General features: G+C 42.3%; 1 protein-coding gene and 1 long non-coding RNA gene across 2 annotated transcripts; one reads left to right on the forward strand and one right to left on the reverse strand.

Annotated features, from left to right (window-relative positions):
* Nucleotides 1-12,815: 12,815 nt before the first annotated feature.
* Nucleotides 12,816-179,156, reverse strand: SPEF2 (sperm flagellar 2). Its single transcript, XM_075184373.1, has 37 exons — nt 178,952-179,156; nt 161,429-161,531; nt 159,848-160,100; nt 154,196-154,366; nt 145,760-145,900; nt 143,361-143,440; nt 138,673-138,862; nt 123,291-123,479; nt 117,442-117,629; nt 115,831-115,999; nt 89,228-89,447; nt 85,383-85,510; nt 83,427-83,499; nt 80,707-80,783; nt 79,205-79,308; nt 77,667-77,920; nt 74,503-74,593; nt 72,253-72,410; nt 70,338-70,508; nt 67,203-67,277; nt 64,137-64,279; nt 62,658-62,785; nt 61,984-62,122; nt 59,457-59,594; nt 56,957-57,117; nt 53,284-53,467; nt 52,343-52,502; nt 35,485-35,616; nt 34,842-34,980; nt 34,325-34,554; nt 33,095-33,201; nt 32,056-32,238; nt 31,541-31,633; nt 30,946-31,119; nt 18,803-18,997; nt 15,527-15,649; nt 12,816-13,114 (listed from the first exon to the last, which is right to left on the reverse strand). The coding sequence occupies exons 1-37, from the start codon at nt 179,007-179,009 to the stop codon at nt 13,010-13,012; spliced, it is 5,427 nt and encodes a 1,808-aa protein (XP_075040474.1). The 5' UTR covers nt 179,010-179,156; the 3' UTR covers nt 12,816-13,009.
* On the forward strand, nt 31,374-32,386 carry LOC142100671 (uncharacterized). The gene is made up of 2 exons (XR_012678878.1): nt 31,374-31,524; nt 32,082-32,386. It is a non-coding gene; the product is annotated as an uncharacterized LOC142100671 (long non-coding RNA).
* Nucleotides 179,157-288,358: the final 109,202 nt, after the last annotated feature.

Genomic DNA, 288,358 nt, shown 5'->3' on the forward strand with positions numbered 1-288,358 from the left:
CGTCTTAAATATGCCCCAGAGAGAGAAAACTGTGAAAGGGAGAGTTAAACAGTTTAAAATGAGAGAGAAAAAAAAATGGCAAAAGAAGAGAGAGAAGGACAGAGATTAAAGAGAGAAAAAGAAAGAAAAAGTATGAAATGTGTGAAAAAAGGAAAAAGAAAAGGAGTGAAAAGGAGAGAGAGAAAAAGTGTTAAAAGGAGAGAGAAAAGGTGTGAAAAAGAGAGAGAAAAGGAGTGAAATGTGAGAGAAATGGAGTGAAAAGGAGAGTGAAAAAGCATGAAAATAAGATAAAATATAAATAAAAATAAAAAATGTGTGAAAAGTAGAGAAAAACACATGTCACAGCAGTGAAAGAGGTGGGAATAGAGGAAAAGTGAGAGAGAGAGAGAGAGAGAGAGAGAGAGAGAGAGAAAGAGAGAGAGAAGGAGAGAGAGAGAGAGAGAAGGAGAGAGAGAGAAAGAGAGAGAGAGAAAAGGAGAAAGAATGTGCAAAGGAATTATAAAATGTGGGATAAGAAGACAATAATAGTGTGAAAGAGTGTAAGAAGATGGGAGAATAAATAGGAAAAAAAGAAAATGAGAGAGAAAAAGTATGAAAAAGACAAAAATAAAGTGTGAAATGGAGAGAGAAAAAGGAAACAAACAGGAGAAAGAAAAGGAAAGAAAAAGTGTGAAAACGTGAAAATAAGAGAGAAAATGAGAATGAAAGAGTGAAAAGGAGAAAGGAAAAGTGTAAAAAGAAGGTAGAAAAATTATGAAAATGCAAGAAAAAATAGGACAGAAAAAGAAAGAAATGGAGAAAGAAACATGTGAAAGGAAGAGAAAATAAGTGTGACGAGGAGAAGAAAGTGTGAAAAGGAGAGCAAAAGTGTGAAAAGAAGGATAAAAAAACAAAAGAGAAAAGGTGTGAAAGGGAGAGAGAAAAAGATTGAAAATGAAAGAGGATAAAAAGGAGGGAAAAAGTGCAGCGCTGAGGGTAGTCTCAGGGCCGTCTTTCCCATTGGGAATAATGGGCAGGTGCCCGGGGGCCCTGCAGCCCAGGGGGGCCCGTCGGAGGCAGCAAAAAAAAAAAAAAAACCTGGAAAAAAAAAAAGACAATACTTACCTTGCGGTCAGCTGGCGATCCGGCTCCCTCCCTGGTCTCCTCCTCCGTGCGGCGCTCGCAGTGCATGTCGGGCGTGACATCATCACGCCCGCCCGACATCCATTGCGGAGCGCGACGGAGGAGGAGACCGGGGAGGGAGCCGGATCGCCAGCTGACCGCAAGGTAAGTATTGTCTTTTTTTTTGTTCCCCAGGTTTTTGTTTTTTTTTTGCTGCCTCCGACGGCCCCCCCTGGGCTGCAGGGCCCCCGGGCACCTGCCCATTATTCCCAATGGGAAAGAATATATATAATCATTTTTTTTTTGTATATATAGGGGCCTGGCCCAAGATGTTCTTAAGAGGGCCCTGGGTAGTCTGCCATTACATTAATTACAACTAAAATAATAAGTTTAGTACATTTATTAATACATTAAACCTGATATCAGGAAAAAATGTAAAATCACATATATAAAAAATGAATGTCGTACAGAAGCCACAATAATTACTCTTCAGGGGCAAACATACATAAATATCACCATCCCTGTATGTGGAACATATGTATAATAGTAATAATAGACAAGTAAAACTTGATATCGCTATACTCTGTCAGGAGATATATAAAGCGACTTTGAAGTGATCCACGCTAGCAATGTCTAATGGTTGTCAGAAGTACTAATAACATACATTCTTCAGGAAATCTCAATTGAAAGGACAGGAATACATCCACATATGGGGTAATAATCAATTAAGACAGCAGATCGCTGTTACCTCATAGGGTTGCGAAGGAAAATCTGCGATGTTGCGGTACCGTATTGGCACTTTGTGGGGGCAGCCGTGTGTAACCGCAATGTGGTGTCTTAATGGAATATTCCCCATAGAAAGCGGCACCTGCTTAGGTAATTATAGCCACTTTTTCTTTCTGTGTCGGTAGCAAACAAATTCATGGTGTAACTCAGTCAGGAATCAGTGACCATGAACTGATGGAACAATATTACGTACTATACCGGTCAGGGAAGTATCACACACTTCACTTGTTCACTATGTCACAGATGAGTTTCTAATTCGGTTTCTCAGCCCTTCCACTTCTATGATGTGGTAACGATATTATATAAAGGTCACTCTGTATCCACTAAGTAATGAATGACGTGGTTCCAATTGATAGATTTAGACATAATAATATGGCCAAATCAGAACTTATCACCCCCTCCCCGAGACTCCTCCCCTTCCACCCTATCCATCACTATTGGTTCTACCATCACCTCCTCCTCTCCTTGATGCCCTTGAATCCTCATTCTCCTTCACCTCTCACACTCAATCCCTTGCCCAATCCTGCCGCTTCCATCTCTGCAACATAGCTTGGACTCTTCCTCTCCTCGGAGGCCATCAAAACTCTCAACCACTCTCTGATCATTTACCGCCTTGATGACTGCAACCTCCTATTCATTTGCCTTCACCTTAACCATCTCACTCGTCTTCAATCCATACTTAATGCTGCAGCCCGACTTATCTACCTTTCCCGCCAGTCTTCATCTACCTCCCCTCTCTGTCAAGCCCTTCGCTGGCTCCCCCTCCACTTCAGAATACTCTTCAAACTCCTCACCCTCACTTATAAAGCCCTCTATAATACCACTGCTCCATATCTCTCCAACATCATCTCCACTCATACTCCTTATTGCCCACTGCGGTCATCCAACAACTGTCGCCTTTCCTCCCATCTGGTCACCACCTCTCATTTCCCGCATTCAAGACATCTCCTGTGCTGCCCCCTTCTCTGGAATGTTCTCCCCTGTTCGATCAGGCTTTCACCTAGCCTGTCAGACTTCAAACGCTCCCTTAAAACCCACCTGTACAGGTTAGCCTACCCTAACTCCGCTTAACCCTACCCTCCTCCAACCCTCTTCTCTCTCTCTAACTAACCTTTCTATAAGTCGACCCTCTTTCTTTCTCCTTGCTCCTCTCCCCTCAGTGTACTTGTCCCTCACCCCATCTTCTCACTTGTGTCTCCTGTCAGTCTCCCCCTCACCTTTAGATTGTAAGCTCCCTTGAGCAGTGACCTCTTTCCTCATGTCCTCCTCCTCTAGTTCCTTTGCTCTTAGCCCTCCACCTCTTCTCTCCATTTTGTCACTTGACTCCTGCCCCCACCTTTCCTTCTCACCTGTGCCTCCTCTTCTCCACCTCTGCCCTGATCCTTTAAATGTTGCCCACTCTACTGGGCATAAGGCACAGGCGTATTTTTTTATTCACTCCCCCACCTCTCCCCTTCCTATCTGTACATCGGAATTCACGTTTACCTCTTTGCCCTGTGCACTTCTCTCAGCTAAATTGCTACCTGTTTATACATTTTGCCTATATTTTTTGCACTCTTACTGCACTTTGTTTTGTACTACCTTGTTTGCCATGTATTGTATGCTATGTATTGTCACCCTGTACTGTTAGCCCAACCTCTATGTACGGCACTACGGACCCCCATAGATAGAAGATAATAATAATAATAATAATAATAATAATAATATCAAACAGGCTTCTTCCTATAAGTATAACATCCAGGCAATCAAGATGTGTAAATAGCCCTGACGTGACTGGTGATTTCTTCAGAGGCAACAACCAAATAAATCTGTATCCAGCAAACAGATGAAAAAATGGAAACCAAGTTCTTCATGCTACCACAGGTGGGACAGTTCATGACTCTTGCCTCTTCTGCTGGACCTCAATCTATCATCAAAGTTAAGGAATGGGATCAGTGGCCCCCTGCCACACTTGTGCAGGATACATTTGGTTGTGCTTTTTTTTTTGCGAAAGAAGGGTCCGATTTTGTCAACTCTGCATCTTTAGAGTATTCTCTGGGTTTCAGTAAGGGAGTCAGCACCTCTCCAGCCACATGTTGGAGAAGTTTGAACTTCATCTAGAGATGTAAAACCCTATAGTCACTATCACCACCAGCATGGAGAACACCGGGCCAAAGAGGTAATGGAAATGTTGGTAAGAGCCAGAGGGAGAAAATTTTGCTTGCCCTGAAAGAATGCGTGATGCTGTATAAGTACTGGCATTCATAGGTGTTTACAGCTTTGGAAAAGTGTTGTCCATTGGTGAGAAGTATCTGAATGGGCATCACTCGGTCTTGTACCAGTGTTGTGCATATAACCTCTCTGGAGGGTGCATATAACCTCTCTGGAGGGTCCAGGTGCCTTAAATAGCTGGAGGTGATGAGGGGGAGTATTAACTAATCAGCCTAAGGAAATAAAAGAAATATCCAAGATGACACCCACCATCAACGAGAGCACGGTACACTAGGGCTGGGGGACCTGACAGAGAAAGCCAGGGGAGTGTGCCGGATATATATATTTATATTTTTTATATATATATATATATATATATATATATATATGTATATATATATTAGAGATGGGCAGGCTCTGGTCCCCGAGAACCGAACCCACCCGAACTTTGCCTATCCGAGTACCTAGCCGAGCAGGCTCGGTACTCTTGCGCCCGCTCGGGATCCAAATCGAGGCGGAATTATCATAATTATAATTATCTTCAGGGGGGTATTCAATTGTTAGCATTAACGCTCTCAAACGAGCGCTCAAAAAATCTTAGCGTTAATACGGTAATTACTCGCGGAATTTCAGCTCGCCGCTCCCTGAGCGGCGAGCTGCAATTCCTAGAGTAAACTACCGTATTAACGGTTTTCACGCGCAATATTACAGTATAAACGGTAATATTTTTTGAGCGCTCGTTTTTTAGCGTTAACGCTAGCAATTGAATACCCCCCTCAGAATCAGAACCTTGCAATCACTCTTCAGAATTAGTTTATTGTACACTTCTGGCTATCAATGCTGTTCACATTTTTAATCAATGACTAGCCACTAAGACACTAATGAATAAATGCCTTGCTTTTTACCAATGCTGCTGTTATTGCTGCCTCTGAGTTTATGTCAACATAAACAGGGAAACTACATGAGGGCATTATATCCTTCTCATGTTCAGGTGCTGCTCCCGGTAAGGGAGTAGGAGTTTGCTTTTCTATACTTTAATGCCACTGATGAATAAGTCATCTTGTTCCACAGAACTTGTAGGACATTTCAGCATGACTATTTTCCTCCTCATTGACCTTATCAAGGCTTGATGTACTTCTGCCATGACTGTTCAAAGCGCCAGTACAGCAGCTGCATCTCTTTGTGTTTGAGTACTTAAATTTTAGTCAACAGCTTTTCTTAACTACCATGTTTGGGGGTTTGTGTTTTACCATCTTTAGTGTTTTGGCACACTCCAAAACATACTAATAGGTTAATTGGCTGCTTTCAAAATTGACCATAGTCTCTCTCTCTCTGTCTGTGTGTGTATGTTAGGGAATTTAGACTGTAAGCTCCAATGGGGCAGGGACTGATGTGAATGAGTTCTCTGTACAGCGCTGCGGAATCAGTGGCGCTATATAAATAAATGGTGGTGATGATGCTTGGTTAATATTATTATTAATAGAGAAAACAAAAGGATATATCAGAAATGATACTGAAACAGTGAACAATGACTATCCAATATCAGACAATTAAGAATGACAAAATAGTGATTAGTAGGAAATGTCAGAAAACAAGGACAAATACATTTGCACAGTGATCAGTGGGTGTTATAATTACTAGTCAATGGTCAAAAATGAATAACTGGTATAGTATTTCTTCTGGTACACTAAACTAAGATCAATTTGTATGAATTTCAGCTGCTGTACTACAGCTGTGCCTCTGCTCCACTTTATCGGCAGTGCTAATAAATGGTAGTATGCTGTGCACGCACAGTCTCAGACAGAGACTGTGATGAGGAGTCTGACCAACAACTCACACGTGCGACTGACCACTGACACCTCTTTATAAGTTTAAAGATAAGGGCAAAATACCACACCATTAATTGTGGTACACCATTATCAAGATCAAAATAAATTGTATGGATTTCAGGTACTATACAGTTGTGCTGCAGCTGTATCTATGCTGTCTTGAACTGGCAATACTAAATTTCAGTACACTGTACACACACAGTTTTAGATGAAGGTAGTTTTGAAAGGAGTGAAATGAGAAATGTTAGGGTCCATAATATCCATGGAATTCTTACACTGTAACCGTGGCATATTTGGTGAAGGAAAAAAGGGATGATCTAATGGGGCACTCTAATGGGCAAGAATATATTTTGGTGTTTGTTTATAGTTTGAATATCTGTTAAATGCGTCTTTATTGATTAAAATTAAAAAATTCCATTAGCGAAATATAAAAGTTGAAAGTTGAATATAGATACCACCCTAAATAAAGATAACTAATAAAAAGACAAAACCGAATTTGTCTAACCGCGACACTGCTCCGTTATAAACCTTACTTTACTACCTTGAGTGTGAAATACACATTAATAAGTCTTTTATTAACACCACATCCCAATAGAAAACAGTTGTGTGAAATTAGTGGACTTTAGTCATACATACTGTTGAATGGCAACACTATAAGAGGATTAGCATGGTAAAATGTAAAGGTACTGCAGTATCCTAAACTTATATAAAGGGACTATTGTGATCCCTCTTATAGCCACTATATCCTGCAAATTTTCCTTTTATGTAACTGAAAAGGATTGATAGGATTTTCACCTTTAATGGATGGCTAATTTCCCTAGCAGGATACAATAGATAATGTAGAGCTGTCCTGCACTATTTCTGTCTCACTGCCGCTCCCTTCTAACTCAGCGGGCAGCGTGATAATCTAACTGTCTGTGTTTGTTTTTCAGCTAAATAGCAGGGACTAATGGTGGGAGCAGCGAGCTTGGCGTCCGCCGACGCGCGTTTCGCTAAGGCTTGGTCAAAGGCAAAAAAAAAGGAACTGTAACCGTAGCAGTCTGAAACAACCTGCAGCTACGCTAGACCAGAAAGGTTCGAGTAAACGAACCAAACATGAAAAACAGTGGAGCTAAATGTCCTCATCTATACAGGTTAATGATAACTTAATTTAATCATACATATAGTTTAAAACCCCTCGAACAAAACTCAGAACTGGTACGAGGCAGAGCTCAACCAGACACCGCTTCACAAGTACATAATTAATTAATTGTATCCATCCCTACTCTTTTACGTAGGATACAAGGGGCAAAAAGGGTGGATCATCGGAGGTAAAAGTTATGTAGTGACAGGGGAGGGCTGGCAAATTTTAGCCTGGGGAGGGGGCAAGACTCCACTCTGCAGCCTATTAGGAACATTTTAAAGGGGAACAAAATGCATGTGGCCCAGTGACCCAACCCAAGGTAGCCCACTATGGGACCGGCCTGGGGGACAGATGCCCCCCAGCCCAGCCTGCCCCTGTGTAGTGGTATGATAAAGGTGTCACATACAATGCCTCATTGCATATAAAAAGCACTAGCATAATATGGTTAAGCAATACTATTCTGCTGCAATGCATGAAATATAAAAGCAGATTATGGTATCTGATCAACAAGCGCTCGGTTAGCAAGTTTGCTTAACAAAGAAGGATGTTGTGGTTTCACTGTGGCTCATTGGGGTATAGAGATGCGATAGCTGCCCCTGATATAAAGCTTTGTTTTCTGATGTTCCCCTGCGTGGTTAGAACAAGGCGTCTGGAGAACACATGTCTGCAATCACATGAAAGTACAGGTAGTCTTTACTAAAGTCTCTGCTGAACAAAAGAAACATACATTGTTTTGGTCATTAATCTCTAATCTTAAAATAAAATCACACGGTGATGATTTTCCGTCTAGAACATAACAATTGTACCTAGTATACTGTATTTATGAACACGCATCCTGCATTTATGAGAATATGTAGTAACATTATAACAATCATTTATTTTGGCTTCTATCTAGCAAAGGCTAAAGTCATTCCTGACAATGGGCCTTGTTACTCTGCATGTGTATTAGCAGAACTAGGAGCTAATGACAGATCATTGTGAAATGTCATTAGTTCCTTAGCTACCTCTCTTCAGATCTGAAATTAAATTTTTTCTTAGACCATTTATGCTGTACATCCCCCCCCCCCCCGCTTCCTCCTCTTCCCCATATATCTCTAGAAATCTAGGGGCCCAGCCTTCATCATCGCCATCACCATTTATTTATATAGCGCCATTAGTTCTGCAGCGCTGTACAAAGGACTCACTCACATCAGTCCCTGCCCCATTGGAGCTTGCAGCTGAATTCCCTAACACACACAGACAGACACACAGACTAGGGTCAATTTGTTAGCAGCCAATTAACCTACCAGTATGTTTTTGGAGTGTGGGAGGAAACCGGAGCACCCGGAGGAAACCCACGCAAACACGGGGAGAACATACAAACTCAGCCTTGATCTCATCTCAAACCAGACAAAAATGCATTTGATAAATAATTGGAAGTATCATTGATTTTAGTTACACGTGTAAGTGCACAAAAGTTGAGAAAACATAACCGAAAAGGCAAGTTAATGTGGGGTGAGTGTGGGGGGCCCAGTGTTGCAGAGGACAGAAAAAGATGACAGTATTTTTTGTTTTTTAAAATAGCTATCTAGACTTGTGCTGCATAAAGTTATCTCTAAGAAAAGAGAGATTCAGATCAGATGTAACACTGCAATGTAATATATAACTTCCAAAGCATCCTTTTTCTAGCTAAAACTAATATAAGTTTGACTTTTACAACATGTTCATGTAACACTCATATAGGTAAAATACTATTTAGTGCACTGCACCCCATAGTTAGTGGGATTTAGAGTTCTACTCTTGGGTGGGATAGATGGATTTAAAATACACATTTCAATACCTGTGTGAAGACTCGAGTAGTTCATATGGAATCAATTGAGATGGAGAAGGCTAACCTTGACCGAGAAGTGGCATCCATTCCAGTAAGACTAAATCTGGTTTAAGATCAAGCCCATCCATTTAGCCTTGACCTTGTCTACTTATTGTGCATAGAAATCTGACCCCAGCTATTTTTTCATACCTGTACATGATCTGGGACCCTAACAACCCCTCTACTTTATACCACTTGTTGAATCTTGCTCACTGTGCATGACGGTATATATATTCTCGTGGCACTGGGAGCTTGTAACAATGGGCATAACTTGCAGAATAGTTCCTCAGGTTGTTTATTTGTGTTTATGTCAGTAATAACGTGTACAGTTTTATTGAGTTCATAGTTGAGGATATATTATTTGTGATTTATCATATGTATGTTCTGTTTATTTTCCTGATTTTACTATGCTGCTGAATAAGTTGCCATTATATAAATAAAGCATGATAATAATGATATGACTACTTGAGGATTTAAACTTCTAGGATCTGCATCTTGGGAACAATTGTGGATGCCGTGGTGGAATGTATAAAGCTGCTCACCGGTAGACAACATTTGCTGAGCCCTCCCCTCTCACTCAATAGGTCAATTAATAAATACATGGCATCATCTACTTGATTTATCCAGTTAAGAATTGTTCTGCTAATTTCAATGAAAATTAGGTTTTGTTTTACCGGTACTTTTATGGGTCAGGGGAAAACATAGGAATCCAGCCAGGGGCAAGCTGAAGAATTGGAGAGGGTTTCTAAGGTGTAATAACAAGTCATCCCAAGCTTTTCATTGTGTCAAATTGCAATTTGCATTTCTCAGTTTTTTAGATCTATGCAATATATGCACTATACACCCCTAATGTATATATCAATTATACTCTAGTATAGTATATAAAGATAAGTATATAAAAACTATGTATGTGTTATTCTAGTTTTTTACTTTTTCGGTATCTGAGACAACGATTCATGACATGTGAAAAAATGTGATTACACAATGAAACAAGGCATCCTAGTGCCTTGACCTTACCTGTGGTTGACCAGAGAATGCTGACTCAATCACTGACAGCAGAGAAAGTGAGAGTGTTACAGTCGAGGGTTATAATGGCAAATTTCTGAGTGGGAGACTAGCGAGAGTCATGCAGACCTGCAAAGACATCAAGTACACTTGGGGCATGTTGGAACCTAAAGTGCTAAGGGCCTGAGTCATTAAGGAGAGCATAAATAAGGAGTAACTTTGCATCTGGGCAAAACTGTGTTGCATTGGTGTGGGAGGTAAATTTAAAATGTGGGGACAGATTTACAGTTGGGGTAGGGCATGTCCTAGATCAGCGATGGCCAACCCATGGCTCTCAAGCTGCATGAGGCTCTTTGAGCCTAGAATTGAGGCTCCTGGCCGGCTGGCCAGGAGTATTGCCCAAGTGCTCCGGGGGCCGACAGACATAGATTCTACTTGTCTATTTCTGACAACTCAGCTGCCCAAGAGCAGCAGTGTCATGTAAAAGTCTCTGTAAAATGACGGGAGGTCACATTATCACAACAATCCAATCAGGGAAGGAGGAGGATAGCTGTAGTGTGTTGTTCCTCCTACCTCTGGTGGGCATTTGAAGCGGTTTGAAGCGGACATGTGGGAATATCAGATGGGCATTTCTGGGGCATGTGGGTAGATTTGATGGCATGTGGAGAGGTCGCTTGACATGTGGAGAGGCTGATGTGTACGTAAGGGGCATGTGGGGAGATTGGGTGGGCATGGGAATAAGTCTGAGGGGCATTTTGGCATTTTTATCCCCACTTTAACAGTTCCTTCCACAGCGACTATGGATACAGAAGCAGCGTGAGCTACTGTGAAGAGACTATAAGTGGCCCTTTAAACCCTCCTCCGCTGGACACAGCAGTGAGGTAAGAGCTGTGCTGAGCTGATTATTTTTCTGAACTTTTTAAGTATATAAATAAATGATGATTTGTGTGCTGCATGAAAAAAACAGCCAGTATTTAAGTTATGTGCAAAATAATAAACTAATTTGCACCCCTTGCATTGTAACATGGTTTGTCCCGAGGACATTTACTCCTTTTTGTGCCGTAATGACTCAGGCACGAAGTGAGTAAAGACTGTGAAGGCAGCAGACTATCATTATGTCATTAACAACTGAACTAATTTACAAACTTCAAGCATGTCTAGTGTCAAGGGGAGGTGTCTCCTAGTGGTGAGGGGCATTAGGACCACAGATTCTTGTGTTTATAATGGACCAAGCAAGGGTAATGTGGTAGAAGTATTACAATGATACTTTATTGGGGGTGGGGTATGACATAATTAGGGGCACGGCCAGGTCCGGATATGACTGCCTATATAACACACAGCAGTAATAATGAAGGGAATCACAGCCCATTGAGTTAGTTTGCAGCTTAGAGGGATAACATGAACCGATGCTTAGCCTATCAAGTGCACATGACTGATTTACAAACTTAAAATACCCCTGATGATTTCTCAAACTTTAGTGAATTCAGAAAGAAATAAACATACAAAGAGTATTGTGATAAAACGAGGTATTAATATCACCTCAACCAGTCTGCACCTCGTTTCTCATGAAGTGTGGACTATAAAAACATATACTTTTTCTAGACCTCTAGTTCCCCATATTTGGCAATTCTATTTAAACTTGTATTTATTGCATTTTTCAGTGGTTCTATGTTTGGCTGCACAGCCTTCTTATCTTGTGTATACATGCTGACTAGTCCATTGTTTCAGCCTAGGTAAAAGGATTATTGTCCACTCTTCCTGTAGGACTGTGCATCACATAAGGGGGTCTCCTGTGCTTTGCTTAGCTGTGTGTCTGTGTGATAGGGAAAAGGTCCACAGAGCTCTTTGTTTAATTATAGAGCCTACATTATATATTTAGATGTAATGTCTCTGGATTGTGACCTCTCGTTTAAACAAATTCTGCCACAGAAAATACCTGACCCTAATGATATCAAGAGTGGCTCAGCTGCTATCCCTTTGTCTGCATGTTTACCTCATACGTCCGGGATTTCCTGGAGGGCAGGAGGGGTGTATGGGCGGAGGGGGCAGAACATCGCAAATAGCGTCATTTTGGCCCCACCCCCAAGTGACATAATTCCTGTTTTGAGTCTTTTTACAGCGATATAAAGACCCAAAACAGACATTACGTCACTGGAGGCGGGGCAAAAATGATGCGATTCACAAAGCTCCGCCCCCTCCACCCATACAGATGCGGGAGAATTGCCAGCTCTCCAAGGATTCCGGGAGATCTGGAATTCGGTAGTCTTCCAGACATTCCGGGAGAGCTGGCATGTATGGTTTACCTGTGAAAAAGGAAATCACAAAGAAGGACCAATCAGAAAGGTTCTGGAACTCCACAGAACGCCATTTCTGGATTTAAAAGACAGCTCCTCAAAACAGCAAATAGGCACTCACTACCCAGCGATAGCTGAAGTCAGGTTGGTGTTGAGGTTTCGGTCTCTGCCAGGTAACAGGAAAAGGATAAACGGTACCTGGGGCACTGCCATTGTCCAGATCTAACTCTCTAGGTCTTGGGGAGCTGTGTGTCAGCCAAAAGCGGAGTGACAGTAACCCAGAGCCACTGCCTTGCTGGTGACCTTAATGGGGAGAGGGTCTGCTTCCCAGGAGAAGCTTGGATGGAAAGCACCCCCTGAGAGTGGCTAGGATACAGGTGAGTTGTTTTCATTATACCCTGTATGTTGTCTGTACCAGACTGTAGTGTTATGTGTTGTAGGTTATTATTTACATATTATTATTGCTGTTTGGTGCTTCCATTTTGTTAAATAAACCGATTTATTTTTATGTTGGATTGGTATTTGCCTGGGTGACTATCACAGCTATCAGGTAGGCCAGCTGTGCTCTCGAGAACCATACATTAAGCCCGGGATCCTCACAAGTAATTCTGACATCTAAAATATCACTTAGGCATATATACAGATGTAAGGTATTGTTTAATGATGGAAATAATTTTTTTATCTCAAGTTTTTTTATTAAACGGACCTTAAAATAGTTTATCTTTATTTGGAATAAAATGTTTTCCCAAGTCTTAAAATATGAGACAACAGAAGTGTAGGAACAGATCTGAATGCCGGTGTTCCAGTGTTCCAGACAGTGGGAGACTTGTATTTATTCTTTCTGTGCAGTTTGTGTTAGGTTAGTAGAACTGGATGTGAGATTCTCTCCTTCATTCAAGTGCATGAGTTTGTGTCTCTGAAGTATGCTCAGGATATCCTGTAAAACAGCAAGAATGACAGATTCATTTAACTGGATTATAATAAATAGCTGAACAGTAAGGCTATGAAAACACAGGAGGTCACACATCAGTCACTTGTATCTTGCATTTGCAATCCGATCACTATGCCGGAAGCAACAGACTGAAAGTTAGACAGTAAAAGGAGCAGGGTCTCCAACAGCAAATAGTGATGTGAGGCTCCTGTCAAACCAGTGCAGGAAGATTGTGATGTCAAACACACCTCCGTATAACAAAGTTTATAACACTGGTTAATTGATTTACTGCAATGTATTTGATATTCACTGTTGTGAGACCCTGGATCTTTTGGGAACCGATCAACTCAACTGAGCAACAACCTATAAAATGTTTTAGTCTCTCAACTTTTAAACAATATAAAATGATTGCTAAGAGGAGCATTTGGGGGCTGGCAGAGTTAGCACATCTAATAGTTTGAAAGAATAAATGCTTAGGCAGCTATGATCCAGAATACAGGTAGTATAGTACAGGTATGGGATCTATTATGCAGAAGGTTTGGGGAAAATATGTATCAGAGGAATATCTGCTAACTTAGAGTTACTGTATAAACCTTCATGTAATTTATTTTACTTCCTAGGAATCCTCCACCTTCATCACTATTTTACATATATAGTGGCAAGATAATACATAGAAGAATGTGAGAGTAAGATTAGTACACTCATGGGAATTATCAAGCTGCAGATATGACCCCACCAGGCCTATCCAACTCATATAAGGGATTTCTCCTACTTGAGTTGAGACAAATTAGCCATTGACGTCAAATTGGAGAGAAGTAAGCAACTAAAATCAAGTTCAACACTTAATGACTGTTTGGGGTAACATGCTGGCTGCAGCTGTCCTGCTTTCTCAATCTGTTGACGTTGAAAATCTGATGCACATCTTCTGCGTATGGCCACGCTCAAACAGACTTTCCCACAGCCTTCAAATCTTTAGATGCTCTTTGAAAACCCATCTCTTTTTTAGAGGAGACCTTATCCTCGATAACACTATTCACAATAATGCACCCTTACAACTATCCCAATCTCCACTCTGAGCCACACTTGCTTCTCTTGTTTCAGCTGTGCCCTCTTCCACTTAGAATGTAAGCTCTCTAATGAGCAGGGTCCTCCATACCCATTGTAATCATGTTTGTGTTTATTTTGTCTACCTTGTATGTCCGTTTTATGTATGTACTGTTTTCCCTACTGTATGGCGCTACGGAGCACTGTGCACCTTACAAATCTATGAAAATAATATTAATAATAATAATAATAATAATGCCTATACTAGAAACATATTCCAAAACACATAAGGTTAGATTTATCAAACTTTCTTACAAGGAATAGTGGAGGTTTTGCCCATAGCAACCAATCACATTCTAGCTATCATTTATATAGTGTATTCTAGTAAATGATAGCTAGAGTCTGATTGGTTGCAATGGGCAACACCTCCACTTTTCCTTTTTAGGAGGTTTGATAAATCTACCCCTTACTGTTATCTTGTGCTATAAAGTTGATTCAGAGTAGAATGTTGTCATAAGCTGTGGCCAAATGAATACAACTTGGCGATGCCTTCTTCTGGATCAACAATTTGCAGAATGGGGAACAGTAATGAGCAATTTATCTTGATCCAATTAACACTTTTTCAGCCTAACAATATGTAACAAAGTGACTTATTTTGTCTGGTATCTATTTTCTAATTTTTCTTTTTCATTTCCCTAATCAATATTGAACTTCAAGGGCTAGATTTACTAAACCGCGGGTTTGAAAAAGTGAAGATGTTGCCTATAGCAACCAATCAGATTCTAGCTGTCATTTTGTAGTATGTGCTAAATAAAAAATTAACTAGAATCTGATTGGTTGCTATAGGCAACATCTCCATTTTTTCAAACCCGCAGTTTCGTAAATATACCCCCAAATATTAAAACACATAAGGATCATTGTGAGGTTAGAACCCTGCCCAGGTGATTATAACAACGTTCTAATAAATCTTCTTGACACAACTTGAGACCCAATGTGTCTGAGGAATTGAAGTCCAGAATCCCACTGTCAGCCTCAGCAGGAGAATTAGTCGTTACAGAATTGTTTTGGGAAGGAGTTAAATATTTCATTTTCCTGAAAATCTCCTTTAAATTTCAAGTAAGAAATGGTCCAAATCACAACCACAAATGTATTGGGAGAAAGCGACCATCCATTAAAAAGATGTTTCATAGTGTCTGCTTCAAACAATACTCTACATTTGACAAGATATGAGGTCCAATTAACATTCCTTAACCAGTAGACCATCGGTTCAACAAACAAACAAACAACTGTCAATATAACAAAGAAATACAAAAATCGATGCTATGTCCTATAAACAAAGGACATTTACTGTATGTGCTGACTGGATGAACTTACTGAAAATTTATAAAGTTGGCAACTTTCAACGAGGTCACAAAAAATTGGGTGTTTCAGGAGAGCAGCAAGGGAGACAGTCTCCAGAAAGCCTGGGCTCAGTTCACTGAATATGTGTTCAGTGGCCTGTAGAGGAATGAACAGAATTTTTTTAAAGAATAATTAAAAATAAACTAAACAACAGACACGTACACAATCATCAGGATATTGGGATTGATTAAAAAAGCCTCAGAGAGACATACAACTGAGTACTTACACAAAAAGTATTCTGATAAGATATTGAATAATGTATTAGAAATAAAACAATATAATAGTAAGAAGAGCGGAGCAACATGGACTAGCAAATATCTGTGAAGTGTTAAGAAATAGCTTAATGACAGAGATATATTATCATCATCTGCTAATTATATAGCGCCACTAATTCCGCAGCGCTGTACAGAGAACTCACTCAAATCAATCCCTGCCACATTGGAGTTTACAGTCTACATTCCCTAACACAGAGAGAGAGAGAGAGAGAGAGAGAGAGAGAGAGAGAGAGAGAGAGGGAGAGAGAGAGACTAAGGTCACTTTTAATAGCAGCCGATTAACGTACTAGTATGTTTTTGGCATGTGGGAGGAAACTGGAGCACACCGATATAAACACTGGGAAAACATACAAACTCCTCACAGATAAGGCCATGGTCGGGACTTGAGTCATGACCCCAGTGCTGTAAGGCAGAAGTGCTAACCACTAAACCACTTTACTGCCCATAAAACACATTAGGAATTTTCACCAACTGGACACAGTGTGCCGCAAAAACCAATGTTGCGAGCCTATGATAATTAGCTGTTAGGTACAACTTTGTGAAACGCGCAGAGCTAGAATGGTATTTCAATAAGCTAAGGGCATATTCAAGTAGCCTCAAGTCCCAATCGGACATCGCCTCAATGTCCAGCTACGCACCTTGTGGGCTAATACGGTACAGAAACCTTCACTCATTTTTCCTTGTATCTCTATGGGACACGAGGGAAATGAGTACAGATTTCTGTGAAAACTCAGACACTATGCGTCTCCGCGGACATATCGTCACTTGGTGCCGAATTAAATCTGCCCCTAAGAAGAGAAACTGAGCGAACATTAGCAGAAACAAAGTGGCCTGTCACCTACACGGCAAGGAGGCTGCTGTTATTTGGGCTGAACTATAGCGTACATCTAGACTGTAGCCTATAATCTAGAATGAATGTAAGCCAGGCAATAATTTAGTGATGTCACTGGTTCCTGGCAAATAGATTAGCTCATACTGGTTCAGCCCACAAAACAGATGCCTCCACTGTAAGTAGATGTTTGATCCACTATAAATGCCGACCCTGGACACACATTGCAACTGGCACACATTTGTGCACACTTAATACAACATAATTAAACGATTAAATGTGAGAATTAGAGGGATGGAATAATTCCGAGGGAAATTAAAAGCTGAGGTCTGTGTACATAACTAGTCTGGACCCCACTGAGGGTTAATGAAACAAGGGAAGGTTTGGGTACACCAAATGTTGGTGTCATGAGGGGAAGGCTTAAGGGAAAGGCTATAAAGTTTCGTGGAGGAGTGATCTTGCTCTCTTGGATCCAGGAAAAGCTGCCCCCACTCCAATTCCCATCTGTTGGCTCCGGAGTTCGCCTTCCTTCTGGTTTGCTGGTGGAGGGTGAGGCGCTCCACCCGTCTCTAGGTTGGGTTCTGGTGCAGACCTGATGGTGTGTGAAGCTCCATGGTGCTGTTATGTACTTGCCCTTAGATTTCCCCTCATTCAAGATGTCCGTAATTGGCTCATGAAGTTTCCATCTTGGATCTTTGTTATGAACTTGCCTTTACAATAGCCCTTATCCAAGATGGCCGGGACTGTCTCATGAAGTGCCTGTCTCATGTGCCTTTTCTAGGCCCAAACTTGGATCTCATTTCCTGTTTGGGCCTAGAAAAGGCACTTCCTGTTTTGAAGCCTTGGCTTGAGTATTGTGTTTGTATCTGAACCAGATGCTTCCACAGAACCTTGCTCCCTCTTGTGATATGGACTACAATTGCTTGATGCTTCTACCAGACCTTTATCTGTCTTGAGACTTTGGACTTTTCTTGTTGGACACTTGATTTATATATCAAAATAAATCCTGTTTACTACAGAACTACCTGGCTATTGGGTTTCATTTGTGATACCAGAAGTGTGTCAGGTGCAAGAGCTCTGTTCTCTAGGTCGGGTTCTGGTGCAGACCCGCTGGTGTGTGAGGTTCCGTGAACTAGCTCTGTTCTCTAGGTCGGGTTCTGGTGCAGACCTGATGGTGTGGAAGCTTTTTGGTGCACAAACTCTGTTCTTTAGTTCGGGTTCTGATTCAGACCTGATGGTGTGTGAAGCTCCGTGGTGCACAAATTCTGTTCTCTAGGTCGGGTTCTGGTGCAGACCTGATGGTGTGTGAGGGTTGGTAGTGCTTGAGCTCTGTTCTCTAGGTCGGGTTCTGGTGCAGACCTGATGGTGTGTGAAGGTTCGTAGTGCTTGAGCTCTGTTCTCTAGGTCGGGTTCTGTTTCAGACCTGATGGTGTACGAGCTCTGTACACAGGGTCATGGCCCTGCGGCAGGTGCAGCCTTTGGTTGGCAGGAGAACACTGTACAGTTGGCTGACAAGGTTGGTGGGGCACACATTACTTGTAAAGAGGCGTTGGGAACCCATTCCCTTCGAGACGCCTTTGGTTCAGTGCAAGTATCGTTCCTGGGGGTTGGCTTGTGGTGCGTTGCGATAAGCCCAAAAGGGTTCGGGTTCTGGAATGTCTGGGATTATTGTCCCCTTTTAAAGATAAATAACAAGCATGCACCCAGGCAAAATGGTGTACAAGTTTTGATGTCCAGAGGATAAGTGACCCACGTTGGGGCTTTGCCGATCTACTTACAGTGTTCTCCCCCACCATTTATTGTGTCTACTGAGTTAAATAAATTACTTTCTATTTGCCAACAAGTTCTGTGTGGTGTCCTTTATTTATATGATAGTGTTAAGGATAAGAGTAAGGTGTTATATCATCATTTTATACCCACATCACGTGACAAGCTCGGTGAGCCTGGGGAGGTCCCACCGCTACAGTGGTGGGCCAGTTTGAGCTAGAGTTGGCCTATAATGTGCCGCCTAGTGGATTACATAGACACATGCATTGTAAAGGTATACCTAATGTGTAACAAGGTGAAAAATGAGGAGTGTGCACTGTTTAATAGCATGCATTTGGGATCCTAGAATAAATAAAATCAAATGTTTTTTTATCTAACCTTCTGATAATTATTTGCCTCTTTCTGTTGGGGGCGAAATCTATGACTCTCCCCATCAACGCCTGCTCCATGCCGAAACACCTGCAGCACTTCCTGCAGTGTGATCGTTACATGTTCCGTGCTCTGCAATATATTGTTCTCATGCTCATTGATTCCTTCCTTACACTGTTCAAGGGGATCCAATGTTGGAAGAGACTGAAAATAAAAAACAACAATTACACACATATTTGTCCACGGTACACTGAGATATGTAAAAAAAAAGAAGTGTATATTCAAATTTAATGCAACTAATAGTCATGCCTTTATACAATATGCAACTACTACACCAGAATTCTATCTCACGTTCCCCTTAATGCCTGAAAATTGATACAAAAAAACTCAAAATATTTGGTAACGGATACATCAGGAAAACCCTTACTACTCGTTTACAGACTTTTTCTCTATATGTGCAACATTTCGCAAAAACTACTTCTATCTTATAATTAACCCACTGATAAATACACGGATTCGCAGAGTGTATCTAGCGTGTACTTCTTTAAAATCTGTGTAAAACACATACAGTTTAAGCATTACATTTGCAACCTTAAGATACACCTGCAAACCCTGGTCTTACTTAATCCATTAACATCCCCCCATAGTGTTATGTTGAGTGTGACCTACCAGGAGTTTCTAGTACAATATTTGATAACGTGAGCAGCACCGGACTTTATGGTAGAGAACAACATTGTGTAGTTAAAACAAAGCTGTTTCCACAGCAAGTTTGTCCTAATCAGTTATTTATAAACAAGTTTATAGACTAGGAAATAATTTTCTGAAGTACTTATCTATTTTGACAATTATCACAAGCTGAATCAGTACACTTCCCCTTAGATTGTGCTAGGGACCTTAATTCTATTTTAATAAATAGTACGGCTTATTGCAGATCTACATCAATGATTCAAATATTAAAACAAATTGAAAACGCAGCAAAGAAAGATGTAGATGTCATCATTGGCGAAATTAACCAGCCAGATATAAATCGGAACAAAGTGAAAGAAAGATGATTTTAATCTATTTTAAAAAGATAACTACCTTTTGCAAGTGGTAGAAAATCCAGTAGATGCTGGAGATGGGCTAGGTACACACTGGAGAATTTTCAGACCGACGTGTTATCTACAACAGTTGTACCTACGCCTGAAGGTCCGACTGGTCGGGGAGATTCATGCGTACACACCACACATGATTTACCTTCAGATCTGTGCTCTTCATCTGGTCGTTTAGAGAATGACAGCACAATATGCATTCATTCACTCATTCATTCATTCATGTCACACTGATTAAAAGCCTTGTTATAGCTACCCACATGTCATAACGAATTTCGTTAGCTTCTGGGACTCTGAAATTAAATATTCAGTCTCAGAACAAATTATTGCATCTACACCACTCTCTACATTTAGACCCCAGGACATGTTAATTGTTGGCATCAGCGGAAAAGACCATGACTCTGTAATCTCTATGGAGATTGTGATAGTGAGTGCATACACACTGCAGGATCGGAAGGTGATTGAAACGAAATTGTTAAACATAACGACCAACCAAGTGAAACGACAATCAGCACATTGGAACGACTGTCGTTCATCGTGTAAGTATACACACTAACGTGATATTTGGCCGAGCGGTCGTTGATCAGGTGATTGGCTCAATAATCTGCTGAAAAACCTCCAGTGTGTACCTAACCTTGGAAGGAACTTATAGAACTGATATTATATATTATGGGCATTTAGAGAAAAGTGTTCACAACACGGTAATATTTCACAAGAATTCCAATCAAACATTTTGTAAGGCATCTACAAAAACTATGGAGGATGACATTTGATTATCTAAGGCAGGGGTCAGGAAACTTTTTTAACTTTTACCCCAAAATATATTTAGATACGCCAACATTACCCCCTTGATTTGAAAGGAAGGAAATCATATATTATTAATTATTGGCATTCAAAATGTTATTGAATCTATTCAAAATTTCTTTGAAAGCTTCAACTTCAAAACTTCAGGTTTTGGAGAAATGATGTTGCTTCATTTTTGACACGAGAGCATCAATATTGGGGCAATTTGGATACAGTCTTCAGCGTCCAAGCGATTTCTCTGCTTTGCGAACAAGGATTTTCCACTCTAACGAACATAAAAACAAAAGTAGGTTGTTGCAAAAGGCAGCAACTTTTTGATTGCCTCCTCATGTGCAATTTTGAATGCCTTTGCAGCTGTTGACATCCAAAAATAATGACATATCTGCTTTATTTTCTAATGCAATACGTGCTTCATTATTGCATCGAAGCTCAAGAAGTTGCTCTGCCAACCCTTGAGGCTCTACTGGTACAACAGCAATTTCACATTTAAAGGGGTCTACAATCCAACTGACATCATGTAAATCGGCAGCATTACCCCCAGGAATTTAATTTTTACCCTAAGGAGTATTGACGCTTTCAGATTGTGAATGCTGAATTGTTAAAAATATTTTAAATAAATACTGTTGCAAGTATGTACTATCTGCCAATATAATGTCAGCCAATGGGGATAAAAGTATTAGAGGTGACAAGGGAAATGTAAAGTATTAAATGGTTAAGACTTGAAGACAGTATGAATGTATTACAGAAATACAATGAACGTGCGAAAGACTCAAGTTGAAAAATGTAATGCAAGAGACAAGTTAGCACGTCTGATCTAATAAATAATAATATATCATTAAATGTTAGATAAAACAGGAAAAATAACTGTAGAAGATGAAGAGAAGTCTGGTCTTTTAAATATGTTCTGTCTGCATTTAGAGAAGAAGCAAAGCAGTCGTGTAGCAATAGCCTATAAACACCATTACATGTTACTTGTGTAACACAGGAAGAGGTGCAGTAGCACCTAAACAAGATTAGGTAAGATAGGGCACCCAGCCCTGATTGCATCACCCCATGTGTGCTAAACAAGCTAAGTCTGGTAGTTGGTGTACCACTATTTCTTGTATATATATATATATACCCCTCAAAACAGCATCAGCAATACAAGATTGGTGGGTACCAATCCTTATAACGTAAATAAAATGGGATTGAGGAATTATAGACCTGTGAGCCTAACTTCTGTGCATTTCTGCTCCTTGGGGGAACCATGCTGCGCTGCAGAGGGGACAGTTTTAAAGATAACTGTCTACTTTTGAAAATCATTTCAGGGAGTGTGTAAGGAACAGCAAACGGGGCGTATCCTGCTCCACCCAAGAGGCATGTCTAGCCCCCCTCGGGTATATCTAATGCCACCCAGGGCTTTACCCAGCAGCACAAGGTGGAATACACATATATATATATTAAGGGTGTGCACCGGGCACTTTTAGTGTTTTGGGTTCTGATTAGCTTGAGGTTTTGGGTTCTGATTTGTTTTGCCAAAACACCTGACGAAAGGGTTTGGTTCTGATTTAGGGTTTTGGGTTCTGATTTATTTTTAAAAAAGCATAAAAAGTGCTAAAATCTAGTTTTTTTGTTTGTTTTTCACTCCTACGCTATTATTTACCTCAATAACATTCAATAACAATCATTTCCACAAATTTCCAGTCTATTCTGAACACCTCACACCTCACAATATTGTTTTTAGTCCAAAACGTTGCACCGAGGTAGCTTTCTGGACTGCGTAGTGGAGTGGGCCCGGTACCCAATTTGGTACCGGGGCCGCCTTTAAATGGTCTCAATTCCACTGCACAGCTGCCTGCTCCTACATCCTCTGCAGCATATACAGGGTGTAGTTCGAGCGTGTCAATACCTCTTGTTTTAGACGATGACAGGTCATTTTGATTAATTTTGGATTTGGCAGCAACAGTCAACGTTTTTTAATATCTGATATGCCTCTATCTGGACTGCGTAGTGGAGTGGCCCCGGTACCCAATTTGGTACCAGGGCCACAATACCTCCTCCAACCATGGTACAGACCATTCATCATTGAGATCCCATCAAGTATGTTAAAGACAGACAGGGTCGAAGTGTTATTTGTTGACTTTGGAAACAAAAAAACTGTCCCTGTTGCAAATCTTCGTGCAATGAAGAGTGACTTTTTCATTTAAAGGCTCAAGCTTTCAAGTGTAGTGTTTATAAGTTATAAACACTACAGTAGTTCTAGCATGTCAATACCTCTTGTTTTCAACGACCATGGTACAGAGCATTCATCATTGAGATCCCATCAAGTATGTTAAAGACAGACAGGGTCGAAGTCAAAAAAACTGTCACTGTTGCAAATATTCGTGCAATGAAGAGTGACTTTTTCATTTAAAGGCTCAAGCTTTCAAGTGTAGTGTTTATAAGTTATATTATACTTTTGGTTTAATTTGTTTTAATTTTGTTTTACTTTGTGCTCATGGCAAACGACTGTTGAACGTCACATAATGCCAAAAAAAGAGTTGCAAGATGGAATTGTCCTTGGGCCCTCCCACCCACCCTTATGTTGTTGAAATAGGACATTCACACTTTAACAAACCAATCATTTCAGCGAAAGGGCCTACCAAACTGTGTCTGAAATGATTGGTTTGTTTGAGCCCCCACAAAACGAGCTGGGAAAGAAAAAAAAAAAGATGCAAGATGGAATTGTCCTTGGGCCCCCCACCCACCCATATGTTGTTGAAATAGGACATGCACACTTAAACAAACCAATCATTTCAGCGACAGCGCCTACCAAACAACTGTGGCTGAAATGATTGGTTTGTTTGGGCCCCGACACCAAATAAGCTATTCATCTCTCCCTGTACAAACTAAACAGGCTCTATTGAGGCAAGATGTCGTCCTCATCCTCATCCTCTGATTCCTCTCCCCCTTCAGTGTGTACTTCCTCCTCCTCACACATTATCAATTCATCCCCGCTGGACTCCACAACCACAGGTCCCTCTGTACTATCTGGAGGGCAGTGCTGTACTTGATTGAGGAATTGATAATTCATTTTAATGAACATAATTTTTTCAACGTTCTGCGGAAGCAACCTCCTTCGCCGCTCACTGACCAGGTTCCCTGCTGCACTAAAAACTCTTTCCGAGTACACACTGGAGGGGGGACAACTCAGGTAAAATAGAGCCAGTTTGTACAGGGGCTTCCTGCCAGTAACAATATGGACTGTCTGACATGTCTATTTGGATGGTGTCAGAAAAATAATCCTCCACCATTTTTTCTATTGTGACAGCATCCAATGCAGCGACACTAGACATGTCTGCAATGGTTGGCAGGTCCTTCAGTCCGGACCAGATGTTGTCTGCATCCCCGCTAGCGGGTCTTTTGGGAAAACTGAGTTTTTTCCTCGCAGCCACAGTTGTGGAAGAATATGAAGGTGCAGCTGTTGGCATGTCACGGTCCTCTTCAGAGGACAATTTCCTGACCATCAGGTCTTTGCACCTCTGTAGACTTGTGTCCGTCGGAAACACAACATACGCTTTAAACCGAGGATCGAGCACGGTGACCAGAATGTATTCCTCTGACTTTAAAAGAGTGACCACCCTTGGATCCTGGCAAAGCGTACGAAGGGCTTCATCCACAAGAGCTACATGCTTGGTGGAATCGCAATGGTTTACCAGCTCCTCCCTCACTTTCTCCAGCTGCTTCTGCAACAGCCTGATCAGGGGAATCACCTGACTCAAGCTGGCAGTGTCGGAAATGACTTCTCGTGTGGCAAGTTCAAACGGCTGCAGAACCTTGCACAACACGGAAATCAGTCTCCAATGCGCTTGACTCAGGCGCATCCCTACTCATTTTCCTATGTCGTAGGTGGCTGTGTAGGCTTGAATGGCCTTTTGCTGCTCCTCCATCCTCTGCAGCATATAGAGGGTGGAGTTCCAGCGCGTCACAACCTTTTGTTTGAGGTGATGGCACGGCAGGTTCAGACTTTTTTGATGTTGCTCGAGTCTGCGGTAGGCACTGGCAGAATGCCGAAAGTGTCCAGCAATTTTGCGGGCCACCGCAAGCATCTCCTGCACACCCCTGTCACTCTTGAGGTAATGCTGCACCACCAAATTAACGGTGTGGGCAAAACATGGGACGTGCTGGAAATTGCCCATATGTAATGCCCGCACAATGTTACTGGCGTTGTCTGACACCACAAATCTCCTGGAGAGTCTAAGTGGGGTAAGCCACTCCGAGATTATTTCCCTCAGTTTTTCTAAGAGGTTGTCAGCGTTGTGCCTCTTACTAAAACCTGTGATACACAACGTTGCCTGCCTTGGCACGAGCAGCCGTTGTGGAGATGCTGCTACTGATGCAGCTGCTGCTGTTGCTGCGTAAGGCGATGCATCTACCCAGTGGGCTGTCACAGTCATATAGTCCTTAGTTTGCCCTGAACCACTTGTCCACATGTCCGTGGTTAAGTGGACAGTGGGTACAACCGCATTTTTCAGAGCACTGAGGACACTTGTTCTTACTTCTCTGTACATCTTTGGTATCACCTGCCTAGTGAAGTGGAATCTCGACGGGATTTGGTACCGGGGACACAATACCTCCATCAACCATCTAAATCCCACTCCACTGATGGTGGACACCGGACGCACGTCTAACACCAACATTGCTGTTATTGACGCAGTTATCCGCTTTGCCATAGGATGACTAGTGTCGTACTTGGTGCTCATGGCAAACGATTGTTGGACGGTCAACTGTTTGGTGAAAGACGTAGCGTTCTTGCGACTTCCCCTCTGGGAAGATGACTGACTACCAGCAGCAACAGCAGCAGCAGCGGCAGTAGTAGGCGTACTGCTGTAGGATTCCTCAGATGAATCCCGTATTGAAGAGGACTCAGTCTGGCTGGTGACATGGCCTGCAGGACTAAATCTGATGGAGATCGTGGAGGAAGTTGACGAGGAGGGTGTTGGTGGTGTGTATCCAACAGGACCAAGGGATTTAGGTGTCCCTGGACTGCTGACGGTCCTAGCCACAGGTCCTGAACTAAACACTGAATTATAAAGGTTCTTCAGGTGACGTATAAGGGAGGATGTCCCTAGGTGGCCAAGATCCTTACCCCTGCTTATTTGAGCTTTACATAAGCTACATATGGCCATACATTTGTTATCCGGATTAGGGTAAAAATAACTCCAGACAGAAGAGGTGCATTTCTTGGTCTTCTGATCAGGCATGACGATGGGCTTTTTCATCCCAAGGACATTTTTTCCCCCATGGTGCCTCATTTAAAATAACCACATCAGCATCATCCTCATTAAGTTCCTCCACAACGCCAGCTACATCAATAGCCCCCTTGACACCTTGATTATCCAAATCTAGATCTACACTGTGGGTCATCCTTCCAGCATATGCAGAGGGTGTGCTGCAAATGGTGGATGGAGTCACCTCTTCCCGTACAGTGATGGGAAGGTCAGGCTTCGCAACCACTAACACCCTTGGACTCGCCTTGGGGATTTGTGATGTCATCTGTTTAGAAGGCAGAGTTGTTTGCTGTGTTGTTGCTGACAGCATAACTCTTTTAAATTTTTTGGAGGGGGGGGGGGGGAGGGCTTAGATCTTTGGGTGAAGCTGAACCACTAGTCCTGAACACGGGCCAGGGCCTAAGCCGTTCCTTGCCACTCCGTGTCGTAAAGGGCATATTGGCAAGTTTACGTTTCTCCTCAGATGTTTTCAATTTTCTTTTTTTACTAATTGTAGTGAACTTTTGCTTTTTGGATTTTACATGCCCTCTACTAGGAGATTGGCAGCAGCTTCAGCATTAGGAGGAAGTGGGTCTTGGTCTTTCCCTACTTTATCCCCCAAATTTTGGTACTCAATTATATGCAGCACACGTTGTATTACAGTACTATTTTTTAAATACTGCAAGAACAGTGAACAATTTTTAATAGATTGCAGTATTAATGTTTATGGACTGCAATAATTTTTTTTAGACTTTTTACAATATTTTTTTATATTTTTTTAAAAGGATTTTTGTCGAATTATAATTTTTTTGGAAGATTTTTTAATACTTTTAAAATAAAGATACACTTAGCAAAACAAAGAACAGGACAAAAGCACCGCTGGACTCAGCAAGGACAGAGCACTGGACTGATGCACCACTGGACTCAGCAAGGACAGAGCACTGGACTGATGCACCACTGGACTCAGCAAGGACAGAGCACTGGACTGATGCACCACTGGACTCAGCAAGGACAGAGCACTGGACTGATGCACCACTGGACTCAGCAATGACTTTTTTGATTTTTTTTTTATATTTTTTTAAAAGGATTTTTGTAGAATTTTTCTTTTTTTTTTCTTTTTATAGAAGAATTTTTAATACTTTTAAAATAAATATGCACTTAGCAGAACAAAACACAGGACAAAAGCACTGCTGGACTCAGCAAGGACAGAGCACTGGACTGATGCACCACTGGACTCAGCAGGACAGAGCACTGGCCAAAGCACCACTGGACTCAGCAGGACAGAGCACTGGACTGATGCACCACTGGACTCAGCAAGGACAGAGCACTGGACTGATGCACCACTGGACTCAGCAAGGACAGAGCACTGGACTGATGCACCACTGGACTCAGCAAGGACAGAGCACTGGACTGATGCACCACTGGACTCAGCCAGGACTTTTTTGATTTTTTTTTTATATTATTTTAAAAGGATTTTTGTAGAATTTTTCTTTTTTTTTTCTTTTTATAGAAGAATTTTTAATACTTTTAAAATAAATATGCACTTAGCAGAACAAAACACAGGACAAAAGCACTGCTGGACTCAGCAAGGACAGAGCACTGGACTGATGCACCACTGGACTCAGCAGGACAGAGCACTGGCCAAAGCACCACTGGACTCAGCAGGACAGAGCACTGGACTGATGCACCACTGGACTCAGCAAGGACAGAGCACTGGACTGATGCACCACTGGACTCAGCAAGGACAGAGCACTGGACTGATGCACCACTGGACTCAGCAAGGACAGAGCACTGGACTGATGCACCACTGGACTCAGCAAGGACAGAGCACTGGACTGATGCACCACTGGACTCAGCCAGGACTTTTTTGATTTTTTTTTTATATTATTTTAAAAGGATTTTTGTAGAATTTTTCTTTTTCTTTTCTTTTTATGGAAGAATTTTTAATACTTTTGAAATAAATATGCATTTAGCAGAACAAAGCACAGGACAAAACGTACTGCTGGACTCAGCAAGGACAGAGCACTGGACTGATGCACCACTGGACTCAGCAAGGACAGAGCACTGGACTTATGCAGCACTGGACTCAGCAGGACAGAGCACTGGACTGATGCACCACTGGACTCAGCAAGGACAAAGCACTGGACTGATGCACCACTGAAGTCAGCAAGGACAGAGCACTGGACTGATGCACCACTGGACTCAGCAGGACAGAGCACTGGCAAAAGCACCACTGGACTCGGCAGGACAGAGCACAGCACAGAACAGCACAGCACGAGAAATAGCAGGACAGAGGACCACCTAACACACCCTCCCTCTTCCCTGATCAATGGCCGAGTGAAGATGGCGGCGGCAAGCGGGGAATTTAAAGGTTCCGCGAGATCCGACAGAGGGATTATGACTCAGAGCATCGTTTTAGGTTTCGGAATCGGCGGGAATACCCGGACAGTGCTCGGATCTGACTTGGATCCGCATTGTTCGGGGGGGGGGGGGGGGGGGGCTCGGATTCCAGGAATCCAAGTCCGCTCATCCTTAATATATATATATATATATATATATATATATATATATATATATATATATATATATATTTATACAAGTTAATGGCAATAGGGGGTTAGGTGAGCGCTCCTCTATTAGAGTTAGAGAAAGAGGCTGCTTGAGGGGATACTCTTGTATTGTGTTTATGCTTATACACTTAGTATATACGGAATACTACCTATATACGGGCATATAGACTGTGAATCTGTCTCGTCTTGGACAAAATTGTTACCATTTGGGACTCTCCTAACCAGCTCAGTATCCTGGGACCTCCGCGTCCATTTTCAGAGGATTATTGCTGATCAAGGTTTTGAGCCAATATCATCATTATGTTTACTGTTATTATGCATATGCCTCCAGGTTGCCACCTTGCATTTCATGTATGATATTGCCATTGTGTTTGCTATTATTAAACATTATACCCTATTTCACATCTCTGTCACTACTCTGTGCGCTATGGGGAGACCATTCTAAACTATATATACAAGTTAACCCGTGCATGATACTCATGCATTCTAGTCAAATCAAGCTACTTAAGGTGTTAAAAAGGTTCTTGTCATCTTCATCGCCAGACACACACGCCGCTAGGCTTTTATATATTAGATAATGCTAAGAATTTAGTAGGTCAGTGTAGTATATAACTCCGCCCAGGAGGTGGCGCTGCAGCTTGAGCACTCTGTCACACGGTAGTTTTTTACACACACACACACACACACACACACACACTAACACAGCATGTGTGTTCATGAGGTAAAATTACCTCACGAAAATGAGTTTGACCCCTCAACTGGTAAATTTAGCCTTTACTACCCCTCCCACGGGGGAAGGGGGGATGATGGAAGTTAACTGACTTCACTATTGTAATTTTTTTGTCAAATAATGTCAGTATACCAAATTTCAGGCCAATTGGATGAGCCCTTTCTGAGAAAATAGTTTTTTCCACATCTGGTTACTTGCTGCTTGAGATCTCTCCATACCTCCTGCTTCCCTGCATCAGCTTGGCACCTGGTATTTACTACAAACTCATGATTACCTGCTATTTGTACACTTCAGCAAATAAACATTGAGGGGCATATTCAATCGTTGCTCCGGCCGCCGGGAAAACTCGCGCTCTAAAACTATTACCGTTAATGCGAGATGAAATTCAGCGAGTAAACTACCGTATTAACGGTTTTTACGCACAATATTACCGTATAAACGGTAATAGTTTTAACGCGCTAATTTTTCCGACGGCCGGAGGAACAATTGAATATGCCCCTGAGTGTTTTTCACCATATTCGTGGCTCCTAGCTGTATTCCTGCATTTAACCGTGACACTGCCCTCACAGCATCCCTCCACTTCACTGATTATTCGGAGTCGGAGTCTAGCACACTGTAAGGAACGAGTGCGGGAGATGCTAGAACATCTGGTCACATCATGTGAGTGATGTTACTTTCCAGCACTTAGGGGGCAACAGTGGGGATTTGGGATGTTACTCAACTATGGTATAACAGTGAAATTCAGCTCTAGATCTATACTATATATAGGGCATTCTATTTATCAGACGAAAGGAATATGCTGTATAGTTTAGATCTAGAGCTAAATATCACTCATGTTCTGTGTGCAGGATAATCTCACTGGCCAGTTTTCCTGAGGAAACATTGGGGAGAGAAGTAGCGTGTGTTGGAGAGCAGCAGACATTTTCTTGTAGCACACCTCCTCCTGGTAAATAAACTACAAGAATATGTCCGCCATTCTCCAGCGCACAAATGTATTCATAACTTATTCCCCCTCCCCAGTGTTTCCTCTTTTGTGGACAGAGACTGATGACGTTAGTAGTGTCATAACGCTTAGCTCCACCCCCCGCTTCTATGTGGTCCGCCTTATGGAAGATTGCCGACTCTCTCGGGTGCGAGATCACCCGCTATTTGGGAGTCTCCTGGACATCGTGTGGTTTTTAACTTTATTAATTATGTAACTAGATACTGGCTCCTACGCTAACAGAATGCCCTTCCTGTTTTGTATCTTGTTGAAGTCACTGAACAAAGCTACAATCTAGAATTTCTATGCAGTCCACCCATTTCAGGTTATGATTTCATTACAGCTATGATGCCTCATTAAACAACAAGAGTTGCCCCAAAGCAGTGTAATATGCAAATAAGCCACTCCAAAAGGACATTAGACATCTGGATAATACAATTTAAATGGCAGCCATTCAAATGGGGTAAACTTAATTTCTGAGCGTATTATTGTGTTGGTTTACCCTACATCTGTTTTAGGACATTTTGGCTAATAGGGAAACTGTCTATCTGCCTAATTATGTATTTTAGATGCCTTATTGTGTTTGTCTGTGTTCTATATTTGTGCAGTAGTAGCCTCAAATGTCATCACTTATCTAAGCAATTCATCGCTGTGTTTATATCATCTAGACTGTTAATACATTTGTTTAGCTAACTGAATAAGGTAGCCTGTGTTGTCTAACTCAAAGCCCAGTGCAGCTCCTGGTACCTTTACAAGAGCGCTATCATAGGTTTGCTTCACGATTGGTTTTCCCGTTGTGACGCTTAACGCTCGATAGAAACCATCCGTGGAGTTCGAGTGGGAAGCAAAATATAGCAACATATCTGTATAGTCCAGGTGTGGAGGCTGCGTTTTCTGGTCGGCAAACAGGTCAAAGAAAAACTAAAAAACAAAAAAATACAATGAAAAGTGATGATTACACATCTACTGTATACCTATATAATTATACAGCATACAATAAAAAAAAATACATTTCAATTGTAAAATGGATTGCCAAGTATAATGTAACTTGGATGATCTATAAATAATATGAAAACAATACTATATAAACTATAATCTGAAATGTAAGTATTGAGTAATAATAAAACTATAACCATATCTTATTTAATACAGGCTAACCCGTTGTAAAATATACAGTAAGGACCATTTGCAAGCGACACTATAGCTGTTGCATTAAGATGACAAAATTAAATGGACCAGAGAAAAAATGAATTACTGCAAATATTCATCAATTGGAATTTTTCTATTTTCCACACAAACGATCTCAGCGATGTAATCTACAGTAAGGTATGTTAGGATATACCCGGGTAAGATGCTCCATTCTATTAAATGGCGAAGTTCCTGTTGGGTCTTCAGGAACAGTTTCCTCAGTGTTTCCCATAAACCACAGCTCAACCTTACAAGGGAAAAAAGCAATATTAATTAACATACATATTACAAAATTATTATTTGTCGTAATAACAATGTCAATTTCATCCTTATCACTGGACTTCCATGGAACGCTAACGCCAGATAGTGAATGATCCATCAAATATCCATTATGGCGTAAAAAGCCCATTTCAGACATGGGTAATATGAGGCTTACCAGCAGCTGTGGAACTATAAGTATCAGCGTGCCCTGGCAGCTAATGGGGTGATGTTAAAGTTTGGTACACAACAGGTTTTCATCTTTTGGCGCATTGACTCAACTGAGTACACACAGAGCTTTTATATACATGGAGATGGGGTTAGCAGAATCTTGACGCTCAGGAATAACTATGCCCCTATGTAAATGTGCAATATAACGAACTGTGACAGTTAAAATGTATATGTAATTACCGCATTGTAACACTCTTCATTAACAGTGCCACATCCATGGAGATCTGCAGCCTTGAATCTCTCCAGCGTTGTGAGAAGTTGGAGCAGTGATGGATACGGCCAGGGCATAGATACTGATAACAGGAACTTGCGCCAATTCACGACATCTGAGGTCTCTGACAACGCAGATGTTATTTCCTGAATCTGGAACAGAATTAGCTTAGTATTTTATGCTAGTTTATGTGTCTTATTGCCAGCAATGACACTGTTTCGGGTTGCACTGAACAGCATGTCATCAATGCAGCTGTCTAGGTTTGAGTTGTTATTCAATTAAGGAGACAGTAACCTCAAATATATTGTTTGCTTAATTTTGCCTAGCACAAGGGAATACATATTTTAGTTTCATACTAATCCTCTGTACAGGCTATAAGAAATTTAGGTGAGTGTGTTTGCATCCTGTACTTTCAGTCCTTTTCAATCTTGCACATGCCTCTAATGATGTTAATTTGTGAACCTAAATGATGTCAGAAATATTGTTTGTTATTACATACCTCCCAACATATCTGTCCTCACCAGCAGGGCAGGGGGCATGGCCACAACAAAATGGCTGCCCATTACATAGCTCCCTATCCTCAACGTTCCCACTGGAGAGACAAACTTGGACAGCAGGGCAGAGCCCTAATATCGGGACTGTCCCGCTGAAATTAGGACAGTTGGGAAGTATGCTATTAGACAAGGCCCCCAAGCGATTGTATTATGAGAGCATAATTATACCTCAAATAGATTGACAGAAGAGCAAATGAAGGGATTCTGGGTAAGAGAAAGCAAAACACTTAACTGTATTGAATGGTAAGCTCTAGAAGCAGACTTACTAGCCCCATTGTATAAAACAGGAAATGTCCTATAACAAGAATAATATAAAAACAGTTGTAGTATTTGTAGTCCCTTAATTTCTTTCATTCAAGATTTGTTGAGGGCATTTAGAGGGAACATTATACACGTGTTTCCGCTCATTGCTCAGAGAAAGTAAGTTGAGAACGGTTATAGAATATCAACAGACCTCAGACAGTGTAAGATGCATCCATAACTCTGGGAGAGCGTCATCCCCAAGATTCATTGATGTGAGATCCGTCAGAATGTCAGTGAATAACTTAATTGATATTAAACCTATCAAAGGAAGGTACATTGTATTAATTTCATGTAAATAATTTGCTGTCAATTTAATGTTTCCTTTGATATTAGAACGGGACAATAAATGGTTGAGCCTTAAGCATTTGCTAATATTATGTACAATCCTATTAGGTTATAGAACAATAAAAGTCATGCAGTTTAGTTCAATGTGTGTGGGCTATATCTAGGCAGAAGATTATATTATATCATCATCATCATCACCATTTATTTATAAAGTGCCACTAATTCCGCAGCGCTGTACAAAGAACTCATTCACATCAGTCCCTGCCCCATTGGAGCTTACAGTCTAAATTCCCTAACATACACACACACACTAGGGTCAATTTTGATAGCAGCCAATTAACCTACCAGTATGTAGGAGCACCCAGAGAAAACCCACGCAAACACAGGGAGAACATACAAACTCCACACAGATAAGGCCATGGTTGGGAATTAAACTCATTGACCCAGCTCTGTTAGGCAGAAGTGCTAACCACTTAGCCATCGTGCTGCCCTAATATTATATAAATGTTAAACTTCCTGAATAAAGCTGAGTACACGCTACAAGATTTTCAACCAATTATCCTGGCAATCACACGATAAACGACTGTTAAGTCCGATATTGCATTAGTGTGTATGCTCCCACGATCATGTTTTATCGTACAAACAACAACGTATTGATTTGATTTTATAAACTGAATAAAAATCACTATCAACAATGGAATGATGTCAGCAAATTCTCCCGTGTGTCTGCATTCACGACCAGCAGTGTTCATAGATCTCTATAGAGTTTACAGAGTCAAAATCTTTTCAGCTGATGGTCATGACAGATGAGGAGCACAGATCTGAAGGTAAATCGTGTAAGTGTGTACACATGAATCTGCATGCTCCTCGTGACTCAGTTGTTGGTAAAATTGTTACAGAAATCGCATCTGTAGTAATTTTATGTAGTGAGAACTTTTGCTTTAAGGTTATTACGCAAAACACATTAATCTGCCTTGTGTTTTGGTTATTAGGAACTAGGGGGTAACAATGAGTTATCTATGTGTTTCCTGTGGAATAATTTATCTAGCAAATATTTCTAAGCATATGCAAAACTGCAAATAACTACTTTCTTTACCTTCAGGAGCCACTTGCAGAAACTGCTTGTGCAGCCTACCGAGCTGAGAAACGGTGAGCGTGGCGTTGGCGGAGGTCTCCACCGGTGGAGGTGTTGGCGGCGGTACAGGATCTGGGATGATTTTCACGTCTGAGTTGATGTAGAAGTCAGTTTGCTCCAGAACGAGTTCATATTGTATCTTTGTACTTGTTTCGATGTGTTGACGAGCAACGTGAATCAGCTTATCAATACTGTCAATAGATAATGGACAGTAGTATAGATCATACCCATAGGAAACAAGGCTTTGGAGAACATCTTGCAATGTGAATCATCACGACTGGATAAAACGATACACAGACAGCCCTGCTCAACATTGCATTCATAGCTTACAATATGAAAGGACATTTTAGATAATGCTGCCCAGAAAATGGATCTCTATCAGAAAAACAGAACCATGAAATGATAAGACGTCGTTCAAGCTCTGCTGGAAATATAACACATTTACATTGGTGTTCATACACAGTGTTACATGTATTACCTGGACATCTCTGCTAGGAACCGTAATCCCAGCCACATATCCATGTCCTTATAAGCCTGCTCGGATCTTGCTGCTATGCCCTGGCAAACCTCTAAGGCTTTTAGTTTTATTAGTTCAAGTCGGGAGTTCACAGAGGCCTCTGGATAAAGAAAGTTTATTAAAATGATAACAAGACCCATTACAACAAGGAATTCTAATATTTGTGACAGAAGCCAATTTGTTTCCTAGCATCTACAATCTAGGACTCCTACCTAAAATTCTTGTATAATTCTAGAACGGAATTATTTCTAGGTCTACGTGGTGCAGAACAAACAATAATGCAGACATGGGAAGTCCATGGTTGAGCGGCCCTGACACTCATCATTCTGGTTCAGACAAGCTGGTTTGGAATCATTACAGCTATCAACACCCCAGTAGATCTGGTCAATGGCGTATCTATGGTAAATAGAATTTTTTAAACTCGTTGAACTTCTCGTCAAAAATGTTTTTGTGTGGTGACGTTATCCTTTAATAATTCCAACCATGTAAATGAGCCCTCAGTTGACTGCGTTTTGCTCTCCAAAGATGAATGCAATAGGGCCATGAGGGCTCATAGAGAAACTAGTATTATAATTGAGCCCAATACATTGTTACTAGCACAAACCTTCACATTCAAGAGCGGCAAAATATTCCTGCTTTATCTTCATTTTTAATTCCTGTTGCTTCTGTAGCTCAGTGTTGTCTTCTGGTGGCGTGGGAAGAGGTGAGGGGGCTGCCGGACCTGGGGACTTGCTTCCTGAAACAAACAAAAGGTGTAAACATTTTGGTCGTAGAAAAAAAAAATGACATAGAGACACTGTGGGGCTATAAAAGTCCATGAAATGCCCTAAAGGTTTGTGCGTGTATACCAGCCTATATTGACTTGTCTGATTCCGGCACTTATGCCCACCTGCGCCTGGAGAGGCAGGACAGGGATGGGAGGGGGCGTTCTAACGTTGACCGAGTACATCAAAGGAGTTTTTACATAATGCGGCTCATGCATACCTGCAGAGACACACATGTACCTGTAGGTATGTTTTGCATCTGCGATAGGGCAGATGCAGGTATGTGCCAGTGATGATGACTTGTCGGAAACCAGACGCGTATACTGCTGATGCCTGGTGTGGACGTTTTACAAGATACGTGTGGCTTGGCAAATGGGCGGAAATATGCTATTTTCCCGTGATCTTTTTTTTTTTAGACTAATTTTCTCCCATTTTCTGACCAACCCTGCATCAGTCCATGTGTGTTCTTTTGTCCAAAGCCAAATTTTTGACTTTTATTGTGCATGGGCCTTGTGAGACCATTGTTACATGTTTATCCAGTCTGCATTGACGGTCGCCTAACTTAAACATTGACTGGATTTTGTTGCAAATTGGATTGCAACAACCCCCCAAAAAAGAAGGAATTTATATTTGTAAACCATAATGACAGAAACAAAACATGCAGGGAACTGTCCTGAGAAACCATTAAATCCATTTTTCACTGTCAATGAAAATGGATGCAACGGTAAGCATTAAGGGGGAATTCAGTTCCCCCCAGAGTAACGCTGCACTAAACCTATTACCGTTAACATGGTAATTTTAACCCTGCTTTCTGCTCGCAGCTAAGGGAGCGTTGAAATTACCATATTAACGGTAATTACGCGCACTATTACCATAATATCTGTAATAGTGCGCAGGCTGTGTTACTTTCGGCAGTAACGCGGCCAATTGAAACCCCCGCTAAATCCTACTAGAACATTCCTCTATAGAGTACAGGACACACATGTTACAGAACTCAGGAAATGTCTGGAGAGAATGTGACGGCACCGCTCATCTGCTCCTCAATGACTATATTAGGGCACGAGTAGGGTGTAGTAGGGTGGAAATCTGTCACATGCGAGGATGGAGTGATGCATTATGGAGTCAGTTAGCTCCACCCCTTCCTCACATAACTGGATGGGCTTATGTGCATTATAAGGTTCGACAGCCCAGCCCATTGGTCTACTAGGAGGAAAGTGTCTGTTTTGAAGCCCTGCAAAACCTCTGCCACACCTTGTGCTGTAATCTAGGCCTGAACATCCAGACTCATGTTATCAGCTAAATGTATTCCTGACTGCTCTGCACCTGCTGCTATGTGATTCCTGCACCCCTGGAGATAAAGGTCATATGCTTGGAACTTCCCTGTCTTTTAACTACTGACATGACAGTTGTCAGACGCCGTCTCCGTGCTATGCCTGCCGCACAGAGACGGACGTCTGCTTCTGGGACAGAGCGCTCGGTTGCCAGGCAACCGAGCGTACTTCCGGGTCAGCGGTCGCGCGTTCCGTTGCTAGGCAACGGAACGCTTCCTAGTAACTCCGGCGGTAGTGTTTAGCGTCACCACCGCCAGTGATTGGTCTGCACCTGTATAAAAACCTCACTCTGGCACATGGAGAGTGCCAGAGTATTAGGTCTCATCCTAGCTCCAGCGTTCCTGTGTACCGTTTCCAGCGCTTCCTGTGTATTACCCGGCTTGTTACTTACTAACCCTGATCTGTGCTCCCTGTGAACTTGACCTCGGCTTGATATTTGACTCTTCCTCCTGTGCTTCTGACCTCGACCCGGCTTCCCTGACTACGGCTTTGAACTTTCCCTTGGACATCTCCTGAATTCACGGTTTGGACTGGGCCTGTACGACACCGCTTTCATCTACTGCTTCACTGATTACTCCCTTAGAGGACCGCGACCTGCGTGTTCCCGCAGCTAAGACCACACTTCCTTGCGGGGGTCCCTGGTGAAAACCAGGAACACGTTAGACTCCGCACCTCTTGGGTGAGTAGTGCAAAAATCAGTAAGCAAATACCCTAAATCTGTGACAGTATACTCTGGCCATGACGTCAGATGGAAAAGGTGAACCTACAACTCGGGACCTCATTATCCACCTGGGCCGCCGAGTGGAACAGCAGGAGGCGGACCAGGCTTGTTTACTCCAGTGTGTGCAGGGAATCCTATCTCGCCTGGACTCTCTACGGGCAGGACAAACCCCTCCTACGGAACCATCTGCGGCTCCTTCTCGCTCTGCAGTGTCCCCTGCGGCTCCTGCTGCCCCTCCAGCCGCCACTACTGGATTAAGAATACCTTCCCCTGATAAGTTTGACGGGGATCCAAAAAGATGTAGAGGCTTCCTTAACCAGTGCGCCATTCACTTCGAGTGTAACTCTACAGCATTCTCCTCGGAACGTACCAAGGTAGCCTTCATAATTTCGCTACTTAGTGGGCAAGCCCTGGCCTGGGCATCCCCGTTATGGGAGCACAATGACCCTTTGCTGGAGGACTCCGCAGCCTTTATCGACATGTTCAGGAAGGTCTTCGACGAACCGGGCAGAGTCTCTTCTGCCGCATCTAGCCTATTGAACCTGCGACAAGGTTCTATGTCTGTCGGGCAGTATGCCGTACAATTTCGGACTCTCTCCTCTGAGCTTCGATGGAACAATGAAGCCCTCATTGCTTCCTTCTGGCAGGGTCTTACCGATCGAATTAAGGACGAATTGGCTACCAGAGAACTCCCCTCGGAGTTGGACGCCCTCGTTTCATTATGTATCAGGATCGATCTTCGTTTCAGAGAGAGAAGTTCAGAAAGGTCCTCTACAAGACGGACTCCCCGTTTGGCTCCCCAATTTCAAAACCCAATATCTTCCACTGAAGAACCTATGCAGCTTGGCCGCTCTAAACTAACGTCTGAAGAACGCGAGAGACGGTTCAAGCAGAGATTATGTCTATATTGTGGGGAGTCTGGTCACGTGCTAAGTTTCTGTCCCAAGAGACCGGGAAACGCCTCCTCCTAGACGGTAAGAGGGAGGCCGCCTTAGGAGTCACCGTTTCCACTCCCTACTCCACCTCCAACCTCGAGTTTCTCATGCCTGTCCAGCTCTTGACTACTAAAGGACCCCAACTAATCTCTGCCTTCGTGGACTCCGGTGCCGCAGGAAATTTTATTTCGGCCTCTCTTGCTTCAGAGCTCCAATTAACCATTCAAGATCTGCCCCAACCGCTTACCCTCACTGCCGTGGATGGTAACCGTGTCAGCAACGGTGTCATCTCCAGCATTACGAGTGCGGTTCAATTGTTGGTAGGAGCCTTACATCAAGAGTGGATTCAATTCCTAGTATTACCACAGTCTATTAACCCACTGATACTGGGCCTTCCTTGGCTCCGGAACCATTCTCCTCAATTTGACTGGGTTCGTGCGGAGGTAATTTCCTGGGGCCCGCAGTGTCATAAGCAATGTATTCCCTCACACCGCTTTCAAGTCTGTCATACTCAGACGAATTCTAACCCCTGTACATTACCTTCGGTCTATTTAGCCTTTAAGGACGTCTTCTCCAAACAAAGATCAGAAATTCTTCCACCCCACCGCCCGTGGGACTGTCCGATTGAATTAATCCCGGGAAAACAAATTCCTCGTGGTAGGACATATCTCCTGTCCTTACCGGAGACCCAAGCTATGTCACAATACATATCTGAAAACCTAGCCCGAGGGTTCATTAGAAAATCATCTTCTCCAGCCGGAGCAGGATTTTTCTTTGTTAAGAAGAAGGACGGATCCTTACGCCCGTGTATTGATTATCGGCATCTAAATAAAATTACTATCAAGAACCGTTATCCATTACCCCTTATTATGGACCTTTTCGACAAGATTAGTGGAGCCCGCATCTTTACCAAACTAGATCTCAGAGGGGCATACAATTTAGTACGGATCCGTCAAGGAGACGAGTGGAAGACAGCGTTTAACACGCGGGACGGACATTTCGAATATCTAGTCATGCCATTCGGGCTTAGTAACGCCCCCGCAGTATTTCAATCCTTCGTTAATGAAATCTTCCAAGACTGTTTATATCACTTCGTCGTTGTCTATTTGGACGACATTCTAATCTTTTCCCAAGACATTGCCTCCCATCGACACCATGTGAAGGAAGTCTTACTCCGATTACGAGCTAATCGACTCTTTTGCAAATTAGAAAAATGTATCTTTGAAGTAGAACAAATCTCTTTCCTTGGGTACATTGTTTCCGGAGCAGGATTAAGCATGGACCCACAAAAGGTGTCTGCCATTACCAACTGGCCTCTTCCCCAGGGCACCAAGGCTATCCAAAGGTTTATTGGATTCGCCAATTATTACAGACAATTTGTTAAAGGGTTCTCCTCCATTATTGCACCTATAACAGCGCTGACACGAAAATCAGCCAACCCCAGGAATTGGCCTCCAGAAGCCCTAAAGGCATTTAATCTCCTGAAACAGGCCTTTTCATCCGCTCCAGCCCTGTCTCAACCGGATCAATCTGAACCCTTTTTTCTAGAGGTTGACGCCTCTGCTATAGGGGTGGGGGCAGTACTCTTCCAAAAATCCAAAAACGGTTCTCAGTTACCTTGCGGGTTCTTTTCCAAAAATTTTTTATCCCACGAGAAGAATTATGGAATTGGTGACAAAGAGTTACTAGCTATCAAGGCTGCCCTAGAGGAGTGGCGACACTTACTTGAAGGTTCACGTCATCCAGTAACGGTCCTTACCGATCATAAAAACCTGCTTTATGTTAGCGAGGCTCGATGCCTTAATCCACGCCAAGCTCGATGGGCATCGTTCTTCGCACGTTTTGATATCATCCTGACCTATCACCCAGGATCCAAGAACATCCGAGCTGATGCTCTATCTCGATCTTTTGACAACACTGATCTCTGTACTTCCTCGGAACCCCTACCCATTCTAAATCCTACCAGGGTTATCGCCCTTACCAAAACCACAGCCAAGACACCCCCAAGGGGCTGTTCCTTCTTGGAGCCTAATTTACGAATTAAAGCCCTCCGCTGGGCGCATTCCTCTAAATTGGCAGGACCCGCTGGTGTTAAGAAAACTCTTGAATTTCTTCGTCAGAGATATTGGTGGCCGACACTACATTCAGATGTACGAAGTTTTGTGGCTTCTTGTGATACATGTGCCCGTTGTAAGAACCCCAGAATGGCCCCTTCTGGACTCCTTCAACCACTTCCCATTCCAGATTTCCCTTGGCAAAGCATATCCATGGATTTCATCACAGACCTTCCCCCCAGTAATGGATACACCACTATTTGGGTTGTTGTGGACAGATTTTCTAAAATGGCCCACTTTGTACCCTTGTCTGCTCTACCATCTGCTTCTCAGTTAGCTTCCATCTTCATTAAAGAAATATTTAGACTTCATGGATGTCCTCATGAGATCATCTCTGACCGTGGAGTGCAATTCGTTTCCAAATTCTGGAGGGCCTTTTGTAAAATACTTGGTTCTGACCTCAAGTTTTCATCAGGTTATCATCCACAAACCAATGGTCAAACAGAGCGGGTTAACCAAGATCTCGAAGTCTTCTTACAATGTTTTTCTTCAGATAATCAAGCAGAATGGGCTAATCTCTTACCCTGGGCAGAGTTTTCTCACAATATCCATTATCACGAGTCTACTGGTGCAGCTCCATTTTTTATTGTTTATGGTTCCCAACCCACCCTCCCAGATTTTTCCAGCCAAAGTTCCTTGTCAGTTCCCGCAGTGGAGGATGTCATGCGGAACCTTTCTCAGATTTGGTCTAACACTAAAGCTAGACTCCAAGAAACTTCCCTACGCTATAAGCAAGCAGCAGACCGCCATCGGAGACTGGTCCCTCTTTTACAGGTTCACGACAAAGTATGGTTATCCACACGTAACCTTAAGCTAAGAGTACCTTCTCAAAAATTGGCTCCCCGTTATATTGGTCCCTTTTCCATAACACATGTGATCAATGCAGTAACCTACAGACTCCGGTTACCCTCTTCCCTGAAGATCCACAATGTCTTTCATATCTCTCTTCTCAAACCACTTGTACTCAATAAATTTCATCAGTCGCCTCATCGTCCAGCTCCTGTACGTACTACGGAAGGTGAAGAATTTGAAGTTAGTCGTATCCTGGATTTCCGTATCCTTCATGGACGACACCAATTCTTAGTACATTGGAAAGGCTTTGGGCCAGAAGAAAGATCCTGGGTGCAAAAAGAAGATCTCCACGCCCCACGGTTATTGAAACAGTTCTTCAAACAAAGATCTATCCAACAAAGTAGGGGAGGAGGTACTGTCAGACGCCGTCTCCGTGCTATGCCTGCCGCACAGAGACGGACGTCTGCTTCTGGGACAGAGCGCTCGGTTGCCAGGCAACCGAGCGTACTTCCGGGTCAGCGGTCGCGCGTTCCGTTGCTAGGCAACGGAACGCTTCCTAGTAACTCCGGCGGTGGTGTTTAGCGTCACCACCGCCAGTGATTGGTCTGCACCTGTATAAAAACCTCACTCTGGCACATGGAGAGTGCCAGAGTATTAGGTCTCATCCTAGCTCCAGCGTTCCTGTGTACCGTTTCCAGCGCTTCCTGTGTATTACCCGGCTTGTTACTTACTAACCCTGATCTGTGCTCCCTGTGAACTTGACCTCGGCTTGATATTTGACTCTTCCTCCTGTGCTTCTGACCTCGACCCGGCTTCCCTGACTACGGCTTTGAACTTTCCCTTGGACATCTCCTGAATTCACGGTTTGGACTGGGCCTGTACGACACCGCTTTCATCTACTGCTTCACTGATTACTCCCTTAGAGGACCGCGACCTGCGTGTTCCCGCAGCTAAGACCACACTTCCTTGCGGGGGTCCCTGGTGAAAACCAGGAACACGTTAGACTCCGCACCTCTTGGGTGAGTAGTGCAAAAATCAGTAAGCAAATACCCTAAATCTGTGACAACAGTATCGACATCAAGTTGGTGTTAGAAGTGGGATCAAGGAGCATTCTTGTTTAGAGGACACCAACAAGGACCATCAGGCAACAGGTAATGATGCTCCATCAGTCACAAATGGAACACATGTCAAATCAGTCCCAAGACTTATTTGTACTGATACAAAAAAATGGTGTCACCAACTGTGTCAGCTGGGGTAACACCTGAGGCTCAGCTGCCTAAAGAAACATTTACTTAAGAAGGTGCCCTACCGGCGAATTGCTAGGAACGATAATACAAAAAAACATTTCTGGATTGGAAGCTGGATTGGACCTAAAGAAGCACATGAAGCACAGTTTTACTAGCTGCTATCTAGCGATGTACTATTAAATACACTCTGTTTCTGCATCTCCTGTGTTTGGTTATCTACACCTGCTGAACTTTGGGGATTGTTGGTATTAAGTAGATGCGAGTGCCTGGCCTGTCTTCACTTTGTGGCTGTTGCTGTACATCCTACTACAGTGTCAGCTCATTACTTCATTACAGATCATCAGTTTCAGCCTAGCTTGTTATAGGTGTCAATGCTGAACTCCTTCCAGCCTGTCTACTTCATGCAGGTAATTGCTGATGTGACTGTGAGCACACTCTACAAGCAATGGCCCTGTGTTTAATTGCAGCTTGTCCATTTCACGGCCAGTGATTTCTGGTTTGCATTATGGACATATTATATTGCAAGTAACTTTGCTGTACTTTCTGGCAGTCTTTCAGCTTCTATATGTATTGGGACTTATGATAACTAATCAGGGTACAACCAGCAGATTCAGTACTAACATGCGGTGACCAGCATGAACTTGGTGACTTTTGTCAACATGTTGACATTGAATCCAAATACTAGTGCTCTTTGAATTATCTGTTGCCTATCAAGAATATGAATTGTGCATATCTTTATCTATATTTCTACTTCTCGGAAGGTGTCAAGTTATTATCTATGCATTTGGCTCAACTATACTTCACGCCTAGTGGCAGTCCTGTTCTATGCTATAATGAAGTATTGGAGATGATCTGCTATTTAAATTAAAGAGTGACTTTTTATCATTGTAAACCTGTGTCTTATTGGTATTTGGTCAGCTGCTGCCAGTGTTAGAGGTTATCAGCAGCCCAGGTGTAATCTGCCTGAGTTCAAAATAGTTTCTATCAAAAGGGCTTCGCTTCAGGAGAAGGTTCAGCAGCTCAGATCTGAGTCTACTATGTTTTACCAAGCTGCTGGTTACTGCCCTTGTGTCACACACCAGACGATTGGCTGCACACCCGATCCCCGGCGCTCTTACCTGGTCCCAACAGCTCTCTCCGTCCCGGCCACCGCCTGCGCAGACCCGATCTATTCATTCCCTCTGCTCCCTTATTGGCTAATGTATTTTGGCTCCAAAATTCAAAAGGCACCTCCTCCTGATGTTTGGTGCCTGTTCTTTTAGTTACCTCTCAGGTGCTAGACGTGGCTCCATTTTCTCCCTTCTGGTGGATTGCATTCTATTTCAACCTGTTGTCCACAGAGCAGACACTCTACAGAGCATTCACCGCCATTCCAGTGGTAACCTGTTGACTGCAGAGCTGACACTCTACAGAGTATTTCACCGCCCTTCCAGTGGTAACTGGCAGACCGCAGAGTTCACACTTCACAGTGTATTTGCTGCCATTCCAGTGGTAACCTGTTGTTCGCAGAACTGACCCTCTACAGAGTATCTCACCGCTATTCCTCCAGTGGTAACCTGCTGACCTCTACTTCTCCTCTCCACGTGTTGTCCGCCATTGCTGACCATCTCTGCCTATTCCCCTAAAGGTTTTGCCTGGCACTCTAGTAGGGGCCAGGAACTGCGGTACAGACGCAGCAAAGACCAAACCGCCTTGCGGCGGTCCCTGGTGAAAACCATCTCCCCGTAAGACTCCTGTGCCTTACTTGAGTAGTGCTAATCTAGGCAAACTAAAGGATCCAATTACTAAACCGTGACATCTTAGCCTCAAAATGAAAGAAGGGAATGACCCCTGACATCCCTTTCCCATGTGTGTCCCGACTCTCCAGGTGCAGATGGACATAAGTACCGGAATCATGCATGTCTGCATACGTGCACACACTTTCAGGGCATGCAATTTCATACAAGACACGCTACACAATGGCGTTTCTTCAATGTACAGAGCTGTGTAATATGATGGCGCTTTATAAAGGATAATAATAATACGTTTGTTGCTGTCCAGAATGTTAGATGACGGCACCTAGATATCAAACCCCAGTCCTTTATATCCCCTCCCCATAGTCCGTGTTGTGTTCGTAAACAATCTAGGATATATTGTAGGGCATGGTGCTTAAAGCCTCTGGTTAATAAAGACCAGGCCATGAACGTTGTCTCTATCGACCGTAATAAGCACCAGTGCTATGGTGGTATAAGACATCCGCATGAAAAAGTGTTCAGTTGTTCAGTGATTTGTGGAAATGGTGTTGGCAGGGAAAAAAAGAGTGTTGCCAATGCTTTGAGTAAGGCCAGTGGTGTAACTAAAGTCTGATCGCAGTATTCACAATAGCATATGTCCTAGATAATGTCCAGAACAATATCATCATCATTTATTTATATAGCGCCACTAATTCCACAGCGCTGTACAGAGAACTCACTCACATCAGTCCCTGCCCCATCGGAGCTTACAGTCTAAATTCCCTACTATAGACACACACTCACACACAGACAGACAGACAGAGTGGGGTCGATTTTGATAGCAGCCAATTAACCTACTAGTATGTTTTTGGAGTGTGGGAGGAAACCGGAGCACCCGGAGGAAACCCACGCAAGCACAGGGAGAACTTACAAACTCCATACAGATAAGGCCATGGTCGGGAATTGAACTTATGACCCCAGTACTGTGAGGCAGAAGTGCTAATCACTAGGCCAATGTGCTGCCCATATACAGTAGCCTTAATAATGTCCAGCACAGTACACATTAGTCTCAGTTGTCCATAACAGTATACTCAACAGTGTCCAGTACAGTATACACCCAGCAGAAGTAACTACCAGCAATATGCATGTAGGATGTATAACATAAGGCTACAGACCTGATTCTGAGCACAATGTGCATTTGTTTAAAAATGCACGTAAATCGGCTCTGCACACGGATCTGAAGATATGTGCTCTGGTGAATTTGGGTGTAGATCTGCTGTGCTCTGCTACACAAGACACTGCAGGATACATCCAATACCCATGTGGAATACAAATTTGCAAAAGAATGTACAGAAAAAAATATAACATTATTAATATAGGCATTAATGATAAAACAGTTTAAAAAAGTGGTTTGTTTTTTATATTTTTTTCTCATGAAAAAACATTTATCAGGCTGTTGTTAATGTCTACAGGACATAAAATACATTTTTACAATTACTCCTGATTGCAAACACATGTTATAGCATGCATGCAAGACAGTTATCACTACTGATCAGGACTTAGACTAGCCCTGTAGCTGGTGTTAGGAACCCCTCCAGCCGGCACAACACAACCCGGAGTCTACTCTGCCAGTCAGGTGTTCACTGGAGCCCCTGATGGTGGGGACAGACTGGGCTGCAGACTGACAGAGGGTCGTGAAGTGTGTACCGGCTGGGGAGAACCCAGGCAAGAAGAGTCAGGTCCACGCAGAGGTCAAAGGCCGGCAGCAGGTAACAGTAATGATGAACAAGCTGAGGTCAGAGGTCACAGGCAAAGTAGCAGAACGGGTAAACAAGCCAAGGATCAGGGTCACAGGAAACACAAGCGAAGTCCAATACGAAGCCAAGGGTCATACACGGGAAGTCAAACGTAGATACAGGATACAGGAACTGGAACAAGCAGGTCAGCAGACTGGAGCACAGAAGCTATAACCGGCAATGGGGCAGCAGACCTCATTGCCTTAAATACCCAGCTGAACCAATCACAGGTTGAACACACTCCTGCAGGTTAATAGAGCAGTCACTAATAGAGCCAATCAGGGCTTGCCCCTGGCCTGCACAGTTGCAGGCTAATGCCTGTAATTGCCTCCTATGATCTGCCCCTATTAATTAGCCCACAGGCTGTAGAATCGCTGCGCCCGGCTTCCTCCTATTGCCGGGACGCAGCTCTGAAGCGTCTGCTGGTTGCCCCGGCAACGGCCGGGTTATGGCCGGAAATGACGTCCCGGTCGCCATGGCGACGGCCAGGACGCGGGTGAGTGAGTCGCGGCGGCTGGGCACTGCCGCGGCTCGTAACAGTACCCCCCCCTTGAGGAGGGGTCGAGGGACCCCGACATCCTGGTTTTCTAGGGAATTTTTTGAAGAACTCCTTCAGTTTCTTTGGGGCATGGAGTTGTCTCCGCGGAACCCAAGATCGCTCTTCTAATCCGCGATTCCTCCATTGTATAAGGAAATGCACCTGTCCTTGAACATTTTTAGAATCAAGGACCTTTTGAATCACGAATTTTTGTGGCCCACTGGAACCTCTCCCAGGCACACTTGAAGACTGGGCTTGACCAGGATAAAGCACTGGCTTCAATAGAGAACAATGAAAGGTGTTTGGAATTCTTAACGAGCCTGGAATTTTTAACCTAAATGCGACGGAGTTCACCTGCTTGATGATAAGAAACGGCCCGATGAACTTAGGGCCCAATTTCTTGCAAGGTTGTCTGAGCCTGATATTTTTTGTAGACAGCCAGACTTTCTGGCCAACCTTAAGGGAGCAGGGGGTACGGTGTCGGTCCGAATTTTTTTTTGCAACAAGTGAGGCTTGTTTTAAAGATGAATGTACTTTCTTCCAGACAACTCTGAGATCCCTGGCAGTGGAACGGATCTCCTGGATACCAACGGACTGGAGTGAATACAAAGAGTTAGATCTGGGGTGGAAACCATAATTGCAAAAGAACGGAGAGGTTTTCGTGGATGAGTGACAGGAGTTGTTACAGGCAAATTCTGCCCAGGGCAACAAGGAGGACCAGTTGTCATGGAACTCCGATATGTAGCATCGCAAGAACTTCTCCAAGGACTGGTTAACCCTTTCAGTCTGCCCATTTGACTGAGGGTGGTATGCAGATGATAAACTGACCTTGATTCCCAGGAGGGTACAGAATGATCTCCAGAACTGCGCTATGAACTGGGAACCCCGATCGGAGACGATGTCTGTAGGGAGTCCATGGAGGCGGAAAATGTGTTGAATGAACAAAACTGCCAAATCTCGAGCAGTAGGCAGCCTAGTGAGTGGAATGAAATGTGCCATCTTGCTGAACCGGTCTACCACGACCCAAATGGTATTGTGTCCCGCAGAGGGTGGCAGATCGACTATAAAGTCCATGGACAGATGTGTCCAAGGTTTACCAGGGGCGGCCAACGGAACTAACTGACCTACCGGGCGAGTCCTGGGAACTTTGTTCCTGGCACAAACTTCACAGGACCGGACGTGACTCTTGACGTCAGCAGACAGAGACGGCCACCATACAGTACGGGAAAGGATTTCCAGTGTTTTGTAGACTCCAGGATGCCCAGCAGTCCGACTGTTGTGTGCCTCAGCAAGGACTGTCTTCCTTAGATGAACTGGGACAAACAAACATCCTGCCGGAGTGTTATCAGGAGCCAACCTCTGGAACCTTTGTAAGGTACAGCTCAAATCTTGAGTTAATCCGGCATGAATCATAGACACAGGAACAATAGGCTCTGAGCAGGTGACCGGAGCATGATGTGCCAGGAAACTTCTAGACAGGGCGTCCGCTTGAATATTTTTGGAACCAGGACGATAGGTGATAATAAAGTTGAACCGAGTGAAGAACAGCGACCACCGAGCCTGTCGGGGGTTCAGACGTTTGGCTGACTGTATATACTGTAAGTTCTTATGATCCGTTATAACGGAGATCTGGTGTGCAGCGCCTTCCAACCAGTGTCGCCATTCCTCAAAGGCCCATTTAATTGCCAGCAATTCTCGGTTTCCCACGTCATAGTTGGTTTCCGCTGATGAGAACTGACGGGAAAAAAAGGCACATGGATGTAAGCGGTGGGTCTGGGGGTCTTTTTGTGACAAGACAGCCCCAGCACCGACGTCAGAAGCATCTACCTCAAGAACAAACGGTACCCTAGGATCCGGATGTCTGAGAACCTGAGCAGACACAAAAGCTTTCTTCAGGGTTTTGAATGCATTTATTGCCTGTTGTGACCAAACAGTTGGATCACCTCCTTTGCGGGTCAAGGTGACAATAGGAGCCACGATATCAGCAAAGCCGCCAATAAACCTCCTGTAGTAATTGGCGAATCCCAGGAATCTCTGGACCGCCTTGAGGTTATTCGGTTGAATCCAATCCAGAATTGCTTGGACCTTGGTTGGGTCCATGGAGAAACCTTCTGAGGAGATTAGATAACCGAGGAAGGATACCTTCTGGACCTCGAACTCGCATTTCTCGAGTTTCGCGTAGAGGTGATGTTCCCGTAATTTCTGTAGGATTTGTCTGACATGACCCTGGTGCGCAGACAACGATTTTGAATATATGAGGATGTCATCAAGGTAAACAACAACAAAGTGTCCCAGGAACTCACGTAACACCTCATTAATCAAATCCTGAAATACGGCAGGAGCATTACTCAGGCCAAACGGCATGACCAGGTATTCGTAATGGCCCGAGAGCGTGTTGAACGCCGTCTTCCACTCATCACCTGCTCTAATACGTATGAGATTATAGGCTCCACGAAGATCAATTTTTGTGAAGATAGTGGCTCCTCTTAATTGATCAAAAAGAACGGAGATGAGGGGAAGGGGGTAGGTGTTCTTAACCGTAATAAGGTTCAGCCCTCGATAGTCGATACAGGGTCTGAGTCCACCGTCCTTCTTGGGTACAAAGAAACACCCTGCTCCTACTGGGGACTTGGATGGCCTGATGAAGCCCTTCTCCAAGTTTTCGTCAATATACTCCTGCATGGATTTGGTCTCTGGACCGGAGAGAGGATACAAGCGTCCCTTGGGTAATTTAGAGCCCGGAATGAGCTCAATGGCACAGTCGAAATTGCGGTGCGGTGGTAGTGTGTCAGCAGCCTTTTTGGAGAAAACATCCCAGTAGTCATGATACTGAGAAGGGAGCTGCTCCGGAATAGACTGAATAATACGTAGAGGTAGTGTCAAGCAAGACTGTGTACAATGGGGGCTCCACTGGACAATTTCTCCTTTTGCCCAATCCATGACGGGGTTATGGCAGGATAGCCAAGGGTGGCCCAGAATTAAAGGAACCGATGGACATTCGATAAGACGTAAGACTATGGATTCCGAATGGAGAGCGCCAACGTTCAACTGTAGTGGTGGGGTCTCCCAAGTAATCTTGCCTCCTGGCAACGGACTACCATCTAAGCCACATACCGTAATGGCAGATTGGAGTTTAATCAGCGGAATCCCAGCAGAGCGGGCAAACTCGATGTCAAGGAAGTTGCCAGCAGCTCCACTGTCAATGAAGGCTGATAGTTTCGTAGAACGAGCACTGAACGTGAGCTGTGCAGGGACCAATAGTGCATTTTTCTGGGAGACAATTTGTAGACCTAAGTGAACTCTCCCCTCGTTCCTTAGGCATGCTCGTTTCCCGACTTGTTTGGGCAAGAACGGGAGAAGTGGCCTCTTGCACCACAATAAACATAAGCCTTGTGACCGTCTCCTGTCTCTCTCCTCAGAGGAAAGACGGTATGCTCCCAATTGCATTGGTTCCTCACCATCCTGGGAGATAGGAACGAAGGCGGATGGAGGTGATGACGTTTCCTTTTCAGTTTTCCGCTCTTTATATCTCCTGTCAATTTTAATGGAGAGGTGCATCAGATCCTCCAGAGAGCTAGGAGACGGGTATTGCAATAGCGAATCTTTAATCTGTTCAGATAGGCCGACACGGAACTGACTACGTAAGGCAGGGTCGTTCCATCCACTGTCAGGTGACCATCTACGGAATTCCGCGCAGTATTCTTCTGCCGACCGTCTGCCTTGTTTCAAGGACCGTAGGTGAGCTTCCGCGGAGGCCACTCGATCCGGGTCATCATACAGTAAACCCAATGCCTCAAAGAAGGAGTCTACGGACTGCATGGCCGGACTGGTCTGTGGCAAAGAAAACGCCCAAGACTGGGGGTCACCCTGTAGAAGGGAAATAATAATCCCAACTCGTTGCTGCTCTGAACCGGAGGAGCGGGGTCTCATCCGAAAATAGAGCTTGCAGCTCTCCCTGAAGTTCCGAAACAAGGTTCTATTTCCGGAGAACCGATCCGGTAAATTCATTTTGGGCTCACAGATGGGATCTGGAGGAGATTGTGAAGCTTTTGTGGCTTCTTCTTGAACAGACATACGCTCAGCCAATCCCTGCATCATCTGATACAAAGACTCAACATGGCCTGCTAGGGTTTGTGCCGGAGACGGTGTGGATCCACTTGCATCCATCCTAATCTTGTCTCCGTGAGTGGGCCGGTTATAATGTTAGGAACCCCTCCAGCCGGCACAACACAATCCGGAGTCTACTCTGCCAGTCAGGTGTTCACTGGAGCCCCTGATGGTGGGGACAGACTGGGCTGCAGACTGACAGAGGGTCGTGAAGTGTGTACCGGCTGGGGAGAACCCAGGCAAGAAGAGTCAGGTCCACGCAGAGGTCAAAGGCCGGCAGCAGGTAACAGTAATGATGAACAAGCTGAGGTCAGAGGTCACAGGCAAAGTAGCAGAACGGGTAAACAAGCCAAGGATCAGGGTCACAGGAAACACAAGCGAAGTCCAATACGAAGCCAAGGGTCATACACGGGAAGTCAAACGTAGATACAGGATACAGGAACTGGAACAAGCAGGTCAGCAGACTGGAGCACAGAAGCTATAACCGGCAATGAGGCAGCAGACCTCATTGCCTTAAATACCCAGCTGAACCAATCACAGGTTGAACACACTCCTGCAGGTTAATAGAGCAGTCACTAATAGAGCCAATCAGGGCTTGCCCCTGGCCTGCACAGTTGCAGGCTAATGCCTGTAATTGCCTCCTATGATCTGCCCCTATTAATTAGCCCACAGGCTGTAGAATCGCTGCGCCCGGCTTCCTCCTATTGCCGGGACGCAGCTCTGAAGCGTCTGCTGGTTGCCCCGGCAACGGCCGGGTTATGGCCGGAAATGACGTCCCGGTCGCCATGGCGACGGCCGGGACGCGGGTGAGTGAGTCGCGGCGGCTGGGCACTGCCGCGGCTCGTAACAGCTGGAGCAAGAGATACGGCAGAAAAACAAGTAACTTCAAGATTCTCAGAGCTTGATTCAGACATGTGGGCTCAAGTTTGGCACGACCATACAGTAAACTGACTACAGCTAAGTGACCCTTCCCTCCCCAAAATCATAGGCTGTAGTAAGCAGTGGCAGATCCAGGGGGTCGGGCCCCCCTAGCAGTACAAGCCTAGTTTTAAATTGTGTCCCAGACACCAATGAAAACGGAGAGGTATATGGGCAATTGTGGGTAGGGATGGGGTCAACCGGAGCCAGACAATCAGAATGGAGGGGGGCGTGTCTATGCTAAATCAACCCCCTAAAAACAAAGTATAGGTCTGTCCCTGGTAGTAAGTTTCCTCTGCGCGCGAAGACGGAGCGGACAGGGCTGCGTTTACTGATGTATGTCCCGGTTCTGGGCAAGCGCAGAGTGACTTTACAATACGCTCAAAAACGTTCAATACGTGTCTTGATGACTAAGACCCTACATGTTTTACTGGGGGTCCATAAAATTATAATTTAAGCACCACATTCAGCAAAATGTTAAAAATACCTTTTTTCCTGTTTGGTGACTTTGGGGGCTTCTTTTTTGCCCCTTTTCCAGTGTCTCTGGACCCGGTTTGGGACGCTTTCTCTTTCTCTTTCTCCTTCATTTCCAGCATCTGTTGCTCTTTCTCTTCTTCTGCGTCTAGTGTCTGTTTTTCAAGTGTCAGCTGTGGGAACAGTATCAGTGAATGAGACCTAACAAACATCACTGAGCCGCTCAGTCTCTAACATACAAACCCAATATTGTGTGTAATTCATGTATAACTTCCGATAAGACATATTCAGCAACTAAAATACAAATAGTCCTTTATTAAATGTTACTGATATTATTCCCTAATATATATATGTATTTGGGATAAGATTATGATGGTGGGATAGACCTTTTCTCGTTAAGTCTATAAAAGGTCAAACAGTGGGACTAATTTCACTGATAAGAGAACAACTACTCGCTACTGAAGAAATCCATTTCAAGCTGCCAGCTCACTTGCTGGTCTTTGGAAATACCACTGTAAGATCAAAATCAATCTGTGCCTAGTTTCGGGGGTGGCAGAATTTCTGCAAAATGTGCATGGTGGAACTTTTACACTTTCAGATTTTTTTCTAAGATACCGCTTGTTTTACTGTCATTTATGTCTTCAGTTAATCATGAGACTGAGTAATCGGAACAGTCTGTATTATGTGTCACTTTTGTGTGTTTGAAGCTTTTTACTACATTAGTCAGAGTGCCTAGAAATCACTTTCCCACAGCAGGACTGGAAATCGCAACATGCGTTCCAATACAGGGACCAAGCACGATATCTGGGACCTCCTCTAAATGGTAAGCCGAGTATATTTTCCCCTTTTACCAAGGAAAGGCTATCTTAGTAACAGTTAATTACCAACTGCTCGCAATGGTTTCTGCATTGTCACACATTATACACCATATACACCCATTATACACCATATTACCATAGTTGTGATTGCCGATAGGGCTGCTTGCCATGTGTCATTAATGAGCTTGTGATCAGCTTCAGGGATCTGTCCTTTAATCTCCATGGAGGAATCCTCTTTTGCTTTCAATATTGCTGGTTTACTTTTTTGTTTCCCTGAGTTCAGCTCTGGGGACTGAATTCTTCGAGGAACAAGAGGAATCCTACAAATAGTAAATACATTTATCAATTTGCAATATTACCTTTACACTACTTTTGAATACAACACGTTGGATGTGTAAACCTTTTACCCTATAGAGCTACATTTGTCACTACAATCTTCCCGCATTAGTCTTACATGACTACTTTGTGCTGTTGGAGGACCCTGCTATTTCCACTATCTATTTGTCAGCCTGTGGCTTCTTGCTGGCCTCTCTTCCCCTCCTCACATATGACACTAAAGGTAGCTTACAAAAGTCCAAAAACATTTCCATTTTCAAAAATGTGTCTATTTAACCACCTTGTGCGCACATATGTGCATGCCCACATTATGCATTTAGGGTCTTCACCCTTAAAAATCCCTGGTTGCCATCCCCTAGTCTGGCACTGCCCTGCCCCCCTTACTTCTGGTATGGTGTGGGGGTGAAGCAGCATATTCTTCTTTTTTGTCAGACTTGGCAGCGCCACACTCCTAGCCCGTCACCAACAAGGAGGAACCGGTATCTAGTGTGGAAGAGCTGCGGGGGGAAATAAAAACACTGAACGAACAACATTATTTCATTCAGTGTTTTAGGCTTCCCCTAAACCTTGGTACCCTACACAACCGTCTAAGTTCACCTAGTGGTAGTACGGGCCCCCTGAATAAAGACCACATGTTGTAAAGAGCCATGTTATAAAACCAGTTATTTACCAAAACCGTATAATCCACCTCCTAGGTCAAATAAAAAAAAGGTTCTCCAATATACTGAGGTTTACAAAACAGTCTTAATTCTTAAGCTGGGTACACACTTATGCAATCTTACTTCAGATGCAATTTCTGTAATGATTTTACCAGTTGAAACTCCTGAGAAGCGTGCTGATTCATGTGCACACACCTACACAATTTACTTTCAGCTCTGTGATCTTCATCTCTCATAACCATCTTCTGAAAAGATCCCGACTCTGTACACACTCTACAGATATCTGCCTACAATGCTGGTCGTGAGTGCGTGCACACGTCCATATTTGCCCGACGTCGTTTATCGATTACCGTGAGTTTTAGGAAGTTTATAAAACCAAATCAACAGATGCCATGCGTTTTGGTGCGATAAAACATGATTGTTGGAGCGTACACACTTTTGCACTGATCAGCACCAGTGCTTTTTTTTGTCATAGAACTCACAGAACTGAGTTCCGGCACCTTTTTTTAACGGATTTTCCAAGTTTTAAAAGTAGCTTTTGAACATTTGATGTTTGGTCCACGTGGACTTGAATCGCCCTGTCGAGCGTAACAGGTAGGCGGCAAAATCATTAAAACGGTGCGGGCAGGCTGATTGTGTGTCCAGTCCGATGCATATGTACTTTGTCCGCACTGGTTGTGATGGCACTGCTGGGCTTGTGGTGCTGCTCAGCTTGTGATTTGTCGTGTGCTGAGAGCTTACTGCGGCCGGTGACCGTCATGTTTTGTTATACAACTGACATGTGTGGGTGTGTGTACAGTGATTGACTACATAATATGAGTTCCGGCACCTTTTTTCTTACAAAAAAAAGCACTGATCAGCACTATAATTGCAGAGATGTGTACCTAGCTTTACTCTAGCCCCAACATTAACCAGATCCTAAATTTGAACCTATCACAACCTTAAACAAGCACAAGTTCTAACCATAATTGTAGCTCAAAGACTAACTGATCTCTGATTAAAATCTTAAATGTAACAGTCACTTATTTAGCAGAATGTATAAGTGGTGTTGTCTTGATATAACTGTAGTTGTGTGCTATTACTCTTGTTTTACAAATGTGTACGGGGACTACTAATGTGTTCTAAAACCTGTCACTGCCAACATACTGAAGCAGCCCTAACATTGGTGCAAATGTGAGTGGACCTGCACTGGAATGGTGAAAGGCATATCTACTGTAAGTACATGTCCTCCGATTGCTGGAAATAAGCATTATTACCCCCCAAAAAAATTTTCTATATTATTATTTATCTTTAAAAACATTTTTATTCTTTAAATGAAATCTGGAATTGGAAGCGCACGTCTGGTGCACGCAAGTGCCAGCATGCCAGCTCCCGCATGCTCTGGACCCTGTACTTGACTGGCGAGCAGTAAGACTCCTCTTACCGCTCCCTGCCAGTGTTGCTGGAGAGCTGAGCATTGCATTGTTTGTTAAATTGTAAAATAGAAAATTATCTCCGATAAGCAGCGTTAGAAAACCACAAGTGCAGGATCTTGTTAAATAGACCCCTTAGTATCTTCTAATGGGAGGATACAGTGTTCTTTACTCTGAGTGTGGGCTAGTTGCATAAACGCTCCTAGTTAAGCAACCACAAACAAATAAAATAGATTTTATTCTGTATGATTAGATTATCTAAATGATTATTCAAAGGGTTGACAAGAAGCAATGTGGGGTGCATTTCCCCCAGCAAAACATTTTCCTGCGGGCAGAAGGACTTGAATATCATGGATTCTCAGGAACTGCGGGTCCCTAGGAGGTGTCTTACACTTTCAGTAGGACGACGTTGGCCCCCTGCAAGCTTACTTTATACAGGAGAGCACATTTCTAGCTCAACTGTAATAAAATACCTTTAAACACAAAAATGAGACATGTATAAAGATTAAGCACACTCAGCGAAACGCGCGTCAGCGTCTTGCTGGATGCTTCTGCCAAATGATCTAGAAGGAGTTATTTAACATGGATTGTTCTATTCTGCTCAATTAAGCCCACAGTTAGTGGAGCACTGTTCAGGTAGTCAGCAATACACCTCCCATAATTTAATTGAGCCGGGTGCTGTATCGCTATGGAACGACTATATGGAATTCTCATTTTGCTTAGTTCATTAGCTACTTTCTTTTTGTAATTATCTCCTTATAGTGGCATACCATTGTGATAACTTAGATGTTATCCCCTCATTATTGAAGTAGATCTTAGGGATCACATTACAGATATCAAGAGGGGTTTCTCAATTCAAATTATAATAGTGCTGACATACCACTATCTCTAACACTTGAATATACTTGAAGGGAGTTGATTTGAGCCGATTACAAACCATGCTACTCCCAGACCAATACGATTATAGCTAGGCACGCATCCAGCCAGTTTTAATTACACATTGTTTTTATCTTATTGATATTCTATATATCTCGCTATTTTAGTGAATTAAATAAAAGTTATATTTTAACTTCCTGATTCCACTCCGAATATAGATGACATTCTAGTGAGCTCCAGTGCACCTCATTATCCTCCTTGTTCTTTTCCTAGTTTATATACATGTATAAAATACACAGCTTCTCAATGTCCGCTCACTCTCATGATTAAATGAGGCTCAGCTAAGCAGTGTTGTAGGAGAATAATAGAAACCTTGAAATGAATAAAGTTGTTGGTCTAAAAAGTGAAAGCAGTAAGGTTAATTAATCTCTGCGGAACGACGGGTTTTGCACTTTCGAAAATGACCTTTATTGTGTTTATTTGATAATAATGCTATTATTTATATTATCTCAGACGTCCACTGTACCTTTTTGGCTTGTCAGGTTCCCCTGTTAGGCTGGAATTAGACATGTCCAAGAGCGGGATGCGAGCAAACTCATGATTGGTCTCTGATGGGGCTTTGTTTTCCATTCCTTGATAATAATCATGAAGAAACCTCAATGTATCTTGACAACGATCCACTTCCACCTTTATGTATGAAAAAAAGAAAAACCGCAGATTAACAATGTGATATCTGGCAAGTTCTTCTGTCGAACAACTAGGGAAGCTGCTATCAATGTCCTGAGCTTGAAGCTTGGCTAATGTCATACTCAGTACGGCTTGATTAGCTGATCTCTTTAACATTGAGATAAATACCAAAGCAAAAACATTCTAATTTAACCATTCCAAGAGCAAACAGCAGAAATAAATATACAGGTGTAGGCGGCCGCTTCAGTGTCTATCAAAGCTGCATTTACTTATGTATGTACAAGAAAAAAATATTTTTATCATAATAGAAATGATCAACTGTTACTTACAAGATTATAAAGAGGTAGATGGTAAAAAATGCTACAATGAGTTTTAAAGTTAGTAATAGTAATGTACACAGGTAAAAATGCTGTCTTGTAGAGCAAATTCCGCTTTGTGATGTCATGCGCCTACTTTTGCGAAGTTGTACCATCCTTTAGGGGAAGAGCATGAACTGGTTTGGCAAGATTGTGTTGGCTGCGAGGGGTGCAAAAATTTGCTCCTTCTGGGAGGAGAATGGTAGATTGACTGGCGCTATATAAATAATTAATAGTAATACCTGTTAACACATATTACCATTAATGTGGAATGTACCTATAATTCTATGAATTATAACTTCTAGGTATAAGTCTAAATAAAAAAAAAATGCTGACAATACTCTGAGAGTCATTATGAAAAATTGTTACAAAACATTTCTAACTATCAGTATTCACGAAAAATGCTGCATAAGGTTGAACTTGTTGAACACATATAGAGGTTACATGACTGTTGCACAAGTTTATCTTTGGCAGCAGCACCTGCCAGTGAGATTTATTATACCAGCAGTGGAAATATAGGAACAACTGACAACACAGCAATGCCAGGGCCTGGGAACATGACAGAAACCACATTCACAATCACCACAGGCCAGGGACAGGTACAGAGAATGGATGTGTTACTAGTGATCTCCCAGAGGTTCCCACCTGCAGATCAGTAGTCCGCAGGTTTCTTGGTTTTGGAGAAAACTAAATGAAAGAAAAGACTTTAACCACTACACAAGATACTGTATATGAATCAACACCATTGTTATTCCGGTGGAGAATTAGATATACAAATGTAACCATGTGGATGTATGTTTCATGTAGAGGAGCATTTCATGTATATATTATGATGCTGATTGTATTATCGTATGTTCACAATCTATTTAAGGGGGCTGAAAACATAGATCAGACACTTGCATTGGGTCAGTCACCCGGTAGCAGAACCTAACTTGGCAAAGAGGTCGTCCCAGAGATCAGCTGACCCACACGTCCAATCCGGGGACACCGTGTTTTTCTGGGTGGGGTAGACTTTTCCCGATAGTGATATGTTCGATACTGGTTAGTGCGACATTAAAATTATGAAGCCTAACAGGGCGACATGACAGAAATTCAGACTTACCATTACACACACACATAACATTTCCGACAGGGCTTCAATAAACTGCGACTGCAGAAAAGGGCGACAGTTAAGATTGATGTCATTTGAGAAGGTAACTCTGACATTTCCGGTGTTAAAGCGGCAATACACAGACCCGGCGCTTGATCCTAATCCTATCCCTAACCCTGACCGTAAACCTAAGTCTTAAGTTAGATTTTACTGTGCCGGGTCCGTGCATTGCCGATTTAAAACTGGAGATGTCAGAGTCGCGTTTTGAAGTGACGTTAAGTTCAACTTTCTTCCTTTTCTGTAGTCGCAGTTTAGTGCAGCACTGTCGGAAATGTTGTGTGTGTGTAATGGTAAGTCTGAATTTCTGCCATGTCATCCTGTTAGGCTTCGGAATTTTCCTGCCGCGCTAAACAATGTCGGACATATCGGTATAAGAATAGTGACTACCGCCCCTTTTATCAATATACGTCCTTCTGCTGACCAGACCCCTAGTGGCAATGTGATAAATGTTGTATGACGACCTGTCATAGAGCCCATCCGTGCTTCACTTTTAAACTTCCAGCAGTTACCAGAAGCGCCAATGTTCTATATGGATAGCGGCTGGGTACAGTCCCACCCCAGTAGCCTACACGGCGAGACTTATAAATGAAAACAAGAGGCATTCACACCTAAGTGGAACAAGACTTCAGTGATCAGTTCCCATCAATGTTAAGCTTGATGAAGAATGTGATTACTCAATCAATTTTGAAGCACTTCTCTGGGGGTATTGTGGATACGTGTGACCAGCCCAGTTTACAGTCAATGTGCAGTTACACACCCACGTGGCACTGCAGCTCAATAAATAGTCCTAATTGGCCCTGTGAGTTTTGGAGAGCTATTTTGTTTATGTCTACCTGCATCAATGAGAAGAAATGGTTCATGAGTATTCCCAAGTGATCTGGCAGCCACCCTTCATTCACAATATCGGAGCGCTCCTGTTCTGCTTCTTCCTTCCTGTTGTCACAGATGTCCCACAGACGGTCTCGAAGATCCTGTTGTTGGGGAAAACACAAATAACGTATAAACTAATATTTACAGAGATAATTGCAGTTCCAAAAAACAAACACATTTAAGTAATCATACTGTATTCAAATAATTTCACATGTTAATATAAACACATACTTTGGTGTATTTTCCTACTTGTACTTTCCATGTGCAAGATGTCGTTAAAGTGAGCAGTGCCTGCATACTGAGCACATAAAGGCAGAGAGAGACGGGGGTGACACATAACATTTACCTAAGAGCATACTTGCCAACTCTCCCCGAATGTCAGGGAGACTCCCTGAAATAGGGGTGATCTCCCTCACTCCCTGAAGAGTCTGGCATTCTCCCTGATGCTGAGCCAGTACAAGACGTGTTTGGCTTTGCCATCTTTGGCATGATGACACAGTTCAGAAATTGTGTCCTATGTCCATGTATTGATGCCTATGGAGATGGACATTTTCATGGAGACCAAGAAATGTAAAAGACACTTCAGTCTCTAGAGATTCATAAGCTGCTTTTTTTTTAAAGCATAGTTGCCTACTATCTCGGAATGTCTGGGAGACTCCTGCATTTCTGGGAGCCCTCCAGGGCTCCCAGGAGAGCAGGGCAACCTCCTGGTTCTCGCCCCCACAATAGATAAGTGGTGGGGGGATGGGGGGGGTAGCTTAATGATGCAAATATTGCGTCATCTTAGCCCCCCCCCCCCCCCTGTAATCACCCAAAATTGTGACAACCGTTTAGGGGGCGGGGTCAATATGATGCTATTCATCAAGCCCGCCAACACATGCCCACCTCCCTCCGGATCTCCTTGAAGCCAACAAAGAAAAGTTGGCAAGTATGCCTAAGGCTCCACCTTTGTGTTCACATAGGGATAGATGTATCAAACCTTCTAAATAAGAAAAGTGGAGGTGTTTCCCATAGCAACCAATCAGATTATACCTGTCATTTATATAGTGTATTCTAGAAAATGAGAGCTAGAATCTGATTGGTAACTATGGGCAACACCTCAACTTTTCCTTTTTATAAGGTTTGATCCATCTATCCCATAGACCTATAGAATCCCACCTTTGTGCACACTTAGAGAGCACCTGTCAGCTACACATAGCGGAAGCAGCCATTGTGTGGGCTGAAGCAGTGTTCATGAGAAGGCAGCCTATCAACACACTAGGAGCCAGGGACATCACAAAGGTACTTCATGTCCAATATTCATGACGTTTATCATGTTGTACCCTTATAACTCATTGTGTATATAATTGTTTTTTATATGACGTGTGTTAAAGCAGTGAGATAAAGCAAACTGGAAATCCGCAGAAATATGGGAAACCAAGCCAAATCTGAGATATTTATTGTCATTTTCAATTATTTCAATATATTTGACAATTAATCCCCGTTTTTTTTATCTTTAACTTCTGTTTTCTATTAAAGAGTTTCACCTTTCGCACATAAATTCTTGTGACACAAAACATACGCCCGGACACACAGGTTGCCAGAGATGAACGACCACCAGTTATACTAAACTGCAGACTGGTTCATCTTAAACATTTATCAAATTCTCATTCTCATATTCAGTCCTGTATTTAGGGCAATATAATTAGTTTTAAAGTACTGTGTAAATATTGCAATAGAAAATGTAAATAAATCAGTTCATAAAATTGACAGAACTTTTACACATCAAAGGGAGAAATCAATTAACTGCAAAGAGCTCTGGGTACCTTGCGTGATTGGCTCCTGGGCAGACTCACGGTTAATACGGCAATGTCTGGATTACAGACCAAAGATTGCTGCAGAGTCTTAACGTGTGCACTTCACTGTTACTTGAATCCCCCCAAGAGGTGAAAATAGCACTAATGTACAAAACAAAAAAATGGTCCTTTAGTCACTGAGAGCAGTGTCTCAGTGACTAAAGGACCATTCAACTTAAAATACAAATGACTTAATATAAAGGGACTAGTAATGATGTTCACAAATATATAAGTGTATAAAAGAGAGGTTAAAAATGGGGCTTCACTGCGAGTTTCAGAGTGGGGGCCACTGCAGAGGTATATTGTTGGGGTCCATGCATTCTCCAAGCTCGATAGATACGATGGTCATAGTTCTTGTTCTGCCCCTGGGTCTAATTATCTCCTGAAACTTTTACTTATTTTTAGACTTTCAAACTTTTTTTTTATTTCTATAATTTTTTTTCTATATTTTGACATATTTGTGACTGTTCAGTTTGTCAATCTGTGTAACATGCAACAAAAAAAAATTGATTGTCGCCTTATTGGTGCCAGAATATATCTTAGTACAGTATTTCATAAAATTGTGTACATTATACATAAAAAAAAGAATACATTAAAGTGAGAGAAAAAGGAAATGTTGTTCTCTAGATGTGAAATTCTCTTTATTGACACCTACATCAAGTCTTTGGTGCAATTCTGCCTTTGTCTCCTCGTCTTCCCACATATCCTCGGCCACAGAGCTGAAGTCAGACTGCCACTGAGAGACAAACTCCTGCTTGTGGTCTGGTCTCTGCAGGTAATACTTAAATCTATTTCTGAAAAGAATTAGATATTTTAATTAATTTTACAGACTGAGATCAAATCTAATGTACACTAAATAATTGTAGTACAAAGGATTGGCTCAGTGCTTAAATGCACCATAAAAAAAAATAAACCAAAAATCTTGCAATCCTTGTGACCTTTACAAACTTGTGTAAAAACTACATGTAAACTGTACTCTACGTGTACTCTACTTGGCCACAAACTAGTTCCAGGTTACATTGAATTCATCATCATTTATTTATTTATATAGGGCCACTAATTCCGCAGTGCTGTACGGAGAACTCATTCACATCAGTCCCTGCCCCATTGGAGCTTACAATCTAAATCCTCTAACTTACACACACACAGACTAAGAGAGACTAAGGGCAATTTAATAGCAGCCAATTAACCTACCAGTATGTTTTTGGAGTGTGGGAGGAAACCGGAGCACCCGGAGGAAACCCATGCAAACACGGGGAGAAACACAAATAGAGCGTAATATAAAAAAATCAATCATGGAGTTTTTAGGATGTAAGTGCTATAATGTACCTGATATCATACAGATAATGAATGACAATGAAACGTTCTTTTCTCATACTCCGCAATCCGGCTTTAATAGCAGTTTCATATGTCTCTTCTATAGTCTGCCAATAGGGTACTAAGAACTTGGGAATTTCCTGTGAAATACGTGATGACAAGATTATAATGCAAAATTATCGCTATAATAGTACTAGTATTGTTAAGAGATTTTTTGTAGGGAAAAAAACACTTTATTCCTAAATTGGATGTCTAAGGAACAGGTTGAGATTTAAAGATTTAAACATTGTAAATCAATTACCTGCTGATAGACCTAGATTCAGCAGTTTGTTACAGACTGAGTAGACAAGACAGTAAGATGCCCCTATTCATTAAAATGCAGCCTATTAATTCACCCACCGTGGTGTCACATCAGAGATCTTCAACTTCTTTCCAGCCATAAAATCGAAGCATTTATAAGAGCCAATTTGCTACCATAGTGACAGGTAAACACTGCACGCAACGGATTCTCAGCTGTATGACTCTTTCCCCTTTCACTCTATCATCATCATCATCACCATTTATTTATATAGCGCCACTAATTCCGCAGCGCTGTACAGAGAACTCACTCACATCAGTCCCTGCCCCATTGGAGCTTACAGTCTAAATTTCCTGACACACACACACACACGCACACACAGACTGAGACTAGGGTCAATTTGATAGCAGACAATTAATCTACTAGTATTTTTTTGGAGTGTGGGAGGAAACCGGAGCACCCGGAGGAAACTCACGCAAACACGGGGAGAACATACAAACTCCACACAGATAAGGCCATGGTCGGGAATTGAACTCATGACCCCAGTGCTGTGAGGCAGAAGTGCTAACCACATAGCCACCGTGCTGCCCTCAATCCTGCCACTACGGGAGCGATTTCGCACTTATGAATGCATCTGGCTGGAAATGCGCAGTGTTCAAAGGAACAGAAATAGAGCGTTGTGTGCATTAATAATGTCACTAAATATTGGTTCCATTGTGTTTAGGCAACATGTACTCTTTAATGTATATTCAGCCAGCTCGGTCATTGGATTTGTACATTGTTTAGCTGCTCGGCAGGGTGCTTTATCTGTGGCAGTGTAAGCTGGAAATGACACCGTTAAACTGATTTAAATAAAATTGTAAAATTATAACTAAAAATAAATAATTACAGATTGATCTCTGCATTGACAGCATGATTGATATATGAATCTGCACTCATGAAAATACAATATATCAAGATAAAAAATTATCTAAATAAATAAATGTGATAAGAAGAATAAGATGATAAAAAAAAGTTCTGTATACACAAGAAAAAGATTTTGGAAGCTTTGTATCTAGTTACATAACATACTGTAACATAACCAAATGACAGACAATATTAGTAGTCAAGTCGGTTTAAGTTATACGATGTAAAAATGAAAAATTACTAAGTACTAAGAAATGCATATCATTTACTTATGCGAATTTACATACCGGTGGGAGTGGCTCATTTGCATACACCCATTCAGCAGATCCTGGCTGAATAGGGGGAGGACCAACTGGAGTGAGAGCAGGTGGTTCAGGAGTAGCTGCGGCTGATTTAGACCTTTTCCCTGGTGATCGACCTCTGGGAGATCCTTGTAGAGATATATAGACAACCAATCATCATTGTAACAATGCAGACTTGCATGCATAAAACAGGTAAAGCATCAATGTGAGTGTGATGAAAAAACAAATGTTTCTACATTTTATTATCTGAAATTGCACATTCTGTTATAAGCATTTGTGATATAAATCTTGCTTTCTTTTTCCTTATGTAAATGAGCATCCTGAGACAACCTGTGTCATTCTACAGAACAGGCTAAAATATGTGATAATCTCACAGAAAAGGCTCAGTTATCTAAATCATATAGGAAAGGCTCAATTATCTAAATCATATAGGAAAGGCTCAGTTATCTAAATCATATAGGAAAGGCTCAATTATCTAAATCATTCAGGAAAGGCTCAATTATCTAAATCATATAGGAAAAGCTCAGTTATCTAAATAATATAGGAAAGGCTCAACTATCTAAATCATATAGGAAAGGCTCAGTTATCTAAATCATATTGGAAAGGCTCAACTATTGAAATCAAACAGGAAAAGCTCAGTTATCTAAATCATATAGGAAAGGCTCAATTATCTAAAAAATATAGGAAAGGCTAAATTATCTAAATCATATAGGACAGGCTCAACTATCTAAATCATATAGGAAATGCTCAATGATCTAAATAATATAGGAAAGGCTCAACTATCTAAATCATATAGGAAAGGCTCAATTATCTAAATAATATAGGAAAGGCTCAATTATCTAAATCATATAGGAAAGGGTCAATTATTGAAATCAAACAGGAAAAGCTCAATTATCTAAATCATATAGGAAAGGCTCAGTTATCTAAATCATATAGGAAAGGCTCAACTATCTAAATCATATAGGAAAGGCTAAATTATCTAAATCATACAGGAAAAGCTCAGTTATCTAAATCATATAGGAAAGGCTCAGTTATCGAAATCATATAGGAAAGGCTCAGTTATCGAAATCATATAGGAAAGGCTCAATTATCTAAATCAAATAGGAAAAGCTCAGTTATCTAAATCATATAGGAAAGGCTCAATTATCGAAATCATACAGGAAAGGCTCAGTTATCTAAATCATATAGGAAAAGCTCAGTTATCTAAATCATACAGGAAAGGCTCAGTTATCGAAATCATACAGGAAAGGCTCAATTATCTAAATCAAATAGGAAAAGCTCAGTTATCTAAATCATATAGGAAAGGCTCAATTATCGAAATCATACAGGAAAGGCTCAATTATCGAAATCATATAGGAAAAGCTCAGTTATCTAAATCATATAGGAAAGGCTCAATTATCTAAATCATATAGGAAAAGCTCAGTTATCTAAATCATATAGGAAAGGCTCAATTATCGAAATCATATAGGAAAGGCTCAATTATCTAAATCATATAGGAAAAGCTCAGTTATCTAAATCATACAGGAAAGGCTCAGTTATCGAAATCATACAGGAAAGGCTCAATTATCTAAATCATATAGGAAAAGCTCAGTTATCTAAATCATATAGGAAAGGCTCAGTTATCGAAATCATATAGGAAAGGCTCAGTTATCTAAATCATATAGGAAAGGCTCAATTATCGAAATCATTCAGGAAAGGCTCAATTATCTAAATCATATAGGAAAAGCTCAGTTATCTAAATCATATAGGAAAGGCTCAGTTATCTAAATCATATAGGAAAAGCTGTTATCGAAATCATACAGGAAAGGCTAAATTATCTAAATCATATAGGAAAAGCTCAGTTATCTAAATCATATAGGAAAGGCTCAGTTATCTAAATCATATAGGAAAGGCTCAATTATCTAAATCATATAGGAAAGGCTCAATTATCTAAATCATATAGGAAAGGCTCAGTTATCTAAATCATATAGGAAAAGCTGTTATCGAAATCATACAGGAAAGGCTAAATTATCTAAATCATATAGGAAAAGCTCAGTTATCTAAATAATATAGGAAAGGCTCAGTTATCTAAATCATATAGGAAAAGCTCAGTTATCGAAATCATACAGGAAAGGCTAAATTATCTAAATAATATAGGAAAGGCTCAGTTATCTAAATCATATAGGAAAGGCTCAGTTATCGAAATCATACAGGAAAGGCTCAATTATTTAAATCAGATAGGAAAGGCTCAGTTATCTAAATCATATAGGAAAGGCTCAACTATCTAAATCATATAGGAAAGGCTCAATTATTTTAAACTTACAAAAAAGGCTAAAGTAATGGACCATCGTGCAGGAAAGGTTCAAATATCTAACAAAAGAGAGAGACTCAAGTACTTCAACCTTACAGAACAGGCTTGAGTACTTGATAAACTTACTGACATCTTACTGAAATAGGACCAAGTATCTAAGAATCTTATGGAAAAGGCTCAAGCATCCAACAATCATACAAAAAACGCTCATGTATCTCAGTTTTACAGAACAGGTGCAAGCATCTGACAATCTTGAAAGAAAGAGCCTAAAAGGAAGGCTCAATCATCTCAATCAGAGAACAGGCTCAAAAATATCTGATAATATTACAGGAAAGACTCAAGTATCTATCAATCGTATAAGAAAGACTCAAGTATATCAATGTTACAGAAGATGCTCATGTACCTAACAAGCTCACAGACAAGACTCAAGTATCTCAATTTTCCAAGGAAGGTTTGAGTACTTAACTCAACTTTACAGAACAGGACAGTAGAAAAAAGTATCAAATATATGACAATTTTACAAAAGTGTCTCAAGTATCTAACAGCTTTAAAGGAATGCTCAAGAATTCAAGCTCCCAAAGAAGAAAACAACAGATCCATGTAACATGATATGCAATGCTGACACTTAAAAGAGAACTCTATGCAACGTTTTAATAATTCTTATCTGCGTGATTTATATTTAGATGATTTGCAAATTATTGTTGCAGTCATAGCGTCCATAACCATTCCCACCCCCCTCATTCATTAAATAACAACTCTACCTGACTTCGGAGATTTTGCTCCCGAGTCTTTCCCTCGAGGTGTATCTTTTTTTCCTTTCTTATCTACAGAGTTATCTATGCGGATAAAAAAAATACAACAAATATATAAAAATGACATTTGTGCTCTTATGCTGCATTCCTTTAAACTATACAAAGTTCCTATTGAGTGTATTGAAATGTAGTCTTGTTACAAACAGGTTCTGTTATAAATAAAACAAAGAGAAATTGTGAGTGTGTGTAATATTGTTCCTGGTGGAAGTGTGGAAAGTAGTAAGCTGTAAATAGCTTTTCAGATCTACCCTTCAAGTAGCCTGAACCTCTAAGACACCGCACACATATTGATATATCACTCAGGACTCCAGCCATAAAGAAATTGATTAGAAACGCGTAGGGTAGCTTCCCATTTCGCAGCTTCTGGCAGATAAACATTTCTGGGTATCCAGAGCTCACAGTATACACTTTAAATGATACACTATAACTACAGTGTGGGTTCCCTGCATTGTAATACACTACACTATTTGCACTCTACCTGTTTGTTTAATTCCTTTTAATTTATTTATTATTACTATGAGGCCAAAGTAAAGCATCTGATCAGGATATCACTTTACTTGGATGTGGACCCCACATACTTGGATGTTTGTGAATTGATCAGTGAGTTTCCATTGTAAGTTTTGGGAATTATGTTAGTTAGTAAGCTTTTGTAAACTTTGCCTGAAAAGGGGACCTCTGTGTCCACAAAGCCTGCAACTTCTAAGGATTACTTAACCATTAAACTGTATCCTGTTTTCTATGTAATCAATTAACCAAATTGATTGCATCGTGTAATAAGGTAATTTAGCAGGAGGCATGTTCATGCACCCTTACTGTGGTCAACGAATGCTTGAGGTACATTTTAATTAGACGTGGACGCCTCCCCTGGTACATTTCTTAGGAGGGGTATCTTTTGTGGGTACTGGAGGGGTGGTGTAAAGATACATGATGATGATGATGATGATGATGACACCAACACCACTTCTGATTGGCTCCTTGCGTACTGACCCCTCCAGTTGATAGTATGTCATTGATAGGCATTGCAGCTCTAGTATATCAAGTCACGGCCGTCTACTGAGATTACTTAGTTGTCATTTGCGGACTACTGCAGGAAAGAAGATTCCCATCGGGTTTTTAGAGAGGTAAACAACGGATGTTTGGGTGTTGGTGTTTCATTATATTTTATATGGAAAATGTGACTCTCGCATTTATTAACAATACTATCAAGGCACTATTCTCTATTGTGCATATGAGAATTCATTACAATGTTATTGTGAACAGATAGGGTAATGTGACTTACACTACTAACACTCTCAAGCTGCATGTTTACTTTATCTTTAGGCATAATTATACATGTGTGTACGCCTGACTTAGGAATACTGTTCTTTTTGATTGGCTGTATCCATGCACCTCAACATACATGTAAGTACGCTTATTTGCAACAGAATCTTAAGCATAAATTTGGGATGAGGAATACTTGAAACTAAATAAGACCAAAGAGAATGCATGCTATTTTTTTGAGCTGAAATATACATGCATGACAATGTAGCTGAACTCACTAGGAAGCAGAGACATCCCTAAGGTACTGAGAATGGCTTCCTACACAACGTATAATCACTGGGTACACATGCAGATGTGTATACATGTCATGTACTTTATGCAAATGTAGAACACCACATCCCTAACATGATTTGACTGGAGAATGTCATCATAAGTGTTAGTAATATTAGTAAAGGCCGGTTGGCACTGGTGTGAATTCTCACTGGGGACCATCCTCCAACTGCCCCCACCAAGACCATAAGACAGCCCAAATAACCAACTAAGGTTAAGTTGAGACGGTCTTAAAAATAGTTGCCACTATAGAATATAATGGTGACACACCAGTCGACAGCATGTTCTCCCACAGTATATAGCAGACCACCCCTGATTATTCAATGCCTCCCCTTCCCATCCAAACCAATGCATTAGGCTCTTTCTAAAGTAGTCATCCCCTTCACCTGCCCCTGACAACACTGTTCATTTGACCATTTAGGGGCAGCGTCAACTTGGCGCAACAGTCTGCCGCCTCAATATGTTCACTAAAATCTCTGCTTATTTTCCCAATTTACACAGCCCGACATCAAAGTCTATAGTATTTCAAGTATCCTTCCACTGTAAACTTGGATGGGATGCCGGAGTTGACAGATGTGTGGTACCTGTACCTCTGTAGCCTATAAGTGCTAAAATGCTTGTATCAAGTAAAGTCGAGTCAGAGCCAATCTCCTGTTAATGTAAACAAAAGGCAATGATGGGGTACCGGTGGAGGGAGGCGGAGAACATATTCTGGTCTATTATATGCAGATAGGGGTAACAACCAGGCCCCAGTGTCTGTGTTACGCCAGTGTATTTATTTAGAAAGCGTCAAACATATTCTGTAGCACTGTACAAATGGGGAAATGACAAACAGTGGCATAAATATACAATCAAACTTATAATTACAGCAAACGGTAGAGGAGGCTCAGCTTATGAGAGCTTACAATCTAAAATGGTAGACAACATTTTATATACAAGGTTGAGTTAGAAAATTGGTTCCATAAAGGTGATCTTGTAAAGGTCCTATAAAAATAAGGGTTGAGATTATGCCGAGAAGAATTCAGGGACACAGGAAACAGACCGATCCAAAAAGATAGATCATAAGGGAACATTTAAGGCAGTTCCATAAAAGTGATGTAGCAATGGGGAAATCTTGACAAAAATAAAGTTCTAAGAGATGAGGAGAGAAGTGGATCATCCTGGGAGACCAGAGACCATGTAGAAATGTATTTATAGATCAAGTCAGCAGTGTATGGAGCCATGGAATGATGAAAGACTTTGCTGATAAGGAAACAAACTTTGAATTAGATTTGGAAGGATAGAAGGAGCAAATGTGAGTCTGGACAGAGCATTGTTGACAGGTATAATAGACTTTGGAGTGGAATGACAGTAAATAAGAGTTGTGTTCTCTCGTATTGGTAACATTCCCATTCAACCCAGCATACAGTATATGAACAGATGCTGAGCATTGCATTATGAATATACAACCGAGATGGCAAATCCTCAATTAGGAAGAAACAGAAGTGACAAAACCTTTGGGAGACTTGGATTGTTTCCTTCCTTTTTTTGCAGACATCTGTTTATCAGATGATGTAGGGCGCTGATCCTTGTTAGACTCTGGAGGAGGAGGAGAAGGAGGAGGAAGAGGTGATGGCGTCATTGGTGCTGGAGGTGGGATCTCCTCTTTCTTCTCAGTCTCTTTACCTGTGTATTGAGTGCAATGATTACGGTACTATGCAAAATGCAAATGGGTCTCCCAATCTTATTCACTGCTGTACTCGTGTTTAATAAAACATTTTCATGAATAATGGTTCAGCCCACAAGCTGATATGCATTTTCTTCAACTTTCAGAAGTGACCAGAAATAGAATTAGAGAGAGTGTACACTACTAATGCTTTGAACTAGATGAATATATTATTTTGTGCTCTTATAACTGGATTTACTCAGGTGCTATGATATCCCACTGCAATGCTGTGTCTCCAGTTATGTGTAATGTAGAAAATCGGTTCTAACTCATTAAGGCATGCTTAACGAACCTACTGTGTGAGATCTTTTTTTATAAACAAACATATGTAAATCGGGTATACGCCCATCTGTATTCAACAAGGAGTGGATGTAAAGACACGTCTGTTGTTGGATACAGATAATACACTGCCAGATACGTCCAATACATATGTGGAATAAAAAGTCACAAAAGTACGCACAGAAAGAAAAAATCAATTAATGTCACCTGTTAATAATATAGTCAAAAATAGTTTTACACTGGACTCGTCACATGTACACAATGGAGCAGCCATTTTATGGGCTGAACCAATATTTGGCCTGTTTCACTAGTGACTTAACTGGCTTCATGACCCCGTGATGTCACTTGTTCCTAGTAAACGGATTGGCTACTGTCTCCTAAAAATATTGGCTCAGCCCATAAAGTGCATTGGGTCGCGTTCCTACTTGATTGACAAGCTGCCTCCTATTGATCATTAATGAAAAAAACACAAAAAAAATATATATTTTTTTTAAAATTTATTGTTTCCAATAAGTTACATCTATTAGGATGTTATTAGGGTCCACTGCACATAAAATGCATTTTTACAGTTGATCCTGATTGCAAACACATGTTCTAGCATGTATACGAGACTGCCATTACTAGTAATCGGCACTTACACCAGACCAGTAGTTGGTGTAATTGATACGATAGAAATTGAATTGAACTGCTGCGTGTGCTTGAGCTTGGTACGCCCTTACTATAAATTGACCATACACATATACCCATTCCCTTAATGAATCAGGCCCATCTTGTGTAAACCAAGTTTTTTAATATGCATTTGACCAGGGGTATCGATTATTATATTATATTATATATATTATTAACCAATACGATTATTGGAATGCTCACATTTTCCAATAAAATACATTAGGATGTTATGACTGTCTACTGTAAATAAAATGCATTTTTACAATTGCTCATGACTGCAAACACATGTTCTAGCATACATACGAGATCATGTGGGAGTCAGTGACCTGTCCACTCGTGTGGTTATGTTAGTGAGGACGGGCTGCATGTGACGGGCAGTATAATGATATGAGTAGAGTAATGGGTGGAAGCTGGAAGCCTGAGAGTTTGATAGTGGAAGGAGCAAGTGCACCCAACAGCACATCTTTAGAACAACGCAAGGTGTGCATCATCACCGCTAGTATGGCAATTTTAACACGGATTTCTGCTCGCGGCTCAGGGAGCTGCAAGCAAAAATCAGCGTTGAAATTACCGTACTAACGGTAATAATATGCATCAATTACTGTAGTTTTGGTAATGATGCGCAGCCCGCGTTGTTGTAAAGGACAATGCGGGGAATTGAATCTCCCCCATAGTGTGATGTCACTCTTGTCATACTGATGCACTAAGATTGTGGTGTCTCTGTATAAAATAAAAGTCATATACCTAACGTTATACCTTCATTTTCTTTATTGTAGATAGCTGATAAAAATACTTCTTCTATTTTCCTGCACAAGATGTCCTCTTCCACTTCCCCGTTTACTTTCACCAAAATATTCTGCTGCACTGAAAACCACATCTCCAGTTTGTGCCAACTGTCGAGGAAACCCGTTATTCTAGAAGAAAAATATATTGTTACAGCTGTGACTATCACCATTGTACATAAGTCCCCACCTCCAATGTATCATCCATCGGCACCCGTTTCTCAATGATCTAATGAGAGTCAATCAGTGTCTCATTTAAAGCACTGAAGCGGTCTGATGTTGTCGGCCACTGGTACTTTTGGCATTTTCCAGGAAAAACAAACAGGACAGACTGTGGTCACTTACTGACTTTCTGGTAGGAAAAATTTAACTGCTTCTGTGTCAGGCCCTGGACAATTCTGACCGAAGCTTAATTCACTAAAAATGTTTGCACTGTCATAAAAAACACATCCCTGTGTCAGGCAGGAATGAATGATTACTTTCTGTGAAACATTTTACTAGTGTCATATCACTTTATTATACTTAATCTTCCAAGCTCTTCCAGAATGCCTAGTTTTGATGTGGGCGGGCATAGAACAACCTGTAGCCAATCAGATCATCAGAATGTTCACATCAGCACAGACTATTTTAGGAGATAACTTTGCTGATCATGTAGCAGGCTGTGACCTGTACACTCAGGGGATTATGTAAGTGAGGACAGGGCTGCATGCGAAAGGGGCAGTGGGAAGTAAAAAATAGTGTATTTACGCCCATATGCGGAGTCATATGTGCCTGGTTTATGGCAGCCGTACATCAGATACACTTAAACTCACCCAGGGTGTTAACAACAGGTATAATCTTCCTTCTCATGTACAAATGAAAGTAGCAAAAATTTTATTCCAAAATATGCCCACAAAAAACATAAAATATAGAAACCAATATCGGCTTCAAAGGTCAATCGGCAATCAACATATACCAAGCGGCTAGCTAGTGCTGGCTACAGTGAGGACATAGCTGCATGTGACAGGGTCAGTGTCATGAAGCGGGAAATACAGGCAAGCGGACAAGAGTTAAAAGTTATATAGCGGAAGGAGCAGGGTCCTCCAACAACACAGAATGGTGAAACTGATGCAGGAAGATTGTGATGTCATATGTACCGTTATATGAAATGAAGTTCATACATTAAGCATGTTTATTAATGACAACAATTTGTGGGTGCCACCGCAGCATTGCAAACAATAGATTCTGGTTTTATAGTACATTTTTAATACGTATAGAATTGGGCAATTTTAAACACTATACAATTTTTTTTTTATATTTGACATCAGATAAATTGCCCTATCAGGGACAGAACAGTACATCGCCGGTCCCAAAGTAAACTTTGGGTTGGTGCTGTTCTCACCTCCCCTACTATACTGCTGAATGTTTACCTAGCAGAAGTTCCCAACCTTGGAGTCACATCAAGTTAAGCTAAGATTCACTTCTCATCTGCCAGCATTGGTGGAACTACCGCGGTCACTACAGGTCACCCACCCTACCGACGTCCCCATTCTCCTCTCATAAGGGGCCTCTTATGAGCATGAATGGCTTGGCATTGCTGGGTCCTCCCCCAAATGCTGCTAAGAGCCTGGTGATGCAGTGTAATCCTGGAGATGATGGTAATAATATTGGTGGTGTAGTGAGATTAATCACATTGAGGGCACATAGATAGAAATAGGTGGCTGTTGCTGGGCTCATAATTTTATATATTGGCTCTTGTTGGAAGCAGGTGAACTGAATGCCAATATACTGACAATAGTTGCCATTTGTCATTGCGTTGGTTACTCCCAGCAAAGAGAACCACTTGGCTGGGGTAACTATCAGAGACACTCCACTACAGGCCAAGCCGCTTTGTCCTGAGAGGATGGGTCGTAAAGGACAAAGGTGAAGTTGATGGGATGGAGAATGTAGAATCGGGAGGGATGAAGCCAAAGCTGAAATCGATAAACAGGCAAACTAAACAAGAGAAGCACCGGCAGAGAAACCAAACATCAACTTTGCTTGTGCAAAGATTGGAAGGATTGAGGGTCATATAAAGGCTGCATACTGGTGTGGTGTCTTGGTCCTAATTGATGTGACTGCAGTAAGTGAAAAAGAATGTGCAGTTGTCAGTGTTGATGCTGCACTGCCACCAGTTGTCTGTAGCTGCTATTGCGGCAGATCCTCTCACCATTCACACAGCACCCTGAAAGATGAAGGTACCCACCTGTGCTGTATTTGGTTCATTGCTTGGTCATGATCTTCCACTGTTGAATTACAAGGGTCGACTCCTTGAACTGCCAATGTATTTACTCCACCTGTGGATAGGTCACTTTAAGGATTTTTAGGAACTTGATGCAACATATACACAAACAGCTGTACAGACAGTCAATAATTGAATGATAGTACAGCACCACCTGCCAATTGTTTATATTCTATAATGTATGTTTCAGGTTTTGCAGGTGATCGTAGAGGACCAGTAACTTTTTAATTAAAATATTTTTGTATATAGTGTCTCTTGCACTAGTAATGTGTAGAAAAACCTCACTCCAACAAGCAGAAAAATAGCAGCACGTGCTGGATGCAAATTATCGTTTGGCTTAAGAATCAGGTAGTATACAGAGTAATACTTGCTCCTGAATGGCCTCATTCATATGGTTCCTTTGTCATGTGAATGCTCTCCAGACACAAGACCTGTGAAAGAGGGAGGTCAAGGAGAGAGCATAACACTGTATACTGCTCAAGTCTTAGACTCAGTAACAGAATTTGCTTGTAGTGCTAACTCTGGGCCTGATTCATTACCAAACGCAAAACGCACGTAATGTCCATATTCAACAAGGAGCGGATGTGAAGATACGTCTGGTGATGAATACGGGTCTAGGTCCGCTCTGCTCTAACAGACAAGATACATCCAAGACATATGTGGAATATAAAGTCACAAAATAACGCATAGAAACTAAAAAAAACTATTCAATTAATGTCACCTGTTAAAAACATAGTCATTAGTGACAAAACATAAAAAAAAATAAAAAAAATTGCATTCCATAAAATACATTTATTAGGGTGTAATTAATATCTACCGTACATAAAATGCATTTATACAGTTGCTCCTATTTGCAAACAGCTGTCATCACTTGTATCCCTGATGAAACCGCCCACTACAGGGGCGGAGAAACGCGTCAGCAGACGTGGACGAGCTTGAAAGCGCCCTTTACTATTTTTCGGGTATACACGTTTTCTATGGTGAGAACTGTTGGAATGTTTTCCATCTAGGCAGCCATTATACAGCTTCTGATTTCTATAGAATTTGTTCTGGAGGATTGATAAAAGGAGAGTGAAAGTGGAAGCCAGTCCCTGTAAGGTACACCCTTTATTCGGCTATCGATAGGAGACCATTATATTGCACTGAGAAGTGCTAGAGCTCCGTATCTGGACTGTGATTTAATAATTTGTGTCTATGATCTAATGCTAAAGAGGAGACTTTCTTTTGCACTGGAGTGTGCTATATCTCCATATTTTGATATTGACATTCATAGCTGTGCTTCTGGAGGGTATATAACATCGGGACCTCTTGCTGGACTCTCTGTTCCTGTAAATCACTATAACAGATGTGTATATAGCTTATTACCTGTGTTTACTATGGGACTATGGTATTTTTAATATCATATGTGATGCTTCAATTATTAGCTCGTTGTACGTATTGAGGTTTTATTTTAAGTTTTAATAATAAAATCAGCTATTTATAGTCATACCAGCACTACCATTTGTTTTGATAAGTAGTTTATGTTGAGAAGCCCGGTACTTGTTTATTGTGGTTAGCTGCAGGTGTACTAATAGCAATTTATTATATCCTGTTTAGGAGTAACAATTGTTATACTTCCTACTTGATGTTTCTTTTTGTTTGTCATCACTAGTATTCGGTTGATTGATTTATTGGAATTGACATTCTATTGGTTTTCTCCACGGCTGCTTAGGATTTCCCAAGGGTTACTAGCATCTGCAAATGTTATTGATTCAGCTGTTGGATACCCTCATCTAACTGGATACTGTCTAATAAGGGTTAAATATATATTGATAGCAATGTTTTTCTCTTTTGAAAGCCATGTAATATGATTGTTTTATGTCTTGCTTTTTACAAGCATAATTTGTATCTATATCTTTATATATTCTATATGCTATTACTGTTATAAGATCACTATTTATTGATCTATGAAAGCTTTACATTGGTTGCTCTCACATGATCTGATTTAATAAATGTTTTATCAGGCAATTCCTGCGCAACTCTCTGTTTGTCATCACTAGTATTCGGCACTTACACCAGACCAAGTGATATGACTGAAAATCTTGCCACACCCTTACTGTACAATGACTACATGCATTTGTCTATTTCCCACACTATTCTCTCCCTGAATCGTGGACTGCAGTAAGTGTCTTATGCACTCGAAGATCAATTGAACGTTGCTGCATTTCATGGCGTATGACCCGATTCTGGGCATGCGCAGAGCAATTGCGCAGATTATACATTCCAAAAACATACTGGTAGGTTAATTGGCTGTTAACAAATTGACCCTAGTCTCTCTCTCTGTCTGTGTATGTATATTAGGGTATTTAGACTGTAAGCACCAACGGAGCAGGGACTGATGTGAGTGAGTTCTCTGTACAGCGCTGTGGAATTAGTGGCGCTATATATAAATAAATGATGATGATGGAACACATTACCGGTTTTGCTCCTTAATGTTCTTAACCAGTTGGAGGAAGCATAGAATATCTCAGATTTTTGTTACAAATTCATAATGCTATATAGTGGGCAGCACAGTGACACAGTGGTTAGCATTGTTGGGCTCATGGGTTTGATCCCAAACTGTGTGGAGTTTGTATGTTCTTCCCGTGTTTACGTGGTTTTCTTCCGGGTGCTCACATTTTGTCCCACAGTTATCTGGTTTCTGACAAAAATGGACCCAATATGGGAGTGTGATTGGGAAATCATGTAGGCGGCACTAGGTCAGGGACGGATGTGAATGATTATATATTCTCTGCACAGCGCTGCGTTATATGATCAGTGCTAAATAAATAAACAATAATAATAATAGTGAAAATGGTGTAAAAGTGACAGGTCCTCTTTAAAGAAATATTATACTGAAACATCATTAAAAAAAATATAAATATATATATATATATATATATATATATATATATATATATATATATATGTTTGGTAATACAGGAAAGCATTATATCATTTACAAGCAGAGGAGGCAGCCATTTTCCAAATTACTTGGGATTTATAGGCTGAGGATGAACAGATTCTAAATGCCACCATGACCACTAGAAAGCCGCATGCTGGCTACTGCTGCCGTACACCAATATTTATCATCCTTACCACCAGCTTACCATGTAATCCAGCAGCCCGCTGTAATACTACATTGTCTGCAACGTCTATCAAGACAGCAAAGTCGAAGGCCGTTGAACGTGGCAGAGGCTCTTGTGGTGTGATTGAGTCTTTTATGAAAGTCGAGGTCTTGCCTTTCTTGCTTTTTGCCATTTTATCCGGGTCTACTCCTGTGAGAGCTTTCTCCAGTAATTTAGCCTGATTCAAAGTAGCCGGGAATCCCTCCGTGATCCATCCTGTGTTTGCCGGGACACAACTGAATCGACAAAGTAAAATTTCTATTTACATTTTGATTATCCCATTAAGGTAGCTTCTGAAAACTTAAATCCGCTTTTAGAAAGCAGCTCTCCGTAAGCGTCTCATTTAATTTCATCCATTAATGTTAATGGGCCTGATTCATTAGTGATCTTATCTGCCGTTTTTTGCTTATCTTAAGCAAATCCATTCTGTGCATGCTCAGAAAAAGGAGAGAAGAAGCAAAATCCACTGCGTAAGTGAAGAATTTCTTAAGTCAAGATGAAAATACATCTTAATTTCACTCTTATCTCCCCGTTTCTTCTTAAAAATTAGCATCTTAAGTTTTGCACAAGATAAGATCACTATTGAATCAGGCCCAATGTTTTTATTGCTCTTTTTGGTATCTTTCATTTTTGCTAAGGATTTTCAACATTGTGGGCCTGATATAAAGTACACGGCTATTTTTTGCCGTAGGTTTATGCCTACATTCAGGCTAAGATGTACTTTAGATCAGGCCCACAATGTGTATCTTTAGATAGGTGCAACTCTAATTACTGTGTAAATCTGTAGCCAAAACTCTGAGCATATCTTGATGCAACCGGAGTAAGGATACGGCAGTCAACTTAAAGCAGGGGGACAGCGAGCATGGGGTCCCTGCACCCAGCACCAGGCTATACCGGGCTCGGTTGAAATTGTAGCATGGCGTTCCCCTGCCATAATGTGAAACCAAACCCAGCCTGGGGTGGAATTTCCTTGAAATATCAGGACCACAAAAATCAAGAGGGCATCCAAACAAGACCTGTGCTGAACAGCCTAGGGCTCGTCTTGCCAACCTTTTAAACTTGGGTGGTCATCAATTCCATTGCCTGCCCCCTCCCTTTCATCGACTTCATTGCCGGTCAAGAGACCTTATGCTCCGAAAAGAAAATCTCTTCTTTCAAACGAGATTTTCCACCAAGGTCACCATAAATCTGAATCCACCACAACCCTTGACCTTAGACACATCATGAGCCCTAACCCTAACAATAACCGAGCTTATTCTCCACGTCCTAACAGTGCTCCAATCTAATCTCTCTGATATCTGTAAGAAACCTTCCCACAGCCTAATATGGATATATGAAAATGTAAATAAAATATGTTTTTTATCTGGTGCTCTCTTGAGAAACGCGATACGGTCTATTTTTGGGTTCAAGTATAAGGTTACCTCTTGCATTTTGCCATTACCCCTTATTACTATTAATTGACAATATATGCTACATTCAATTAATTGTTTCAAATACATACAAGTAATATCTTTTCTTACTTGATCGTTTCAAGAAGTATATCAACAAGCAGCTCATCTGGTACGGCCTTTCCTCTTTTCAAATGTTTCTCCACCATCATGCCAAGCTGCGCCCGTGCGGACAGCTGAAATGACAAATCAGAGATTACATTTAGGAAATTAAAGTGTAACTATTAAACACTGACAAAAAAAACCCAGGCTACTCTTCAAAAGCGCAACACCAGCAAAATTGACAACTGGACAAAATCATAAATAACCAACAGGTTTCCCACGACATCGACCTAAATTGTTTCTTGACAACCGCTAATATGATTGAGTTGTCAGCTACACTCGATATCTGTAGGAGTCTTATGTACAAATATTACTATCACCAGATTACGACAAAAAATAAAAAGCACAATAAAGTGAATAACACATGCTCCGGCTCGGTTCCCTGAGAACCGAACATACCCAAACTTGGCAGAGCCGAGTACTGGGTACTGTCATGTGCCCTCGGATTTGAAAACAAGGCAAAACGTCATTGTTACATCGTCGGATCTCGCGAGTTTTGGAATCCTTTTTAGACCCCCATTATTCTTTTCTGCCACTGCTGTGTGCCAATGTGTTCTAGATGTGCTAGGAACTGCCGTGTGTTTGTGTCATTGCTCTGTCGCTTACCATCCAGCCAGGTCGCTGCAGTCTATGTTTGAAAGTGTATGAAAATAATATTGTGACCTGTGAGGTGGTCAAAATTTACTGCAAATGACTTGAAATTAGTGTTATTGAGGTTAATAATAATGTAGGAACAAAAAAAAAGAGAAAAATTATGTGATTTTAGCATATTTTAGGATTTTTTCTAAAAAATCCAAAACCAAAACCAAAACACACGAGGGCGGTTTTGCCAAAACCAAAACTAAAACCAAAACACAAAGCTAATCCAGATCCAAAACCAAAACCAAAACCAGTTCACGGGGTTAGTGAGCATCTCCCTTATTTATCGGGATATGGTTTGTAGAGTATCTATAATTAAAGAGGAGATGTGAGGAGTAGAACAGAGCTTTGTATGTCAATGTTAAAAGTTTGACTTTTGCTGTAGAAGTATCAGGAGACATAACGGAAAGTCAAAGAGAAGAAGAAAAAGGAAGATAGACAGGATAGATGAGTAAGTGGTCGCAGCATCTTGATTTGGCTGGAGAGGAGATAGGCCATCAAGAGAAAAGCCAATAAGGAGAATATTGCAGTAGTCCAGATGAGAAATAAAATGTCTATATTGTTATACATTTGGTTCTATATCTGGGTTGAAGCTGGTCACACGTGGTGCAATCCAGCCAATGGGCAATGTCTATACAATCTTTAACCAATGGGTGATCACATCACACTTCAGGCACTGCGATGAAACACAATGCACTGGCATCTGGCAGCTCCACCCACCCAATTGTCCGATATGGCAGACAAAATACAGATTTGGCTCTATCAGATTTTGATCTGATGCCTATTAGCTGCCCGGTGCTGAGTAATAAGATCGAGTCACACAACTGCTTTACCTTATTGTCCTTTGATACTGAATCCTCCTTAGCTGAGTTTTGCGTCTGGGAAACTTCATTTACTGTCTCATCATTCTCTACAAGGAAAATAGAAAGTTTTGGGTTTTTTTTAAAAGAAAGGCATCAAGTAACATAACTGTACAATAGTCAAAAAATATATTTGTATTACATTTTAATATGAACAACAAAGATATAAACAAATTTAAGGACAAATGGTTCAAATATCAGCGTAAATGCAAATAAGTAACCATAAAAGGCCTAACAATGTTTTTCTACAAAAGTACTTACCCTACTCCAGTTACTATTTTTACATCAAGATGGATATGGATATCATCATCATCATTTATTTAACACCACTAATTCCTCAGCGCTGCACAGAAAACTTACATCAGTCCCTGCCCCAATAGAGCTTACAGTCTAAATTCCCTAACATACACACAGACAGATTAGGGTCAATTTGATAGCAGCCAATTAAACCTACTAGTATATTTTTGGAGTGTGGGAGGAAACCGGAGCACCCGGAGGAAACACACACAAACATGGGGAGAACATACAAACCCCACACAGATAAGGTCATGTTCGGGAATTGAACTCATGACCCCAGTGCTGAGAGGCAGAAGTGTTAACCACTAAGCCACTGTGCTGCCCATATCAGCAAAGGAACAATGGAAGGACAACATAGTATAAACACAGTAAATAATTTAGCATTAATATTTAAATAAAGTGTATATTCTACGGCTGCACATATATACAGAGATCGTGGAATACAGTCGTGGCTAAAATTATTGGCCTTCTTCTACTTTTCTCTCAGCCCTCTCACCTCTTTGTCTGTTTTACCCAGTATTGTTTATTACTGTGTTTGTCCCCAATTGTAAAGCTCTACGGAATGAGCTGGTGCTATACAAATAAATGTAGATGATGATGATATATATAGAGATCGTGGCATACAGTCACGGCCAAAATTATTGGCATCCTTGTACTTTTCTCAAACAAGTCACAATTTCCTCTAAAGATGAATTGGAATTAAGAACAGTATTTGGTCTCCACAATTCGTTCTCTGTTAATATTACAGGGCTTTTGTTTTTTATCATGAATAGAATTTTGTATATTCTTTTAAATCAGAAAATTAAAATAAATAGTATTGACAAAATTAGTGACACCCTAGACTTAATATTTGGTAGCACAGTCTTTGTTTGAAATAACTGCAATCAAGGGGTCAATTACAAAGAGCAGAATGGCTGTGGTCCCACTGTGCACCTCGTTTTGCGAATAGATTTACACCAAAAAGCGTTGGTTTGTGGAGCAAGCTAGCGGCGCATGCATAGGAGCAGACGTTTGCAGAGGCTGAGAGGAAGAATTGGGCAAAGTTGAGCTTTCTATGCCAAGTACAGTGAATCTCACTCATTTTGTGAAGTGAGATTGCCATCTTGATGTGCAAAGTTCTGCATGTTCTGATACAAATGGGGTCTAGAGTGCAAAAATAAATGTATTACTTGAAACAAAAATGGCATTTTCAGTTATTGCAATGCAATTAACACAAAATTTACAACTGGATATCATCTGAAATTTGTCCTTATACCCTGGACGTCAGCAGTGTGAGCACGTGGTCCTCTCCTGGAGATGCTGCACGTGAGCACGTGGTCCTCTCCTGGAGAGGCTGCATGTGAGCATGTGGTCCTTTCCTGGAGAGGCTGCACGTGGTCCTCTCCTGGAGAGGCTGCATGTGAGCACGTGGTCCTCTCCTGGAGAGGCTGCATGTGAGCCTGTGGTCCTTTCCTGGAGAGGCTGCACGTGGTCCTCTACTGGAGAGGCTGCACGTGAGAACGTGGTCCTCTCCTGGAGAGGCTGCACATGAGCATGTGGTCCTTTCCTGGAGAGGCTGCACGTGAGCACGTGGTCCTCTCCTGGTGAGGCTGCACGTGAGCCTGTGGTCCTCTCCTGGTGAGGCTGCACGTGAGCCTGTGGTCCTCTCCTGGAGAGGCTGCACGTGAGCCTGTGGTCCTCTCCTGGAGTGGCTGCACGTGAGCATGTGGTCCTCTCCTTGAGTGGCTGCACGTGAGCCTGTGGTCCTCTCCTGGAGAGGCTCCACGTGGTCCTCTCCTGGAGAGGCTGCACGTAAGCCTGTGGTCCTTTCCTGGAGAGGCTGCACGTGGTCCTCTCCGGGAGAGGCTGCATGTGAGCCTGTGGTCCTTTCATGGAGAGGCTGCACGTGGTCCTCTCCTGGAGAGGCTGCACGTGAGCATGTGGTCCTCTCCTGGAGAGGCTGGTAGCAGAGGATAGGAAGCCTCTGTGTGGGAGAGCCTTTGCTCGCTGTCTGGGTTCACTGATTTACTGATTGTGGTCTTATACTGGAGAAATGGACATTGTGCTGGCTCCATGCACTTTTCATGTGTCAAATGTTATATTGATGGCAGAGTTAAATACAAAATATGGTGCACATGTGTCTCCATTACAAATATAAATTGTATTTAAATGCCCTTATATTTACACAAACACTATATATTGATAATTTTCCAAAACTAAAAATTTATTGGTTAAGAAAAATTAAACTGTACATAAAACAAGCAGCAGAAACCACATACATCTCGTGAAATACATTTCTTTAAAAGTTCTATTATTCCGTTACACAGTATGTTGTACTAAGTGGATGTATAGCACATCATTCTTCAGATAAATATCAATCATGTAGATGAATTTGCTCACTTCATCAGACAGCTTACTTTTATTTGTAGAAATACTTTCACTTGATTGTATTTCAGGGCCATCTGGTACCGCGGCACCTCTTTCTGTGAGCTGGTTTGAGGACAAAAAACACAGAACAATTGCTGAATTTTAATAGTGCAAAATAGTCATTTGAGATTACACTAAATTCACACTTGTTTCAGTGCATACAATCATTGCACCTCATCAATGTTCTCTCTCGTTTCTATCAATTGATGATATGATTCATGATAGAAAAGAGAGATAGCTAAAAAGCTCTGCGTACTATCACAAAATCAGTAACACCCTCAAACATTGTACATTGTACTCCCTGTCAACATCTAATTCTGTAAAACAAAATATTACTAACATTTGTGCTCATAATCAGGAGCAGTATAATGCTGCAGTATCCCGCATGTCACAGTGTAAATGACACATAGGGGTAAATGTATAAAGCTGAGAGTTTCTGGCGGGTTTGAAAAGTGGAGATGGTGCTTAGAGCAACCAATCAGATTCTAGCTATCATTTTGTAGAATGTACTAAATAAATGATAACTAGGGGCCTCATTCATTAAGGATCTTAACTTGAGAAACTTCTTATTTCAGTCTCCTAGACAAAACCATGTTAGAATGCAAGAGGTGCAAATTAGTTTTCTATTTTGCACATAAGTTAAATACTGACTGTTTTTTCATGTAGCACACAAATACTTCATAGCTTCTTTGTACACTGACATTTAAAGTTGATATTTGTGTGCTACATGAAAAAACAGTCAGTATTTAACTTATGTGCAAAACAGAATACTAATTTGCACCCCTTGCATTGTAACATGGTTTTGTCCAGGAGACTGAAATAAGAAGTTTCTCAAGTTAAGATCCTTAATGAATCAGGCCCTAGAATCTGATTGATTGCTTGTTATAGGCAACAATTCCACTTTTTAAACCTGTGAAAACTCGCAGCTAGATACATGTACCGCATAAAGTAAGAAACAGGCACTAAACATCTGTCGCATTTTGTTACTGCATTTTGTGTTGTAAATATTTCCTTTTCAGGACTCAGGGGCAGATTTATTAAAGGGCAAAGACCCCCACCGGACGCTATAATGGGTGTTTTCTTTGGCGATAGGGCTCATTGCGAAAGAGGTCACCGTCTTTACATGGGGAAACCTGTTTAACATGTATTACACACAGTATTTGTGTTGCCACGATACCGGTTCTGTTATCGCCATCTCAGGATGGTGAGAACAAAATCATTGAAAAAATGTTTTCTTCTAAGAATAAAGCATCTTAAATCCATTAATGTTTAAAAAAAAATAAGAAGAATTTTTAAAATAAAATCTATATTTAAAGTTCAAATCCAACTTAAAATCCACATCTACTACTACTGTACGTGCACTATCTTGAAAGACGGCTCACGCATCCGGGCGTCTACATGACGAATGAGTATCACTCAGTTTACTGCAATATTTTTTGTTTGATCTTGTGCCAATAACTGATTTTTATTACGGAGAGAACATCAGGGTTCTAATTATAAAAAGACCTCTTAGTATCATTAAAGGGCAGAGCAATAATCTATGAGAGAGGTTAATCCTTAAAATCCCAAAGGCCACTAAACAATAAGCAAAATAAATAATATATACTGAATGTAGGTCTCCTATAGAGATATCAGACACATGAAGGGTCTATAGTGTATAATTATAACACTAGGGCGTAAATGTATTATGGTCCGGTTTTGTCCACTCGTGGGAGTTCGGCGAGTTGACAGCTAAAATTTAAAGTTTGCCTTTACAAGCCAGCGCCGCTTTAAATTTTAGCTGTCAACTCGCCGAACTCCCGCGAGTGGACAAAACCGGACCATAATACATTTACCCCTAGATGTATGAAATAGAAGAGGAAAGTATTGTTTCCTAAGGATCTGCTTTGATAAGTATCACATAGAGGACAGTAACAAATAATTGCCCATAATGTAAGATCCATTACCGGATTCTCATCGGTTTCCTTCTGATCAGATGCAGCCAAACTGACCTCTTGTTCCACTTCATTCTCTTGATAGGCTTTTATAGAGTCCTGCACTAGTGTGTCCACGGACAGCACTCGGATACTGTAAGCTGACAACACAAGAACAGTTTAAATATCCGGTCTATACAATGTAAACACAATAGTGACCGTACCTTACACTAACAGATATGATTTGTAGCCATTGTTGGAGGTTAGTTATTCTTAGTGATATCCTAGGTTATTAAAAGCCTAAACAAACAATTTATTCATAAGGATACTGAACTAAATAAATGAGGCACAAGTATTGAATTATGTGCTTAGAATTAAATTTTTCTTGCTATATCCTCGTTAGATCAAGTATACCAATGTGGCTTTCTTATGCATGGCGAGGCCTCTGATGGATTCTGTAGTTAGTTATATCATCTACCTCTGCCTCACAGCACTGGGTTCATGAGTTCAATTCCCGACCATGGCCTTATCTGAGAGCAGTTTGTATGTTCTCCCTGTGTTTGTGTGGGTTTCCTCCGGGTGCTCCCGTTTCATCCCAGAATCCAAAACATACTGGAAGGTAATTGGCTGCTATCAAATTGACCCTAGTCTCTCTCTCTGTCTGTGTGTTCTTGGGAATTTAAACTGTAAGCTCCAGTGGGGCAGGGACTGACGAGAGTGACAAAATATCCTCTGTACAGTGCTGCGGAATTAGTTTATTTATATAAATACATGATGATGATGATCTGGAACTCAATAGACTCGACCAATTTTCTAATATAGTTTAGAAAGTGAAAGCAAGAGCCTAATTGGCTGCTGTGGATTACAACACCTATTTTCCCAATTACCTGTGCACCAGTCTTTATAAATTGTATACATATTAAATTTAACCTATTTTTTTATTGAATGAATGTATTGAACACATCCAGTCAGGGGCATTTTCCTTGCTACTCATTCCCCCTTCCTCCCCATCCTTAGTCCTGCAGTGGGGATCTCCAAAAGCTTTCACTTCCGGTCCCTCCACCTTTACCTGCATTTAAGATGGAGACTTCAATTTGGCCAATTCTGAATATCGTCCAAACTTCGCTAAATAATTTACGTCCCCCCTGGAGACTCAGACTAATCACTGTGCATAGAATGAAAATTTTTAAGAACAGTCTCCTGTCCATTGTCTTATAAAAGGACCTTACATACCCTCAGGGGCTCATTCTTCAGGGACTGGTCTAGGGAAAAACATCTGGAACCAACAACTTGTGATTGCGACTTGTGATGTGAGCTGTGATATATCAGTCATCTGGTCTCTGACTATTCCATTCATCATGTTCACATTTGTTGTATAGCAGCATTGCCCGATTTGCCTATATAACCCACATCTTTACATTCCCTATTTTTATTTTATTCAGTACTGTAATAAATCCAAAATCCATTGTTTCTGCACTAATCTAGCTGACCTTATGGAGAATGGCAACTTGCATAAAGATAAGATACCTAAACACTTCCTGTAAGCCAAAACGATGGTTTTGTAGATATGAGTCAAACACATGACATGGTGAACTGACTAGCACGTGTTGGCGGTACAGATGATAATGACACTTATCCATCTCTATCTTCCCCTATGAAATCGTGACATAGAGCTTTCTTTATTTAGTCACACATTTGAAGACCTTGAGGACAATATGCCAAGTTCTAACAATGGTGAAAACAAAATACATCTGAAATTACAATTAAGTGGCAGTTACTATTCACAGCCATTTATAGAGGAGTATAAGAAGACAGTAATACTGCGATGAATATTTACTCTTGTCCCAAAAAGTCGTTAGATGAGGATGAAAACTTACCACTTAACGATAAGCTGAAATCTACCATGGGCAAAAAAAAACAAATGTGCTCAGTCAAGCCCACATTGCTAATAAAAGAAGCAATGCCAGTGCCAGTGGTAATGAAGCAAAGTGGAACTGATGCGTCCTCATTCAACTTATTTAGAATAGAAAAAAAACTAATGTGTGGCAGAAAATGTAAAGCAATGTGTGTTTGCAGATTCTCATAACAGCCTCACAAAATTAAATGACATTAGGCAACCTATTTTTAGAAACTGCTTGTGAAGTTGTATCAAGTTGTAATACAATTTTTCTTTGCATGGGGAAGCTTTTTGCAAGTGGTAGACCTTTTGCCTGAGATAAGGCTTTTTTCACATTAATAAATAGACCTACTGTATATCAGACAATGCCATGGCTGCTAGTTATATATACTCTGCTATAAATGGATAGATGTATTCGCAAGACACCTAAAACGGAAATAGGATTATACAAATATTACTCTGCACTCAGTATACATTATATGTATCCAAATTATTCTAAAACTTCAATATTTGAAATGATAAACATTAAAACAAGCTTAATGAAAACAAGCAATAACTCTATGATATATATATATATATCTATATATATCTATATATATATATATATATATATATATATATATATATATATCTATATATATCTATATATATATATATATAGTAACAAAAGGAGGCATTTAGCTGGCAATATGCAGAGAAAGCAGGGAAGTAGAGTAAAACATTTGTGCAGTAATGCACCTAGATTGAATGTAAAGACCTATGTATGAAAAGCAATAGTTTAAATTTGGTTTAACTTACATGACTTGAAATCCTTCCTCTCAGCAAACAGACAGGGTGTGTCTGTTTGAATTACAGAGCTAGTGATGGGTGTTTCCTTTTAAAGAGAAGGTGGGTGTGTCACCTTTCCATCAAGCTAAGGCTGGGGGAGGAGTATCAGGTATAAAAGCTTGTTTATATCATTTGTGCACTGAGACCAACGCTGGGTGAGCTGGCTAGTCCTGAGAGAGAGCTGGACTATGTATAGCTAGTGTTTAGGGTCTCCATGATTGCTGTGCAAGTATACGGTGTCAAAACATTTACCATCCTGACAATAAAGCACCATAAAAAGGAAGAAGTTGTTTGCGTGTGCTTCTGCAGTATCGGGCTCTTGCCACTATATATATATATATATATATATATATATATATATATATATATGTATAGGGTTTACATCATAGCGATCAATCTTATTTTATAAACAAAAGTGCAGCAATCACGTAATAAATACTCGAGACGCCTGAGTATTGGAGGTAGAGGGAATGTCGTCACTGTGAGGCATTCTGGGTGCTGTTTTCGAGTTTTGGGAGTCGCGTTATACGGAGAAGCTTTTTACCTACCCAGTTATTGATATAGGGGCGATCCATCTCACACTCCACCGTTGGATTATTTGATCGTACATTTGAGGACATTTTACCAGATGATAAGTACTGTTTCACATCTATTGTCCCATATTGTGTGAGTACTCTATTGTTTATGGGTCATATGTAGTTTATACTGCTCATGTTTTATACCTTTGTCTGCCGGATTTATATATATTGTTTGAGGACTATGAATACTATTTCTAACCATTGAGGACTATATGACCTATGGGTTACAAGTAGTACACACTGCATTTTATCTTAGACGTTTGTGTATAATTTATTCGATTGACACACCCAGATCTCTAGGTATATAGGAGCGCTTGTCAGTTCCTCATATTTGTTTGTTGTCATACTGTATGTTTGGGGCTTATTAGGTGTTTTTGGACAAGCAGCTCTAAAGTGGAGCGCCATATATTGATTATTTTTACCTTTTTTATACATAATTAATACTACTTTGCAGCAATCAGGCAGGTTCAAGTCTACAATACATAGAACTCTAAACACGGATGCATTTTGGTACACATAGGCAGTATGATAATATTTAAAGAAAGCAGAATAGATAGCAGAAGATGATACGTTACCCTGTGACAGATGCCTCAGACAGGTGCTCTTCCCTGAGTAGATCTTTCCAAGAACGCAGCCTTTAATGGGGAATGGAGGAAACACAGGTGGTGGTGTGGTCACTGAGGGAGGATTGACAATTTCCAACAGTCTGTGAACCACATGGCCCAGAATATTAGTATTTGGTGCAGGTGCTTTTACCCCAACATCATCAGATGAAATCCACTCTCCCGACATGGCCTGCCAAAGAGCCAGGGGAAAACGTTACACCATAGGGGACAATGCACACACTTTATGGATATACTGATCTTTACCTATCTGTAGGATGACGAGAGCTTAGTAACCACAACAACTGCAGTGCTAAATGTAACATCTGTTCATATTTTTAAACATAAAAAAACAGAGAAAGTTTTTCCTATAAAAATAAACATTATGAGGCGTTTTACAGAGCAAAAGTTTAAAAATAGAAAAATGTGTGTGGTCCCCCCGCCCGACCACTATTAACCCTAGTGCTGCTGGCCTGGTGGTTACGTGAAAATCAGGGAAAAATTTGCGTGCAGTCCCCCCTAATTTTCACATAACCAGCACTGGGCAAACCAGCCGGGGTGGTTGGCACTATAGCAGGGGGACACGCGGCAGGGATCCCCCTGCTATAATGCCCATGACATTGTGGGAAAACCCGCTATACTATAAATAGACCTTGCGCCTGTGCTAAACTCATTGCGTATCAGAGCTTGTATTAGATACAAGCTAAGCTTGCGGCCTCTGTAGTCAGGGTTTATTTTTTAACCAAGCATGTTCTGGATTTGGAATACAATTATGGGGGCCCTTCTGGCCTTAATAAAAGAAGACTGCAATCAACAAGGGGGCCCTTCTGGCCAGAAGAAAATAAAATTGCAATCAACATGGAACAGGGGTGTATGTCACCCGAAGAAAAGACGTTTTTTTCAAGCATGGACATTTGGAAATACAAATTATTTGGGACTCTCAAGCATGGACATTTGCATATATAAATATTTATGGACATGGGTTTTCAATACTTTTAAATTCAAAGCTGCTGACAAAAGAGTAAGAATTCAGATCGGTGAGTATGGGGTTTTATTATTTTTATTAAACTTATGTGGCAATAAAGAGGCTGTGTTATGTTTTTATTGTTTTTTTTAATTTTTATTAAAAGCGTGTGGTTTTAATGAGGGTGTTATGGTTTTGTAAACATTTATATTTGTGGAACTACAGGTCTCAGCCAACCATGGGTGTCGGGCCATGTTGGCACTTGTGGTTCTCCAAGTGCAGCTAGTAATCACGCAAATAGGAAACAGCGTGTTGTATGTAGCGATTTTTAAAGCTAACTCGGGAAAGTTTGCTTAATTGCAGCTTCATACATTTGAGACTTGTATAGCTAGGGTAGCAAACAGTCGGGACTTTGATCTCTATCGATTTTGGAAATGGCGATTCTGCCAGAAACACATCTCTGGCGATTTTACATAAAATCTCACTTTAATACATCTGCGAGATGAAACACCCGCGAGAAAATCGTGGGATATTCAAAATCAGAGCTTGGTACATTTACCCCCTGGATGTCAAAAACACACTTTCTGCATTTTGTACTTATGTGGGAATTGTCAACAGCACGGTAATATCAAACATCATCCAAAATCTTAAAACAGTGCCCTGGTGGTGACAAGTCATCATAGAAATGATGGGATGATTGGTTAGCCTTATCCAGTAATAACAATGGATCAAAGCATCACTTAGCAAACAAAGTTTACAAAAAATACATGTTATTTTAAAATTAGTAGTATTTCCATTTAGTTCCCTTATAGAGAAAGGATTACTCCTAGATCTTTCTTTTTATCTAGGTTGCCAATTAATTATATATTATTTCCCCTCTGCATACATGGGTTTTCATGGAAAGTCCACTATGGGTAGATATTTCACAAGTTGTAGTAAGCTATTTCACAATATGTACAATACAACACAATACAATATGGCCATATATAATTTTGCTAATTACAAAATGCCTGGAACATTTTTCCTTTATTCTACTTGCAGACTAGGGAATTATAAAGTGTTTTGCTCATTTTCAACTTTCCTGGAATGTACACACAATTTATTGGTCCATAAAATGGAACGATTGACTGTATTTGTCTATCACATATAACTATCCTGGATGTTGACTCATGCAAGACACATATTTTGACCAGAGACGTGTTAGTCACTTACACATTAACATCTTTATATATAGGTCATGTAGTGCTTAACCTGACTACGTCATATTATGATAAAAAACAAAGTTGTGGTGAAATCATTGTGACATATGCCACACTAAGGAGAACACTAGTGCAGGAACGTGCTAATGTAACCATGGCAGAATAAAAAGTATTCAACGGTTTTTAATGTTGACCATTTATTTGTTTATAGTTAGAGGTAATCGAACACATTTATTATATAGTGCATTTATTGTTCTGTAAATATCAGAGTACACTGTGAGATGCTGGATAAATGCACTGTATACTTTAAACCTATAAATCTATACACATATGTCTCCATTAATAATAGAGGTGTAACAACCATCATAGCAGCTGCAATGTGCGTAAATCTCCCTCGGAAGCCCTGCCTCTGCTCTTCTGAACCAGTGGCGGATCCAGGGGGGGGGGGGCGATCGCCCCCCCTAGCAGGGGCTTGCTGCCGGGGGCTGCACAATATGTGCAGGTCCGCTCGGCAGTGACAGTGTGCTGCCCGGCTGCTCTGATTGTGTTTAAAACACAATCAGAGCAGCCGGGCAACACATTGTCACTGCCGAGCGGACCTGCACATATTGTGCAGCCGCCGGCAGCCTTGAAGTCAAAAAGGGGGCCGGGCCTAAATCGCCCTCCCCTAAATCGCTCCTTTTAGGATACTTTTCTAGATCCGCCCCTGTTCTGAACATGTGGAGAGGCTGGCAAATGCGAATGGAGGCTGTTTGGGCATTTAGCTCTAGTGTGATAATTCTTGAGCATTAAAAAATTACAGCAAAAATAAAATACCAAACAGGGCTCCACTAATCGAGTGCCAGCCCCAGCGCACTAGAAGAACAGAGCAGGGGCAAGTGGAGTGCTAAGTAGATGAGCATTGCAGGCTCCCGATCCACCACATCCCAAAGGTCCTTTATTGGCTTGAGAACTGGTGACTGTGGAGGCCACTGGAGAACACATTGTCATGTCCATGGAACCAGCTTGAGATGATGGCCATAAAGGAATGCACATGGTTCGCAACAAAACTCAGGTAGGCTTTAGCATTTAAATAATGCTCAATTGGTATTAGGGGCCCAATGTGTGCCAAGAATACATTCCCCACTGCATTATACCACCACCACCACAAGACTGCACCGTTTAACCAAAGCAGGACGGATCTATTGATTCATGTTGTTTACCCCAAATTCTGACCCTATTATCTGCCTGTTGCAGCAGAAATCGAGATCTGTTAGACCAGGAGACGTTTTCCAATCTACAACTGTCCAGTTTTTTTGAGTCTATAACCACAGTAGATTCAGTTTCCTGCACTTAGTTGACAGGAGTGGACTCCAGTATATCTCCTGCTGCTGTAATCCATCCACTTCAAGGTTAGATGTGTTCTGCTTTCATAGACTATTTGAGTTACTGTCGCCTTCCTGTCAGATATTCTCCTCTCTCATTAACAAAACGGTTTCGCCCACAGAACTGTCTGACTGGATGTTTTTCGATTTTTTTACACCATTCTCTGTAAACTCTAGGAACTGTTGTGCATGAAAAATCCCAGTATATCAGCAGTTTCTGAGATACTCATACCACTCCGCCTGGCACCAGTAATCATTCCACAGTCAAAATCAATTAGATTACATTTCTTTACTTTCTGGTGTTTTTGGTCTGAACAACAACTGAACCTCTAGGCCTTTTCTGCATGCTTTTATTATTTGTTAATTATTATTATCGTAGATTTGTATGGCGCCAAAGTGTTCTAAAGCGTCGTACAGTAGGGAAAACAGGACGTACATAAAACAGTGACATACAAGGTAGACAAAATAAATGCAGACATGAAAACAAAGGATATGGAGGACCCTACTCGTTAGAGAGCCTACCAGGAAAAAGGGTACAGCTGAAACAAGAGGAGCGATGTTGAGTGGAGATTGGGACAGTTGTGAAGGTGCATTAGTGTGAATAGTATAATCGGGGATAAGGTAAGCTCTAAAAAAAGACATGAGTTTTCAGAGAGCGTTTAAAGATTTGAAGGCTGTGGTAGGGAACTCCATAAGTGGGTAGCAGCATGGGAGAAGCAGGAGTGAGAGGTGGTTACCAGAGACAAGACAAGGCGCAGGACAGAGGTAGATCTAAGAGGATGGGAGGGAGAGCATTTTGATATGAGATTTGAGATGTATAAAGGGATAGTGAGGGCTTTTTATTAGGTAAGAGTGAGTAATTTGAATTGGATTCTAGAGAACACAGGGATCCAGTGTAGATATCTGCAAAGTGGTGCAGCAGATGTGGTGCGGTGGGAGAGGAAGATCATTTTAGCAGCATTTAGGATGCTATGAAGTGAAGATACATGGGTGTCGGGAATGACAGAGAGCAGGAGGTCGCAGTAGTCCAGACGGGAGACCATGAGATAATGAATTAGAGTTTTGGTAGCATGTTGGGTAAAAAAAGGTCATATTCTGGCAATGATTTTAAAGTGGAGTCGACAGGACTGGGAGAAAGTCTGAATATGAGGAATAAATTAGAGGGTGGAGTCTAACGTGACACCAAGACAGCTGGCTTGGGAGACTATGGAAATTGTGGTCTTATTGACAGTGAAAAAGATTTGAGGGGAAGTGGTCACTGGCAGGACGGAAGATGATAAGTTCTGTTTTGGACAAATTAAGCTTTAGGTAGCTTTGGGACATCCATGTAGAGATAGCAGAAGGACAGTTGGTTACACATGACAGTGCAGAAGGCAAGAGATCAGGGGAAGACATATAGATTTGGGTGTCATCAGCATAGAGGTGGTACTGAATGAGCAAATTAGTTCGCCAAGAGAAGTGTACAGTGAAAAGAGTAAAGGGCCAAGAACAGAGCCTTGTGGGAACCCAACTGAGAGTGAGAGAGGAGGGAAGGATGTGCCAGAGGTATAAACACTAAAGGATCGGTTCGATGGGGAGGAAGTAAACCAGGAAAGAACTGTGTCACTTAGGCCAATGGAGTGAAGAATGTGTAGGATAAGAGTGTGCTCAACAGTGTCAAAAGCAGCAGAGGTCCAGGAGAATGAGTATAGAGAAATGACCCTTATAATTTGTAGTAAGTAGATCATTGATCACTTTTATGAGAGTAGTTTCAGTAGAATGTTGGGGACAGAAGCCTGATTGGAGAAAGCCGAGGCAGTAGTAAGAGGAGAGAAAGTGATACAGGCGATTGTACACTAATTACTAAAGTAGTTTGGAGGAAATGGGAAGAGAAAAATAGGGTGGTAGTTGGAGAGAGAGGCTGGATCGAGAGTTGGCTTCTTTAGAATTGGTGAGATGAGCGCATGTTTAAAGGAGGATGAAAATGTGCCAGTGGAGACAGACAAGTTGAAGAGGTGAGATAGAGGTGGGCATGCAGTGGAGAGGGATAGGGTAGAGGGGACAGGTTGTAGGGTGAGATGATGAGATGAGTGCACAGACTTTTTAAATGTATTTAAGCATGGAGTTGTTGCAACATGATTGGCTGATTAGATTGTTGCATCAATGAGCAGGTGTATTAATAAAGTGGCCACTGAGTGTGTGAACTGTGTATATATTATACATTGAGGTTATGTGTGTTAGAAATATGTAAATCAGTAAGTGTGGTGTATAGGGGATATTACACCCTGTAATTCCCCCTTCACTTGTCTATGTTTATATCCGGATTATGTTGCAGCTGTACAACTTGACCAGCTAAACACAGGCTGAAAAGACCCATTCAATACATATTTTGAAGACAAGAATTCTCTAAAGAGGAACTAACTTCACAGACGATATAACCACAGCTATATCTGTCTGTGCAGAGGATTCATTATTTTCAAGTATGTTTTCAAGAATTTCCTATGCTTCTATTGTATCTTATCTTTCTCATGAAATTCACATAAAGGAGAAGTCATAATGTCATATCCTATAACACTCAGAAACCTTATTTCTTAAAGCATAAACTCCAAATTAAAATGAAAACATGAAATATTAAATAAAAAACTGATAGAGCATTGGAAATTGCTGACACAGGTGCATTGCAAATATCCAAAAATTAGAATTATGACACAAGCCACCAGCAGAGCCTGGATTTTTCTGTGTTTCCACTATAACAAATGATGATATACAGTATTTGAATATCACCCTTATAGAGACTAGAGATGCTCACTGACCCCCCGTGTTCTGGTTTTGGATCTGGATTAACTTCGTGTTTTGGTTCCCTATTTTTTTCTAAAATCCCTATATTTTTTTGCTAAAATCACATAATTTTGCTTTTTTTCCCCCTACATTATTATTAACCTCAATAACACTAATTTCAAGTCATTTGCAGTCAATTTTCACCACCTCACAGGTCACAATATTATTTTCCTACACTTTCAAACAAAGACTGCAGCAGTTCTTGTCAGTGATAAGAAGAAGGCCTTTGTCATGCCTGGGCATAAGACAAAAAAATCCACAGTCAATAGAGGTAGGGACCTTAACCATCTAGGAACCTCATCCATGATACGCCATTTGACGCTAGTTCATGGAAAGCTCTTGGGAAAATCAGAAACTTATGCTAAAAAAATAACAAAAAGCAGTCCAGCATCAGCTACCTCCCTTCTTTCAGCTAGATCCCAGCACCTGCAATCCACACCCCCAACACCTTCATCATCAATATCCTCACAAGTGATCGGAGTTAGTCCTGCATCCATGTTTCTACGGCGAGATGACTCCTCCCCTATCCAAAACGTCTCAGAAGAATTCTTGAGCATAAGGCCCACTGCTGCTGCTCCTGCTGCTGGGGGTGGATCTTCAACCCAGAAGCAGACCAAGAAGAAGACTACTAGTAGTTTACAACAATTGACTGTTAAACAATCCTTTGCAAGAGGAAGCAAGTATGAAAGCTATCACCCAGTGGCAAAGGGATCACAGACGCCACGTTGACTATACTAGTATTAGATCTGCGTCCAATATCCACTATTAATGCAGCTGGTTTTAGACAGTTACTTGAGGTCTTCTGTCCCCGTTACCAAATTCCATCACAACACCATTTTACTAGAAAGGCTATTCCTCACCTCTACCAGAAGGTTCGTAAAAATGTAATTATTGGGCTACAAAATGCCATTCTACCCACTGTACACTTAACCACAGATATGTGGATAAGCGGAACTAGGCAAACTAAAGATTATATGACTGTGACAGCCCACTGGGTTGGTGATTCGCCTTCACCAGCAGGAACAGCAACAGCATGTACCCAAGAACATTGCATTTCTCAGAGGCTACTCTGTGTATCATCTGCTTCACTAAGAGGCATATTATTATTATTTATATTATTATTATTGTAGATTCGCAAAGCACCACAGTGCTCCACAGCGCTGAACAGTAGGAAAGACAAGGACATACATAAAACAAGACAGACGTAAAACAAGAACAGACAAGGCAGACAAAATGAATGGAGACATGAAAACAAAGTGTATGGAGGACCCTGCTCATTAGAGAGCTTACATTCTAAAGGGAAGAGGGCCCAGCTGAAACAAGAGGAGTGAGTGTGGCTCAGAGTGGAGATTGGGATAGTTGTAAGGGTGCATTATTGTGAAGTGTTATCGATGATAAGGTCACCTCTAAAAAAGAGATGGGTTTTCAAAGAGCATCTAAAGTATTGAAGACTGTGGGAAGTCTGCTTGAGCGTGGTAGGGAATTCCATAAGTGGGGAGCAGCACGGTAGAAGTCGTCAAGGCGGGAGTGAGAGATGGTTATCAGAGACGAGACAAGGCGCAGGTCAGAGGTAATACCGCTGACAACCTGTTTGAAAAACTAAGGGATGTCACTGCAACATGGTTTATCCTGCTTGGACTCTTCTGAGGATATGTGGTTTCTGATAATGCCACCAATATTGTTAGAGCATTACAGCGGGGGGAGTTCAATCGCATTCCCTGTTTTGCTCACGCAATCAACTTTGTGGTACAAAACTTTTTAAAAAATGACAATGACATGCAGGAGATCCTGTCTGTGGCCCGAAATATTTAGGGTCATTTTCGGGATTCTGCAACAGCATGTAGGAGAATTCAGCAGCTGCAAGAAGAATGGAATTTAGGGGGAATTTAGTTTAGTCCAGCGCAGTGGAGAATACTTTCCGTGTTGTGCAAGGTGCTGATACCACTCAAAGTAGTCACCTGTGAAGAGAGTGCAGACACTGTTAGCTTGAGTCAAGTGATTCCCCTAATTAGACTTTTTGAAAAGCAGCAAGAGAAATTGAAAGAGGAAATGAAACAAAGCAATTCCGCTAATTATGTTGGACTTGTAGATTAAGTACTTTATGCGCTTCGCCAGTATCCAAGAGCTACGGAATTTGCTGGCGCTATATAAATAAATGTTGATGATGAGTTATCAGCATCTTGAAATCGGATCATTACATTTTGGCAACTGTGCTTGATCCTAGGTTTAAGAGATATGTCTTTTCTTTCTCTCCAGCTGACCCAGATCTCAAGAGATGCAATGAGCTCCTGGTCAGCAATCTGACAGCTCAAGTGGTACATGACACAATGACGTCTCCTCCTTCAGTTTCTCTGGAAATTGCTGCTAAGAAAAAACTTAGCTTTCCCAAGACACCCAGTGGTGATGCAGAAGAGTCTGCACAACATTTTGAAATTTGGTCTGGTCTAAAAGAATTGCCCAAAAATTGTGACAGCTCTTCTGTAAAATGAACTACAAATTCCATGAGGAAGGCCATTACTGGCAATTACATCAAAGTACACAGACTTCTGTGATGGTGGATTCCAGCAGGGATGAATTAGTATTGTTTGAGGATGATGTACACACAGATGAGGGTGAATATGATGACAGTATAGATTGCAGGCTCTGAGATCTAGCTGAGAGAAGGGAGCTAGCTGATGCTGGTATGCTTGGTAATATTTTGGGTAGAATGGCAATTTTATGTTTTTCTACAGTAAACTTTCACCTTTATTAGAGAGGTGTTTTTTTCTTTACAAAGGTACAAGCTTTTTATTTACATTTCTGTTTCCCTGACTTAAAACCACTATGCACTTGAACATAGACTTTAGCACATGAGGTAGAGGAATTAGTATTATCATGACACACACTGAAGAGTGACAAGAATAATGACACCCCTTCTGTTTCTGTATGAGCTATGACACAGTAGAATGTCACTGGAGACTTTTAAGAACACTGACAGCCCTATTATTACAATTTCTGTTACATCACTGAACCCTGCCACCTCTCCTGTTTCTGAGTGAGCTATGGTACAGCAAAATGTAACTGCAGATTTAGACCAAGACTGCCAGCCCTATTATTTCTATTTCAGCAATGACAATTAGCAATGGAGCTCTCCTCTTTGTGTGTTACCTATATACAGGGCCGCCGCTCCCATTAGGCAGCCTTAGGCAGCTGCCTAGGGCGCCGGCCTCTGGGGGGCGGCACTAAGGACTACTTTATACATAAATAATGCGGGCCGAGGGCAGATTCCCTGCCCGCCAGCCCGCCCGAACCCCCGCCCGAACACCCGCCCGTCCGAACACCCGCCCGCAATAATGCGATGCTGCACTGTAGCAGCACCGCATTTTGAAATTTACCTGGCGCCTAGTTCCTGGCTTCTGGCGCCGGGTAGTGACGTCACGCCGCTGCCGCTGCGAGTGTAGAGTGTAGAGGAGCAGAAGACAGAGAAAGAAGCAAGCAAGAAGAGAAAGGAAAGAAAATGAAGAAACTAAGGTGAGTACAGGAAAGAGGAGGCTACAGAAAACAGGAGAGGACGGGGGACGGATGCTATACATATGGGGAGAGAACGGAGGCTACATAAAGGGGGGGATGGAGGCTACAGTAAGGAGGGAGAATGGAGGCTATACAAGGAGGGGGGGTTGGAGGCTACAGCAAGGAGGCAGAATGGTGGCTATACAAGGAGTGGGGGATGGAGGCTACAGCAAGGAGGGAGAATGGAGGCTATACAAGGAGGGGGGGATGGAGGCTATACAAGGAGGGGGGGGGATGGAGGCTACAGCAAGGAGGCAGAATGGTGGCTATACAAGGAGGGGGGATGGAGGCTACAGCAAGGAGGGAGAATGGAGGCTATACAAGGAGGGGGGGATGGAGGCTACAGCAAGGAGGGAGAATGGAGGCTATACAAGGAGGGAGAATGGAGGCTATACAAGAGGGAGAATGGAGGCTATACAAGGAGGGAGAATGGAGGCTATACAAGGGGGGAATGGAGGCTATACAAGGGGGGAATGGAGGCTATACAAGGGGGGGAAATGGAGGCTACAGAAAGGGGACGAGAGGAGAGAACAAAGGCTACAAAAAGGGGGGAAGAATGGAGGCTACAAAAAGGGTGGGAGAATGGAGTCTACAAAAAGAGGGGGATAATGGAGGCTACAAAAAGGGGGGGAGAATGGAGGCTACAAAAAGGGGGGGAGAATGGAGGCTACAAAAAGGGGGGGAGAATGGAGGCTACAGAAAGGGGGGGAGAATGGAGTATATAGAAAGGGGAGAGAATGGAGGATACAGAAAGGGGGGAATGAATGCTACAGAAGGGGGGAGAATGGATGATACAGTAAATGTGTGTGGGGGAGAATGGATGCTACAGAATATTGGGGAGGGGGAGGAGGCTGGAGAAAATAGGGAATTGGGGGATTACAATTAGAAATGTCCTTGAGTTAGAGACTCTGGGGTCTTGTACTAAAATAGTGTCATGACAAAATGCAGCTATGCATAATGAAGCACAGCTTTAATTCACCTTGCTGGGGCTACTCTAGGATAGTTAAGGAACCATTTATGTGTTTTAGTATTTGCCCTCTATTTGGCACTCCTCTGTTGCCCTCTATTAGTATAATTAATTTTACATCTGCAGAATACATTAACAAATGCAAATAAAATAGAACGGTCTAGATTATCTGTCATTTAGATTACCTTTCTCTATTTATTTGCATGTGTTAGTATATTTAATATATCATCTACAGAATACATTAATAGACAGCAACAGAGGAGAGCCAAGTAGTGGGCAGGGGGGCATGTGAGTAAAGCTGGTGTTATGTGGCTGGCATATGTGACACAAGCTGATGGGCAAGGGGTGACATATGTGAGAACAGCTAGTGGGCAGATGGGCATGTGTGAGTGAAGTTGGTGGGCAGCGGGGTACATGTCAGTATGTAACAGGTGAGTGATGTCATGTTTTCTTTTCTTTGTTTTGTTCTGAAGTCTAACATTTGGAGCCTCCCCTCTAGATATCCTGGTGTTGCTCCTGGGCAGCAGTGAAGCCTGGACAGCATTCTGCATCAGACATCAGTGCTGCGTTAGACATCTAGACTGCATTGTAGCCAGCCAAGAGGAGGTAAGAGTTATTATTTTTAAGTGTGTTAGGGGCTGGGAAAATAGATTTTTTTTTTTTTTTATTATTTTTTTTTGGGGGGGGGGGCGGCAAGCTTAAGCTTTACCTAGGGTGCTGGGCAACCTTGCACCGGCCCTGCCTATATAACACAGTACAATGTGACTACAGATTTAAAGGACCAAGCCTGCCAGCCCTATTATTTCTATTTCAGCAATGACAATTAGCAATGGAGCAATGGAGCTCTCCTGAATGTCACTGGAGACTTTGAAGAACACTGCTACCCCTCCTCTTACTTTTCTACCTATGACGCTTCCCAACTGCACTAGAGACTGCCAAGAACTGTGTTACCCCCTTCTGTGTCCCTCTGTGAGATGGTGCTGGATTGCCATGGATGGCTCGGTACTCGGACCTCCTAAGTTCGAGTGTGTTCGGTTCTTGGGGAACCGAGCCTGAGCATCTATAACAGAGACACACTTGTATCATTGGCCGGTCTCCTTTATTTCTGGGCTTGGCTTTTAAATCAGTACCAGAGAGTGAGTGAGTCAACTTTTTGCTATTGTGAATAATATAATTGAACAGTAAAGGACAAGCAAGTTATCTGATCAGGAAAGGATAGCTGTTAACTACCTGCATGATGTGGCAGCAACAGGAAAGAACTATGCACACCTGTCATAATGTACAAACATTGCTGACAAGTATTTTAGAATGTTGGACTTAAACACTGTACATCGGTTTTGTTCCCTTATAAAATCTTCTTGTAGTTAAATAGGCATTGCACCTTCAGACAACTTTATCATATTGGTTAGTGTGTGTGTGTCCTCTGTATATCTAAACTTTTACTAAGTCGATTGTTTTTATATAATTGACAAAAATCAGATTTATGTATTGTAGTATGTGCTTCTGGACAGTAATATATACAGTATGAAAGCAATACTGAACAAACAACTGAAGTGATGTTACAGCAAACACAATGGTCATTCTATATTCAAGTTTTTTGTTCATATCACTTTCCCTTTAGCCCCTATATAATAGCTGTGGGGTGTGGCTTTGTGTTGTGTATCATATCTCTTTAACCACTGTTTAAAGGGCTACGGGCAGGCCCGGCGCTCCCATTAGGCAACGTTAGGCAGTTGCCTAGGGCGCCGGGCTCTGGAGGGCGGCACTGAAAAGGGGGACCCAGTGATAATTAAATAAATGCTCTCGCCCGCCCGCTCGAGCGATATAATGCGGTGCTGCACTGTAGCAGCACCGCATTTTAAAATTTACCCGGCGCCTGGCAGCGTCGTGACGTCACAACGCACGACGCGTTGTGCGTCGTGACGGGGAGAACGGAGGCTATACAAAGGGGGCAGAATGGAGGCTATAGAAAGGGGGAGAATGGAGGCTATACAAAGGGGGAGAATGGAGGCTATACAAAGGGGGGGGGAATGGAGGCTATACAAAGGGGGGGAGAATGGAGGCTATACAAAGGGGGGAGAATGGAGGCTATACAAAGGGGGAGAATGGAGGCTATACAAAGGGGGGAGAATGGAGGCTATACAAAGGGGGAGAATGGAGGCTATTCAAAGGGGGGAGAATGGAGGCTATACAAAGGGGGAGAATGGAGGCTATAGAAAGGGGGAGAATGGAGGCTATACAAAGGGGGAGAATGGAGGCTATACAAAGGGGGGGGAGAATGGAGGCTATACAAAGGGGGTGAGAATGGAGGCTATACAAAGGGGGGGGAATGGAGGCTACAGAAAGGGGGGAGAATGGATGCTACAGAAAATTGGGGGGGGGGAGGAGGAGGCTGGAGAAAATAGGGAGACGGGGGATTACACTTAGAAATGTCCTTGAGTTAGAGACTATGGGGTCTTTATACTAAAATAGTGCTGTGACAAAATGCAGCGATGCATAATGAAGCACAGCTTTAATTCACCTTGCTGGGGCTACTCTAGGATAGTTAAGGAACCATTTATGTGTATTAGTATTTGCCCTCTATTTGGCTCTCCTTTGTTGCCCTCTATTAGTATAATTAATTTTACATCTGCAGAATACATTAACAAATGCAAATAAAATAGAACAGTCTGGATTATCTGTCATTTAGATTACCTTTCTCTATTTATTTGCATGTGTTAGTATATTTAATATATCATCTACAGAATACATTAATAGACAGCAACAGAGGAGAGCCAAGTAGTGGCCAAATACTAAAAAAAAAAGCCAAGTAGTGGGCAGGGGGGCATGTGAGTATATCTGGTGTTATGCGGCTGGCATATGTGACACAAGCTGATGGGCAAGGGGTGACATATGTGAGAACAGCTAGTGGGCAGATGGGCATGTGTGAGAGAAGTTGGTGGGCAGCGGGGTACATGTCAGTGTGTAAGAGGTGAGTGATGTCATGTTTTCTTTTCTTTCATTTGTTTTGTTCTGAAGTCTAGCATTTGGAGCCTCCCCTCTAGATATCCTGTGTTTGCTCCTGGGCAGCAGTGAAGCCTGGACAGCATTCTGCATCAGACATCAGTGCTGCGTCAGACATCTGGACTGCATTGTAGCCAGCCAAGAGGAGGTAAGAGTTATTAGTTTTAAGTGTGTTAGTGGCTGGGAAATTAGAATTTTTTTTATTTGGGGGGGGGGGGGCGCAATCTTAAGCTTTGCCTAGGGTGCCGGGCAACCTTGCACCGGCCCTGGCTACGGGGTGACTGTGGCATTGGGCAGGTGTTTTTAACGACACCAAAACTGCAGTGGAAATCCAGATTTAGGGTAGTCGGACATTTTTTTCTAACACTCCTGTTTATACTTGAAGATTGCCCCCAATGACTCTGTTTGCAGAATTTTACACTGCAATAAAAATCAGGAAGAGGTATAGTAATAGTAATACAATGTGCTCAAGACCTGATACATTAAGGGGCCTATATATGACCCATCATATATTGATCATTGGAATTATCATTTCGTATTGTAGTGATAAGAAATTAATTGATGTGGAGCTTGTGCCGGTGAAAAATCTAAAGATTCTTATGGCCAGTTCTTATGGCCTTGCACAATTGGTGATAGGGAAGAGTCTGGACAGCTCTCTCCTGCGATGCTCTCCCCATAGGATAGAAGGACTAACTACATCCTCAGATGGCAGTAGATGTCCGGGTCAAGCTTCGAATAAATCTGCAGAATCTCAGTCCCCATAGACACCTATGGATACTGGATGGGCGATCGATGAGACTGGGACTCTAATAATAAATAGCCTTGTTACTTTAAAATGCGGTAATCCGCTATACATACTTATATATTCACATATCAATCCAGACGATACATTAAACTGATCAAGTCTACTCTCTTCATTAATATTGGGTGAGTTAGGGCAATAGCACTTGCACCTAAACTGGTACTTTAGTGACATATATATTCTTGCAAACAAATTAAAGTAGCAGAAAAATAGTTTTAAAATACGCTCGTAAAATCCTATAATATATGATCACTGAACAAAGCACCTGTCAACTTCAGAGGTGAATTTTCATTCAGCCAATCAGAAGCTTCTAGCTACTGCTAAGGACCATCATCATCATCATCATCATCATAGGGGTGTATTTACACCTACTCTCTAGCAGGTGCAAAGGATACGGCTCCTGACTGGTGTATATGCGTCTCCCCCTGTCCTGCCTCTCATGTGGCAAGTGTAGATACGTGCATCTCTCTAACCACCTGCCGAATATTGTGTAGGACCCTTTGCTGATAAGGCTTGAACAAACTCTATAACCACTTGTGTGTTACAGTACACAGTATTTTAAACATTTGATACATCCGTGCACTACTGCTCCCAGGTAATGACTGATGTAACAGTTACGTCACCCAATGATTCCCTCTCAGCAAACACACAAGTTTAGTAAAGACCGCAATTGTGACTCAATGTATGGCCTGACTGGGCGGTCGCTCATACTGACAGCATGCTGGGGGAGCCAGAGTGATGATCAAGTCCCTTACTTCCTCGGTAGTGGCCCCTCCCTCTGAGAGGCTACAGTGGGTTTTGCATTATGGATCGCACACTGCATATTGCTATAGATAGGCAGCACAACCACTTACTTTACATAGGGGATGCAGCCTTTTGCTGCACACATGCAAACCCGCTGACTGCACCTCTACTCCTCCTCTGCTGGGTCACAGTGTGCATGGCAGCTACGCACTTCACCTCCTTGTCTTTCCTTTCACTTTTGGTTGAGTAAGTTACTAGTCCTAGCAGAAGTAAATGAGTGACTTCTGTGGCCACATTCATGTCCATCTATGGTCATTTTTTTCCGGTCCACCCTTCAACCTTGACTTACCCTAAGCCCACCCCTGACTCTGTTTCTATCAACCCTGTCCATGTCTCCCCCTTCATATTTGTCTCCAAATTTGTATGTGTGCCTCTCACCTCCCTCCACCCCCCTGTGTGTGCATCTCTACCCCCTTTCTTTGTGTCTGCCCCTTTCTTTCTTCTCCTCTCAGTGTATGTCTTTTATTCTCTAAGTGCATCTCTGTCCCCATTTGTCTCCCTTTGTTCCCCCCTTTGTGTGTCTATGTTAGAGATGGGCGGGTCCGGTTCTCCGAGAACCGAACCCACCCGAACTTTGGGTATCCGAGTACCGAGCTGAGCAGCTCGGTACTCTCCCGCCCATTCCGAATCCAAATCGAGGCCGAACGTCATTGTGACGTCGTCGGATCTCGGGGCTCGGTTCTCGCGATACTTCAACTTTATAAATACACGCCTCCACAGCAATCCATCGCCATTTGACAGAGGGAGAGAGCAGGGTGTAGTCATAGGCTAATTAGAGCAGGGACAGAGAATACAATATTGTTCTTGCAATTGCTCTAACCAAAATCGCTAGTGCAGAGAGGAGGATAGAGGTTTATTATTTTTTCTTCATATTTGGCACTCCCCAGCGCTTTTGGGGTGTCCTCCCTAATTGTGCATTAATATTTCTGGCTGTCAAAAGTCATATCTGTCAGCAGTATCTACTAAATAATTTTTAGCACTCCTCAGTGCTTTTGGGGTGTCCTCCCTAATTGTGCATTAATATTTCTGGCTATCAAAAGTCATTTCTGTCAGCAGTATCTACTAAATAATTTGTAGCACTCCTCAGTGCTTTTGGGGTGTCCTCCCTAATTGTGCATTAATATTTCTGGCTGTCAAAAGTCATTTCTGTCAGCAGTATCTACTAAATAATTTTTAGCACTCCTCAGTGCTTTTGGGGTGTCCTCCCTAATTGTGCATTAATATTTCTGGCTGTCAAAAGTCATTTCTGTCAGCAGTATCTACTAAATAATTTTTAGCACTCCTCAGTGCTTTTGGGGTGTCCTCCCTAATTGTGCATTCATATTTCTGGCTGTCAAAAGTCATATCTGTCAGCAGTATCTACTAAATAATTTTTAGCACTCCTCAGTGCTTTTGGGGTGTCCTCCCTAATTGTGCATTAATATTTCTGGCTGTCAAAAGTCATAACTGTCAGCAGAATCTACTAAATAATTTTTAGCACTCCCCAGTGGTTTGCGCTCAGAATGGATTCAAAGCAGTCCACATATGATCTGAATGAGCAACCAGGTTCTGTCACCAGTCCTGATGTCAGTACGTCATCTGGCCAAGGCGATGTCAAACAGTGTTTTCAAATTAGTGCAAAAAACAAAAACCAAAAAAATTTTTACTGTATTGAAGCGAAAAAGAAGTGTAACTGAGCAAAAGTTAAGTGACGATAAAAAAAAAATTGCAAGCATGCCATTCTACACACGCAGTGGCAAAGAGAGAATGAGGCCTTCACCTTTGGCTATTAGTGGCAGATCCCAAAAAGTTACCCAGCCTACAATTGGTGCACAACTACTGTTACGCGTCAAAGCCGAGCTGCACGATAACAGTGAGGCATTACAGGAGAATATTTGCTCTGATTCACAAATGACAACAATCCCTGTGGAGAGTCCATCCAACAGTGGGATGTCTAATCGTGAGCATTCTGCTGATGTGTGCCTTAATAGCCCGAGTGTAGCCGGTGATACCCAAATTGAGGATGCCACTTTGGAATTAGAAGAGGATGAGGGGGAGATTTGTGTAGGCGACGAGGGCGCTAATGATGATGTTGATGATTATGATGCAGACAGATACCAAATTGCCTTTCTCAATTTCTATTTATATTCTAGATTATATAACGGCTGAATAGTTTTCTATTTTACTCCTAGTGGAGAGAGGATCTGATGCAGACAGATACCAAACTGCCTTTGTCCATTTCAATTTATATTGTACAGTCTATAATGGCTGAATTTTTTAGTATTTTATACAAGTGGAGGGGGGCCTAGAGAGACAGAAACCAAACTGGCTTTCTCCATGTCAATTAATATTGTACAGTCTATAATGGCTGAATTTTTTGGTATTTTATACAAGTAGAGGGGGGCCTTGAGAGACAGAAGCCAATCTGGCTTTTTCCATTTCTTTACATATTTAACTATAAGTGTAGGGTGTAATATACATTCAAAGACGATGGCTGCATTGCCAATATGCATAGATGGAGAGGAAGACAATCTGTTTTGTGTGTAGAATAGGCCTACCAACGAAGAATTAAACTGTTTTTTTGGATGATTTATTACCTCAACAATTAGATTACTTGTCTCTAAAACAGTTGGAGCACTAAATTGGGTTAATTTAGGCCCAAAAACATGGATTTTCCAAAAAAATAGCAAAACAAAACCAAACAAAACCAAAACCAAAACCAAAACACGCAATGGCGGTTTTGCAAAACCAAAACCAAAACCAAAACACGACGGTAATCCAGATCCAAAACCGAATCCAAAACCAAAACACGGGGGTCAGTGACCATCTCTAGTCTATGTCTCATTTTGTTCCTCTTATATCTGTCACTCCACCCTCTCCTCTTTGCCGCCATCACCCATCAAACTCGGATGTGACCGCAGGTTAATAAATAATGCAGTTTCAGTATGTAAACCACCACAGCCGATTCATGGGGGTTGTAACATCACATAAACCTCACTTTGATACATCCCCCTTTGACATGGAGAAGCATATTATAGGTTTATTTTCCTATTCGAATGATGACTAAGTTTGGCGTGTGTTTGATTTGTCGGAAATAACTACATTTGCTTTTTATTCACAAAATTAAAGAATCTATTTACCAAGACCCCTCCGGAGTGAAAATCTTCACTCTCTGCTTATAGCAGCAATGAAAAACTCCACTTGCAAAAATTTATAACAAAAAGTGTCACTGGGGCAGGGAGCGATGTTCAACCCCCTGGCGACACTGGCTGGCAGCGGAAAGAAGAGCCTTACTGCTCGTCAGGTCAGTCTGGTGTCAATCTGCGAATGGTAAAAAATGATAAAAAAAAAAAACTGTATTCAAATTAAATGGAAAAACAAAATAGGATAAAATTCTTTATTTTACTAATAAAACATTTTTACCTAACAGTACTCCAGGCTATTGCTATCCTAAGATGTTAAATGTGACAGTCTTGTGGCTTTGATAAATAGGAAAAAAGCTCTAGATCTGGCCAAAACTCCTATTTTCGCTGGAGAAAGGCCTTTTATCCTATTGATAAATAGACCTTTACACATACTTGCCAACCTTTTAAAACTTCACTCCGGGAGATCCCAGGCAGGGGTGTGGTCGGAAGGCGGGAGGGGCGGGGCGGGGCGCGACGAACCGTGGCATTTTGGCCCCGCCCCATGATAAAATGTAGTTTTTGACACGAGGGGCAGGGCCAAAATGACGCGATTATCCACGAATCGCGTCATTTTCACAGCAAGTTGCAGTTTGCGGGATACTTGCCTGCTCTCCCGGGAGTCTGGGAGACCTACCTGCTCTCCTGGGAGTCTGGCAAGTATGCCTTTACATTTTATACCTCTTATGACGGGAGACTGCGGGCACCATTGTAAAAGGGCTGTGTAGGGTTAATAAACCATCGCTGCACCATTTTAATACAACGTCCGGTCAGCAAGTGATTAAAAGACCCAATATCAATGAATAAACTAATTGGGGAAATTTATGAAAACTGGTGCATCACAAAAGTGTTGTAACCCATAGCAACCTATCATAGTCTTTCTTCTTTACAGTGAAGTATAAGAAATGAAACAGATATTTGATTGACTGTTATGGGTCACAGCTTATACTGAGGCTGTGTAGAATAAGGTATAGTAATTGTATTGTTATAATCTTTTTTTAACAACAAACAATGGCTAGAAAGGAAGTAAGTAAAACATTTCAGGTTACACTCATCTGCTAGCTCCAGCCTACTATAATTTACTGATTTCCTGAAAGAGATTAGACGTGCAGTGTCAGGAAGTGGGCCTCAAAGCACTTCTGTTGTGGTAATTATTCTCCAAACAAGGAAAATAAAAAGTTTTTTTTAAAAAGTTTTATGGTAATTTCAAGTATGACTGCCTAGATACAAATACAAACAATTGAGCCATTTCTTTTATTTGTACGCTATTTGAATAGCTACATTTATACACCTTTTCTAAATCAGATAGAGCACTACAGGCCTGATTTATCCAACCACGCATACTGCACACAACATGCCTCTGTTTTAAGCCGCACGTAAATCGACTCTGCGCACTCCCAAGTTCAACTAGGACCGGATCTGAAGATACGTGTGGTGATGAATTTGTGTGTAGGTCTACTCTACTTGACAAGACACTGCAGGATACGTCCAATGCCTATGTAGAATATACAGTCGCAAAACAACGCATAAAAAACCCAACAACTATTGCATTAATGTCAACTGTTAATAATATAAGCATTAATAACAAAACGGTTAAAAAATTAAAAAGAAAGTCTTTGTACCTCCCCCCCCCCCCCAAGAAATACATTTATTAGAATGACCTTAATTCCTACTGAACATAAAATGCATTTTTACAGTTGCTCCTGATTGCAAACACATGTTACAGCATGCATACGAGACTGTCATCACTAGTACCCAGGACTTAGACTACCCCTGTAGCTGGAGCAAGAGATACGGCAGAAATACAAGTAACTCTGAGATGCCCAAAGCTTGATTCGGACGTAGCTGTGTGCTTGAGTTTGGCTCAAGCGCCTTACTGTACACAGGCCCGGCGCTCCCATTAGGCAAGGTTAGGCACTTGCCTAGGGCGCCGGGCTCTGGAGGGCGCCACAGAATACTAAAAGACTTTAAAACTGTGCGGCGACCGCTGACCATACCTGTCACGGCCGCCGCACAGCATTCAGATGCACGGGGAGGGGGGGAAGAGGCTATTTTGTCACCACCGCCGCCTCTCTGCTCCGTCTCCGCCCCTCCATTCACTAGTGTCAGTGAGTGGAGGGGAGGAGACGGAGCAGAGAGGCGGCGGTGGTGAGACAAGGTAAGGAGAGGAGGGAGGAGGGAGGAGGGCGGCGATTTTTGCAGGGGGGGCGCCGCTTTTTTAAAAATGCCTAGGGCGCCGTGGACCCTAGCACCGGCCCTGACTGTACATTGACTACAGGTGAATGCCCCCTTCCCCGCCCCATTCACTCCCAGATATCATAGGCTGTAGTAAATAATTGGCACAATACAGTAAAGAAATAAAAAAACAGCATCCCCCAAACAGATTAACCTAATTGCTGTCAGTCTAGGCTGGCACTAGCTAAATCTGGGGGACAAAAAGTGTGTCACCTGCCCCTCCACCACACCCGATTTTACTAGAAACACCACTAGGCTTTGCCAGCTCAGGTTGGTGGCACTATAGTGGAGGAACCCCCCGATTGTGCTAGTGCCAGCCTGGCTGCAACACTGGTGCTATTGTGATTGGGAGGGGGAGGGAGGGTGTGGGGTTCGGGTAAATGTTCGTGTTTTTTTTGTTAATATTGACTATTATGTGTTGGCTGTAAAGCCAGTGGGTTAGCCGGCGTCTGCTGGCAATGTCCTTGACAGCGTCACTGTTGACAGTAACAATGTCACCATTTTAAACATGTCAACTGGATGAATATGTTGACATTTACACTGTCACCATTTTGATGTTGACAGGATAAGTGTCGACATATTCACCGTCGCCAGAATGACTACATCCCCTACCAGAATGTCTTAGAAGTGTGGGAGGAAAAAAGAAGACCTGGAAGAAAGCCACCTAAAGACCCCTGGTTGGAATCAAACCCATCACCCCATCGATGTGAGGCAGCAATACTGACCATCCTGCCAATTCTCAGCACATGTGTATATAGAAAAAAATTGTAATACTTTCCCCCTTTATTGTTGCTGAGAGCGCTTTGCGAGTTCAACAGCCTCAGATTAGAATGTGGGGTTGGGGTTAAAGAGACTGTCAGAGTGTTTGTGTAGGCTGTGAGTAGGTGGAAAGAACTATATTTACAAATGTGCTTTTTGTGCAAGGTGTTCTATATATGACCTGTTTACTTCAGTAGCAGCCTTCAATGTTTTGTCTTTTGTCTCTGCATCTGTGGTTTCTGCATCTGAGGGCAGCAGTAAGGTGTGGTGGGGTAGTCACACAATACTGAAATACACTGTCTACGGTATACTTGCACTTTACATAACTTAACAGGTGGTGATACGATATTAGAGCATCATTATTTTGTAGGGTTCATATTACATCTCACTATGAGCAATGCTGAATTTACCACAAATAATTGTGGCCAAAAATATTGGCATCTTGCACTGTTTTTTTTAAATAACTCACAATTCCTCTAAACATAAAGTAAAATTAACAACAGTGTTTGGTCCCCACAATTCTTTCACTGCTAAAACAAGTTTTGAATCCTACACCAACGGTAGTCTTTAGAAAAGTGATGATTGAGGGAGTCATAACTTGGTTACCTGAAAAGCCAAAAGAGAATTTCAAATGTGACAAAACAGAATTGTATTACCTGTCCATAAAGATCAAAGACAAATAACTTTAACTCAAATATTAGTTAATAGAGATTCCAGATAAAAACGTTTATAAATTGTCCATCAAGGTACGTTATCTATGTTTTACAATGTGTCTGTAACATCCAATATGTCGGAACAACGACAAGGGGCCTGATTCATTAAGGTTCTTAACTTAAGAAACTTCTTATTTCAGTCTTCTGGACAAAACCATGTTACAATGCAAGGGGTGCAAATTAGTATTCTGTTTTGCACATAAGTTAAATACTGACTGTTTTTTCATGTAGCACACAAATATCAACTTTAAATTTCAGTGTACAAATAAACTATCAAGTAATTGTGTGTTACATGAAAAAACAGTCAGTATTTAACTTATGTGCAAAACAGAATACTAATTTGCACCCCTTGCATTGTAACATGGTTTTGTCCAGGAGACTGAAATAAGAAGTTTCTTAAGTTAAGATCCTTAATGAATCAGGCCCAAGAACTTTAAATGTTAGATTTCTCAAACATAGGATAAATATCCTAAACAATTTTGAAGGACACAGTGCACCTATACATATTAGAGCTGTACATTCCGGTGACATGAGGTCTAAAGGTTATTGCCATTCTAGAGGAGGAGATGGGTGTAAAAAAAGAAATTGTGTATTAGAGAAGAGTTCTGGATTAAAAATCTCTGAACATTTTCACTTGAAGGTTTCAATGAGACTACAGAATTGGATTTTTTAAAATTAGTACGTGTGTACATTTTGCGCAGGCGCAGTAAGTGCCGCGGCTCTCTGCGCATGTGCGAGTCCGCGTCATTAACAGATATAGTTCCCAGTGTTAGTTTGTCCACAATGAGTGTGTCTGGCATAGATCAAACTCGCTATTGTAATATAAGTAATCAAGGGCCACTTATTAATATTTTAATATTATCAAGTTTTCGCTTTCCAGGGAAGTTGGCTAAATTGCTATGGGGTTAAACTTCACAAACCTCTTCCGTGAAGAGGAACTGGAACTATCTCACCAGAAGCTTCTGGATAGCCTCTCTGAAGCCTGTCTTCTGAGTCTGCTGGTGGGTTGGTTTGAGGTGAACCAATCCAGGTTGCTGATTGTTTAACGATTTAATATAAGATCCTTCAGGTTTTTATTTCATTGATATGGAATGTTTGCCTGCGGTAGACAGTGTGTTGCTTAGACTGGTTACACACTACAGAAACTTTCTCCTGATTCGATATAAATAGCGATATTACCAATTACTAGAAAAAAAAAAGTCCTGATCAGCATGCCGATTCACACTCTACATGCACACTTCATAGAGATCTATGGACACTGCTGGTCGTGAGTGCACACACACTGCAGAATTAAAATGACATCGTTCCATCACTGAACGAGATTTTTAGTTCAGCTTAAAAATCAAATGAAGGAATACAATGTGCTTTGGAGCGATAATCGTTCATCGTTGGAGCGATATCAGGCTGAACGGTCATTTATCAAGTGAAGGCATACCAAAGAAAATTGTTAAGAACATGAGTGAACTCATAGGTATGTGTCCTTTAAGTCTTTGGTGGTATGACCATTTTCATGCCCTATATTATATGGACTCCTTAGTGAACAAAGAAGAATTACAGTTATAAGGATTAACCAATAACATAATTGTGGGGAATAAGGCCTAATCATAACTGCAGTGTAAATACGTTATATCAAATGAATTCATTGATAAATTCAGCTACTAAAGTGTAAAATCTGAAGTCAGAGGATCTCGTGGGTGTTTATCTGATGCTTCTGCCCCCCTCTGTGTTAAAAGATAACAGCAACACTTTCAGGGAAGCGGAGGAGATTAAAAGGCCGCTGGGGTGAGCCAGCTTCTGACATAGGAGAGTTTGACACTGAGCGAGTTGCTCAGGAGCAGTTCACAGCTTGTGGCCTTACACAAGGATGATGGTTTCCTGAATCTTATATAGACAAACATAACGTCTCCAAAATGCAAAATGCAACTTAAAATCAATAACAGTAGTGATCAACCACGTATTCCTCAATAGCAGGATGAAGGGCAGCCCATATGTCAAATAAAGCATTCTGTCACACAGAGGAGTTAAGGAAATGAGTATAAGCTTAACGAATACGCTGGACATAGGCCTGTTTAGTATCAATAAGTTGGCAAAATCATATCGGATCTATAAATAATAAAACTTGATCTATGTGACACTCCACAGGAAAGTTGGGTCACATAATAGAATTCGGTAGTAATTCAGGCAACATGCAAATGGTGATTGTAAACAGTGTCACAGACCACAACTCTTGGAGGTGGGATAAGATGTAAAGGTGTTTTTAAAAGGCTGAGACCCGTTACAAGAAATTGTCAGTCTATTGGGGAATCAATCATCATTAATAAGCTGTCCTACTTAATTATTTTTATAACCAATAAGTATTGTACTTTTTGTATAGTAAACTAAAAACTTAATAGACTATGTCCTTATTGCTCTAAACAAATTCACTTCCTGTTTAGAAGAGAGAGATTGCTTGGCTGGGGTTAACTCGTTAGATACCAGTGTGTGCACTGTTAACTGTTTCGCTACCAGAGCACAAAGTGTGCGCAACTGGATAATTAAGTCATAGGTTTGCTATGGCCTTATATGTAGCTGGTGGCAGTTGCAGAGAGAGGTGTGGAAGCAAGTGTCTGTGTTGGGGAATGGACCAGCTAAATCTATAGCCTAAGAGAGGTGAGTGCAAGGTTGAGACTGAAATCCTGTGTGCTCCCTTACAGTAAGCTTCCAAGTCACAGCAGAGTGTGGTTTGTGACAGATAAGGGGGGTCAGAAGTGGATCCTTGACAAAATAGAGGGGATACATTGTTTGACTGTGTGAATATATGTTAAGATATTAAATCAGGAAGTAGCTGGGGGTGGGTATTCTTGACAACTACATTTTGAGTTTGCACTGCGCCCCATGTCATAAATGACCCTTAGTTGTAGGTTTTGCAAAACCTTCTAAAAAGGAAAAAGTGGAGCTTTCCATATACACCAATCAGATTCTAGCTATCATCTATTTAGATTTATTACACCTTTTAAGAAGGTTGAATAAATCTACCCCTTATTGTTAACTAGACAAAAAAAGACGAATCCTTATTTGACACATAATTATGTGATATTTTATAGACACAAACAGACCCACTCTATCCTGTATTTAGGCTACCATACGAACGTAGCCATTTTTATAATACATTACACAAACTGTAATATTTATTAGGATAGAATGGAAAACCTGGAGGAATTAAGCACCTGTAACAATAAAAAAACTAAAGACAAAGGAATCAGAAGTAACACAGCCTGTGATCTGTAACTCTACGTGAGATATTATCAGTGAACTCTACTCGTCTGCAGAAAAAGTGCAGATCTATGCATTGTCCTAGCATAACCCTGAATATGTCTCTTGCTTTTCCTGTACAGAGGTAGAGATCAGAATCAAGGTATATTTATCAATATGACAAAAACATGCATACAAGCAAGTTTTCTCACTTTCATCTGGTTATTTTTGCAACACCTTAATAAATGTAACATCTTCAGAGTCAACCACTGGATGTTACATTGGCCAAGTCTGTAAACTCTCCTGAGAAATACTAGTAAAACTGCGGCAGAAACAACCCGATTGTTCTAAAGTGAATGTTACAATTTTACACTTGCGCTCCTTCTACGAAGCAATACTCAATGTTGTACTTTTATATATCAATAGGGCTAACCTACTTTTGCTGCGAGCACCTATATGAAGCAGCTTAGAACATGCGTCAATAGTTTTTAACACATTAATTCCTTCAAATACATCTTCACACGGACAATAGCCAGGCCACTTTTGTTATTATATTATAATTTTGCAAATTATAATACCAATAACAACAATAGTGTCTTACTGGTTTATGGTAAAATATGAAGAACCACCATAACCTGTTTGTAAATTGTCCAATATACTATTTGACAATTATCTAATGTAAAGCACATTCCAACACCATCAAAACTATTACCTGTGACTAAAAACATAAATGTAATAATAAAGTTTACGCAAACAATAAACAAATATATTTTGAGACTTCACAGCTGGATAAAAATCACAATGGAAATGAGCAAACACACATATATATATATATATATATATATATATATATATATATATATATATATGTATATATATATATATATATATATATATATATATATATATATGCACACACACACGCATATATATATATATATATATAAATATATATATATATATATATATATATATATATATATATATATTCCAGCATGGGATCTGTACCTTATATTCTTCATATTCTTTTTCATCTAACAGATTTTCCTTCTCCAGTTCCCCCAGTTGTTCTGGACTTGGCTCGGTGGGTAAAGGGTCTATCAAAGCTTCTTCATACAGAGGCAGCCCAGTATAATAGATCTCTTTCCACTCTTGCATTAACTTACTAGGTATTAGCCTTAAGAAATAAAAGGTTCATTAGAAAATTATGCTTATTATTACTATGTTTATTATATAAAAGACAATTAAGATGATGTTGACTTTTATTGAATTTGTAATACTCATTTGAGTATTCCACCTTACGTATTCCATAATCCTTTTTGGCCGGACGTTTGCAGAGAAGTAAATTGCTGGATGAATCCGTGTTTTAGAAGTGAATTTGTGACTCGAAGGTGTAACTACCATAATACTAGGTGTGGGGACCGTCTCCTGTGGGAAAGAACCATGGGCCTGATTCATTAAGGATCTTAAATGAAGAGGTATCTTATTTCAGTCTCCTGGACAAAACCATGTTACAATGCAAGGGGTGCAAATTAGTATTCTGTTTTGCACATAAGTTAAATACTGACTGTTTTTTCATGTAGCACACAAATATCAACTTTCAATTTCAGTGTATAAATAAGCTATGAAGTATTTGTGTGCTACATGAAAAAACAGGCAGTATTTAACTTATGTGCAAAACAGAAAACTAGTTTGCACCCCTTGCACAGCAACATGGTTTTGTCCAGGAGACTGAAATAAGGATCCTCTTCATTTAAGATCCTTAATAAATCAGACCCCATGTGTGTATGTCGTTCACCCTTGGGCGATAACCTTATTATGGGACCCATGAATTTCTAGTAACACCCCTGGGTAAGCTATTTTTAAAAAAAAAAGATGATCCTAAACTACAACTATAACAATATGTTTTCATGCTTGTAGTATCCACAATTCCAAATTATTTTATTAATTTCATTTTATTTTGATTAATCCTCTTTCATAATTTCCATGTATGCAATGGGAGCTTAAGATGAGTACTGTCTAAGTATTTACATATAGAGGGTTGCCATAGACTTTTGACTATTATCGATGGTCCAGCATGGTGGGGACATCAAAGAAGCCTGCTCTAGATGATATATGTATTGCATCTCAGGTCTGTGTCCTGTGTAAAGCAGACCTTGGGGTATATTTACTAAACTTCAGGTTTGAAAAAAAAAATATGGAAATGTTGCCTATAGCAACCAATCAGATTCTAGCTGTCATTTTGTAGAATGCACTAAATAAATGCTATAGGCAACATCTCCACTTTTTCAAACCCGCAGTTTAGTAATTATACCCACTTGTGTTTTACATGTTCACAGAACTCCTTAATGACTTCTATACTTAGAATTTACACCAGGGTACAGTATAGGGTTTATAAATCTAAGGGTGACAATTTAATGAAATCTGGTTCTACAGAACTCTGCATCACACGGAGGTCTGTTAGTGAAATTGGCAGATAATTACAAACAAATACAGAGGTCATTTGCGATCCAGATTTATGACTATAGCTGAAAATAGTCCAACTGACTGATTGGAGGGGAAGTAACATAACAATATGATATGTGCAGTATTCGATGGAACATGTGTGCTGGGTGTTACCTATTTGTTAGTTCTCGGTATTCCCCTATTTTTGTCACCATATCGACAATCTGGCTCATTATTCCTTGGCAGGTGAAGTAGTGCTTCTTGTATCGAGCCTCGGCCCGTTCCGCTGATATCTGGTCATACAACTCCTGGACTTTCCGCATCTGTTCCTCACAGTCCAGCCTGGCTTGTTTCTGCAGGGCCTGGAACACAGCACCAACCTATTCATCCTAACATTGTCAGACAGCAATATGCTGCGAACATAACGGGAGCAGGTGATTGGAGAACGGAGTAAAGGGAAAGCAGTGGATGGTGTATGATGGGAAATGTAATAAACTATAGACAAATATATAGTGACGGGAAGCAGAACAGACTTATAGGAGGTCATTTATAAAGTGCAAAACAGGCCCATTTGCACAAGTGTAGCTAAATTTCCTCACAAGGTTGACCAAGTTTACAAAATGGTGGTGTTTGCAGAGGAGCAGGCGTTTGTGCTGGGCGATGGGAGGAGTTGGGCAACGTGCGGTTGCACAGGCTCTGGGCTGGCGGAGTTGGTTCTCATCCTATACCTTTAATGGGATACATTTTGAGACTTCCAGTTGTACTTTAGCAGAAAACTGCATTTCTAGTCCCACTTTTACCAATGTAAGACAAAGCTTTAAACACACTGACATATATAATAAAGGCAAGGACAATGCCCCCTCACTGTTAGGATTAATGTAAGACATAAATTGGGGGTCGTGGCTTGGGTCAGTATGGAGTAGGACATTTCTCTCCTACTCTCCTCCAACATCCATCGTATTATACTGTTTTGGCTGGTTCCCGCTGTCTAAAACATCTATATTGTCACAACAGGCAGACTGCACAAGCTGAACCGTCTGAAAAGTGACTTTTTGGCCGAATATTGATTCCCATTTGACTTTCCTACCTGCAATCTGATCGGGGCCTACATCTCCTCCGAAGCCGAAGGCTAAATTTGCCCAGAGACTCAGACTGGCAACAGCGGAGACACAGTTACAAATTTAATCATGGGAAGGTTCATGCTAGGTATAACTAGAACTATACAGCTTCTCCATTCCATAATTATTTAGAAGGGGGGGAATTTTTGTAATTTTCTTTTCTTAGAACTATAGTTCAAGGGGTTTGTTTAGGGATGAAGTATACCTTAGTATTTTATTGGGGGTATACGGGGTGGGGTTTGTTATTGTTTTTGTACATTAGTCTTCTGTATAGAACAAGTTTGCAATTGAAATGTACTCATTTCAGTTTACTTTGTATTATTGTTGTTCTTAATGTTCTCACCAAAATGCCTTTATATTTACTTATGACTCAGGTAATTGACTGCTCTTCAAAGTGCACGGAACAGGTCTCAAAACTCTTCTCTCCAGCAGTTTGCTCCTTCCTCCTACCTTATATCCGGTACTCTCCAATGGTGTATGACTCTGCATGGCTGTAGGTAACTAAACTGGGGGTGGGCTCTGCCTGCTTGCCTGGAACACTGGAGGTTTGAACAAAAAAGATTAAACGCTCTCTTGTGTTATCCCAACTTCGAAAAATACAATGTAGATATAGCTTGTTTGTTTGAGACACATCTCTATGGTAGCAAAGTTTTGGCCTTAAAGTGTCAATGGGTGGGATGGGCGTATCATTCTACACTCTCTGCTAATTCCAGAGGAGTTTCTATACTAGTCAAGAAATCACTAACTTTTTCATTAGAACATGTGCAGGTTGACCCTTATGGGAGATATGTGTTCCTTAGGGCAGTTGTTAATTTCTCCCCTCTTATAATCTAGGCAATTTATATTCCGCCTCCTTACAACAATGATATTATATGTAAGGCTTCCATTTTCATGGCACTCTCACCCTGGTGGTGTGTCTGGGAGATTTTAACAATGTTCTTCACACAGGGTTAGATAGATGGCGAGAGTCAAATGCGCCTTCTCCTGGAGAAGCCTTGTGGAGGAGATTGGCCTGGTTGATTAGTGGAAGTATAGAAATCCTGATAAATAGCAATTCTCCTGCCATTCTACCAGTTATCACACCATGTCGCGGATAGATTTGATATTACCCTCCCTAGCTTTATCACTAAATGTCACTTCCATTGAATACCTCTTCAGGGGCATTTCAGATCACTCTCCAGTTCTTGTATGTATTGACCTGATGAATGACAGAGGGGTGAGATTCTGGAAGTTAAACCCACTCTGGTTGGATACAATGGGTACTGGGGTGGTCCTTACTAACCGTTGGGAAGGATACTTTATGGATAATAGTATGTCATCATCTTCAGATGTCCATTGGGATGCATTCAAGGCTTTTCTAAGGGGGACCCTGATTAAAAATATCTCTGACACCAAAAATTCTAATAGAAAAATAAAATCTACATTGGAAAAGCGATGTAGGGATTGGAGTGTCTGTACCTTAGCTCGCACACGATTGAGGACCGTTGTCAATGGTTGAAGGCTCAGTTGGAATGGAGGGATTATCTCTTTGACAAGTCTAAACGCCGCCTTCTATTCTCACAACACAGACAATACTCAAGAGGCAGATATGGGTGGAAGTTACCTAGCATGTTTGGCAAGGGAGCAACAGTCTGGTAGAACTATCCCAGCAATTTACAATAACCAACATGTACAAATTTTTAGGGGAGGTGAAATTGTAGATACGTTTTTCCAATATTATACGGGTACTTACACCTCTAAGGTACAATATTCCCATAGTCAATTAGCAGCATATTTAGACTCCATTATATTCCCGTGTCTCTCCCAGGATTCGGCTTCTGTTTTAAGTGCGCCTCTCACAGTTGAAGAAATAGAAGCAGCTATATCCTCGTTTCCCAATCATAAGGCTCAAGGTATTTGTGGTCTCCCTATAGAGCTATATAAGAAATTTAGAAACTTCTTTGTCCCACAATTGCTAGATGCCTTTAATGGTGTATATAGCTTGGGTTCTTTGCCATCCTCAATGTTGGAGGTGCTGATAATGGTCTTGCTGAAATCGGGGAAGGACCCCCTATACCGAATCATATATACCCATCTCTCTCCTTTGTACTGATGTTAAAATACTAGCCAAGTTTCTTGCTTCCAGACTAAATTCAGTTATTTCTGAGATAGTTCACCCGGACCAAACAGGGTTTATGCCTGGTAATTCCACCATTTCATATTTACACCGCCTCTACACTCATATCCAGCTATCCCATTCGGCTGAGGAAGGGTCAGTGGTGTTTTCTTTGGATGCTGCCAAGGCCTTCGACTCGGTCGAGTGGGAGTACTTATGGGAAGTGTTGCACAGATTTGGTTTGGGGACTGAGTTTATTAAATGGATTAGGCTATTGTATTCAGTTCCAGCGGCAAGAGTCACAGTAAATGGCCACACATTCCATTCTTTTAGACTGGGGCGAGGGACTAGGCAAGTTGCCCCTTGTCTTTGCGTTGGCCATAGAGCCTCTGGCATGTTTGATCAGAGACCATCCTCAGATTGTTGGGCTTCTAGTGGGGAAGACTTGGGATACTATAGCTCTTTATGCTGACAACGTTACTATTTTTGTCTGATCCTGATGCTTCTCTTGACCGCCTTTTAGAAGTAGTTGATAAGTTTGGACACTTTTCGGGTCTACTGATTAATTGGGACAAATCTTATGTATTCCCGATTCATGGTGTGATACATCCTGATAACGAGAATAGACATTCCCTTAAATGGACCAAATGTTTTAAATATCTCGGCGTATGGATATCCAATTTTTAAAGTGAATTTGTATCTCTCAACATTAACTTGGTTAAAGAATACTTTAAAATGAAATCTCATACATGGAAGAAACTTCCCCTTATAGTTACTGTTACTGAGAGAATCAACTTATTTAAAATGGTTGTAGAGCCAAAATTTCTCTATATTCTCCAACACTCTCCAGTATATCTCCATAGGGCGATATTCCATAAGATTGATAGGCACATCTCTTTGTTTGTGTGGGGAGAGGGCAGGGCCCATATCCAATTGCCTACATTGTGTAGATTCAAGGGCAATGGAGGCCTTGCTCTTCCAAACCTTCGTTTATATTACTATGGAGCACAGCTTACCCACATGATCAGCTGGTTGGGAACTCAAATCCCTATAGACTTGCTGGGGTTTCTTGGTGAGCAGGTGGAGTCCTATGCTTCTGGTAAAGCGCTTTAATTACCCATGGAGGTATTGCTTATGGGTAAATGTCCGAGTCAGGTGGCCCCGATAATAAAACAGGCCGTGGAGATTTGGCGTATCTCGTATAATGACCCGTCTTGTCCAAAATGTTGTTCACTATCTGCTGATTTTCGGCATATGCTTTGGGGTTGTCCAGTTGTAAATACCTTTTGGGCAGAAGTTTGGGAATGTGTTTTTAATGCTCTTCCCCTTGCCCTTCCTTTGAATCCCAAATGTTGTCTCTATAGTATTTCATTAGAAGAATTAACAAATAAATATATAGCTGCTTACATTTTCAATTTAACGACACCTACCAAGGTGGTGATTTCTAGGACCTGGATGGCATCTGGCTCACCTGACTTTCATAAGTGGAGAGCTCTGGTTAATATCACTGTGCAACATTAAAGATATGTGTACACATGTAGAAATGCTAAATCAAAGTATCATAAAATATGGTCTAGATGGTATACGTCTAGATACCGAGCCTGTTCAAATGACTTGGTGTCTTCTGAATAATTCACTTGCTGGAGGTAGGGGAGAGAGGGATTTTTCTGGATGACCTGTTCCGTATGTGTTAAAGTGTGCAGAAATGTGTTAAATGTAAAAATATTAAACTATGAAGGTCTATTTGCACTTTCTAATACTTAATCTGTTCGAACACTATTTGTAATGTCGTTTACTACCAATATGCTAGTTGTGGTGAGTCCCAAATTCTCATTTTTTCATAAAACTGTCACATATCCTGGGAAAATAAGCCTACCGATATTATGGTGAAAAATACTTCATAATTGGTTTGTATGTGAATTTGCCAAGTATAAGTGAGAAACATTACAATTTAAGAATGTCATGATTTGTTTTGTACTAGTAGTTGTCCGAGTTATTTTTGCTATGTATGTGTTTGAAAAATCAAATAAAAAATATCTGATTTAAAAAAAAAAAAAGACATAAATTAGGCTAAACCGAGCTTTGTTTTAAGAGAAAAAACAAAAAGTGTTATTTAAGGAATTGGATGGATCTGAAGTGGGAGGAGGTTGGACTTTTGATGTGACGATTACACTTTTGCGCAGTGCGTTTCTGTAAGTTCCTCCTCCACCTTTAGCTTGCGGAGACTGAGAATGAAGAGTAAGCGTGCACCTTGCAGTGTCCCGAGTGGACCATATAGGTGCACCTCTAGCTTACGGAGATGTCTACAGAGAATGAAGAGTAAGCGTGCACCTTGCAGTGTCCCGAGTGGACCATATAGGTGCACCTCTAGCTTACGGAGATGTCTACAGAGAATGAAGAGTTAGCATGCACCTTTCGGTGCCCTGAGTGGACCATCTAGGTGCACCTCTAGCATTCGGAGATGTCTACAGAGAATGGAGAGTTAGCATGCACCTTTCGGTGCCCTGGGTGGACTATCTAGGTGCACCTCTAGCATGCGGAGACATCTGCAGAGAATGAAGGGTAAGCATGCACCTTGCTATGCCCCGGATGGATCATCTTGGCACACAGATTCAAAACGGAGGTGTTTTCCATGGCACATTCAGTGCTCTTCATAAATGACCTCCAACAAGGGACAGGGATAAATGGAAGGTAAAAACCGGGATGGCCAAAACTGAAGTCAAACATAAGGCAGCCTAAAGATCCTGATGAGTCTTTAACATAAGAAGTAGGAATCTAGTAAAAAATATAAAGGTAATACTTTATCATACCGCTTCTCTGTCCAGAGCCTCCTGGAACTCTCTCTCACGCCTCTCCTCATACTGCTTCTCTCTGAATATTCTGTTCTGCCTTAAAACCTCCTTTTCATGGCGAGCTTGCATCAGCTGTACAGCAATTCTGCGCTCCTGCTGGGACTGTCTCATCAAACGGTTAATAAGTTGTTCCTCCTGAAAAGCATCCTGAAAAGAGACCATTTCAGAACCATTTACAAAGCTGCAGAACAGTAGCTACCCAGGTCGCTTTGTGGCTACTCCCAACTTTCTGTGACTGTGTCTGTTTATACAGGTTATAATCTGCATATACTTTCAGTAGTAACATCTTCTTCACAATACTGATATACTTCACACAGGAAAGTGCATTTTATGTACAAAAATACCAATGTAATGAACACACGTGACTCATGAAATAAAGACAGACCCGATATTTCCTCCCTTTAATGACTGAAGCCATATTTTAGGTTTTAAAATGCAGGAAATCAGTGGGAAAATGGAAAAAAGACACAATGGCTCAGTTGTTAGCCCCTCAGCTTTACAGCACTGGGGTCATGAGTTTGATTCCCAAACATGGTCTTATCTGTGTGGAGCTTGTATGTTCTCCCCGTGTTTGTGTGGGTTTCCTCCAAGTGCTCTGGTTTCCTCCCACACTCTAAAAACATACTGGTAGGTTAATTGGCTGTTGATAAAACTGTCAGTCTGTGTGTTTCTGTCTGTGTGTATGTTAGGGAATTTAGACTGTAAGCTCCAATGGGGCAGGGGCTGATGTGAGTTCTCTGTACAGCGCTGTGGAATTGGTGGCGCTATATAAATACATGGTGATGATGACTGAATATTCAGATCTTGCCTGGAAATGGCCAAACAAAGTGTACTTTGGGAATGTTTCTCACTAATGCTCTGTGGTGAATTTCAATCAAATTGGAAAAAAAATGACCTGGTGTCCTATGATTTTGGTTTAACAAACATGTTAATGGGTGCAAAAAATACACAAATACAACACAACAGTATAGGGAGATTGATATACTGAAGCATAAGCTAATGGCTCAGGACCATCTAATGTATAGACATTATTTAATGGAGTCATCAAACTATTTTAGGGCGAGTCTACAGCGTTCCTCATCATTCCTTAGAAGGTGCTACTGTCATTTCCTTCCTTCAGGCCTTATTACATAGAACTAGGTGCGGGAACCCATAACAACCAATCACATGTTAGCATTCACTTTCTTAACATGACAGCTACCATCTGAATGGTTGCAATGAAGAACAGCACTGTTGCACATGGACTCAGTTGTTTAAAAAAGAACCAATAAGAAAGGTTTATTTTCCAACAAAGTGCAGTGGTGTGACGAAGATTTTAGCACCTTCATACATTGGGCCGGATTAATCCAATGTGGGTCCCTGGGCTAAGAGGCCTCCAGTAATTTGTAAAGGCCGCCCTCAGCACCAGTGTATCACCTCCGCCCCACCATACATAGAAACTTACCTAGTACTTGTCACGGACACTAGGAGTCTTTACCCAGGGATCACCAGGTGATAAGCTTACCAGAGCAGTATAGATGGTAATATGGTACTCTGGTAGCGGGGTGATCACGGAACAGGAGACAGCAGATGATAGAGAGGCTCGGGAAAGTCTATGACTAGCAGCACTGGTAATATATATGTAGTAATACACGAGGAACTGAATGGACAAAGGACACGTGAGGGTAGTCAGTGGTCTGCGGTAGCAAGTTGTACCACTGCTATAGTGAGGAGGAATGTCCAACAGCAACGAGGAAGTGATGAGAGTCAGCGGTCTGCGTTTAGCAAGTTGTACCGCTGTCTGGGTGAAGGAATGGAATCCAGGTGAAGGTATCCGGGGAGTCAGTGGTCTGCGTTAGCAAGTTGTACCACTGATATGTGAGAGGACACTGGAACAGGTGACACAGGAAACAGGGATCAGTGGTCTGCCTCTAGCAAGTTGTACCACTGAATATATAAGTGAGGAGGAGCACAGCGAGAGACTGCAATACAGGGAATACACGGGCACCTTGAACTTGATCCACAATGACATGCACAATATAGTAATGACTGAACAGCACTGCAATAATACAAAGTCACAGAAACTATCCGGGCAAAATATAACACAGTCAATGATGGCAATAGTCTCAGCGGATAGTAAGCTCCAGAGGAGAACAACTCAGTCCAGCAAGATATGCAATACACCAGCACAGTCAATGAGAAGTATGCATACCGTGGTTCAGGAGCAGGCTGTCAGACAGGAGTGCAGAGATACCTGAATGGTTGGAGGCCGGCAGGAAGCGAAGTCCCTGGAGGGTGAAGCGGTAATCAAGTAGGTGCAGCGCACAGGTAGGTAGACCAGCAGGGATAGCAACAAATACTCAGGAAGCAGTAGTATGTAGAACTGGACTCCTGGAGAACCCTGAAGAGTAGCGATGGTCTAGACGAGATGAATGCAGCGAGGCGTAGATCCGATGCAGACTGGCAAGTAGACACCGGCAGGAACACTGAGAAGCACGGAGAGCGGATCAGCTGCTGCAGACACAAGTAGAACTGAGGAGTAGCAGCCAGCAGGACTCTGCAGGTACACGGAGGTAGCGGGTAGAAATCAGCAGGTGCAGTCACGATGAAACACGGGAGAGTAGAGCTGAGCTGGAACTGTTAAGCACGGAGAGCAGCAGATAGGAATCAGCTGGTGCAGTCTCGAGGAAACACAGGAGAGTTGAGGTGAGCTGAAGACTGGAGTGCACGGAGGCAGCGGATAGGAATCAGCTAAACAGTCATGATGAAACACAGGAGAGTTGAAGTGAGCTGAAGACTGTAGTGCACGGAGGCAGCGGATAGGAATCAGCTAAACAGTCACGATGAAACACAGGAGAGCCAAAGTGGTCTGAAGACTGGAGTGCACGGAGGCAGCGGACAGGAATCAGCTAACACAGTCACGATGAAACACAGGAGAGTGGAAATGGTTTGAAGACTGTAGTGCACGGAGGCAGCGGATAGGAATCAGCTAACACAGTCACGATGAAACACAGGAGAGTTGAAGTGGTCTGGAAACCACAGGAGAGTTGAAGTGGTCTGAAAACCACAGGAATCAGCAGCGCTGAATACACGAGGAAACACAGGAACACCTTCAGAGGCTCATGGGGAATGAGACTCCAAGATCAGGCAACGAGGTATGGAACTCAGGTGCTTTAAATAGGGAGTGTTGCCTGATCAGCCAATTAACTAAAGGGACAGGTACTGAAGGTTTGAAAGGGCTGCGCATGCGCAGACCCTCAGGATGGTGGACGGCCACGGTTCCTAAATACACGGGAAGAAGCACTCACAGTCTGGTGAGTGACAGTACCCCCCCTTTTAAAGGTGGGCACAGAACACCTGGAACCGGGCTTGTCCGGATTTTTGGAATAAAACTTCTTAAGAAGAGCTGGGGCGTTGAGATCTTCAGCTTTGATCCATGAACGCTCCTCAGGACCAAAGCCCTTCCAATGAACGAGGAAACGAAGAACTCCTCGCAAAATTTTTGCGTCCAATACATGAGTAATCTCGAAATCTTTCTCCTGATGAACTTGAACTGGCTGAGGTGCTGAAGGAGGAGTCGAGAAACGGTTGATGATGAGAGGTTTGAGCAAGGACACATGGAAGGCGTTGAAAATACGAAGGTTCTTAGGAAGTAGAAGTTTGAAACAAACTGGATTTATCACTTGAATGATCCTATATGGACCAATAAAACGGGGAGCGAATTTCATAGATGGGACCTTCAAACGAATATTTTTGGTAGATAACCAGACACGATCTCCAATTTTCAGTGGTGGAATAGCCCGCCTCTTCTTATCTGCGAAAGACTTATATTTGGCAGATGTCTTCTTTAAACAGGTTTTGACCTGAGACCAAATATTTTTGAAGGTCTGACAAACAGTCTCTACAGCAGGAACTTGGGTGGGAGGGAGGGCAGGAAATTCCGGAAAAGACGGATGGTGACCGTAAACCACAAAGAATGGAGTTTTGGAAGATGACTCATGGTACATGTTGTTATGAGCGAATTCAGCCCAAGGAAGCAATTCTACCCAGTTGTCTTGATTGGCTGATGAGAACATCCTTATAAAGGTCTCGAGATCTTGATTGACCCGTTCAGTTTGTCCGTTTGATTGAGGATGGTAAGAAGATGAGAGTGCTAATCGTATGCCCAAGGTTTTACAGAGGGCCCGCCAGAATCTGGAAACGAATTGTACTCCTCTATCTGACACAATCTCAGACGGACATCCATGAATACGAAAGACTTCTTTGATGAAATGTTCAGCCAGAGTAGACGAGGAAGGCAAACCAGACAAAGGGACAAAATGAGCCATCTTCGAAAATCTGTCTACCACTACCCAAATAGTATTACAATTTTTACTAGGCGGAAGATCAGAAACAAAGTCCATACTAATATGGGTCCAGGGCTTGGACGGAATGGGTAGTGGTTGAAGCAACCCCGCGGGAGTTCTGCGGGAGGATTTAAACTGAGAACACAATTCACAAGCAGCTACAAACTCTTTGACGTCTCTCCTCATCGAGGGCCACCAGTAACTTCGAGAGAGAATCTCAAAGGTCTTGCGTTCACCAGCATGTCCAGAAAAATGAGAAGAATGGAACCACAAAAGGATTTTCCTCCTAAGAGTAGGAGGCACGAGGGTCTTCCCAAATGGTAGCACTTTAGTGGAAGAAGCAGCCAGCGAGATACATTTGGGGTCTAGTATAGAATGGTTGGGAACCTCTTCAACGTCACAGGACGTCACAAAAAGTCGGGATAGAGCGTCAGCTTTCTTGTTCTTGGCAGCTGGTTTGAAGGTTATGATTAATTCGAAACGGGAAAAGAAAAGAGACCATCTTGCTTGACGAGGATTCAAGCATTGGGCAGACTGTAGGTATGACAAGTTCTTATGATCCGTGAAAATCGTCACAGGGTGACGAGCTCCTTCCAATAAGTATCTCCACTCCTCTAATGCAACTTTGATAGCCAGCAACTCCTTGTCCCCGATAGTGTAATTTTTCTCCGCAGGCAGGAGACCCCGAGAGTAAAAGGCACAAGGATGGAATTTTTGTTGCTCCGATCGTTGGGAGAGAATGGCTCCTAAGCCAACATTAGAGGCATCTACTTCTAGGAAGAAGGGAAGTGTCACATCAGGCTGGCGAAGAATGGGAGCAGAGGAGAAGGACTCTTTAAGGAATTGAAAGGCTTGGAGAGCCTCGGATGACCATTGCTTAGTATTGGCCCCTTTACGAGTCAGGGCCACAATCGGAGATGCAATGGACGAGAAGTCTTGAATGAAGCGTCTATAGTAATTGGCAAAACCTAAAAAACGCTGGATGGCACGAAGGGTAGTTGGCTGGGGCCAATGTAATACAGCATTCACCTTTTCTGGATCCATTTGTAGGCCAACTCCGGAAACAATATACCCCAAAAATGGAATCTGGGGTAACTCGAATGAACATTTTTCTAGTTTGCAGAATAATGAATTTTTCCGGAGTCTGGAAAGGACTTCTGCCACATGTTGGTGATGAGAAGGCAGGTCCTGTGAAAAGATCAATATGTCGTCCAGGTAGACAACGACACATACATATAACAAGTCCCGAAAGATCTCATTAATGAAGCCCTGGAAAACAGCGGGGGCATTACACAACCCGAAAGGCATTACTAGATATTCATAATGCCCATCTCTTGTGTTGAACGCTGTCTTCCATTCGTCACCGGGCCGGATTCTAATTAAATTATAGGCACCACGAAGATCCAACTTGGTAAAGATCCGAGCTCCCTTGATGCGATCAAATAACTCAGCGATCAACGGAATGGGATACCGATTTTTAATAGTAATGGCATTGAGTCCACGAAAATCTATGCAGGGGCGTAGTGATCCATCCTTCTTTTTTACGAAGAAGAACCCGGCTCCAGCGGGAGAGGTGGAAGGTCTAATAAACCCTCGCTGGAGATTCTCTTGGATGTAATCTGATGTAGCTTGAGTTTCAGGTAACGAAAGTGGATACACCCGACCCCTAGGAGGAGTCTTGCCTGGTAGAAGATCGATCGGACAATCCCATGAACGATGAGGAGGAAGACGTTCAGACTGAGCTTTATCAAAAACATTGGCAAATGAAGCATACTGAGGAGGGAGTCCCGGTGAGGGAGGTGAGATGGAAGATTGCTGTATCTTAAGAGGAATGACTTGAGAAAGACAACGATGATGACATTCAGCTCCCCAAGACGTAACTTGAGGAGTGCGCCAGTCAATCTGGGGAGAATGACATTGAAGCCATGGAAGGCCTAAGACAATCGGACTTGTCGTAACAGGAAGAATTAAAAACGAAATCTCTTCATGGTGTAGCACACCAATCTGAAGCGTTTCTGGAGACGTACTCTGGGTGATGAGACCATTGATGAGACGTGATCCATCTATAGCAGTCACAGTAATCGGTGTTTTCAAAGTAATCACTGGTAGGGACCATTGATTCACTATGGATTTAGAAATGAAATTTCCTGCTGCTCCAGAATCAATCAGTGCTTGAGACTCAAAGGATTTGGTAGCAAAGGAAATCGTAACATCAAAAGCGCAGACTTTTAATTTCGTAGAAGATGGAGAGGACTCCAGGGACCCTATCTTCACCTCTCCAGAACTAGTTAGGGCCTGGCATTTCCCGATTTCTTAGGGCAAGAACTGAGCGTATGTGTGGAATCAGCACAATAGATACAAAGTCTATTCTTTACTCTTCGGTTCCTCTCCTCTGAAGTTAATTTGGAACGTCCTATCTCCATGGGGATCACAGGAGATGAAGCTGGACGAAATTGAGGGGTTGAGCGAAGAGGTGCTTTAACTGAAGTTGTTTTTCTCAGATTCCCTTTCACGAAACCTCATGTCTACACGATGGCAAAGAGAAATCAAATCTTCTAAAGCTCTTGGGTAGTCAGTGCATCTTTAATTTTATCGGAGAGCCCCTGCCAGAAGGCGGCAATTAATGCTTCAGTGTTCCACTGAAGTTCAGAGGCTAATATCCTAAATTGAATGACGTACTGGCCTACTGTACGAGAACCCTGACGTAAACGAAGAATGCTGGAAGCAGCGGAGGTCACACGACCTGGTTCATCGAACACACTTCGGAAAGTAGAAATGAATTTGGCACTATCTTGTAATACAGGATCGTTTCTCTCCCACAGAGGGGAAGCCCAAGCCAGAGCTTGTCCAGAAAACAATGAAATAAGATAGGCCACTCTGGAACGATGGGTAGAAAAATTTTGAGGTTGGAGCTCAAAATGAACTGAGCATTGGTTGAGAAAACCCCTACAAGTTTTGGGGTCTCCATCGTATTTTGACGGAGTAGGCAGGTGAAGCGTGGAAGCCGTAGACACCTGGGATGGCACTGGGGAAACGGAGGAAAGCACAGGAGCTTCAACATTAGCTGTAACAGTCGGTCCAGATGTTCCTTGGGAGGCTAACGACTGGTAACATTGAAGTAACAGCTGTTGGCGAGCATCCTGTTGCTCCACACGGGTGACCAGATGCTGCAGCATCTCTTTGGCTGTAGGTTCCGTATCTGGGTCTGTCATGGCCTGATCTTACTGTCACGGACACTAGGAGTCTTTACCCAGGGATCACCAGGTGATAAGCTTACCAGAGCAGTATAGATGGTAATATGGTACTCTGGTAGCGGGGTGATCACGGAACAGGAGACAGCAGATGATAGAGAGGCTCGGGAAAGTCTATGACTAGCAGCACTGGTAATATATATGTAGTAATACACGAGGAACTGAATGGACAAAGGACACGTGAGGGTAGTCAGTGGTCTGCGGTAGCAAGTTGTACCACTGCTATAGTGAGGAGGAATGTCCAACAGCAACGAGGAAGTGATGAGAGTCAGCGGTCTGCGTTTAGCAAGTTGTACCGCTGTCTGGGTGAAGGAATGGAATCCAGGTGAAGGTATCCGGGGAGTCAGTGGTCTGCGTTAGCAAGTTGTACCACTGCTATGTGAGAGGACACTGGAACAGGTGACACAGGAAACAGGGATCAGTGGTCTGCCTCTAGCAAGTTGTACCACTGAATATATAAGTGAGGAGGAGCACGGGGAGAGACTGCAATACAGGGAATACACGGGCACCTTGAACTTGATCCACAATGACATGCACAATATAGTAATGACTGAACAGCACTGCAATAATACAAAGTCACAGAAACTATCCGGGCAAAAGATAACACAGTCAATAATGGCAATAGTCTCAGCGGATAGTAAGCTCCAGAGGAGAACAACTCAGTCCAGCAAGATATGCAATACACCAGCACAGTCAATGAGAAGTATGCATACCGTGGTTCAGGAGCAGGCTGTCAGACAGGAGTGCAGAGATACCTGAATGGTTGGAGGCCGGCAGGAAGCGAAGTCCCTGGAGGGTGAAGCGGTAATCAAGTAGGTGCAGCGCACAGGTAGGTAGACCAGCAGGGATAGCAACAAATACTCAGGAAGCAGTAGTATGTAGAACTGGACTCCTGGAGAACCCTGAAGAGTAGCGATGGTCTAGACGAGATGAAAGCAGCGAGGCGTAGATCCAATGCAGGCTGGCAAGTAGACACCGGCAGGAACACTGAGAAGCACGGAGAGCGGATCAGCTGCTGCAGACACAAGTAGAACTGAGGAGTAGCAGCCAGCAGGACTCTGCAGGTACACAGAGGTAGCGGGTAGAAATCAGCAGGTGCAGTCACGATGAAACACGGGAGAGTAGAGCTGAGCTGGAACTGTTGAGCACGGAGAGCAGCGGATAGGAATCAGCTGGTGCAGTCTCGAGGAAACACAGGAGAGTTGAGGTGAGCTGAAGACTGGAGTGCACGGAGGCAGCGGATAGGAATCAGCTAAACAGTCACGATGAAACACAGGAGAGTTGAAGTGAGCTGAAGACTGTAGTGCACGGAGGCAGCGGATAGGAATCAGCTAAACAGTCACGATGAAACACAGGAGAGCCGAAGTGGTCTGAAGACTGGAGTGCACGGAGGCAGCGGACAGGAATCAGCTAACACAGTCACGATGAAACACAGGAGAGTGGAAGTGGTTTGAAGACTGTAGTGCACGGAGGCAGCGGATAGGAATCAGCTAACACAGTCACGATGAAACACAGGAGAGTTGAAGTGGTCTGGAAACCACAGGAGAGTTGAAGTGGTCTGGAAACCACAGGAATCAGCAGCGCTGAATACACGAGGAAACACAGGAACACCTTCAGAGGCTCATGGGGAATGAGACTCCAAGATCAGGCAACGAGGTATGGAACTCAGGTGCTTTAAATAGGGAGTGTTGCCTGATCAGCCAATTAACTAAAGGGACAGGTACTGAAGGTTTGAAAGGGCTGCGCATGCGCAGACCCTCAGGATGGTGGACGGCCACGGTTCCTAAATACACGGGAAGAAGCACTCACAGTCTGGTGAGTGACAGTACTCTTTGCTGCAGACTTTAGACCCCAGGTGGCACTCCTTTTTTCTTCTTGCCCTGCTGTCTGGTAGAGCGAGGTGCGCAGCGAGCTGGTCAGTGAGAAAGTCTTGTGTCATAGTCTCACGTGACCTCTTCGCTAAGCAGCATGCTATGCACAGCGGTTGCACTGACAGCTAGGCAGCTAACAGCATCAGAGTTGCTGTTAGCTGCTCCTACCTAACTTGAATGAATGGGAGCCAATTAGAGATGTCACTGACCCCCGTGTTCTGGTTTTGGTGTTGGTTTTGGATCAAACACATGTCAGCTCCTAGCACATCTAGGAAACATTGCCACGCAGAAGTGTCAGTAAAGAAAAGTGGTGCAAGATGGAATTGTCCTTGGATCATGAAACCAGTTATGGTGCATTTGATCGCTCCACCCGTACCTTGGATAACTGTGGTAAGTCTACAGCTAATACATGGCGACGAGCTCTTACCCCTTTAGTTTGCCCAGTTCCGCTTGTCCACATAACTGTGGTTAAGTGTACAGTGGGTAGAATGGCATTTTGTAGCCCAATAATCAAATTTTTATGACCCTTCTGGTAGAGGTGAGGAATAGCTTTTCTAGTAAAATGGTGTTGTGATGGAATTTAGTAACAGGGACACAAGACCGCAAGTAATTGTCTAAAACCAGCTGCATTAATAGTGGATATTGGACGCAGATCTAATACTAGCATAGTCGCCATTTTGCCTGCAATCCGCTGTTTGACTGGATGACAGCTGTCATACTTGCTTCCACTTGCAAAGGATTGTTTAACAGTCAATTGTTGTAAACTACTAGTAGTCTTCTTCTTAGTGTGCTTCTGGGATGAAGATTCACCCCCAGCAGCAGCAGCAGCAGTGGAACGAACGCTCAAGAATTCTTCTGAGGTATCCAGGATAGTGGAGGAGTCACTTAGCCTTAGCAACTTGGATGCAAGACTAAGTCCGATTGCTACTGAGGATATTGATGAGGACGGTGTTGTGGGTGTAGATTGCAGGCGTTGGGATGTAGGTGAGAGAAGGGACCTAGCTGATGATGGACTGCTTGTTGTTATTTTTTTAGCATAAGTTTCTGATTTTCTCAATAGATTACCATGAACTCGCTTCAAATGCGAGACATGAATGAGGTTCCTAGATGGTTAAGGTCCCGACCTCTACTGACTGTGGCTTTACAAACGCTACAAATGGCTAGACAACTGATGTCAGGATTTGGGTAAAAATAATTCCACACATAAGAGGTGGATTTTTTGGTCTTATGCCCAGACATGACAATGGCCTTCTTCTTATCACGTGTAAGAACTGCTTCCACTGGTGCAGGACTTACACAAACAACATCATCCTCATCAACATCCTCATTAGCGTCCTTGTCAGCTACACAAATATCCCCCTCATCCTGTTGCAATTCCAAAGTAGGATCCTCAATTTGTGTATCACTGGCTACACTTGGTCTGTTCATGCACACATCTGAAGAAATGTTGAAAGGGGCCTTCTTTATGGGTACACTATCAGACAGGTCAGGATTACACACAGCACTTGTGGATAGACTCTCCTCAGGGATTTGTGTCATTTCTGTATCAGAACATACATTTTCCTCTAATGCCTTACTGTTTTCTTCCAGCTCGGCTTTTACACGTAAATTTGGACACCACTTTTGGAGTCCGAATAACAAGGTCTTGCTTGGTCATTACTGATCTTACAAGAAGATGCCTCAGTGACAGTTGCAGAACTAGCAAATAGAGAAAGGCGAAGGCCTCATTCTTTCCTTGCCACTGCGTGTGTAGAATGGCATGTTTGCAATTTTATTTTGTTCTGCAGATAACTTTGCCTGGATTACAGGTCTTTTTTTCTTGGCCAAGGTAAAAGGTGTTTTTTTACATTTTTGTTTCCCTGACTTAAAAACACTTTGCACTTTAACATAGGCTTTAGCAGATGACGTAGACAGATTACTATTATCATGACTGGTGCCAGCAGCTGCTTGGTGCTCCTGGTCTTCTGTGTACTGCTGTGAATACATTTTGATAACACAGTACAGTTTGACTGCAAATTAAGAACAACACTGCCAACCCTATTATTTCTATTTCAGCAATGACAATTAGCAATGGAGAAATGAAGCTCTCCTCTTTGGGTTTTACCTATATAACACAGTACAATGTGACTGCAGATTTAGAAGACCAAGCCTGCCAGACCTATTATTTGTATTTCAGCAATGACAATTAGCAATGGAGCAATGGAGCTCTCCTGAATGTCACTGGAGACTTTGAAGAACATTGCTACCCCTCCTCTTTCTTTTCTACCCATGATGCTGCCCAAATGCACTGGAGACTGCCAAGAACTGTGCTACTCCTTCTGTGTCCGTCTGTGAAATGGCGCAGGATCGCCGTGGAGGGCGGTACTTATAGAAAGCAAAACTCGCGAGATCCGACGACGTAACAATGACGTTTTGCCTTGTTTTCAATTCCGAGGGTACGCCAAAGTACCAAGCCGGCTCAGCTCGGTACTCGGATCTGCTAAGTTCGGTTGTGTTCAGTTTTCAGGAAACCGAACCTGAGTATCTTTAGATCCGATCACCGGTATTAAGTTATAATCTTTGTTAGGGCCCCTCGGCCGCCCGAGGCCTGTGGGCTATAGCCCAGAAACCAATATGTTAATCTGGCAATGATCATACATCTTGCCCCACCTACTCGGTGACACAAATAGTGTCACTGAGTCACACCTGCCTCTTCTTTTCCAATCTCCTGTCTGCGTCTCCCAGAAACGAAGTATGAAATAGAGCATAAAACATACACAAAATCAATGAAAGGTATCTAATGATCAGTGTGGGCCAATGCACATTTGTATTTTGCTACTAAATAACCACCAATGTCTCCAAATTTGATTGTATTTGTTTGGTTTTATTGATGACCAAACTAATAATACAAATGAAATATGTGGCTGAAGTTCCAGGTTGTATCCATTGGTGCTGTGTGATGTTAGTCGTGTCAGTGATGATGTTTCCTTTTTCTTATATGAAAATTTATAATGCTGCTAACTGTGATAATGGGGTCTGGGCACCATCATTTTGTTGTTTTTATTAAAAATATCACCTGTGACGTCCTGTGAATTACTAATATGATAACATTTTATTGTTAATTATGTATTTAGAATAAACTAAACGTTTCATGGACAATGGTAAACTGATTTCACAAATATTAAAATCTCATGCCTTGATATTTTCACAAACTTTAAGTTTTGTGTCACACCTCTTTAATTATTAACTGCTGACACCTACTGGTCAGCTCATAAAATTACAACACTTATAAATAGAGTAGCCAATTGATAAGGTACAGCTTCCCTATAGCTAGCTGCTCTCAGAACACCCTCAATTTGTTGGGGTATCGGCTCAACAAGGTGTCAGAGAAGCTCAGAGCTACAGGTCTATGTAAGATGTCTCCCAGTTTTGTAAATTAGCTGGTGGTGAAACTCTACACTGTAGCCTGTTCACTCTCATCCCCCAGACACATACTTGCCAACTCTCTCGGAATGTCCGGGAGACTCCCGAAATTTCGGAAGGTCTCCCGGACTCCCAGGAGAGCTGGCAAATATCCCACAAACGGGATCTTCCTGTCAAAATTACGCAATTCGCAGTGAATCGTGTCACTTTGGCCATGGCCCCGCAACAAAAATGACATTTTGATGTGATCCACCGCACCCCGGCCCTCCTGCCCTCCAACCCCGCCCCCCTGCCTGGGATCTCCCGGAAAGGAGTTCCAAAAGGTTGCCAGGTATGCCCAGACACTTGACTGAATTGGGATGTAGAGAGTGAAGAGGACACTGCATTAACTACTTCACTGCTAGAGGTATGTGCCAAATATACACTTAAGAACCATTACCTGTTTTTTTTAATTTGTGGTATTTATTCATGCTTCAGTCTACTGCGTTTTTTTTTATGGGGGGGGGGGGGGGATAGACAGAGCTTCCCTGTATCATAGTTGAGTAAAAAATCCTTTTTGTGTGTGTGATTCTTTCCTTACATACTTTCACAAAATTTAATTCCACAAAACATACTCCTTATTATATTCGGTAAGTGTTTGTGTGTGTATATATATATATATATATATATATATACCGTATTTTTCGCTCCATAAGACGCACTTTTCCCCCCAAAAAAAGTGGGGGAAAAAGTGTGTGCGTCTTATGGAGCGAATACTGCAAAAAAGAATGCCTGCAGCCAGATCAGATCATTGTATCAGTGCTGCGTGTCTTAGCCGTCTAAAACATTTTGTAGTTTTTACCGGCCGGGAAGAGTGGTGCGATACCTTGATAGAGACCATTCGTTACTATTGCTGCAGCCCTGAGGAAGCCTCAGTTTATGAGGGTAAACGCTTTGGATACTTACATTTTGAACGACTCACCAGGTTGCTACTATCTGGAGAGTTGAAGGACTTGCTGGATTTGCCCGGCTAGGAAAAAATATCATTCAGCATCAAAGCGGAACAAAAAATCTAGGCATAGGTTCCCCGCCGGACCAAGGAAGATAGAACACGCGCCAACGGAGTTCCTGTGCATCCAGAGCTGTCGCTGTGGACTCAAAAACGGACTTTACAAGGACCACCTGGATTTTGGCTTATTATCCCCCAAACTGTAAGTTTACAAACGAGTGTTTTTTTGGGTACAGACTACAGTCAGAAACATACCACCGATAACTACTACACCATTAGTGACTTTAAATAATTTTCATGATGCGGAGAACAACATGCTGCTAAGGAACATTTTTTTCACAACAAATGCCTATTATAGTTTTTATATACATTGATGTTCAATTTTACTCTGGCCAGAGAAATTACATGTTTATGCATTTTAAAATAAATACAATATAAAAGAGTATAATTGAAGAGTGACATATCACTATTTATAGAGCGCCAGGGAAACAATCTACTGCTCTATTGCTGCAGCTAGCCTGCACGCTAATTACAAATCCACTTGGCCGCTGATTGTCTGTGAAAACCAGGAGAGCTTACCATTTCTATATGAAAAAACCGCTTGTTGTCTATTTATGACAAAGGACTTCCACTCTAAAAACTAGGTGCGTCTTATGGTCAGGTGCGTCTTATGGAGCGAAAAATACGGTATATATATATATTAACACTTTAACTACTTTTTTGGTGCAACATTTGTTAACAGACAACACAATAGTAAAAGTCATCCAGGTCTATGGTAGAGCATGTACACACATGGGGTGTCATTCATTAAGGAAAGCAAAGCAAAATAAAAGAGTACATTTGCTCTTGGACAAACGATGTTACAATGCAAGGGGTGCAAATTAGTTTATTATTTGCAGGTAAGGAAAATACTAGCTGCTGTTTCATGTAGCTCACAAATACTTGACAGCTTTATTTATACACTGAAATATAAAGTTGATCACCAACTATAAATCTGTCACCACATTTTAAATTTACCTCCTCCTCCAATGCAATATGGTTTTGCTAAGGTACAAATTTACTCCTTTTTTTGCTTTGCTTGCCTTAATGAATCAGGCCCATGGTCTAAAGCTGGGTACACACCTATGCATTTAACGTGTAGATGACACGATTCACTACAGTTTGGTCAGATATTGCAAGAGAGTGTGTACGCTCCCCCGATCATGTTTCCTAATTATGCAACTATGTCATTTTCAATTTACATTACAGTAAGTTACATGACCTGTCTAAAGACTACTACTATGCTTCGAATCTACAGCACAGGATACACTATCTCCTATAAAATGTGTAACTTCAACATTTATTTATATAGCGCCAGAAAATTCCGTAGCAATTGGGAACAAACACAATAATAAAACAATACTGGGTATTACAGACAGAGAGGTAAGAGGGCTCTGCTGACAAGCTAACAATCTTCTCATATATAGGGCTGTGTAATAAAAGAAGAATGTATTATGCCATTACCTCTTGTGTCTCATGAGCGACCAGTTGATCCATCAGAATTCTGCGCCGCCTCTTTTCCCGTTGCTCACGCGCTACTGTATCCTCTTCTAACCTCTTCTGAATTTTTCTTACATAATCATCGGTAGAATCCATTTTTAAGAGAGGTGACTTGAGGCTACCCGTTGACCTGAGCCGCTGTAATGTTGGGCTCCTGAAAAAGAGTTCCGTTGTAAGTTATTGAAAAGCATAGGGCCAGATTCATTAAGGAGCGTGACTGTCGATACATGCCATATTTTGCGTAAAATCGCTCTGCGCGTGTCTGGAACCGGAACATACGCCAGTGAACGCATCAACGTCCAATTCACCTTCGAGCGCAAAGGACCCTTACGACAGGCCACGATTTCATGGACAGAACGGGGAGGGGAATGGGTAATCAATGTACAGTACGGGCGTGCCAAGTTTGAGCGCACGCTGATTCAAGCTTTGGGCATCTCGACAGTACGTTTTCCTGTTGTATCACTTGCACCAGCTGCAGGACAGGTGTACGTGCTGATTAGTAGTGATGATTGCTTAGCATGCATGCTAGAACAAGTGTCTGCAATCAGGAACAACTATAAAAATATATTACATGTACCGTAGACAGTGATAAGATTCTAATAAATGTATTTAATGGGAAAAAAATTATGGTGACATTAATAGTTATTATTTCCTCTGTGCTGTCTTTTGGGACTTTATATTCCACGTATGTATTGGATGTATCCTGCAGTGTATTGTCTGTTAGAGCAGAGCGCCCCTAGATTCATATTCAATAACAGATGTATCTTTACACGTGCGCATGCCCGATTTATGTACGGTAGTTCTGTGTGCCTTAATGAATCAAGCCCATAATCTGAAGCAAAAGGAAAAACACAGAATCACTCCTTTGAAACGTTAACCATAAAGGAAACGCTAAACATTACAATGAGTTATAATGACCACAGAAATTTTATAGGAGGCAGCAGGCAAATATAAATCAAAATGATGTTAACGTTAAATGCTGAAAATATACTGAGACCGTAAAAACGCTAATGCGGATCATATTGATAGAATGCCACAAACGCTTATATGACATGATTAATTATCAAACCTATTAACACATTTCTATATATTGCTAACTTGACAATCTTTATAATTCACTCTCTCATATTTGCTCTCACTATCTTGAGCTATCGTTTTAAAATAATTTGCTATTAGTATAAAGAATATTTTCTTTTTTAATTTGGATGATTTTAGCTGTGTATAAAGAATTAATATTTTAATTGATCAGTGTGGCACCATAGAGTGCCCCCATAACGGAGGGTTTTTTCTTTCTCGATATATACTGTACCAATGACACTAAATATTGTCATACTCTGGGGAGCACCCCCTGTTTATCCAAGAATATGATCATAGATCATCATTATATGACTATTTATGGATAAATTAATGAGGCCAACATTAGTTTATTTTGTCCAGTGTGGATATTCACAATTTCTTTACAATATGAAGAAAAAGGAAGTCAAACTACTTTACAGTGTGATAAGCTAGCTAAAAAGGTGTGTAAATGTATATATATATATATATATATATATATATATACACAAGTTGACACGTGCATGATACTCATGCATTCTAGTCAAATCAAGCTACTTAAGGTGTTAAAAAGGTTCTTGTCATGCATTTGGGCCATAGCCCAGGCCTCAACCACCAACCACTCCCCACTGTCACCCCCGGCAACCACCAACCACTCCCCACTGTCACCCCTGGCAACCACCAACCACTCCCAACTGTCACTTCTCCTTCAAGAAATATATATATATTTTTTTTAAATCTTTATAAACACTTTTAACAATTAACAAATTAAATTAACAAATTAAGAACATCTTAGTATACCAAATTCCAGCCCTTTCTGAATTTTTTCCCCCCACACACTAAGAATTTAGTAGGTCAGTGTATAACTCCGCCCAGCAGGTGGCGCTGCAGCTTGGTTTTATATTTTCCACACACACACAGACAGACTAACACACGCCACTAGACATTTATATTATAGATGCATATATATATACACATATATATACTGAATATCCTGGCACCACTGTTGGTTTTGTTTTCACACTATCGAGTTGTGTTTCATGCTTGTGAAAGAACTCGCACATTCAGTCTTGGAAATCACAGCCTACAGAAATCCATTTTCTCCCCCTTTACCCTCCTCATGTAGGTGTATATATTGTGGAGTCCATTTAAAAACGTGGAACAAACACCAAAATAACCAATTAATTTATAGGACTCTGAAAAGATATACAGAATATTCCAATTATATCTATACAGACACAAGTCTGACAAGAGGGAGCGCGTAGTTGCAGATCTTAAATATGCTAATTTAAGCATGTTGTTTGTTGCATTTAATTCATATTCCTAGATCTACAAAGTGTTTTCTATCTGTCTAATGAGAAACCCTATTGCACTTAACCAGATTGATGAAGATGCTGCATTATATATGTGCTTTTCCTTTTCTTCTATTATTTTTGCATCCAACGTTGTACTCTTCTCCTACCATTCCTATGGGCTCATCTGATAAAAGGTGCTCTAACCCCAACACGTTTCTTCTCTATATAGGTTATAAACAAACTGAAGGATTGGTGTGTTGTCCAGAAATTGCCACATCCCCAGTGACGTCATACCTAAACCTGATTACGTCAGAGACCACTCCCTTCTGCTCTGCCACATTTCCATGTATTGAGATAATTATTATACATGAATAAAAATAACATTAGGGGGTAAATGTATCAAGCTGCGAGTTTGAAAAGTGGAGATGTTGCCTATAGCAACCAATAAGATTCTAGCTGTCATTTGTTTAGTACATTCTACAAAATGATAACTAGAATCTGATTGGTTGCTATAGGCAACATCTCCAAACTCGCCAGAAACTCGCAGCTTGATACATTTACCCATAGGACTTTGTGTGCATTATATGGCAAAAACCAATACAATGAAGATTATTCATATAGTAACCAGTCAGCAATTCACTTTTATCTGTTTAATGCTGGTTAGACGAAGAGAACAAGTGTATGATTGTTTGCTATGGTTTTAGAGCACATTTGCAACTTATGCATTGTTACAAAATAACTCTCATTGACTTAAATAGCCCTCAGTGGCTTTCTACTGTTGCTAAGTAACACCCTTATAGAAGCTAAGTCAAGTCCTGTAGCAACATCTTATTTTACATTCACCTCTATTCATAAGACAAATATGAAGGTGTCAAGAACGCCCAGCCTGTCTCAGTTACAGCAATCTGAACAGCTGGCCGTGACTGGCGTCACCTTAGTCATTTAGCAATGAAAACACCTTCTCTGCCACCACAAAGGATTTATTATGGTGTCCTTATGTTCACCAAAGCCACTTGTTAATATTTCACACTTAAACCACATACACTTTTAGCATGAGTCTCCCTGGGCTTCGTAAATTCACCAAGAATCACGGAGAACACACTAGATTAAATATATTTTAATCCAAAAAATGTTTCCAAGGCTTAATTACAATTTTTTTTAGAACAAGACATACATTAAGTTGCACAAGTAAGTTTCAGAAAATAAAATAGGAAATAAAACCAGAGTCACTACTTACTAGTTAAGACTTGGTGTGTGTGAGGCAACACAAATGAGAAAAATTAGACATTTCAGTCTTGATAGATCCCCTCATGAAAATGCACACATTATTGTCTAAGGCAGAAGATTTTAAACCTTTTTCCACATAGCTCTCCCCCCACCTTTGGAGTTTAGCTGTCAATAAGGACAGACTGATCTCCCAAATGTCATGGGGCTTTCGAAGTGAGCTAGGGATGTCCTGAGATCGGGAATGTTCACAGGTCCTTGAGTTCTCACCTCTGCTCGTTCTGCTTAGCTAAATGGTTTACAACTTTGGAGCATCAAACTTCTCAGAGATGCCTATCTCTCCCTGGTCTGGCTAATTTCAACAGATTATTGACACTTGCATAGGTTCAAACTCATGTCATTTAGCAAAGCAAACATTGAGATTACATTACAAGGTTACATACAATACACATTGGCATCCCTGAATATTAAGGGAAAATAACAATAATACATAATCATTACAGAAAGGAAATAAGAATAGTGCCCTGAAGCTGCAAATAACGAGCTTTGGAGAGTGCCAACACCATGTACAGCAATATTATGGAAATGATTCATTAAGGAAAGTAAGGAAAAAAAGTATAAAGTTTTCTCCTGGACAAACTATATTACAATGCAAGGGGGGCAAATTAGTTTACTATTTTGCACATAAGTTAAATACTAGCTGTTTGTTCATGTAGTACACAAATACTTGATAGCTTTATTTTACACTGAAATTTAAAGTTGATCTAGGACAAGCCATACCCCAACTATAAATCTACCATCACATCTTAAATTTAAATCCTCCTCCAATGCAACATTGTTTTGCCCAGGTACAAAGTTCCCTTTTTATGCTTTGCTTTCCTTAATGAATCAGGCCCTTATATTATGACTTGTTGGTGTTTGAGGGACTAAAGATTGCTATTGCAATGAACAAGCTACTGGCTTTTCACAGAGTAATACAACTATACAGTTAAGCCCTATTCACATTATAGTAACACATGTTTTTTTAAAGTCAGTGAACTACATAACACAGGGAAAAAAATAAAACATGCAGGAACATACCTCCCATTTGGTGTGATGCTGTTAGTCAGGCCATCCTTTCTCACTGACTTTTCAAATTTTGTTAATTCATTGTAGACCTCCTGGAAAAAACAAACGAACCGGAAAATCTTTATCACAAAGTGGTTACAATGTTCTCCGTTGTATATTTAATGATAATACGGGAACATATTACTTAAATGGCTCAAATGAAAATGTATTTTGCTGACTAACATGCCAGTTTCCCAAAATCCAGCAGAATTGTGGTGCTTCCTGGCAACTTCACAGAGTTTCCAACACTTCCTCTGAACTTGTTGACAATCACGAGATCAGAAAGGTTCAAGTCATAATCTGTTCAATCAGCAACTGTGTAAGGAACTGACAGAGCGCAGATGGAGTTTAACCTGTTCCTGGGTTGTCAATGAGGGAACAAAAAGGTGTTAGAACTGCTAAGGTCCATGGCATGGGACCCGCTGAAGTTCTGTATCTTCTCGTAGTTTGATAGAAGGAAGGTGTTAGCTAAAAAAAAACTTTAGGCAGAATTGTCATTTAAGCCCTGTAATATGGTTTTGTGTGGTTGGTAGGTGATCATGCACACATGTTGATAGTGGTCATCTAGTGTCAACTTCAAACAGTATTTACCAACAAGCACAATAATAATCTCATGATTTAAATCAGATTGTTTTTTAATGCTATTGAATGTCACAGTCACAAATGCTGCAATATTAGGACAATTGCCTGGTTTTGGCTGCGATATCATAGTATGGGCAGTATAACACAATACAACAGAAATATTTTATACAACGCAGCCACAAAGCCTGGAACAGGTAAATGTATCATATAGAAGCAGAAAGAGGTGTTAGGTTATTATTAAATTAGGGTGGATACCCTATCTAATGCCTGGTCTGAGGTGATGGCAGTAGTATGCACAAAAATTCACTGGTGTAAATGAAGGTGTGAGGAAACAAGTTTGTGGTATGGCTCACGCCCAGGTATCAACTCCTAGAACCGCTTCAGAGGTCTTCGCCTTTAGCAGCCGCCTTTCCCGTAGAGCTAGAGGCGCTCACAGGTACTCGGATGCCCCCAGGTCTTGTACTCTAGTAGTAGGAGCTGATAACCTGAGATCGTAGCGCAGGTGATTACAAAGAGGAGGAACTCCTGGCGGAAGGTGGTATGCAGTATTGGGACTTACCGCAGCACTACAAGGTCTAGGCTTGATGGACTGAGCACACAGGAGATCTGTGTCTGAATCCAGGCAAAGGATCTGGTAACTGATGAAATAACAGAGTCAAGTATCCAGGCAAAGGTTTCAGGGTCACAGGCAAATCAGCGGTGTCAGTATTCAAGCAAAAGATCAGGGTCACAGGCAAATAACAGCGTCAGTATCCGAGCAAGGGGTCAGGGTCACAGGCAAATCAGCAACGTCAAAATCCAGTCCAAGGGTCAGCAACAGTGATACAGAAAACAGCAGGAACGCAACAGCAGGAGGCTGGCCCTCCCTGCCTATTATACAGGTAACAACCAATCACATCATTGGGGCACAGCAGGAATCATCAGCCACAGGGGGCTGATGATAATTAACTATTTGCGCACGCACCCGGCTGCCCTGGATGCCGGGATACGGCGTTTCAGCAAAAGAGCGTCCCGGCCGTTGCCTTGGCAAACCGGAAGTGACGTCCCGGTCGTCATGACGAAGGCCGGGACACCGGGCCAGGTAGTGAGTGAGTCACGGCGGTGCCCGGACTCACCAATGTTTAACAAGGAGAGGCCCAGGGGTTTGCCCAGGGAGGAAAAAGCACTGTGGACATTTGACCCTAGATATAAGGAGCCAATCCAGGGGGGAGGTGATATTCTGGGATTTGATTGTTGGAAGGTGCAGTGTAGCTAGTTTTGAGTTTTCGTTCTCTACCAATGGACTACAGCTGCAGCTAAGAGAAGAACTCCATGGGTCTTTAAGTCAGGACATCCAGGTGACTGTAGCTCCTTAAGCTAGTGGGGTAAGGGACAGATGATGTGGTAAACCTGCCTGGCATTTATTTACTGTGTGTACATAATATTCTAGTGTTGTTTTTATTACAATAAATGTACTGTTGTATTTTTCTAACTGCTTTTGCCTGAGTGACTAATAAGAACCTTAGAAGGTACTGGGTAGGCTTCCCTGGCCTAGGAAGGAACCTGTGGGGTGGCCAGCAGAGGAAGTGGGTAGCATTGGGCCAGAAAACCCGGTATTTTCACAGAAGGAGACAAAAATCAATGGACGATATACTATTTGACAGGTTTACCACTTTTAGTTGCCAAAAAGCTGTGAGACCACATTTCATATATCCCGCTCTGTGGTCTTGGTGTTATAATATATATAATGATAACATACATAATACAATAGGTTATTTGCATAGTTATTAAGAACATGATATTTTACTAACTTCTGCTTCTTTCTTCTTTCTAAGAATCTTTTGTGCCTCAATGGCCTTTAAGGTGCGGTTTGGTGGTGGTTTAGGAATCTGCACGATTGCTGCTTGAATTCTGGCCATTATTTCATTTTGCCTCCTTCTTGCTCGACGAAGCTGATGAAATAAAAGTTATTAACATTATACTCTATGATTATTTAACATTGATACATATATATTTTGTATGGTTCTTCTTGTTTAATAAAGCAGGGTCCTATATCACTAGTAGAGATACTTTCAGAAAACAGCTGGTAGAGACCTCATACTCAATGACACCATAAATTAGCTGGAAAAGCTCATACTGTATGACACCATACAACAGCTGGTAGCGGCAATCCTGTATGACACCATACAACAGCTCTTAGAGCTCATACTGTATGATCCCATACAACAGCTGGTAGAGCTCATACTCTATGACACCATAAAACAGCTAGTAAAGACCATACTCTATGACACCATAAAACAGCTGGTAGAAGCAATCCTGTATGACATCATACAACAGCTGGTAGAGCTCATACTCTATGACACCATAAAACAGCTAGTAAAGACCATACTCTAGGACAGTATACAACCGCTGGTAGAACTCATTCTCTATGACAATATACAACAGCTGGTAGAGCTCATAGTCTATGACACTATACAACTGCTGGTAGAGAATATACTCTATGACATCATACAACAGTTGGTAGAGCTAATACTCTATGACATCATACAACAGCTGGTAGAGCTAATACTCTAAGACAGCATAAAACAGCTGATAGAGCTAATACTCAATACCTGGTAGAGCTTATATTGTATGGCAGGATACAACAGCTGGTGGACCTCATACTCTCTGACACCATACAACAGCTGGTAGAGACCATACTCTATGACATCATACAACAGTTGGTTGAGCTAATACTCTAAGGGCTAGATTTACTAAGCTGCGGGTTTGAAAAAGTGGGGATGTTGCCTATAGCAACCAATCAGATTCTAGCTTTCTTTTATTTAGTACCTTCTACAAAATGAAAGCTAGAATCTGATTGGTTGCTATAGGCAACATCCCCACTTTTTCAAACCCGCAGCTTAGTAAATCTAGCCCTAAGACACCATACAACAGCTGGTAGAGCTCATACTCAATAGCTGGTAGAGCTTATATTGTATGGCAGGATACAACAGCTGGTGGACCTCATACTCTATGACACCATACAACAGCTGGTGGACCTCATACTCTATGACACGATACAACAGCTGGTGGACCTCATACTCTATGACACGATACAACAGCTGGTGGACCTCATACTCTATGACACCATACAACAGCTGGTAGAGCTCATACTCAATAGCTGGTAGAGCTTATATTGTATGGCAGGATACAACAGCCGGTGGACCTCATACTCTATGACACCATACAACAGATGGCAAAGCTCATATTTACAACAGCTGGTATTATAATTATTATCATCTTTTATTTAAAGGGTCCACAGCACCGTACATAGAGCACAGGATAACAGTACAGGGTAAGTGTAAACAATTACCAACTTAGCAGAGAAAGGTGCATAGGGCAAAGAGGTAAAAGTGAATTCCAGTGTACAGATAGATAGGGAAGGGAAGGAGGGAGCAAGGAAGTGAGTAAGGGATTGCGCCTGTGCCCTGTAGAGTGAGCACCACTTACAGAATCAGGGCAGAGATGAAGAGGAGGAGGCACTGGAGAAGAGAAAAGATGGGGCAGGAGTCAAGTGATGTAATGGAGTGAAGAGGCGGAGGGATAAAGGCAAAGGTAACAGGAGGAGGAGGACACGAGGAAAGAGGGCCCTGCTCAAATCTAAAGGTGAGGGGGAGACTGACAGGAGACACAGAGTGGCAAGATGGTGGAGCTCATACTGTACTTCAGTAAACAGCAGCTAATAGAGATTGCACTATACTTTATCATAGAACATGTGATAGAGAATACACTATATTTCAGTATACAATGGCGGATCGATACCACACTATACTAAGTGCCAGTATAAGCTATGGTATGAAAGAGTAATGAGCCTGGAGCGTCTGAATGTACTGTGTACCAGAATGACTAATTAATATAAATAGCTCGAAAGTGGAATTCGGCAGCCTACTTTTGTCTCTATTCGTTTCACATTGCCCTGGGACTCAGGCCTCGTTGTGGGAGGACACGGTACCTTCACATACTGCAATGTGAAGCTCTTAGTCTCACAAATGAGACATGATCCAAGTCTCATCTTGTGAGGCCACATTTTGCACCAGACCTAGGAGCCCTACTCTGGGGCACAATAAATGTGAGGGAGTCGGGTGTTCAATAAATCATATGGGATGCCATTTAAAGGAGGTCAGCGGATACTCAATTCATGATGATGGTCAAGTGTGCTGGGATTCAGCCTTGAGCTGAAGAAAATCAATTCAAGGAGTTATTATGATTTTGGAGATAGTCAATTGGGGGGGGGGGTTATTCATACAATTATGTATTGCAATTATGTCTGCCTGAGGCGGATTTCAATAATCACTGCTCTGCAAGGGCCGGCGCATTGGTGCAGTTACTCTGTACTACACTGATCTAGGAACACCCTCACGTCACCCAAACTCTCCCCTCAGTCTACTCCAATGTTGGCTAACTTGTGACACTCCAGGTGTTGTGAAACTACAAGTCCCAGCAATAAGCTGCTATATTTTAGTCACATGTTAGCCAACACTGGTCTACGCAAATGTCTGCCTCTTTGCAATGCCAGCCTCTGGCTTTGTAGTCCAAATGAAGGGACGTGTTCATTACAAAGCTGCTTTTGGATTGCACAGCCGATGTTTTATGCATTTTAAATGATCTTCACTAAACTTTAGTATACAACAGATGATGGAGATTACAATATACTTCTCTATACAGTAGCAGATAGAGATCACATTATACTTCTCTTTATAGAAGCAGATAGAGATCACACTATACTTCTCTATACAGCAGCAGATAGAGATCATCATCACCATTTATTTATATAGTGCCACTGATTCCGTAGCGCTGTACAGAGAACTCACTCACATCAGTTCCTGCCCCATTGGAGCTTACAGTCTAAACTCCCTAACACACACAGACAGATAGAGAGACTAAAGGCAATTTGATAGCAGCCAATTAACCTACTAGTATGTTTTTGGATTGTGGGAGGAAACCGGAGCAGCCGGAGGAAACCCACGCAAACACAGGGAGAACATACAAACTCCACACAGATAAGGCCATGAATTGAACTCATGACCCCAGTGCTATGAGGCAGAAGTGCTAACCACTAAGTCACCATGCTGCCCTATAGATCACACTATACTTCTCCATACAACAGCAGATAGAGATCACACTATACCTCAGAATAAATCAGATGACAGAGCTCATACTATATGTTGGTATACACCAGCTAATATAACCTATACTGTATTTCACTACACACTGTATGTCAGTATATAGCTCAACAGCATATGTACCTGGCTTACAGCAAGTCATCAAAATCAACCCTACAGCAGGTGCAAAAATACCACTCCTAATTGTGGTATATGTGCGTTTCCATATAGCCCTCCTCCAAGTGTGTCCAACCTAATGTCCAGCCCACAAACACAAATGTTACAGGCAGGTTAGTCTCACTTACAACAAGCCAGGTGTCGTAAAGTGTCACCGACCCCATCTGTTACCTATTCACATGATATGTATGTATATTATAGATATGTATGTACATTATATATATCAATATATATATATATATATATATATATATATATATATATAGTGATATGAGCACCCTTCCGTGGATACCCACACGACAACTTCTTGCTTGTACTTTGCCATCCTGGCAATAAAAGCAAAGTAGCTTATAACATAAAATTTCACACCCTTTCTTGTTACCCTGATGCTAAGTTAACAGAGACCAACTCGGTAGTCACCAGCCAACTTGTTCAGCATCGGTCTCACTGCAAAATGAATAACTCACGCTTAAATACACTCTTGAATACGCCCTTTAATTACGCTACATGCTACCAAAACTGTTATCCATTTTCTCATCATCTCTTGTCTTGACAATTGCAACCTCCTGCTATCTGGCATTCCCGACACCCATTTATCCACACTTCAATCCATCCTAAATGCTGCTGCAAGACTGTTCTTCTCTCACCACTGCACATCTGCTACACTGGCTCCCTGTGTCCTCCAGAATCAAATTCAAATTACTCAACCTTACCTACAAAGCCCTCAACACAACACCGCTGCATACATCTTAAATCTCATATCAAAATAGTCTCCGTCCCGCCCTCTTAGATCTAGCTCTAACCTGCGCCTTGTCTTGTCTCTGATAACCACCTCTCATTCCCGCCTACAATACTTCTCCAGTGCTGCTCCCCACTTATGGAATTCCCTACCACGCCCAATCAGACTTTCCCACAGCCTTCAAATCTTTAGATGCTCTTTGAAAATCCATCTCATTTTTAGAGGTGACCTTATCCTCGATAACACTATTCACACTAATGAACCCTCACAACTATCCCAATCTCCACTCTGAGCCACACTCGCTCCTCTTGTTTCAGCTGTGCTCTCTTCCCCTTATAATGTAAGCTCTCTAATGAGCAGGGTCCTCCATACCCTTTGTTTTCATGTCTCCATTCATTTTGTCTGCTTTGTCTGTTCTTGTTTTACGCATGTACTGTTTTATGTATGTTCTTGTCTTGCCTACTGTACGGCGCTGCGGAGCACTGTGGCGCCTTACAAATCTGTGATAATAATAATAATAATAATAATAATAATAATAATAATAATAAATACTGTACACTACTCCCACAGCCCTAGCTTGATGTCTTGATGTACAGGTGACACAATATACATATATACACTATATGGACAAACGTATTTGGATGCTTGGCTATTACACTAACAGTATTAACAAGTAACTATAATGACAGTGTATTCAAATACATATACTTTAATATGCAGATGGTCCTCCTTTTGCAACAATAACAGCTTCCACTTTTCTTGGAAGGCTTTTCATAAGATGTTGGAGTGTTTTTGTGGTAATTTGTGCCCATTCATTCTGTAGAACATTTATGAGGTCTGGCAATGATGTTGGAGGAGAAGGCCTGGCTCACAATCTCTATTCCAGGTAATCCCAAAGTTGTTCGATGGGGCTGAGGTCAGGGCTCTGTGCGGCTCAGTCAAGTTCTTCCACACCAAATTCATCAAACCATGTCTTTGCACCCCAGTGCACAATGCAAGGACTACAGTCAGGTTAGAATAGAACAGGGCTCCCCCCCCCCCAATGTTGCTACAAAGTTGGAAGCGTAGCATTGTCCAAAATAGTATGCTGAAGCATTAAGATTTCCCTTCACTGGAGATAAGGGGCCTAGCCCAAACCCTGAAAAACAGCCCCATACTATTATCCCTCCTCCACCAAACTTCACAGTTGGCATATTGCAGTCAGGCAGGTAAAGTTCTCCCGGCATCTGCCAAACCCAGACTCGCCCACCTGACTGACAAACAGAAGCGTGATCCGTCACTCGACAGAACACGTTTCCTCTGCTCCTCAGTCCAGTGTCAGTGAGCTTTACACCACTCCATCTGATGCATGTCATTGGTCTTGGTGATGTGAGGCTTGCATGCAGCTGCTCGGCCATTAAAACCGATTCCATTAAGCTTCTGCTGCACAGTTTATGTGCTTACATTAATGCCAGTGGAAGTTCAGAACTCTTCAGCTATGGAATCAGCAGAGCACTGGTGACTTTTACACACCATGCGCCTTAGCAGTCGTTGACCCCGCTCTGTGATTTTACATCGTCTTCCGCTTTGTGGCTGAGTTGCTGTTGTTCCTAAACACCTCCACTTTCTAACAATATCACTTACAATTGATCGTGAAATATCCAGCAGAGATTAAATTTCACGAACTATCTTATTGCAAAGGTGGCGTCCTATCACAGTACCACACCTGAAGTCACTGAGATCTTCAGAACGACCCATTTTGTATCACAAATGTTTGCACACAGGGTCTGCATGGCTAGGTGCTTGATTTTATACAACTCTGGCAACGGGTCTGATTGAAACACCTCAATTCAATAATTAACAGGAGTGGCCAAATACTTTTGTCCATATAGTGTATCTTACTTTACAACATCTGTAGAGCGTTTACAGTACTTCAGCATACACCATGCAGCACTTATACATGCAATACCTGTAGAGCTTATACTGTAATTCATTATATACAGAGGCTCTTGTAGAGCTTATACTTGTACTTTAACCTACAACAGTGGTAGAGTTTATCCTGAATTTACAGCATACAATATCTGTACAGCTTATACAGTTGTTCAGCGTACAAGTGGAGTAGAGACTTTACTATACTCCATCATACAATTCCTGTAGAGTTTATGCTGTAATTTACCATACAACAGAGGTGGAGCTTAGGCTGTATTTCAGCATACAACAGATTACACTTCTGAATACTATATATGGTTCACCTTAACTATCATCATCACCATCATTTATTTATATAGCGCCAGCAAATTTCGTAGCGCTTTACAATTGGGAACAAACATTAATAAGACAATACTGGGTAATACATACAGACAGAGAGGTAAGAGAACCCTGCTCGCAAGCTTACAATCTATAGGACAATGGGAGTTTGAAACACAAGGACATGTGCTACATCATATTGCACAATGGACCAGCTAGAATGCAAAGGTAAAAGTATTGAGTGGGCTGTGTGTGTGGCAATGCTGGTCAGAGGGTTGTTGTCTTGCGTTAGCAGTGTAGAGGGTGGTGATAGGGTAATCTAGGGAAATTAAGATGGTGGTTGAGGAATATCATAACCTTGTCTGAAGAGGTGGGTTTACAGTGAACGCTTGAAGGTTTGAAGACTAGAGGAAAGTCTTACTGTGCGTGGGAGGAAATTCCACAAAGTGGGTGCAGCCTGGAAAAAATCCTGTACCCATGTCCACCATCCCTCTAATATAGTGTACTGTCACTAATAGCCCCCTCTAGCTATTCCCTGATTTAATATCTTATCATATATTCACACAGTCAAACAATATATCTCCTCTATTTCATCAGGAAATCTCTCCTAACTGCCTTTACCAGTCACAACCCACACTCTGTGCACTCATGACTTAGAAGTGTTTACTGTATGGGGTTACATACAATTCCAGCACTCAATCTTCCTCTCACCTATCGCACAGGTTACAGATTTGCTGAATCGCCCCCGAACAGCGCTCACACAACCACACCCACTTTGGTTTTGCCACAAGCTATTGAATAAGGGCAATAGTACCCCAATATACGGCCTCACACTGGCACACAATGAGCACTCCTTGCTACACACAGTTTAGCAAGGCACACACCAGCAATCAAAGGGTTAACATTTAACCCCTCAAGACTCTATGACACAAATGTACTTGTAGGCACACACTCGGCTTGGTATACAGATGTATTCACAATTCACCCCTCAGTATTTAAAGGTTTAGCATGGTCAAGCAATCTATCTCTTCGAAACAGGCAGTGAATTTGTTTAGAGCAATAAGGACATTACTTATTAATTTTTGATTTAATATACAAAAAGTACAATGCTTACAGGTTATAAAGACAATAAACAATTGACATACATCCACAAGCAAAACAGTTTAAAATAAAAAAAAATAATTTAGCGTATAACTTACAGATAAATGGTATATTCTGCGCCAAAGGGAAATTGGCTTGAAGATGGACAGCTTATCAATGATGATTGATTTCCCAAAAGATTGACAGTTTGTCCCTTCACAACACAAGTTTTTAAGCAAAATCAAATGGGACGGGATTCACAGGGGCAGTGTGGATGCTAATGTGGGGGCTGAAATCTCCCTTGGGTGTTACCTAGGGTTTGTTGAAATCTATTCCTAAGTTTTGACCTGTCTTAACTTTTCTCAGATATATCCCAGAAACATAACTCCCCCGTCAATAAATTGGTCATATTGTCCCGCACATTTATGTTCCCTGGTACCGCTAGTACCTGTAATTCACAACCCTGGTGTGGTTTATGCCCCTCAGTATGGAGTGCCACACGGATTTCCCAAAATATAAAATATGAAGGCTTTTTCTTGGAAGTTCATATTTCTATATAACTGCATAGAGAGCCTTCATGTGTTGCTTTTGTCTACATAAGATACAGCAAGTCATCACGCGGTCTCCTTGTGTAAGACCACAAGCTGTGAATGGCTCCCTCCCGTCTATCCAAAGTCTCGTTATGCGTCAGAAAACTCTCCTATGTCAGGATGCAGTTCACCCCAGGGGCCTTTGAAGCTGCTCAGCTTTCCCTGAAAGTGTTGCTGATATCTTTTAATATATAATATATATTTACAATACAGTTATGATTAGGCCTTATTCCCCACAATTATGTTATTGGTTAATCCTTATAACTGTAATTCCTCTCTGTTCACTACATGTACCTTTTCAATATCCTGTAGTCTTAATTCCTCTTGTATCATTTGGATTTTCTTTAGTTCGTCATTGTGGATTTGGGCAAGCTTTTCATCCATCTCTTTGGCTTTCATATCAAACTGTTCTGTCACCTGCTGCAAATTGATATAGTTCTGGCGTGGGACCATTGCTTTTAACCTCTAGAAAAATTCAAAGAAAAAAATGTGTATTTTAAACAATTTGGTTCAACAGGTTTCAAATGAGAACAATAATGGAGCTGCCACTGGTAATACACTGGTAATACAACATGGGTCATTTAATAACTGCCAGATTTGGGAACACAGCGCATTACATTTTGTGCAAATACCCCTATTTGCTCGCCATCCAGATACATAGGCGCAGACACTCTTCCTCTTTGGAAGTGTGTGGGACCATTTGCAGGGTTTTGAGTTGAAATAAAATTACACATTGTGGAAAATGTTAAAATATGACTTAAAGTCCTTCCTACTATCACTAGAACCATTCCTTCATAAAGCTCAACTTTTCCTTTTATTGTTAAATATGGGATAGTTGATTCTAATTTATATGATCGAAGAGAATGCGAGGATCTTTATTTCATGTATCACATATTACAGTGTTTATTACATTGGTATCTGTGCAAACAGAAATGTATTTTCCTTATACAAAATGCACCTGGCTGACCCCAGTGAAAGTATTTGATGACTCCGCTCTTCAGAGTACCCATAAAAAGCAGGACATTTGTTTGAAGGAAATGAAGTCTATATGGCACCCCATTAAACTAGTGATGCCACCCTACACAAATTCTTCCCCCATTGATGCTCATACCTCATCCTGCAATCTGAAATCTCCTTCTGCATGTAATAAGTGCAATGCAGGGCTCATGAGTGCATCGAGAGTTTAGAAATGGACGTCGTTGTCCGACCAGCTTCTCCCATCAAGATATATACAAAGCATAAATGTTCCTTCAGTGCCGGCCTGCTGATGTGGAGAGCAATGCGCTTCCCATAAAAGCATGGAAGCATGACGCATCTATGGCGCACGTCTGCAGTCATCAGTGAGCTACAGCAGTCGATCTACCCTGTTAAAGTGTCACCAACCAATTATAAAGGCTGTGATTGCATAGGCTGAACTAAATTTCCTGAGAATGCAGCCTATCAGTTACCTAGGAACTGGTGTCATTAGATGTTATTAGTTTTTAGTAAATTGATAGACTGAATAATTGTTCGGCTCACACAATGGCTGCCTGTGTATAGGTGACGGCTACACTAACATTGTAGTGCAGGGGCAGTCTGATGCGGCTCTACAAAATTAACTGAACTAAGATCCTCCACAGAATCTATGACATCATTCCTTAACTTATTTTACAAACGTTTTGCATTTTCTACGTAACAAATACATAGCACAGTACAGTGTTGTAACTTCTTTTTCCTGTCCGGATTTGGATTTTCTTTGTTTGCCCACTGTCAGGATCTGCGTGCAGCCCTCTGCACCACATGCTGCTTATTATTGATAGCTCCTGCCTCCAGGACCATGGACTTGTTCTATTATGTTATCTGCCAATACCTCTGTTCACCAGAGGTGCTGCTATTGTGCCTTTTCCTGTCTCACTAAATATCTCTTGCACCTGGGTGTTTCCGACTTATATCTGCCTCTCATCCTCTCCTGTTGCTGGTCATTGTTGTTGGTGTGATGTTCAGGGCTGCCAAGAGGAATTCAGGGCCCCGGTACAACAACTTCATGGGGCCCCCCTTAAAGCTGAGAATGAAAAAAATTTTGTGCTGCCACTACATTTTCGGCACCAACATATTTTGGTGCGGCTAAAAAAAAAAAAAAAACACCCCAAAATTTTTTTGCGCCACTAAAAATTTGTACGCCCACAACCACAATTGTACGACCATACACACATGTGGGTGTGGTCGTACAATTGGGGGCATGGCTATGAATCACTTGGCGTGCCCAGGAAACCCTCTTACAGAAAAAAAACTTGCATTGCTGTGTCACCAAAAATTGGGATTGTCCCACTAGAATCACAACATTTCTCACACGCTCCTGCTCTCTCCTACCTGTTCTTCTCACTTTCACCAACTGTGGCTGCAGGTTTCCTTATCTGCGGCTTGGCAGGAACCTGGAATGTTGGAAAAAAAATGGGTACTTTTAGAAAATTACAGCCAGCACCAGCGTTAAATCAATAGCACCCACGATTAACAATTAGGCCTTCCTCCAGCCCCAATATTAAAATAATAGGTTTATTTATTAAATGAGAATACTATTTCCCTCCCTACAAACAGCCCCAGCAATAAATTAATAGTATTTACATTTCAGAAATATACCTATTTACCGCAACCATCACTGACATTAAATAATTCATAGGCACATTTAATAAAGAGACCTCATTGTCCCCCACATTCAATAGCCCCCAAACCACCCCATCTTAAACTCTTTCATCACTGTGCCATGCTGCCCCCGTTCTCCATCACTGTGCCCTCCTACCCCCCCCCACTCCATCACTGTTCCATCCTGCCTCCCCACTTCATCACTGTGCCATCCTGCCCCCCCCCCCCCCCGCTCTCCATCACTGTGCCATCTTGTTCCCCCTCTCCATCACTCTGTGCCTTTCTGCTGCCCCCCTTTTTTCCTTCATACTGTGCCTCTCTCTCCCCCTTTTTCCTCATGGTGTGCCTCTCTGTACCCCTCTTTTTCTCAATACTGTGCCTCTCTGTACCCCTCTTTTTCTCAATACTGTGCCTCTCTGTACCCCTCTTTTTCTCAATACTGTGCCTCTCTGTACCCCTCTTTTTATCAATGCTGTGCCTCTCTGTACCCCTCTTTTTCTCAATGCTGTGCCTCTCTGTACCCCTCTTTTTCTCAATACTGTGCCTCTCTGTACCCCTCTTTTTCTCAATACTGTGCCTCTCTGTACCCCTCTTTTTCTCAATACTGTGCCTCTCTGTACCCCTCTTTTTCTCAATACTGTGCCTCTCTGTACCCCTCTTTTTCTCAATACTGTGCCTCTCTGTACCCCTCTTTTTCTCAATACTGTGCCTCTCTGTACCCCTCTTTTTATCAATGCTGTGCCTCTCTGTACCCCTCTTTTTCTCAATGCTGTGCCTCTCTGTACCCCTCTTTTTCTCAATACTGTGCCTCTCTGTACCCCTCTTTTTCTCAATACTGTGCCTCTCTGTACCCCTCTTTTTCTCAATACTGTGCCTCTCTGTACCCCTCTTTTTCTGAATATTGTGCCTCTCTCTCCCCCCACCGTTGTTCCTCACACTGTGCCTTTTTTTTTTTTTTTTTTTTTACTTACATTAGTATTAGCTGTTTTCTTCTCTTCTCTTTTGTCTTCTGTCTTCTGTCTTCTTTCTTCTGTCTTCTGTCTTCTGTCTTCTGTCTTCTGTCTTCTGTCTTCTGTCTTCTGTCTTCTGTCTTGGTCCTGTCTGCCCTGCTCCTCACTGACTGCCGGGGGTGACTTGATGACGTCACGCCCGGCAGTCAGTGTAAACAAAGCAGAGAGGAAGGAGGAGGGGCCGCCGGCGCCGCTATTTTGTAAGTATCTTTTTATTTTATTTTTTTACTTTTTTACAACGCTGCTCCCCCCCCCCACCAACGAAGGGGCGGAGCCCCGAACCGCGGCACACCACCCCCCCCTATACCGCCACCGCCCCCACACGCAAAAAAAAAAAAAGGAAAAAAAGTAAGATTAAAAAAACAAAAAAAGCAAAAAAAAAACCTGAACAGTGAGGCCCCGGGCCGGGCCCCCTGGCATGCCCGGGCCCGGGTAATCAGTACCCGCTCCCCCCCCCTCTCGGCGGCCCTGGTGATGTTCCCTGCTGTGCTCCTGGCTCACCCGTTCCCTGGGATGTCTTCATTGTGTGTTTCACCATATTCCTGGCTCCTCAGCTGTGATTTCTGCATTGAAGTGTTACACCTACTAAGTGACTCTACTCCTCTAGCCCACACTCATTACCTGCTCCAATTCATGGTTTTATGGGCTGCACCCAGTGGGCCTGAGTCATTAAGGAAAGTAAAGCATAAAAAAGGAGTAACTCTACACCTGGGCAAAACCATGTTGCATTGGAGGGGGAGGTAAATTTAAAATGTGGGGACAGATTTATAGTTGGGGATAGGGCATGTCCTAGATCAACTTTAAATTTCAGTGTAAAAATAAAGCTATCTAGCATTTGTGTGCTACATGACAAAACAGCCAGTATTTTCCTTATGTGCAAAATAATAAACTAATTTGCACCCCTTGCATTGTAATATGGTTTGTCCAGGATCACATTTACTCCATTTTTTGCCTTGCTCTCTTTAATGACTGAGGGCCACTCTGTGGAATTCATCCCTTTCCTGTAACCTTTAAACATTAAAGTGTTTCCTAAAACCTCACCACTGCTGGGGACCTATCATATTCCTGCACCACTACCTTATCCTCTACATGATTACTACATCACTAACCACTCATGCCATGGCAGTGGCTGAACTAATAAACTTTGATACTTATCCTATCCTATAGTCCTATAGATTGTAAGCTTGCCAGCAGGGCCCTCTTACTTTTTGGTCTGCTGGTACCCTTGTTTTATAACTGTGTTTGTTATTGTAAAGTTCTGCAGAATATGCTGGTGCTTTACAAATAAACGTTAATAATAATCACTACATAAATACAAGCTAATACTTTATATTTTCAATTGTATTTGTTTATGTAGGTTGCCATATTCTTTTGTAGCTATTGCTTTGTCGCTGCAGTAAAAGTAAAACACTACTAATTATTTCAAATAGTTATGTCGTAATAATAAAATAAGTCCTATTACAAGGACAAAATTACAAATTTACAGTTCTATTACAAAAGCATCACTTTTACTCAAATTCCTTACATGTACCAGACAATCACTGTATGATATGTCTACATTTTACTTGCTGGCTTATAAAGCTTGTGCAGGGCCTGATTAAGGGTCCTGGTCGCCCTTGGCTAATATGCTCGTTGCGCCCCCTGGCATTCCACACGTCAAGCTAAGGGTAAAAACTAACTTGTCCTTAATTTAAAATTCTTTAGTTGAATTGAATTTGAGTTTATACATCTGTCACAATTTTGCACCTCCAAATATCTTGGACCCTCCTAAAAGCCTTGCGCCCTAGGCTGCAGTCTAGTTAGCCTATTGGATAACCAGGCCATGAGCTTGAGGAATCACTACTGCAAGTAATGCCTGGTCTAAGATATGAATCCCAAGTCTTATTGTGCAACATCCCTTGAATATTTCCTCATCTCGGGCCTGATTCATTAGTGATCTTATCTTGTGCAAAAGTTAAGATGCTTATTTTAAGAAGAAACAGGGAGATAAGAGTGAAGTCAAGATGGATTTTCATCTTAACTTAAAAAATGATTTATTTACGCAGTGGATTTTGCTTCTTATCTCCCTTTTCTGGGCATGCACAAAGTGGATTTGCTTAAGATAAGCAAAAAAACGCAGATAATAACACTCATGAATCAGACCCCTCTTGAATAATACAACCCAAACTCCAACCAACCTATGGAGATCCATGGTATCACAGCAGAGTTAGAAAGTAAATATTTACTGCCAGATGAAATTGGAGAAAATGCCATAATAGTAAGGAAGGAAAAAGCAAATAATCCCAATATTCCATAAGAAAACACTTTGGCTACTCACGTCTCTATAGATTTCGGTTCCGATGCTTTGCAGCTTTGCAGGGGCGGCTGCTCGTAATGTCTCCAGAGCTACTCCAGTCAGTCCCGATTTCTTCTTCTTCTGCAGTGCGATGTATAACTGATACAGCAGTCTAGTCGCCGCTCCGTGCTGCTCACACATAATATTCTGGGCCAGATTCTGGTCAAATGGGATACCCAAGAGTTGTAGGGTCGGCTCCACTCGAGTAAAGTTATTAAGTTTGGAGTTGGACATCCTATACATGAATATAAATATAGTAAGAGATGACATTCAAGCAATATTCGTGGATGGGTTAGACAGATAGGGACGCAGTACGTGGTCAAAGCAGATGGAAGTTGACACATAAGGGTGAGTGAAGGTTAATAAAGTGTCCCTAGTAGATTGCATCAGATTGTAAGGAAGTGTAAGCAATAGACTGTAGCAGGGTCCTCTCATGTTTTCTTGGTCATTCCCACATTGTCCACCCTTTGCATCTTTGTATCATACCCCCTACATGTTCTGTATGACAACTGTTTGTTAATTCCCTTACCAATTACATCATATGTACAGAATTATACTTTATTGGAATTCTTGCTTGTATGCTACTGAATGTCTTGTATTTTGCCTTTGCTTGCTTTGTATTTTGCCTGTTGGTCCTCTATAACTTTGTCCTATGCTCTATTTCCCCACTGTACGATGCTGCAGAATTTTGTGGCACCTTATTAATAAGCAATCATAATACTAGAGAAAAAGATCCATGAGATCTAAAGAGACCAGATACGTGTTTGTCCTTTATGGACCAGAGATGATCCAGGGGATCTCCAACTCTCACAGCCTTCTTTCCCATATTTCTGTTTACTCCTTTCAATATTTATATGCTATACCAGAGGAGAGGAGTTGAGAGGATTGGTGAGGAGTCTCAGCAGTGGTGAGAATGAGTGAGGGAAGTTGAGAGTGAGGAGAGGGTGAAGGAGAATGTGTGAGGAGGAGAGGAGCCGAGAACAAACATTAAGTAAGTCTCAGTGATGGAAAGAATGTGTGTGGAGCTGAGGGGGGAGGATATGATACAACAATTGAGAGAAAAGAGAGAGGTGTTGAGAAGAAAGATTAGGATAATATCAGTGATGGAGAGGATGAATGTAGAGCTGAGGGTGAAGGAGAATGGTAGAGGAGGAACATAGGTAAGTCTCAGTGGTAGAGAGAATGAATGAATGGTGATGAGGGTAAAGAAGAATCTGAGAGGAAGAAGAAAGAAGTTCAGGCGTAGAGTCTTAGTGAAGGAGAGGATTAGTAAGGAACAGTGGTAGAGAGAATGGATGAGTAATGATGAGGGTGAGGAGAAGGTGAAGGAGAATCTGTACAGGAATAGAAGAGTATTTGAAACAAGGGTGTAGAAAATGTCAGTCGTGGAGGTGATGAAAGAGTGAAGATTAATAGGTTTTGGGTTTTTTTTTACAAAAAATCAAGGAGAGGTGAACAGAAGGTGAATGGGAGATACAATGGTAGTCATGGTAATCTTTTAACAGTACTACATAGTGAAAGATGGGTAGTAAGTCAAGATAAATCAGAATACATAATGCTGACCTGCTTTGTGAAAACTGGTCAAAGTCATCTTGTAGTTGATATTTGTATAACACTTCCCCAATAAGATATCCTGTGGCAAATTCCTTGGCAAAACTCTTTGGTTCTGGAAACAAAACAAAAATAAAGTATTGAGAAAACACAACACAGGAATATATGTTTTCACAGTGACACATCATTGTATTCTGGTCACAGAAATATTCTCTTAGGACAATTGTGATGAGAAGGAGTTCATGAATAATATTTGTTTCCATAAATGGATGTGTGGACAACTTGTGGCTGAATTTTACTTTGGCCATTTGTTCACTAAAATATGGGGGATATTCCTTCCTTAACCAGTATTAATCAAATGGTTTTCATTTTAATTCTTCCCAACAATCCTGAATTTAAAAACTTAATTGGTGCAGACAACCTCTTTATACAGATGAGGATGTGCAAGTCTTATATAGAGTTATAAAGACTCGTTCCACGTAAGTGCTTTATTAGAGTTCAGAATGCACCAAAAGGAAATGTGAAAAGTGTATGTGAGAAGAGCTAAAGGGAATGTGTACTTTACACACAGTGGAGACTGCCATTTTGAAAACTGAAACAAATAATTTTCTAGATGCAAAAACTCTGAATCCGTCATTTCTAGCTTATTGTGCAAACGTCCACAGGGATACCACTGACAGAGTAGACATATTTTTAATTAAATTAATCAATTAGTAAAGAATAATATATTTACAAAACCTCTTTCTGCAATGTGCTGGCTTCAGTAGAGGACAAATGCTTGGTCACCGATATACAATTTACAGAAAAATATTGCTTGAGGGACACGACCCTAAGGTAGCAGAATGAATAATTAAACCAGTGCTGTCCAGGTATTTATTGTACATGAATAGGGCTTCACATACCAATCAGCAGCAACATTAAAACCACTGACAAGTGAAGTAAAGTACATTCATTATCTCCTTACAATGGCCCCTGTCAAGGGGTGGGATATATTAGGCAGCAAGTGAACAGTCAGTTCTTGAAGTTGATGTGTTGGAAGCAGCAAAAATGGGCAAGTGTAAGGATTTGAACCACTTTGACAAAGGCCAAATTGTGATGGCTGGACGACTGGGTCTGAGCATCTCCAAAACGACAGGTCTTGTGGGGTGGTCCTAGTGTGCAGTGGTTAGTGAGTACCAAAAGTGGTACAAGGAAGGATAACTGTTGAACCGGCAACAGGGTCATGGGCGCCCAAAGCTCACTGATGCACATGGAGAGCGAAGACTAGCCCATCTCATCCAATCCCATAGAACAGCTACTATAGTACAAATTGCTGAAAAAAAGCTGCTTATGATAGAAAGGTGTCAGAACACACAGTGTTTCACAGCTTGCTGCGTAAAGGTCTGCGTAACCGCAGACTGGTCAGAGTGCCCATGCTGACCACTGTCCATTGCCGAAAGCACTTACAATGGCCACATAAGCACCAGAACTGGACCGTGGAGCAATGGAAGAAGGTGGCCTGGTCTGATGAATCATGTTTTCTTTACATCATGTGAATGGCTGAGTGCATGTGAGCTGTTTACCTGGGGAAGAAATCCCACCAGCATGCACTATGGGAAGAAGGCAGGGCGATGGGGGCAGTGTGATGCTCTGGGCAATGTTCTGCTAGGAAACCTTGGGTCCTGGCATTCATGTGGATGCTACTTTGACGCGTACCACCTCCCTAAACATTGGTGCAGAGCAAGTACATCCCCTCATGGCAACGGTATTCCCTGATGACAGTGGGATCTTTCAGTGCGCCCTGCCACACTGCAAAAAGTCTTCAGGAATGGTTTGAGGAACAGGACAAAGAGTTTAACGTGTTGACTTGGCCCCCAAATTCCCCAGATCTCTGTCTAATCGAGCATGTGCTGAAAAACAAAGCCAGCAACTTACAGGACTGAAAGGGTCTGCTGCTAACGTCTTAGTGTCAGACCCCACAGGACACCTTCAGAGGTCTTGTAGAGTCCATGCCTCAGTGGGTCAGAGCTGTATTGGCCGCACGAGGTACACACACCCAATATTAGGCAGGTGGTTTTAATGTTGTGGCTGATTGGTGTATATATCTGCTCATGGGCTGAATAATATTTAAAAATAATATTGATGTCATAAGCAGAGATTATGGTGGTTGTCAGGGAATACATTTGGATTCGATTTTGAGGTCTACGCCTGACCCCAGTTCTTCAGATGGGAAGCTACGGATTAAAACATAAAACAACTTGCTTCAGTAAGGGGTTAAATAGATGATACAGAATAGAATACAGAAGCACAGAACAGTTCCTCCCTCCCTGTACCACAGCAGCTATCAGCAGTACAAGCATGTGAAGTCAATTCTATAGGGACACAAGTGTTTGTTTTCCTTTTCAACTCCCACTTGTTCTTGTTTGTTTGCTGAAGGTGAAACACAGAATAGGACAATGTGTTTGAAGATCACATACAGAACTAGTCTATGAGAAATAAGACCGTCTCAGGAAATAACAGATTTTCTATGACTTGCTTCACAGATTAGGTTGGGAGCCATGTAATTGTGTTTTCAATGACTACAGCAGTACAGTATCAATATTTACATACTATGAGCTGCAATGATGATCTCCCTCAAAGAAAATGGTAATATACTGTAAATTATAAGGATATTCAAAGTCACTGACAAGTGTTGTGACCATAAAACAGCACCAGGCCACAGACCTTCCAATATCCATAATAATTTATAGTGGAGGTGCATTATACCTTGTAATACAAAGGTTGTCCTAATGAACCTTTAAGTGATGACATCTGAACGCATTGTTTATAAGAAATGACATCAGAACTCCACATTTATAAACATTATATACAGAAGTCTATACATAGACTTCCAGGAGAGAAGCCCACCCTCCCAGGTCGGGTTATCAAGCACCCACCTAGCCAAAGTGGGCAGCGTGGGGGCTTGATGACATGTTTCAATACAATTTGTGTGATGACCCCGCCAACCACATCGCCGCGCCCCCCCTACACTTGCTGCTTGATTTTCTTCAGAAGCATTAGGAGCTAGACATTTGTGGATCTAGCAATATTTTGTAAGGTCCCCAGTGCATTGCCCAAATGGACAAACACACATATACATATTGCCCAACTGTCCTGCTTTAGATGGCTCAGGTCCAAATTGCCTGTCCTGCAGTCCTGATAGTTGGCACTGTTGTACAGATTCCCTGGAAGTTGGAAGACTCACCATGCGCAACTGCCTGGGGTGTACAGGCCAATTCAATTATGCTTCACGCCCCTTGTCCCAATACCCAGGAAGCTAACATTTGGATGTATGCAAATACACATTGGGCTCTGGCAGGGGAGGCACCCCCTTCTCCCTTTACGCAGACCCCTTAGCAGATAAACTCTCTGCTACTATGGTAGTGACATCTTTGGCCAAATTAAGCGTTGTCCCTAAGAGATGCACTGTTTCTTGTTTATACAGACACATGCACACCTCAGCTGACTTTCAGAAATGATCAAAGCAGGACACTTACACAATAAATATATATAAGTATACAAGTTGGATGCTAATCTACACTGGGTTGCCCTTGATGCTGGGATGCAGGCTTAAATGTTTTGATCAAAATATGAACTAATACCTCATGTTTTCATTTTGCTAGATACACACAGATATGCAGCGTTAAGGATAAGCACTGACAACTGGTTTTTTTTTTTTTGTTTTGTCTACATTTAAGATCCAGACTAACACTTTGGTGGAGCAAATGGGGGGCGGAGGATTATGGATATAAATGTATTAATTAGACCCAAGAGAAGGACTATTTTGAAAGAGAGAGGCAAAAATATGATACTTTCGTGGTATGCTTAAATATCCAAACAGCGCCACTTTATCATCATTTAGATGTTGTTTACTGTATGCTGCCACATTTTTGTAAAATTCGATTCCACTTTTCTAGTCACTTAAGATCAATTAAGCTCTCTCGTTAAAAGCAATATATAGTACAGCTGACCTTTTCAGCCACATTTTCCTTTGTACACATTGCTTTAAAAATAGGCAGAGTTAGCATTTCCATTATGAAGATCTGGGTTTGTAAAATGTTTTACCTAAAGTGTCTAGTTATCAATTCTTGGCAAATCTGGGCGATAGTTACTGTTGCCCAGGCTGGCGCTGCAGTTCAAAGTGAAGCAACTGGTGATTCTGAGTACAACTATCACAGCCCTTCCAAGATGGTGATTACTGAATCCTTATTTAACGGCTCTCCTGACTATGTCAGTCTGCAATAGTACCCATCCATCATCTCCCTAAAATTCATACAGAGAACTCACTCCCATCAGTCCCTGCCCCATTGGGAATTACAGTCTAAATTCCCTAACACACACACAGACAGACTAGGGTCAATTTGTTAGCGGCCAATTAACCTACTAGTATGTTTTTTTGTATTGTGGGAGGAAACCGGAGCACCCGGAGGAAACCCATGCAAACACTGAGAGAACATACAAACTCCACATAGATAAGGCCATGGTCGGGAATTGAACTCATGACCCCAGTGCTGTAAGGTAGAAGTGCTAACCACTACGCCACCGTGCTGCTCCTAAATTTGTGTAGTGTTACCAAAATGGTGCTCCAGGTAATAATCCAAGCACCGAGACAACTCATACTTTAAATTAGGTGGATTTTCATTCATGAAATCTTATAATAGATGGAAAAGTCCTGATTCTGAGGCCTATATCTTTATATGCATGTAAATCACTAGCATGGCTGCAGGGGGAGACTCTGGGCTAGATTTACTAAGCTGCGGGTTTGAAAAAGTGGGGATGTTGCCTATAGCAACCAATCAGATTCTAGCTTTCATTTATTTAGTACCTTCTACAAAATGACAGGTAGAATCTGATTGGTTGCTATAGGCAACATCCCCACTTTTTCAAACCCGCAGCTTAGTAAATCTAGCCCTCTGACTATAAAAGAGGAGTGATCTTTAGGACACATTTGTCAGGAGCTTTAGTCACTAAGATTGCTCAACTTGCAAACGTTTAACAAACAATGTGATGTCAGTATGTAAATCTGAGGGAAATATATTATCAGCAAAAGCAAAAAGTAACAGAAGCCCCAGGATTGTCATATCTGTGCCTGAAATGAAGCACAAAGCAAAACAGGTGAGCATCTGCAAATCAACTGACTGCAAGTTTCAACTTGTCGTGTAATCAGTTAGTGTCAACAAAAACAGACAGACAAGAACTCTACAGAACAGGATATCTTAGTTGGGTTGAAATGCATAAAATGCTCTTCACACCTGACAATGCACAAGTTCAGTGGTGTAAAGAAATTGGGCAATAGACTACAGAGCAGTGGATGAAGGTTATATGGGAGATATATCACCCTTCTCCATGTTCTTAACAAATATATGAGTAGATGTGTGGCACCCGCCTAAATAACTCTACAAGTTCTTGTTCCCGACAGTGAAAATTTCCGATGGTTACCAAGTGTTGTGGGCACATTTTCCAGGCACAGTCATTCCCTTAGAATGCAAGGTCAACTATAATTGTTACTTAATGTTTCCAAGTGACCCTATATTTAAGCTTTTCTTTCCTGATGGTAGGGGTGTCTTCCAAGATGACCATGAACCCATCCACAGAGCACATGTGGTTACCCAAAGGATTGATAAACATGATACTGAGGTTATCCATATGTCATGGCCTTAACAGTCACCAGATCTGGACCCAAGCAAGAATTTATAGGATATTCTGGAACAAATCCTGAGATAGGGATTCAACACATCTACCAGGCATCAGAGTAAATTTCTTGTTGGAGAATGGTGCTCCAACCCTCTAGCACAATTCAATTCATTGGTAGACTCATGCCTTCTTAAATGGCTTTATAATGGTGCTTCCTTGGGTTGGTCAACTACTTCTATAATTTGAAAAGAGGATTTATGTACTTACGTTAAATCCGTTTCTCTGATTCCGTCTGGGGGACACTGCTTACCATGGGTTGTGGAGGGAGCTTGGGGAGTTGGCACCTAACTAGTTAAGTTTTAGTACTGCCGACAGACCCCTCCCCTCTACAATCCCCCTGGACTCTTCAGTTTATTAAAAAGCCCTAGGAGTAAGGCCAGTCGAACAAGAGCACACAGAAGAACAGAAGAAGGGAGGGATCGCAGTGTCCCCCAGACGGAATTAGAGAAACGGATTTAACGTAAGTACATAAATCCTCTTTTCTCTTTCATCCAGTCTGGGGGACACTGCTTACCATGGGGACGTTCTAAAGCAGCCCCCTAAGGGTGGGACTACTCTGAAAATCCCGCTCGCAAAGCATTACGAGCGAAATCTGCATCCGTAGATGCAAAAACATTAAATTGGTAAAACTTTGTAAACGTGTGGACAGAGGACCAGGTGGCCGCTCTGCAAAGCTGGTCCGCAGAAGCCCCATTTCTCGCTGCCCACGACGCCCCTACCGATCTGGTGGAATGGGCCGAAAGTCTCTCTGGCACAGGACGGTTAGCCTTTATGTAAGCATGTCTAATGGTTGCCGTAATCCATCTAGCGATGGACTGTTTTGAGGCTGGCCAGCCTCTCTTATTAGCATCATAGAGAACAAACAAAGAATCTGTACGTCTAATTTGAGAAGTTCTTTTTACATAGATGCGCAAAGCCCTAACCACATCTAACTTTTCCATAGTCTGGTGATCAGATTGGGAAGAGGATGAAAAAGCCGGAACTACAATTTCTTGGTTAAGGTGAAAAGCCGAAACTTACTTCGGAACGAAGGAAGGAAGGGTTCTTAGGACCGCTCTGTCCTCGTGGAAAACCAAATATGGTTCCCGACAGGACAAGGCTCCTAATTCCGAAACTCTTCAAGCAGAAGCGATAGCTAAAAGAAAGAGGACCTTCCAGGTCAACCACTTTAATTCTGTCACACGCAAGGGCTCAAAGGGAGGCCCTTTAAGCATTTCAAGTACCAGGTTGAGATCCCATGGTGCTGTCGGCGGAACATAGGGAGGCTGAATATGCAGTACTCCCTGGAGAAAAGTCCTGATATCTGGTAAATCGGCTAATTTCATATGGAAAAATACCGAAAGTGCCGATACCTGGACTTTTAGGGAACCTAACCTGAGACCTGCCTCCAGGCCATCCTGAAGGAAAGCTAACAAGCGAGTGAGGCGAAAGGAGGATGAGTGGCAAGTCCTACCTTCGCACCATCTAATGTAAGCTCTCCAAATCCTGTGATAGATGCGAGCTGAAACTGGCTTCCTAGCTCGCATCAGGGTGTTCACCACGTTGGGGGAGAAACCTCTAGCCCTCCAGAGGCTGGCTTCAACAGCCATGCCGTTAAACTGAGCTGAGGTAAATTCTGGTGTCGGAATGGACCCTGAAGGAGAAGGTCGTCTCAAGATGGTAGACGAACCCCGGGTCCTTCTGCCATGGAGATTATGTCTGCGTACCAGACTCGGCGCGGCCATGAGGGAGCTACCAGAATTACTGGCAGACCCCCCTGCCTGACCCGTCTGAGAACGCGAGGAAGCATGGAGATGGGAGGAAATAAGTATCCCATCCTGAACTCCCATGGCATGGTCATGACGTCCACTGCCACGGCTAAGGGGTTTCTTGACCTTGCGCAAAACGTGAAAACCTTCCTGTTGTGTCTGGAGGCCATGAGGTCTATGTCCGGAAGACCCCACCTCTGAACTAGGGACTGAAAGACTTCCGGATGGAGAGACCACTCCCCCGGCATCATCTGGTTGCGACTGAGATAGTCGGCTTCCCAATTGTGTATTCCTGGGATGAATACAGCCAATATTGCCGGAACATGAAGTTCTGCCCAAGACAAAATCTGGGCTGCAATTTTCATTGCCGCTGCACTCTTGGTTCCTCCCTGTCTGTTGACATATGCCACAGCCGTGGCATTGTCGGACTGAATTCTGACAGGGTGGCCCTGGAGGAGGGATTGTCCTCCTTTGAGGGCCAAGAATATAGCCTTCAGTTCCAACACATTTATGGATAAGGATGATTCCTGAACCGACCAAAGGCCCTGAAGCCGGAGGTGAAGGATTACCGCCCCCCAACCTTTCAGGCTGGCGTCTGTCGTTGCTATGACCCACGCCCCCAGAGAGAAGGATCTGCCCACTGTCAAGTGATCCTGAATCAGCCACCACTGGAGAGATTCTCTGGACCTCGGGGATAGAGAGATCTTCTGTAGATCCAGGCGTAGATGGGATCCTGACCACTTTGTTAACAGATCCCACTGAAAACAGCGAGAGTGGGCTCGAGCAAAGGGAATGGTCTCGAAGGAGGCCACCATCTTTCCCAGCAACCGCATGCACAAGTGGATTGAGGGACTGGGAGAGGACAAGACCTGGGAAGTTATACTCTGAATTGAGGTGGCCTTTTCGACAGGCAGGAACACCTTTTGCTGGCTGGTGTCCATGATGAGGCCCAAGAAAACCATGCGCTGACACGGAACCATCTGTGATTTCTTCAAGTTGATGAGCCATCCGTGGCTCCTGAGAACCACCAAGGCAACGGATAAGTGATAACCCAAACAACTCTCTGAGGAGGATTTGAAGAGCAGGTCGTCCAGATAAGGCACGACCTGGATGCCCAGAAGGTGAAGACGAGCTGCCATAACCGACATGACTTTTGTGAAAACCCTCAGCGCTGTGGAGAGGCCGAAGGGGAGGGCCCGAAACTGATAATGGGAGGGTCCTACAGTGAATCTGAGGAGGGACTGATGGCCCTTCCAAATGGGAATGTGGAGGTATGCATCTTTTATGTCTATGGAAGCCATAAATTGATCTTTCTCCAAACCGTTTATGACCGACCTCAGAGATTCCATCCGAAAACTGTCGACTCTTAGGTGCACATTGAGGCTCTTTAAGTTTAAAATGGGTCGGAAGGAGCCGTCCGGCTTCTTCACAAGGAACAGGTTTGAATAAAAACCCTGTTCCTTTTGGAATTCTGGAACCCTGCAGATAACTTTCTGAGAGAAGAGAGGCGACACAATCCTGTATTGCCTGTCTTCTGAATGGATCTCAGGGTAGGGGGGTTATGAAGAACCGATGGGGTCTGGGACCCAGCAGGTCTATCCTGTATCCCCTTGATATGATGCCCCGAATCCAGGAGTCCTGGGAGGACTCTGTCCACTGTTGAAGAAAAAGAGACAGACGACCTCCCACTGGGGTTTCCCCCCGGGGAAACGAGTGGTCGTCAGGACGCAGGCTTCTCCTGAGTCTTGGAGGCCTGGCGCCTGGCCGAAAAAGAGGATCTTCCTCTAGAGGAGGAGCCTCGGGCATTGGGCTGTTTACCCCTTAAAGACTGTCCCCTGGACAAGGAGGATCCTCGAAAGGGCTGACGGAAGGAGCTGAACCTGGGTTTCCTGCTTCTACCTGGGAAAACCGGCAAGGAAGTACTCTTGCCCCCAGTTGCCTGGGATATCAAGGTATCTAATTCCGGACCGAACAAACCTGCTGCTGAAAAAGGAATGATTTCAACAGACTTTTTTGATTCCGCATCTCCTTCCCAGGATTTCAGCCATAGAGTTCTTCTAGCTGAAATGGATGCAGCCTGTATAGAGGAGGAGACAGCTGCTGAATTTTGTGCCGCCTCATAAATGTACCCCGATGCCTCTTTTAAATGTAAGGCCAAGGGAAGTAATTCAGAACCCTGTAAGGCCTCTGCCAGCTGGTCTGCCCATACTTCCATGGCTCTAGCAACCCAAGCTGAAGCGAATGTGGGTCTAAAGGACGAACCTGCAGCCTCAAAAATAGATTTCAGTTGGGATTCAACCTTCCGGTCACTGGCATCCGGAAGGGACGCTGAACCAGGAGCTGGAAGTAAGGTGTGTTTAGCCAAACGGGCTATGGGAACATCTACTTTTGGGATACTTTCCCAACCATTTACTTCCTCCTCCTGTAAGGGGTACATGGAGGAGAATCTTTTGGGAACTGAGAACCTCTTCTCAGGTAGTTTCCATGCTCCTTCTGCAATGTCTACGAGTTCCCTAGACGGGGGAAAACGGCAAGTCTTTCTTTTGGCCTTTTTAAAAAGAATTCTGTCTCTAGGCGTAGGATCCTCTGGTTCTGGGAGGTCCAACGCCTGTCTAACTGCAAAAACCAAATCATTAACAAATTGGCTTTTAGAACTATCCTCCTGTTCCGAAGACTGAACTTGGTCAGAATCTGAATAAACTGCCCCCTCATCCTCATAAGATTCCTCAGAATCTGAAAGTACCATGATAGGGTTATCCGATCTAGGTCTCTTTCTTTTAGCGGACGGGATGTTTGGGGACTCAAGCAACAAGTTAAGCTTATTTAAACCTTTAAGGAAAGCTGTAGACCATGCCGCTTCTGTGGGGATAGGGGTTTGGTCAGAAAAGGAAGAGGAAGGTCCTGGTAAAGACGTGCCAATGGACCCTGTGGTAACAGGGAGGCCCAGCTGAGTACTATTATTAGTAGCCACCGAAGTAGCCATATTAGATAGCAATTGGTTAGATTGTAATACCATCTGAGCTAAGGAGGAAACCGACTGTGTCAGGGAGGCCACCCAGGCCGGCTCCTCCGTCAGTGGGGCTGTGGACTGATGAGTCTGCACAGTGGAAGCCCCTGCATCACAGGCAGAACAGAGCGCCAATTTAGGGTCCCCCTGCCCACACGGTAATTTAACTTGACATTTTGAACAAGTGAAATATTTTGCAATAGGGCCCTTTCCCTTATCCGTCATTCTTATAAAGGAAGGCACACCAATCACACAGATTAAAGGGTTAATCTAGCTGTGTAAACAGAGAGAATAGAGAGAGATATGTATGCAGGAAAACAGATTTTATAACAAGAACAACTAATCTATATAATAAAAGTTGTACTTGTAATAATTAAACACCAATTGTTTGTAGGCAAGTAGGAGACTATAATGTAAACCTTACAAGCCTACTTTTTTTCACAGAAATAAACAATATGTGTGTTTAAAGGCAATACTTAGCCCAGGGCCATAAAGGAGAGAAGTCCACTGCAGTTTGTCCAGTGTCTGCTCCCTCAGCTCTGCTCTCTCTTCCCGGGCTTCCTTTGGCGCCAGAAGACTGGGATATACCATCTCTCTGTGGAAGAAGGGGGGAGCGCTATGCATTAGCTCCCCCCCCTTCAATAGCTCCAAAAACGTTTTTTTGAAAAAAAGAAAAAAATGGAGCGTGGCAGATAGTGGAGACCTCTTTACAGAGGTCTCCGCAGCGACATACCCGGCCCCCTTCTCCTATGCATGAGGGGGGAACCGTGGTATAGCCCCCTTCCTCCTCTCTCCGTAGCGCTGCTGGCCCGAAAATCCAAGATGGCCGCCGCTACTTGTAATGCCGATAACCGGCACTCTATGCCTGTCATGGCAGCGCCGGTTATCGGGGAGGCTGGAGGAGTGCAGCGGTCCATGAGACCTCCTTGTCACTCCTCAGTTTAGGCACCCTTTTTTTAAGTTTCCCTGTCAGTGAGAGCCTCTGGCTCCCATCTGACAGGAGAATGCCTGCGCTGCTGGCTGTGAGTGTGTTCTCTCTCATAGAACACACTCCAGCACTGTCACAAGTAAAAGAGAATAAAAAAAAAAGAAATAAAAGAAATAAAATCTTTTAAAATTATACTAGGATAAAAAAACACTGCCCAACTCCAGGGCACCTGCAAAAAAAACTGAAGAGTCCAGGGGGATTGTAGAGGGGAGGGGTCTGTCGGCAGTACTAAAACTTAACTAGTTAGGTGCCAACTCCCCAAGCTCCCTCCACAACCCATGGTAAGCAGTGTCCCCCAGACTGGATGAAAGAGAAATTCCTTTTTACCTGTTGTTGTTATATCACCATTCATTTTGCAGTCTTCATTTTTTGTAAAAGAGAGATAAAGCTTCTGTCAATTAACTGTGCCATGCTCCCTTTGCATATAAAGGAGTAAAGGCAGTGAATATAATAGAGGCTACAGTAGGGAAAATTGGACATACATAAAACAGGTACACACAAGGTAGACAAAATAAATGCAGACCTGAAAACAAAGAGTATGGAGGGCCTTTCTCATTGGAGAGCTTACATTCTAAGAGGAAGAGGGCGCAGTTGAATCAAGAGAAGTGAGCATGACTGAGAGTGGAGAACGGAACAGTTGCAAGGGTGCAAGTAAGCTCTAAAAAGGTTTTCAGAGAGTGTTTAAAGATATGAAGGCTGAGGGAAAGTCTGATCGAGTGTGGTAGGGAATTCCATAAGTGGGAAGCAGCGCAAGAGAAGTCTTGGATTAAAGTGGCGATAGATTCGTGAGGGGAATGCTAAGAAAGCAGGAGGTTGCTGTAGTCAAGGCAGGAGATGATGAAAGAATGGTTAAGAGTTTTGGTAGCATCTTTGGTGAGAAAAGGGTGTATGTACTCTGACATTCTGGCAATATTTTTAAGGTGGAGACAACAGAACTGGAAGAGACTTGATGTTGGGAATAAAGCAGAGTCAAGTGTGACATCGAGGCAGCGAGCCAGGGAGACTGAGAAAATTACACTGTTATTGATAATTAGGGAAGGAGGTGACTCTTGGAAGAGGGAATATGATAAATTAATCTAAATCTCCAATAGTGGGTTTAATTGCTGTTTCCTTTACAGTTATTTATCTGCTCCTCCTAAGCTTCCCTGTCCTAGTACACATAAAGATCTGAGCAAAAGTGACAGTAACTTATAACTAAAGCAGACTAAGGTACCTTTATTTTATATATATAGAACTGCACTGATCTGTAGAAAAACACAATGGTTGTTGTTCCCTAAAAAAATGCCATGGTTTTAGACTGACAGATAATAAAAAAAGTACATGGTATCAATCGTTTCGTTTCTAGATCTTAAATATAACAAAATAACAATAACTGTGTTTTGTGCCTTACATGTTCTGCACACTATTAACAGGCTCCTGGACCTTGTCCAAAATAAGATATGTCCCCATCCAGCATCGCCGGCAATCATTCAGCACTGATGTTTGCTGTGGTGTACAGGAAGTGACTCCCAAGTGCACTCAGGAGAGCCAGTGGGGAAGTACACAAGGTCTACTAAGGTAAAATACCTCTGTAACTACAGCAAATGTATGGAAGCTGCCAAACATTAACATGAACCAGTAATCATGATTCAACATTATTTTGATTCTATAAAACATACAAAGGTAACTAATATTATATTATTTCTACTAGTGGCATCTCTTATTCGTCAATCTTTCTCTCTGAAAAATGTCCTCTGCTATTGTAATTTGGGGAAAAGAACAGTTTACAGCCAGATATACAAAATACATTTTTTATGTGGAAATGTCAATTATACTTTGAAAACTTGTGGATTTTGCTTACAAAGTAAAGTGATGGTTAGCAAGTGATCCCAGCATACTTGTGTACACTCCCACAACGTCCAGGAGATTCCTGAATTTCAGGGAGTTCTCCTGGACCCCAGGAGAGTAAGTCACCCTCCCTTATGTCGCCCGATCATCTTCTGAAGAAGATCTGCATCATCAGACCTTGCCAGGTAGGTCCACATAACGCAATTCTAATCATCATGGCCCTGACTCTCCTCCTCACCCCCCTTGTGAATCACGTCATCTGGCTCCCCACTCTTACCCTTTGGATGAAAAGTAAGCAAATATGGAGCCCACTTTCACACATTGGTATCAACTCTATCTCAATACTATCATAGTTGTCTACTCTTCCGGAATGTCCAGGAGAGTCCCGAACTTCTGGGAGTCCTCCCGGCCTACCAGGAGAGCAAGGCAACCTTCCCTCCCGATTCCTGTTGGCTTCACAAATTAAGTTGCAGGGGAGGGGCTTAGGATGTGATTCATGCATCATCGTGGCTCCACCCCCTGCTGTAATAGGCCAAAAATGTGCTGTTAGTTTAGGGATGAGGCCAGATAACGCGTTTCGTTGAGCCCCACCCCCACATGACCCCCTCCTCCCCCTCCATCTCCCGGATCACTACTTGCAGAAGTTGGCAAGTATGAATACTATACAAGTGACAAGGAGATACTAGAGAGGGACATTTTTCCTGGAGCCCATCACTAAAAGGCGCCTGCCCAAGCCCAGAGAAAGCAGCCGAGCTACTTTAATCAGGGGCAAAGGCATAGTTGCCCAGGGACCAACAGAATGTGGCTTGCCCACATCTGTCCTACAACACACTATGCTACTAACAGCTGGGTCATTAATGTCTTTCGATCTAAGCCGGACAGCCAGGTGAAATGCGTAGTGGTTTACGCTATTATTGTAACATTATTTAAATTCAGAAAGGACTGCTAAGCAGAATGCGAAGTGGTGTTAACATGGTGTTCGGTTTCAGACGGAATGCCCGAATTACAGCTACAGCGCTTAGGCTCTTGTGTCTAACAGATGGGTCACAATATGACAGATAAGCAGTGCAGTCAGCGGCCTGCCACTGGGCTGTAGGCCAGTTCCTTCTCCACGATGGAGACCGGGCTGTAAGGTCTACAGACCAAGAAGCCCCCACTGCCCTCCATAGAACAAGTCATCAAATGGCTAGACCCAAAACCTCATGTTTCTTTGTATATAAGAATCATCTCTACTGTTTTATTAAAGCTCAGTTTAATGTTCATGTTTCTACTTAAGTTTTGTTGTTTGCAAAGATTTCTTTATATTCGATGTATTAATAATTAAATACAATGCTACAAAAAGAATAAAAATGTTTTGCACCTACAACATGTTCATAAGTGTGGCTATAAAAATGTGAAAACACCACATATTATACATGTTAAACAAAAAATAAATATAATATAAATCTGAATATATAAATCATCATCATCACCATTTATTTATATAGCGCCACTGATTCCGCAGCGCTGTACAGAGAACTCATTCACATCAGTCCCTGCCCCATTGGGGCTTACAGTCTAAATTCCCTAACATACATACACACACACACACAGACACAGACACACACACATAGACAGACTAGGGTAAATTTTGATAGTAGCCAATTAACCTACCAGTATGTTTTTGTAGTGTGGGAGGAAACCGGAGCACCTGGAGGAAACCCACGTAAATACGGGGAGAACATACAAACGCCACACAGAAATAAATCTGAACTTATCTCTGCAGTCATTCTACATTTTGCTTGACAGTCTGTTCTTCCCTCATGCTACTAAGATAAGGACTAATTAATTAATTTAAAATATCAATATATAATAATTTGTCTATTTAACTTTTGGATAACATTATAATGTACCTCTCCTCAAAAACGGTTTTAACTGCTACAATGCTACATTTGCTGTCATGGTCTCACTTGGACAGTCAGGTTTTGGGACGTTCTCTGAGAGTGTTCCTGAAAGCCAGTCCTCAGAGACCACTAGTGCATGCTCTCATGATCTCCTAATAGAAACACTGATGAAATAATTAGGACCACCTGTGGATCTTTTAAAATATGTCATTCGGTAATGAATAAACCTCTTCTCCAGCTAGGAGATATAGAAAGCATGCACTGTTAGTGGTCCCTAAGGCCTGAATTTGAGAACAACCATTGCTCTGTACTACTCAGATCCATGTCATGCATAATATATAACTGAAAAATTATAACTTGTCAATAAAACCTTTATAACTAGGACTACTGACTTCCAGGGGTATATTTACTGCGGGTTTGAAAAAGTGGATATGTTGCCAATAGCAACCAATCAGAATCTAGGGCCTGATTCATTCAGGATCTTAACTTGAGAAACTTCTTATTTCAGTCTCCTGGACAAAACCATGGTACAATGCAAGGGGTGCAAATTAGTATTCTGTTTTGCACATAAGTTAAATACTGACTGTTTTTTCATGTAGCACACAAATACTGGATAGCTTATTTGTACACTGAAATTTAAAGTTGATATTTGTGTGTTACATGAAAAACCATCCGATAGCTGGCAGGACATTCTGGGACTTGTAGTTTCACAGCACCTGGAGAGCTGTAAGTTGACCAGGCCTGCTCTAAGAGTTTTCTATTCTTCTGTTCAGGGCCCATGAGAGCTAACTGAGGCCCCAGTATGGCCGCTTCCTGATCCCCTCAGGCTATGCATGCAAATTTTGCAGAAAGCCAAGCCGATGGTGGACATGCAACCGGGGTACGCAGGGTATAACCGTGCAGGCCACACAGAAGCTATTAGTTCATGCAGTCACTTTTCCCTCCCACAAAATGGCTCATCTGTGGCGGTGTAGTGACATATGGGGCAGAAGCCACGCCCACCCTCGACAAGCCGTGTGCCTGACTCACACACAAGAGCAGGAGTAGGTTCTCCTCGCCCGTCTGTCTGTGTGTAAGGTGGTTTGGCATGCTAGATAATGTAGATGCCTATGGCATTTAATTTGATAACTACATTATCCAGCATGTTCTCCACACAGGATGTTTTCTTTGCATAAATGACAAAATTAAGCACATAGGATAATGCTGACTTGAATGAAAGGGATCGCGGTTGTATCCAGTATAACAATTCTACTGCTAAACAACAATGCAGCCATTTCAGGCTGAACTACTATCATAGTGCATTAAGAAGAGAGAAAAAACATAACCTTTTGAAAAGTAGTTCAAAGTGAAAACAAACTGACAACTCAAACCAAGTAACAACCCAGTAATAGGTTCTCAGCTTAATTATGCAGCTATAAACGCCAGAAATCACTACCAATGACAAAACAACCTAACACTCACACACAGCGGTATGTAAAATAATGTACCCATAAAAGTCTACATACCAGCCCTTAAAAAGGGGAAAGGGAAGGAAAGAGGCGCTGGTGATTTAGAGGCAAATGAGGGACTAGTTATAAAAGAACAGGTCAGATGACAGATAAGATGTCACATCAGTAAGTGACCTTAAAGAATCAAAGATATTGTCTGCAGAGTAGACTATCATCATCATCATCAATTTATATAGCACCACTAATTCCGCAGCGCTGTACAGAGAACTCATTCACATCAGTCCCTGCCCCATTGGAGCTTACAGTCTAAATTCCCTAATATAGACACATGCTCACACAGACACAGACAGAGAGGGAAAGACTAGGGTCAATTTTGATAGCAGTCAATTAACCTACGAGTATGTTTTTGGAGTGTGGGAGGAAACCGGAGCACCCGGAGGAAACCCACGCAAACACAGGGAGAACATACAAACTCCACACAGATAAGGCCATGAATTGAAATTATGACCCCAGTGCTGTGAGGCAGAAATGCTAACCACTAGGCCACTGTGCTGCCCACTATATTAATATTCATTTATATAGCGGCAACATATTCCACACTGCTGTACAAGTGCGTAAATAAATGGATAATTCCATGAACAGCAATACAATAATGAATCAGAATGTGAGATATCCCTGTTCCATAGAGCTTACACTCTATTGAAAGAATAAGCAAACTGTAACTTGCAACCTCCAGCTATACTGACACTACAAGACCCAGCATGCCCTGCCAGCCAGAGGCATGGTGGAATTTGCAGTTCCACTCCAGCATATAGTGTGCAAAATCTGCTGTAAGATGTTTCCCTACCATTCCAGACTATATACAGAATAATGGTGGGGTCAGTAAGATGCATTGGACAAGTTGTCCATGTCTGTCACTCACCCACACGTCTGGACAGCCCCAGCTCCTCGTTGAGCCACTGGCAGATGATCTCGGACATGGTCCCCGGTATCAGCCACCGCTGCTCCCCGGCTCCTAGAACCTACAGCCCAGGAAGTGCCAGCAGCCGCGTCCCGTCTCCATGGCAACCCGTTACTAAGGAGCCATCACCAAGGCCACGCTGTACACCATAGACACTGGAGCGCTGCTCCTGAGCGCCACCTAGTGCCAGCCGCAGGGAAGACGACATGACAGCTCTGTGAGAAACTCTAATTGTAACATATTTTTTATTAATATGATTGTTATTTACAATTGCAAATAGTTCCTCTGCAGTTTAAATTTACAGTGAGCGATATTGTCCTCTCTGCGCCTGTTTATTAGAGTTTATTAGAGTGCTAATGTAGAGAGGAATTCCCAGTTTTATGAGTAACTCTTTTTCGCCTACAGAACAACCTGATTGTTATATGACCTCAGAGTAGAGATTAGGCATCTAACTATGTTTTCAATGCAATGTCTTTTGCATTAACAAAAGGTGATTTGTAATTGGAAACAGAGAGCTTATATTTACAGTTTTTGGGTGATTATCTCATTTTATTCACCTCCTATTCTAAACAGTCACTACCCCTTAATGGCATCACGTTCGCTCAGTGGTTAGCACTTCTGCCTTACAGCATTGGGGTCATGAGTTCAATTCCTGACCATGTCCTTATCAGTGTGGAGTTTGTATGTTCTCCCTGTGTTTGTGTGGGTTTCCTCCGGGTGCTCTGGTTTCCTCCCACACTCCAAAAAAAACATACTAGTAGGTTAATTGGCTGCTAACAAACTGACCCTAGTCTCTGTGTGTATGTTAGGGAATTTAGACTGTAAGCCCCAATGGTGCTCTTTCACTTAGTCTAATTATATGGGAGTGGCACTTCGCTGGCATCAAATTATACACCTGCAATATTAAACCAGTCATACTACAAGTCAAAACACAGCTAAATTACTGGCAAGATCTAAACATAAACTTCTTGGATAAATGCAATTTGATTAAAATGTCCACCTTTCCAAAACTGCTTTATATAGTGCAGAATGTTCCTCTTTAGTTCAAATTTTTTTTTTTTTACAAATGCTTATAAAAAAAATAGTGTAGTTCACATGGCACAAGAAAAAAAAATTAGAATTAGCCTGACCAAACTGCAACAATTTGCCCATGGTGGTGTTTATCTGCTAAATCTTACATTTTATACAGTCCCCAGACAATCAGAAGAACCCACTGAGTACTTTGTCCTCTGATTTGTTAACTTTCTGGAGGCTGTGTCCCATCACAGAAAGATAAAGCAGGCACACCAATAGTGTACACTGTGGATTATAGATGATTGTGCAAAATACACTGTTGATGCACTCACTTGTGTTAATGAGATGTTGTGCTTTGGACATTCATTATACCAATGACCGTCTGTAGCATTTTAATAAATCTTTCTTGAATGGAACCTTCTCAAAATAAAATCTTCTCACATACATGTGACTAAGTATTTCTTTACCAAGAATATTAATTTCATGGACTCATTAGTTATACATAATTCAGATTTCTTTCTGGTAGAGACTGACCAAAAAGACTTAAGCAAACTTACACTAATTTAAAATAGTGTTTTGATTGGGTACTGACAGCGTTCCAAAAGATCTGCTGCCCAATATGTACACACTAGAAAAGGTTCCCTCCTTCCTATATACAACAACAGTAATTAAATATCAACAGTGTACATACATAAGGCACCAATCTATAACCCCAACCGAGATGAGACACTCTTTCTTCAATATATCGGTGGTATATATATCAACAGTAATGAGACATCAAAAGTGTACGTACATTAGGCATCAAACTTTGACCCCAAAGAAGATGGAACACTCTTTCTTCAATATATCGATATTAAGTCAGCTTGTTCTTATAGCTAGAACTTAAAGTTTGATGCCTAATGTACGTACAATTTTGATGTCTCATTACTGTTGATATATATACCACCGATATATTGGAGAAAGAGTGTCTCATCTCTGTTGGGGTTATAGATTGGTGCCTTATGTATTGTTATGTGCGTATTATCGCTAACCAATAACGATTGTCGAACCTCGATTTGTGTTTCCAAAGCACAAAGATTTATTCGCAATAAGTGGAATAATATGCTCAAGCGAAGTAATAGTAAATACAGCCGTTACTTATCGCAGGCGCTCTGGATCCAGTGCAGTCATTCAATCCTGAAGTCTGGGGACAAGATGTCTGCACTCTGGATCACAAGCTGCTGCTTATATACACAATCAAATACAGTAATACAATGAAGATGGTATAGCTTGCATCTATTGGTCCGGGTCTCAGGAATGTTCAAGGGGTCGTCAATCATTGGCTGGTTCATCCTAAGGAATCCAAAGGAGGGGGTCATCTCTGCAGGGGGTATACTCTGCTCTTCCCGCCAGGATTCCTTAGTCTTAAGTAGTTCATAATTCCCTATCATTCATAACTTGCGTATGCACTCTGCGATTCCCTCGCAGAGTGAACCAAACAGTAGGATATGTAACAAGGTTCATTATGATACCACTCATGAGGTTATTCCTCTAACCCGTTCCGTGTATTTCACTAATATGCATGTAACTCTGATATAACATATAAATACTACTATATTTCGACATAACTGACTATGTGTTGCAACTACCATTAATGTGTACTATTTTATAAGTATGCGTGTTTGTGCGAATGTATGGTAAAAGACCAATTATTGTTGCTGCCACGTGTAGTGGATGCGTACGCCCTTTCACGCCGTAGCGTGCCCTTGTACGTCATAGCGTACCGTACGCATCTTTTCAGACAAAGACAACCAAGTTTGCTAGACTTTAATTGAAATGACTTTATCCAATTTGCTGACTTCGACAGTTCCACCCTTTGATAGTGTAATAAACTATCACCCAATCACCGTTTCAAGTTCAGGATTATACAATACTTCTTCACAGACCATGATCTCAGTATCTGGTACCACCCTTTCAGTCTCTTTCTCAGTGTTACTCCCATGAGACCGTTTTCCACACTTCAACACAGTAGGAACACATTTGACAACTAAACCAATTGCTAAGATGACACCCAGTATAAGGAGAAGGAGCTTACCTACACTCGCAATGATTTCCTGTACCCACTCCCGCTGACCGGAGAACCATTTTGCTGGGTTCAACCATGAGAACCAACCCGCCACCTTTTCCCCGACCTCATATAACGAAGAATTATGGCTCTTTCGAAATTCCCATTTCAGCTGCAAAATTTCATCCATCTTCCGGTCTATAACCTCTTTAGGGTCATCAGTATTATTAGTAATGTACGTGCAACATTTGACACCGAACTGGGTGGCCAGTGTCACACAGTACCCACCAGTAATAGAGGTGAGATAATTTAGTACCAGTCTATGTTGCACCAACTCCTTTTTGTACGCTTGTAGCTCCCTTCCAGTATACCTGAAAGTGTCATCATGCATCTCGGTGATATTATCTATTAATTTAGCTAGGTCTTGGATATATTTAAAGTTTAATGTTCCCCGAGCGGTCCTGGTGAGATCTAGAGCAACCATAACTTGGAAACCAGCAGTTTCACTAATCAATTTTGTAGCTATGGGTTCCTCACCAGGAATCATATTTCTCTTGCCACGGTGTTCATACTGTGTGTGTATGTATGGTGGTGATGTAGTCTTGTGAATATCAACCATTTCTTCATGAGTAATAGTCATGATTTCAGGAACCAGTTTAGCTAAGAAACACAAGCCTTTGGAACTCGGAGTCACCGAGGAATAAGCTTTTCTTCCACAAACAAAGTACACATCCTCAGGGAGAACATAAGGGACGGTATGCCCATGAATTATGTCACACAGAGTTTTGATAAAACTACCCATGCCTAGTGTCTCCATCTGCTCTAGACATGTGTCGGCATTAATGACATTTTCACATTTATCTGTAGAGACTTTTCCAATGGATACCTTCTTATGTTTGGTTATACGTCCTAACTTGTGACTTCCATCAATATTCCTACCTAGTAGTGACCTTGTGAGTCTCTCTCTAAAATGAGTGTGGCGAGCCATTGTCTGATCTGATATGTCAGCCTCCCAATTCTCCAGGCGCTTTGCGTGAGATATGTTTAGGCACAGCAAAGATCTGCCTATGGAGTATTGTCGAAGCGTCAGACTAGGGGACCTAGTGTTATTGTACCTCCCTTCTATGGGCCTCCCACCCCTTAATTCGAGTACTTCGGATATGTTCAGAGGGAATGGCACTAGTCCTATGTTATGCTGCCCTTGAGGCACGTGAGAGCACACCCAACACTCGGTTTGGTTTAGCACCTTACCCACCAGGGAGTGATAATCCTCCAAAGGATGCCCGCCTATATTCAGAGTACTGGGGGACTGGCATCGTTGGATGCATCTCTCTTCAACTAGGGAGTTGCAGAACTTGCAGATACAATACTCATCAGACAATAGCCCCTCACACTGCCTCCGAGTTCCTGAGCTAGCAGACCTTTTCATAACCCCTGGACCAAGTTTGATAATGGGCTGCTCAGGATATCCTATTAACTTTTCTTCGGCCTCCATTTCATCCGTATCACTCCCAGAACTCTCCTCCGTCCTCCATCCTCCTTCACAAAAATAGAATGTCCTAGAAAAAGTAAAAACAAGGAAAATCCTGGAACAAAAGAAAAACAAAAACCGCCACTCCATCGCTGGAAAGGTAGTTCTGAGGCAACGTCTCTGGTTCAGGTGTCTCAACTGCAGGCTTTAGGTCTCCCGGAACAGGCTTACGAGTGACAGCTCTATGTCATCGGTCTGAGTCTTGTCTTGCACTTTCTCCGGATTATGGACTCTCCTGCAGTGGGTGGAATGGACCCAAGTGTCTCTCTCTGCAACCTTCAGTGATGTAGTACTGGTCAGCAGCACTTGGTACGGACCTTCCCAACGGTCTGTTAAACAACCTGAACGTAAGAAATTGCGGATCATAACATAGTCTCCAGGTTCAACATCATGACAGTTCGTCTCTGGCATACCAGGTGACAGCATTTTTAGTTTTTATTGTTGTTGTTTCAGCTGTCTACTGATTCTTATAAGATATTGTACAGTCACTTCATTATTACACTTTAAGTCGTCTTGTGGACTCACGATCAAATGAGGTTGTCGTCCGAACAGTATCTCAAAGGGGGACAGATTAAGAGGAGGTCTAGGAGTGGTTCGAATGCTGTGGAGGACCAACGGCAAAGCCTCAGGCCATGCCAACCCAGTTTCAGCCATTATCTTACCTAGTTTGTTCTTGATAGTACCGTTTACTCTCTCCACCTTACCACTGGCTTGTGGTCGGTAAGGGGTGTGAAGTCTGCTACTGATTCCCATGAGTTTACACATATTTTGGAAGATATCACCAGTAAAATGGGTACCCCTATCACTTTCAATGATTCTAGGGATACCGAACCTGCACACAAAGTCTTGTACAATTTTCTTTGCAGTGAACACAGCAGTATTAGTGGCTGCCGGATATGCTTCTACCCAACCGGAAAACACATCAATACACACTAACACATACTTTATATTCCTGCACGGTGGTAATTGGATATAGTCAATTTGTATTACCTGAAAAGGTCCGTCTGTAGGAGGGATGTGGGATGGCTCAGTTGGAATAGTTTTCCCAACATTTTTCCTCAAACAAGTAAGACATGACATTGCTTTCTTACCAGCTTGAGAGGAAAATCCGGGAGCACACCAGTATGCTCTCACCAGTTTGCACATACCTTCTTTACCCAGGTGAGTCAGGCCGTGTGCTGCTTCAGCCAGGCTTGGATAGTATGTTCGGGGAGCTACAGGCTTACCTTGTCCATCCCTCCAGAGTCCTGAGGACTCTTGACCACATCCCTTCGCCTTCCAGACCGCCTTCTCCTGCAGGGAACACAAATCTTGCATTTCAATTAATTTCTGCGTGTCTAATGTCTGAAAAACCATCATAGTCTCGGTCGATACAGTCATAGGTTGCCAGAATAGAAAAACCTGGGATCCAGGACCTACAGTATCCACACATCCCCAAGAAAGTACGAATCTGCTTCTGGCTCTGCGGCAGGGTCATGTGTTGTATGGCCTCAATTCTGTCGGTTGTCAGGTGTCTTAGCCCCTTAGTGAGGCAGTGTCCTAAGTATTTGACCTTAGTCTGACATGGCTGTAATTTATCCTTTGCCACCTTGTGCCCTGTTTGAGAAAGATGAAGCAACAACAATTTAGTATCATGCAAACATGACATAAAAGAATCAGAGCACAACAACAAATCGTCCACATATTGAATTAGAACAGACCCATTGTGGGGTTGAAAGGATTGCAAACAGTCATGTAAGGCTTGGGAGAAAATACTGGGGCTGTCAATGAACCCCTGGGGTAGTCTGGTCCATGTATATTGCACTCCTCTGTAGGAGAATGCAAAAAGGTATTGACAGTCAGGGTGAAGAGGGACTGAGAAGAAAGCAGAACATAGATCAATGACAGTAAAATGACTGGCAGACGGTGGAATCTGCATGAGGATGACAGCTGGATTTGGCACTACGGGGAATTGGCTCTCAACAACTTTGTTAATTCCCCTTAAGTCCTGGATTAATCTATAGCCCCTCCCCCCACTCTTCTTCACAGGGAAAATGGGACTATTTGCTGTACTGGCTGTACGAATTAAAATCCCTTGTTGTAACAGCCTCTCAATAACAGGATATACCCCTAGTTCCACCTCCGGTTTTAATGGATACTGTGGGATTTTTGGAGCTATCCTACCACTTTTTAGATTGACCATGACAGGGGCTACGTTTGCCATCAGTCCAGTGTCCTGTCCATCTCTGGTCCATAGGGAACCTGGTATTCCCAGCAACATCCCCTTTACTTGAGATGGACTTTGTTCTATAACAGTAGAGTAACATTAACCTTTGAGGGGTGTCCAATATATCCTGTACCTCATGTGCGACCTTCTCCGGCATATCTAAGAACACACCATCAGAAGTACAGTATATGACACATCCCATTTTACATAACAAGTCTCTCCCTAGCAAGTTAGTAGGAGCCGCTGCAGCCAAGAGAAACGAATGCTTAGTATGCAGAGGCCCGATAGTAACTTCGGCGGGTTTAGTTAGAGGATAATGTAACACTTTTCCCGTTACCCCCATAGCTGGAATAGTTTTACTGGTCACCTGTAGGTTGAAAGGAGAGGTTATCACAGATCGGGCCGCCCCTGTATCTACAAGAAAAGTTTGTTTCCTACCAGCTATGTCAACTATCATTGTTGGTTCTTCACTCTGACTCTCAGTTAACCTCACTGGCTGTAGACTACAGGTATGACCTGACCCCTACCGCTGACTATTGATTTCCCGCGCAGCATTTGCTGCCGTAATATGCGCGGGTAGATGTGAGTCTTCTAGTCTATGTGAATCCCTCCTTGGAGGATATCTATGTGACCCACCTCTCTGTGTATTGAGTCTTTCCTTTTTACACTCTCTAGCGTAATGTCCTTCCTCGTTACAGTTGAAACACCTGATCACTTTAGGTTTCCTGTTATATGGGTTGTATGCTGGTGGTCGTGTATGCACCCTTTCTAGAGCCTGTATACTTACCATCATTAACCTATCACTTTTCTCCTCCCTTTTTCTAAAAAGGTTTTTGTCATGCTTCACAGCAGATTCCCTAAGAGAGTCTACCGTGACGCCTCTCCAATAAGGTAATGTGGTTTGTACTCTTGTCTTTAAATTTTCTCTAAGGCCATCCATCAGTACTCCTACAGCTACCTCTCTGTGATGTGGGTCCTCACTTATGTTGGATATCCCAGTAAATCGTGCGATCGCTGTTATAGCTCTAGCAAAGTAATCTGAAGCAGTTTCACTATCCTTTTGTTTAATGGTGAAAATCTTACTCCAATTTACTACTACTGGAAAACAGATGGCTAAGTGTTTGACAATTTGTTCTATATTCCGTTGGTTAATCTCATCGGTCAAAGTGTCATCTTCCTCCAACAAACAATCTTCAATAAATTTTTGTATGTTAGTATTGGGAGGAAGACACGCCCTCAACACTACCCGCCAATCCTTACTGGTTGGTTCGTGAGCATTTCCTAAGTCTTTAACAAATTTCTGACATTTAGCTAACTCTTTTCTAGGATCTGGGAATTCAGTCATAATGGAACGTAATTCTGATCTAGTCCAGGGACAATGCATTGTAACATTTCTTAAAGGAACTACACCATCCTTATCCGGTTTCCCATTGGGAACTGATATTGTGCGGACCGGGAACGCACCCTCTGGTACACTGACTTCAGGAGACACTACAGGATTTACTGGACCTAGATTTAGAACGCTTTCACTCCTAGTGATCACGCTACTCTCACCTATCTCAGCCATTTTCTCATACTTGCGCTGAGTCTCTAGTACACTAACGGCATGGGCAATGGCCGAAATCACAGTGGGTTCATCTTCACTTTCAGATACACTTGATTTAAACTGGTTTAAAACAGGATACAACTTAGCAATTTTTCTATTTTCAATTTTAACAACGGCTGTACTTACCCCTCCCGCCGCATAAGGTGGCGGGGGCGCGCTTGCGCTGAGTTCGCCACGCTTCGCAACGGTTACATCCGCCTTGCACGCGCTTTTCGTCACGCCTACTTCCGGTTTGCATTCGCTGCTCTGCCACGTGTTACTTTACATTTTCCACAATTTTAAACAATCATTATGTTTATTCCTCACTTTCGTTGAGGTAATCAACCATACTTTATCTTTTACGGTATTTAGTACCTCTGCATTAAAACTTCCTATTGTTGGGAAAGGCCTATCACAAGTTTTGGTCATCTTGACCCACGTGTCACAATACACAGTTGCGTATGCACCATATTTCTTACACATGAGAAACTTCGCTGAACCAATAGGGCCTTCCTTAGGCAGTACACTGACCATCTCTAGCGTATGCTTAGCACCCATGTTGAACAATATACCTTCTACCCGGAACACAGACACACCGCAATGCTCTGTTCCTTCCGGCCAAATGTGAAACACAGACACACCGCAATGCTCTGTTCTTTCCACCTAATAATTTCAACTCTGTTCCCAACAACAGTAATAATATCTCAGAGGCTTTCACAAGTAATTATACTATACATGTACAATAACTATCAAAACGATTGTTTAACCACGTGGCAAGTCTACCGGAAGTTCGCGTACGCACAGCAGGAAATACACATACGCTAAGCAATGCAATACAGTTAAAACGCACAATGACAGAAAAAAGAAACAGTTTTCTCTTTTGTCCCTAGGTTCTAGTTAGCGTGCCCTAGATAATGCAAAACGGACATTCGGTTTCGCAACACAGAGTAAAATTCAGGTTTTGAACACCATGCGTTCTTACCCGTTTATGACGCGTCTCCACCCTTTGTTGAGGAACCGAAATCCGTTGGTCTTGCGTATCATCGGCAACGAAACCTCCAAAGCTCACGAGCCCCCAAATTGTTATGTGCGTATTGTCGCTAACCAATAACGATTGTCGAACCTCGATTTGTGTTTCCAAAGCACAAAGATTTATTCGCAATAAGTGGAATAATATGCTCAAGTGAAGTAATAGTAAATACAGCCATTACTTATCGCAGGCGCTCTGGATCCAGTGCAGTCATTCAATCCTGAAGTCTGGGGACAAGATGTCTGCACTCTGGATCACAAGCTGCTGCTTATATACACAATCAAATACAGTAATACAATGAAAATGGTATAGCTTGCATCTATTGGTCCGGGTCTCAGGAATGTTCAAGGGGTCGTCAATCATTGGCTGGTTCATCCTAAGGAATCCAAAGGAGGGGGTCATCTCTGCAGGGGGTATACTCTGCTCTTCCCGCCAGGATTCCTTAGTCTTAAGTAGTTCATAATTCCCTATCATTCATAACTTGCGTATGCACTCTGCGATTCCCTCGCAGAGTGAACCAAACAGTAGGATATGTAACAAGGTTCATTATGATACCACTCATGAGGTTATTCCTTTAACCCGTTCCGTGTATTTCACTAATATGCATGTAACTCTGATATAACATATAAATACTACTATATTTCGACATAACTGACTATGTGTTGCAACTACCATTAATGTGTACTATTTTATAAGTATGCGTGTTTGTGCGAATGTATGGTAAAAGACCAATTACTGTTGCTGCCACGTGCAGTGGATGCGTACGCCTTTTCACGCCGTAGCGTGCCCTTGTACGTCATAGCGTACCGTACGCATCTTTTCAGACAAAGACAACCAAGTTTGCTAGACTTTAATTGAAATGACTTTATCCAATTTGCTGACTTCGACAGTATGTACACTGTTGATATTTAATTACACTAATTTAAAACAATAAAAACAAGGTAATTTAAAATCAATCAATATAGCAGGTTTTTAAAAAATAAGTATATAAAAGGAATATGTAGAAAATACTTCTCCACTCATCCTTTATAAAGAGTTAGTGGACAGTGCAACAAAGGATAAAGGCTCAGTCATCTACCTAGTGGACTTCCTCACTTCACTCAGGTCTGCATGCTAAATTATGACATAAACAAGTGAGGCGGCTTTTAGCTGTACCCAAATGTTTACAAGGAGTCATTGGTATCAGCGGCGCACCGAGGATTGTCGGGGGGGGGGGGGGGGTTCCCCCCGCCCACCCAAAAACCCCCCAAAAAAAAACCGAGAGAGACAGCAGCTCCGTTTCGCCAGCGCTGTCCTATACAGCAGCCGCGGCGCTGTCTAAGAAGCGTCTGCGGCGGTGCTGTATACAATACAGCACCGCCACGGACGCTTCTTTGACAGTGCCGCGGCTGCTGTATAGGACAGTGGCCACTTAGTTAGCGCAGGGGGGGGGTTTCTATAGACTCAGAAACCCCCCCTGCGTGCGCCACTGGGTATCAGGAGCTGGCTGGGCTGGAGGCTTCTACCCCCCGGCCGGTCGCCTAATGAGCTACCGTGGTCAGGGTCACTGGACTACCTGCATTTTTGTCCTTTAAAATGTTTTTAATAGGCTGCTGAGCCGAGCCCCCACACCCCCAGCAACAATATGCCATCCAGCCCCTGATTGGCATTATATAAAAATTCCTTAGAAACAATTTTATTTGTTTTATACGTATCACCTGCTTGTATGCCTATATATTAAAACCTAGTTGGTGTGTTTAGGAATGTATGAATCCTTGTATCCTTAATACTCTACATCCAAGACATTTGATAATTAATTATTAGTCTGTTAGTGTTAGACTGATAAATTTACTATCCTGCAGATTTGGAGGCTAAAAACTCAAACCACATGCGTTGTGTTTTCAAACCTGTAAACCGATGAGTTTGCAAAACCCTAAACCTCACGCGTTTCATAGCCAAACAGCATGGTAGAACCGGATGTAAAACATCCAGTTTTACCCCTTCCATTTTCTACAAGCCCAGTACTATTCAGCATAGGGCCGGGTCCTCTTGGAAGGGCACAGCAAAAAAATATCAGGCCCCTGCATTTAGAGAGTACGGGCCCAATGCTGAGTCGCACTGGCCCTTCTTGGTAACCCTGGCCACCTACCGGGGTAATGCTCTCAACTTAGAGTGCACACTGTAGGGGCACTACAAGTGTCAGCATGCACATGTGCACCAGTGTGCACTACAAGGGTTGCCCCCGTAGAAAATAAAATAAAGATTAGGGTCACCATTGAAAATAACATAAAAGAGTATTGCCCCCTGTAGTATGAAAATAAATATTGTCCCCAAATATGAAAATAAATAGTATTGCCCCCAGTAGCATTATAATAAATAGAGGTGCAATGTATACAATAACAAAATAATATTGCCAACTTACTTCCTAAATTATTATGGCCCAATAATTTATAAATACATCTTGCCTCCCTAACAAATACTTACCTTCCTATCTTGTTCTAGGACTCTAACAGAATCATCACTTTTCTTATATATGTATATTTTTATATAGATACCATCAGGTTGCATAATGTTCTATAAATAGGTCCAGGTTACACACTTAGAAGATATCTGTACCACTTCATGTATTCAGAGTATTGTCAAGCAAGTTTCCTGTGTAATAAAATGAATGTGTATGAAGAGCTGTTTGAAACTTACCACTTTAACACACTAAGCTGTCTGGTGATTTAACCATTACCCCTCTGACTATGCCGTTTATGTGGTCATTTAAAGATCACAAGGACAGTTTAGAAACCATGTTACACAGTAGGGTCAAACAACAGATTTGGGTGAGGAAGGAGCAATGATACCTTTTTTGACATAATGTGCACACAAACATATAAAGCCCAAACACATAAATCAGTTATATGGAATATTTAAGTCATTACCTAAAATGCATAACAAGCCACAGCATTTAACAGTCTACAGAATAATGGGGGGATATCTGATGCTGAGCAGAGGAGGAACTGCACCAACTATGCTTTTTTATTACCATTAAAGTACCTCGCTGTTGGGCAACTGTAACCAGACTTCGTAAAGAATTGTTTTTCTTTACCTATATCTTACTTCGGAAGCGAACCATGAGATTTTCTGCGGTCTCAATACATTTAGGTAGGATTAAATATTGGCAAACAGAGAAGGGAAGTGTTAGCTTGAAGCTCTCTTCTCTACTGACTGTGGAATTTGTAGTTTTAATACCGTACTCCAATCAGAGCACCTGCTGTATCTTGAACGTTCGCTGTTTCAGCAGTGTAGTCGTTGACAAACTACACCTCTTGCTTGACCTTTAAAACTCTGGCTTTCTCTGCAAACATGGCCAGATCATTAGTGAGCTTATGCTGTCATACAGTTACAGTTCCTGTGATTCAGTGCTGATCTTGGTATTCTGAGTTCCTGACACTTGGCTACCAAGTGTGCAATCCTGAGTTCCTGACAATCTAAGCGAGTACAATCTTGAGTTCCTGACATTGCTATGTGTGTGCAATTGTGAGTTCCTAATACTCTACTATCCTTGTGAAATTCTGAGTCCTGAAATCCTGCTATCCATGTGCAATCCTGAGTTCCTGTCCCTCTACTATTCAAGAGTAATTCTGAGTTCCTGATACTCTGCTCTCTATGTGCTCATGACACTCTGCTACACAAATGGAATCCTGAATTCCTGAAACTCTGCTATCCTTGTACAAACCTGAATATCAGACACACTGCTGAATATATATAATTCTGAGATCATAGTAATCTGCTATCCATGTGATCCTGACATGCTGCTAGCCTAGCACAATCCTGAGTTCCTTTCACTCTGCTACTGGTGTGCAATCGTACGTGCCTTACATTATACTAACATTTTCCTATTCTAAACTTCAAATAACAAGACTTGCAGGGTTTCAGCAATCTTCAACAGTGATAACAGGATGCTCAGTCTAGCTGAAGCTTACTCATGGGTCTGGGGCATGTCAGTCTTAAGTAAGTTGGCTGTTACTGTCCTGTCCTTTCCCAATCTCACACACCCACGTTCCCACCTGATCGTATGCCTTCGGATTGTCTAGCTGCCGACAGCTCAGAACGGTGGGGTTACACTTTGGTTAACAAAGGGGCGGTATCTGAATAAAGACTGATCAACTCCCAAATTAACCCTGTCCAACACTTTTGCTGAGAATCTGGCTGTCAGCTGATCAAGACATTGGATACTGCAGGTCCTCTGAGGGACCCTTTTTACTTATATCTTATATTTTATACTTGCTTATAGTACATATGCCTAAATATTGAATTTTTTGGCCTTCCAATTAATTGCATAGTTTTGGGTTTTAAGCTGGTTCTCAGAATCCAGGATATGAATGGTTAGAGCCCTTGTTTTAGTATAATTCATTTTGTATCCTGATAATAGCGCATATGAATCTAGAGAATTAAACAGATTTGGGAGAGAAAACCATAGAGAAAATATACAGTGCAGAGAGGAGGCACAAAACAACCAAGAATTGATTCTGAGTGGAGGACAAAAGTGTGTACAATATCCAAGAAGATTGCAAATGTCAATATTTATTACTCTAAATCAGATAAAATACAATTTTAATAAAACCACACCTCACAAAATATATAAAAATAAAAAACAAATTGAGATCATCAATAAAAAATATATTATTTGATTGACATAAATGTGATAACTTGGCAATTGAAATCCGACACTTTGAGCTGAATCCTCTTGTGAAATAAAGAAATGGATTTAGGACTCCTCAGGTCCAAAGATTCTGATCCACATAAAAGTCTGTTGACATATACACATCAGGGCGGAAAGTTTTGTACTACACAGCGCCCAACAATAGAATCATATAGGGCAGAAGTATTACTGATTGCAAATAGTCTAGCGGAAAGAATGAATAACTGCTGGAAAGGAGTTTAGCAAATTCCTTGCTCCTACGGTCTCTGCAAATATAATCTCCAGCCGATTCTCTCCATCTCTGCTGCCTCTGAATTAGTAGTCAATTTGCTGTATTGAAGATGTGCGCACCTTTCAGATGTCCGGTTAACAACAAGAGGCACCATTTAGATGTTCTGCTTAAAGATATCTTTTTACCACTTCTGGCTTGAAATAAATTCCTTCATTGGGCATCCAGCTAGCAAAGGTCAGGATACAGTTACATTAGCGACGCGTTTCGTCCGCTCTTTGAAGACTTTTTCACAGCCATCTGGCTGTGATTTACTGTGATTTATGTTTTACTTTCAACTTGGAGTTTTTGTATACATTAATATCACCCAGTTTAGCCACTTTATGAGAATTCCGGAGGTCATATAACTAACTTCTTGGGTTTGTTGTAAAGTAAAAATACTAAAAGACGATTTGAGCACCACAAAGTTGAGGAGGGGGGGAAGGGGGTGAGGAAGAGTTGGGGGCGGGGGTGAGAAGATATCCCAGATAGTACTACTGTTGTAAGAGCATTTTCTGGCTATATTATAGAGTAAATACATGCATCTAAAATATTAAATGCTTCCGTTTGGCCTGAAAAGTTTATATTAATTCTAGTATACACGTTATATCCTGGGGAGCAAAATGTAAAATTTTTAACTCCCTGCAATCATGGAACAAACCACTTTTAAGAAGGGAGGGTAAGAGGTAACAGAGAGGAGCGATCACATATTTCCTGTTTAAAATCTCCCTTTAAAATTAGTTTGCCTTTCTTATATTGTGAGGTTATTTATTTTTGCTCGGTTTTCCATAAAATATTGGTTATCTTTCACAGACTGTAGGTCCTGATGGAATGCCGTGAGAGTTTCCTCCATATCCTGTTGGATGACTTTCTTCTTGCTTTGTCTCAACCACAGGGCCGGACTGGAACTAAAAATCAGCCCTGGCATTTAAAGCACACAGGCCCACGTGTTGTGGGCTCCATGCACTATATTGTTGCACACTGATGCTGGCGCAGTACAACATGATGTAGTATGAGTGTGTGTGTGGGGGGGGGTATTTATTTCTCCTAATGACCCTCAACATTACATTATTAGCACCCCAATTACATCAATAAATACCATGACAATACATTATTAGTACCCAAATTACAGCAATAAATAACCCCCCACACACACTCATACTACATCAATCACCCCCACATTACAGCAACCGGCATCACCCCCCACATTACAGCATCCAGCATCACCCCCCACATTACAGCAACCGGCATCACCCCCCACATTACAGCAACCGGCATCACCCCCCACATTACAGCGTCCAGCGTCACCCCCCACATTATAGCAATACCCTCTCCTACTTATTAGCAATACTAAGCACCAAACACACTACAACATTGCCACCAGCACGCCACCCCATACTACAGCAATACCACCAATTATACAGACGCCACTGTAGGAAACAATGTTTTGCTTTTTTCAAATCTCCCACAAAATAGCAACAACGAACAGAGTACTTACACACACATATAGGTAACAGGTTCCCTATTCCCTTAATTAAATAGTAATGGCAGAATTTTCATGAATCATTCCACATGAAATAAAACTAACATATATCTAAAAAAAAACATAACTATTGAATGATCGGTTGAACCCACGCGGCCGCATTAAACGTATTTCCATCTACAGCAAAATGTCTCAGAAAAATATTTTTGTTTTACTACAGTAATTGGATATGCCTCTTTTCTATTCATTTTAAATAACACAGTATATAAATTAAGGGGGATAGAGGAGGTGGGTGAGAAATAATTGGATGTGATCCATCAGTTTGATTAGATAGGAAACATCTAGATTATTTACCTGGAGGCGTCTACCGCCTTGACTCACAGGCAGGGCTGACAAGAGGAATTTTGGGCCCCGATACAGCAACTTCTTTGGGCTCCCGTCATATTCAACAATGAAAGACTTGCCTTTGGCAGAAGTTCATATGATGCTACACCGTAGTGTGCCCAGTTCATATTATGCCACATCGTAGTGCCCCACGGTCATATTATGCCACATAGTAGTACCCTCAATACATATTCGGTCATGCAGAAGTGCCCACAAATCATATTATGGCATAGTAGTGCCCCCAAATCATTAGTAAAGCTCAGATAAAAACTCATTCACAAATAAAAATTGGTACAGCATATCAGATACTGAGTGTGAGTCTCCCAAGAGCAGCTTAATACATCATTTACAATGCAAACAAAAATAGATATATTGACACAATTACAGATAAAATTTATGACAAGCAATGTTTTTTCCTCTTAATTAAAAATCTCTGTACAGATAAATATGCAAAAAACTTTACAGCGCAATAATGAGCAATACATAGTGTTAAACATTATTGGATACGCTGTAGTGTCCCCAGTTCAAGAAAGGATGTTAAAAACATATTGCACACGAGAAAATATATGAACTTACCTGATTATGGCATACTGTGTTCTGTTCCTAGAGGGCGCGCTGGGCGAGGAGGGATCAGCAGCTGTCAGCTCACACAGGCAGTCGGGAGCAGGAATAGAGGGCAGTGGTCGAAGCAGAAATTTTGGAGTGGGGGTATAGAAAATATAAGTGAATGGAGTATGAAGGCTTGTTTTTTTTTGTTTTTTTAACACTTGTCCCCTCTGTGCATTTCCATTCTTCATTACTACTTGTGTTTTATGATGGCTGCATCCCTGACATTCCCATTCTTAAGATGTCTCTCCCTTTACACTTTCTTTTACCTATGCCCCTGCACCATCTTCTCCTTTGTCCCTCTCACTTAACCCCCTGCACCACCTTCTCCGCTGGCTCTCACACATCTTCCTGTACCACCTACTCCCCTGGCTCTCTCACACGTCTTCCTGCACCCTCTACCCCCCGGCTCTCTCACTCCTCTTCCTGCACCTCCTACCACCCTGGCTCTCTCACCCCCTCTCCCAGAACCCCCTTCCCCTTTGGCTCTCTCACCCCCTTTCCCAGCACCCCCTTTGGCTCTCTCACCTCCTTTCCCAGCACACCCTTCGGCTCTCTCATCCCCTTTCCCAGCACTCCCTTCCGCTCTCTCACCCCCTCTCCTAGCACCCCCTGGCTCTCACCCCCTTTGGCTCTCTCACCTCCTTTCCCAGCACCCCCTTCGGCTCTCTCACCCCCTCTCCCAGCACCCCCTGGCTCTCATCCCCTTTCCCAGCACCCCCTTCGGCTCTCTCACCCCCTCTCCCAGCACCATCTTCGGCTCTCTCACCCCCTCTCCCAGCACCCCCTTCCGCTCTCTCACCCCCTTTCCCAGCACCCCCTTCCGCTCTCTCACCCCCTTTCCCAGCACCCCCTTTGGCTCTCTCACCCCCTCTCCCAGCACCCCCTGGCTCTCACCCCCTTTCCCAGCACCCCCTTCGGCTCTCACCTCCTTTCCCAGCACCCCCTTCGGCTCTCTCACCCCCTCTCCCAGCACCCCCTGGCTCTCATCCCCTTTCCCAGCACCCCTTTGGTTCTCTCACCTCCTTTCCCAGCACCCCCTTTGGCTCTCTCATCCCCTTTCCCAGCACTCCCTTACGCTCTCTCACCCCCTCTCCTAGCACCCCCTGGCTCTCACCCCCTTTGGCTCTCTCACCTCCTTTCCCAGCACCCCCTTCGGCTCTCTCACCCCCTCTCCCAGCACCCCCTGGCTCTCATCCCCTTTCCCAGCACCCCCTTCGGCTCTCTCACCCCCTCTCCCAGCACCATCTTCGGCTCTCTCACCCCCTCTCCCAGCACCCCCTTCCGCTCTCTCACCCCCTTTCCCAGCACCCCCTTCCGCTCTCTCACCCCCTTTACCAGCACCCCCTTTGGCTCTCTCACCCCCTCTCCCAGCACCCCATGGCTCTCACCCCCTTTCCCAGCACCCCCTTCGGCTCTCACCTCCTTTCCCAGCACCCCCTTCGGCTCTCTCACCCCCTCTCCCAGCACCCCCTGGCTCTCATCCCCTTTCCCAGCACCCCCTTCGGCTCTCTCACCCCCTCTCCCAGCACCCCCTGGCTCTCACCCACTCTCCTAGCACCCCTTGGCTCTCACCCCCTTTCCCAGCACCCCCTGGCTCTCACCCCCGCGACCCCCCCCCGAAAATCGCGGCACCCCCGCGACCACCCCCCGAAAATCGCGGGCACCCCCCGAAAATCGCGGGCACCCCCGCGACCCCCCGAAAATCGCGGCACCCCCATGACCCCCCCCCCCTCCGAAAATCGCGGGCACCCCCCGAAAATCGCGGCACCCCCCCCCTCTTCAGTAAAAAAAAAAGCAAATTAAAAAAAAAAACAGGAAACTCACCAGTGTAACTGGCTGCACAGCATAACGGGGAAGGGAGCTGGGGAGCGCGCAGCAGAGGTGGCTGGTTCCTGGAACCACCAGCCACCAAGAAGACAGGGGGAGTTGGGCCGGCCCATATAGCCATCGGCCCTTCTGGCATTTGCCAGAAGTGCCAGATGGCCAGTCCGGCCCTGCTCAACCATGTCTGTGTGGGCACCAATCTCGGCTATCTCAGATTTCAACCCTGTTTTTTTAACCGCAAAGAATAAGGACTATGCGCTCACCTCCCGATGAATGCAGGAGCTGCTGTCAGGGCTAGGGATCCCTCCCTAGCTGTACATGCAAACAATAGAGAATACCTGTGCGCTCACTGACTATTGTTATATACTGGTATGTGTGTCCAATTCTAATTTAGGGAAACTAACACTGGATAAGGATTGAATGCCAGAAATTACAACATTTATTATATATCTCTTGTGCACATAAAATAAACATATATTCACAATTGGATAAAATGCAATATAATTTCTAGATTATAAGTCTATAGAAATATATGTGTCAATATACTATACATAAAAGCAATTCCTAATAGGCATAAAATGGACCCATATTACAATGGGTTACAATATTAGCTATATAGATAAAAATATGAAGAGACCAAACATGTATATGAAATCTCGCATAGAGCAACATGTATGCTGGAATACAGAAAGCAAATTCCAATGGTAATGTGCAGCAATTTCCCTGTTTTTTTGTATCTCCATTTGGTAGGTCTGTTTAAGTGATACATTTACCCCCAGACGTGCTTTGATGTGGTTTTTCTTCAGTAATGGATTCCTTCTAGCCTCCTTACCATACAGGCCAGTTCTATGCAGAGCTTTTGGAATGGTTGACTGGTGCACCCTCAATCCAGTCTCAGCCCCTGAACTCTGAAGCTCCTTCAAAGTAATAGTTGGCCCTCTGTGGCTTCCCTCACAAGTCTTCTTCTTGCTCTGATGCCGAGTTTTGTTGGATGGCCTTGTCTAGGTAGTGTCTGGGTGGTATTATGCAGCTTCCATTTCCTCATAATTGATCCAACAGTGCTCACTGGGATATCCAAAAACTTGGATATTATTGTGTAGCCTCTTCCTATATTGAGCATGTCTATAAGTTAGATTGCTCTTTGGTCTTCATTTTCACAGCTTTTCTATCTGTCTGCATGTCAGAGCATGTGTTTGCAACTAATGGAAACTATAAAAATGTATTTTATGTACAATAAGCATTAAGAAAATCTGGATTTATGTACTTCATGTAAAAAAAAATCTAAAAACTTATATGTGAAAAAGATATTGTATTTATGATTCTAGTATAAATAGTTTGTAAATTAATTTTGTAAAAAAAAAATTGGGTGCATGCATTGTGATTGCACTTGATATTGCACATATGCATGTATATATCCTGCAGGGTGTTCTGTCTGCATACGGCAAGTAACGTTTAGGCAGAGTGTACTTACACCCATATTCCAATGGAAACGTTACTTGAGATACGCTTGTACTTGAATTCGGGCCTATGCGCATGCAACTTACATCTGATTTTTTTTTAAACGCAATTTGAATCCACATTACGTCTAAAGATGAAGATGAATTTGGCACAGTTTTCCTCTCCAAAAATTACACAACCAGGGCTGCCATCAAGAGGGGACATGGGGTACAGCTTTAAGGGTCCCATACTGACTGGCACTTTACTAGAATGTAACTTTAACTGAATAGAAATTTGGAGGAAGTGTGGGGGCATTTTGGAATGAGCGATGTGGGTGTGCCATGGTCGATTTTCTGTTTCGGGCAGTTTTATCACTCTCATCAGCCCTTTTGAAGGATGAATATATGTATTACATACTGTGTGATATGTGTTATGTGCCGTGTTCACTTATTGCTCGGTTTCCATGTTTCATGTATCTATATATTTTCCAATCATGCCCAACATTCCAGGATCCAGACAGGAAACCAACAGCGGGTTGTAAAAGCTGCAATAACATTTAGGAGAGAACAGTCCTCCAACAGCCTCCTCCTTTAGGTCTCCTAACTTTGTCTTATAACCTCTCTTGCTGGCCTCTATCTCTCCTCTTCCTCAGTGTCCTGTCCGTCCACCAGTGGTGTTTCTACCTTCTATCCTACTCACCTCCTCCCTCCCACCTTCACTCCTCTTCTCCAATCTTACCCTCTTTCCACAGACTTTCAGGACAGTGAGAATCAGCTTGAGGCACAGCAGAGCCCAACCATTAGTCTTCAGGTAGTGACAACTTTATTTTCTTTCAGCTGATGTTTGTGGGGGAACAACTATTGTTCTTTTCCCCCTTTAATTTGCCCTAAGTGCTGGCCACACCCCCTCCAACAGGAGGGGCTGCTCACAATTGGCCCTTAATAATTTCCAGCTCCAGCCCATGTGACCGGCATTGGGATTAAAGAGTTTACTTGTACACTTACTGCAATATAGAAGACGCTGGATGAGTGTAAACTACCATTTACACTATCGTATCCCCGATTCTTGTGTGCATCTGGAACCTGTCAGTGTGACCCTTTTTTAGAGACCTTATTTATTATTATGTGGTACCCGTGTAAGACGATAATATTATTCTCTTCCTTCCCCACCATTTACCCTTCTCTAACACTCTATATTGGAATATACACTGACTTATTTGAGGATATAATTTCCTGAAGATAAGAACACTACTCGTACACTCTTATGTTGGATAAGATGGAAGGTTCGCAGTTTACTAACCTGTGCTTTGGTCGCAAAGCTCATTTGTTACAAAATTGTTGCTGTTTCATTTACTCTCAAGTTTGAGACTGTTTTTAATTTGATTACTATAAAGTATGTGTGGTAATAGTAGTGTATTAATAAACAAAATAGCTCTCCTGTTATCTGTATCTATGAATGACTATTGGGAACATTACAATTTACATGCACATCATTCTATTAATAATACATTTATATATGTATGATTTTTGCAGCTGCACAGCAATACATAGAGACCCTATTCCTGTAATTTTCTTTAGCTTTTGTGAGGGTCTGGGAGTTCCCTCCTCATGTTATCCCTATTGCCAGCCCTCTTACATCTAGACTGAGCAGCGCAGATTATTTGTCTGTATACTGTAAGAAAACGAGAGGCTACTAGATTTTTCAAGTTCAGATCTCTCCTAAAAACCACTACCAGATTCAGAGAGAGCAATCTTCAATATAAGATCTTATTTTAATATGAAATAGTTTTTGTAATAATCTGCTTTGATCTCATGAGAAGATCTAGGGGGTAAATGTATTAAGTTGAGAGTTTTCCAGTGGGTTTGAAAAGTGGAGATGTTGCCTATAGCAACCAATCAGATTCTAGCTATCATTTTGTAGAATGTACTAAACTAATAATAGCTAGAATCTGATTGGCTTTTCAAACCCGCCAGAAAACTCTCAGCTTGATACATTTACCCCCTAGTATATCTGTAAACAAGTGCAATATAACACTCATTTTTTTTGTTCCTAGAGTCCTGGGGCTTGATGGTATCCAATTTCAAAAGGGTATCCGTATGTATTAGATTTATTTTTTTGTATGTTTTTTTTTTAAGTAGCTCCCATGAATAACCACCATGTTATCTGCCATTAATTTTTCTTGTGTGATTGAAAAAAAGCTTCCCAGGAACAGTTTCATCTGCATTCATTGTCCTTTCAGGATATCTTATTTTACATTCTACAATCAAGCTAATAATGTAACATTGTAACAAATGTGCCACATATAGCTACTAGTTTCCTGTTTTGTTTTCTGTTTTGCACATAAGTTAAATACTGGCTGGTTCTTCATGTAGCACACAAATATCAACTTTAAATTTCAGTGTAAAAATAAGCTATCAAGTATTTGTGTGCTACATGAAAAAACAGTCAGTATTTTACTTATGTGCAAAACAGAATACTAATTTGCACCCCTTGCATTGTAACATGGTTTTGTCCAGGAGACTTAAATAAGAAGTTTCTTAAGTTAAGATCCTTAATGAATCAGGCCCCTTGTGTCTGTTAGAAAAGAGTCATGATCTCAAAGGCATGCGAACAGTGAAGATCTCAGAGCATATGAGTAATTTCCAGATGAAGAAGACTTGCCAGCTCTCCCGGGAGTCCGTGAGACCGACCTGAATTTCGGGAGTCTCCCGGACATTCCGGGAGAATTTGCAAGTATGTGTTAACATGCCTTTGTTGCACACTGTCTATGCTTTCCGGCCCCCTTACTTCCTTGTCCCATCTCTCTATGCCTGACCCAAGTGTAAAATGCATCCAAATCTGTATATGGACATAGGCTTATTGTGTGATATTTTGCACTAAGCAAGCAGGTGAACACCCAAGTCTGCATCAGCCCCATTGTTACAAGCAGCCCAAGATGTAAGTCTGTCCACACAACCTGCCTTGCTATACTCATAATGACTCAGTTTTCTTCATAAAGGGTAGAGAATATATACAGAATATTCTTCTGAATGTATAAAATTGATTATTAAGGAACTTACTGGATTACTGGAAATAGATTGTGACTATTGCTTACAGTGATCTGTAATGTCTGTTAATGTTAATATGTAATTGCATAATGCATTTATGACATTAGTCAGAATTTAATTTGCAAACATTTCAGTGCAAAATGAAATCATATCCCAACTACAACAGAAGACTATAAAGGCAGTAGTTATTTTTTATTATTTTCTTGGAAGGAAAGTGTCACAATCTGCCTCTGGCTGCTCTGCAGCATCTTCCTATGGGGATGCTGACTTGCCTCCTGCAGCTCATGTATGCTAAGGACTATGTTTGGACTCTGTCATCATTTGTACCAGTCCTGCAGTACCTCTGGCATAAGGGGGCCCCATGAAGTTGTTGTACTGGGGCCCTGAATTCCTCTTGGCAGCCCTGCTCCCACTTAACTGCAACGTCCCCTATGTGTGTACACCGCACTGATAAACATGTAGACATCAGGATCATCAATCCCAGAGTCTACAAATCTCAGCCCAGCTCTAAGCACCAGACCATTGTACAGGACGTTTTTTTACATTTGAGGACAACTCAACGTTTCTACTTTGTGTGAACAGGTGTCGTCGGGATTAGAGATACCTGCATGGTTTTACAGATTGTTTATGTTGCATTTGGAATGTGGTGAGAGATAATTCTCTCAATACTTTTGTCTAAATGAGAACTAAAGATATTTCTTCCTGTGGTTTGGAGACGTCTTGTGCACTGGCAGCCTGCAGCACTTAAGACATGTCAAGAAAAACACAAGTACTGCATGCTCTTACATGCAGATAAATAAGTACCAAGCAAGCTATTCCTATGGGAAAGTTATTACCGTTTACATGGGTCTTTTAAAATAAGTGGGTTTTTTATTTATTTATTTTTGTTTATCTTGACTTTACAATTTATATTGTTTTTGTGCATGTTATTTAGTGTTTTGGGAAATGTGCATTTATAATTTCAAGCAGTTTGTAATTTTAGTCTACTATTACAAGATTGTTATTATTATTAATGATCATAATTGTGGGCAGCACGGTGGCTTAATGGTTAGCCCATACTTGCCTACTCTCCCGGAATTCCCGGGAGGCTCCCGAAATTCGGAGAGTACTCCTGGAAGAGTAGGCAAATTGCCTCGATTCGCCGAAATCACGGCATTGAATGGTGGGCGGGGCTTAATTGTGCCATTAAGCCCCACCACTGCTATTCGAAGCCATGAATTTCAGCATTTTATAGTGGGTGTGGGGCTATGGTGACTCGCCGATGCCACCACGCCCCCTCCTACCCCCCTGTCACATGACTTCTCCTCCGGATCACCCGGGGGTAAAATTTAGAAAGTTGGCATGTATGGGTTAGCCCCTCAGCCTCACAGCGCTGGGGTCATGAGTTCGATTCCCAAACAGGGACTTATCTGTGTGGAGTTTGTATGTTCTCCATGTGTTTGCGTGGGTTTCCTCCGGGTGCTCCAGTTTCCTCCCAGACTCCAAAAACATACTGGTAGGTTAATTGGCTGCTGTTAAATTGCTCTTAGTCTCTCTCTCGGTCTGTGTGTGTGTGTAAGTTAGGGGATCTAGAGTGTAAGCTCCATTGGGACAGGGACTGATGTGAATGAGTTCTCTGTACAGCGCTGCAGAATTAGTGGCGCTATATAAATAAATGATGATGATTATAATTGATTCTCTTTTATTGTATTTACTTAATGATCATGTAATTTTCAGATGGTAACACAAGAGGGTGCCCTACCATAAATGTAAATTCAGTCACTGATAAAATACAGATTCTCAAAGCATTGATTGTTTTCATATTTCAGAAAGATAAAATTACTAGACTGGCACAGTCTATAATACATTTTATTGTAATTACCTGATGAGGAAACAATGACTAGAAGTTACAATGCTTATTTATTTTTAACAGTAAAACTTCTTGTGCCAGTTAATGACTTGCTTATCAAATGTTTTTTTTTTTACGCTTAAAAAAAAAAAAAAAAACATTTACAAAATACAAGAACAAAATTTTTAATTGTTTTGCAATTGGTTCAAATTTCCTGAACAGCTCACAACTAGACCAATCAGAGAACTGACGCAAGCTACCCCAGGATCTCCATTTTGCCGCACAAAAGTGACCACCTCCAAGGCATCGTTCACACATATGAGCCAGAAAAATGGATTAAGAATAAATAGCAAAACCAAGGCGCATTTTACACACACTGTAGTGGTACATTTTCAAAGTTATTTTCCATGTGCTTTACGTCAATCTATTCTACCATACTTGCCAACTCTCCCTGAATGTCAGGGAGACTCCCTGAAATAGGGGTGATCTCCCTCACTCCCTGAAGAGTCTGGCACTCTCCCTGATGCTGAGCCAGTACAAGACGTGGTTGGCTTCGCCATCTGTGGAATGATGACACAGTTCAGAAATTGTGTCCTATGTCCATGTATTGATGCCTATGGAGGTGGCCATTTTCATGGAGACCAAGATTTAATCAAAGACTGACAGGTAAGACAACATGACTTCAGTAAAGGAGACAGAATGTAAAAGACACTTTAGTCTCTATAGATTCATTAGCTGCTTTTTCTTTAATGCATAGTTGCCTACTCTCCCGGAATGTCCGGGAGACTCCTGCATTTCTGGGAGATGTCCCGGGCTCCTGGGAGTGCAGGGCAACCTCCCGGTTCTCGCCCCCGCAATAGATAAGTGGTGGAGGTGGCGGAGTTTAATGTCACAAACAACGCGTCATCTTAGCCCCACCTCCCCCGGGATCTTCTTGAAGCTAACGAGAAAAAGTTGGCAAGTATGATTCTACTGGCCCCACTTGTTAAAGCAACAGAAATGAGCATGACGTTCTAATATTTTAAATGTGCTTTTAACATTTTAGAATGCAATGATTTTTTAAGAAACCATTGATTCAGTTATCAATTTTCCGCTGTTAGCAGGTGCAAAGCACATTAACAACGGAATTGTGTGAAAAAGCCTGGAAGCTGTTGGCTCCATCTGCTCAGCGGGAGCCCGGAGGGGAGAAAGGAAAAGTTGGCAAGAATTGTGTATACGTTTTTAGAAGTTTTCATTAGTTTATATTAGGGATGAGCGCACTCGGATTTCTGAAATCCGAGCCCACCCGAACGTTGCGGATCCGAGTCGGATCCGAGACAGATCCGGGTATTGGCGCCAAATTCAAAAGTGAAACTGAGGCTCTGACTCATAATCCCGTTGTCGGATCTCGCGATACTCGGATCCTATAAATTCCCCGCTAGTCGCCGCCATCTTCACTCGGGCATTGATCAGGGTAGAGGGAGGGTGTGTTAGGTGGTCCTCTGTGCTGTTTAGTTCTGTGCTGTTTAGTTCTGTGCTGTGCTGTGCTGTGCTGTTTAGTGCTGTGCTGTGATGTGCTGTTTAGTGCTGTGCTGTTTAGTGCTGTGCTGTGCTGTGCTGTGCTGTGCTGTGCTGTGTTCTGCAGTATCAGTCCAGTGGTGCTGTGTGCTGTGCTCTGTCCTTCTGAGGTCAGTGGTGCTGCTGGGTCCTGTGCTGTGTCCTGTTCAGTCCAGTGGTGCTGTGTCCTGTGCTCTGTGCTTCTAAGGGCATAGTTATTTCCCCAATATTCCCCTGTGTTTAAAAAAATAAAAAAAAGTTTTTTTAAAAAATACCAAAAACTACTTTAATATTTTTTAATTACCACAAAATTTTCACAACCAATCCTGCAGTATAAGCCCATTGGTACTGCAATATTACCAAGTTCACACATTCAGCAGTAAAAGTCCAGTGGTACTGCAATATTACAAAGTTTACACATTCTGCAGTATCAGTCCAGTGGTGCTGTGTCCTGTGCTCTGTCCTGCTGAGTTCCGTAGTGCTGCTGGGTCCTGTGCCGTGTCCTGTTCAGTCCAGTGGTGCTGTGTCCTGTGCTCTGTGCTTCTAAGGGCATAGTTATTTCCCCATTATTCCCAAGTTTTTAAAAAATAAAAAAAAAGTAAAAAATAATAAAAAATTAAAAAAAAAAAAAATATATAATAATTATAACCAAATTTGCAAAACCAATCCAGCATTATAAGTCCATTGGTACTGCAATATTACCAAGTTCACACATTCTGCAGTATCAGTCCAGTGGTGCTGTGTCCTGTGCTCTGTCCTGCTGAGTTCCGTAGTGCTGCTGGGTCCTGTGCCGTGTCCTGTTCAGTCCAGTGGTGCTGTGTCCTGTGCTCTGTGCTTCTAAGGGCATAGTTATTTCCCCACTATTCCCAAGTTTTTTAAAAATAAAAAAAAAGTAAAAAAAAATAAAAAATTAAAAAAAAAAAAAATATATAATAATTATAACCAAATTTGCAAAACCAATCCAGCATTATAAGTCCATTGGTACTGCAATATTACCAAGTTCACACATTCTGCAGTATCAGTCCAGTGGTGCTGTGTCCTGTGCTCTGTCCTGCTGAGTTCCGTAGTGCTGCTGGGTCCTGTGCCGTGTCCTGTTCAGTCCAGTGGTGCTGTGTCCTGTGCTCTGTGCTTCTAAGGGCATAGTTATTTCCCCACTATTCCCAAGTTTTTTAAAAATAAAAAAAAAGTAAAAAAAAATAAAAAATTAAAAAAAAAAAAATATATAATAATTATAACCAAATTTGCAAAACCAATCCAGCAGTATAAGTCCATTGGTACTGCAATATTACCAAGTTCACACATTCTGCAGTATCTTGTGCTACATATAATGGAGACCAAAAATTTGGAGGATAAAGTAGGGAAAGATCAAGACCCACTTCCTCCTAATGCTGAAGCTGCTGCCACTAGTCATGACATAGACGATGAAATGCCATCAACGTCGTCTTCCAAGCCCGATGCCCAATCTCCTAGTACCGGGCATGTAAAATCCAAAAAGCCCAAGTTAAGAAAAAGTAGCAAAAAGAGAAACTTAAAATCATCTGAGGAGAAACGTAAAGTTGCCAATATGCCATTTACGACACGGAGTGGCAAGGAACGGCTTAGGCCCTGGCCCGTGTTCATGACTAGTGGTTCAGCTTCACCCACGGATCTTAGCCCTCCTCCTCCTCCCCCCCCCCTACAAAAAATTGAAGAGAGTTATGCTGTCAGCAACAAAACAGCAAACAACTCTGCCTTCTAAAGAGAAATTATCACAAATCCCCAAGGCGAGTCCAAGGGTGTTGGTGGTTGTCAAGCCTGACCTTCCCATCACTGTACGGGAAGAGGTGGCTCGGGAGGAGGCTATTGATGATGTAGCTGGTGCTGTGGAGGAACTTGATGATGAGGATGGTGATGTGGTTATTGTAAATGAGGCACCAGGGGGGGAAACAGCTGATGTCCATGGGATGAAAAAGCCCATCGTCATGCCTGGTCAGAAGACCAAAAAATGCACCTCTTCGGTCTGGAGTTATTTTTATCCAAATCCAGACAACCAATGTATGGCAATATGTAGCTTATGTAAAGCTCAAATAAGCAGGGGTAAGGATCTTGCCCACCTAGGAACATCCTCCCTTATACGTCACCTGAATAACCTTCATAGTTCAGTGGTTAGTTCAGGAACTGGGGCTAGGACCCTCATCGGTACAGGGACACCTAAATCCCGTGGTCCAGTTGGATACACACCAGCAACACCCTCCTCGTCAACTTCCTCCACAATCTCCATCAGATTCAGTCCTGCAGCCCAAGTCAGCAGCCAGACTGAGTCCTCCTCAATACGGGATTCATCCGAGGAATCCTGCAGCGGTACGCCTACTACTGCCACTGCTGCTGTTGCTGCTGTTAGTCGGTCATCTTCCCAGAGGGGAAGTCGTAAGACCGCTAAGTCTTTCACCAAACAATTGACCGTCCAACAGTCGTTTGCCATGACCACCAAATACGATAGTAGTCACCCTATTGCAAAGCGTATAACTGCGGCTGTAACTGCAATGTTGGTGTTAGACGTGCGCCCGGTGTCCGCCATCAGTGGAGTGGGATTTAGAGGGTTGATGGAGGTATTGTGTCCCCGGTACCAAATCCCCTCGAGATTCCACTTCACTAGGCAGGCGATACCAAAAATGTACAGAGAAGTACGATCAAGTGTCCTCAGTGCTCTTAAAAATGCGGTTGTACCCACTGTCCACTTAACCACGGACATGTGGACAAGTGGTTCTGGGCAAACGAAGGACTATATGACTGTGACAGCCCACTGGGTAGATGCATCCCCTTCCGCAGCAACAGCAACAGCTGCATCAGTAGCAGCATCTACAAAATGGCTGCTCATGCAAAGGCAGGCAACATTGTGCATTACAGGCTTTAATAAGAGGCACAACGCTGACAACATATTAGAGAAAATGAGGGAAATTATCTCCCAGTGGCTTACCCCACTTAGACTCTCATGGGGATTTGTGGTGTCAGACAATGCCAGTAACATTGTGCGGGCATTAAATATGGGCAATTTCCAGCACGTCCCATGTTTTGCCCACACCATTAATTTGGTGGTGCAGCATTACCTCAAGAGTGACAGGGGTGTGCAGGAGATGCTTGCGGTGGCCCGCAAAATTGCTGGACACTTTCGGCATTCAGCCAGTGCCTACCGCAGACTAGAGGCACATCAAAAAAGCTTGAACCTGCCCTGCCATCACCTCAAACAAGAGGTTGTGACGCGCTGGAACTCCACCCTCTATATGCTGCAGAGGATGGAGGAGCAGCAAAAGGCCATTCAGGCCTACACAGCCACCTACGACATAGGCAAAGGAGTGGGGATGCGCCTGAGTCAAGCGCAGTGGAGACTGATTTCCGTGTTGTGCAAGGTTCTGCAGCCATTTGAACTTGCCACACGAGAAGTCAGTTCCGACACTGCCAGCTTGAGTCAGGTCATTCCCCTGATCAGGCTGTTGCAGAAGCAGCTGGAGAAAGTGAGGGAGGAGCTGGTAAGCCATTGCGATTACAGCAAGCATGTAGCTCTTGTGGATGTAGCCCTTCGTACGCTTTGCCAGGATCCGAGGGTGGTCACTCTTTTAAAGTCAGAGGAATACATTCTGGCCACCGTGCTCGATCCTCGGTTTAAAGCGTATGTTGTGTCTCTGTTTCCGGCGGACACAAATCTACAGCGGTGCAAAGACCTGCTGGTCAGGAGATTGTCCTCTGAAGAGGACCGTGACATGCCAACAGCTCCACCCTCATTTTCTTCCACATCTATGGCTGCGAGGAAAAAGCTCAGTTTTCCCAAAAGAGGCACTGGCGGGGATGCTGATAACATCTGGTCCGGACTGAAGGACCTGCCAACCATTGCAGACATGTCTACTCTCGCTGCATTGGATGCTGTGACAATAGAAAAAATTGTGGATGATTACTTTGCTGACACCATCCAAGTAGACATGTCAGACAGTCCATATTGTTACTGGCAGGAAAAAAAGGCAGTTTGGAAGCCCCTGTACAAACTGGCTCTATTTTACCTGAGTTGTCCCCCCTCCAGTGTGTACTCGGAAAGAGTTTTTAGTGCAGCGGGGAACCTGGTCAGTGAGCGGCGAAGGAGGTTGCTTCCTCACAACGTTGAAAAAATGATGTTTATAAAAATGAATAATCAATTCCTCAATGAAGTACAGCACTGCCCTCCAGATACTACAGAGGGACCTGTGGTTGTGGAGTCCAGCGGGGACGAATTGATAATGTGTGATGAGGAGGAAGTACACACTGTAGGGGGAGAGGAATCAGAGGTTGAGGATGAGGACGACATCTTGCCTCAGTAGAGCCTGTTTAGTCTGTACAGGGAGAGATGAATAGCTTTTTTGGTGTGGGGGCCCAAACAAACCAATCATTTCAGTCAAAGTTGTTTGGTAGGCCCTGTCGCTGAAATGATTGGTTTGTTAAAGTGTGCATGTCCTATTTCAACAACAGACCTCTCAACTGCAGCTCATCCCTCCTCTGCGGGGATAATGTCTCCTGTGCTCTGACACGTCACTCTGTGTACTCTCAGCCTCAGGATCTGACACTACAGCTACCATGCCTCTTGTAGGAGCCCTCACTCCAGGGCCTCTTCCATGTGCAGTGTCCCCCTCTCTCTTGGGTTCACTATAGTGGCATGGAGTTCTCCCCCTCATCCAGGGCACACATTCCTTGCCCTGGCTCAGTCACCACGCTCAGACTTCCAGGCAATGCTGGGGGAGCCTGGGAGCTTCCACCCCAGGTCCCCAGCTACAACTCTCCTCTCCTGTGTCTTCTCTCTCTTTCTGACACTTTAAAGATCGTGCCTTTAAATGAAAAAGTCAGTCTTCATTGCACGACTATGTGCAAGTGCAACAGGGACATTTTTTTGGGTTTACAAAGTCAAACAATAACACTACGACCCTGTCTGTCTGGGGTCTGTCAATGACGAATTGTCTGGAGCATGTTTGGAGGAGGTATTGTGGCCCCGGTATCAAATTGGGTACCGGGGCCACCCCACTATGCAGTCCAGATACTTGTTTGGTGGAATTCCGACACGTGGAGGGTTTTTAAATTATATTGTGGCCTCGGTACCAAATTGTGTACCGGGGCCACCACACTACGCAGTCAAGATACTTGTTTGGTGGAATTCAGACCAGTTGAGGGTTTTATTATTATATTGTGTGGACCACTCTATCTATACCACACTACAACTCTATACCACTCTATTTCCTACTTTAATTCTATTTAATTCTATTTCCTACTTTAATTCTATCACTAATTAATTACCATAAAGAGGAACAAAAAAAACCAATTTTACCAAAAGTATAATATGACTTAGACTTACAAACACTACACTTTAAAGATCGTGCCTTTAAATGAAAAAGTCAGTCTTCATTGCACGACTATGTGCAACAGGGACATTTTTTTGGGTTTACAAAGTCAAACAATAACACTACGACCCTGTCTGTCTGGGGTCTGTCAATGACGAATTGTCTGGAGCATGTTTGGAGGAGGTATTGTGGCCCCGGTACCAAATTGTGTACCGGGGCCACCACACTACGCAGTCAAGATAGATAGATGCGTATTGCGTATCATAGATAAAGTACATTCAGTGGTGTGGGGCAAATTGAAAAATATTCCAAATGCACTGACATTATCAAAAACAAGAGGTTGTCACACGCTAAAACTCCAACATGTATATGATGGAGAGGATGGAGGAGCAGCCGTATGTGTAGTGTAATGCAGATCTGTTGAAGGTTTTTTATATATTTTATTGTGGTGCCCAGTGCCCACTCCTCTACGCAGTCCAGATACATTTATTGGTGCGAATCATAAAAGTTCAGGGTTTTTAATATATATTGTGGTGACCCACTCCTCTACGCAGTCCAGGTACATTTATTGGTGCGAATCATAAAAGTTCAGGGTTTTTAATATATATTGTGGTGACCCACTCCTCTACGCAGTCCAGGTACATTTATTGGTGCGAATCATAAAAGTTCAGGGTTTTTAATATATATTGTGGTGACCCACTCCTCTACGCAGTCCAGGTACATTTATTGGTGCGATTCATAAAAGTTCAGGGTTTTTAATATATATTGTGGTGACCCACTCCTCTACGCAGTCCAGGTACATTTATTGGTGCGAATCATAAAAGTTCAGGGTTTTTAATAGATATTGTGGTGACCCACTCCTCTACGCAGTCCAGGTACATTTATTGGTGCGAATCATAAAAGTTCAGGGTTTTTAATATATATTGTGGTGACCCACTCCTCTACGCAGTCCAGGTACATTTATTGGTGCGAATCATAAAAGTTCAGGGTTTTTAATATATATTGTGGTGACCCACTCCTCTACGCAGTCCAGGTACATTTATTGGTGCGATTCATAAAAGTTCAGGGTTTTTAATATATATTGTGGTGACCCACTCCTCTACGCAGTCCAGGTACATTTATTGGTGCGATTCATAAAAGTTCAGGGTTTTTAATATATATTGTGGTGACCCACTCCTCTACGCAGTCCAGGTACATTTATTGGTGCGAATCATAAAAGTTCAGGGTTTTTAATAGATATTGTGGTGACCCACTCCTCTACGCAGTCCAGGTACAATTATTGGTGCGAATCATAAAAGTTCAGGGTTTTTAAGATATTGTGGTGACCCACTCCTCTACGCAGTCCAGGTACAATTATTGGTGCGAATCATAAAAGTTCAGGGTTTTTAATATATATTGTGGTGACCCACTCCTCTACGCAGTCCAGAAAGATACCTTGTTGCAACGTTTTGGACTAATAACTATATTGTGAGGTGTTCAGAATACACTGTAAATTAGTGGAAATGCTTGTTATTGAATGTTATTGAGGTTAATAATAGCCTAGGAGTGAAAATAAGCCCAAAAACTTGATTTTTAAACTTTTTATGTTTTTTTCAAAAAAAATCCGAATCCAATACCTTAAATCCGAACCGAGACCTTTCGTCAAGTGTTTTGCGAGACAAATCCGAACCTCAAAAATAACGAAAATCCGGATCCAAAACACAAAACACGAGACCTCAAAAGTCGCCGGTGCACATCCCTAGTTTATATCCTTCAATTTGTAATCTAGGTTTAATGGTTCTTTAAGGATGAAAACCATAGCCCACTTTAATGTGACTAGGACAAACTACACTGGAATGGAGTTTTAATGTGAAAAGGCCTCTAATATAAATAGTAATAGAATGATATAGCTGTAGAATTAATTATTATGTAATGCCCCCTTCGTCGTTATGTTAGGCTGCCTTCTAGAGACTGCGGGGAGAGGGAGGTTTCAGCGAGAGGGCAAACATGGAGTTGGGGCATGAGGGAGGAGATGGGAGGTGACATGGGGGCAGCAATACCATACTTGCCAACTCTGCCGGAATGTCCGGGGGACTCCCGAAATTCGGGTCGGTCTCACGGACTCCCGGGAGAGCAGGCAAGTCTCCCGCATTCTGCAACTGCCTAGCCTAAATGACGCCATTTGCGGTGAATGGCGTCATTTCGGCCCCGCAACAAAACAGCATTTACGTTGCAGGGGGCGGGGCCAAAATGACGCGTTTGGCTGCGCCCCGCCCTCTAGTCACGGACTACACTTGCCGAAAGTAGGCAAGTATGAGCAATACGGCGCGGCTCGAAGCTATCCAGCGCCACTCAAGGGGGATAATGTGAAACCGAGGTCTAAAAAGAACTCTGATGAGTAAGGAGGACATTAGTGAGAGTGTCAGAGCAAGTGAGCTGGGCTGAGAGTGTCCCACACATACAGTGTTCCAATGCCTGCACAAACACACATGTAATCCCAGGAGGGGCAAAGAGAACACAAGTGTTTTAGCCCAAGGGATATTGTCCCCGGGGTGAATATCTGTGATCACTAGATATAAGTGAGCCTGCATGTGTTGGATCAGAGAAAAGACAGCTCACATGTGTTCCTGCAGATGGAGAGTAAGGAGAGGCTGACGTGTGATGTGTGGAACTACAATACCCAGGATGGCTTGGTATGTAATGTATTGTGATACTGATTCACAGCAGAAGCTGTAATCTACAAGTGCCATGTGCCTATTAGCTTAATATCTGACAGTCTTCTTACCACCTGGAGACATGTTTAAGAGTTTGTGTTGGAGACATTTAAGAAGATTCATATTGCAGGCGTATTCGTGTTGCCCATTTAAGAACTGGATTGAATAAGGAACTGTATTTATTCTTTATTTCTTTGCAGCCAAGACCCGTGTTGGAGTCAGAAGGTGTTTAATTAAACAGAGTTTATTCTCTGACAGACGTAGTCTGGCACCCAACTTATAGAGACATCTGTATGCACCGCACCACCTTGTTACAGCAGTGTCCAAACACCTTTAAAGGAACATGCTGTAAAACCTCTGATAATGTATGCCCACACTGAAGAGCTCGCCAAGGGAGAGAGAGAGTTGTACTACCTAACCCATGCTCCCCAATACCACACACAGGGACAGAGGGTTACAGATAATGTGATCTGTGAGATTCCACTAATGTATTAGTAGACTGTTGGAGTTAGGTAACACACAGTTAACTTCTCTTGAATGGTCACAGGAGCCTGGATCTGACTTTATTGAAGCAGGATGTCTTGGAGGTAGTGATAAAGAAACATTCCCTTAGGAATTGGAATGTTTCTAGAAAAGCTCCCTGGAGTCCTATGAACAATCTCGTTTTATCTCCTTCACATCGGCTGAACATAGTCATTGCCATATGTGAAGAATAAAGAAGTTTGACAAGTAATCTGGTGACGTGCAATACTATCACTAAGTAATGTCAACATATTGTCTCTATTATTAAAATATTGATGTGCTTCCAGGCCTCAAGATATAGTAGTAATCCAGATTTTAAAGTGTACCCAACCCCCTCTTGCATCACCCCTCTTAATTAAGCAACAAAACATTTTGAGGTTAGAGTGCCTTGAAATCAGAGCCGTAACTAGGCAGCTGCGGGCGGTTCCGTCGCCCAGGGCGCAAGCCCAAGGGGGTGCAGCAGCCGGCCGCTACCTGTCTCTGTACCTTCAGCCTTTTACTTTCGCGGTGGAACGCATGTGCGTTCCACTGACAGGAAGTTTGGTATTTGGAACGCAAACACTCTCTCCCCCCCCCCCCTTCCCCAATACATTGCTTCCTTCAAGGCTTCTTGGGAAAAAACCCCAAAAAAACCAATCACCTCTCTGCGGCGTCGGCACCTGCTCCGCCCGCACTGAATGTCGGGCGTGATGTCAGTGAGGAGTGGCGCAGAGGCGCAGAGAGGGCTCGGCGACAAGAAGGGATGAGAAGATAGAAGCCGATGGAGAAGGTAAGTGAAGGAACGGAGCAAGGGGCAGCAAAGGAAGGAAGCATGGCAGAGTGTTTTGAGGGGCAAAGGAAGCTGCATCGCAGTGTTTTGAGTGGCAAAGGAAGGCTACATGGCAGAGTGTGATAAAGAGAGCCATTACTATGGCATACTATGAACTGGGGGCATTACTCTGGCATAATATGAACTGGGGGCATTACTGTGCCATAATATTAAATAACAGATTTTTGTCAGGTTAGGTATAATTTAATATTTTTACTTTAACATTTTAAAACTCTTTCTTATAACAATATAGTTTTGTGTATCTCTTTTACTGTTCTTATTTGAGTATTAAGTGCATGAAATATTAGAATACCTTTTGGTATATATTTTTGCTTACTTTAAATGGCCATTAGGGCAGAGAACCGGTTGTTAATTTATTTGAATCCCACTACAGTATCTATATATATATATATATATAAATATGTGTAACAGAATTCTTTCAGTAAAGTGCTAGCCACACCCCCACATTAGGTTGACCACACCCACTTGGCAAATGTCACTCCCACTTAAATGGGGGGCGCCGGTGCCCTGTCTCGCCCAGGGCACTAAAATGTCTAGTTACGGCACTGCTTGAAATGGTCGCAATTCAAATCGCAATTCAAAATTTCATCATTCATGGCTGGATTAAACATAGGTAGTTGACATTAGGCATTCTGTAAGTAGCCGCCAACTATCTGATAACGGGAAAAAAGTACACTAAATCCTGCTCCCAAATAATAAATATAAATAAAATAACACGATTGCAGTACAACTGTCCACCTTAAATATATATTTTTTTTATAGATATATATATGTTTTCCCTTGGAAAGATATATTAGGCTGTCCTGAATGTCTACTGTACATAGTGGACATTTTTACAGTTTTTCCTGATGGCAGACACATGTTATATCATGCATACGATAATGACATCACTAGGATTCAGGACTTAGACTAGACCTGTAGCTGGAGCAAGAGATACGGCAGAAATACAAGTAACTCTGAGATGCCCAGAGCTGGATGCGGACATGTGCACATGTTGGCACGCACTTACTTTGAGTTGACTACAACCAAAAGCCCCTTCCCTTCCCCGTTCGCTCCCAGAAATCGCAGTAAGTGTTCTTTGGGTACAAACACGGAGAGGAAAGCGCTTTCTGACTTTACTTACGATACGCTCAAAATCAGCAGATATGTAGCTTACTGACTCAGGCCCTATATGTCTATTTTTTCCAACTATGGGGGGAATTCAATTGACCGCAAGATATTTTTTTAACACCACGTGAAGTCATTTTAAAGCTGTTTTTATCATTTTCAAGCGGGTTAACTTTACACGCGATTCAATTCCATTTTTAACGCTCTGTTTTTTTCATCAAACGGTCCTTTCGCGCTCCAGTAGAAGGTCTATTGAAAGTAGAGATGGTCACTGACCCCCGTGTTTTGGTTTTGGATTCGGTTTTGGATCTGGATTACCGTCGTGTTTTGGTTTTGGTTTTGGTTTTGCAAAACCGCCATTGCGTGTTTTGGTTTTGGTTTTGGTTTTGTTTGGTTTTGTTTTGCTATTTTTTTGGAAAATCCATGTTTTTGGGCCTAAATTAACCCAATTTAGTGCTCCAACTGTTTTAGAGACAAGTAATCTAATTGTTGAGGTAATAAATCATCCAAAAAAAACAGTTTAATTCTTCGTTGGTAGGCCTATTCTACACACAAAACAGATTGTCTTCCTCTCCATCTATGCATATTGGCAATGCAGCCATCGTCTTTGAATGTATATTACACCCTACACTTATAGTTAAATATGTAAAGAAATGGAAAAAGCCAGTTTGGTTTCTGTCTCTCAAGGCCCCCCTCCACTTGTATAAAATACCAAAAAATTCAGCCATTATAGACTGTACAATATTAATTGACATGGAGAAAGCCAGTTTGGTTTCTGTCTCTCTAGGCCCCCCTCCACTTGTATAAAATACTAAAAAATTCAGCCATTATAGACTGTACAATATTAATTGACATGGAGAAAGACAGTTTGGGGTCACTCTGTCTCTCTAGGCCCCCCTCCACTTGTATAAAATACCAATAAATTCAGCCATTATAGACTGTACAATATTAATTGACATGGAAAAAGCCAGTTTGGTTTCTGTCTCTCTAGGCCCCCCTCCACTTGTATAAAATACCCAAAAATTCAGCCATTATAGACTGTACAATATTATGTAAAATGGACAAAGCCAGTTTAGGGTCACTCTGTCTATGACACCCTACCCTTAAGGATAAATTGCCCTAACAGCAGCCTTTCAAGATGGTATGTGATATGGAAATGCCACAAGTCCCTTTCCTCTTTGGGGGTAGATTGCACCCTACACTTACATAGAAAGTTTTAAAAAGATGTTATCGGCATCATCTTCAGCTTAATCCTCACCCTCATCAGTGTGTACGTCATCATCACAGACTATCAATTCATCGCCGCTTGAATCCGCCATTAGAGAACAGTCAGTGCTTGGATGTCTTGGATGGTGAAGGCCTTCCTCGTGGAAGATGTAGTTCATTTTTATAAACATCATTTTCTCCACATTTTTGGGAAGTAACCTTCTACGGCGATCACTGACTAAGTTCCCTGCTGTGCTGAACTCTCGTTCAGAGTACACACAGGAGGGTGGGCAGCTTAGGTATTGCAAAGCAAGTTTGTACATGGGTTTCCAAATGGCCTGCTTTTCTTCCCAGTAAGGAAAGGGACTGTCTGACATTTCCATATCAACTACCTCTTGAAAGTAATCCTCCACCATCCTTTGCATGTTTATACTCATATTGGATGGAGTTATGGGCAAAGTGACACATTTTTTTGAAAAATCCTTCAAACCAGCCCAGATGTTAAATTGTTCTGGTCTGCCCCCTGTGTCTTCCCTGCTTCTTTTTTGGAAATTTAATTTTTTACGAGCAACAGCTTGAGAAAGTGAAGGAGGACACGTCGTCAAGCCGAGGCCCAGTTCAGCGGCCAACTTGCTGAGCAATAGCTCCTTGCAAAAGTTCACATCTCGCTCATTTACAAGTAAAGACTCAATGTAGGTTTTAAACCTTGGATCAAGCACAGTGGCCAAAACGTACTGATCCGAGTTCAAGATCTTAATAACTCGAGGATCATTGTGAAGCGAATTAAGTACTTGATCGACAAGGCCAACATACTTTTCTGAATTGCTTGCTTTCAGCTCCTCCTTCATTTTCTCAAGCTGCTTTTCCAATAGTCTAATTAAAGGAATGCCTTGGCTCAAACTAGCAGAGTCTGCACTGACCTCACATGTCACAACTTCAAATGGTTTCAGCACCTTGCACAGCACTGAAAGGATTCCCCACTGTGCAAGAGTGAAATACATCCCCCCTCCTTTCCCAATGTCATGACTTGTGCAATATGCTTGGATGGCTTTGCGTTGTTCCTCCATCCTCTGAAGCATGTACAGGGTGGAATTCCACCGAGTTACCACCTCTTGCTTAAGTTGGTGGCAGGGCAAGTTAAACTGCTCTTGGAGCTGCTGTAATCTCCTACATGCTGTGGCTGAATGCCTGAAATGGCCTGAAATTTTACGGGCCACCGAAAGCATCTCCTGCACCTCACGGTTATTTCGTAGGAAGCTCTGCACCACCAAGTTGATGGTGTGAGCAAAACAGGGAATATGTTGGAAATCACCCAGCTGTAATGCTCGCACTATATTGTTGGCGTTATCTGAAATGACATACCCTGGGGAGAGTCCGAGTGGTATAAGCCATGCATCAATCACATCTCTCAGTTTGCGTAACAAATTGTCAGCCGTATGCCTGTTAGTGAAGCCGGTGATACAAAGAGTGGCCTGCCTGTGACAAATGTTACGTAGTGGTGTACATGCTGCTGCTGTTCCTGCTGGTGAAGGTGAATGACCAACCCAGTGGGCTGTCACAGTCATATAGTCTTTGGTTTGGCCACTTCCACTTGTCCACATATCTGTGGTTAAGTGAACAGTGGGCAGAATGGCATTTTTCAGCGCAATCTCTACATTTTTACACACTTTTTGGTATAGTTGTGGAATAGCTTTACGGGAGAAATGGTGTCGCGAAGGAATTCTGTAACGCGGACACAAAACCTCAATTAACTGTGAAAAACCAGCTGCGTTTATTGTGGAGATTGGACGCAGATCTAACACTAACATTGCAGCCATGGCGTCTGTGATTCGCTTGGCGACTGGGTGACTGCTGTCATATTTGCTTCCCCTCGCAAATGATTGTTTCACAGTTAATTGCTGAAATGTAGGACTGCTCATTTTATTAACCTGCCTCTGGGATGACGATTCACCCCCAGCAGCAGCAACAGCAGCAGCAGGACTAACGCTTTCTTCAGAGGAATCAATAATAGTGCCGGAGTCATCCAGCCTTAAGTGGGATGCCGGGCTAACTCCGAGCGCTACTGAGGATATTGATGAGGATGGTGTGGTGGGTGTATTTTGTAGCTGTTGGTATGTCGGTGAGCGGAGGGTCTTAGCTGATGAGGGAGTGCTTGTATTCTTTTGGGAAAAACTTTCAGCTTTTCCCAACACTTTGCCATGAACTCTCGTTAAATGGCGTAACATAGACGAGGTTCCAAGATGGTTAAGGTCCCTCCCTCGACTGACTGTGGCTTCACATACACTACAAATGGCTATACAATTGTTGTCTGGATTTGGGTAGAAATAATTCCACACATAAGAAGTGGATTTTTTTGTTTTATGCCCAGGCATGACAATGGCCTTTTTCTTGTCACGTGCCAGAACTGCTGCCACTGGTGCAGGACTTACACAAACAACCTCATCCTCATCAACATCCTCATTAGCGCCCTCGTCACCTACACAAATCTCCCCCTCATCCTCTTCTAATTCCAAAGTGGCATCCTCAATTTGGGTATCACCGGCTACACTCGGGCTATTAAGGCACACATCAGCAGAATGCTCACGATTAGACATCCCACTGTTGGATGGACTCTCCACAGGGATTGTTGTCATTTGTGAATCAGAGCAAATATTCTCCTGTAATGCCTCACTGTTATCTTGCAGCTCGGCTTTGACGCGTAACAGTAGTTGTGCACCAATTGTAGGCTGGGTAACTTTTTGGGATCTGCCACTAATAGCCAAAGGTGAAGGCCTCATTCTCTCTTTGCCACTGCGTGTGTAGAATGGCACGCTTGCAATTTTTTTTTTATCGTCACTTAACTTTTGCTCAGTTACACTTCTTTTTCGCTTCAATACAGTAAATTTTTTTGGGGTTTTTGTTTTTTGCACTAATTTGAAAACACTCTGTTGTTTGACATCGCCTTGGCCAGATGACGTACTGGGAACACTAACATCAGGACTGGTGACAGAACCTGGTTGCTCATTCAGATCATATGTGGACTGCTTTGAATCCATTCTGAGCGCAAACCACTGGGGAGTGCTAAAAATTATTTAGTAGATACTGCTGACAGTTATGACTTTTGACAGCCAGAAATATTAATGCACAATTAGGGAGGACACCCCAAAAGCACTGAGGAGTGCTAAAAATTATTTAGTAGATACTGCTGACAGATATGACTTTTGACAGCCAGAAATATTAATGCACAATTAGGGAGGACACCCCAAAAGCACTGAGGAGTGCTAAAAATTATTTAGTAGATACTGCTGACAGATATGACTTTTGACAGCCAGAAATATTAATGCACAATTAGGGAGGACACCCCAAAAGCACTGAGGAGTGCTAAAAATTATTTAGTAGATACTGCTGACAGATATGACTTTTGACAGCCAGAAATATTAATGCACAATTAGGGAGGACACCCCAAAAGCACTGAGGAGTGCTAAAAATTATTTAGTAGATACTGCTGACAGATATGACTTTTGACAGCCAGAAATATTAATGCACAATTAGGGAGGACACCCCAAAAGCACTGAGGAGTGCTAAAAATTATTTAGTAGATACTGCTGACAGATATGACTTTTGACAGCCAGAAATATTAATGCACAATTAGGGAGGACACCCCAAAAGCACTGAGGAGTGCTAAAAATTATTTAGTAGATACTGCTGACAGATATGACTTTTGACAGCCAGAAATATTAATGCACAATTAGGGAGGACACCCCAAAAGCACTGAGGAGTGCTAAAAATTATTTAGTAGATACTGCTGACAGATATGACTTTTGACAGCCAGAAATATTAATGCACAATTAGGGAGGACACCCCAAAAGCACTGAGGAGTGCTAAAAATTATTTAGTAGATACTGCTGACAGATATGACTTTTGACAGCCAGAAATATTAATGCACAATTAGGGAGGACACCCCAAAAGCACTGAGGTGTGCTAAAAATTATTTAGTAGATACTGCTGACAGAAATGACTTTTGACAGCCAGAAATATTAATGCACAATTAGGGAGGACACCCCAAAAGCACTGAGGAGTGCTAAAAATTATTTGGTAGATACTGCTGACAGATATGACTTTTGACAGCCAGAAATATTAATGCACAATTAGGGAGGACACCCCAAAAGCACTGAGGAGTGCTAAAAATTATTTGGTAGATACTGCTGACAGATATGACTTTTGACAGCCAGAAATATTAATGCACAATTAGGGAGGACACCCCAAAAGCACTGAGGAGTGCTAAAAATTATTTAGTAGATACTGCTGACAGATATGACTTTTGACAGCCAGAAATATTAATGCACAATTAGGGAGGACACCCCAAAAGCACTGAGGAGTGCTAAAAATTATTTAGTAGATACTGCTGACAGATATGACTTTTGACAGCCAGAAATATTAATGCACAATTAGGGAGGACACCCCAAAAGCACTGAGGAGTGCTAAAAATTATTTAGTAGATACTGCTGACAGATATGACTTTTGACAGCCAGAAATATTAATGCACAATTAGGGAGGACACCCCAAAAGCACTGAGGAGTGCTAAAAATTATTTAGTAGATACTGCTGACAGATATGACTTTTGACAGCCAGAAATATTAATGCACAATTAGGGAGGACACCCCAAAAGCACCGAGGAGTGCTAAAAATTATTTAGTAGATACTGCTGACAGATATGACTTCTGACAGCCAGAAATATTAATGCACAATTAGGGAGGACACCCCAAAAGCACTGAGGTGTGCTAAAAATTATTTAGTAGATACTGCTGACAGAAATGACTTTTGACAGCCAGAAATATTAATGCACAATTAGGGAGGACACCCCAAAAGCACTGAGGAGTGCTAAAAATTATTTGGTAGATACTGCTGACAGATATGACTTTTGACAGCCAGAAATATTAATGCACAATTAGGGAGGACACCCCAAAAGCACTGAGGAGTGCTAAAAATTATTTAGTAGATACTGCTGACAGATATGACTTTTGACAGCCAGAAATATTAATGCACAATTAGGGAGGACACCCCAAAAGCACTGAGGAGTGCTAAAAATTATTTAGTAGATACTGCTGACAGATATGACTTTTGACAGCCAGAAATATTAATGCACAATTAGGGAGGACACCCCAAAAGCACTGAGGAGTGCTAAAAATTATTTAGTAGATACTGCTGACAGATATGACTTTTGACAGCCAGAAATATTAATGCACAATTAGGGAGGACACCCCAAAAGCACTGAGGAGTGCTAAAAATTATTTAGTAGATACTGCTGACAGATATGACTTTTGACAGCCAGAAATATTAATGCACAATTAGGGAGGACACCCCAAAAGCACTGAGGAGTGCTAAAAATTATTTAGTAGATACTGCTGACAGATATGACTTTTGACAGCCAGAAATATTAATGCACAATTAGGGAGGACACCCCAAAAGCACTGAGGAGTGCTAAAAATTATTTAGTAGATACTGCTGACAGATATGACTTTTGACAGCCAGAAATATTAATGCACAATTAGGGAGGACACCCCAAAAGCACTGAGGAGTGCTAAAAATTATTTAGTAGATACTGCTGACAGATATGACTTTTGACAGCCAGAAATATTAATGCACAATTAGGGAGGACACCCCAAAAGCACTGAGGAGTGCTAAAAATTATTTAGTAGATACTGCTGACAGATATGACTTTTGACAGCCAGAAATATTAATGCACAATTAGGGAGGACACCCCAAAAGCACTGAGGAGTGCTAAAAATTATTTAGTAGATACTGCTGACAGATATGACTTCTGACAGCCAGAAATATTAATGCACAATTAGGGAGGACACCCCAAAAGCACTGAGGTGTGCTAAAAATTATTTAGTAGATACTGCTGACAGAAATGACTTTTGACAGCCAGAAATATTAATGCACAATTAGGGAGGACACCCCAAAAGCACTGAGGAGTGCTAAAAATTATTTGGTAGATACTGCTGACAGATATGACTTTTGACAGCCAGAAATATTAATGCACAATTAGGGAGGACACCCCAAAAGCACTGAGGAGTGCTAAAAATTATTTGGTAGATACTGCTGACAGATATGACTTTTGACAGCCAGAAATATTAATGCACAATTAGGGAGGACACCCCAAAAGCACTGAGGAGTGCTAAAAATTATTTAGTAGATACTGCTGACAGATATGACTTTTGACAGCCAGAAATATTAATGCACAATTAGGGAGGACACCCCAAAAGCACTGAGGAGTGCTAAAAATTATTTAGTAGATACTGCTGACAGATATGACTTTTGACAGCCAGAAATATTAATGCACAATTAGGGAGGACACCCCAAAAGCACTGAGGAGTGCTAAAAATTATTTAGTAGATCCTGCTGACAGATATGACTTTTGACAGCCAGAAATATTAATGCACAATTAGGGAGGACACCCCAAAAGCACTGAGGAGTGCTAAAAATTATTTAGTAGATACTGCTGACAGATATGACTTTTGACAGCCAGAAATATTAATGCACAATTAGGGAGGACACCCCAAAAGCACTGAGGAGTGCTAAAAATTATTTAGTAGATACCGCTGACAGATATGACTTTTGACAGCCAGCAATATTTATGCACAATTATGGGGGACACCCCAAAAGCGCTGGGGAGTGCCAAATATGAAGAAAAAATAATAAACCTCTATCCTCCTCTCTGCACTAGCGATTTTGGTTAGAGCAATTGCAAGAACAATATTGTATAGATGATTTCCCTCAGTTTCTCTAAGAGGTTGTCAGCATTGAAACCGGTGATACACAACGTTGCCTGCCTTGGAACGAGCGGGCGTTTCGGAGATGCTTCTACTGATGCTGCGGCTGCTGTTGCTGCGGAAGGCGATGCATCTACCCAGTGGGCTGTCACAGTCATATAGTCCTTAGTTTGCCCTGAACCACTTGTCCACATGTCCGTGGTTAAGTGGACAGTGGGTACAACCGCATTTTTCAGAGCACTGAGGACACTTTTTCGTACTTCTCTGTACATCCCGGTATCGCCTGCCTAGTGAAGTGGAATCTAGACGGGATTTGGTACCGGGGACACAATACCTCCATCAACCGTCTAAATCCCACTCCACTGATGGCAGACACCAGACGCACGTCTAACACCAACATAGCTATCAAGGCCGCAGTTATCCGATTTGCCATAGGATGACTGCTGTCGTACTTCGTGCTTATGGCAAACGACTGTTGTACGGTCAATTGCTTATTGAAAGACGTAGCGGTCTTATGACTTCCCCTCTGGGAAGATGACCGACTCCCAGCAGCAGCGGCAGTAGTAGGCGTACTGCTGCAGGATCCTCCGGAAGAATCCCGGATTGAAGAGGACTCAGTCATGCCGGTGACATGGCCTGCAGGACTATCTCACATCCAGATTGAGGAGGAAATTGACGAGGAGGGTGTTGCTGGTGTGGATACAATGGCACCAAGGAGTTTAGGTGTCCCTGGACTGCTGACGATCCTAGCCACAGTTCCTGAACTAAACACAGATTTATGAAGGTTCTTCGGGTGACGTATAAGGGAGGATGTCCCTAGGTGGCCAAGATCCTTTCCCCTGCTTATTGCAGCTTTACATAAGGTACATATGGCAATACATTTGTTGTCCGGATTGGAACAGAAATAATTCCAGACCGAAGAGGTGGATTTAGTGGTCTTCTGGCCAGGCATGACAATGGGCTTTTTCATCCCATGGACAACAACTGTTTCCCCCCCTGGTGCCTCATTTAAGAAAACCACATCAGCATCCTTCTCATCAAGTCCCTCCTCAGCACCAGCTACATCAATATCCTCCTCCTGGTGTACAACATTGACACCTTCATTATCCAATCTGTAACTGCACTGTGGGTGATCCTTCCAGCATATGCAGAGGGCGTGCTGCAAAGGGTGGAAGGAGCCACCTCTTCCCGTACAGTGATGGGAAGGTAAGGCTTCGCAACCACCAACACCCTTGGACTCGCCTTGTGGATTTGTGATGCCATGTCTTTTAAAGGCAGAGTTGTTTGCTGTGTTGTTGATGACAGCTTAACTCTCTTAATTTTTTTAGAGGGGGGGGAGGAGGCCTTTGATCGTTGTGTGAAGCTGGACCACTAGTCATGAACACGGGCCAGGGCCTAAGCCGTTCCTTGCCACTCCGTGTCGTAAATGGCATATTGGCAAGTTTACGTTTCTCCTCAGATGATTTTAATTTCTTTTTTTCATCATTTTAGTGACATTTGGCTTTTTGGATTTTACATGCCCTCTACTATGACATTGGGCATCGGCCTTGGCAGACGATGTTGTTGGCATTTCATTGTCTATGTCATAACTAGTGGCAGCAGCTTCAGCATTAGGAGGAAGCGGTTCTTGATCTTTCCCTACTTTATCCTCAGAATTTTTGTACTCCATTATATGCAGCACAAGAGAGCATACCCCTAAACCACACACACCCGGCAAAGGCTTTAAAAATTATATGCGGCACAGGACAGTACCACTGGACTGGAGTTATATAGCAGTACCACTGGACTAATACTGCAGGATCAGTGAACTTAGTTATATAGCAGTACCACTGGACTTATACTGCAGGATCAGTGAACTTTGTTATATAGCAGTACCAATGGACTTATACTGCAGGATCAGTGAACTTTGTTATATAGCAGTACCAATGGACTTATTGGAGGAATCTGAGTAACAAAGAGGCAATGAGGATAGGTGAAACAAAACGCCAACGCTTCTTGGCTTTTTCAAGGCAAAAGTCTGAAAGCTGTTTTCAATCCAAGCTCCAATGCCCGAGTGAAGATGGTGGCGGGCAGCGGGGACTAATATTAATCCGGATCTCGCGAGATCCGACGCCGGGATTATGACGTTAAGCCTCGTTTTCAGTTTTGCGATCGGCGGGAATACCCGAACAGTGCTCGGATTAGGCTCGGATCGGCACTGTTCGGGGGTGTTCTGATTGAGAGAATCCGAGCCCACTCATCCCTATTAAAAACCTGTGTGCGATTTTTTTTTTTTTTAACGCTGCGGGGAAGAAAAAAAAACAACCTTGCGGTCAATTGAATACACAGTGGCCTCCGCGAACCAACGGTACTGTACAGCAGCCGCGGCGCTGTCAAAGAAGCGTCCGCGGCAGTGCTGTATTGTAGTATAATACAGCACTGCCGCAGATGCTGCTTGACAGCGCCTCGGCTGCTGTAGAATTCAGACTCACCGAAATGGAGCTGCTGCTCCCTCTCACAATATTTTTTTTCTTTTCCGGGGGGGGCGGAAACCCCCCCTTCTAAATCCTACGTTCGCCCCTGATACCCCCCTATGTATACTTTTTTATTGAAAAAATAAATTGGTCGCATGTCTGGCACTTTTTGCCCGCGAATGCACTCAAAAGTGTGAAAAATATGTTGTAGGGAAAAATTAATCATGGGGGTAAACCATTCTCCTCCACGTTTGTGGCTAATTGATTTTCACTCCTAGGGGCCGAATCAATTAGCTGCTGGGTCCCGTAGTAATCTGTCAGCAATGTTACCACGTAATGATGTAGGTAATGAACCTAGTCGCAAGACTACCACGGAACCTTGTGGCCAATTGAATCTGCTCCCTACAATGAGAATTGCATTTATACACTAGTATAGTTGCTGTTGCTTTAAACTATTAAGGAATATATATATATTTTTTCTGTTTTAAGCAGGCTATTACTGTAACAAGCTGGTGGCATCCATGCATTCAGTCTATTTAGCCCACGTCTTCACAACCTCTATATAACCCTGCACTGGATGCTGACAGCCACAGATTGTTTGGAATGATACAATGTTACTCTCACATGTTTATAACTGTGCATGGATTAATGGTGATATGATTGTGTAATTTAATTTGCTAAAGAAATTATTAGATCAATTTAGTAAATGCGTCATGTCAGGCAGCAGGGAAATGTGATATTTCATGATAATCCATGTTTTTATTTCTTTAACCACATACACATAAAACTCTCAGCACACTCTAAACTTCAGACGCAGCAATCATTAACAATAACAATGCTGAAACATAAGAGTCTAGTTACAGTGAGCAGTTTTTGGCAGTAAAACTGACAAAATCCACTTACGCTGGCCTTCACGGCCTTTTAAATGTCCCTCTCTGCCTCTTGCTCCTACCCCTTGCTGGAGATTGTAATCTTTTTATGAGCAAAGTTCTTAATCCTAACTCCTCTCCATACTGTTAACATTTGTTAGCACACAAAAATGTATACAGACACAGTTAGAATAACTTGGACAATGTTGGACACATTTGTTCTGTTACAAACTGAGATGGGCGAATTGATATATCTGATTTGGAAATGTGACCAAATTGTAGAGCTTGGTCATCTGCAATTGAATTCACGAATCGGTCTCAAATTACCCAAAATTCACCAAATAGTCAACGATCAGTGGGAAATTAGGCCAATCGGCAGGCATCAACAAATGTCACATGACTACAGCCTTAATAAAGGAGCTTACACCATCTTAATGACGCATTTTCCGGGATGTTGCTTGGAGAAGACATTTGTGGATCCTCTTTGTGACTATTAGTAGCTCAGATTACTGTATGCTCATGTGTGTACTGCATTTACTGCATGACTGTGTGAACAACTGCATCATTGCCTGTCTGAATTATCCTTCTCCTTTTCCTTTTTTGTACAGATTTTACACTCGAACTGACTGTTGCAAAACGCAATTTGTTTTCTGTGCTTGTCATTAACACCATTAATTGTCTAGGTGTAGAAATACACAGACAATTCATTGCGATGTCAAGCAATGTATTTATTAAAATTCTACTAGAAGAAAATGTGCAAATGTTTTGCCATATCAGAGAGAAAGTTGCTGCTTGAGCATTGTCAAGTAACTTATGTAGCAGAGTGATCCACTGTAGCGGAGTCCGTGAGGAGGGTGAAGAAAAGAAGATGCAAGGCACCCGACCAGCAATTCTGCTCAGGTAAGTTCTCTGTTCTCGCAGCACTTCCTGGATTCGGTGACAGCAAATCTGAACAGAATTGCTGTCAGACAATCACTGGTCAGGACTGTGAGCCAATTGGGACTTAAAGTTAGCCATTTCAGTTTGGCGCTGCACTTACACCAAGGGGTAAATATATCAAGCTGAGAGTTTTCCGGCGAGTTTGAAAAGTGGAGATGTTGCCTATATATCATTAAGGATCTTAACTTGAGAAACTTCTTATTTGAGTCTCCTGGACAAAACCATGTTACATTGCAATGGGTGCAAATTAGTATTCTGTTTTGCACATAAGTTAAATACTGCCTGTTTTTTCATGTAGCACACAAATATCAACTTTAAAATTCAGTGTACAAATAAGCTATCAATTATTTGTGTGATACATGAAAAAACAGGCAGTATTTAACTTATGTGCAAAACAGAATACTAATTTGCACCCCTTGCATTGTAACATGGTTTTGTCCAGGAGCCTGAAATAAGATACCTCTTCATTTAAGATCTTTAATGAATCAGGCCCTAGAATCTGATTGGTTTTTCAAACCCGCCGGAAAACTCTCAGCTTGATACATTTACCCCCAAATCTTCAGTCATTCCTGCACCAAGAAAAGGGAATACAGTATGTCAGAATAAAATAGAGACGCTCACTGACCCCCGTGTTTTGGTTTTGGTTCTGGATTACCTTTGGGTTTTGGTTTTGCCAAAACCGCCCTTGCGTGTTTTGGTTTTGGTTTTGTTTAGCTATTTTTAACAAAATTCAAGTTTTTGGGGTAAAATCACATAGCTTTGTTATTATTTTGTACCTACATTATTAACCTTACTAATACTAAATTCCAGTTATTTGCATTCAATTTTTACCATCTCACAGGCCACAATATGCTTTTCATAACTTTCAGCCAAATACAGCAGCGAGCTGGCTGGATGTTAAGCGACAGAGCAACGACACAAACACACTGCAGTTTATATCACATTACGAGAGGTAACATGTACAATTTATCAAGCCAAGCAGTTCATCCACAATGGTGCCACTTTTGTGGCTGAAGTTCAAGTCCAACATGGCCCTCCCTAAACAAGCTAACCATGGGCTTGTTAGAGTAATGGCATAAACACACATCAGTGCCAGGAAAGATTAATGGTGCAAGATGGAATTGTCCTTGGGCCCTTCTACCCACCAATATGTTGTATCTTACAAAGGACATGCACACTTTAACAAACAAAGCACTTGAGCAACAAGGACTGCCACTTTTGTGGCTGAAGTGCTTGGTTGTTTGGGCCCCCACTAAACCAGCGATCAATGCCCTAAAGGCAGGTTAGAGCAACAGTGCTGTCAAATGAATTCTACACTGTCAAGTTGTTGTCGTCATCATCTTCAACATCATCCTCACCCTCATAAGTGTGTACATCATCATCACAGACTATTAATTCATCTCCGCTCGAATCCACCAGTACAGAAGTGTCAGTACTTGGATGTCTTTGATGGTAAAGGCCTTCCTCGTGGAAGATGTAGTTCATTTTGATGAACATCATCTTTTCCACATTTTTCGGAAGTAATCTCCTACGTCGATCACTGACAAGGTTCCCGGTTGTGCTGAAAACTCTTTCTTAGTACACACTGGAGGGTGGGCAGCTTAGGTATTGCAAAGCAAGTTTGTACATCGATTTAAAAATTGATCGTTTTTCCTCCCAGTATGGAAAGGGACTGTCTGACATTTCGATTTCAATGAACTCTTGAAAATAATCATCCACCATTCTTTGCATGTTACTAGTAGAATCGGATGGAGTTATGGCCGAGATCACACTTTTTTTGCTAAAATCTTTCAAACCAGACCAGATGTCAAACTGGTTTGCCACCTGCGTCATCCCTGCTTCTCTTTGGAAAGTGCAATTTCTTACGAGCAGCAGCTGCCTGAGAAACTGAAAGAGGAAATGTCGTCAAGCTAAGGCCCAGTTCAGCGGACAACTTGCTGACCAATAGCTCCTTGCATCTGTTCAGATATCGGTCATTTGGAAGCAAAGAATCTACGTAAGTCTTAAACCTTGGATCAAGCACAGTCACCAAAACATAGTGATCCGACTTCAAGATTTTAATAACTCTTGGATCATTCCGAAGTGAATTAAGTACTTGATCTACAAGGCACACATACTTTGCGGAATTGGTTTTATCTCCTCCTTCAGTTTGTCAAGCTGCTTTTCGAATTAAGGGAATGACTTGGCTCTAGCCAGCAGAGTCTGAACTCACTTCACACGTCACAACTTCAAATGGTTTCAGCACCTTGCACAGCACAGAAAGGATTCTCCACTGTGCAAGACTGAATTCTATTCCCCCTCCATTCCCAATGTCATGGCTTGTGCAATACGCTTGTATGGCTTTGCACTTTTCCTCCATCCTCTGAAGCATGTAGAGGGTGGAATTCCACCTTGTTAACACCTCTTGCTTAAGTTGGTGGCAGGGCAAATTAAATTGTTCTTGGAGCTGCTGCAATCTCCTACATGCTGTGGCAAATGCCGGAAATGGGACGAAATTTTACGGGCCACTAAAAGCATCTCCTGCACCTCACGGTTATTTTTCAAGAAGCTCTGCACCACCAAGTTTATTGTGTGAGCAAAACAGGGAATGTATATGCCAAAGTAATAATCAGTTCTGTCAGGCGCTTCACTATGGCATGCAGCCGCGTATATACCTCAGAATTTCCACAAAAATTCAAAATAACATAGATATAAAACTCAAATTAGTACATACACTTGCGCTGCCGTTCATGTCTTTAGGTAATCACAATCAGAACATCCTATTCATAACGGGATTGTGTCTTCTGCATGAAACTCGATGACACTCTCTAATGACATGTGTACATATGTGGAAAAACACAAAAAACAAACAAAACCACGTAGCGTAATATGCATGAACCTAAATAAAAATGCTTCAAGTCCACCACCACTATAATAGTGTAAAGATAATTCTTAATGTATGATCTTCGTCAGAGCACCACACCCGTGATTTCTCCTTCTCAAATCCCCTTTCGGGTGTATGCTTACATGTCCAAAATATCACATGCGCCTTTAAAATCAATCCTCTCCCTCCTCGTTCTGGAACATCAGGAATTACCTCCAAAAACCGGTGAGGCACAAGATATGTAAAGAGAAGTGAACGAAACCAACTTCGTGCATTACCTCAATGTATGCATTTGATTACAATAAAAAGATAAATAGAAATGAATAAACACATATACAGAAAGCTTCACCCGAAAGGCTTCTTCTTATCACGTGCCAGAACTGCTTCCACTGGTGCAGGACTTACACAAACAACATCATCCTCATCAACATCCTCATTAGCGCCCGCATTAGCCAATGCCCTGCATCCTGTTCCAATTCCAAAGTGGCATCCTCAATTGGTGTATCACCGGCTACACTCGGGCTGTTCAGGCACACATCAGCAGAAATGCTGAAAGGGGTCTTCTTTATGGGTACACTATCAGAATGGTCATGATTACACATACCACTCGTGGATGGACTCTCAGGGATTGGTGTCATTTGTGAATCTGAGCATACATTATCCTCTAATGCCTTACTGTTTTTTTCCAGCTCGGCTTTTACAGGTAACAGTATTTGTGCACCACTTTTGGGGGTAAATGTATCATACTCCGTTTTTTTCAACTAGCGGGAATTCAGCGAGATGACAACTAAAATTTAAAGCGGCGCTGCCTTGTAAAGACAAGTTTCCCTTTACAAGGCAGCGCCGCTTTAAATTTTAGCTGTCATCTCGCCGAACTCATGTGAGTTGAAGAAACAGGAGTATGATACATTTACCCCTTGAACTCCGAATTACTTGGTTTTGCTTGGTCAACAAGGTTGGTTTACAAGAAGAAGCCTCAGTAACAGTTTTAGATCTCGCACTCATAGAGAGAGGCGAAGGCTTCATTCTTTCTTTGCCACTGCATGTGTTGAATGGCATGTTGGCATTTTTTTTTTTATCGGCAGTTAACTTTTCCTGGATTACAGCTTTTTTTTTCTTAAACACGGTAAAAGGTGTTTTTTTGTTTTTTTCCCTGACTTCAAAAGACTATGTACTTTTACATAGGCTTTACCAGATGATGTACAGGGATAACTATCATCAGGACTGGTGGCAGCAGCTGCTTGCTGCTCCTGCTCTTCTGTGTACTGCTGTGAAACCATTTTGATAACACTACACTTATTAGTGCAAATTCAGAAAAAAGCCTGCAAGGACTTGTAGATTACTATTTCAGCAATGACGAAATGACCAAAGCAGCTCTTCTATGAGGGTGTATATTAGACCCTACACTTAGTAGTGCAAATTCAGAAATAAAGGCTGCAAGGACTTGTATATTTATATTTGTATTTCAGCAATGACGAATTCAGCAATGGAGCTTTCTTTAATACTGCTACCACTCTTCTCTTTCTCTTCTATCACTTTGCCTGCCCAATTTCTCTATACTCTGTCCTACCCCTTCTCTGTCCCTCTCTCAAATGGCGGCAGATCGCCGTGGAGGGCAGTATTTATTGATTCCAACACTCGCGAGATCCGACGACATCACAATGACGTTTAACCTCGTTTTGGAATCTGAATAGGCGCAAAAGTACCGGGCTGACTCGGCTCAGTACTCCGATCCCCGAAGTTCAGGTATGTTCGGTTTTCAAGAAACCGAGCCCGTCCATCTCTAGAATAAAATGTGTCAGTGTGGTCACAACAACCTCCTGTCAAACTCCCAAACAGGCAAAGAGAAAATCTACTAACAATCCCCCCAAAAAAATAGATAGAAATGACACTGAAGTTTTTTTGAAAGAGGATAAAGAGGCAACCAATTCTGCAAGTTATGAACAGATAACTGAATTGCCTATGATTGTGATCTTCTTCAGTATTGGCAGAAGAAGATTGACTGACTAATGGCCACAGTTATCGCTCTTTCTTTGAAAACTCTTTCTGGCCCATTTTGTAGTGTAGTATCTGAATGTATGTCCAATGCTGGCAGTGGAATTGTAACCGAAAAGCGCCTGAGTAATATTATACCCACAAAAATGCGGAAATTTATTATAGTTGATTTACTTGTAAATTCCCCGAAAAATGGATGCATTGTTGATAGATTAAAAAATGATTTTTTTAATCTATCAACAGTGCATCACAGCAGATATCATAGATATCTGCCGCTTTGCATTTTTTTTTAAATACATAGCAGTCCCCATAGATGTCTATGGGGACTGCTATGTACTGCAATTTAACAACATTTGAAAATCCTTTTACACCTATGGTAATGTACGCCAGCTCAGGCTCAAGCTCAGAGCTTCACAGCGCATGTGTCTCTCCCTGTCTCACACCGCTTTATCTGCAACTGTACAGTGCAGGAATGCTTGTGCGCATGCCCGAGGTTTTCAGTCGGCGCATCGCACTGGAGTGAGGAGAGGACCCCCGTGGATCGCAGACTCGGAAGTGAAGTGAAGATGCAGTGGTGAGTAAGTTTTGCACTTCACAGGAACAGCAGTTTTTCGGAACTGCTGTCCCTGTGTTGTTGTTTTCATAAATATGAGAAAGAGTTCAATCCTTATCAATGCGATAAGGATTGAAAACTATTTTTCATTTTATGCGGTGGTTGATAAATGAGCCCCTTAGTCTATTTTGCCTCTTGTGGTATCAACCGTGCAACTTCCTCACTGGAGACCGGGGACTAACCTCCTCCTGGCTCCAAAGATGGCCACCTACCCTAGACGCTGGAAACCTGAGTCTTTATAGACTCTGGTCCCCACGTGAAGTCCTTGTCAGTGGCGTTAAGCACTTTAATGCGGCACGTTGCCCACGCCCCAGACCTCGAGATGACACTGCAATCTGCGCCTTCGCCTCTGCTACCGCGAGGCCCACGCCTCACTATTGCGCTGCCTTCTCAGTGACTTTACCTGCCATCACCGGGAGGCGAATGTTTCCATGGTAACGCTATGGTCTTCTGCATTCACAAACTTGAAATGATTTTAGATCTGTTATGAAAATATGGGATGCAGGGCACAGAGCTGAACTAAAGTGCAGCTATCACTAACTGCCGTCTGCATGCCATCACGTTGCAAAATAGTGTGACTAGCTTAGCATCTAGCACCTGCTTCTATACTATGTGTTAATAGTTTCATGCAGCTAATGCCAAATTCATTCGACATTCGTTCAGAAGCATTGTGAGACCATAGGAATTTTTTTTTTTTAGCTGGGATTCAACACTGTGTTAAAAACCAGTAAAATAATCAGATCCTACCGCCGCCCACTATGGCCTCCTCTTTAATATCAACCTCTCATTAATTTACTGCACTATTAAATATTGTATAAGTCAGAATAGTAAGGGGACAGCAGGTCAGTTTTTATTTTATCTCATATTTAAAGATTTTTCAAGCTCAAACACATGGTTTTACATGCTGCTAAATGTGCACTTTTATTTAGAGATGCTCACTGACCCCCGTGTTTTGGTTTTGGTTTTGAATCTGGATTACCGTCGTGTTTTGGTTTTGCAAAACCGCCATTGTGTGTTTTGGTTTTGGTTTTGGTTTTGTTTGGTTTTGTTTTGCTATTTTGTTGGAAAATGAATGGGCATAAAATAACCAAATTTAGTGCTTCAACTGTTTCTTGGATAAGTAATGTAATTGTAAAGCTAATAAATTATCAAAAAAAACAGTTTAATTCCTGGTAGGTAGGCCTTCATTAATTCTACACACAAACCAGATTGTCTTCCTCTCCATCTATGCATATTGGCAATGCAGCCATCGTCTTTGGATGTATATTACACCCTACACTTATAGTTAAATATGTAAAGAAATGGACAAAGGCAGTTTGGTTTCTGTCTCTATAGGCCCCCTCCAATTGTCGAAAATACCCAAAAATTCAGTCGTTATAGACTGTACAATATTAATTGAAATGGAGAAAGCCAGTTTGGTTTCTGTCTCTCTAGGCCCCCCTCCACTTGTCGAAAATACAAAAAAATTCAGCCGTTATAGACTGTACAATATTAATTGAAATGGAGAAAGCCAGTTTGGTTTCTGTCTCTCTAGGCCCCCCTCCACTTGTATAAAATACCAAAAAATTCAGCCAATATAGACTGTACAATATTAATAGAAATGGACAAAGCCATTTTGGAGTCACTGTGTGTATGACACCCTACCCTTAAGGATAAATTGCCCAAACAGCAGCCTTTCAAGACAGTACGTGATATGGAAATGCCCCAAGTCCCTTTCCTCTTTGGGGGTCGATTGCACCCTAGACTTAAATAGAAAGTTTTAAAAAGATGTTATCGTCATCATCTGGATCTTCATCCTTACCCTCATCAGTGTGTACGTCATCATCACAGACTATCAATTCATCGCCGCTTGAATCCGCCATTAGAGAACAGTCAGTGCTTGGATGTCTTTGATGGTGAAGGCCTTCCTCGTGGAAGATGTAGTTCATTTTTATAAACATAATTTTCTCCACATTTTTTGGAAGTAACCTTCTACGGCGATCACTGACTAAGTTTCCGGCTGTACTGAATACTCATTCAGAGTACACAGTGGAGGGTGGGCAGCTTAGGTAATGCAAAGCAAGTTTGTACATGGGTTTCCAAATGGCCTGCTTTTCCTCCCAGTAAGGAAAGGGACTGTCTGACATTTCCATATCAATTACCTCTTGAAAATAATCCTCCACTATCCTTTGCATGTTTATACTCGTATTGGATGGAGTTATGGGCAAGGTGACACATTTTTTGAAAAATCCTTCATACCAGCCCAGATATTAAATTGTTCTGGTCTGCCCCCTGCGTCTTCCCTGCTTCTTTTTGGGAAATGTAATTTTTTACGAGCAGCAGCAGCTTGAGAAAGTGAAGGAGGACACGTCGTCAAGCCGAGGCCCAGTTCAGCGGCCAACTTGCTGAGCAATAGCTCCTTGCAAAAGTTCACATCTTAATCATTTTGAAGCAAAGACTCAATGTAGGTCTTAAACCTTGGATCAAGCACAGTGCCCAAAACGTACTGATCCGAGTTCAAGATCTTAATAACTGAAGGATCATTGTGAAGCGAATTAAGTACTTGATCGACAAGGCCAACATACTTTGCGTAATTGCTTGATTTCATCTCCTCCTTCAGTTTCTCAAGCTGCTTTTCCAATAGTCTAATTAAAGGAATGACTTGGCTCAAACTAGCAGAATCTGAACTCACTTCACACGTCACAACTTCAAATAGTTTTGGCACCTTGCACAGGACTGAAAGGATTCCCCACTGTGCAAGAGTGAAGTACATGCCCCCTCCTGTCCCAATGTCATGGATTGTGCAATACGCTTGGATGGCTTTGCGCTGTTCCTCCATCCTCTGCAGTATGTACAGGGTGGAATTCCACCTAGTTACCACCTCCTACTTAAGTTGGTGGCAGGGCAAGTTAAACTGCTCTTGGAGCTGCTGCAATCTCCTACATGCTGTCGCTGAATGCCTGAAATGGCCTGAAATCTTACGGGCCACCGAAAGCATCTCCTGCACCTCACGGTTATATCGTAGGAAGCTCTGCACCACCAAGTTGATGGTGTGAGCAAAACAGGGAATGTGCTGGAAATCACCCAGCTGTAATGCTTGCACTATATTGTTGGCGTTATCAGAAATGACATATCCTGGGGAGAGTCCAAGTGGTATAAGCCATGTATCAATCACATCTCTTACTTTGCGTAACAAATTGTCAGCTGTATGCCTGTTAGTGAAGCTGGTGATACAAAGAGTGGCCTGCCTGTGACAAATGTTACGTAGTGGTGTACATGCTGCTGCTGTTCCTGCTGGTGAAGGTGAATGACCAACCCAGTGGGCTGTCACAGTCATATAGTCTTTGGTTTGACCACTTCCACTTGTCCACATATCTGTGGTTAAGTGGACAGTGGGCAGAATGCCATTTTTCAGCGCAATCTCTACATTTGTACACACTTTTTGGTATAGTTGTGGAATAGCTTTACGGGAAAAATGGTGTCGTGAAGGAATTCTGTAACGCGGACACAAAACCTCAATTAACTGTGAAAAACCAGCTGCGTTATTGTGGATATTGGATGCAGATCTAACACTAACATGTCAGCCATGGTTTCTGTGATTTGCTTGGCGACTGGGTGACTGCTGTCATATTTGCTTCCCCTAGCAAATGATTGTTTCACAGTTAATTGTTGAAATGTAGGACTGCTCTTTTTCTGGGCCTTCCTCTAAGCTGACGATTCACCACCAGCAGCAGCAACAGCAGCAGCAGTGGGACTAACGCTTTCTTCAGAGGAATCAATAATAGTGCCGGAGTCATCCAGCCTTAAGTGGGATGGCGGGCTAACTCCGAGCGCTACTGAGGATATTGATGAGGATGGTGTGGTGGGTGTATTTTGTAGCCGTCGGTATGTCGGTGAGCGGAGGGTCTTAGCTGATGATGGAGAGCTTGTAATTTTTTGGGAAGAACTTTCAGCTTTTCCCAACACTTTGCCATGAACTCTCGTTAAATGGCGTAACATAGACGAGGTTCCAAGATGGTTAAGGTCCCTCCCTCGACTGACTGTGGCTTGACATACACTACAAATGGCTATACAGTTGGATTGGGGTAGAAATATTTCCACACATAAGAAGTGGATTTTTTAGTTTTATGGCCAGGCATGACAATGGCCTTTTTCTTGTCACGTGCCAGAACTGCTGCCACTGGTGCAGGACTTACACAAACAACCTCATCCTCATCAACATCCTCATTAGCGCCCTCATCGCCTACATAAATCTCCCCCTCATCCTCTTCTATTTCCATAGTGGCATCCTCAATTTGTGTATCACCGGCTACACTCGGGCTGTTCAGACACACATCAGCAGAACTGTTGAAAGGGCCCCTCTTTATGGGTACACTAACAGAATGCTCACGATTAGACATCCCACTGTTGGATGGACTCTCCTCTGGGTTGGTGTCATTTGTGATTCAGAGCAAACATTATCCTCTAATGCCTTACTGTTATCTTGCAGCTCGGCTTTGACGCGTAACAGTAGTTGTGCACCACTTGTAGGCTCGGTAACATTTTTGGATCTGTCACTAACAGAGAAAGGTGAAGGCCTCATTCTCTCTTTGCCACTGCGTGTGTAGAATGGCATGTTGGCAATTTTTTTTTTATTGGCAGTTAACTTTTCCTCAGTTACACTTCTTTTTTGCTTCAACACAGTAAAAAAAAATTTTGGGGTGTGTTTTTTTGACTGATTTCAAAACAATGTGTAGTTTGATATCGCCTTGCCCAGATGACGTACTGGGAACACTACCATCAGGACTGGTGACAGAACTTGGTTGCTCATTCTGCTCATATGTGGACTGCTTTGAATCCATTCTGAGCCCAAAGCACTTGTAGTGCTACAAATTGTTTTAGATACTGCTGACAAATATGACTTTTGACAGCCAGAAATATTAATGCAAAAGAATGGGGGACACCCAAAAAGCACTTGGGAGTGCTAAATATTATTTTTCAGATTGCTGACAAACAGGACTGGTGACAGCCAGAAATATCAATGCAAAAGTATGGGGGACACCCCAAAGCACTTGTAGTGCCAAAAATTGAAAAAAAAGACTCCTCTATCCTCCTCTCTTCTCAATCGATTGTTATCAGAATTGGAATCAGAGTTGTATTGTCTGTCCCTGCTCTAATCAGCCTGTGACTACACCCTGATTTCTCCCTCTGTCAAATGTTGATGGATTGCTGTGGAGGCGTGTATTTATAATCTTCAAGTATCGCGAGAACCGAGTACCGAGATCCGATGACGTCGCAATGACATTCGGCCTCGATTTGGATTCCAAGCGGGAGGGAGAGTACCGAGCCTGCTCGGCTCGGTACTCGGATAGGCAAAGTTCGGGTGGGTTCGTTTCTCGGGGAACCGAGCCCGCCCATCTCTACTTTTTATACACTTAACTTCCCCTGGAAAGAAACATTTTAGTATATTAATATATTTAATACCTGAAATATTCATATTTTACTATATTTATACATTGACCTGGGCACAGATGGCTGGAAAATTGTGACTAGATCTGAATCCATAGGGATGCCATGTTCCTTCCCATTCTAGAATAATAAAATAAATAGATTGTATCTCAAAAATCTATGAACTGGGGGGCGTGGCCTGTCAGCCATAACGGACGGTCACGCTGTCTTTGAGCTCCGTGGAAGCCCACTGTCAATAGGGACTCCACACTGCTCCCCACCAGTCAGGGCCCTGCCTATATAGCTTCCGCGACTTACCGGAGGTCGCTGCTGTACTCCAGACCGCCCCCGAGATATCCGCTGTGCTTCTGGACCTCCTGACAGTGGTGAGGCCTAGCCCGGAAAGCCGCGGCCTCGATTTTGACCTCTCTCCCCCTGGAGTCTGCTGGCTGTGCTGTGTGGCTTGGGAGCCCATGTCCATCCTGGGAGCTGCTGGTGCTGAATTGGCCTGCTCCTGTCTTCTAGCAAGCGGTGAGTCACAATACCCCCCTTCTGCCTGGATCACAGACAGATTAGCACATCTCCATAGTGTGCAAGTGGATCCACTCACCAGCTTAAACCCACTTCATAGAGGTGAAAATCTCCCCTCCTGTAATTATACAAGTAATCCTCTTTCCTCTTTGAGGCTGGCTGCCCCACAAATTTCTAAGATTCCCTGCTGGGAATAGGAGTTCGGAGGAACATAAATCTTCATTGTTATTAACCCACTTGGGTCAACCAGATCTATACAATAGAAATTGCTTGTTCCTATCTGCACGTCAACACCAGTGCTGCCCCCCAGTGACTAATACCGGACACTGCGCTCTATAATTTTCTAAGAAATAATACCTATATATCCATAGGTCTCTTCAGTGCTTATACAATACCCCCCAAAAAAAAAATGTAAGCACCAACCTACAGCTAACCCCCCGCCTGGTAGCATCTGTTTTAAGCATAGTTCAACTTATCAACAGACATTATCTGCTACCAGTATTGGGCGGTGAATCCATTTATTAAGAGGGGCCTTGACCGACAAATTCCTTACAATGTGGGGGCTCCCACACTTCCCTTCATTTTTTCCACCAGACGATCGACAGATGTTTAGATGCTAATCATGTCTCTCTATCCCCCTCGACCCTGAACCACTTATAGCTAAGCAACCGACCCTCCTCCCTCACTACTTCCTCAACGGGTTTTCTCCCCATTCTACTACGATGCCCAGGGGAGGAAAGAAACCTCCAGGAGGAGATCTCCTTCCTTATCTCTCCAAACAGAAAACTCCGGCCAGGTCTAGTGATCACTCTGACTCAGATCCTGAAAGTGAGGACTGTTCTCCTTTGACTCGCCGAAACTTTCTATCTCTCCTCAAAGAACTGAAGGAGGTCAAAACATCAGTCCAAGCCCTCCACTCACTCAAAGCAGATATTGCTGAAATAGGCGGTAGAACCGATCATCTGGAACACAGAGTGGAAGAAGTGGTAACTTATCAACAATCATACGGAACAGACCTTCACCAAATTCACCAAGACATTACCCAGCTGCAAGGAGGACAAGAAGACCAAGACAATCGAACACGACGCAACAACCTGAGAATCCGCGGGATACCGGAACAGATCGAGCCAGCTCACTTGGACCTTTACCTCAAGAAACTCTTCTCTCAGCTCTCCCCTTCTACTCCTGAGGAACACCTTCTCCTGGACAGAGCCCATAGGGCACTGAGACCCCGCTCCCAGGACCCGTCCCAACCCAGGGACGTCATACTTAGAATGCACTACTTCACAGCGAAAGAAGAAATCATGAGAAAAGTCCGCCGCCTTCAATCTATCACCTTCGACAATGTTACCCTTCAAATTGTCCAGGATCTTTCCCCAATCACCCTAGCCAAAAGGAGAGACTTTAAGCCTATCACCACACTTCTTTGACAGCGACAAATTAAATACCATTGGGGATTCCCCTTTCGCATCCTGATTTGGCATCAGGGCTCAATGCTAATGGCCAGAACTCTCTCTGAAGCCCACTCCCTACTCCCGAAACTTGGAATTACTACTGGTCTTCCAACCCCTTCTGAGTCATCCGTTCTCCCTCAGAAAACAGCAAGACCCTCGTCACGTCAAGCTCCCAGTACTGAATGGTCCACCGTGCCGACATCATCGCCACCACCTGATGAAGCTTCCGTGACTTGATTACCATTCTCAGGTTTTGTTTTTTCTGTAATTTGTGTTCTTCTTTTACCAATGGGCCCTCACCTCTAGTGAGGTCTCCCCTCATCTTGAGGGGTTCACAAAGGAACACTACTTTATTCCGTAATGTCTCACATGTTAAAATCCCGTTATGTTTTTGTATGCCACTTGCTATAATATTACATGGTTAGGTTAATCTTGTTTAATATTGTCCGGGGAGCCCTAGCTCCTGTTGGATCTTTAACTTTTTTCCCCTGTACTGTGCTGCACTATATTCGCTAGTAGTACTGTTTATTAGCATCTCTGCTGGGTGCTCTTGTGTCGCAGACCCTCACTACAGGTGCCTCCTGATGGCCCAGGTTGTCATCTGCCTAACCTTCCTGCTTTATTTATCCACCTAACCTGTTTTGAATAGGGGCTGTTGCATGAGACCACCCGATCAGTTATCAATCTTTGTTTTACTGCACTAGCAATTGATACCTCTTTACCATGAGCAATTGTTAAATATATGGTTATATGGTCCCAGTATTTCACTACAATACCACTTGATGCTATTCTACTCTGTTTAATTTCAAAATGTTTGGTTACACTGATATGTCTTGTTCCATATTTCTACTCTTCACTATACCTTTGCCCTCTTCCTCTTACACTCCCTACCATCCCCCTCCTATACTTCACCTCAACTCCCACCCCTTACGATATTGCACAAATTCATTATCCCCACCTCCCTCCCAGGTTGCTTCGCCCAACACCCACATTTAATCCACTACCAAAGCCTCTATTTCAGGTACCCCAGGGGGATACACCCCCCTGACCCGTTCTTTTTGGTCAGCGCGATGCGTCTACTAGATGCCTCGCCACGCTCCCCTGGAGCTGTTAGCTCCTTTGCTGACCTATGTACTCCCCCAGTACATAGTATCCTCTCCCGATGTCGGCACCACTGTTCCCGGCCTACTCTGCCGTGTGACTTACTTCCTACCCTTTCCCCTCCTTTTCACACCACCAACCTTTCCCTTTTTCAAACCGACCACATGAAACATTCAGATATGACTTTCTCGCCTACCCCCCCGTGTACTGCACAACCCCCCAAGTACCCTCCTGTCACTTTCTTGAGACTTCCCACGGCCCTCTACACATTGGGCTCTATCTCTATCTTTTTCCTTCTTATCCCACATGGGTCTTAGAGTTCTCTCTTTTAATGTAAAGGGCCTTAACACCTACCAGAAGCGCGGTAAACTCTTTGCTACTCTCAAACTTCATACAGGCGATCTAATTTTCTTACAAAAAACACACTTTCTACACAACTGCCACCCCGAGTTACGCTCAAAAATTTACCCTAACACTTATCATGCATGCGACCACTCAGCCAAGAAACGCGGAGTGGCCATTATGATTTCGTGCCACCTTACATTTGAACTCATTGACTCACTCGCTGATAAAGAGGGTCGGTTCCTCATCTTAGTAGGTAAACTTAACAATAAACTCTGTACCCTGGTTAACATCTATGCCCCCAACCAAAACCAACATAGTTTTTTCTCAAAACTGGATACTTTGCTGACACGACTCCGTCAGGGGGACCTTATAGTAGCGGGAGACTTCAACACCGTCCTAAATAGCTCTCTGGACCATTCTTCCCCTGTGGCTGCAGCCCTACCCATTTCAGACCCACTCTCCTCTAAATCTCTCCTCAGTCTCATGAAGTCCCAGCTTCTTTATGATTCCTGGAGAGTAAAAGACCCAACAGCTCGAGACTACACGTTTTACTCCTCACCTCACCAATCTTATTCCCGCATAGATATGATCCTGCTCAGCCATGACCTTGCCTTAAACCTCCAGGAGGCCCGGATCAATCCTCTGATTTGGTCTGACCACTCCCCCATCTCCATTGATCTTTCTGGCCTCACACCTCGTCCACGCCCCATGACATGGCGCCTTAACGAATCTCTCCTCCACAATGTAGACATAGTATCCCAGCTCAGATCACACCTAGAGACCTACTTCGAATTAAATGACTCTCAGGAGATCTCTAAGTCTACTCTCTGGCTGGCGCATAAAACGGTCATGAGGGGACATCTGCTTAGCATGGCCTCCAGGAATAAAAAAGAAACTCTCTCCAATATCAATAAACTCTCACTCCAACTGCATGATTTAGAAATCCAACATAAGATGACCTTTGACCCTGCCACGTTAGTGGCCTTACGTAAAACAAAAGCTCAACTGGATCTCCTTCTCTCCAAACAAGTTGCCAAGCGACTCAAATGGCTTCGCCAAACTTTCTATGAGAAAGGAGACAAAGCAGATAAAATTCTGGCATCACGTCTCCGCTCCGCTAGGACGAATAATAATATTGTCTCGATCCGTAACTCCCACAACCAGCTTCTCTACGATCCTGCGGCCATCAGAACATCCTTCCAACAATATTACACAGAATTGTATAACCTCCCACCCTCCCCCACCTCCCCAACACAACAATCCAATGCTACTCTGATCTCAGAATTTCTAGCCAACTCCAAACTTCCGAAATTACCCCACCAAGCTCTTGAGCATCTCAATGAGGAGATCTCGATAGAGGAAATCCAGCAAACCATTAAAGGGCAAAAAAAAGGCAAAGCCCCGGGCCCCGATGGCTTCACGGCCGCTTATTATAAGAAGTTTTCGGGTTTGCTTGCTCCCCACCTGCGCTCCCTTTACAACAATGTTCTTCAGGGAGACTCCTTCCCCCCTGAAATGCTCGAAGCTAGAATTGTAGTAATCCCCAAAGAAGGGAAGGACCCGCTCCACTGTGCAAGTTACAGACCAATCTCCCTTCTTAACCTTGATTTGAAAATATATGCCAAAATTCTGGCGAATCGTTTAAACCAAATCCTCCCTTCCCTAATCCATTATGACCAAGAGGGGTTTATCCCGGGACGCCAGGCGAGAGATAATACCAGAAGAGCCATTGACATTATCCACGTGGTCAACTCAAGGACCTCCCCAACTATTATGCTCTCTCTCGATGCTGAAAAAGCATTTGATAGGATCTCCTGGGACTTTATTTGCTCTGGTGATCGAACCCCTGGCTTCCCAGATTAGATCCAATCCCAACATTCAGGGGGTGCAGGTGGGTAACATCAACTCCAAAATTTCTCTTTTTGCGGATGACGTCCTCCTCTCTCTATCCCAACCAGCGATCTCCCTCCCCAATCTCTATGAAATTCTTCAAGCCTATGGGACCACCTCTGGTTATAAAATAAACTATGCAAAATCAGAGGCCATGCTGCTTCATGTCTCCCCTCGGGAAACGGATCTCCTCAGACAACCTTCAATTTTAAATGGCAAAAAAGAAAGATCAAATATTTGGGAGTTTTTCTCACCTCACGGTATGACCTCCTCTTTCCTGAAAACTTCCCTCCCCTTTTCGCTAAGATGACCTGACCTCCTGGAAACGCCTCATTATCTCCTGGCTGGGCAGGATCATAGCAGTCAAAATGTCTATTATACCAAAATGGCTATACCCCTTTCAAGCACTCCCGGTCGCAGTTCCTGCCTCCTTCCTTTCTAACATACAAAAATCCCTCATCCGTTTCATTTGGAATCATATACCCCCACGGATCTCAGCCAGCATTCTCAAAAGGCCAATCTCTTCTGGCGGCAGAGGTCTTCCCGATATTAAACTATATTACCTGGCCTCCCACTTTTCACAAATTGTTACCTCATATGCCCCCCCAGGTTCCACTTCCTGGCTCGATATAGAATCGGCTTATACTACCTTGCCCTATCTTACACCCTTATGGGGTCTCTCCCCTGCAAATCGTCCTCCTGCATCTAAAATGCTCCCTACTATCAAGTTTGACATCAAGCTATGGGATTTTTACTCCCTTAAACTGAAGCTTACCACACAACTATCCCCCTTAACCCCCACTTGGCACAATCCTGTATTCCCTCCTGGACTCTCCGCCGCGAGAGCTCGTCTTTGGAATAAAGCTGGCCTCAAATTCCCGATAGACTTCTCCAAAGCAAACCACTGGCTCCCACTGGCGGAACTCCAGCGTCACTCCCCATCCCGCATACTTAGTCCGTTTGAGTTTTTCCAAATTAGTCATTTTTTGCGGTCCCTGCCACCTACTTATGTTTTGCGAGATCTAACCCCCTTTGAAGATCTTTGTAAAAATCACCCTAGGGACAGAGGCTTGATATCCCAACTTTATGGTATATTTATTGCTGCTGCCCTTCCTACTCTGAGGGCACATGAGGCTGATTGGGAAAAAGATCTAGGCCCCCCTCCGGACGATGAAGCATGGGATGACATGAGACTGGGGATAGCTAAAAGCTCCATATCCACCAAACTTAAAGAAACCTCTTATAAAATCTATTACCGTTGGTATTATACTCCTACTCGACTTCACAGCATGTTTACCTCCTCTTCACCTTATTGTTGGAGGGGTTGTGGCCACAGGGGAACTATGCTCCATATATGGTGGACCTGCCCAAATATCTCCTCCTTCTGGGATGTGGTTTGTGGCATTCTAAACTCTCTATTTGAGGCTCCCGTTGCAAAGGACCCCTGGGTATTTCTACTATGTTATCCTCATCCAGAGCTCGACAAATTTTCCAAAAAACTAGCCTCACATATACTGACAGCGGCTAAATCGCTTATCGCGCTAAACTGGAAAAAAACGTCCCCTCCCTCCCTAACAGCCCTTAAAAAACAAATCTGGCATGTCGCAGCCATGGAACAGATTACCTATTACCTCCATGATAGAGGCCATGTTTTTTACCAGGTTTGGGCTCCTTGGCAGTTTGTGGAAAGCTTGCGTCCCCCTAACAATTATCCCCGTGATAAGGACCCATGTGGGGTAAGTCCGGCTCCCTTATACGCTTTGCCCCGTTATCTTCTTGAATCATCTACACACTCTCCACCTCCTGAGCTCTTTCATATCCCTGCTTTGTGGTCTCCCCTCCTCTCTGACTCCCTTCCCCCCACCCCTTTCCCACATTTCACACTTTCACTACAGTTATATACAATTTGATACCGCATATAAAATTGTAAAAATGGTTGTCTCTCATTATAAGCTTCTATGTACAACATGTTGATTCAATTGTTCTGACTGTTTTTATACGTCTGTTCAATAATAACACAGTCTAATTCCCTGTATTTGCTTATATGACAAACCAAAATAAAGAATTTAAAAAAAAAAAAAAATCTATGAACTGCCGTCTAAAATATACCACATATAGCAGGACTTCCAACCTGCTCTGTGCTATTTTTACTTTATAAATGGCTCCCACTGCCTGATTGCATTTATGAAATAATTCCTAATACAATAAAGCAATACAAATAACTAGACCACTATATGTAACCTTGCCTTGGTCAACTTTGATTGACTGCTAAATCTTTTCTAAATCTCTCTCTCGACCTACACAACAATGTGATATGAAAAATGAATACAGCTCATCAGTAACCCTCAATATTTCATGAGTCACTGCTGCGGGTGAAACAGAAGAACGGAACTGAAACACTTCAGCGCCTTCAACTCCTTTCATTATCTTTCCACATGGGTCATTACACTCACTTTCTGCGGCTCATCGACTTCATCAACTATTGATTTTATATTCTTATGATTTTATTGGGAAATTTCCATACAGCATAAGTGAGATAGGGGAACAGATAAAATTGGGAAATATGGACTGGTGCAGTATTTCACAGGAATAAAAAGGTATCTTTATTTTTCCGATGACTTATAAATTGCTGCCATTCCAGTAGACACTCTATACTATAATGACCCTTTCAATGAATGCATTTTACAGTCTCCAACTCGGGATAGAGAAAATATACTGACTATTAACCCCTGGAAGTTTAAAACAAACCACTTTGCGTTGCCTAGGGATAATAATGTGGTATGGTTCACTGTTTAAGCTTTTATAGACTTAGACTTATTATACACTATTACTTCCTATGAGCAGACTGTAGTTATTATTGATTTCGCAATATTTGATCTAGAGTTGAAAAGTTCCAATTGTGCTGACTATTATGATGGAGATAATGACCTCTAATTCGTAATACTAGTCACAAAATGTTCATCCAATCCATGTTTAAGGCACAGCAAAATTTAATTATTCAGTATGTCACGCCGATTTATTTGAATAAATGCTGAGCATGGGATTCAAGTGGAAGTAAAAGTTATTTTTGTGACGTAGCTGGATCTGCGGGCCAAGATGGCATCTGTGGCGCTGAGAGTGTCAGGCAGATCGTGGGCGTTTCTTTTTTGGATAATGGATTACTTTTACACCAAATGCAGAAAAACAAATTTCATTTTATGGGCTGAGATAATATAATTGAGATACAAAGGTGGAGAGGATGTGTTCATTTGAGGGAGTTCCCCACTTTGAGGGAGGGCTCAAAGCCTTTTACTCCCAACGAAAAGACTTGATTTTTTTCATTCCAACTGTGAGATTGCGGACATCAGTTCTCGACCCTCTACTTTTATTGATGCATTTCGGTCCTTCTAGTTTTCCTGACGCATTTTTACTGATGTAATAAAAATTCTCAAATACAAAAGAGACACATGTAATAGACCAACCTGGTGTTCCTTCACTCCCATGGTTACTTTAAGACATAAGTAAGGCGAAATTGAGCAATATTTTAGGAGAAAAACTCTAAAACTTAAATAATGAAGAGGGTGGTCCTACAGCGTTAATAGGCTGGACTTTAAAGTGCCATTTCACTCTGTGAAGCACAATTTAAAGTGGATCCTCAAAGCTATGCGCATATTGATTATGCATAGATAGTTTTACGGACCAAGAGGTGAGTGTACCTTAAGGATCTTGAGTAAGGGAAATGAGTTAGGATGACCCTTTCTACGAGAGTAACATACCTCAATCCAACCTGGTCACACCCTGATCCGCAAGTCATCATCATCATCATTTATTTATATAGCGCCACTAATTCCGCAGCGCTGTACAGAGAACTCACTCACATCAGTCCCTGCCCCATTGGGGCTCACAGTCTACATTCCCTAACATCAGGGGCGGTGCAAGGGTTCTCGGCGCCCTAGGCAAGCCGCCCCCGCCCGCGCCCCCCGAACACACTAAATTAAAAAAAAATTAGATTTCACTTACCTTTTCTTCCTCTAGCTGCTCCTCGCGATGCATGCTGAGAGGGGAGAGGAGGGGGGAATAACTTTATTCACACTGTCTGTCAGTGACAGACAGTGTGATACCTCAGAGGCGCCGGACAGACTATCACATGATCACTGACTGACGTCAGTGATCATGCGGACATTAAAAAACAGCGGCGGCCGCCCCGCCGCCGCTGCTGTGCATCTCTCTCGTGCCGCTGAACCGCTGACTAGATTAAAAAATCTAGTCAGCGGCGCCCTGCAGGTCCCGGCGCCCTAGGCAACTGCCTAAGGTTGCCTAATGGGAGCGCCGGGCCTGCCTAACATACACACACACACACACACACACACACACACACAGACTAGGGTCAATTTGTTAGCAGCCAATTAACCTACCAGTATGTTTTTGGAGTGTGGGAGGAAACTGGAGCACCTGGAGGAAACTCACGCAAACACAGGAGAACATACAAACTCCTCACAGATAAGGCCATGGTCGGGAATTGAACTCATGACCCCGCTGCTGTAAGGCAGAAGTGCTAACCACTGAGCCACCATAACCATATTTAACCATATTGGGGCGTGCGGTTTTGGATTAGATGTAGTTTTATTAGGCTAAGGCTAGTATTTTAAACACAACCCCGCTCTTGGTATGAACATGCTTGCCAACTTTTGATCCCCATTTTCAGGGAGATCCCAGTAGGGCAGTCAGCTGGTAAGTGTAGGGCACCATCTCAACACCACTGCCCGCCGTGATTTACAGCATTGCACGGCCGGGGGGGGCAGGGGATGGGTGGTCATAATGATGCAAATTGTATCATTAAACTCTGCCTGGGATCTGGGAGAGTGTCAGCTCCTCTGGGAATCCGTGAGGACTCCCCAAACATTGGGAGGCAAGTGTGGGTATGAACTATAATGATGTGTATATGTCTTAACATTTTTACATTACTATTATTATACCGTATGAACAAATCATTGATGAATGTCAGCCTATATTTAAAGCAGTAATAGATAAATCAAACTAAAATTCTAAGCGACAATATAAAATTATTCACTTTGCATTAAAGGTAGACTTAATCCCTTGGCACTTAATAAAATATTATCAATATTATTAGGTCAATTAAATCTCCAATGAGCAGCTGTCTTCAGAGGTTAGTGCATAACCTCACCTAAGTGCAAAGTCATGTGGTTTGATTATGATGACTGCAGTTTGGTTAAAGCAGTTTGATGCCTTCATCAACTTGAAGTTATTGGTTTGTTCATGCCACCCTGCAACTTTCACTAACCTCATATCGGTCAGCCCGAGTAAATTATTTCGGCTTCCCTTGTTCTGTACATTGGATGCAGTTCGGAGCCCTATCTAAAAACATCAAAGCCAAACAACTCTGCCCAGATGATATAAAAGTGTAGATGAAAAGCACAGCACGGAGACAGGAAAATAAAGCAATTAATTTAGTAAAAGCTTTAGCTACTCACGTATAAACCAATAAAACTGCATATCTCCTTTAACATGTTCAGTTAAATGTATAACAAGAGCCTACAATGCAAAAACCGCACCTGCGAGTTAATGGTACAGCGCGTTTGTCTGTAAGAAGCTCTGATGAAGTTGAAGAAGCAGTAAAAGGTCAAAGAAACAGAACACTCTACAGAGGAGAGGCACAGTTCCATTGTGAGAGATAAGAGCTAACCGTAGGAGGGAGCTAATGACATTAATAGCATTGTGTAAGACTGAATGCAGAAGAAGAGGCTTTTATTGCACTGGATGGAAAAGAAGTAAGCTAAGATTCGATTACAGACTGTGATGAAGGATATAAAAGTCAGCGTAACCTGGTTCAATAAATGTCTTCATCTAGGGGAGAATGAAACGCACATGTGGTGTAAGTGTACCTTATTATTAATATAAGTGGACACATTGAGCCACACTCTACTTTTGTCTAATCCCCATTCAGGTCATGTCCCATAATACCATCCATATGTCCAGGGTTGTCAGATTTCCTGACAGGCAGTAAAAAGGAAACAACATTTTCAACTGGCAGTATGAAAAAAAGTTACGTGTGCAAAAGATTTTATAAATGTCCCCAATGTTTTGTCTTCTATCTGCAATCTACATGTTTATAGCATCTCCTATGACCACAGGTAATGTAATAATACAAATAATAGAATATACATGTATAGCTGTTTGGGTTATTTTTTTAGAAATTGGACACAGATTTACTGTGCAGAATTGAATTAAGACCTCCCCAGCCTGCATACATTAAGAGGCAGATTCAATTCGTCATGGGATGACGCAACGTGTCTCCGGAAGTCTGAGGAGACACGTCATGTTAGAGCTTTTATAGAAATGTCCACTTTTTTCTCTTGCGTTCCATGGTGGTGCACAGAAAAATGAACGGAGATTTCTTACCATAATAGCTAACAATATGCACATGAGAACATCGAGGCAATGACATACTTGCACACTTGCCCGAAATCATACTTCCCAACTCTCCCGGAATGTCTGGGAGACTCCCGAAATTCGAGTCGGTCTCACGGACTCCTGGGAGAGCAGGAAAGTATGCCCGAAATGTCCTGGAGACTCCGGAATTCCGGATGGGTCTCCTGGACTCCAGGGAGAGCAGCCCATTCTCCAGCTTCCTGCCTACTTCCTAGTACAGTGTGCAGAATGAGGGCCTCCATAACGCAATTCTCTGTGTATCGTGTCATAAAGCTGGCACATAGTGCCTAATCGATCAGTGACGTCGTTAGCTCCTAGAGAATAGGCTATAGCCTCATGAATATTGGTTCCGCCCACAAAATGGCTCCTCCCTGTGAGCAGATGACGGGTGCTCATGAAGGACTGCAGACTTTCTGGCTATTATAAAAAATAACGTACGGGGTCAACTAGTTGTTTAGAAGTTTTAAATACTCTGCAAAGTATTGAATTATATATTTGTCTCCTACAAGTACATTTTACTGTCTGTACTGTCTGTACTGAGCAACATTTGATAAAAATAGGAACCATTCACATTCACATCAGTCCCTGCACCATTGGAGCTCACAGTCTACCACACAAACAAAACACACTAGGGTCCTTTTTTTTTAGAAGCCATTTATCCTCACATCATAGTCTTTACCTGGGGGGGGGGGGGTGCAGAGAAAACCCACTCAAAAACAGGGAGAACATACAAACTCCATACATATCATCGCACATTATCTAAATTCCACAGCAACACTGATCTAGGTCATTTACAACTCCAGGGAGTAAATGTATCAAGCTGAGAGTTTTCCCGACGGGTTTGAAAAGTGGAGATGTTGTCTATAGCAACCAATCAGATTCTAGCTATCATTTTGTAGAATGTACTAGATAAATGATAGCTAGAATCTGATTGGCTTTTCAAACCCGCCGGAAAACTCTCAGCTTGATACATTTACCTCCAGATCTGCTGCATCACTCTGCAAATCCCTACACCGGCTCCTCATATGCTCCAGAATCCAATTTAAATTACTCACCCTCACCTTCAAAGCCTTAGCAACACCACTGTGTGAGGGACTCTCCTGGAAGCCCTGAACCCTTCTGATGTGCCCCCACTGATCCCCTGTTGGCCAGGTCGGTAAGCCAATCAGGGCTCACCACCCTACCATTTGAATGTTTGACCCCGCACTGAGCCAATAAGGGCTCGCTGCATCACCACCAATCCTAGGCCTGGATTGCTGTGGTCACGGCTGCTAAATAGGAGTTGGTTAACCAGCTTACTTACTTGGTAAGATAGGAGTATCAGTATGAGTCTGTCATTTCCCACAGGTCTGACATTGGCATCAGAAAACTCAAACATCATCTTGAAGTGCTCTTCATTATGCTCTCCTAGATATGACTTGCCTCGCTATTATAAGCACCTCTCTCTCCTGTGCTGTCACCCACGCCTGACTAGACTCTCCTCCAGCCTTCAAATCATTATGTCTATAGTTTCTCAGCCTCCGTCTCTTTAGATTTATGATATTACATATTCTATTCTTAGAACAGACTTGCAGGATGAAAGTTCTGTTGCATCCTCTTTAAAAGTAAGTAAGAACGCAAATTGTTATTAAGCATAATAAGACTCGGGTGCAACAGTGCTTAATCTATAATAATTACCTATCAAGAACGTTCTGAAATCATCCTCCTTTGTTTGATATTTTTATTCATAGGTGACTAAAGAGCCTATGCAACATAGGAACAGAAGCCGAAAATCCAGCAAAAAGGGGAATTTTTGGCTGGATATAGGGCTTCTCCCTGTTTAGCAAAGTCTCGGACCGGTGGTAGCTAGCCACGGGTGTCACTGGTGATGACCTTCACCATCGGCTCCAGTGAAGTTTCCCCATTGGAAGCATGGGGAAGTCTACTTGCCATAAATTCCGCCACAATCCTCCTTTTGCATCTCGAGGTGGTGTGAGCACATTCTATACACAATAACAATACTTTCTAAGTTAAAAAAGCATTTTTTCTATTTTAAATATATGATTTTTTTCTATTTTTAACTTGTGTTTTAACATTTTTAAACTATTTATATTTTTTATTGAAAGTGTAACTGGAAGACCGAACTGCATGCACATAGGCTCCTATACTGGCTTGGAGAAGTGATAAGATCAGTCTTACTGCTGCCAAACTATATTGCAGAGGAACTAAGCCTAGTTCAGCTCCCACTGCAAAATGTTATTGTTAAATTTGCCGAAAGAATATATTCCATCGCTGCGATAAACAGAGATAGAAAATGTTCCCTATCGACGGGTCTTGATAAATAGATCACTAAAAGCAATTCTTCTGGGAAATATAAATATATTGTAAATCTTGGGGTTGAATTTTTCACGAGTCATATGTTCCCAAACTTGCATTGTTTCATCAGTATATAAAAAAATATAAAGTAAGTGCAGAGAAGTTGGTCTAAGCGTAACGATAAAGGGATATTTCACCTGGAATTACGTTCTTCTTCTCTTACTTACCTAAATGAGACTATTTGTTCATTATCATCATCATCATCATCAACTTATTCCGCAGCGCTGTACAGAGAACTCATTCATATCAGTCCCTGTCCCATTGGAGCTTACAATCTAAATGCCCTAACTTACACACACACACAGACACACACACACACAGACACACACACACACACACACACACACACACACACACACACAGACCGAGAGAGACTAAGGACAATTTAATAGCAGCCAATTAACCTACCAGTATGTTTTTGGAGTGTGGGAGGAAACCGGAGCACCCGGAGGAAACCCACGCAAATACCAGGAGAACATACAAACTCCCCACAGATAAGGCCATGGTCAGGAATTGAAATCATGACCAGTGCTGTGAGGCAGAAGTGCTAACCACTAAGTCACCAATACCTTTTTGTTAAGCATTCCCTGCAGTGTTAGCATTGGGGGTAATGTTTAATGCGATACTTATAATAGCGACACCGACTATACGTATATACAAAAATCACCAAATTGCCATAAAACCGCCATGCTTGAAATGCTGACTTACATTAATACAGACATAGAACATATCCGAAAACACTACCTTGCAGACTGCTATCAATTCCGAACTAACTGCATGCCGGCACTTCCATTTTAAACCACAGAACAAAGCAACATTGAGCTTTAATGAATCGGGCCCTCTGTATATAGGTGCACATCTTGTTCTTTGCAAATGCCCCCAGTGCTAGTGACCACTGGCCCACGCCTTGTAAATGATTGCATGTTCATGTTTGCTAATGGGTGCAGAATTTCAGTTATATAAAGCAGTCTCCCTGTACATGTTTGTCACTATAAAACATTTTCTATCCCACAGTCATGAAAGTATATCATCCTGCAGCTAATGTGTTTTCGAGTTGGCAAAGTCAGTGCATTAAATCCAACTCTTGTTTCATGTCTCTCCTCTACAGAGGAAATGTAAATATTTTCTAGGCAATATGTATGTTCTCAGATCATCAGTGGCCAAGTGCCAATTCATTTTCCATGCCATGCTCCCTTCATCTCCATTCAGCTGTTCCTGGCCTAGACAGTAGTAACACACACTATATCTTTTGTGTTCTTTTTTTTCATTTTAAACACATACACACAAATACCAAACATTATAAAACAGTAACCTATAATGTGATTGTTTTTAGCACCATGCCAAACCAAACCAAACCATGACATGCATAAACTAGAGAAAACACACAAAACAAAAAATAAAAACGTGAAAGTGAAATTGGTGGTACCTTGACTTTAACGGGAGATTCAATTCAGCGCCATGTGTCTCCGGGACGATGTTATGGCAGGAATCTCCGCTCGTATTTCCCTGCGGTGGTAGTCAGTAAATCGATGCTGACTACACCGGCACCACTTACCCCGACATGTGTACACCGAAGCGCTGCTTGCCGACGAGGATCGAGGACCACTTGTGTTGGACGCAGGGGCGAATCCAGACTTTTGCTATTCCCCGGGGCGATTTTAGGGGTTGGGATTTAGGCCCCGCCCCCTTTCTAATTTCTAAGGCTGCCGGCGGCTGCACAGTATGTGCAGGTCCGCTCGGCAGTGACAGTGTGCTGCCCCGCTGCTCTGATTGTGTTTAAAACACAATCAGAGCAGCCGGGCAGCACACTGTCACTGCTGAACGCCCCCCCCTGCTAGGGGGGGCGATCGCCCCGATCGCCACCCCCCTGGATCCGCCACTGGTTGGACGCGACTTCAATAAATGGCGATGAAGCAATAACCCAGCTTCACTTGATGACGTCACTCAGATCCGCGACGCTTTTATCGCTGCTGTTAAGCAGGTAATTTAAGTAGTGCGGCCATATACAATGTAGAACACTTTCTAAAGTACATTGTATATGGCCTAATACTTACATTACCCCCTTAGCAGAAGCGAAAACAGCGTCACGGATCTGAGTGACGTCATCAAGTCAAGCCGGGTTATTGCTTCATCGCCATTGGTTGAAGTCGCGTCCAACACCAGTCGGCCTCGATCCTCGTCGGCAAGCAGCGCATCGGTGTACACATGTCGGGGTAAGTGGTATCGATTTAATCATGAGTTGTTAAAACCGACATATGTTTGTAAAAAGAAGAGAAAAGAATTTGACAACAGTAATCCAGCTTTTATTTCGGTATATAATGCTAAATCAAAACAGATCCATAATGTTGTTAAAAGAAACTTTAATATTTTGAAAGAGGATAATGTACTAAAAAATTTCTTAGAAGATAAGCCTAAAGTGATCTTCAAGAAACATTTAGATCTAAAAAGAATATTGGCTCCAAGTATGTTAAAACAAGAACAAGTAGAAAAAAGTGACACTTGGCTTCCCGATAAACCTAAGGGATGTTACAGATGCGGGAAAAATAGATGTTTGACATGTGGGCATATTTTGAATAAGGTCAACAAAGTAAAATCTAATTCATGTGGAACTGAATATCCGATTAAACAATTTATTAATTGCTATACTCCCTATACTGTATATATGCTGTAGTGCAGTTGTAAGTTTCAGTATGTGGGTCGTACTATTAGACCCTTAAAAGCAAGGTTCTGTGAGCATAGGCGGAACATTTTGAATGGTCTTTCCACCCATAGTGTTTCAAGACATTATTCTGAAGTTCATGGAAAAAACTTAGAATGCCTCAGGATTGTTGGCCTTGAACATGTATCTCTTACTGTGAGAAGAGGAGACAGATATAAGAAAATCTGTCTATGTGAATCATCTTGGATATTCAAATTGGGGACTCTTTGTCCAAATGGGCTGAATGAGGCATTAGATTTCTATGATATTGACTAGAATATCTAACAACAGTGGTTCACATTAGGGATGTGCACCGGCGACTTTTGAGGTCTCGTGTTTTGTGTTTTGGATCCGGATTTTCGTTATTTTTGAGGTTCGGATTTGTCTCGCAAAACACTTGACGAAAGGTCTCGGTTCGGATTTAAGGTATTGGATTCGGATTTTTTTTGAAAAAAACATAAAAAGTTTAAAAATCAAGTTTTTGGGCTTATTTTCACTCCTAGGCTATTATTAACCTCAATAACATTCAATAACAAGCATTTCCACTAATTTACAGTGTATTCTGAACACCTCACAATATAGTTATTAGTCCAAAACGTTGCAACAAGGTATCTTTCTGGACTGCGTAGAGGAGTGGGTCACCACAATATATATTAAAAACCCTGAACTTTTATGAATCGCACCAATAAATGTACCTGGACTGCGTAGAGGAGTGGGTCACCACAATATCTTAAAAACCCTGAACTTTTATGATTCGCACCAATAAATGTACCTGGACTGCGTAGAGGAGTGGGTCACCACAATATCTTAAAAACCCTGAACTTTTATGATTCGCACCAATAATTGTACCTGGACTGCGTAGAGGAGTGGGTCACCACAATATATTAAAAACCCTGAACTTTTATGATTCGCACCAATAATTGTACCTGGACTGCGTAGAGGAGTGGGTCACCACAATATCTTAAAAACCCTGAACTTTTATGATTCGCACCAATAATTGTACCTGGACTGCGTAGAGGAGTGGGTCACCACAATATCTTAAAAACCCTGAACTTTTATGATTCGCACCAATAAATGTACCTGGACTGCGTAGAGGAGTGGGTCACCACAAGATATATTAAAAACCCTGAACTTTTATGATTCGCACCAATAAATGTACCTGGACTGCGTAGAGGAGTGGGTCACCACAATATCTATTAAAAACCCTGAACTTTTATGAATCGCACCAATAAATGTACCTGGACTGCGTATAGGAGTGGGTCACCACAAGATATCTTAAAAACCCTGAACTTTTATGAATCGCACCAATAAATGTACCTGGACTGCGTAGAGGAGTGGGTCACCACAATATATATTAAAAACCCTGAACTTTTATGATTCGCACCAATAAATGTATCTGGACTGCGTAGAGGAGTGGGCACTGGGCACCACAATAAAATATATAAAAAACCTTCAACAGATCTGCATTACACTACACATACGGCTGCTCCTCCATCCTCTCCATCATATACATGTTGGAGTTTTAGCGTGTGACAACCTCTTGTTTTTGATAATGTCAGTGCATTTGGAATATTTTTCAATTTGCCCCACACCACTGAATGTACTTTATCTATGATACGCAATACGCATCTATCTATCTTGACTGCGTAGTGTGGTGGCCCCGGTACACAATTTGGTACCGAGGCCACAATATAATTAAAAAACCCTCCACGTGTCGGAATTCCACCAAACAAGTATCTGGACTGCATAGTGGGATGGCCCCGGTACCCAATTTGATACCGGGGCCACAATACCTCCTCCAAACATGCTACAGACAATTCGTCATTGAGAGACCCCAGACAGACAGGGTCGAAGTGTTATTGTTTGACTTTGTAAACCCCAAAAAATGTCCCTGTTGCACATAGTCGTGCAATGAAGACTGACTTTTTCATTTAAAGGCACGATCTTTAAAGTGTAGTGTTTGTAAGTCTAAGTCATATTATACTTTTGGTAAAATTGGTTTTTTTTGTTCCTCTTTATGGTAATTAATTAGTAATAGAATTAAAGTAGGAAATAGAATTAAATAGAATTAAAGTAGGAAATAGAGTGGTATAGAGTTGTAGTGTGGTATAGATAGAGTGGTCCACACAATATAATAATAAAACCCTCAACTGGTCTGAATTCCACCAAACAAGTATCTTGACTGCGTAGTGTGGTGGCCCCGGTACACAATTTGGTACCGAGGCCACAATATAATTAAAAAACCCTCCACGTGTCGGAATTCCACCAAACAAGTATCTGGACTGCATAGTGGGGTGGCCCCGGTACCCAATTTGATACCGGGGCCACAATACCTCCTCCAAACATGCTACAGACAATTCGTCATTGACAGACCCCAGACAGACAGGGTCGAAGTGTTATTGTTTGACTTTGTAAACCCAAAAAAATGTCCCTGTTGCACTTGCACATAGTCGTGCAATGAAGACTGACTTTTTCATTTAAAGGCACGATCTTTAAAGTGTCAGAAAGAGAGAGAAGACACAGGAGAGGAGAGTTGTAGCTGGGGACCTGGGGTGGAAGCTCCCAGGCTCCCCCAGCATTGCCTGGAAGTCTGAGCGTGGTGACTGAGCCAGGGCAAGGAATGTGTGCCCTGGATGAGGGGGAGAACTCCATGCCACTATAGTGAACCCAAGAGAGAGGGGGACACTGCACATGGAAGAGGCCCTGGAGTGAGGGCTGCTACAAGAGGCATGGTAGCTGTAGTGTCAGATCCTGAGGCTGAGAGTACACAGAGTGACGTGTCAGAGCACAGGAGACATTATCCCCGCAGAGGAGGGATGAGCTGCAGTTGAGAGGTATGTTGTTGAAATAGGACATGCACACTTTAACAAACCAATCATTTCAGCGACAGGGCCTACCAAACAACTTTGACTGAAATGATTGGTTTGTTTGGGCCCCCACACCAAAAAAGCTATTCATCTCTCCCTGTACAGACTAAACAGGCTCTACTGAGGCAAGATGTCGTCCTCATCCTCAACCTCTGATTCCTCTCCCCCTACAGTGTCTACTTCCTCCTCATCACACATTATCAATTCGTCCCCGCTGGACTCCACAACCACAGGTCCCTCTGTAGTATCTGGAGGGCAGTGCTGTACTTCATTGAGGAATTGATTATTCATTTTTATAAACATCATTTTTTCAACGTTGTGAGGAAGCAACCTCCTTCGCCGCTCACTGACCAGGTTCCCCGCTGCACTAAAAACTCTTTCCGAGTACACACTGGAGGGGGGACAACTCAGGTAAAATAGAGCCAGTTTGTACAGGGGCTTCCAAACTGCCTTTTTTTCCTGCCAGTAACAATATGGACTGTCTGACATGTCTACTTGGATGGTGTCAGCAAAGTAATCATCCACAATTTTTTCTATTGTCACAGCATCCAATGCAGCGAGAGTAGACATGTCTGCAATGGTTGGCAGGTCCTTCAGTCCGGACCAGATGTTATCAGCATCCCCGCCAGTGCCTCTTTTGGGAAAACTGAGCTTTTTCCTCGCAGCCATAGATGTGGAAGAAAATGAGGGTGGAGCTGTTGGCATGTCACGGTCCTCTTCAGAGGACAATCTCCTGACCAGCAGGTCTTTGCACCGCTGTAGACTTGTGTCCGCCGGAAACAGAGACACAACATACGCTTTAAACCGAGGATCGAGCACGGTGGCCAGAATGTATTCCTCTGACTTTAAAAGAGTGACCACCCTCGGATCCTGGCAAAGCGTACGAAGGGCTACATCCACAAGAGCTACATGCTTGCTGTAATCGCAATGGCTTACCAGCTCCTCCCTCACTTTCTCCAGCTGCTTCTGCAACAGCCTGATCAGGGGAATGACCTGACTCAAGCTGGCAGTGTCGGAACTGACTTCTCGTGTGGCAAGTTCAAATGGCTGCAGAACCTTGCACAACACGGAAATCAGTCTCCACTGCGCTTGACTCAGGCGCATCCCCACTCCTTTGCCTATGTCGTAGGTGGCTGTGTAGGCCTGAATGGCCTTTTGCTGCTCCTCCATCCTCTGCAGCATATAGAGGGTGGAGTTCCAGCGCGTCACAACCTCTTGTTTGAGGTGATGGAAGGGCAGGTTCAAGCTTTTTTGATGTGCCTCTAGTCTGCGGTAGGCACTGGCTGAATGCCGAAAGTGTCCAGCAATTTTGCGGGCCACCGCAAGCATCTCCTGCACACCCCTGTCACTCTTGAGGTAATGCTGCACCACCAAATTAATGGTGTGGGCAAAACATGGGACGTGCTGGAAATTGCCCATATTTAATGCCCGCACAATGTTACTGGCATTGTCTGACACCACAAATCCCCATGAGAGTCTAAGTGGGGTAAGCCACTGGGAGATAATTTCCCTCATTTTCTCTAATATGTTGTCAGCGTTGTGCCTCTTATTAAAGCCTGTAATGCACAATGTTGCCTGCCTTTGCATGAGCAGCCATTTTGTAGATGCTGCTACTGATGCAGCTGTTGCTGTTGCTGCGGAAGGGGATGCATCTACCCAGTGGGCTGTCACAGTCATATAGTCCTTCGTTTGCCCAGAACCACTTGTCCACATGTCCGTGGTTAAGTGGACAGTGGGTACAACCGCATTTTTAAGAGCACTGAGGACACTTGATCGTACTTCTCTGTACATTTTTGGTATCGCCTGCCTAGTGAAGTGGAATCTCGAGGGGATTTGGTACCGGGGACACAATACCTCCATCAACCCTCTAAATCCCACTCCACTGATGGCGGACACCGGGCGCACGTCTAACACCAACATTGCAGTTACAGCCGCAGTTATACGCTTTGCAATAGGGTGACTACTATCGTATTTGGTGGTCATGGCAAACGACTGTTGGACGGTCAATTGTTTGGTGAAAGACTTAGCGGTCTTACGACTTCCCCTCTGGGAAGATGACCGACTAACAGCAGCAACAGCAGCAGTGGCAGTAGTAGGCGTACCGCTGCAGGATTCCTCGGATGAATCCCGTATTGAGGAGGACTCAGTCTGGCTGCTGACTTGGGCTGCAGGACTGAATCTGATGGAGATTGTGGAGGAAGTTGACGAGGAGGGTGTTGCTGGTGTGTATCCAACTGGACCACGGGATTTAGGTGTCCCTGTACCGATGAGGGTCCTAGCCCCAGTTCCTGAACTAACCACTGAACTATGAAGGTTATTCAGGTGACGTATAAGGGAGGATGTTCCTAGGTGGGCAAGATCCTTACCCCTGCTTATTTGAGCTTTACATAAGCTACATATTGCCATACATTGGTTGTCTGGATTTGGATAAAAATAACTCCAGACCGAAGAGGTGCATTTTTTGGTCTTCTGACCAGGCATGACGATGGGCTTTTTCATCCCATGGACATCAGCTGTTTCCCCCCCTGGTGCCTCATTTACAATAACCACATCACCATCCTCATCATCAAGTTCCTCCACAGCGCCAGCTACATCATCAATAGCCTCCTCCCGAGCCACCTCTTCCCGTACAGTGATGGGAAGGTCAGGCTTGACAACCACCAACACCCTTGGACTCGCCTTGGGGATTTGTGATAATTTCTCTTTAGAAGGCAGAGTTGTTTGCTGTTTTGTTGCTGACAGCATAACTCTCTTCAATTTTTTGTAGGGGGGGGGAGGAGGAGGAGGGCTAAGATCCGTGGGTGAAGCTGAACCACTAGTCATGAACACGGGCCAGGGCCTAAGCCGTTCCTTGCCACTCCGTGTCGTAAATGGCATATTGGCAACTTTACGTTTCTCCTCAGATGATTTTAAGTTTCTCTTTTTGCTACTTTTTCTTAACTTGGGCTTTTTGGATTTTACATGCCCGGTACTACGAGATTGGGCATCGGGCTTGGAAGACGACGTTGATGGCATTTCATCGTCTATGTCATGACTAGTGGCAGCAGCTTCAGCATTAGGAGGAAGTGGGTCTTGATCTTTCCCTACTTTATCCTCCAAATTTTTGGTCTCCATTATATGTAGCACAAGATACTGCAGAATGTGTGAACTTGGTAATATTGCAGTACCAATGGACTTATACTGCTGGATTGGTTTTGCAAATTTGGTTATAATTATTATTTTTTATTTTTTTTTTAAATTTTTTATTTTTTTTTACTTTTTTCTTATTTTTAAAAAACTTGGGAATAGTGGGGAAATAACTATGCCCTTAGAAGCACAGAGCACAGGACACAGCACCACTGGACTGAACAGGACACGGCACAGGACCCAGCAGCACTACGGAACTCAGCAGGACAGAGCACAGGACACAGCACCACTGGACTGATACTGCAGAATGTGTGAACTTGGTAATATTGCAGTACCAATGGACTTATAATGCTGGATTGGTTTTGCAAATTTGGTTATAATTATTATATATTTTTTTTTTTTTTTAATTTTTTTTTTTTTTTACTTTTTTTTTATTTTTTAAAAACTTGGGAATAATGGGGAAATAACTATGCCCTTAGAAGCACAGAGCACAGGACACAGCACCACTGGACTGAACAGGACACGGCACAGGACCCAGCAGCACTACGGAACTCAGCAGGACAGAGCACAGGACACAGCACCACTGGACTGATACTGCAGAATGTGTAAACTTTGTAATATTGCAGTACCACTGGACTTTTACTGCTGAATGTGTGAACTTGGTAATATTGCAGTACCAATGGGCTTATACTGCAGGATTGGTTGTGAAAATTTTGTGGTAATTAAAAAATATTAAAGTAGTTTTTGGTATTTTTTAAAAAAACTTTTTTTTATTTTTTTAAACACAGGGGAATATTGGGGAAATAACTATGCCCTTAGAAGCACAGAGCACAGGACACAGCACCACTGGACTGAACAGGACACAGCACAGGACCCAGCAGCACCACTGACCTCAGAAGGACAGAGCACAGCACACAGCACCACTGGACTGATACTGCAGAACACAGCACAGCACAGCACAGCACTAAACAGCACAGCACAGCACAGCACTAAACAGCACAGAACTAAACAGCACAGAACTAAACAGCACAGAACTAAACAGCACAGAGGACCACCTAACACACCCTCCCTCTACCCTGATCAATGCCCGAGTGAAGATGACGGCGACTAGCGGGGAATTTATAGGATCCGAGTATCGCGAGATCCGACAACGGGATTATGAGTCAGAGCCTCAGTTTCACTTTTGAATTTGGCGCCAATACCCGGATCTGTCTCGGATCCGACTCGGATCCGCAACGTTCGGGTGGGCTCGGATTTCATAAATCCGAGTGCGCTCATCCCTAGTTCACATGGGAGGATATTTCTGGAATAGTGGTTTTAGACATTTTTAGATATATGTCTTATATGAAACGTTTAGTAGTCCTATTTTAGAGGATAAGAAATTTATTGTTTCAGGTTATTACAGCAAAGCATTTGGGAGTGTATACATAATTAAATCCAACTAAAGATTAGAGTGATTGATCTACGAGTAGGAATTATCTAAAAAACATATATTGTATATAAATAAAAGTGATTGGGAGAATCATATAGTGGATGGAAATAAGATATGGGTGATATGTGATATGAGAATATTAAGTCCAGGTCCCTTTGATTTTTGATTTTAGATTCTATGGATCTTTGAGAATGAGAATATGATTAGAATTAGGAATATGGACCCGTATGAATTTCCCTTCACTTTCTCAGAATGGTTTGCTGTTATGTGGTTAGTCCATCACTTTGTATGCACTGACAGAGATAGAATATATATCAATATGATTATGATACCTATACATAATGAGACAGGATTTGGAGAACTGTTTCATAAAGGGGGAATTTGTATGACATGTTTTATTATGATAAATTCTATGTGATGCTATTATGCTCTTTAAATAAGAACTGAGAAGATTGGAATTTGATCTTTGTGTGTTTTTTATGATATGAGGAACCCTTTTTACATATATGGACCACGTGACAATAAGAAGGAATAAATAAAATAACATTATGATGCCTGTACATAATGAGACAGGACTTGGAGAACTGTTTGAAAAAGCGGGAATTTATATGACATGTTTTATTATGATAAATTCTACGTGATGCCATCATGCTCTCTAAATTAGGAGCCGAGAAGATTGGAACTTGCCCTCTGTGTGTTTTTTTATGATATGAGTAATTCTCTTTACACGTAACAATATGAAGGAATGAATAAAATAATATTGCTTTTGGATTGATGAGTTCCACTATTATGAAATAAGAATAACAAATGAAGAAATAAATACTTATAGAACATCAGATTGAAATTCCACTCCTTGCGGCTCTTTGAAAGTGCTTAGTAGGGGTGGATACAAATGTCTTAATTCTTCATAAGTAGCCATTTGATTGCCTGGAATTTGTGGAACATATAACTAACCGATAAATAAGTATTCCATATAGCTGTCCTGGTAATGGACAGCGGAGGGAAGATAAAGAGAAGAGTGCACTTTAAATGTAAATTATGGGGATAACCACGCCAGCATGTTCCTTAAATAGGAGCTGAGAATACCGGAGCATTACTTTGAAAAAGTCCCGCTTGGAACGGGACGAAACGCGTCAGAAAGCAAAGGATTTCCCTTCAGGTTTCTTTATTATACACAGCGCTGTGTGGAGAGAAATAATACTTTGACAAATATATACTCCGATGATTTAACCGGTATTGTATTCAAGCGGAACAAAAATACATCACATCGGTTCCTGTATACTTGAATTGGATATTGCACTCCTTCTAGTGGAAACATCACCGGATATTCAGGTGGTTTAAGAACTTTGCACGGGTGGAATCACGCTTTCCTGTACCTATATACTAGGGATGAGCGCGCTCGGATTTCTGAAATCCGAGCCCACCCGAACGTTGCGGATCCGAGTCAGATCCGAGACAGATCCGGGTATTGGCGCCAAATTCAAAAGTGAAACTGAGGCTCTGACTCATAATCCCGTTGTCGGATCTCGCGATACTCGGATCCTATAAATTCCCCGCTAGTCGCCGCCATCTTCACTCGGGCATTGATCAGGGTAGAGGGAGGGTGTGTTAGGTGGTCCTCTGTGCTGTTTAGTTCTGTGCTGTTTAGTTCTGTGCTGTTTAGTTCTGTGCTGTTTAGTGCTGTGCTGTGCTGTTTAGTGCTGTGCTGTGCTGTGCTGTGCTGTGCTGTGCTGTGCTGTGTTCTGCAGTATCAGTCCAGTGGTGCTGTGTGCTGTGCTCTGTCCTTCTGAGGTCAGTGGTGCTGCTGGGTCCTGTGCTGTGTCCTGTTCAGTCCAGTGGTGCTGTGTCCTGTGCTCTGTGCTTCTAAGGGCATAGTTATTTCCCCAATATTCCCCTGTGTTTAAAAAAATAAAAAAAAGTTTTTTTAAAAAATACCAAAAACTACTTTAATATTTTTTAATTACCACAAAATTTTCACAACCAATCCTGCAGTATAAGCCCATTGGTACTGCAATATTACCAAGTTCACACATTCAGCAGTAAAAGTCCAGTGGTACTGCAATATTACAAAGTTTACACATTCTGCAGTATCAGTCCAGTGGTGCTGTGTCCTGTGCTCTGTCCTGCTGAGTTCCGTAGTGCTGCTGGGTCCTGTGCCGTGTCCTGTTCAGTCCAGTGGTGCTGTGTCCTGTGCTCTGTGCTTCTAAGGGCATAGTTATTTCCCCATTATTCCCAAGTTTTTAAAAAATAAAAAAAAAGTAAAAAATAATAAAAAATTTAAAAAAAAATAAATATATAATAATTATAACCAAATTTGCAAAACCAATCCAGCATTATAAGTCCATTGGTACTGCAATATTACCAAGTTCACACATTCTGCAGTATCAGTCCAGTGGTGCTGTGTCCTGTGCTCTGTCCTGCTGAGTTCCGTAGTGCTGCTGGGTCCTGTGCCGTGTCCTGTTCAGTCCAGTGGTGCTGTGTCCTGTGCTCTGTGCTTCTAAGGGCATAGTTATTTCCCCACTATTCCCAAGTTTTTTAAAAATAAAAAAAAAGTAAAAAAAAATAAAATTTTTTTAAAAATAAATAAATATAATAATTATAACCAAATTTGCAAAACCAATCCAGCATTATAAGTCCATTGGTACTGCAATATTACCAAGTTCACACATTCTGCAGTATCAGTCCAGTGGTGCTGTGTCCTGTGCTCTGTCCTGCTGAGTTCCGTAGTGCTGCTGGGTCCTGTGCCGTGTCCTGTTCAGTCCAGTGGTGCTGTGTCCTGTGCTCTGTGCTTCTAAGGGCATAGTTATTTCCCCACTATTCCCAAGTTTTTAAAAAATAAAAAAAAAGTAAAAAAAAATAAAAAATTAAAAAAAAAAAAATATATAATAATTATAACCAAATTTGCAAAACCAATCCAGCAGTATAAGTCCATTGGTACTGCAATATTACCAAGTTCACACATTCTGCAGTATCTTGTGCTACATATAATGGAGACCAAAAATTTGGAGGATAAAGTAGGGAAAGATCAAGACCCACTTCCTCCTAATGCTGAAGCTGCTGCCACTAGTCATGACATAGACGATGAAATGCCATCAACGTCGTCTTCCAAGCCCGATGCCCAATCTCGTAGTACCGGGCATGTAAAATCCAAAAAGCCCAAGTTAAGAAAAAGTAGCAAAAAGAGAAACTTAAAATCATCTGAGGAGAAACGTAAAGTTGCCAATATGCCATTTACGACACGGAGTGGCAAGGAACGGCTTAGGCCCTGGCCCGTGTTCATGACTAGTGGTTCAGCTTCACCCACGGATATTAGCCCTCCTCCTCCTCCCCCCCCCTACAAAAAATTGAAGAGAGTTATGCTGTCAGCAACAAAACAGCAAACAACTCTGCCTTCTAAAGAGAAATTATCACAAATCCCCAAGGCGAGTCCAAGGGTGTTGGTGGTTGTCTAGCCTGACCTTCCCATCACTGTACGGGAAGAGGTGGCTCGGGAGGAGGCTATTGATGATGTAGCTGGCGCTGTGGAGGAACTTGATGATGAGGATGGTGATGTGGTTATTGTAAATGAGGCACCAGGGGGGGAAACAGCTGATGTCCATGGGATGAAAAAGCCCATCGTCATGCCTGGTCAGAAGACCAAAAAATGCACCTCTTCGGTCTGGAGTTATTTTTCTCCAAATCCAGACAACCAATGTATGGCAATATGTAGCTTATGTAAAGCTCAAATAAGCAGGGGTAAGGATCTTGCCCACCTAGGAACATCCTCCCTTAAACGTCACCTGTATAACCTTCATAGTTCAGTGGTTAGTTCAGGAACTGGGGCTAGGACCCTCATCGGTACAGGGACACCTAAATCCCGTGGTCCAGTTGGATACACACCAGCAACACCCTCCTCGTCAACTTCCTCCACAATCTCCATCAGATTCAGTCCTGCAGCCCAAGTCAGCAGCCAGACTGAGTCCTCCTCAATACGGGATTCATCCGAGGAATCCTGCAGCGGTACGCCTACTACTGCCACTGCTGCTGTTGCTGCTGTTAGTCGGTCATCTTCCCAGAGGGGAAGTCGTAAGACCGCTAAGTCTTTCACCAAACAATTGACCGTCCAACAGTCGTTTGCCATGACCACCAAATACGATAGTAGTCACCCTATTGCAAAGCGTATAACTGCGGCTGTAACTGCAATGTTGGTGTTAGACGTGCGCCCGGTGTCCGCCATCAGTGGAGTGGGATTTAGAGGGTTGATGGAGGTATTGTGTCCTCGGTACCAAATCCCCTCGAGATTCCACTTCACTAGGCAGGCGATACCAAAAATGTACAGAGAAGTACGATCAAGTGTCCTCAGTGCTCTTAAAAATGCGGTTGTACCCACTGTCCACTTAACCACGGACATGTGGACAAGTGGTTCTGGGCAAACGAAGGACTATATGACTGTGACAGCCCACTGGGTAGATGCATCCCCTTCCGCAGCAACAGCAACAGCTGCATCAGTAGCAGCATCTACAAAATGGCTGCTCATGCAAAGGCAGGCAACATTGTGCATTACAGGCTTTAATAAGAGGCACAACGCTGACAACATATTAGAGAAAATGAGGGAAATTATCTCCCAGTGGCTTACCCCACTTAGACTCTCATGGGGATTTGTGGTGTCAGACAATGCCAGTAACATTGTGCGGGCATTAAATATGGGCAATTTCCAGCACGTCCCATGTTTTGCCCACACCATTAATTTGGTGGTGCAGCATTACCTCAAGAGTGACAGGGGTGTGCAGGAGATGCTTGCGGTGGCCCGCAAAATTGCTGGACACTTTCGGCATTCAGCCAGTGCCTACCGCAGACTAGAGGCACATCAAAAAAGCTTGAACCTGCCCTGCCATCACCTCAAACAAGAGGTTGTGACGCGCTGGAACTCCACCCTCTATATGCTGCAGAGGATGGAGGAGCAGCAAAAGGCCATTCAGGCCTACACAGCCACCTACGACATAGGCAAAGGAGTGGGGATGCGCCTGAGTCAAGCGCAGTGGAGACTGATTTCCGTGTTGTGCAAGGTTCTGCAGCCATTTGAACTTGCCACACGAGAAGTCAGTTCCGACACTGCCAGCTTGAGTCAGGTCATTCCCCTGATCAGGCTGTTGCAGAAGCAGCTGGAGAAAGTGAGGGAGGAGCTGGTAAGCCATTGCGATTACAGCAAGCATGTAGCTCTTGTGGATGTAGCCCTTCGTACGCTTTGCCAGGATCCGAGGGTGGTCACTCTTTTAAAGTCAGAGGAATACATTCTGGCCACCGTGCTCGATCCTCGGTTTAAAGCGTATGTTGTGTCTCTGTTTCCGGCGGACACAAATCTACAGCGGTGCAAAGACCTGCTGGTCAGGAGATTGTCCTCTGAAGAGGACCGTGACATGCCAACAGCTCCACCCTCATTTTCTTCCACATCTATGGCTGTGAGGAAAAAGCTCAGTTTTCCCAAAAGAGGCACTGGCGGGGATGCTGATAACATCTGGTCCGGACTGAAGGACCTGCCAACCATTGCAGACATGTCTACTCTCGCTGCATTGGATGCTGTGACAATAGAAAAAATTGTGGATGATTACTTTGCTGACACCATCCAAGTAGACATGTCAGACAGTCCATATTGTTACTGGCAGGAAAAAAAGGCAGTTTGGAAGCCCCTGTACAAACTGGCTCTATTTTACCTGAGTTGTCCCCCCTCCAGTGTGTACTCGGAAAGAGTTTTTAGTGCAGCGGGGAACCTGGTCAGTGAGCGGCGAAGGAGGTTGCTTCCTCACAACGTTGAAAAAATGATGTTTATAAAAATGAATAATCAATTCCTCAATGAAGTACAGCACTGCCCTCCAGATACTACAGAGGGACCTGTGGTTGTGGAGTCCAGCGGGGACGAATTGATAATGTGTGATGAGGAGGAAGTACACACTGTAGGGGGAGAGGAATCAGAGGTTGAGGATGAGGACGACATCTTGCCTCAGTAGAGCCTGTTTAGTCTGTACAGGGAGAGATGAATAGCTTTTTTGGTGTGGGGGCCCAAACAAACCAATCATTTCAGTCAAAGTTGTTTGGTAGGCCCTGTCGCTGAAATGATTGGTTTGTTAAAGTGTGCATGTCCTATTTCAACAACAGACCTCTCAACTGCAGCTCATCCCTCCTCTGCGGGGATAATGTCTTCTGTGCTCTGACACGTCACTCTGTGTACTCTCAGCCTCAGGATCTGACACTACAGCTACCATGCCTCTTGTAGCAGCCCTCACTCCAGGGCCTCTTCCATGTGCAGTGTCCCCCTCTCTCTTGGGTTCACTATAGTGGCATGGAGTTCTCCCCCTCATCCAGGGCACACATTCCTTGCCCTGGCTCAGTCACCACGCTCAGACTTCCAGGCAATGCTGGGGGAGCCTGGGAGCTTCCACCCCAGGTCCCCAGCTACAACTCTCCTCTCCTGTGTCTTCTCTCTCTTTCTGACACTTTAAAGATCGTGCCTTTAAATGAAAAAGTCAGTCTTCATTGCACGACTATGTGCAAGTGCAACAGGGACATTTTTTTGGGTTTACAAAGTCAAACAATAACACTACGACCCTGTCTGTCTGGGGTCTGTCAATGACGAATTGTCTGTAGCATGTTTGGAGGAGGTATTGTGGCCCCGGTATCAAATTGGGTACCGGGGCCACCCCACTACGCAGTCCAGATACTTGTTTGGTGGAATTCTGACACGTGGAGGGTTTTTTAATTATATTGTGGCCTCGGTACCAAATTGTGTACCGGGGCCACCACACTACGCAGTCAAGATAGATAGATGCGTATCATAGATAAAGTACATTCAGTGGTGTGGGGCAAATTGAAAAATATTCAAAATGCACTGACATTATCAAAAACAAGAGGTTGTCACACGCTAAAACTCCAACATGTATATGATGGAGAGGATGGAGGAGCAGCCGTATGTGTAGTGTAATGCAGACCTGTTGAAGGTTTTTTATATATTTTATTGTGGTGCCCAGTGCCCACTCCTCTAGGCAGTCCAGGTACATTTATTGGTGCGATTCATAAAAGTTCAGGGTTTTTAATATATTGTGGTGACCCACTCCTCTACGCAGTCCAGGTACATTTATTGGTGCGAATCAAACAAGTTGATGGTTTTCTTATTATATATATTGTGGTGACCCACTCCTCTACGCAGTCCAGGTACATTTATTGGTGCGATTCATAAAAGTTCAGGGTTTTTAATATATTGTGGTGACCCACTCCTCTACGCAGTCCAGGTACAATTATTGGTGCGAATCATAAAAGTTCAGGGTTTTTAAGATATTGTGGTGACCCACTCCTCTACGCAGTCCAGGTACAATTATTGGTGCGAATCATAAAAGTTCAGGGTTTTTAAGATATTGTGGTGACCCACTCCTCTACGCAGTCCAGGTACAATTATTGGTGCGAATCATAAAAGTTCAGGGTTTTTAAGATATTGTGGTGACCCACTCCTCTACGCAGTCCAGGTACAATTATTGGTGCGAATCATAAAAGTTCAGGGTTTTTAAGATATTGTGGTGACCCACTCCTCTACGCAGTCCAGGTACAATTATTGGTGCGAATCATAAAAGTTCAGGGTTTTTAATATATATTGTGGTGACCCACTCCTCTACGCAGTCCAGAAAGATACCTTTTTGCAACGTTTTGGACTAATAACTATATTGTGAGGTGTTCAGAATACACTGTAAATTAGTGGAAATGCTTGTTATTGAATGTTATTGAGGTTAATAATAGCCTAGGAGTGAAAATAAGCCCAAAAACTTGATTTTTAAACTTTTTATGTTTTTTTCAAAAAAAATCCGAATCCAATACCTTAAATCCGAACCGAGACCTTTCGTCAAGTGTTTTGCGAGACAAATCCGAACCTCAAAAATAACGAAAATCCGGATCCAAAACACAAAACACGAGACCTCTAAAGTCGCCGGTGCACATCCCTACTATATACGAGGGCTAGAGGATGTGGTAAGAACCACTTTATTACAGACTTACTGTCTCCAACACTATGAGATTCCATATATACGTAGAAAGGAGGACATTATGAAGTATGCTTACCGTATAGATATGGAACAAGCCTAATTCTGTATCCTTGGATTTTTTCATTTTATTCCACTGAAGATCATTTGTTTGTTGTGGATACATACAAAGTTTTTTATTCCATTACAAACACATCTTTTTATTTTTATTTTTATTATTTCTAAGACAAGAATTTTTAGGAATTGAGATCTCCATATATACACATTTTTTGAATCATGCATATATTCACATTTTTAAGGTTCACGACAGAAACCAGTCTCATTAGATGAAAGAGGAGACATAGAATGCTTTCATCAGCTTTTTATATTAGTTTCCTTTTACTATTTTGTGAGACACCTAAAGGCTGTATTATACAGATACGCTCAGCCTAAATTTAATGATTATAGACCGTTGTCTACATTTTGTATATTAAGCTCCGCAGTTGGGAGTTGTGTCATTTACTGTAGGAATCTATATTCCAAAAAATTTGTGCATTTTACTCAAGCAGGTATTTTATAGAGAGTAATTGTGTATAGGTAGAAGGTTTATTCCCAGCGCTGGACATTTTGGTGTGTGTTTTTTTTGTATCGATTTAATCAGCTTCATTATTCCATACCCCACCCTTTCCTTGCACCCCAGCGCAGAAAAATAAGCGGAGATTCTTATTGTAATGGCTGGCAAAGCCAGACATCGCCAGCAACTCAATCTGCCCCTAATTGTTCACCTGCTGCCTGCACCAGAACCTGTAATGTATTCACCAGAAGCAGGAGAGGAAGCAGTCAAGCTTGTCAGTAGAGAAGTAACTCTGGTGGTGAGAGTTTGAGCAGAAGTACTGGACAGCATGAAACACTCTACTAAGGGATCAGCTGACTTTGAATATATCGTACAGCTGGCGGATAGCTGCGCAGTACGTCTTTGCATCTTTCACTCCACGGATCTATGACACATTAGTCCATTTAGTGATGTAACCAAAAAACAGACACATGCCAAGGTGACTGCCATTCAGCTTCCTCCTTATTAAATGATCTTTAAATTACTAGAAACAAACCATAAGGAAACTAACAAAGAATGACACAACATACTAAGAAAATCAAGTAAAAACCAACACACTTTTCTAGATACAATAAAGTGAACTACATAAATACTAAAAGTACATGTATATGTTTTAGTATCCTTCCCTTACTTTAATTCGTTGTTTTAAGCTGACTATAGATGGAAGTGGATAAAGGCAAATCAAAGCAAATCAGAATTTGCAAGCAAAATAGTAAAAATTAATATTCCCTTCATTTTCAACCTGTGAATTTTAGGAGCTTCATGCAACCCTAGATGAACTCCAGGAAAGTTTTAGAATAAATCATAGTGTCTGGGGGGATTCAAAGTGGCAAGCTCTGCAGTCACTACATTTAGGAGGATCATCTGTACTTCAGAGAACTGAACAAAAGCCCAGATTCGGGTTTGCTGTTCTACTAATAAAAATAAATACATGTTAAAAAAATAGATAAAAAATAATTAAAGAATTATTTTAAACTTTTGGCGAATGAAAAAATGCTTTATTCAAACAATAAAGCATTGTTTCATTTTAACTGGCAGTCATAGGCTGTGTATGCCTGTTAGGCTGTGTTAGCTAGTGAGGATTTCTTCAAAGTGAGGATTTTTTACTAGTGTGTTAAAAATTTAAATAGCATAATAAGAGTTACACAAGAGGAGAACAAAAGGAGAGTATTCTATCTAGAAACACTGCTACATGAAGACATCATTCAACAATCATCTGTGAGCTGTGATATCCTCCACCACCTGCATTGTGCACTGCCTGCACACACTGTTGATCTGTTTCTCAACCTTAATTCTTGCATCTGCTGTTTTATTATGACTTGTTGGTTTCACTTATGCTGCTGCTTGTATTCCCACCTTCAAAACACACTTGTTGTTCAACTTACCAAGATAATTTAACTGGCTTCACTGCTCCCTCTTGAACACTGTTCATATACAGCCATCTCAGTTCACCTTCCACTGAGGTTAATGTTTTATAATCTCTCTCCACTCCCTGCCCTATGTTGTTACTGCCTTGTCTAACTGTTTCTTACTCACTCATCCCTTATCTCTACTGTTCTAACTACTTCCCATTCCCTTGCTGATCCTTTTACATCTTATCTTCCTCTTCACTCTCCTATTACTTCTACAGTCTCTCACTTTACTCACCTGTCCTGTTCTTTTTTCCTCACCTCACTTGTAATCTGTCACAGTCCTTACCTTCTGCCATACTCTCATTTGTCTTTTCCACACAATTTTTTCTCTCTCTTATTGCATGACTCTGCCAGGTCTCAATTGCTACATTTGCTGTACCTTATTAATCTCCATTCAGCACTTCCACCCATTCCCTCCTCATGGCTTCCCACATCACTACTCCATACTACAGACCCAAGCCTATCCCCCTATCCCCTGTCTCCCCCCCCCTACACCACATATCACCCTGTCCCACCCCCGAACATTCTATCCCGCCAACCTTATTACCATCATTCCTCTTACTCACCTTCCCCTGTCCTGTGCACTCTGGAATGCAAGATCTGTGTGCAACAAACCCACTCCCATTCATGACCTCTTACTCTCCCATTCCTTTGGTCCTTTGGTCTCCTGGCTCTTACAGAAACATGGATTCTGCCCTCTGATACTGCTTCCCCCACTGCACTCTCCCATGGGGGGCTCTCCTTCTCCCACACTCCCCATCCTGGGGACCGCCAAGGAGGTGGTGTAGGTGTCCTACTGTCTCCTGGCTTCAGTGTTATTTCACCTGAACCCTCCCTTTCTTTCTCCTCTTTTGAAGTTAACTCCATCCGCCTCATCTTCCCTCTCCACCTTTGTGTTGCAGTCATCTATCATCCCCCTGGCCCATCCTCTCAATTTCTTGGTAACTTTGCTGCTTGGCTTTCCCATTTCCTCTCATGATTTTCCCACTATTATCATTAGAGATTTTAACATCCCTACCGACTCTACTATTTATACTGCTGCCTCTAAATTCACTCTCTGTTATTCTATCTCTGTGACATCTCCAACTTCTCCAATTTTGTCTTCCCCTCTCTGACCACATTATCTTTTCCTTTACCCTCTATTTACCCCTTGCCCCGCCTCTCCCACCTAAAGTTGCTCGCACGCTGCGTCCCATCAACAGCATTAATCCCATCATCATTGCATCCTCTCTCGAACCCTTTTTTGCTCCAATTTCTTCCTTATCATGTCCCAAAGTTGCTGTCTCTCTTTACAACACTAGACTCTCTGTTGCCCTTGATACTGCAGCCCCGGCCACCCCCCTTCGTCTCCGCCAATCTAAACCCCAACCCTCTGAACGCCAATGGAGGAAATCCTGCTCCATTTCTGATTTCACCTACTATAAATTCATCCTTTCTTCCTACTATTATGCCCTATCTCTTGCCAAACAAACCTATTATATATCCCTCATCTCCTCCCTGTCCAATTTACCCCGACGCCTCTTTGCTACCATAAATTCTCTTCTGTATCCTCCCCTCGGCCATCACCGGTCTTGACTTTGCCAACTACAGCAAATACAAAATTGACTCTATACACAATGATATCTGTTCTCGACAGACTTGCCTTCCCCACCTGTCCGCTCTATCACTTACTCTGCCACCCTTGGCTCCTACCCACCTGTTACTGTGCCTGAGATCCTTTCTCTTCTCTCCTCCTCTTCTTCTACAACATGTCCTCTCGATGCTGTCTCCTACAATTTCCTCCAGTCCCGCTCTTCCAATGCCTGTTGTCACCTTGCTCACCACTTTAACCAATGGTCACTTCTCCCTTCTCATACTCCTCAATCTCTTCCTGCTTTTGACACTGTTGATCATTTTCTTCTCACTATCCTTCACTCCCTAGGTCTTTGTGAAACAGCTGTCTCCTGATTTGCCTCATATCTCTCTGGCCGCTCTTTTAGTGTGTCTGCTTTTGGCTCTTCATCCCCTCCTCTTTCTCTTTCTATTGGAGTACCACTAGGCTCTGTCCTTGGCCCTCTGCTCTTCTCTTTCTACACCATCTCTCTTGGTGAACTCATTCAATCATTTGGCCTCCAATACCACCTCTTTGCTGATGACACGCAAATCTATCTGTCTTTCCCTGACCTCTCTCCTGCTGTCCTAGCCCAAGTATCTAGCTGTCTCTCTGCTACAACTACCTGGATGTCACAGCGCTTCCTGAAACTCAACATATTCAAATCCGAACTCATCATCTTTCCTCCTGTCAATGTTGCTATCCCTCTCAATATCCCCCTTTTGGTTGACAACATCACTCTTTCTCCTGTCACCCAAGCTTGTTTCCTTTGAGACACCCTTGACTCAGCCCTCAGCTTTACCCCTCATATCCAGTCCCTCACCAAATCCTTGGCACTTCTGCCTCAGTAACATTCTGAAAATCCGTCCCTTCCTCTCTCTGGAAGCAACCAAAATCCTGGACCATTCACTCATCATTTCTCGGCTCGACTATTGCAACTTCCTTCTCACTGGTCTCCATCGCTCTCGCAGTTCTGACCTACAATCCAAACAGAATGCTGTGGCTAGGCTATTCTTCTTCTCCCACTGCACCTCTTCTGCTTCTCCTCTGCGTAAATCCCTTCATTGACTCCCTTTCCGTTTCAGTTCAAACTCCTTACCCTCACTTACAAAGCCTTTACTGACACTTCTCCTCCTTAAATCTCTGACCTTGTCTCGAGGTACATACCTACCTGACCACTCAGCTCCGCCTCTGACCTCTGCCTAAATTCACCTCTCATTACCTCCTCCCATGCTCGCCTCCAAGACTTCTGTTGTGCTGCCCCTAATCTGTGGAACTCCCTACCCTGTCTTACTTGACTCTCCCCCAACCTTCAGTCCTTCAAACGCTCACTCAAAGCTCACCTTTTCAAACTCCTGTCCATCGTACGTCCTGTCACGTCTTTTGCTGCACTCTGTGTGAGTCCCCATAGCATCACTCTCTCAAATCCTGACTATACAAGACAGTCACCCAAATTTGGGACTGCCCCACCAGATTCATGACAGTTGGCAGACTGTCCTGCTCTGTCTTGTCACTTTCACCACCTGTGGCTGCTGGTTTCTTTAGATCAGCTGCTGCTTGTCTGGATCCTTGGAAAAAAAATGGGTAAAAGAAATTTAGAAAACTCCAACCATCCCTGGTATTGAATCAACAGCACTCACATTTAATGATTAGGCCTCTCACTAGCCCCAACATCAAAATAATAGTACTCACATTTGATATATAGATATATTTCCCTACAACCAACCCCAAAATTTAATTAATAGTATACTCATTTAATAAATAAACCTAATACCCTCCCTCTAAACAGCCCCAGCAATAAATTAATAGCATTTACGTTTAATATAACCATTTCCCTCGAAAATCCTCCCCAAACTCAGCCGCACTTTCAATTATAGCCCAAAACCACCCCAGCATTAAATTAATGGTCCCGTCACCCCACCAATAAATTAAATTGCCCGACTATCAGCCCACAATAAAATAGCATCCATTAAACAATTAGCCCCATCTAAACTTCACCATTAAATTAATAGCCTACCTTCCACCAATGTACTAATAAGACAGCCCCCAGTCCTTCACACATTATAACCCCCCTCCTTATAGTTTAGCAAATGCAGCCCCCCTATAGTTTAATATAGGCAGCCTCCCTCCATCCCTATAGTTTAGTGTAAGCAGCCCCCCTCCCTCCATTCCTATAGTTTAGTATAGGCAGACCCCTTCCTTCATCCCTATGGTTTAGTATAGGCAGTCCCCCACTCTCCTCCCTATAGTTTAGTATAGGCAGCGTTCACCCTCCATCCTTATAGCTTAGTATAGTCAGCCCCCCCTCCATCCCTATAGCTTAGTATAGGCAGGCCCCCCTCCATCCCTATAGCTTAGTATAGTCAGCCCCCCCTCCCTCCATCCCTATACTTCAGTATAGACAGCCCCCCTCCCTCCATCCCTATATTTTAGTTTAGGCAGACCCCCCTCCCTCCATCCCTATACTTTAGTATAGGCAGCCCCCCTCCCTCCATTCCTATAGTTTAGTATAGGCAGGCCCCCCTCCCTCCATCCCTATAGCTTAGTATAGGTAGCCCCCCTCCCTCCATCCCTATAGCTTATTATAGTCAGCCCCCCCTCCCTCCATCCCTATAGTTTAGTTTAGGCAGGCCCCCCTCCATCCAGGGCTATACTTCAATATAGGCAGGCCCCCCTCCCTCCATCCCTATACTTCAGTATAGACAGCCCCCCTCCCTCCATCCCTATAGTTTAGTATAGGCAGCCCCCCATCCATCCCTATAGTTTAGTATAGGCAGCCCCCCTCCCTCCATCCCCATAGCTTAGTAAAACCGGAAGTGGCGATGCGCTACACAATGCATTCCACAGATGGAGGAGAGATTTCCTGTTTGACAACTTATGTCTATATTAGAATTTTGCAAATATATGCGATCAATTTTAGAATTGGGTCACTTGATATCTCCATAGTCGATTTTTTGAAGACTTTTTTAAGATGTTTTATTTCATTGTGGATATCTTATTTTTGATTGGGTACAGTCAGTATTTAAAGAAGTGATTTTATAGGCTCTCCATGCATCTTGAAAAAGACTCAAAGAGTCGAGACATGTTGGAGCAGGAGAGCTGATTATTAATTTTATCTATTTTTCTATAAGACACACCCTACCTGTTTACCACTATACATATGGGGTACTTCCAGTGACTTGGACTTATCCTAGGGCCAATGTGGATATTTCCTTATACACTGCTACAAACTAGGGGTGTGCACCGGCCACTTTTGGGGTTTTGGGTTCTGATTAGCTTGAGGTTTTGGGTTCTGATTTGTTTTGCCAAAAGACCCCACAAAATGTTTTGGTTCTGATTTTGGGTTTTGGGTTCTGATTTTTTTTTAAAAAAGCATAAAAAGTGCTAAAATCCATTATTTTATTTTTTTTTTCACTCCTACACTATTATTAACCTCAATAACATTCATTTCCACTAATTTCCAGTCTATTCTGAACACCTCACACCTCACAATATTGTTTTTAGTCCAAAAGGTTGCACCGAGGTAGCTGGATGACTAAGCAAAGCGACACAAGTGGGCGGCACAAACACGTGGCCCAACACGTGACAGGATCAGTGAACTTATATAGCAGTACCGCTGGACTTATACGACAGGATCAATGCCTTGCTTGCAGTCTCCTAGGTAACGCAAATAATCCGGTGAGGCTACTTGGTGGGAACAGTTATAATTGAATTGGGAACATTAAGTAAACCTCTAATTTTCTCCTAAAAGTCATGTTCTTCCTAGACTAATGTGGCCTTTTACCTCATGCAAAAATAAGATATCAATGTCACATATGCTGATTAAAAATGAATAACATCTTTTCTAAAAGCCTACGTGACTGCGGGAAGATGAATTAGTCCACTATACTTATGTCAGTAGAAATAGAGTAATTATAATGAAAGAAGCACTTTCCCTATGGATGCAATCGAGGCTGCCTCACATTACAATATAATGACCAAAGGTTTCATAAACTGTGATGCTAGAGATTAGTGGCAATATCCAAGCTACCAAAATTTCATAAAATGTTTGTTGTATATATATATATATATATATATATATATATATAAATATATATATATATCTCAGGCGCCACACAATACACTCAAAAATGACCATAAACAAAAAGACAAATAGTTGTCAAATACATTATTTATTCTAAAATAGATTGAAATGCATATCGCCACTTAAAATTGAATTCATTAGTATGAATTGTAGGAAGATGATCATGCAAAAAAGTGGTAAAGATTTTTAAAAATAAAAAGTTAAAAAGTAAACAATGTTCAAAAAATATTAAAAACTCTGCAGCGTGAGTACTCACGTATCCTGTAGTTGTTTATTAGATGTTTATCCGATACTTGATAGAATTCATTCAGATCTCCTTATCCGGACACTTATTGTATGTATCTTCCGGCTGAGCCACGCTGAAGATACTGAGTGATGTATTAGTTTGAACTTCCTGGTTTGTTGGAACGCATATGCGTTCCCATATGCGAACTTCCGGTTTCCCCGATTCTTAATATTATTTGTAGATGTTCTTCATAGCCTTTTTTCTTTATATAAAGGGCTGTCAATTGCATTTCCCGTAATAAACTTATAGAATGGCCATTTCGATTGTCACTTCAGTTTAAGAATAGTGTTTGGAACGCACCAGGTATTGCAGTTCTCAAACTTCTGGTTTAGCGGTCTAACGCCACGGCTTCCAGAATGTATAGATCTTCTACATACTGGAAGCTGTGGCGTTAGACCGCTAGACCGGAAGTTTGAGAACTGCGAGATCCGACGGCTTGATGACGAGGTTTTGCCTTGTCCTGAGGTTCGTGATCGGCAGGAACCCCCGAACAGTGCTCGGATCCGGGCTCGGATCGGGACTGTTTGGGGGGGGTTCTGATTTGCTAATTCTGGACCTGCTCATCTCTACTACAAACCCGCATCATCTCCAGTAGGAGTGCATATATTTCAACGATTGTTTATGTGTTTTTTTATGTAAATGTGAGTGCATTTATTGTGATTTTATATGATCTATTAAATGGTATTACGCTAGATACCCCATTTTTGTTTTTTTTATATTTCTTATGGAGACCTCATCTGATGATATGACCACAAGGTATTGATGGAAACAAAAGAAGTCTAAAGATCTGTTTCCAAAGCTCATATTTTGTCTCTGTCTTGTGAATAGCCTGATATTGGGGGGCAACAATTTGGGGACTACTGCTTATTTATTGGATATTAAGTACATTTTTACTTCTAGCTATTTGTAAACCGATTATACATCACCCAAAATATCTATAGTATTGCTCTATTGAACATTTTTCTTCTCCTTTCAACACCTAAGAAAAAGCATCACACCTAAATATAAGTATTCCCTTTTTTTGGAGATAGTAATTGCTCTTAAAGAGGTTTCATATTTCATTTGGTATTCATGTTTATTGATAAGCTGGTGTATGTTTATGTTTGAGACCGATTAGGCTGCATCTACAAGTGAAGCGCTGATAAAGTTTAGTGATTTATATTTATATTCAAAGTAGAGATTGGGATAGTAGCAAGTAAAGATGCTCAAGCTCAGTTTTCCGAAAATCGCCCTCCCCCCCAAACATCGCCAATCAGAGTACCGAGCCAAGCCAGCTCAGTACTTTTCCGCTTCTTCGGAACTGAATCAAGGCAAAATGTAATTGTTGTGTCGTTGGATCTCGCACGTTTTGGATATCATAAGTACCTCCCTCCCCAGGAGATCCAGTGCCATTGCTCACACAGAAACAGGGGTAGCAGTGTTCTTGTCACTCACCCCTGAAATTGCTCATACAGAAATAGGAAGGGTAGCAGTGTTCTTGTCACTTGCCAAAAATTGACTGGAAATGATTGAAAATTAATGTTATTGAAGTTAATAATAATAATAATGTAGGAACAAAAAAGACCCAAAATATGGGATTTTAGCAATTTTTTTTAGCAAAACCAAAACACGTGAGAGCAGTTTTGCCAAAACCAAAACCAAAACACGAAGTTAATACAGATCCATGACCAAAACCAAAACCAAAATATGGGGGTCAGTGAACATCCCTAGTAGCAAGGGTATACCAGTGTCATTAGTATAGGTGGGAATGTTGGTGGGCTTTAAGTAGTGTTATGAACGTGTTATAAATGAGTATATGATATTTTAGATGTGTTATAACAGCATGTACATGTTTTTTAATCTCTCTCTCATGCATTTAAAATGGTGTTATTTAAGCAACACACAAAGGTGGTTTTGGTTATCAATAGGATCCACAGGGATATGTGTTTATGAAAACAATATTGCAACCTCCAGCACAAGACTGGGATTCCTCTCCATGACTAGACCCTCACAAAGCTTAACATCCCATAAATCACTGTTCAGCATCTATGAAGCCTGATCTGTTCCAGCTGCAAGGACAGGGTATCCTTCCTCAATGTTTCTTTGTTGACAAATCCAACTACTCCATGCATTATTATTATTATTATAATTATTATTATCATTATCATTTATTTATATAGTGCCAATGTCATAAAAAGATATAACTTGATAAGCAAAAGACAATTCATGAGACTGATCCTGTTTGTTCCCTTTTTTTCGGAGTTGTGTAATAATAAAATGACAGTGAAATGAGCAGTTAAACAACTGTGTTGCAAGAATCTGAAGTCAAACTCTGAGTGTAGAGGTTGAGGTATGATCATAAGTGGGCCTGGGGCTCAGAATGCTGAGATGAGACATTGGGGTTGTTGCCTTTATCAACCAATCAGATTCTAGCTGTCATTTTGTAGAATGTACTAAATAACTAGAATCTGATTGGTTGCTATAGGCAAAATCTCCACTTTTTCAAACACGCAAAGTAAATATACCCCTAGTCAGAATAAAATCAGATTTGGTACACTAGCTGGTAAATAGGTTCAAATAAGGTGGGAACAAAGTAATTAACCATCTGGAAGGGAGCTGGAGAAGAGAGTCCTGCACTCCCACTTCTGGGTTCCGCTGTCACTGAGGGACTGCCCAGGTGATGTGAGTTCAGTGGGACTTTCCCTGATTAATTCAGGGAGAATCCCGTTGAAGCTTTGGGACATTGTCTGGCTCTCCTTTCACAGGAGACTTTACGTGAGAGGGAACCTCAAGTACAGAAATGCTGATGATCGTGGTTGCCCGCGGGAGGAATGTCTGGGGGTGGAGGAGACTATGGACCATTTCTTGCTTCAGTGTCCCTTTAACATAAAGGTTTATAAAAGAGTTTCCAGGTCACTGGGGATCCCCTGCCTTTCGGGGCTTAGTTACCCTGAATGGGTTTACGGGGCATTCAAGGCCAGGGGGAGGGTTTTTGATTTCTGCACCCTTTTTTTAGTCAGTTTAGTGGTCAGATATTTCACGTGGAATGCACGGTGTCAAGTGTCCATCAGGCATAAAATCCTTCCCTGTGAAGTGGTGGTGGGTAAAATTTCCACGAGGTGTGGAAACTGAAGGGTATGGAGAGACGTCGGATGTCCAATGCCAACTAGCTCAGGCTGTGGCGGGGCCTGAGACCTACTTAAGGAGGTCAAAGTCTGGCGCTCTCTTTTCTAAGTGGCTTTTCTCGCTGTCTTTTCACTCCCCTAAATTTTGAAAGCTAAGTATATTTCAAGTATGGCTTACATGCACCCACAGCTTGTTTCTTTGTGGTGGTGTTTGTGTTAGTAAGTTGAAATACGTTTGGAAATTAGTTTCAGTTTTGTGGTGGCACCCTCTTGTTTTATGTGTTTTATCTTATTGTATATTTATATTTAGGTTGATGGACTTTCCTGTGAGCAAATAGCCCCCCTTTCTTTGGTCTTTGAGTTTAAACCTGATATTTTAAGAGAAGAAGGTGCCACCCTTGTAGAGTTTTTGTAATAATGTGTTGCAAGATCAATCAATAAAAATATTTCCATCACATTCCCTATTTTGCTCACACAATAAACTTGGTGGTGCAGAGATTTTTTTAAAAATAACAGGGATGTGCAGGAGATGCTGTCTGTGGCCTGTAAAATATCTGGACATTTCCGTCATTCGGCAACAGCATGTAGGAGATTGCAGCAGCTACAAAAGCAATTTAATTTGCTCTGCCACCAACTGAAGCAAGAGGTGGTAAGATGGAATTCTACTCTGTATATACTTCTGAGGATGGAGGAACAGCAAAAAGCCATGCATGCTTACTCAACAAGTCATGACATTGGGAAAGGAGGGAGGATGTATTTTACTCAAGCGCAGTGGAGAATACTTTCTGTGTTGAGCAAGGTGCTAAAACCGTTCGAAGTAATCACCTGTGAAGTAAGTTCAGATACTCCTAGCTTGAGCCTTTTCTGTGGGGGCTCAAACAAACCAAGCACTTCAGCCACAAAAGTGGCACTCCTTGTCGCTGAACTGCTTGTTTTGTTAAAGTGTGCATGTCCTTTTTAAGATCCAACATAGGGTGGGTGGGAGGACCCAAGGACAATCCCATCTTGCACCATGTCTGGCCATGAAAGCAGCCTTTCACTCATCTACAAATCAATTGAAGACAATTGTAGGTCTCAAACAGAATATCATTTGTAATTATTTTAGCTTTCTGTAGTCTCTCAAGCAGGAATTAAGGGGAATGAGTACATTTTTTGTCTGTAACCTTATTTAGCTCTTTAAAGTCAATACAAAGGACATAAAGTAGCATCTTTCAACAAAGAAGAAGTCTGCCCTAGCAGGAGAAGTGGAATGATAAATTAAACAACCCAAGTATTCTCTAAGGAATTTTAATTCTGGCTCCGAGAGATGAAATTCGACCAAATAGAATCAAACATCCTGGCAACAGCTTGATAGAACTATGAGAGATTCTAAGCAACTGTTCAGTGTTCTTTCTATCACAGACATTCCAGAACTGTTTGTATTGTGAAGGAAACATATCTAAATGTCTTACAGAGGGTCCAGAAGCCTATATTCCTTGGATAACAATAAACCCCATTGTGCTCACAAGGGAAAAATATCGTGCAAGTGTCCAACTAACAAAAGGATTATGAGATGACAGCAAGGGGATTCCCAAAATGATGGAGAATTTGGGGGGAGCAATCAAATTTTATAATTACCAAGTTTAGTGTCAATTTGCAATTAAATGCTTTTATGACATACTGACTCAAAGACAAGAGAATCATCAACAGTTTCAATATCTATAGGAGCTTGCATATAAGTATGCCCCATCCAGCAGCAAGGAGTGCTCCATGACAGTCATAATTGGTGGCTTTTTGTTGCTCATGATGCATCCTACTCAACATCATAATTCTTTTCAGCAATAGAAAGATGCATTAGCTCTTCAAAATGTTGTAGTTGAAGACTTTCGACTGCCAGGCTGCTGAATTTGTTTTAGCTTAATTATTAACAAATTTGGTTTGTCTACACGAGGGAAGGGCAATAGATGGCACTTCAAGCCTTCTCCTGGGGCACTGAGCTCCTTCCTGATTTATTGTCAGATATGTTCGTTTTAACTTGTAAAACTTTTTTAAAATGCCTGCTATGTTATTACTAGAGATGCTCGGGCTCGGTTTTCTGAAAACCCTTAAAATCGCAGATCTGAGTACCGAACTGAGCCGCCTCGGTAGTTTTGTGCGCCCTTGGAATTGAAAACAAGGTAAAAAGTTACTGTTGCGTTGTCGGATCTCGCTAGTTTTTGAATTCTATAAGTACCGCTCTCCATGTTGATCCGGCGCCATTTCACAGACAGACACAGAAGGGGTTTCAGCGTTCTCGGCAGTCTCCAGTGCAGTTGGCCAGATTCATTGCTCAAACTGAAAGATGAGGGGTGGCAGTGTTCTTGGCAGTCTCCACTGACATTGTACTGTGCCATAGCTCACACTGAAACAGGAGGGGTGGCAGTGTTCTTGGCAGTCTACAGTGTCAGTGCGATTGCTCAGTGGCATTGCTGAAATAGAAATTATTGGGGTGAAAGTGTTCTTAAAAGTCTCCAGTGACATTGCTCTGTGCCTTAGCTCACAATGAAACAGGAGTGTTCTTGTCACTTTCCAGTCTCCAGTCACATTGTTCTTGTCACTCTCCAGTCTCAGTGTCATCGATCACACAGAAACAGGAGTAACAGTTTTCTTGTCATTCTCCAGTCTCCAGTCACATTGTTTTTGGCAGTCTTCAGTCACATTATTCTTGTCACTCTCCAGTCTCAGTGCCATTGCTCAGTGCCATTGCTCACACTGAAACAGTGGTAGCAGTGTTCTTGTCACTCTCCAGTAACATTGTTCTTGTCACTCTCCAGTAACATTGTTCTTGTCACTCTCCAGTCTTAGTGCCATTTCTCACACAGAAACAAGGATAGTAGTATTCGTGTCAATCGCCAGTCTCCAGTGATATTGTTCTTGTCAGTCTCTGGTCTCCTTGCCATTGCTCAGTGCCATTGATCACACAGAAACAGGGGTAGCAGTGTTCTTGTCACTCTCCAGTCACATTGTTCTTGTCACTCTCCAGTCTCCACCATTTGCTGGTAAAAGCCCTTCCTCATGGAATCTGTAGTTCATTTTATGGCAGAGATGTCCCAATTTTTGGGCAATTCTTTTAGACCAGACCAGAGGTCAAAATGTTGGGTTGATTCATCTGTATCACCACTGGGTTTTTCCTAGCAGCAGTTGCCTGAGAAACTGAAGGAGGAGATGCCGTCATGTCATGTATCACTTGAGCTGTCAATTTGCTCACCAGGAGCTCATTGCATCTCTTGCGATCTGGGTTAGTTGGAAAGAAAGAGAAGACATAGCTCTTAAACCTAGGATCAAGCACAGTCCGCAAAATGTAGTGATCCAATTTCAAGATGTTGATAAGTTTTGGATCCTGGCAAAGCAAATAAAGTAATTGATCTACAAGTCAGACATACTTTGCGCAATTTCTTTGTTTCATCTCCTCCTTCAATTTCTCAAGGTGCTTTTCCAAAAGTCTAATTACGGGAATCACTTGACTGAAGCTAACAGTGTCTGAACTCACTTTACAGGTGACGACTTTGAATGGTTTCAGCATATTGCACAACACGGAAAGTATTCTCCACTGCACTAGACTAAAGTACATTCCCCTTCCTTTCACAATGTCATGGCTTGTTGAGTAAGTGTGGATGGCGTTTCGCTATTTCTCCATCCTCAGAAGCATACAAAGGGTGGAATTTCACCTTGTTACCACCATTTGCTTCAGTTGGTGGCAGGGCAAACTGTATTCTTTTTGCAGCTGCTGCAATCTCATACATGCTGTTGCAGAATACCGAAAATGTCCCAAAATATTTTGGGACACAGACAGCATCTCCTGCATGTCACTGTTTGATTGTGTAAGTAAAACAGGAAATGTGATGAAATTTACCACGCTGCAATGCTCTCACAATATTGATGGCGTTATCGGAAATCAAATCACATATCCTGAGGAGAGTCCAAGCGGGATAAGCCATGTTGCAATTACATCCCTTAGTTTTTCGAAAGGGTTGTCAGCAGTATGCCTCTTAGGTGAAGCTGGTGATACACAGAGTAGCCTGCCTCTGAAAGATCTGGCTTTGTTTGTTAAATGCTGCTGCTGTTCCTGCTGCTGAAGGTGATTCATCAACCCAGTGGGCTGTCACAGTCATATAATCTTTATTTTGGCCAGTTCCGCTTGTCCACATTATCATTATTATTATTATTATTATTATTATTATTATTATCTTTTGTTTGCAAGGTGCCACAAAGGGTCAGCAGCACCGTACATAGAGCTTGGCGTAACAGTACAGGGTGATAATACATGGCATACAATACATGGCAAAAAAGGTAGTACATAACAAAGTGTAATAAATATAGACTAAGAGCAATAAGTATAAAGAAGTACCAATTTAGCAGAGAGACGTACATAGGGCAAAGAGGTAAAAGTGAATTCCAATGTACAGAAAGAAAGGGAAGGAGTGAGATGGGGCAGTGAATAAAGGGATACGCCTGTGCCCTGTGCCCAATAGAGTGGGCAACACTTACAGGATCAGGGCAGAGATGGAAAAGAGGAGGTACAGGAGAAGAAGAAAAATGGGGGCAGGTGTCAAGTGACAAAATGGAGAGAACAGGCGGAGGGCTAAGGGCAAAGGAAAGCAAGAGAAGGAGGGCATGAGGAAAGAGAGTCCTGCTCAAGGGAGCTTACAATCTAAAGGTGAATGGGAGACTGACAGGAGACACAGAGTGGCAAGAGGGAGTGAGGGATGAGAACACCGAAGGGAGAGGAGCAGGGAGAAAGAAAGATGGGCGAGGTATAGAAAGGTTAGCTAGAGTGAGAGAGAAGAGGGATGGAGTAGGGCAGGGTTAGGCGGAGAAAGGATAGGCTAACCTGAACAGGTGGATTTTAAGGGAGCATAACCACATATCTGTAGTTAAGTGTACAGTGGGTAGAATGACATTTTGTAGTACAATAATTTTGTTTTTTGTAACCTCCTGGTACAGGTGAGGAATTGCTTGTCTACTAAAATATTGTCCAGATGGAATTTGGTAACGGGGACACAGGACCCTAATTAACTGTCTAAAACCTGCTGCATAAATGGTGGATATTGGACACATATCTAATACTAGCATAGTCGCCATGTCGCCTGTGATCCGCTGTGTGACTGGATGACAGCTGTCATACTTGCTTACTCTTGCAAAGGATTGTTTAAAAGTCAATTGTTGTAAACTACTAGTAGTCTTCTTCTTGGTCTGCTTCTGGTTGAAGATCCACCCACAGCAGCAGGAACAGCAACAGTAGGCCTAACGCTCAAGGATTCTTCTGAGGAATCCTGGATAGAGGAGGAGTCATCTAGCCTTAGCTGCTTGGATGCAGGACTAACTCCGATCACTAGTGAGGATATTGATGATGAAGCGGTGGGCGGTGTAGATTGCAGGTGCTGGGATCTAGCTGAGAGAATGGAGGTAGCTGATGCTGGACTGCTTGTTGTTATTTTTTTAGCATAGGTTTCTGATTTTCCAAGAGCTTCCCATGAACTCACTTCAAATGGCATAACGTGGATGAGGTTCCTAGATGGTTAAGGTTCCTACCTCTACTGACTGTGGCTTTACAAATGCTACAAATGGCTAGACAACTGTTGTCAGGATTTGGGTAAAAATAATTTTAGACATAAGAGGTGGATTTTTTGGTCTTATGTCTAGGCATGACAATGGCCTTCTTCTTATCACTGGCAAGAGCTGCTTCCACTGATGCAGGACTTGCCACTGTAGAGTTCATTGACATCACTGTTAGCTTAGTTGCCTTAAGCCCATTGTTAGCTTGTTTTGTGAGGGTCCAAACAAACCAAGCACCTCAGGTACAAAAAGTGGCACTCCTTGTCATTAAAGTACTTGGCTTGTTAAACTGTACCTGCTACCCCTGTGTGAGTTTGTTAAACCCCTTTAACATATGGGTGGGCCCAAGGACAATTCTATCTTGCACAACTTTTCTTTTTTTTCTGCCACTGCTGTGTGAAAATGTTTCCTAGGTGTGA

Source organism: Mixophyes fleayi, chromosome 1, assembly GCF_038048845.1.
Source record: "Mixophyes fleayi isolate aMixFle1 chromosome 1, aMixFle1.hap1, whole genome shotgun sequence".
Lineage (NCBI taxonomy): Eukaryota > Metazoa > Chordata > Amphibia > Anura > Limnodynastidae > Mixophyes > Mixophyes fleayi.

Bases quoted from the DNA above. Each gene is read 5' to 3' on its own strand.
- SPEF2 (XM_075184373.1), bottom strand. From the start codon at position 179,009: ATGTCCGAGATCATCTGCCAGTGGCTCAACGAGGAGCTGGGGCTGTCC. The intron at 116,000-117,441 runs GTAACACCCAGC...TTATTTCTTAAG, and splicing joins TACCGAGAACTAACAAATAG to GCTAATACCTAGTAAGTTAA. The intron at 52,503-53,283 runs GTAATATGGTGT...CTGTTCCCACAG, and splicing joins TATCGGCAATCACAACTATG to CTGACACTTGAAAAACAGAC.